General features: G+C 39.4%; 1 protein-coding gene and 1 long non-coding RNA gene across 6 annotated transcripts; one reads left to right on the top strand and one right to left on the bottom strand.

Annotated features, from left to right (window-relative positions):
* Nucleotides 1-62705: 62705 nt before the first annotated feature.
* Nucleotides 62706-65661, bottom strand: LOC138407848 (uncharacterized). Its single transcript, XR_011241172.1, has 2 exons — nt 64916-65661; nt 62706-64789 (listed from the first exon to the last, which is right to left on the bottom strand). It is a non-coding gene; the product is annotated as an uncharacterized lncRNA (long non-coding RNA).
* A 148-nt stretch (nt 65662-65809) lies between these two features.
* LOC109625137 (protocadherin-9) lies at nt 65810-256175 on the top strand. Of its 5 annotated transcripts, none has more exons than XM_069525608.1 (5): nt 65810-66591; nt 67067-70214; nt 121416-121517; nt 198412-198487; nt 254105-256175. In XM_069525608.1, the coding sequence occupies exons 2-5, from the start codon at nt 67179-67181 to the stop codon at nt 254470-254472; spliced, it is 3582 nt and encodes a 1193-aa protein (XP_069381709.1). In that variant the 5' UTR covers nt 65810-66591; nt 67067-67178; the 3' UTR covers nt 254473-256175. The 5 variants fall into 5 exon arrangements, with proteins under 5 accessions (XP_069381709.1, XP_069381704.1, XP_069381713.1 ...); XM_069525603.1 differs by having other exon boundaries at nt 198286-198487; XM_069525612.1 differs by lacking the exon at nt 121416-121517.
* Nucleotides 256176-288358: the final 32183 nt, after the last annotated feature.

Below are 288358 nucleotides of genomic sequence, written 5' to 3'. Positions count from 1 at the left end.
CTTTAATGTAATATAAAAGAAGAGGATTTATGTATACGTGTTCTGACAACGGATGGCATACATTTGTGATTTATGGGCCAACATTGCAATAAATATTTCCATGGCCAAACAGTCGATGCTGTGCGAGGGACGAACTTCTTTCTTTGCCTCCATCTTCCCAGCATACATAATAATACATTATGCACAATAGCAACCATGAGTAGAATATTATATATCTTAATTAAATACATCAATATAATTTTACGGATATTCATTTTGCTGGTATTATAATGCAGCCCGAGTTATTTTGCACAGAAAGATGATGATACCAGCTCAGGCAGAGACCTTACAGACTGTATAAAAGGTGTCTTTTTTCGTGATAGAAAACAGATTTTGACTCGATTGGGCTGTGACCTTTCCCAGCACTGTTGAGGGCAAAGATCCGACGCAGACTTTTTTAATATTTATGCGCTTTTTGATGCCACACAAGGTCAAAGCAGATGTTCTTCCACCACTTCCTAGATAGCTCTACCCTTTGAATCCGAGATGTTTTTCTGTTTAGAAATCTCTTTTTTCATGCTCAAAGTCAGCACATCACTGGGAAGGGTACTGAAAGGGATTTTAGGCAGTTCACTTTTAACTTGGGGACAAGAATTTTGGCCCTATGTTTGCGACCGGGCTGCTGCTCTGCTATCACAGCTTAAATCTTACATTACCAATTCTGCAAGGTGAAAAGCTTTTGTGATCTTTAGACCAGGGGCTTGGTGACCGACATGTCAGTTCAACAAAGGTAGAAATCCACAGACTTTTTTTGAATGATGCATTATTCTTCTGAATCATACCGAGAACAAAACAGATACAATTTCTCTCTTTGGTTTTCATGGTATAAAACTTAATATTCGTCAGAATAAAGCTATGTAGGTACACATCACATTGAGATATCACGTTTTCATTAAGGTTAATGCACAGATGTTGAGTTAATCTGGTATTATCATACTAAACCAGCTTTAGACTGCAGCACATTCTCATATACACACAACAGTATTGTCAATCAGCCTAATATTACATATGAGGAACAGATGACAGCACGTGTGAAGTCATTTTCACACTGTCTGCAGAAACAAATGCAGGGATATGGTGTTGCTCACATCCACGTTCAAATGTAAATTCTGCTGTTCCACTGCTTCCCACAGCAGAGGTCTGTGCCAGCGACTATAAAAATGAATTTGCTCCCATCATTTGAAAAGTCACAGCAGCACGGGGACCTCGGGCCTTGATGTGTAGACACAATAATATTACACTTAAATAAACACAATAAACACACACAGTAATGTTGCACATAAGATAAACACTTCCTGGTTGTCAAAAATAGGGCTTACTTATACAGCTACAGTAGCTACTGAGCCAAGAGGATACCGGCAGGAGCACTCAAATGAGCCCCTCAGTAAACATAAAGCAGTAAGTTTCATTTGCTTCATTTCCTTTGCTTTAGTTTTAAATGTATTCAGTGAAATAATGCCACGCATCAAAGAGTGCAGAAGATAACCTGCCTCAACTCAAGAACATCATGGCAACACAAACCAAAGGGAACAGCTTTAAACTGTATTCAGTTGTAATGAATTGAATTAAGATTTTTATCAATTTTCAAAAAAATCTAAAGTGAAATTAGAGGTGGGAAATGTGTGTCACTAATCTCATTTAATTTCATTAACTTTTATCCCTGGATGGAGAATTATATGTTTTATGCCCCAGTTGAATTAAATGTTTAATTGGAGATTTGATTGATTTCGTTTCAGGTATGTTTTGGACTAGAACTAAAAATACTATTCTCATATAAAACTACAACTCATGCTTACTTTTTGTTCATCAAGGTGGGAATGATTTGTTAAAGCTCAACATACACAGACAAAACAACCATTCATACTCTGTGTGTAGAATTCCTAATTCACATATATGTATTTGGACTGTGGGAGGAAACACAAGTATCTATGTCAATATTCGTTTATTTCAGCAATCTTTCATTTCAAACTAAATGTATTTAAATGTTTGGCTGAGCCAAACTTTTCAAAGATGTCACGTTAGGCTCTGCCAAGTTTTTGACATTTCAGACTAAATAAAATAGAGAACCCAATTGATTTAATTTTAGCATGTTGAATAATGAGAAATGGAAAACATGAATTAAAGAACATCTTGATGGAAAACATCATGAGATTTGAAGGGAAGGAGAATCTGACGGCACTTACACTAGGATACGATGTGGATGTAATTGATGTGGCTCAAAAAAAGGTTGCTGGCAAGGCATTGTGGGATGGCATTATCTCTTTTCCTTTCATAAAGGATGATCCAGTGTTGCTACCTTATGCTGAAGGAGATAAAAAAAAAAAGTAAGCATTGAGGCACCTTTCCTCAGCATTTATAGAATTCGACCAGTTCTTATTATAACACTTAGTACTTCTGGGTCACTAAAGTAACAATCTTGGAGCCCATCAGCTATTTTCTGACAAAGAATTAGCCTCTGGAGGTGACAGCCAATATTTTGGGGTTCCCAGTGTAGACAGCATATAGCTGGGTCAATATATACAAAAGTCAAAAACAGTACATACTTTCTGTAGGTGTTCCACGTCCAGATGACATTTTGGCTATAATCTCTATCTGCAAATGAATGCAGACAAATTAAAAAGCTAATAGCTGATGCATTTCGGTCAACGTGTTGCTGTCCACGTGGACTGTTTACCTGCAGGCAACCAAAGCCTGCTCAAACGTGATTAGTCAAACTACAAATGGAAACCGAAAGGCTTCCAGCCTCCAAATCTTGTCCCTCAAAGATTCTGTACTCTGGCCCTTGCATACAGATTCTGCAAATCCATTCCTAAGCAAAATAAACTTACCAGTGGCAGTTGGTAAGACCTGATCATATAAATAAACATAACCCAGCTTTTTGCTCAGCTCTACTTCTGATGTAAGCTGTTTGTAAGTGTCTACTGTCCATTTACTAGAAGTCCAATTACCTAGGTGGCTAAGGCCCACCCATGTAGCTAAAGGCAGTTAGAATCACTTGGGTAAATCTTACCTAAGAAAGCCTTATTTCTCTCTTTTTTGGCCACATACTTGCCTGAGTTGCATGATCTGCAGTGAATGAGTTTCTCTGTGCAAAGCCGCATTGCTGACTTCTACTGTTAACATGCATTTGAGGCGTTCAGGGGACATCAGTAAATTATATCTACAGGAAATAAGCTGGGTTTCACTCTCCCCCTATAAGCTACACAAGGCGGTGCATGCACATCATTCACACGCCACACTACCTACAACCACAAGTAAATTGTCAACCTGTGGGAAACACTGCAACCATAACACAACTATCCATCAACTTTAGTGTGCAGCAAGCAATATCATCCGTCAATCTTCCTCATACTTCATTCTGGTCTCAGACCTGATAACTGTCCATTCCCCATATGGTTGCAATGGTGAACCCAGCAGTGCACACACTATGAGCTTAACTATTTCCTGAATCGAAAAATCGGGAAAAGAGACAAACCACCAGTGGTACAGTTCCTCACTGAAAGATAAAATTGTGTACTGAAATTCTACCTTTTCTTTGCAACTGCTAAGGGGATGTCAAGGTGCCTATCAGATTTTAAAGTTTAGTGTCCACAGGTCACTGTGTAATGACAAGGTGCAATAGCAAGACATTTAAGATAAGATTTCAGACTGGTTCCAGATGTATTTGTTCCATTTTTATAGGACCCCGGGACCCCAATGCCAGTTACTCCATCTTCCACCCTTATTTAGCTTGAGGATATGGCAGTTTACCTTCAGCAAACTCATAACTGTTGGGCACAGTGGATATGGACCTTTCTAATCTCCTGAGACATGAGCGCAAAAAGTCAAGTGAAAGACATTTTTCTAAGGCTTAAATGAGAACATGGATAGAAACATGTAGTCTCACATGGACAGTAATGGGTCCTGGAGGTGCTGCAGAAGGATGTCTGTATTTGCATTGAGCTCTGACAATCTGGTCTTAAAGGAATACTTCATCTGGGACACTGTCATTCTACCATTTATTCAAATGTAGGGGGGAAAATTCAAACTCTAATGATGTGTTTGAATTCATTCCGACACTCAGACAATGTGAAGTAGTTCAAATGGTGGTCCAGCAGAGGGCATTCCCACTGATCTATGTGTGATTAACGATAAGAAATAAAATGAAGGGGGACAAGCAAGACAGCCCATGCTAATTGGAAGCATCTGAGAAACAGTTTGTGGAAGTACTTTTTGTTCTTGCCTACTTGGCAAAACGAAGTAAAGTCTGTTCGCCAACTTATATATATATATATATATATATATATATGTATGTGTATACTGTAACTATACTCTGCCTTATTTTACAGCTATAACAAATCTGTGGTCTCATCTATAGGTTTCTACCAGAGTGATGTAGCAGTAGCACCACCAAAGAGCAACAACAATAGTTTTAACTTGATAAAAAGAAGGCAGATTTCTATTTGCATAAAGATTTGAGATGACCAGCCTTCTTTTTTCATAGGTAACATCTAAAGCCAGCACATCTTAAGTCCCCTCATTAATTTGTTATTTATATTTCATTTGTTTAATCTGTGTAGAAACTAAAGAGCAAAAATGGCTGTTTTAAGGGGGTTTATGTGCTGGACGGTATCTTGGCTGCGAGCAGCTGCCTGGCAACCAACAGACACTCCAGTATGGTCTGCCAAGAAATAGCCCGTCATATAACCCACTATAAAAACAGCAAATTGTCCATTTATGTACAGATTAAACAAACAAGATATATCATGTTCCAGATGTTCCAGATCGTTCTGCTGAGCTAAACTAACTGGTGGCTGGAGGTAGCATTATATTTATTGCACAGACATGATACCGGTGTTGGTCCTCTCATCTAATCTTTGGCAAAACAGCCGGTATGAATATTTTACAACCCATAAAATGTTGAACTAATGCATTAAGTTTACATTATTTACCAAGGACCAAAGCCTTTTCAAACAATTTAACAAAAGAGGTTGTAAAGATAAAGGTATTTTTGTCCAATGATCAACTTTAATAAATTTTAGAAGCAAAAATTTAAATATTGACCTTTCAGGTGATAGACAGGAGAAGACTTTCTGACAATTTCATGTTTTTGTCTGATTATATAACCCAAGGCAAAAAAATGATTCTATAATTATCATCTAGAAAATATGAACCTGTTTTTTTTCACCTGCTTTGTTTTTATTGAACCCTGCAGAGATTACTTTTCATACAAATTTGAGACTGAATAAAATTATTTGGACAATATTTATATTTCTGATTCAGGGTTAGATGCAATTAAGGCAAAACCAAAAAATCATTAGGGAAAAACGTTTTATGAGGAAAGTTTCCTTCGTGAAAATTATAGCAAACTAATGAGAGTCAAGCAGTTTGTATACCTTTATGGTCAAGCCCTGTCTAGAGGGAGAAAGTGTAATTATTTTTGATCAATGCTGCCTCGCTTAGCAGAAAACAAACAAACTGAGTAGCAAAGAAACAATACCCTTATTTAAAAGCCATCATAGGCTGTACACAGGCTGTACAGAACCTACTTCAAATTGATGCCAGGAAATAGTGTTAGACCATTCATGGTTGGATTCTTTCCTTTAAAATATAAATTGGTCCACTATTATTCAGATGACAGTCGAAGTAACACAACTTGAGAGGTATTTGCTTGTGTCTTAGAGAATTTTACACTAAGCACTGCTTGTTTATGAGACATGACAGCCATTTGCAATTCTTGTTTTCTGAATTTATGTGTTATTGAATCAAAACTGGCCTCGTCCGCCTCTCTGTGATATTCATTATTTCGACTTTGCTTGTTTGACCCTTGTGGTTTAAAACAATGGAATACTAAGGAAGTATCACGGCAGATCACAATTTACATCATCAGTTCAGAGGCACTTATCATAAATTCTCTTTCTTCCATCTGTCTCTGTCTTTCCCCTGCCTCTGAAGTTTCTGACAATTTCTACACATCGCTGCTTGTCCCCCTGCCGCAAACCACACCAGAAGGAGACCCGACGTATGCCGTCAACATACATCTGTCTTCATAAAGACAATAACTGGGGGAAAGTAAAATATTTTCACCATTAACAAGGATTACCAGATTGCAGTGCAGATTACACTATTACTTTGCATGTGGAAAAATGCATTAGCCACCAGTGTGTTGTCAAAAGCATTTCATCGAGAAATACCTGGGGATTCCAAATCACTGCCACCTCTTTATTACTGTCTGTTTCAAACTTCCCAGAGAGAATGTTTGAAATGAAAATGAAGTCATCGATCAATGACAAATACAACACAAAAGATAATGGATTATTGATACGGCAGAGTATTTATAGGAAAGTTTGTAATTATCATTTGTAATTTCGTACTTCGTTCATAATCTGGCACTTCGAGTGCTGAAGTGCGCCAAGATGAGCTATGTAAATTCAGCCATAAACCCATTTGTTTACTCTGGAAATCAGATTGCCTAGAGTGATTATTCAATCAAGTCACTGTATAATTAAAAAAAATCAGTCCACTCAAAAAACTTGGCAGCACTACTGAGAATCTGCTTCCTCATTACTGGACGAGTTGAGATGCAGCTGAGTCAAGTTTCTGAGTCAAGTAATGGTGTACATAATGTAGGGAAAAATGATTGATTTTGGATGCCAGCTATCCCAGAAGCAACGCTTATGAGGAGTGGAAGTCCTCTATTCACACATCAGTAGTGGAGGCTGCAGCATGAAGCTTTAAACAGAGAGGACAATTTATGTAAGTTTCAAACAGTGAAGTCCAGGAGCTGGCTGTGTTGTCAACTCCCATGGCTGTGAGATCTATTAACTCTCTTCCGTGCACTGAAAATAAAAAAATTATGAGTCATCCAATGTTGCAAATACCTGCATAGTGTTATGCTTCAAATGCGGCATCGGTACCGGTTTCCAGTACAGTTACGAGTAATACGGTGTGTTTGAGCAGTGACAAACTGAAAGAATCTACTCTGGCACTAAGTGAAACTGTTGATAAGTTCAAGGACATAACTAAATTCCTTTTTATTTATTCACACCATCACCCTGTGAGCGTTTAAAGCACACATGGGAAATTCTGCCAGAGAAAAAGGTGCAACTGAATATCAATGTTTGTAGTGGCAGCGGTGAATGACATCAAGCTGACTGAAATTACCACACATTTGTGCCACTGCAAAATTGCTAAAACAACCTGCTTTAATTTTGGATTCTGCTGGCCTGTACATGTGTGACAGTCAGCTATTGTTAGTCTTCTTCATACCACAGATCTGTCTGATGTAATCACCAGTCAAATCCAAATTCTCTCCTTTAAATACACTGGCCTGTGACATATTTACAAAACTCTACAACCTCGGGTGATTGTTGCTGTATTATTCTCATCCTTTGAAATTAATTTAATACTCTTGTGTATGTCACAGTGCAAAAATAATCTTGTCAAATTCTGAAGCATTATGACAAATAGTTGGTTTGATCTAATGAGGAAGAAAAAATGGAACCAAGGGAAGCAAGTTATATTCATTAGTCCTCGGAGCACACTGTAATTGCTTTAGAGATACATTAGGGGCAGCATTTTAGGCCCTAGTGATGAAGTCTGGAGCTGCATGAGACATAATTGAGGGGCTGAAATAGTGTTATTGTGCCTGTGTCTCTAAAATAACTTTATTTTCAACAATGCATCCATGTCCATGATGTCGGATCACATTAAAATCATTGCAAAAGTAAATGTGACCTAATCAATATTTCTTTGGAGGCCACTGATAATTTTGCTACGAAGTGTAGTATGTGCTCATGTTAGAGAGAGGAACATCAGGGATAAGGCAACTTAGAGAATGAATCTGAATGATGTCTGACTTTTGTCACATTTTAAAAACATTCATACTTGTCATACTTGATAAAAATGCCAGTTTCATTGAGCATTCCCTCGAGTGTAAAATGTAACGCAACACCTATAAGAAGCTGAATTGTAATCGTCCTCCCTTGTGTACAGAAAATAATTAATAAAATCTATAAAGCACTGGCAACATCTCAACCAAGCAGACCAGGAGTCTATTAAATAGCATGCTCTATTAAGCAGAGCCATGGACCTTGATATAGACCCACTTGAAGAACTCGCTCTGCAGTCCACAACAATAATGGAAAGTGTGAATTAACCTACATCAATACGGTAAGTAGCTCAAACACCGTAGCTGCAACATTATAGTTTAAATGAAAAGATGCATGCGCTGCACAGCTAAAACCATGCAAGCAAAAGTCAGTTAATTCAAAATCTTAAAAAAGGTGAAAGACATTTTTTATAGCCAACTAGTGAAGCATCATAGGTTTAGACCAATAAGTAAATATCCTAAATCTGAACTGTCTGGATCACAGAAAGGACTATTTTAATTTTTTATGTTTTGTTCTTGTATGAATAACAAATGTGTGCCACTAAGGAGCAAATGTTGAATCATTATTTTCAAAACTATATTCAATTAGTCCTCCACATGTCATGAACCTTCATGTAATTCTTTGAAGTCAGAAGTATCGTGCTGCTTGAAAGCTTATTTCTGCAGCTTCAAGGTACAAATGCATTTGTTCCTCTAATCTAATTGTTGAGTCAATAAACACGTTACGTACAATCAATTGATTTCTTTTAATTTGTACTTCAGGCTCTGTCTTTATTGCATTTCCTATTCTTGAATAATATAATTACTAGATAAACACGGTAAGGACTGTGTGTGTAACAAGTGTATGAGGATTGTGTACTTACTATCTTGGTGCCCTTAAAATAACAGTGCAATAGTTGAGTTCTGACCTTTTGTTGGTCAAAAGCACAAATGCTTTTCACTGCCTCAAGGTAGCAATGTGCAAACAATGTGTCTGACCACAGCTCATTTTGAGCTCAAAATGCCACCAGCTCTTTGATGGTGCAAGTGCATTTTGTATTTAAACATTTGCACCAGATGGGAAAGTGACAACTGGGTGGTTCTGATACTAGTTATATTTGAACCTGTTGATACAAACCAGTATCACAATATCAACTAGGAGGACAACAGGGGACATTAAGCCTAAAAACATGGTATAAATGTAGCTGTTTCGAGTTGAATTTGAATGTGGGAGCTTACGGACACTTGGATGACACCACACGAGCAGTTTGGAGGCATTTGATGTCTTTTCTGTTGTTTTTTTACAGTTGAGGAAGTTGTTGCCATTTACTTCAATTGTATTGGATTTAGCTGCAACAATGTTTAGCCCTGAAACTCTAAAAGTGTTTTGTGGACTCAAACACTTCCCCCACCCCTCGATCGGCATAGTGATGAGCAGATAATGAGGGAATTGACCTTTTTGGATGAACTATCCCTTTAAGGACAAATTGAAATTGATGTATTTTATTACTCATTGCACTTGAGAGAGTCATGAGTTGCTTCCTCACATCACTCGGTAGCTAACTTGAAAAGTGCTTCCCAGGCTTTGTGTGAGTATTTTAACTAAAGAGTACATTTAGACAATAACATCTAAGCCACATGTAAAGTTAAGCTTGTAGGTGGACATTAGTGCTTGAAGTTAGATCCGTGGGCACCACAGCTAATTTGGGTCATAAAAATTAACACTGATTAATATTGCTGGGTTGTGGGCGGTGAAATGATACATTATTAATGAGGAAATATTAATTACATTGTCTGAGATGTGAACAGAGCAGAGCTGCGGTCTGCTGCTGCTCCACTGATCTAATGTAACAAAAGTAAGAATCTCTACCTGGGTGTGAGTATTTTAGTGGATTTCAGATAAGCTGTTTCTGTTTCTCCTTAAAAGTAGGGTCTTCTTCAACATAACCCACTCTCACTCAGAAAGCGATGAGTGGTACGACTGAACTCTGCTGTACGTTGATCTTAGTGATCCACTTTTACATGTTTCGAAGCTTTTCTTGGTTCTTTTTCCACCATTCAATCTATCTGTCTGTTCAACCGCGGGTCAATTTTCCTCTAGTGGCCACCTCCAGGGAAGTTGGCTACAGTCCCATGATGGAGCTTAAACGTCCTAATATTAGCAACTGTTAACATACACAATCCATCCAACACTACCAGACAATTCAGACAGTACAGTGGATACTTTTCTTTAGTACTGTGTCTGATTGAAATATTACCCCAACCCACTAATTTATCACCATTTTCAGACATCAATAATTTTATCCAGAATACTATAGAAGATATTTGTAGAATAGGAAGCCAAAGAGAGTTCCTGTTTTCAGTTCATTTGTGAGATGAGTTGTGGCTAAGGGGCTAAAATCAGCTGTTTATTGATTACAGTATGTGTCCTGCCACTTCTACATTCTGAACTCCACATAGAGTACAGTGTCAGATGATTACATCGTTGCCATGGAGAGAGCACATGAATTACTGAACATTAACCCATTTCATCTGTGGGAATTAAATGTAGGAGCCTGTATCCCCCTATGCTGGTAATGGACATGCATTCTGCACATGTACATTATAGGTGATTCTCTCAGGTGATGACTACAGGGTTGCAGATTAATACAGAAAGAGAGGAAAGAGGTGAAGTGAAGGAAAGTTGTAACATACTGTGCTATTGTGCTTTGCACAATAGGACAGCTTAAATAGGTCCCTAATTTCTCTTTCTTTCAGCGTGGGTGGGCACTAAACTGCATTTTCCAAGTAAGCCATATGTGGTTGTTCGTCTTCAGGGAAGTGGAGGCATTAATAGAACCCCTGACCTGCATGGATTTCTATCTCTTAATGAAATATATTGTGCTCACAGTAGGGGATGCACTCAGAGTAAAGTGCCCCCTTCAGAATAAAGTGCACCCTTTGGCTAGAGCTAAACTTTTTTCCATTTAGAAAACAGTCATTCACTAGTGGCAATTCTGCAACAATAAAAATATCTATATTTATTTTAATTAAATGTTCTAGAAGATTTGGAATAGTATTTTTCTGCCTCTGAATAATAGCAGGATTAAAAACATGCTGTTAGCAACTCACCGATACTTTGACAGGCAGACTTTATCGGACGATTTAAGCTAATTGCATAAAAACCCTTATCCACACAAAGGATTAAACTGATGGAAAGTAATAGACAGGTGATAGATTTATTTTGTTTCTATGCAACTCACGGTTGTTTGTCCACTAGAGAGCACAGTGACACCACTGAAACCGTCAGCAGAGTCGATATATGTGTTTTCATCGCAAGGTGCTACTTTTCACCCCTTTGCAATACAAAGGGGTGCAAAACTGCAATGAAACACGTGATTGTATTTTTGTTGTTTCATCATTCATAGTTAGCCAAGAAGGTAGCTAAAGCCACAGATTGTCAGTGAAAGACAGGTAAGCCATTAACCTCTTGTGTTGTCTTCATTCTGCCTAAATGACGAGACAGTGACTTATATAAATGTAGTGACAAATGGTGCATTGCAAACAAATGTCGGATTTTCACATACAACATTATACCAGTATTTGTGTCTAAAAGTTTGAAAGTTCAGACAGCTCTAATTAACAACTAACCCGTTCAGTTAATGTCCAACCACTACTTTTCAAAAACAGCAGTCTAGAACCAGAGATTTAAGACGGGATGTTTAACCAGTGGAAAAACACAGGAAATAAACGTCTGTCTTTGAAGCATCACATCTCCACAGCAAATCCAACGTCCCCTGTAAGAGTTGAAGAAACTCTAGAGTCTGCAAGCAATCCGTTTTCATAACTCGTTACCAGCTGTAACTGTTTCCTGAGTCCAATGAAAATAAGGCTCAGTAGGTATCACACAGAGATAGAAAAACCCAAAGTCAACATAATAGCACTTTCCCAGAAAATTAAAATCATTTTTTTAAATTAAAAATTCTTCATGCATGTAATTATTTTTTATTACTGTAAAACATTCAGCAACAACCAAACAAGGTATCCTGAGGGTTTCATGCATGTTGAGTACAGAGTTCAAACCCAGTCCAGTAAAAAATATACAAGTCAGGCTTATGCTTTGAATCTAGCTCAGAGGGACAAACTTAAAAAATGTATAACTAAACTAGAATGGCCCTCAGTGCAGAGCATACCTCAGACAATAGTCCCCTTAAAGTCAATAAAGCTGCACCAAATAGCAAACACTTCAAATGAGTTCTCTAAATAAAAATCTTCTTTCCTAAGCCACACCGCATCCTTTACCACGGTTTGTGAAAATTCATCCCGCAGTTTGTGTGTAATTTTGTTAACACACAAACAAACAAATGGAGAGGCATGGAAATATGAATTAATAGAAGTTGTTGTGTAACTTTTCAGTAAGGTCCATGACATGAACTTGGAAGTGCGAGATGGTTCGTTACCAAAATAAAAAAATATACAGATTTTCCTCAATGCACAATAATATTCCTCAATTTGTGTATATCCTGCAGAATCTGGAGGATGGATGTAAATCAGTGATTTAAAAGATTAAGGCAAAAATATTCCTGGTTGTAAAGCTCTGTCCTCCGATTGGTCAAAATGTGCGTGTGGGCACAATAAAACCTGTGTCCACCACTGTCACGCTGACAGTGAGCTGTCCCACACCCCCCATCGACTGTGTTTCACACTACATGAGATAAAACACCCGTTTATTATTCACAATACTCATTTTTGTTCCTGACACCCCACATCCATTAGATTACTGCACTGATTTAATGTAGGCTGGAGGCCCCACCGTCGAAATGGGAAGGTCACCTTGACTGGTGTTTGAACAAAAATATAAATAAAATGCATGCTCCATGCTGTGTAAGATAATGGACTGCTACTGGGCTAATTTCATCCTCAAAAAATACAGTGTTATGGAACAGCGTGCTACTCTATTCACTCATTTAGTTTGAAAACATTGTACATGAATATTACATTTTGCTTTTTACTTTACATAGTCAATTTCTCAATGACACTCTCGATGCCTTTAGGTGTTAACTACACAGCAAAGAGTGCACTGGATGTCATATCCAATATTTATTTCCTATCAATAGATGAAAAGGTCAATAGATTTATTAACTTTCTTCTGTCCTTGAGTGGTTTGAACGGATCAAATGTTCACAGAGAAGAAAGTATTGGTTGCACTTCTTGCCAGTAAGAAATAACCAGTGTCCCAGAAATGTGGCACTTTGAAACTTGCAAGAATAAAATGCATATCTCTCACAAAGCAAAGCAGAACCAGAACCACTGAAATGATATGGCTTGGCAGTTGGAATAGGTATGCCCCTGTGAAATGGTGCTTGAAGGTGATGCAATAAATGTCTTTTATTTCTTACACATGCCTACAGCCCCCAAGGTAGCTGCAGAAACACAAAAGGACAGCTGCTCTCTCTATAAGCTGATCAATCATAATGAAGTATTGCAACAGTCCCTCTTACCATGCAAAACACCAGCCAAAGCAAACAGCGCCCGGGCAGAGTGTGGAAACTCTTCCAGCATTCGGAAAAGAAATATTAGACAGCTGGACCTCAGACCAAACACTGAGGCAGAATCCTACCTGCTCTCATTACAGCAGGTTTGGTGGTTTGTGTTTTGAATGGAGGGCTCTTCGCTCCAGGCATGAAAGTCACAAAAATTGACAATAATTAACTTCTTCCATTTTGTTTGCAAATGTAAAATCCAGACACTTCAAAGCATTCAAACTGCTTGAATATATAAATGAATTTGCTAATGGACCTTAGGAAAGTGGCTATACAATATATATTTTTTGACCTCCTGTAAAAGATTGTATTTTATGTTGTTAGCATTATTATTTTGTAGTCTACGTGTTGTTGTGTAAAACTTTTGTGATCTTTTGATTTGATCCTAAACTTTTTCAAGTCATCTTTTGACGTCTAATAAGTGTTATGGAGATGTTATTTCAGTGATGGTTCACAGGGACATGTAATGAATCAATGGTACAGAATACACTGCACTAGAAATACACACAGCTGTGTGTAATGGCCACATGTCAGAGTGCTTCTACATCAATGTATGGATAATTGTGGGTGAAAACAATGCTTTTGCAGATGTGCTGGTTTCCTCTGAGCTCTAGAAATTAGATGAATTCAATGTGTATACATAATTTTCTCTTTGTAGGTTTATTTTATTTCTTATTGTATTGCTGTATCGTTGTGTTTTATTCAATTGTATTTTAACTGTATCGTTAAAAGACTCTGTGCATGTGATACACAACCACAGAGACATAACATGTGGTACATCTAGAATTGGGACATTCATTCATTCGTGCTTTAGGTCCTCACAAAAACAAACCGAAGTCCTGACTGCAACGTTGGCAACCTGTTTCTGTCGTGGGAAGCACACACGTGTCTTTACAGACAGTCCGTCAGGAAAAAGCCACAGACCAACAGACCGACCTGTGTTTGAGGACTTCATGGTTCTTCTCCATTTCTCCATTAATCCTGAACTCTTCCTGTCCACGTCGTTAATTCCTCCCCTGTCCCTGCGGCTCTCCAGTCTCAGGTGGCGGCCTCTCATCGCTTCAGGTCCGCGTCCAGCAGCCTGACAACCGCGGGGAAATAGTTCGCATCAGAGGAGTAGCTGCTAGCATCAGGTCGCTCACTTATCTCTGGAGCTCTAACGAGACTTTTCTTTAAGGCGACGACCTGAAGTTTGAGAACGCGACATGTAAACAATCTTCTGATACATACTCCACCCCTGTAGGTGGCGGTAGTGCACCTGTAAGCTGGTTTGCTGAATTTACTTGAAGAAGAAGAAGAAGAAACGGTGTAAACAAGATTCCATTCATTAGAAACTACCTGAAAACTACACACTAGCGTGGCCACTTGATTAAGATTTTAGAAAATGATCGTGTCTGTTTGCTTTGAATACATTATCACAATTCAGTTCAATTTTAAGTGCCAAATCATAACATAATAAGGTCAAGACCTTACAATTTATAGAGAAAAGTAAATAGCATGAGAAAGTAAACATAAGCAAGAACAACAGTAAGTCATAATAATCGCAATGAAGAAGTAATAAAGTATGGAATATTGCTCATTATATTAAGCATATGATGATAAAATTTTTTAATTTTATACATATTGCACATGAAAACAGAATAATGCCTCACTTCTATTGTACATTTTTTGGGGTTTAATATACTTTACATTTAAGTATTCACATGTATCATTGGAGATACTAAAAGCTTAAGAATTAGTTACTGTGATACTGAAAAAACAAATGTGGACATTTTCAAACAACAGGTATACAGAGTGTTTTGTTTGCTGCAATTTCTAGGCAAGTTTATTTATGTTCAAAAAAAATGATCTAGGTGTCTAAGTGCCACTGAACTAAAATTATGAAATTATTTTTAACACACAACGCTGTAATCAAGCTTTTAGAGTAAACTACCATCATTACCTCCATAAGCTGTGACTCTGCAGCTGCTCACCAATCCTGTAAACGTACTTCCTGTTTTCTGTAACAGCTGCATGCACCTCTCCCTTTCACCACCTTTTCCTCTGATGCCTGTGCTATATAGCCCAGATTTTACTGATATTGTTCACAACATATAGGTTGAACTGCATCTTTCACAAATTACAATCCTGAGGGCCTTTGACTCATCAACTTGAAGGAAGTCAGCATTGTCATGATGCAAATGTAGTTAATGGTATTTACTAAAATGACAGAAGAAGCCTGAGGAATAGGCAAAGAGTTGATTTTTCTTGGTTTCTCAAAGGAATTTCTGCTGCTTTCAGAAATGGAAATTTTCCTGAAAATGTACCCAGGGGCTGTATGTAAGAGCACAAATGTCGGAGTCGTTTGCTCTGGACCATTATCCTGAATTTACTAGGCCAAGGTAAAATGCCTGGTAAATTCTCTGCTAGCAAGTGGTGTGACAATTCTAATGTGAAGGATGCAAAAATCTAAATATTTCAGGATAAAAAATAGCTACCATGAAGATAGGAAATAGCAACAAAGATGTAAACTTGGAAAGACAGCAAGATTTAAGAGCTTTTGGTGATAAGGGTCCACGTCTATGTTGTGGTTTGCTATAAATAAAAACACATGGTTTTTGCAGCGGGATACACACTTTATCTCCTGTGTGCTCTACACAGGCACCAGCCCTCATCTGAATTCTCTGGAAATTTTTTGGGAACACGTCGGACCCAGACAATCTCCTGCCGCATTCTTCAAATGTAAAAATGTCCAGTTTTGTTTGATTGGTCATTCAGAACAATTGGGAAGTTCACTAACTACTGTTTGATATATCTGTGTTACTAGCTTTTTGAAAATATGCCCATTTTTCTTGGTTTTGTTCAATCCATTGATCAATGTCCTCAAGTTTCAAATACAATAATATAACTAAAAACAAAACCAGACAAAAAACAATCACCACTACTTGTGGTAGTTTTTACACATATTTCATTGTTATTAGACCCTTGGTGTGATGGTTGTTTACAACCAAATACATTTATCAGCCTTCTCACTAATCTCACGGTGGCACCTCAAAGGGGCAGTCGTAAATCTGGAGTTGCAAAGAAAAACTTGAGCTCATAAAACATTGCAAATACTGCACAATGCCACTAAAATACTTCTGGGCAATTCTCTCCTCGCAAATGTCAAGACCTAATCCTGAAATTAATGTAAACACCTCCAGCTCAAATAACTCAACACCCCTGGCACACTACAGCATAACACAGGTGTGAATTAATGTAATAAAACTGCATCATAAAGTTGAATGTAGGAATGAAATGAAGCTGTATTTATCTTGTGCACTTGAGCTACAACTTCATGACTCTGCAACACAAAATCCACTACAGGTTTACAGTCACTCAGACTGTATATTTTATTTAAAAAGTGTTAAACACTGAAAATAGGTGCCTGTGTATTTCTTTTTACACTGAAGAGCAGGTAGGATACTAGCTATTCATTTTCCCAGAAGGCCTCATTTGACACAGTGCAGACATGTTAGATTAATGCTACAGTATGTCACAAATGCAAATTTAATGCATTGTCCTTTTCTTTCTGGACAAAATGATGAGAAATTCAGGATAACCGTCATGACACCTGTCTCATTCAGTCCTTTATCACTTGACAAATATTGACTTCAGGTTCTTTCCATCATTCCCAGTGAAACAGGTTTTGCAGAATTGCATCAAAAGTGTTTAATTCAGTCTGAACTAAATGTTATTCAGATCTAAAAGAAGTATCTACTAAACTTACATTTACTTTAAATTCAGCAATTACATCAATTATGGGTCTGGATTAAATTGCTAATTAAAATCCACCACTGCATAATATTTTGACATTCACCTTTTATATGACTTATTCTCAATTTTGCATATATAATGTGTCATACATTGTGTTGGTGTGGGAAATTAGCTTTGTTGCCACCAATGAAAAATAGGCATTAAAATTTAAAATGGTTCGCTCTCCTTTTTGTCCACATGTGACAAAGCCCTGTGTTTCCACTTTAAATTAAATTCCCCTTTCTTTCCGCAGGGTTGTGGCCAAGAGAGTGTCCAGAGAAATGTCAGAATGCCGACAGGTTGTTATCATCAGTGCCCTTATCTTCCCCTTGCAGGAGCACCAGCACAACGAAAACAGTCTGCACATCCCACCAGCCGAGGCTTTACGGCCTGCTGCAGCAGCCATGTCACTCTATCAGGTGATCAACCTAAAACATACAAAATGGCAACATTTAGCATATTTAAAGGTACAATAAGAATAATAAAACCATTGGTTTGTTAACAACAGAAAGAAAACACTAGTGGCATTGAGTGGCACAGTACCTGTTTTTTAAGCTATTTTTGAATGACAATCTAGCAGTGGCTCATCCCAGAGCCTATATCCCAGCCGACATCAAGAGACTGGGTATAGTTCTACTGTGGACATTTAGCAGGGTGTGTAGATGGACTGACATACAAACAATCATATATAGGCAAAAAAAGAATTCACGGTAAGAACCAATTTAGAATCTATAATCAACCAAAGCTGCCATTGTCGTTGGACTGTGGGAGTAAGATGAAGTAAGCCCAGAGCATACCATCAAAGGGAACCAGGAACAGGCAACTCCAAACGGAACGGATCTCGGAAACGTATCCTGAAAACGTATTTCGGCATAAGGCCTGTCAGCAGGTTCTTCCTTATATTGCTGTAAAGTCCCTGTTTTATATGGTCTAGAGCAGGAGTGCAGCCTGTGCATTACTGACAGACTGGTCAGGAAAGGCTCTGACTAATGAATTACTGTACTCAACTTTGCTTGGAAGATTCCTAAAGAAGCTGGTATTGGCCAAATGACAAAAAACTTCCCAAAATGTTGAAATCAAAGTTGTGGTTATCGTTACCAAAACAGAATAGGATGGAGAACAAACTTCTCAGGCAACTGTTCTGGTTTTCGAAAAAAAGTAAAAGATCTCAAAGGCACGTGGTGAAAGAAAAGATCCAAGGACACAAAAGCAAAACTACAAAAAAGAGGCAGAAAAGAGAAATGAGTGCAAACGCAGCTGCATAAGACTAAAATGTCAAAAGCAATGAGCCCAATGGGTCTGTCTGTCTTATTCCCAGCAGGCTGGACACTTTACATCTGAGCGACTGGTTTTCTTTCTTTGCTTCAAACAAGTGATTTCTGTATGGAACTTTTTAAGTGCTTAATCTGTAATTTACATGCAACTATCACACACTCTTTGGATTATGACCATTTTAAAAAACTGATTTTGACTTTGTATACCTCATTAAAAATTACCAATGTTTGATATATTTTTTTTGTCAGCACAACGTTAAGATATATATGACCAGACAATTACGTTAGCACATCGACTTATCAGACCCAAAATCACACAAGACAGACTCCAGAGGATTAGACAAACTATTAATGACAGAAAATTGTTGATTTTGATTTGATTGATTTTTTATGTTGGCAGAGTCACTAAATTGCATTATAGTTATATATAGATATAAGCTCAGACCATAGGCTCAGACCCATAGTCATAGTGTATATAAAGATCGACGGCAAATCTAAGTCTTCTATCCTATGAATCCAAGATATCCTGGATACAAACACACACTGAAATATTTGGAGCATTTAGTGATTGGGGGATGGAGCCACAATTGCAGTCCCACGATACACATGCTCGTCTAATTGTGAGTCAGTCACAGCTGTCAATCATGACATTTCTATCTAAATCATGAACTAACACTTGGACATACATAAAACTTCCACAAGGCCTAAAACTTCATGATAATAATTTTCCTCCAGATTCTTTAGATATCAGATATTCTTTAGAGATGACTCTTTGCTCTTTGACTGTTTTCATTCTTTGGAGATTTTGCTGTTTTTTTCCCATTTGCCTTGTGTCCAGTTGTTTTAACTCACCAGGCTTCTTCTCTCCACATGCTAAAAGCTGGTCTTTTCTCTAAGTAGGTTGGTTAATCTTCTGTTCCATGTTCATTGTGATGATTAATTGTAGGAGAATCCCTGGGTCAATAAACCAGCTTTATGTCCTCCCTTGTGGCCAAGGGGGAGAGCGGTTGTCCTTTAACCAGAAGGTCGGTAGCTTGATTCCAATCTTGCCCATCTGCATGCCGAAGTGTCCTTGGGCAAGATACTGAACCCCAAATTACTCATAGAAAAAGTGCTGCCCATAGATGCTGTGCACAAATGTGTGTGTAAATGGCAATAACTTGTACTGTAAAGTGCTTTGATGCTCTATATAGATACAGAACATTTACCACTATGAACTCTTCAGTTGCTCTGAGGCCAGACATGTCCGCTACAACTAGATCCCACTGGAGGTATGTTCAGCTGAGGCTTTATTTTCACATTTTATTACTTGTAATCTTTCCAGATATCAGTCTAATTAAAAAGCACAAAAAGAACTGGCAAGTTTTTAGATGTGAGTAAAAAGGAGATATCAAGAACCTCTAGCCAGTCAGTGCTGGGCTAAGGGACTCCACTTACATTTTAAGCATCCAAATCAAAGCATCATCATTTGTAAAAAAAGATCAAGCAGCGTTTCTGCATTAAAATTTAATTCAAACTTAATACAGGAAATGATGGGACCCTTTTTTCTTCCAAAGGTTTGTTTAATCTTCACACACATGCCAAATAAAATCTCTTTGATCCTTTTCTCCCCTTTAATCAGGGTACATGCTCTCGTGGCCCCCTCCCTTTTTTTCTGTCTCTCATTCAGACTTGTTCCTGCTCTACGCGTCTGTCTCCTTGTACTGGTTTCATTTCTGTTGACAAAGCATTACAGAGCCCCCATGTCTTGTCTTGCCTAATTGGCCCACGTGGACTAATTTAGTATCTAATTACCAAGCTAGTTTTCATGCTTCTGAATTTTCAGGGTCGTGTTTTGCCTTTAGATAACTTTCCTCCCTCTCAAGGCTACGTAGTTGCTCACATTTCACTGAACCGTATGAATAATTGTCTATTGTAATAGGTATAAATAGAAGTGAAAACAGAATAATGGCCATGACTTGGAAACAAGACCCCAAAACACCTGCAAGCCGCAGCACAGGGGTTATAGGACAACTGCGGCATTAAAAAGGAAGAATCTATAAATGTGTGCGAGGATATCAGAAGTGATAGATGGTCACTTGTGGCCTCAAATGCTCAGAGCTTATGGTTTTGTAGCTGAGTAGATGATAGACTAAAGCAATGTTATAGTAAAGGTCAATGCATATAAAGTAAACCTACCGACTAAAACTGATTGAATTAATAAAAATAAATTATACCAACAATGTGGGATAAAAGACAAATAACAATGGCATTTACTTTTCACATAGAGTGGTTAAAAACAATGGCCTTTCATTAGACTCCAAAAAGTTTTACATAAGAGCAGACTGTTCTGTTTGTTCTTACAGAACACACGTTGCTAATGCATTGAAGTTTATCTTGGCCTAAAGTTACAGACAGATTTTCAGTCTCACTGAATATATTAGAAACATTTCTATTGCCAGGTTGCTGGAAATCGTACAACTTTTCAGTTGAGACGAAGATGATAATTAGGCTTTGGTGGAAGTATGTTTATATTTTCAGACCGCAAACAGACTGCAAAGTACGTTTCAAAATATGGTAACTAGAAGATTCATGGGTTTAAAGAACTCTTTGCCTGTAAACTCAAGAAACTTTAAATAGAAGGTCAAGAGCACAATTCAAATAATAGTTAATTACTGAAATATTGTAATTAATAATAGTAATCATGGTAAAGGTTGGTGTCCTGAGGTTCCGGGGTCAGAGATATCTGAAATGAGAGAGAAAAAGAGAGAGAGAGAGACTATGGGAGTACAAATGTGGGGGGGCAGAGAGACAGAGAGAAGTGGAGAGGTGCTCAGTGCATGATGGAAGTTCCCCCAGCAGTCTAGACCTATAGCAGCATAACTAAGGGATGGTTCAGGACTCACCTGATCCAGAACTAACTATAGGCTTTATCAAAAAGAAAAGTTTTAAGTTTAACTTTAAATGCAGAGATGGCGTCTGCCTCCCGAACACAGAGTGGGAGCTGGTTCCACAGGAGAGGAGCCTGGTAGCTGAAAGCTCCACCTCCTGTTCTACTCTTACTGACTCTTGGAACCACAAGAGAGCCTGTGTTTTGTGAACGAAGTGATCTATATGGATAATACGGTGTTATCAGCTCTTTGATATATGAAGGGGCTTGATTGTTAAGGGCTTTAAATGTGAGGAGCAGGATTTTGAAATGTATTCTGAATTTTACAGGGAGCCAATGTAGAGAAGCTAAGACAAGAGTAATATGATCTCTCGTTCTAGTTCCTGTCAGCACTCGTGCTGCGGCATTTTGGACCAACTGGAGGCTTTTTACAGTCTTCCTGGGGCATCCTGATAGTAAAGAATTACAGTAATCTAATCTAGAGGTAACAAATGCATGGACTTGTTTTTCAGCATCCTTCTGAGACAGGATGTTTCTAATTTTCTTAATATCGCACAGGTGGACGAAAGCTGTCCTGGAGACTTGTTTTATATGTTGGTCTAATGACATGTCCTGGTCGAACTAGTAACATTCCTCAAACTTACAAAATACTTTCACAGAACTGTTTTATATGACTGCTTTAATTGGAGATGAATAATGATTCATATTCATTTTCTAACTTTTGGATTCTTTCTGGAGGAATTATTTTTTTGAAATTATTTGACCTGATTTGTGATGCTTTAACATCTATAGAATTTTACAGCCTTTGATCAGAACAGATCAGCCAATGAAGACACTTGAGATTACACAAGAATTAAAAAAAAACATATTTCTAAAGTACTTCTAAAGTATTTCATATTCATAACATTGGTTTAAGGACACTTCTTTGATTAATTTTGTTGAATAGATGTGGCTGTATGTCTATATCAAAAGCCATTAATGTACAACTTTTAATTACAACACCTATGTATAAAGCCCTACTTTGAACATGTTTTGACGTAGATGAAACCCATCAGACCACACATCTCTTAGTTTTGCCCTAACACTAAATATAGATTCAAATCTGACTGGTTTCATCCTTTATACTCATGTGTTGCTATACTTGCATTTGGCCACTTTGCTCCTCAAGGACAACAAAAGGGTCTGTGTCTTGTAGCAGCACCTGAGAGCAAAGAGTTATGAAGCAAATTCATCACCTTGATGAGGAGGAAAATATTGTGTGCAAGACTGTAAGAATGAGATTTTATTTGTGCCTTAGCGAGCACTTATCTTCTCCACAGGCACACAGCTCAACACAATATTCCATAATTCTGAGGTTATTCATGTTTTTTCTAATCCTCGGGTAAAAAAGATCTAGTATTTTGCACGGTATAAAAATCATTCGATATTAAATTTACTACTGAATATTGAATTTACTTTATACTGTCTGTAATGTTTGTATGGACCAAAGAACTATGCATCAAACTATCTTTCACTTTAATTTCCCACTCTATTTTGCTACAGACCATTATGCTGATCACATTATTGTATTATCTTAGAATTAAAATTTACAACAGTGTGCACTTTTACTTTTGGCCTTTTATAGCCATATCATTTTACCGTCTAAGCTGAACAGGCTTATGTTTTATGTGCATTTTAAGGTTTTCAGCACGATAGTTACTTCCCAATTATCTTAATTACGCCCATAGATGACTTGGTGTGAAAGCATAAAGAGATTATGTGAGTGTGGGTGGCCAGGATTTCATGGATATTTCAAGAAATGGGGGCATCTAATACCAGGAAGACCAACATTTTCAGATTGATCCACTCTGGGCAGCATTTTCTTAAGAGCAACAGCTATGTGCGTCAAACAAACTGGCCCAGGGTGGACACAACCCGAGGCTACAGCGTTCAGAAAATTGTTAACTACTGCAACATCAAGAGCAGCAGTATCTGCTTGTGATGTTGGCTATCGTCCTATTACTGCTGGTCATGATTTCCTGCTGAACAAAAGACAAAATGATGCAACACTTGACTGGCTGCTTTTGGCCACTAAACAAAACACAGATTGTATCTTTGAAATGTATTTTTTAACTTTAAAAATTTGACTTTTTCCTGTATTAAAAAGAAAAGAATTGTAAACTGAAGTAAAAAATACTTTAAGAAATAATTGTTTTTCCACTTTATGATAATTTCTGTCTTGGGCCGATGGATTTTGTGCGGCTCATTGTTTGATATGAGGCCCCATGAGAGGAGACATTTGAAGAGATGCATAAATTAGTAAGCTGGCAGTGAACGTAAGGAGCAAAGGCGTGTGGGGACTTTGAACTGTGGGCTATATATTAACAATCTAAGTGCACGGTCTAAAGTACAGACTTTATACAAAGATGGAAGACATGACTGCTCTCTAAAAGTGAAGCCATAGCCCTCTATCGCCTCCTGGTAGCAGGCTTCAGTCAAAAAGATTTTTCTCAAAAAGAGTTTCTGTCATTTAAGGTAATTCTTATTGCAGAGTATGTTTGGAAGGTCTTTTTTACAGTAAGTTTGGTTTTAACTAGATATTTGATGCCATATAAATGTCATGATTGACAGCTGAGACTGACTCATGATTGGTCCAGTTTGTTTACTGGCAGGACCTTGTTACTGCTGCTCCATCTCCTTATCCCAACTGTGCAAAACCTCCAACTGACATCTTCGGGACAAGATGGTAGCATTTTGGGGTGTGTCTGAATCCACTTCATCTAAATTCTTTACCTGAGAATGGACCCTTTATATTCAAATACTTTATATTGACACCGGTAGCGGGTCCTCTCTACGGGGGCCGCCATGTTTTTTTAAAAGTCGTCCAAACTGGAAAACTTAACACCTTTTGAGTTTTTATGACAACTGAAGGCTACCACAGGTTCTCCTTCATGTTTGGAAGAGGAGGGTGAGGTGAGGGGTGTTCAGCTGCAACATGAAACTTCGCCACTAGATGTCACTAAAGTCTACACACAGAACCTTTAAAATAACATTAAAATGTTAAAGCAACTTAAGACCAGGTTTTCTTGGTCAATAGTGCAATGTGCCCGCCCACACCTTGTTTATAAGACCAAGGCTCCCATGGGTGCTCAAGTGTTTTTAAGTTAAACAGCGTTGGCGATAAAAGAGAAAATGAGTACTGCATTGATCTGACAAAAGCAAAGATACTTGCATCATTGCAATATTTAGTTTTCTAGTCACGGTGGCTGAGAGTTTAAAGCATTGGATTCAAAATCTAATGCAGTTTCCTCACACAGATTGAAATCCTGTGTATGACAATGATTCCTACTCAATTTCTTATCCTAAAATATTTCTGATTCTGGTTCTGCCATGCATAGTTTTCTGCTTTCCACCCTGTATATGATAGGCCCCTGAGTTATATGACAGGTCAGCTTTGAGTTAGAGGTTCTTGAGCATTTTTTATAGATAGCTGTGTAGACCTATCTGCAGTGGCTTCAAGTATTAAGTAGAATGTCTTTAATTTTTCAGGATATTTGGGCACTATTTCCCATATTTCAAATCCTCAGAAGCTCCACAGGATTGGACAGTGAGTGATGTACTTATGAGAGTTGTGCTGAAGCTGTACAATGTTTTCTTGTCCGTGTTCTTGAGGTTGTGATACAGGAAGTTGTATTGTATTGGGTATTATGTCCTCAAAAGGTCTTTCTTCAACTTCCACTCTTAATCTAACTTTGTTCTTTGTTCCCTCCAAGCTGCACTCTTTCCTATAGGACCACATCAGACTGGTGAGGAACAGATTTCACTTGAGGAACTCAGGTTGGCCTCTCTGATGGAGTTGTTCGTCAAATCGATGTATTTTCTATGGTATTTTCTGAGGACAATCATACATTTAATCCTGATTATACCACTGCTATCAAACTTAGATGAGTTGTGTGTTGCCTGCTTGCCTGACTGATGGTCTGCTAATTTCATGGCAGCCCTGCCATTGCCTGTCTGTACAAACCTGACTTTGATTATGGCCAAAGGGAAAGTCACATTAAGGACTGTGTCCTGATAAATGGCATGGAATAGTACATTTGTACATGTATCGCCATGGTAACTGGGTACCTACTGTAGCTACTATGGAGCACCAAGGTGTTTATCTTTATTTTTTAGCAAATCATGAATTCACAGTTATAGCATTAAAACATCAGCCACATATGGAAACTGAAAAATATGCAAATGCAATGGACCATATAACGTCTACATGTTGTCTCTTCGATTACAATTCAGAAGCATAATAGTAAAAAGAACATGCACTTAAAGAGCCTCTTCAACCATGTTCCAATATGGAAACAACAACAACATTTCCAAAACAGGGTGTTCTGTGAAATACAGTGTTGTATTTTCAAAAATATTGTGTTCTATGAAATGTTTTGTGAAATGTTGTATGTTCCTGAATGTTGTCTTTTACGAAATGTTGTTCTCAGAGTCGGTAACGTGCATTGGAGGCTTCAAGCTGATTTGTAGCTAACCTGAGACTTCTGCAGTCTGCATCAATCCATCAATCATATCCAGTCTTACTTGCCTCAGATAAATACTTTTACTCAGGATGAGGATTGAGTGCTGTCCCCCATGTCCCACACTAAACGACAGTATAAAAAACATGTGAACCTTTCCTTTCAGTGAGCCGCTTTAAGGCCGCTTTAAGCCCCCCCTCCAGCAGATAAATGTGAAAGCAGCCCTTTAGTATCAAACCCTGCATGCTGAAGGTCAAACCTCTATGTTAAGTAACAATAAACATAAAAATCAACTTTAAAGTAAGAAATCCTGTTGTAATCTAATGGAAGTGGTCCTGTTTCTACAGAGGAACAGAAGTTACAGTCTCAGCCTCAGCATATGCACCAGTGACACTTTGAAAAGGAAACTTCTGTGCTGCTCTCGAAATGTATGCTGCTGATTAACAACTAATTACCATTACCAAAACCACATGAAAATGAAAGAAATGTGCACAAAAGAATATGAAAATTATAGAAATGGTGAGAGGACTCGCTCTCTCTGCATCCTCCTGTCTGACACAGAGTTAATGGCTCCACTGAAGGTCGTGGTGTTCTATCGCCAGCAGGACTCTCACATCAGGAAATACCATGTGCCATTTATTACCATTTCAGACAGAGCTATTGTGTTCTTTTATTTATGTGAGCGTTGTTGTGTGAGCAATGCATATTTTTGCAAAAGCACTCAGTCTAGCTTTTCTTTTTTCTGCCCAAGTAGATTCATTCCCCTGTTTCAGCTTGACTTGACAAACTTTCACAACTAATTTTATCAAATTTTTGCTGTAACAAAAGCAAAAAAGAAGCAGAATTCAAATTTATGCTAAGACTGCAATGAATCTCTCAGTCAGACCATTTTGAATAAGCACATTTGTTTTTGCAGCAAAAGGTGTTTCGACTTGTCTCGATGGTGAAGAATCTGAAGTGAAGTATTAATGACTATGTTGTGATCCCATACTTACCAGCGTGGATTAGAGTGGCGTTCAGTTTCAGCCCTCTGGAAAACAGAATATGGAAACTCAGTCCACACTAAAATGTTAATTCACTCTGCAGGTTAACAGGTCCCAATTATGTTTTCGAACATAATGACACTGTCCACTCTCACCCTGTGTGAATGTAGGAACAAGTGGTCGGTAAATGTGGAAGCAGGAGGTTTTCTACAGCCACTGTGTGTCTGGCATTCCTTTAGCTAGTGTCTGGTTTAGCTGCTTCAATATACCATTAATTAATTATAGTATTAAATGCCATCCCACGGGTGTGCTCAGCCAATATGGGATCAACTTGCTTATATTCTGCAGATTTAGGATAAGAGGAGAAATGAGGTTGGTTCATTTCTAGCATATCGAAAAATGCACCCCCCTGTTGAATTTAATTCTGTTATTTCTATATGGGTATAAGTGTGGTGCAATGCATTTGCAGCGAATGAAGCTGTGTTGTGACAAACACACACACACATACTATTTCAGTAAATTATATAAAAAAAATTATATTATATACAAATGTCAAGGAATTGCCAAGGGACATTTTAATAATGCATGCAATGTAAAAAGTGTTTATCTATCCACTACTGTTTTTTTTTTACCAAATGTAAAACCAGGTGTCAAGGTTTGTGGGTTTAGCATGAGGTCTGGGACAGCAATTAGGGTTTTACACACAAGTACAATATTTGCCCGACAACAGGATAGCAGCAAAATAACATGTGGAGAGTATGACTTAAAATAAACAAACATCCATTGTTGCATAGTCAAACAGCGAGGGCAGGATGGGAAGGCACAGGAAGTAAAAGGTTTTTCTCGTCCTGATGACCCTTCAAAGCACTTTACTGTACAGGTTTCTGCCATCCACCCATTCACACACACATTCATAGATTGCATAGTACATTTCATACAGTGAAGCACTTTTTCTATGAAAGGGGCTTTTTGGGGTTCAGTATCTTGCCCAAGGACACTTCTGCATGCAGACGGAGAAGGGATTGAATCGCCGACCATCTGGTTATAGGACAACCGCTTTACCCTCAAGGCCACAGTATTAACTCCAGTGATGACGATTCACATTCAAATCATGCAAAGAAGCTTTATGTCTTTAAGAGACCACTATAGCACTAACAAATATTATCTTCCCGTCACTGCCCGTTAGTTTGTTTGTCAGCAGGATGACGCATAAAATATATAGAGGATTTCCACAAAACTTGGCAGACCAAGAAAGAACAGACCTCGATGATGGAGGGGATTGCTTTTGTTCATTTTCACCAATTCCCAAATGAATATTGCATGGATACTGTTAAAAGAAATCTGGCATATTTAGAGGACTGATATCTACGAGTCTGCACAGGCTTGATTGAATTAAAGGGGATTGTTAAGCCTTGGTGGAAGTATTGGCTCAATTAGTGCCATTCTACAAAAATTACAACCCAACAGAGCATTTATTACTTAATCCAAAATATATAGCAACACAATTTTCACATTATTTGGGCCCTATCAAAGCAGTGCAAAGGGTGATGCAAGTGTTAAAAGCTAAATTCAGACCAACAGTGTTTGACCTTTTCACATCCAGTGCAACTTTTATGATGGCAAATCATAGAATAGAAACCAGTATCCGAGCGACCAACTAGTGGCTGGGTATGTCAGTGATATTTTATGGGCACCTTATCAAGATAGTAACTTACACCTACACACACAAATGGTCTGCTCATGAGCAAAGTGAAACTTTCCTCTGCAGAGAAGCGTTACCTGACACATCTGACTACAACCGTCTCAAACCTGTTTTCCTGCTGTTTGACTAGCAAGAGTGGCTTTCGACATTACCTATAGACCATGCCAGTGGATTATTAAATTACACCCTTTCACATCAAAGGTGTTCTCATGGTATACATTCTCATGGCATGTCATACAGACAATGCAATAAAGTATATAAGACTATTGCTGGAAACCAATGTATTTAATTAAAGTTATTTTACAAGAGAAAGTCGAGAACATCTGTACATGGTCCCAGTCAAGAAACTGATCGTATCTACACAATATAAATCTGCAAACAACTTGAAGATACTTCAAACAATTTGGCAAATTATGTTTTGTGTGAGAACATGAATATTGCTTGATCCATTGTTTGGTTTTCCTCCCCTGTGTACCCACACATCATCTCCTAAATTGAAAACTCTAAAACGTAATACTTTTGTGGGTTTGTTTGTTAATATAACTTCTTTTAATGAAAAGACAGCCTTAGTCCAGTACTACATTTTTATTTTTTCTTCCATTTTCTCTTCTCCTCTCAATGTCTTGTTGTGGATGCATATTCCCTGTTGTTGCCTAGCACTCTTAAATCCACTTGCACACATCTATGTTTACAGCTGCAGAAAAACACAGATTGAGAGACGCATGCACAGGCAAACCTTTTTAAATTAGTGACATGTTCATAGGATATCTTGTTTTTTTCTTTTTCTGAGTAGTTGTCCATGAAAACATCGTTGAGCCTGTTTGTTCAAAACCCTCTAAAAATAAAATTTGACTTGATGACGATGAATGATGTGATCAATGTAGAAAATTACAGGTACTTGAAGGCTCAATAGAAAAGTATGAATATTTTCCGAGCTGCTTGAATAGACTCTCAAAGCTCAACTTCATAACATCTGCTTGTTTGCTTCCACAGCATTAGACGTTATGATCACAGGGAAAATATAAAGATTAGTAGCAAAGCTTTAAATGACCTGATTAACTTTTGAATGCACAGAGACTCACTGAGACGACTTCTCGGTTCAGTTTCTCTAAAGGCTTTGTTCCAAGTTCACTGTAATATTTTGCACAAGCGGAGTCAGAGTCATGAGTGTATGTCAGCGACTGAAATTTCTTTAAAAGTTATTCTGCTTAAGGGAACGACTCAACTCTAATTTTGCAGAGAGAGGACGCATGAAGTTGCATTCAAAAGCAAAATAAATCACTGTCACAACAGGACTAATGCAGGTCATTAGAGGGGTTTTTAATTACTGTTGAATTGTTGTTATTGGGTGATGTTTGTTGAGAGAGCAAACACACTAGATAGTGAACACGGACGGACAACCATGACACCTTGTGAAAGGATGTGTTGTGGATCAGGAATGAACCCATTAAATGTTATTGTGTATCCAGATCAGGGCACAGATCCCCGATTTTTTTAACACTTTGAATTTCTCAGCATTTTTCACTGATATCTCAGAGAATGATTTATGGCTTGTGATTAACAAAAATCAGGCATATTAATGAGTTGTGCAATTTGGTGAAGATCAAAATACAATTTCTGTCTAGTGAATATCAATAGGGTTTGATAAGGCCACTGTTGGGCCCCACTTCAAAACACGAAACCAAACTAACAAGATCTAACACAGACAGCACGTTTGAATAAGTTGTAGGATTTAGTTTACAACTACATGCACCTGTCTCATTAAATAGAGCAAAATATAACAAAATGTGAGCAGAACAAAATTTTATACAAAAAGATTTTCAAGAAGACAGTGTTGCAGGCTGCCATAACACAGATGGTGCAGTAACACAAGAAGCTGTCATCTCATTTCTAACTAAACCAATAAACACATGTGCTACTAATTTACATACTGAAAAATTCTATCTTTCAAATATTTAATACTTAGAAAGAAAAGAAAGATGAGACGTTGAGACCCTTAGTCCACATTCAAATTCTAGTTGATATTAAAGAGAAAGCTAAACACACAACACAGCAGCAAAAATGATGGTGCCTGAATCAATATACTGCACCGCTATATACTGCATAATACAAAACGGCGCATTTGATTAAGATCTAATTACATTTCTATAAGATAAAATACCCCTCTGCATAATAGTGTAAGATTAGATCAAGCACTAAACAAATATATTCACAGTTTCCCAAGGGCACCACCCGATCTGTTCCAGAGCTGTAATGATGAGGTGGAGGAAGATACATAGCAACACAAGGCGGCTGTTTACAATTTAAAATACTGATGAATTACAGGTCGACAACCTCTCTGTGCTTCTATGGGTGCACACACGGAGGCTGGGACAGGAGAATGGGCAGGGGCAGTTGTGCTGTAGACCGTAATCAGTGCTTACCAGTGCAGCTCTCTGTGGCGGGGAGCAAATAAATCTGCCAAGCAGCAGCAGATTCATAAAATCCCTCAGGTGGTTCTGTTCATTTATCTACATTTGCCAGGGCTTCCAGCTGCCAAAAGCAGGTGGCACACTTTGGCTTGGAAATTGACTGTTTTCAAGATGTAGAGCTCTTTAAAGGGCGGGGAAGCAGACGGGGTAGATGCTGGTACAAGAGTTTAAAGGGCGGCAGTGGGTTATGTGTTACAAGGTCGTCGGGTGAAGGGTATCAAATGTGTGGGACTTCCATATTGTAGCATTGTACGACCTCACATCCAAATTGTCTCATTGGCAGGATAAATTTAAATGAAAATGCCCTCATTTCTAATTTCCTCCCCTCGAATTCAATTTCTAGATTGGTTGCACACCCAGGGAGTAAAAGGCTTTGCCTGCGGGGGGGAGCGGCAGAAGGAACGAACACTACCAGATAAGAAATTATAGATGGAAATAATCTGGGGATCTATTTCCTCCCCTTCCTGGCCTGCTGAAAATATGGTGTGACTCAGAGGGAAATTAAAAGTCACTATGATGCATCTCATTGCAGGTTGCACTTGTTAGGGACCAAGGTGCTTCTTGGGAGTGCACTCAGGGCCCCAAACAGCTGCTGGCCAACACAAACTGACTGCTTGATTCATATTAATGCACTGCAAACTTGAAATGGGATCCAGACATTACACTGCTCCTCCCTGCAGCCAAGCAAATACTGAGATTAATTTTGTATATCGTTTGTAGACATAGTGAATTAACAAAGGCATTCAGGACTCTCAATTAAATTATAACCCTTGGCATTTTTATGTATCGTGCTTTCACCAGTGTAATAGTGAACTTGTGAGTTGAAGCTTTTCTTTTGCTGTTAACAACAGTAGCACGGTGTCTACTGGAGTTGCAGTGTGAGCAGCAGGTTAGCAGAGCAGCTGTCTGCACAGGATGCAACCAGGCGCAGTATCGAGTGTAGGTCACAGCCAAACACACATGCATAGAAATAGCAGCACTAGTGTAAAAATGTGCTGTGTGAAAGTTTCCGCACATCCAGTGCAAGTTAAATCAGGATTGTTTAAATAGAGTTAAATCAGATGTACTTGAGATGGGCGACTGAGATTCCTCCTGTGTGGACATACTTTAAGATATCTATAGCTGCTGTATGAGGCTGTTTTTTTCAACTTTTACAACGTTCCTGATCACATTTGAAGTAAAAGTCACTTCTATAGTGCAGTCAAAAGTCTTTGCATTGACATAGTAAAGTCAGTAGTGCATAAACATTCCAATTCCACATTCTCTCTTAGTCTCTTTGCGTTTAATTGCACCTCAGTTTAAATTCGATTGTGGGTTTGGAGAGAATGGGGTAAACGGCTGAATGAAATGAGCAAACATGGATATGAGTTTTCAAACAGCCTCGCTCAACATTTCTTTCCAAAGAGCTGAAAGATTGACATAAATGGCTTTGATGTTTTCTCCCCCTGCTCTCGGGAAAATGATGGTATACATATAGCACAGACAAATATCTATCAAAGCCATTCACAATCTCCAATATACAGCACGGCATAAAATCATCAAGAAATTAGGCAAATTCATGACCTTCTATTTCAAATATGAACACATTCAATGGTCTGTTTTTTGAAGAGTGAAAAATGTGCCTTCTCCTGCTTTCACTGCTAAGTGAAGTAGAATATCACCATCTGCCTAAAATGTCCCTGGATATCAGTGGTGCTTGATGGTCTCTCCCAACACTGAAGGCATTATGCAGAAAAGCACTGTGATTTCACATCATTAGAGGTGGTGCAATGCTGCTGACTGTATTTTTTTTAAGAGCAGGTCAGGGGTAAGTAACAAGGAGAAAAATGAAAGTTTGGCAGATTTCTTCCGATGCATGTGGTCAAGTCCTGCAGCATCACATCATGCCCACTTTGACGCTGCTGCACTTTTTTTTCCTTCTTCAGAAAAATACCTTCAAAGCAGTTTTATCACTTCAGAAGAAAGAAGATTTAGAAGATTCCAAAAACACCACTGCAACTGCTGCAGAAGGGCAGATCTGAGTACTTTAAGAAGAGGTTATACTCTATCCGTCTGTCTCTTGGTCAGATTGAGTCACTATGATATGACATAATATATGTAGCTTCCCATCCGTGCAGTCACAAATCCTTGGAGGTGTCTGTTTGAGATTAGAAAGAAGAACAAGTTTGAAAATGGGTTTAATCCAACATGTACGTACTGCATAGTCATGCAATACTGTAGTAATGACTACTTAATACTCATGGGTCAGGTCTTCACTTGTTTATGGGCGTCACGGTTGGTGTGATCCCGGTTGAAGATGGTCTCTGGTGTGATATGTTTTTGTTTTCACATAATTTTAGGTACTTAGTTTTAATTTGGTAATTTGTTATCACCCAGCTCATTAGGGGAAAAGGAAGCAATTAAAAAACAGATGTTTTTGGCAAAAAAAATACAATTATTTGATAATTTAATAAAGAGGAAAAACTAAAAGAACTAAAAATAAGAGCTATAAAGGAAATTAAAAGAAAAATATAAAACAAAAGTTGTAGTTAGGTTGAGCTGCCAGAAGAAGATTTGGGAGACCAAGATGTGTTGAAGAAGTTTGATGATGCTTGATGTATCGAGGTTAGCAATGTGTAACGCCACCCACTCAAATGACATTTGTGTGTGACCTGTGTACAGGGGCTAGGTCGAACCCGACAGAGACCTTTAGACCTGTAATATTGTAGAAATACTTAAGAAGGAAAACTTCTCTGACAACAATGTTCAGAGTTAATTCAACAATTTACATCTGTCAAACAAACAAGAGGCCTACTGGTGAACTGAGGATACTAGCAGTATAAATAGACATGCTGGCCAAGCTTTTTAAAATCTCAGCCCCAAGCTAGCATCTGCTAGTTTGGAGAGCTGGACCGGGTGCTGTTCCACTCAGGATCCATGGCTCAGACAGGCGGTGGGAACAAGGGTGGGCAATGCCTACAGCAGCTGGAGCCAATCCTACATATGGGACCGCATCCTGCTTAGCATGTACAAAAAAACCCAAAACACTCGAAGAAGACACAAGAAAGGTTAGGCACACAGGGGGTCAGTGGGTGGGGGGTTCGCCTTCAGCTATAACACATTGGGTTCCCTGGAGAAATTCAGTGTGTTTTTGTAAAACATATTAGAAAAGCAGCATGAGCCACAGCCGTGACTGGCTGGACGTGGAAGTTACTCGCCCTCTTACCCACCGTTAGGTCATTTCAATATTGCCACTGCTAATGACACGAAAAAGACAATCTGACAGTTCTATTTTTAGTTCTGAGTTCTAGGGGCCCACAGAAGGACGACACCCATATGAAGCTGTGATGTAGTTTCTCCGTAATGCTATAGGTAATGGATGGGTGGCTGGCTGCATGGATGAATGGATGAATGTAGAGATCAGCCTTTTTGTCCTCTTTTCAGTATTTAACAGATATCCAATGGTTTGGCTGCAACACTTAACCATAATATTTTCTGAACACTGACCAAGTATTCTGTGTTGCTTAAGGCTAAATCATGCTTCAGTTGTCAGGTGGAAGACTTTTGTATGAAGTACACTCATCCTGTCGTCATCACCTACATGATTGCATCTGCCTACACTTCACGTTGATTGGTTTGTGAATGGGTGTGCGTCTAACATCGACCTGTTATCAGTTTGACGGGTAATAGGTTTTCTGTTTAAGATAGGTAGCAGACAAGTCAGAATGAGGTAGACAAGAGAATATACATTTTCAAGAAGTCACTGCAGAAAAATAATGTTTGTACAGAAAAAAGTATTTCAGTAAAGTGCAGTGGTACAGGATAATTTCACAAGAAAATCCTGGGATAGGCAAAAAAACCTGAATGATATATGCTACACAGGTAATGTGCCGTGGATACTGATGTGCAAAATAGTGTAAAAATTGAAAGTTATTAGTATTACATCTTCCTCTCACCCACTTCTTCAGTGAAATCCAGAGGGCAGAAAATGAATGCAGTGAATGAAAACACCAGCATCACCAACTTCAGGTGCAATTCTCAACACTCATTCACATGAACCAAATGAACGTCCTCGTTCAAACATACTTTTAGGAGAAACCAGACGGCTTCTGTTTCTTTTTTTTCTTGTATTGTGTAATTTAATTAAAAACATCAACTTCCTACCATCCAAAAAGTGTTTTCCCACTGCATACAATTAGTCTGATCCTGACTGAGACCACCTCTTTTGGTTGGACTATATTTTGGTCCATCGGTACAGAACATGGTCCCAGGCACCTTTCATACCTGTAATTTTGGTTGAAGGTGTAAAAAAAACGTCCCAGGAATAGCATTTTGCTGATATTTTAAACATGAATGTTTAGATGTAATTTTAATAAAAAAACATAATCCTGTTTTCCTCCAGATTATCCACAGTAAAATTGTTAATTGGGTGTGTGTGTGTGTGTGTGTGTGTGTGCTTGGTGCGTTTATTTCAAACTGTTTGGAGAGTCAGTTGGGATAAGGTTGATTAATGTTGCAGTAAATTCCATTAAATTCCAGCTAATGCTCCAGTTGCTTAATCTGACCACTCATGAGGAGAGAGGTGCTGCTGATTTGGCCTCTGCAGACATTCAGAGGGGTTTTTCCAGACAAGAAAATCAACTCTCCTGTTTTTTTATGGAGCAGATAGTTGGTACTACATTAAAAAATGTTTAATACAATCTGCTCCTACTTGGGTCATATATTACTTATATTATTATATTATTATCATCACTTTCCTTCTATCATTTTGGAGGCTGTTAGTTGGTCAGGTTTAGAGTAAATTAAGGATCGCAGCTCGGCGAGATAACATTTGTTCAGCTGCTGTTAGAGCGAGAGAGATAGATAGAGAGAGAGAGAGAGAGCCTGCACCTTTCGTCTTCTTCTTTGTTGCTGTGAAGTGCTGAGCTGATATCCTCCAGATTGTTTTTCAATCCCAAACACACCAACAAAACACAAACACGAGCGTCTTTGATGTATGTCCGTTGGGGTGGCCGCTCAACAGGCCTCTTCTTCAGCGAGCTGCTGATGCCGACTCCAGGTTGGCCCCAACAAGCCGTTCTATTTCTTTCTCTATTTCATCCTGTCAAGCACACGCAGACACACAAGAGCACACACACACACACACACACTTCACGTTTGAGTGATCATAGCCTCGACTCTAATAAAGATCCAACTGCCCGGTGATTCTCGTAACACTCCTCCTGTAGAGTGTTGAAGTCACGGATTTAAACTGACAAACAACCTCAGTAGCCAATGAAAGCTTAAACTCTAAACAATATCATGTGTGTTCATTCAATTTACTTATAGATTTATTATAATAAACGTTGCCTCCATTCCACATAATATGTTCCCAGTTTATTTTTTCATAATTACACAACCTCTCTGGCTTGTAAAGTGCATGTTGCTTCTACATGTTCTGCAAAATGTACAAACCTCATTCAGACAGCCAACACTGTGCACACACTGAGTATCCTACAGGGTAATTCAAAGTTCTCAGGATGTGCTCATACTCTCATCACAGTGTAGAGTTTTATGCCACTCAGAAAAAACGTAGTATAGACTAATTTCCCATAAAGGCAAATTGGAAAATCTTCTATGAGGGGTTTCTGACTTTAAACTGATATAATTTAATCTCAAGCTTTTGAGCACTTGTGTATGCAGCCGTATGTTTTGCCGTGTTCTTACTCGTCATGGACATGAGGAGTGGCTGATGTGTTAGCTCATTTATGGATGGTCTGTTCTCTTCAGGGGATTACAAGCCCTTTTGAATTCATATTTGCATACTGCTGTCTATGGCTCTGATCATGACATTCTGCCAGACATGGCGAGGACATGCTCGGGGCATCCAAGTCCCACCAAGACACTTAACCATGTGTTGCAGTTTGGGAATTACAAATGATCTGGAAATTAAGCCAAGTCTATCTTAATGGCCCCGTGGCTGCGCGGCTGCATGAGAGAAATGATTTAATTCAAGTCTATTTTTACATTCATGTCTCCAGGTCCTTTGGTCATTTCAAATGTGTGATCCCTAATTTTGAGAAATGTTCTTCTCATTAGATTGATCGAAAGTCATTTTTTTAACCATATTCAGTTTTTTCTATAAATCTATAATCTTATGTTTTTTTGTTTTTCATCTACAAAAGGATTTTTACAAATGTACAGAACATATTATTAATAAAATACTTATTATTATTGCAACAAATCTAAGAGTTTTATAAAAAACGTTCATCTGTTCCCAGTAGCTCCAGCAGTGTAGAGACACAGCTACATGCGGCGTGTTGGAATTTCCGCAAGAAACCGATTAAGCTAAATGACTTGCCTGAGTGTCCAATTATTTTTTGAACTTTACAATCCTAGGGAGGAATTTTCAATATCATGCCTTGCTGTTTGAATATCTTGAACTGAGTTATATATGAAAATGTGCTCTGACCTGCAGATTATTGCACAGCATTCAGGAAGAAAATAAAATCGACAGCCGTGGAAGTCGTCTGTTGAACACTCAATCTACATCTTAAAACATACCTCCCAGGATATGAGTGGGTGTAATTACTGATTGTACAGTGCACACTTTCCAGTTTGACTAGACTGCTTTCCCATCTATATGTAATACTGTTATTATTTTTACAGAAAAGTGTGGGGAGATACCACAATAATTCAATATCTAAAGAAAATATCAAAGCTCTCATAAAATAGATGTACGCATATTGTTTGTTGGCTACAAATGATTTAACCATGGTGACTAATTTTCCAATTAGGTCTCCCCTGCCTGCACAAATGTTCCGATCTGTCATCATCAATCATAATCAGTTTTATAGTGTCTCCCATTGACCCCGTCATCTGGTCTACCTGCTGCTGCCCTTTCATATTCTTTTCATCTCATTAATTTAACAAATTTCGATTGTGTACGTTTTTGACAGGTTTCATTTTCTGTGTGTGAAGTTTTAAATGTTTTTTATCAGTGTGGAATTAAAGACTGCCAGCCCGTGTATATATTTAAAGCTGAGTAAACAATGCAAGGACAGACGTCCCCCCCCACAGCCTCGCTCACAGAGGTGTGTGTGCACATTCATAAAAATTAACAAAGACAAGGGTATTTAAAGAGGAATTAAGACAAGAATAATGGAATCGGAGGGAAAGTGACATACAATTGCGTCGCTGCCATTGCAAACAAGTCGGACCCAGAGAGGTTTTGAACTACACACAGATAGATTAATCACCTCAGTGTGAGCAATACAATATGCCAGCAATCAATCAAGCCGTGAAATTACCGACTGTGACAGCAATCTTTTCTCCTGTTTAGTCTCCTTTGTATATATTAACTCTTGCAGGCGAACCACCTCCACTTTAATCTGCTCCACGCAGGAATCCATTTGAGCATTAGCAGATATCCTTTAACAGAAATGCCTTTTGAATGCCCTCTGTCTATATCTTATCTTTACATGGAGGAGACAGTCAAGTCCTCATCGCTGCATGCATTGCAGAATCAATAATCTAAATACATTGTCTAACAAATCCTCCAACTCCTTGTTTGTCATTACCTTTCCTAAACAGTGCTTTTGTGACACAGCTCATTTTCAAAATTTGGTTCGATTCAGGCTCAAAAACTGCTTGGTTAAGTTGAGTGAGACTGTGGTCATTGTAAAAGACAACAACATAGGTGATAGGAAAACAGAAGCTAACTTGAAGATGCTTTCTTAACCAACCCATCCATCAAATTGTCACCGACACAAAACTAATTTTAGCGTCAAATTAGCATCAGGTAATAGGTATTGAAAGTAAGTTAATTGCAATTTTATTATACTTTCAAATGATGTAATGAGGATATGGTGTTGATTGACATATTTGGCAACTTACAATTACATTCATTGTGAATAGTTTAATAAAGCTTTCCTGGACAATGTTTTTTTTTTTACTCTAACAGGTGGAGTATTAATAAGCACTGTCAGGGATGTAGTAATAATAATATATCCAACTGTTTTCTATACCACACCATCTACAGATGTGAACCCCAGTGTTTGGTGTGAGAGGCGTGTTCTTGGTTTTCCTGCCTCAAACATAATCATGTCCTCCTCCTTTAACAAATATAGCCTTCACCCATTAAAAAATAAACGTTGCCTCAGTAAATAATTCAGCCAGTGACCTCAATGAGCACATGCAGCCTGGTCACTTGTCCCTCCCCTCGGATACTACGCATGGCAACATGACAACCGTCGCCAGTTTGTTGTCTTTACTTGACAATTCCAAAAAACAACTTCAACATGAATTATTTGTGACCTCACTTGAACATAAGTCTTGAACTTGAAGGACAAAGGTCAGAGAAAGGTGAAGAAATGATGCTATAAAACAGCTCATGGCAAATGAACTCTTCACGTTGCTGACTATGATCAGATTATCACCAAAAACAGGAAATAACAAGCCAAACAAATGTCTAGAGATGATTGTCAGTGTGCCAATAACAATCAATGATTAAGTTTAATGTTCTCACTCTAACTTGCACTGCACCATCATGCGCCTGCATATCTAACCTAATCTACTACACCCTCACTCAACAGCACCTACATTTTGGAATGACCCACCTACACCTCTAAGGTTTGCTGATTCTTTAGATTTATTTTAAAACGCTTAGTTATTTTGGTATGAGGCTGTACATCTCTGGTTTTAACTTGTTCTGGCCCTGTAATGCACTTTCTGAACTATATAAATAAACTTAACTTACTCACAAATTTAATTCAAAAACAAGTATTTCAAAATTAATCAAAACATTAATTCATTCTTAAAAGTACCCATGGCAACTCAGCTCAAGTTGTAATAGTATCTACATATGTGTTGTTGTACTTGTTAGAAGGTGCTTGTCAGCTGGGGCCTCAGAGATATTCTCACACTTCCCCACACACAGATCTCTCCAAGAACCCACTCGGATGCGATGGGATCAAAAAGCACCTTGCTCTCACTTATTCGACACAATCATCGGATAATCCAAATGTACAGTACAGCTACATGGTTTAAAGTGATGTAGTTTAAATAATGTATGATTGTTTTCTCTTGTATAACTCAAGATGGAAAATATCAAACTGAGAATTTCTGATAGACGCAAATAGCACATTTCACTTATTCATAAGTAAACAAGTTGAATCCATTGATTTTCAAAGCAAGCTGCTTGATTATGTCTTCATTTTTTAAGCATGGTTGATTTTTAAATGAGGTGAGGGATTTTGAAATACAACAGGGAGTCTTAGGCTTGTCAAGGTTGCTTGCATGTACACATATATTCGCAGGCTGTGCTTAATGTGGCAAATGGCTTTTGATGCACATTTTGATTTACATAACTTCGGAGGAGGGATGCGGTAAAGGATTCCCTCAGCACCAAAGGACATGGAAGATATTGCGGTGTATTAATGACTGCTTCTTCTCCCCAGTGCAGAATCAAACAGAAATTTCAAGCAGGACACACAGAGAGTGAGGCCGGGCAGGGAGATCTGACAGATTCCAGCATCACACACAGTCTGCTCTATTCTGTTACTGAATGTGGATATGTAATGCCGTGACCTTCTTTTCCCCAGCTCTCCTCTCCTTTTCGCCTCACCCACATTCCGTGATGTCCCACATACATGCTCAAACAAACCCAAATAACTTGTTTTTTTATCAATAAAACATTTTTTCTGTAGTATTTGAGAATCAGCTCCTGCGAAGAGGCTGAACATGCGTCAGTTCTTTTAGGGCCGGACCGGGGTGGTTTCTGTCATCGCTCAGTCATGTATACAGATGCTCGGCTTGGAGCCACTCGGAGGATCAATAAGGAATGTTTACATATTCACTCTCCCGGGCTCCACCAGCACAAAGCCCCATCATTTACCCAGACTGCATTAGCACTGAGATAAGAGGCGATGTATTTTCTTGCTTAGCCATTTGAAGCACAGGGGGAATTTATTTATATTGCTCCCATTAATATAAAACATAACTAATGAGGTGTGATTATCCTGTGTGCTTATTGTAATAATGATGTGTATCGCATGATAATAAAGAGCCAGCTCTCTGTCTGGCTTACTTTCCTGCAATTTGTGGCATTCTTACCTCAAATCTATTTTAATACCTGTGAGCATCCGTTATTCTACGCAGCACTAAATCAACTGTCGCACAGAGGAATATCCAACGATAAAACAGCTCCCAATGGAGGAAGTCCAATGAAGATTTCACGATGCTTTATGATAATGACGGGATTTACCTATGCGCCTCACATACACATGACAGAATCCTCCATTATCAGCCACGAGGATCATGCAGTAAAATGCATGTGTAATGTATAATTAATGCCTGATCACTTAGACAGCGCCTCCTCATGTGCCGGGACTTAATACACACACCATTTTCTTATTCTATCTCTGACTGTGTCACTATATATTTGCAAATAGATTATTTCTCCTTCACCAAAGCCGACATTAAGTGTGAATGGGTCATCATGAGTTATTTGACTCAGCAGTGCTCTGGTTTTAATGTGGGTATGATTGTACAAGGATTCATTCTTTGGACTTTATCTTTCTCTTTGGGAAATATTTGATTTCCTTTTACTTTGATGCCTCACTTAATCCAATGAAACGATCTGAGAGGTTTTAGAGAAACAATCTTTGGTCATAGCTCGTTCATAGACATCTGAAATATGACAAAGGGCTCAAAATAGACCAAGGAAAATATTTCCTTCTGAAAATTCAGGTACAATGTAGTTCTTGTACCTCAAAACTGTAGTGGAGTGAAGTGAATCTACCTGTTAGTTTGCACCACTGATCACCAGTTACAGATATTATTGCAGATGACATTTCACTCACTTCTACATTAATTGGGATTCACAGAGACGGAAACACTAGCTGTTGCATTAAAATGTGTACTTCAGCTCCCTGAAAAGCATGTGTGTGTTGTTGCGCACAATGGTGGAGGTATTTTTTTTTGCAGTGTTTGAACCCTGACTATCATCTCGCCCTAACCTCACACAGCCGAGGGAACACTTGCCCACCCATAATGAAGCAGTTTTAGTTTCCTAAACATGAACTGTTCTCCTGCATAATACATAGAGAGTGTGTGTGTGAAAGTGATATTAAAAACTACTGCACGATAGTGATATACGAACAAAAACAATGACTGGGGGAGTATTATGGCCTAAAAATAAATCACAAATATATTTCTTTTATTAAAAGTGCCTGTGGTTCTCTTTTTGGTCTTTATGTTATTTCTTCAGAATTTGCCAACGTTTCCCTGGTGGTGAGGCAGGTTTTGTGAAACTGCTTTGTGTCGCTGCACTCAGGCCGACTCGCTCTTTCTCTGCAGCCGTGGCCATTTTCTCTCCTGTCTGCCACAGTCAAAGGGTTTGATGCTTTATTCAGCGTTTCCCTGCCATTCCTTCACGACTGATGAGGCCTTGACACTGGTCACAGTTCCGTACCCAGCCTGCACTCCTCTGTCAATTTCAAGCGTTTCAACCTTTTTATTCTTATAATTTTTCCTTTCCTTCTCCCAGCGTCTGTGACAGGACTAATTTATTGTTACTTCTTATATTTCTGTGTAATTTTTTTTTTACTAATAATGAGAGGTCTTCAAGAACACTTTCAAAAAGATGAACCATTAATGTTTTTCATTGTTTTTCGGTGATTGTGTGAGACAGACTAAGTGCTATGCAGTCACACCGGGTTGCCTCACATGTATCATCATTGTCGCAGTGACCTTAATAATATCTCTTTGGCGGCGTGGTGCGTAATGTGTTCAATGTTTAAGAGTATGTGGTTATCTGTTCGGCCATTTTCATCATGTGGTGTATGGAATGCCATGTGTTCTTTCTTGAAGGAAGTAGATTGATGGGTTTGAGGTCCTGAGGATCCGAAGCTCCACATGCTTAGGTTTTCTGAGAAAAGCTAAGTGTGGGCATCAGGTCAATAGGTCAAGGCTCAAACCAGCAAGACGGTGTCAGCGGATATTCCTTCATCATCTTCCCATCATCGCTAACCAAATATACAACAATCACCAGGCAGTTTTCTCGATACAGCGGCTGAGATGTGACTCATGTTTAATTTTTCTAGATTCACAGAGAATCTGCTGAAGTTTTTCTTGAAATAAAAAAAAGAATTTGAATGAAAACATGTTTTGAAACATCTCTGCAAAGTGGATTTTTACAGATGTCCCAACTCTCCACTTCCAACGCAGCTACTCACCGTACTGAAGAGCCAGCAGTGGCCATGAATAGACACTGTAGATGCACACAGCTGTAATAGGGCTCCAGTTCAGATGAAAAGCGAGGCTGAACACTTTGTGAATCTTATGAGAATTAGAAATCAGTTATTTCCTGGGCATGCCCTGGTAAAGAGTATGAAAGATCGCTGTAGTATAGTGGCCCTTGATTTTCTCCTTCACCTACAACCTTTTATTGCCCTTTGACCTGTTGCTCACGCCTCCATTATTGGCTCCACATTCTTAAGTTATATCTTTTTTATAGCTTCTCTGTCATGTTGTTCATCCTGCTCGGGCCATCTCTTCTCTTTCAGAAACACTTTATCCTCCAGATTTGTTTGACATCCACTGTGAATGTCAGATAAACAACGTGGGATTTTTGAAAGGATGTGAATTACCTCAGCTGATGATGTTTCCAACGGGATCAACCACTTTCTCTCCTTATCTTGTCAATCAATAGAAACGCTGTGGTGCTTTTAAGGGCCTGCCTTCCTCAGGATGCCATTTCATTGACTTGTTTTTTCTCTGTATACTTCTGTTAGCTAAATGGTATTGTGGCATGAGCAATCGCTCACAGGGAAGCTTAACGAACATCAGGCACAGAGCGCATGCTGGAAAAATCGTTCTATTAATTAATGGTGTAATTAAGGTTTTGTCATTGACGTGCCACTAGCTGACAGGGATGGATGGGGTACTTGGTCCTGCACCAGGCAGTCGCACATTCGATAATGAATGGCAGCTATTACCAGCACGTTTGGGTGGTGATGGGGCCACCTGCGAAGGCTTGGCTTCCCCACCTCTCCGTGCACTCTTTTACTCCCCAAGCCCTTTATTTGCTTCCAACACTTTGGTTTCCATTCCTGACCTTATCCTTCATTTAGCATCCTCCTAATTTAACACAGTCTCTCCTCCCATCGTCCTCGTGCAGATTTACGAGACCCTGTGGCTCTAAGTGCCTAAAATTAATGTCAGGTAATTTAACCAGAGAAACCCCCCTTTCCCTCTAATATTTTGTCAGAGTGAGTGTCGTCTTTCTACATTCTCTGAATGCAGGGAACCACAGACAAATACATTATCATAGATGCTCATTCCATCCACTAACATTTATATAAAAAATAATATATAATAGGGTAGCTGAATAGCAGGGGATTGTCTGATTGGACAAAAGCCACATGCTTTACAGAGTTATCACTGCTGCCCGTTTTTGCGAGGCACGGGGCTCTGAGCCGTCACTCTGCAGCCTTAAGACCAAGACAAGTTATTTTCGCCCCCTTTGATGGTGAACATGAATAGCTTGCTTCAGTTCGCTGCAGCAATTCAAAACGATGCCCAGTGCTGAGGTAGCCTGAGAAAATATCTTCAGGTGAAAATCACATATAAAGTGCTGAATGAATGATGCTTTTTACATGCAACTGTTTTTCCTCATAAGCCAACTGCAGGCTTCTAATCAACATCACTGGTTCACTCTTAAATTATTAAAACCAAAAGGATGGCATGTAATATTAAAACATCTTCAGGCACTGCACAGTTCTAGGTTAGGAGGATGATGGTGCTTGTGATGGGGGAGTGGATCTAATTCTGAGAATAGGTGATATTTTCATTTCCTATCACAGGTGAGATTGGATGTGTTTGGAGTCGTACATTTGAGGTCAGTGTCACAAAATGGCATTTTTCCTGATTTATGAGAGAGTTATTTTTATTCCCTCACAACGAGTCACAGAAAGTCAGAAAGCTTTTCACCGCAAAACATATTTAGTCAAAACAGTTACACACTCACATTCACACCTCCAAGTTACGCCTGTGAGACTTCTTTTTTCTCACTCACCTGGAGCTGCATGTTTGTTCAGCGTGAAAAACCAGAGCACTCGCAGGAGCCCTGCACGAACCAGGGGGGAGAAGATGCAAATGTTGCACAGGAAGAACAAGGGCTGAAATTTAAACCTGTGCTGTAAGGCGACCACGAGCTGGAGGTGGAGAATACCGAGCCGCCGCGCTGCCAAAAATGGCATCAAGTGCAAAAAATAAAAAGGTTAAAAATAATATAAATGAATGCAGATTTGTGTTAAAAAATGTAAAAGTATGTGGTGCAGCATATCCTGTTGGAGGCTGCTATGCTTCAATACTCTGCTGCAATAACCTTGTAAGAATTAATGGCCAATTCAATGATGGCGTTAAAGGTTTGTCTGAAGTCGTCATGTTTGTCACAAGGAATCTGATCTGTAGAAGCAGTGGGAGTTTCATTAGAGAGCCAATCACAGTTTTAATAGAGAAAAAGTTTGAAATGTCATTAAATGAACATCAACAAATAGAAACTATTTTGACAGGACAGTTTGGCATTTGGGAAATATGTTTGTTTACTTTCTTTCTGAGAATTAAAAAGATGGATACGGCTTTTTCATCTGTATGATAAATATGAAGCTACAGCCACGGGCCCGTTAGCTTAGCTCAACATAACAAACTGGAAACGAGGAACAACAAATGAGGTTCTGTCCGAAAGTAACAAATCAGTCAAGCGGCACCTCAGAAGCTCACTAATTAACACATTCATACACTGCTTGTTTAATCCGTAGAAGCCTTAAAATGACAGCATTGATCTTCTCTGTCTTTCAAAAATATCTCATACGACTTCCTCTGCCTTCCTTTGGTCTGTGTGTCTATCACGCTACCTTCAGTTGTCTTCATTATGGTGTTATTGTGGCTACATTATTCTGAAATTACCAGAAAACCTATTACGCTCCTTTGCCATGAGATGCAGGAGCAATTTGCACTGATGCAAATATCGTGCACAGACATTACAGAGAGAGTGAGAGAGAGACGTCCTGTAGTAATTTAAGCTCTTATTGCCATGGTGAGGCTTTATCAGTCATAGAAATTAGTCATTCCATCTCGGTGCGATCAGCGATATAATGGTTATTCTGCTATCGTATCAGTCACATGCACTGTGAGGTACTTTCCCCCCTGCGTTAGTCGGGCATTCTTTTGCATGAGATACTGTCTGTTTGTTGACATGCATCCCTATTTGTTATCATCAGTCAGTCAAGGTCAAACCCCCCCCCTTTGGATAACCTGACATGTGACCTTTCCCTGCATCTTATTCTCCTCGAGTACTCAATCCTCCCCCGATGTAATATCAACTCACTGATACCAGCTGCACGATGGAAATTCCTCATTTCAGGAAATCAATCATCCTCATATAAATTCCTTTATCATGTTGACTTGTTTCCAGATGAAATATTACAGGGAAGTGATGGAACTTTTGATTCCCAGTCAAGGGCTTAGCTATTTCCCCCCCTTTTGAAGGTTGAACAAATTTGCTTATTTGGTTGGTTAGATTGCTCGGCATTCACACGATGAGCTGAATCTAATTTCACTGGAGATGTCGGATCTTCGGAAAACAGCTTAAACACGTGTTAAAATGGGGCGGATGTAAACCCCAGAAACGCAGTGGCACAACTTTATAAAATAGATTTCAAATAATTCACAGCGAGTAGCTTTACAACGCAAAGTAGAAATATATTTAAAAAAAAAAGACAAATATAGTTGTGTCAAAAATGAGTCAAATATGGGGCCAAAGCTGTTCAAATTTCAATCACCCCGTAAGAGGTGAGGGAAGGAGAGGAAAGAGGGATGTAAGTAGAATGAGAAGAGAGAAGAAGGGTGGGGGTTGTCACTGAAATGCGAGAGAAGCAATATCAGTCTGATCAGTCATCCGTCCTCCTCCAATCTCCTGATAAAGCAGGTACTGCAGGAGGTGAAACGATGTGTATCAAAACCTCATGAAGATCGATGGCATCCTTCTGCCAGCTTTGAGAGAGACAAAAGAGAATGACTGCAGGAAATAAAATAAAAAAAGAAAGGGAGAAGAAGGCTATCTAAATTGGTCAACACAAAAAGTGACGACAGCAGGGGGACAGAGGACGTCGTGGGCTATTACAAAGTACGAGCAGGAAAGCGGTTTTATTCCTCCGCAGCCTGTTAACACAATGTCAGGGGGAAACGGTAAATAAGTCCCATGGAAATGATAGAGGGCTATAATCAGAATTCAACGGATCTTGAGCCAGGTGTGTTTATGTACACAGCACTTAGGCAAACAGCAGAGCGACAGGTGATATCAGCTTTAAGAGCTTAACACGCCCACAGATGTAGAGGTCATGTCTTGGTTTCACAAACAAACTTGGGCTGAAAGAGGACAGAGAACCACCATTTCCATCTTCAACCTCACCTCTAGCTGGCATCGTTGAATTGATCCTTCTGTTCCTCATAATAACATTAACATTAAGGGAGGTCATGGCGGGCTGCGGTTTAAACTGAGAACACAAGCTGACCACAGTCTTTATTCTCTCTAATAAAAAATATAATGCAGCTCTTTTAAAGCCAGCAGTGGATTAATTAAATTACAAAATGCTATTATAAAAACAAGACGGAAACAGATGCAAATGATGTCCCAGGAAATCTTTTTAAACAAATGCAAATGAATTTATTTTTAGTGAACAGCCGCACTTATCCAGCAAGACTGAAATCATAAGTAAGAACAAAGAAAACATGTTTATTCCAACATGCTCGAACATCATGTCGCTCATGTGTGCGTTCTCGCTATTAATAGATCTCAGCTGACTTTAATCATATAGCCATCATCGTGATTTTAAATATGTATATGAAGACATTATAATTTCTTTGCTCTTGAAAGCTAGGTAACAATTTAATATTCCACAGGGGGAAAAAAAACAGGAACGTATCACTTGCTTTGTCATAACAAATGCTGTTTTATCTGCGTAGATCCAAAGTGTATTGTTCAACAAACTGAGTAAACATGAGCGAAAGTGAGAAACCAAACAAACAAAATACCAGAAACAGTAAATATTTGAGGACTGATCTTTAAAGAAAGATGCAAAAATAGTTCGAAATGTCATTCTGGTCTTTTAGTCGCAGATTAACATAAATGACTTAATTACTGACCCTGTGGCGCTGTTGCCCTTTATCAAATTAAGAAATCTCGACATGACAGAAAAAAAGCAGCGACGTAAATGATGATATTAATGACGTCCGAATTCTATTTAGCTGCCTTAATTCCACAGTGGTGACTTACTGGGACATTTGAGCCACCATCAATGTTAACAACACTTTTTCCCACTGTGACAAGTCCAAATGTCTGATGTGGAACAAACAAGGGCCTGTGGTTGTTTAGTGTGGTTCTGCTTCTCGTTTGCACAGTTAAACTGTCCACAGCAGTAAGTGGACCATCATGTTTACATAAAATGTGTCTGCACACTTTGCAAAATGTCTGACATACAGTGCTGCATTCTAAACACCGGGGCACACTTAAAATGAAAAATCCTTCTCACTTCATTTGCATCAAGAGGCAGTTTTCGCTATGAGCTTTATGCTCAGCCGAAGATTTTGTAACTGATCACGCCTGAGAAATATGTGTTGCTCTGCAAGTCTGTTCAGTAAAACCTTGCAAGGGTAAGCATAAGGAAATGGTTATAAAAATCCTAACTGCAGTAAACAAGGCTTCATTTTCACTTTATCTCAAACATTTGAAAATTACTAAAGCGAGTTGTCACCGTTCACATTTCCTAATGATTCTGAATCAACACAATCTTTATTGGATTTAAACACAACTATGACTGATATTAGATTTTTGTATGCATGGTTGGAGTTACACACATCTTAAAGAGGCGTTTATGTATTTACAGGATGTCCCAGATAAGCTACGTGCAGCGAACACATAACCAAGTTTTGTGATTACCAACCACCTCCTCTCCCCCATGGAGGGAACCAGCATCTAATGACAATAGTCAAATACAGATTATTTCGTTTTTCTCGGCTGTTTTGCAGAAAATGTCATGCACCTGCTCCCTTGTGGGCGGGGCAGCAGATGGAGGGGAGGGGCTTGTTAACAGCCCATGAATCATCCACACAGAGCTGGATGCAAACCAAAGGCAGAATAAAGAGGCTGCACAGCTGTAACAGCAACGCTCACATTTCATGCAGTGAATGTCTCCATCAAGGTCTCACACAAGCTCTGCAAACTTTTACTTGTATTCTGCTGCCGAGAACAAGAATTTTGCAAATGTGTGAAAAACCGTTTTTCAAACTTGTGAAAATATTTGTGCACCACATGGATTTAACGAACGGACAAACAGTTGTTAATTCTTCTGGTAAATTACTTAAAAAACGCGTCCTGTTATTTTGGCAGCATCCTCCCACAGAATAAGGTTGGGAAATTCGAATGTGTGTGTTTTAAGTACAAGGGACTTTTGTTGTCTGAGCGATGACTGGAGGGGCGCCAGAATTGGGTCGGCCCACTCTTCACATAGCCAGCCACCAGAGATGTGAACACTGTTCTTTTGCTCATTTCCCTCTGCCAATAAATGAGCTGCAATATACAATAACTACCTTTATAGTTGCTGACTTTTTTTTCACAGCGAATCCTGTGATCCAACAAACAGTGTTAATTGTCTTTGCTCTAACTCTGCAGGCATGGCTGACTGCAGACGATAAAAGTGGACAGAGAAATGCTGCACATTAGAGGTTTATAGGGTTGAATTTTCAGTGGCTCTCACCCATAACCATTATGTGTTGGAAAACAACTCCTTCCCCCGAGGATTGGCCGTGGGCACGTTTATGACTGAGAGAACAAAAATCCGCAGAAACAATCACACATGGTTTTATGGCTCAACATCATCAAATAAAACACAAAATCTAAAATACAACAGCAAACTAGTATTGACACAATATATTGTAATACAGATTTCTTGATAGGATCGTGATCTAATGTCAGTTCTTTTTATGGGTAATGAAACATTTTTCAGAACAATTACCTTTAGAAACATATACTAGAATGTAATGACAGTAGTCAATGTGCCGTGAAGGATTAAATAATGACAATTATTGGAGTAACAATCAATCAATCAGTCACATTTTATTTGTATAGCCCACATTCACAAATCACAATTTGTCTCATAGAGCTTAATAAGGTATGAAATCCTCTGTCCTTAACCCTCAACAACAGAGATTTTATTTTGTTTCCCCTGTAAAAAGGGTTTTTGTTTTTCTCAGAGAGAGACACGTGTGAGGGATCCCTCTCCAGGACGGACAGAAATTCAACAGATACCTCAACATTGATTAGAATAAACACTTTTTAACATATAATGGAGAAGTGCGTCAATGTTTATAGTATTTATACAAGAAAATAGCTGATAGAGATGAAGGGAGCGGCAATAAGAAGTGAAATGGAGGAGTTGTTGCCAGTAATGATAGAATATGTGAGTATATTGTATATCAAGCAGCTGCCACGATGATCACGATCCACCATCCAACAAAAATAATCAACTTTATATCCATAAATATATAAATATTTCTCACACTATCATCCATAAAGTAATCACTGTCCACAGAGACAGTCAGACCTATAGTTCCAGCTGACAGTTGTGTCAGTCAAAGCATTACTCTCTCTCATGCCAGAACTTGTCTTTCACTCTAGTCTGTGTACCTGTCACTCAGAATCTGTCGTGCCTACATGTACACCCCTGCGACAGCTATAAATTACATGAATACAGTGGGAAATGCTGCAGATAAAGTGAAACTAAATTCTCGGATCTTCACATCTATTTGGATCCACACCAAAATTGTTTGGGTTCCCATAATGCATTCTTCCACCAAATGTCATGGTAACCCATCTGGTTGTTTTTTGATAAATCCTGCTAACAGCCAGACAGAAAGACAAAATGAAAACATAACCTCCTTGGTAGAGGTAACTAAGATATCAAAATATTCCTCGTGATAATTAATTTTTACATTCACAGTGACTGCTGTCTGCACAACAAAAGGTTTGTGGTTTCTCACAGTAATTATAATATTAAGGGAATGATGCCATGTTTCCCCTTTAAGACATGAAAATACAGGAGTACATACATACAGGAGGGTAACGATGCTAAATTCAAGACTGAAGACACAACGCAAACTTCCACAAACTCTTTACATTACATTACAATAGAACCATGACAACCTCACCCACTGCCACGCCTTCAGGTGCCTGTTATCTGATCATTACTTTACTAAATGAATCAACCCATTAGAAGCTCAACTTGGATAATAACCATGATATTGCTACCCACAAGGCATATTTGAATCAGCAGCATGGGGACATTTTGGTTAAAATAGAGGTATGAACTGAACTGTGGCTCAGAAATCATTGTCTGAACCAAACTGTTATTAGAGAATCTTTACATCCTGAGAAGAGATAGTCTCTAAATGTGTAGTAATGATCTAATAGATGAGACTTGAATATCTCATGGGCTCTCTTGAATTATGAAGTAATTACTCGCCCTTGGCTAAGTGAGTTCAGTGGTGAACTGGGACAATACGCACTCTCTGCATTATTATCATGTTGCACAGGAAGTTTGTCATCACTGCACAGCCAGGTTGGTATTATGTGATGTAAATTTGAATTTGAATGAAAAAGAATGCTCCTGGGGAGGGAGTAAGTTTGCCTGGGCAGGTTGCCCAGGTAAGGCCTATGTATTGGAAACACTGATCTGGCATCCACAAGCTGTTTGGGCAGTTTCCAAGGCACCTCACAAACTTGCTTTTCACGCCTTCCCTCAGCTGCTGCGAGGGTTCCATCCAAGTCCTTTACAAACACAACTAGAGAGAGAGAGTTATGGTGTAAGATGACCCATCCATGGTCCCTTTATTGGTCGTCCCACAAAATCTGTCTTAACCTAAAGAGAATGTAAGTAAACACACCTCTGCATTAGTTCTTATAAAAGGTGCACTCTGGAACATTTAATAAATTACTTTTCATCACATTTGCTTCAACTGTCACTATGCTCTGAATGTTATACATGTGGCAGAATGAAATGCAACTTGGAGGAATCAAACGCTCCCATCTCCAAACCACCAATCAGAGCCAAGAGATGTGTCAATAACTGCTAGTTTCCATTATTACTTCAATTATTTACTAGATTTAATCAACAACATTTCCTTAGAATGTGTCTATATACTAGGAGCCTACTTGTAACGGCAAACATAGAGTTTCTATTGAATTAAAAAAGGATGATATAGTTGTATATACTTATCTATAATATCACTTGACGGGTCAGTACTGTACAAAAACTTTAGGTGTCATTTTTGTGACATCATTTCTGCAAAATATTCATTTGTTTTGCATAAGATTCGCTCTTAGCAAGTAAAGCATTATAAATAGGCTATTTTCATGGTTACAGTCAGACGACTCAAACCACACTGTAAAAGGTAATACCCATTATTACTCATTTTACATTAGTGTTCTTTGTGTATTTCTGACCATCCAGTGGATGTAATGTGGGGTTGAGAGCATCCTCAGAGATGTGGAGACATTGGTTTAGTTGTGGTAGTAGTATTACAGTTCTATTCATTATGGTAGGCTACAGTTGCTGCTGTAGAGATTTGATACCATGTGCATGATTATTAACACCCATAATAGGTGTGTGGAAAATATGATTTCTACTAATAAAACTGAGCAATTAAAAAATATTTGGTAGATAGTTTGTTATCCAAGTCTTTCACCTCAACCACCTCCATGCAAGTATTTTATGGACTGTAATATTACCAATGAGCATCATCCATGCGGCAATTATTTTTCCTCCAACAGACTTTAGACTTAGCTATTGTTTTCTTCTGGGAGAGAAATCTGACTTTCTGTGAAATGTATTTATGGTTTAATATAAAAGTAAAATCATGGTTATTTGTATGATTTTGATGATTATTTAATGCAACACATTTTTAAAAAACAGTAAATTGAAAGAATCCTCTTTTACATCCCGTCAGCACAAATACATCCACCTCTGCTCGTGTACAGCTGGATATCTCTGCAGTCTTAAACCTGTTGTGTACCAGGGAGATGAGGAGAGGGGATGTTTGTCTGCTCAATATTGCAGAAGACCAGTCAGCCACAACCCAGATCAGTGTGCAAACACGTCTGTAATAAGAAATTTGTATCTAAGTATACCTCTCCCTCCTCCAACTACAGTGTAATTTCATGGTGTGTCGTGTTTATTCTCTCAAGATGTTTGACCCTCATGGAACAATTCAAATTTAATTTTCGGGAGAAAGATCCAAAACACAACAGATGTCGAGTCGCAGAGTTAAGCCTTCCATACATGGAAAATCACTGTGGGGGCACAGGGTGTGATTTGTTGGAAAAGCAGTTTATTTATAAGAGGATTTGTGCTGAAGCCCACATAAACACAAACAATAGAAAGGCTATTATCCTATCACAAACCTTAGTACAATAATACGTTTTTAATTACAGTATTTTGTCCTCTGGGTTCATACACCATTTAATAGAAATTCATATGAACAACATGGCTTTACAATAGGAGAACATGTGTTGTACTGTCATTGTACCAGAATGAGACATGAACTCCAGCTTAAAGTAACAAAACGAATAGTTCAGAAACAGTGGTGGGCGGCAGTGGCAGTTGCTTTCTCTAAAGTTTTATAATGAGTGATGTGTGAGATATAAAACTCCACATGAAGCACAGATCAACAAACAATGCACTGACCCTTGGGCTTCTTACTCACAATAATACCAGGACCCATTGTGCTGGGTTACTCTGCTTTATATTTCGTTAAAATCCACACAGTGTACAATAAAATCAAATCAACCTACAGTCTACAAAAAAGGATGGGACCACTGCAAATGAACCTAAATCTAACAGTGTTGATGCAGCATCTGTGACGTCTTAAACCTTTTGTTCATGGAGATGAGAGGGGCCCTGGGGGGGATGTTTAGCTGCTCAATATTCCTGGCAATCAGGGTTATCTGACCTCTTCATGCTGTATAGCAGCTGTTATTAACATATACTAGGTGATTACACTGTGATTGGACAGTGCAAAAACACATAAAATCCAGATTGAAATACTTCCTGGGGACATTAAAAACCTGATTACCATGGCAACTTTTGGAATTCCATTATTATACCATCTAATACAGGAAACAGCCTTAAAAATGACCATCGGTCTAAATCAACACTTGACCCAGGCACAAACAAAGCAACACGATCAGAGGCTTTATTTATAACTTAGTGATGGGTTGTGTTAAGGAGGACACTCCGGCATATGCCAAGTAATGATTGTTATCAGATTCTCTTGCAAGATTTGTGCTTTACTTAATACTTAATTAATTAATTAACATCATCATGAAATTAATCTGAAGCTATTTCAATATTTGATTAATTGAGAAGAAAAAGAAAATCTGATCTCAGCTGTAGAGATTTGTTGCTTTTCTTTCCTCTGTAGGCGACATACTAGTAAAGTGCCTGTTCTTGTCTGTTTGGAATGGGCTGTTGATGCTGGTTGCTTTCTTTCTGAAACTGTAAAAGTGACATGCAGTAATTGTTGTCAATGGCCTGTTGCCGTGATCGACAGTGTCACTTGCGTTGATGAGCGCTGGTGGCCTGTTCATTCAAAGTTTATTTAAATATATATATTAATGTCCAAATCGTACCAAATTTGACACTGCACTTCCATCGGCCCTTACCAAAACACTCGCCAAGTGTGAAGCCAAAAAGATGAACAGTCCTTGAGATAATTTTAAAATGCAACAAAACAAGGGATTGGACTCCATTACAGAAGGATTTCCTTTTCCAGTTTCCTGACATTTTACAGAAAAAAACAGTGAAGCGAGAAAATAACCAGATTAAATGATAGAGAATTATTTTCAGTTGCAGCCTGACCGAGCTGGCATTTTCCAGCCACTGTTCTGTGACTCCTTCCTTCTGTCTCATGAGTGTGGTAACAAATGGGATGAACTCTCTGGAAACTGCGAGGAGAAAACAGGCTGAGAACAGTGTCACTTGTCACGTTTACACCATCCTGTACTTCCCACCTCTGGCAGAGTCCCCACATTTCAGCACAATTAAAGGCTTCTACTGAACTCTCATTCTGCTTTATCCAGAAGAAGATGGCCTATATTCTCGTTACACTGTCACACTAATATGAGTTTCACAAAAATATAAAGCTCTGGAACAACATATTTCATGAGCCGCTCCTTGAGAAAATCTTCAGCTGTCATATCTGCCTTCTGATCTCGAGTAGGAAATTGCTGAATAGACTTGGGGTAAATGGGACTGGGCAAAAAAATGTAAATTTTATCCACCAATTATCCAATGTTTTTTTTTTTGGGACCAAGTTCATTATCACATTAAAACCCCACATGAACTGCAGCTCGAGATGTGCTATGTAGCGCACAGGGCTTACGATGCATTTTCACTATGTCAGAGACCTGCAGTATAATCAGGAACTTTTTCAAGAGAAACATCAGCTACCTATACAGAGGTCCTGAGAATCAAGGAAGCAAGCATTATTTACAATAATTGACTATCTGACAGGTCAGAGTGCAGGACGGCTGAACAGAGCACAGTAATCAGTTCCCTATCAAGGTGAGTGAATAGTGTTAACAGTTCTGTCAGGAATGCTTGTGTCACTTATTGTGGATCATTTAGCTGTGAGAGACAAAGTTGGCAGCAGAGACACAAACAGGAAGTGAACCGCATCAATGCTGCAATGTTCCAATCACGATCAGAATTGCTCAGTAGACAGGTCTTCATTGTACCTGTTTGCACTCAGCTTGATGGGCTTCTCACCTGGCCCCTGCAGTTGCGGCTTGCATCAATATTTCCTGCTCAGTGTGTCTAACAGATTTGGGATAAACAGTTAAAGGAGACTTTAAATTCCTGAAGCTGGCAGCAGCCTTGATGTTTGGCTGAGGTGTCTGCAGAAAAAACAAAGGTTGTGTCACAAGTAATAATGTCAAGTACTCAGTTTGAACTTCCCTTGTCCAGTGAGAACGCATTTTTTGAGGTCCCCCAACAATTTTTGTGCATTTTGCCAAATTTGAGACTATTGCACTTTTAGTGCTGTACAAGGTGAAATGAACAAAGCCAAGTGGTCAAAGGATATTCTGCTGGGAGACATGTTCAATACCAGCTTCTTTTTTCACCACACACCGCGAGTAATTCAATTAAATTCAAAACAACTTTATTCGTCCCCAGTTCTGTCTGTCAGCTGGTTGGTTGATCCTCATGTCAAAGACTGTTGGATGGATTCCTGGTTCCAAGAGGATGAATCCTCATGATACATCCTGTCCCTTAGTTTTTATGCAGCACCACCAATTTCACATTTCAAGCGGCCTAAACATGTTTGACACATCTGACACTTTTGTTTGGCGCAGTTTTGACATTCACTGATCCCACATGATATTTTATGTTGATATCCTGCTTTGCTGCGCCCAAAGGTTTACCGTTTGCTTCTCACACTGTGCTGAGGAAACACATTGATGGCAGATACACAACTCAATCACTAAAACTAGAGGAAAAGGAAACCATTACCCAGTGGGTTTAGGGGGATGATTGTGGGTAATGGGTCAGAGCTCTGCGGCTGTGGATGGTTGCAGGTTTGCAAAAGTTGACCTGGGCAGGATGCTTATTCGCGAATAGTATCATGCTAACACTCTGAGACGGTAAATGAGCTTAACAGCACACCTGGTGAGCAGCAACATGTTATTGTTGTCACTTGGACCATCTTAGCTCATGACTATACCTCACTTCAGCTCAACAGAGTTTCTTGCATGGCTGTGCCCTAAGTCTTATTCATCAGTGCACAGAATTAGTCACACTCCCTAACTTTGTGTGGTTAAGTCCCACACACTGTAGAAACTGGAGCAAACGGGGGCTCCTACCAATTAAACCTACAGTGCACAGTCATTACCAATACAATTATGTAGAGCATGTTTAAAGGAGTGGGATGGAAACTATTCTTTCACTCTGAGTGCGACTCGCTACAACAGGGAAGAGAAAAAGTGCACAACCACCAACTCTTTGCTGAAAACTCTGCTCTGCTTCTCCACTTTTAATTGACAGTGTACATTTATTCTGCTGCAAAACTTCATTACAGAGTCACTGTCATGGTATTATTACATCACATGCACCATCCATTTGTACCAAGCGAGAAATGCTCCTGTTTAACTCTTCGGGCCAACTGAAATATGAACATATTGATTCCCCCTGCCGCAAACCAGCAGAAGTCTTTACACGGGGAATACCGTACATCTTTACCTTGAAGATTGTTAAGCTGCGCTTCTCAATTATGATACAAGGTACAGCTTTCTAAAGGGAGCTGACAGGCTTATGACACACACTTCTTCAAACTTAGTGCATGAAAAGTGGTCCTGTGTACAGTGGTTGGAGGACTTGGCTGAACCATGCAATGGAGGTGTCATTACGCCATATATTAAATGGTAGCTGTCAAATTGAGCTAAATCATTGCTCCATATATTTTAATTTCTACTATGATGTGAGGTCCATATTTTCAAATGGAACATTTTGCGGTTAGTAGTTCACAAGTTATTCCTTCACTTTACAAATTGAAACAAATGAAAGGAGATAAGGAAGTGGTTCATATAACAATAACTACTACATATGAATTACGTTGGGGTCAGAGGGACATGTGACATAGTGATCGTTACACATTACACGTGCTCATCCTATTTCAAAGTCATAAAACAATAATATCACTGGAGTTTTTCATACAGCTGCTCCACCATAAATCAGACTTTTATGATGCCACGCCTCAGTTGTTGATACTTTCATAGGTTCTTTTTTACAAGTTGGTGTTCTAGCATTGAGGTCATAGTTAGTGATGGTGTTGTATCATTGCTTCCGTCCAGGAGCTTATGTTTTCATTTGCATTTGTTTGTTTGTTTGTCTGTTAGTTAGCAGCAAAGACACAAAACACAAAAACTGCTGGACGGATTACTGCGAAACCTGGTGGAAGGAGTCAGGGAAGAATCCTATACATTTTAGAGCAGGAGGTGAATTTTCACTTTCTTTATCAATGCAAGAGAGGGTGTTTTTCTTACCATATTTAGAGTACTGATATCTTTGAGAAGGTACAATTTGCATTTGCAGGGCTATGTGCTCTCCTGAGTGCTATTCTAGTATTCAGAACAGTTTCTGATATTTTGCCTCCCTCATGTATGTAAATGAGACAAAAAACACTCAGTATAATGTAGTCCAGTTTCATTGAATTAAAACCAAAAGCTGAACACTCTGATTTTTGTATGTTATGAGTTAATACATAAATATGTTAAAAGTTGGGAGGTTGCAAAGCAGATAAACATGGGGTCATTGTTAAGAAAAGGGAACATAGTGTTTTAAAGGGAGAACACACATTAGTCAATGGTTGTGGTTGCATTTCCACGGCGTTGGCGTGAGCAAAGCATAGATCGCAACAGACAATGTGATCCTCGGTTAGTGGGGGGGGAACTCATTAGTAAACGATTACAGTCACATATTCCTCTTAATCCCCACAGAGCCGTCTCACTGGTTGTCCCAGGTTGCAGAATCAAAACCTGGTAAGGCAGAAAGTGAAATACATCGCTCTGCACCTGTGATTCCTCCTCCAGACGTCTCCTCCAGCTGCAGCCCCATAAAAGGCTGCAGGTAACAGTTAAGTATTTATAATGGATAAATCAGCAAATGGTTTTCAGGGAGAGATACCTTGTTTAGCCCGTTGCCACCACTACCCAGACATGGATGAGAGGAGGAGGATGGACGGGTGGATGGTTGGCGAGGCCATTTCATTTATAGAGAAATATTCACATGTTCAAACCTGATGTGGTAACTGAAAATAGTTTTCATGTTTCCTCTTACCTGCAAACATGTGATGTTCCATCTAAGCTGCTTGAGATGTTTATACACAACAGACGTTAAGTGCGTAAAGTTCACGGTATGTGAGAGAAGTAAATTACTAGATAAAGCAGACATCAGGATGAACCGAGACAACAGGATGTTCTATGTTTTGTTGAAAAATCATACAAACGTAATTTCAGGGTTGCCCATAAGAACACACCTGTCTCTTGTGAGATTTGCGATGTATGACAACCAAAGTGTAAATGTTTACGGTTGACTATACTCTTTCTTTGGCTGAAGACACTGAAGAAACACTTTGCAATACACTGAAGAAATGTTTTTTTCCTGCAAATCAAAACCAAATTATGCAGCAAGGTGAATCAATCTTGTGTTGTTTAAGATTTCCGTTGATTCATTTTGTCATTCGTAACATTGTAATTAATTTACCACAATATCAAATGTCTCATTCAACTCAAGGCTAAATAATGTTGCCACTACTATTCAAGGAATAGAATCGATTAGAATAGCACCTTTTGCCTTGCTTGAATAATGAGCTGTGAGTTGCTCGACCTTTTCTGTTTCCATTTTCAGACATGTTAAAAACAGGAGGCAGGACGTGTATAAATTGCACCACAGAGAGCAAAGTGTTTTTGTTTGCGGCACAAGCTCACGGATCTCATTGCAAAAGAACATCTTCGTCTGCACCTTCTAAGTGTTTGGCGCTACTTTTCTAACCTGAGGTATTTCTATTCTTCCGGTTTTGTGTCAGTTGCGTGTTAGAAACATGCCCGTTTGCTCGTTGTGGATTTACTGGAAATGTTCCTGGTCTTGGACATGTTACCTTGGGGGTGGGGGTGACAGAGCAACTGACTCAGACATTTGTGTTCTCACTTTCAGCCTCTCTGGAAGATTTTCAGGAAAACATCTACACTTGTCTGAAAGCAGCCTTGGTATTTTCTGCCAACCTGGATGTTTCAGGTCTTTCAGATGAATATTAAAATACCCAGTTATAATTACAACTTGAGGGGTGTTTACAAGGTAGAAATTGGTAAATATGATGTAGTGCAGTGTTATGAACACGGAGAGACTCAGAGTCAGGGTCATTGTTGAAGAGCCGCATTCAATTAGCCTACGTTGAAGAGACACTATCTCGTTTTCATTGTTTTTTCTTTCTCTGCTTCTTTCCACCAGTCTCCATAAGCAGCATCATCAACATCAATTACAGGACAAATCTATGACACCTAATTGTGAGGTAATGAGTCCCTCTCTGTTGTGTGCTGATGATTAAAACTGATAAGGGGGTGTATTGTACATAAAAGTGTAGCTGCAGCAGTGACTGCACACCTACAGGATGACTTTAGCATTTGATTGTGTAATTTATTGTATTCTAGCCGAGCTCTGTCCTTTGTTTATTTGAATTCTATTTCTCTTTGTATCTTTGTTGAATGCGACTAATACAATTTGGTGGACGACTTAGTTCGTCACGCCATTTTGCACCCAGTCAAAGCAAAAGCTCTTTGTGGTTGCACTTCTTCCCCTCGTACAAGTTTTTCCCTCTTTAAAAAAATATGATTTGATATATACAATAGACAAATACACTGTGTTACTTACACTTTGTAAAAAACACATTATTATGTATATACAATAGACAAATACACTGTGTTACTTACACTTTGTAAAAAACACACTATTATGTATATACAGTATCTTACATCTCAATTATGGCTTTATAAAGTATAAGATGTTTTAATACCTCAAGCTTAATCAAATTCTATATCTGGTGATTACTGAATGTCAGTAAAGCACATCATTTGTAAGAAAGTAAGCCACTTTCTAAAATATAGTAATTAATGGAATAAAGGATAACCTCTCATATTCTCATTGTAAAGCACAAAACCTTGAAAAATACTTCACAGACTCCGATGCCTCGTATCTGAATCTATGTTACGTTTCTGTGCAGAACAGAGCCGGGAAAGAAGCTCAGCAACTGTGCAAGTGACTAATTAGCCACATCATCTTAGTAAATGCGAAGCTGCTTGGCTAATGCATGACAGAAATTGCCATGTAGAAGTTTGACCTTTAGAATGACACATTAGACTCTCAGTATATATATAGGCATTTTCTTGCCATCTTCCCTCTTGTCACAAGCTCACTTCACTGGCAGAGTCATAATTACTGCTAGAAATAAACAAGTTCAGTGTGCATGGACTTCACAGGTTTGTCCAAGCTTTTTAAAAATATGTGAACATACACTGTAGGTGTGTGTGAGCAAATGCAGAGCTGTAGAATTGAGAGAAGGATTTGGCTCAACCTTCCCTCCCCGACTTGCAGTGTTTTGACCAGGATCCATTTCAGCCACTACACAGCCTGTCAGTTCTTCCTCTGTTCTTTCACACCAGTAAGAAAAGTGAATGGGAGAGAATGTTTGACCTTTTTCGGAGCACTGTCTGGAAAGTGATATGTGATTCAAATGTGTCAGGGAGAAGAAAAAGTGAGGAGAGACGGGAGGCGAAGGCAGAGAGCAAATTACAGTCAGATGGAAAATGTGACGACAGAAGACTTGTGTCTTATGAGGGATATATCTTGCACTTAAAATCATGAAACCCAGAATATCTTCTTTGATCAAACATGTCAATCAGTGTACAGAAGATTAATAATAAATGCCATTATACTTCTCAACTGTCAGGCAGTAAAGGAACGTGCTGGGTGCATTTAACAGGGTTTACGATCATTTGAAAAGCACAGCACCAAAACACCAGTTATCTTTGTGGTTTCCATATGGAGAATCCAAAAATTACCTTGAGCAAGCATTTACATTTTATTTTATCAACTCACAGCTGTAACTTTTCTGTCCCCAAACAAATCAAAGTACCTTGTTACTCCCTCAGTGAAAGATGTGACATCAGTTCCTTGAGGGAATTCAAAGTCAGATTCCACTGAAATCCCTTTCAAACAAACTGGGAGGAAAAAGAAAACAATTTCTGATCCAAATTTTCACTCTTATGTATCTAAACTTTTGAGTTGGAGATGCCTGATTAGATGCTGTGATTAGTATTCAGGGTCCGCAGCATGTGTGATGCCAATTACCCACTGGGTCATTACCACTCTCCAGAGAAGTCACACAGTTTTAAGGGAAAAGGCCAAATTTTCATCAGCGGTTGCAGCGGCTCATTGTTGTTATTGACAGGAATCTAATGAAACCAGTGCACTTGCAGGTGGATGATGAAGGAAAATGGTGGACATAACAGGAAACTTTTGGACATGAGTGAAGCTGTTCAAAAGATTTTGTTGTTGCCATATATTATGAGTGCTTACCCTCACTCAGCTGGCAGGAGGGAAGTTAAAGATTTTCATTCAGTTTAATCTATTAAGAGCAAGTACAGCCAATTTACTTAATCACAATTACATTTAAGTACAGGCAAGTTACGATCTTGTCTATGTCTGTTTGTCTGTTAGTTAGTAGTTTGTGCAATAATTAACACGGAAGGATGGAAGGATGCATTGTGGGTCAGAAGAGAACCCATTCAATTTGGGTGCTGATCCAGGATTTTTTTTTCCCACTTTAACGATGCAAAATTGAGCATTTTGCAATATTTTCGTTGATTTCTGAGAGAATAATTCATGGATCTTGATGAAAAAAATCAGGGATGATCAGGCGCCTGATATTTATGAGTGTGTGGTGCAGATCCTGATAAAAATCCAGATCTATAGTGAATTTAAATGTGGTTGCAGCTCTGGCTTTAACATCTTTCTCCCAGTAAAGAGTTTCTTTCACCTGTACCACTGATGGCTCTCACAGAGAATAACCCCTATTATGTCGAAGCGTAACTTGTGCATCCACTTTATTATTTATTGAATTTCGGTAATTCGTTTTCTACTAAACAAAAATGTGGTGTTTTCAAAGAACTCCATCACAGCTGTAAACAATATCTTTGGTGACAATATCGTCAAGAGTGAGGAGAACAATTTTCTCACCGGGAATTCTGCTATTAAAACATCGTGATCCAGCAACAACAGTGTTCTCTCTGTGATGCTTTTGAGAGGTGACAGCGTTTCCACAAATCCAAGTGACAACACAGCAAATCATTTCTTTATACAGACGTAAAAACTTGCAAAATAAAAAATGTGTTGATAACTATAACAAGAAATAATGACCAACTCCTCCTTAACACTCTGCCACACTGGCTCCAGCCTTCAGCCATGTTAGCTGCTCCCCGGCTGAGTAACTGCACTAAAAGTTGTGACACAGACTGTTTAAATTTTCCGGCACCGACTCCTTGGACCTTGCTTAAGTTAGAAAATACATAAATTACCCGTTTGACCTTGTACTTTAATGGACATGAAAGATAAATATATTTGTTCCTTGTATTATTCATGAAGCCAATTCAACAGCACGAACAAGTCAATAAGTCAGCGTGAGAATCAAACCAAGGTGAGTAGTGTGATTGACTGCGGCTGGTATATGGGGAATCATAAAGCCTTAGGTTTGGACACTTCCCTGAGGCTCTCTCTTCGACACGAGATAGTCGGAAGTACACCAGGAGACGTAGAGCATATATTAGCATACTACATTATTCATCACTTGTCAGTAATTTGACTGGCAGAAACATTAGCTGCATCCAGGTCAAAACAGACTAAATAAGGAGCTAACAAACCTAAGAGACGGTGTAAATTTGGAATTAGGAGGAGAGCGGTTGCTGCATTTGTGAATTTCAGCCAATTGTGGCATTTGAGCCAAGGTCACATGAAACATAATCACAGCAGAAACCAATAATAACAACAATAATGATGATTACAGTTACAGAGTTATTAATTGACACGCAGCAACACAATGAGAAAAAGATATGCATTTGTTTTTACATTTCGTGTATGAATTAATTTCAATTCTATATATTTGGTTGTATGTGTCTCCTTTCCAATTTATAGTTATTTAAGGTTTATGGATAAACTGTAAAGCAAGCAATAATTTTTGCTGTGAGGGTTTGAAGACAACATGTTAGAAATAATTGCCAATTAAAAAAAATATATGATATTTCAGTATCAGCCTCCAAAAATGCTAAATTTTTTAAGTGAAACTTATCTTTAAGGTGCAGTAAATGAGATTTTACAACATACATTACACTAAATGACCATTTCCATCTTTAGAGGTTTGAGAGATTTGGTGATACATTTATTTAAAGTGCACTTTCTGCCCAGCACTTCCAATCACAGCACAATTGTCCCTGTACCGACCACCACGAAGGCCTCAGAGACCTGGCTACGACCAAATCAAACCATAAGTCTTGCTTTGCAGAAAACCCCCTGACACACACTAACACTCGTGTCCTCGCAGTGAGTGAGTAAAAGCAAGTGATGAGCTCCTAATAACTGCAGCCGACCAGCAGAGCAGGAAAATGTTTCACCACTGCCACTGTTCAGAGTTATGTTGTCACTTTATCCTCCACATCGACGTGTCAGACTTTAACCTGAAGTGACAGGTCGCTGCACTCTCTCTCAGCAGAGGACACCAACGGCTGGGGCCAAGGGGCACAGGGGTCGGGCCACCAGGTTGGCCTGTGCTAATGGACTGCTGACCAGACAAAACGTCCAGCCACTCAGGAGACGTCTGCCGCCTCCTTCTCACCACAACAGTGTCGCTCCCCATGTCCTCTGCATCGCCATCATCACCATCAGCCTCGTTCTCGCCACTTTGTCACTTTGCCTTTCACTGATTCAACCATTGTGCCGTTTTTTCCGCTTCTCACGAGTCATCTTCTGACTGAGAAATGTGGAGCTGTAGGTGAAGATTTGGAAGAAGAGGGCCACACCAAAAGATCCAGGCATTTGTGAAGGTCCACCTCAAGATGGCAGTGTTCACCATGAGCTGCCTGTGAGCTCAGCAGCTCCTCTCCCTCCCTCAGCAGCTGCAGCACAGACAGAGCTGTGGATGAAATTGAGGGTTATCTACAGCATTGAAATTAAGTAATGATTGGATGGCACAGTAAATGACGGCTGGATCTGTTGCTCTGATTCCCCATTTTATTAAACCTGCTGTTTTTCTCGTTACCTCTTGTCACTCCTGACGCGCCATTTTTTTGGTGGGGGGTCTAAGTCGTGTTGCGGGGATCAGCCTCCTCTTGTTGCGCTGAAACTTGTCAAGTAAAGCTCGTGTGCAGGTTATTTCCATGGTCACATCACAGCCTCTACAGATCACCACAGCTCTGGTGCGAGGCAGAAAACTTTAACAAAGAAAGAGACGCAGTTTTGACCCATTACGCACCAAATGCTGCTGCTGCACGGCTCTCAAGGCTGGGAACTGTCAAGGTTATATCTTTGAGGGACAAATACAGGTTTCCACGTGTGGCGGACAGAGCGGTACTGTGCCCCCCCCCCCGGTGCCAACAACGGCTCCTCTGTGTGGTGCGCAATTATTACGCACTCTCAAACACGGCTAGTGTGTGAGCGTGTTTAATATTGGCCAAAGTCAGTTGCTGTGCGTCTTTTTCATCAAATGCGGCTCAGGTCTTTTTTTGTGCCCACCCCAATTAGCGCAGCCTACCTGACGACAGCCTAACAGGTTGGCTTTCTGCTTTCTGACGCGTCCCTGCAGAGCCGGAGCTTTCTCACTGTAAAAGCTAGAGGACAGCGACTCCTGTTTTTTTTGTTTTTTTTCATTATCATCATCAGCACTCGCAGCTTCATCACCATCATCACCACCATCATCATCATCATCATCATCGCCCCCCCCCCTCCATCCAGCCTCGGGGTTTTTTGGTTAAAGCGTCTCCGCAGCCTGCAGCATCTTCGCAGAGCATCTCTCCGCGGACTGCCCCCCCCCCCCACCCATCCTGTGCGCATTAAGTGACGTGACTGCGGCCCAATCGCGGCCCGTCGACGCCACTGAGAGAGAGGGGCGGCGTCCAATGAGGAGGGTCGGTCGGGCAGCAGAGAGGAGAGGTGGGGAGGACGTCTGCGTGGTGTACTTCACCACCCCTCCTATGGGTTTACAGAGAGTTAGTGCAAGATATTCTGCTCTGGGAGTGAGAGCGCAAGGATAAACGGCGCACAGACGCTGCGCATCGGTGCCACACTGAGCCACCTTTTTTTTTCATCCAAAGCTCCAAACGGGATCCACTCTGAGATTTCACACGTCTTTTTCCTGTTCTTTAAAAAAAAAATTGCGTAAATGCCTTCATGATCTTTTTTTAACCTTGTGTCTGCGTCGGCCAATGGAGCTGTGTGAACTTGAGACATGACGGGACGCGAGTGTCTCCTCTTGCCTTCACCTCGTCGGCGCCTTCACCTTAACAGGTAGCCCGTGAGGGAGAGGACGGGACAGAAGAAGAATAAAACAAACCGGGACGTGTAACGGGAGATGTGCATTGATTTTCGGGACTCGTTACTAATGGAAGACACCGCAAACCACTGACCACCTGGCTGTCTGCTGGAGAGCTGATCACCGCAATCACCGCAGGTCGCACAGTTAGATCCTGTTTATTCCTGAAGTTCAATGGGGGGAAAGGAACTGCGACATATGCAGCCTCTGATTTACCCCAGTTTGTGCGACCAGCCGGTTTTCACCTGAAACCTGCTCCTGAGTCTGATTACTCTGCTCGTCTCTTCCCTGGACCCAGATCTGACTGAGAAGGATATCTTTACCAGATTAAGCTCGCAGGCGCACAGGATGAGAAGACTATGAGCTGACTCACTCCAGTTTTTTCTCCTGAGCTGGAACGGATTTTGGTATGTAAAATGAGAATCGGTCTCAAATCACACAAAACATTCACAAATCTGACAGAGCTCCTTTTGTAGGCTTCATTCATTCACTCATTCATGTATTCATCCGTTTAGGACCCCACACGCACAGCCCATCATCTTTAAATTTGGCAATTTAAGTGTAAAATGAATAGGACTGTGCAATGTGCTGTGAAGTTTTGTGGCCACGGGCTTTCGAAGTGCTGGATATTCTTAGTGACTATAAAATGTGGAGGATTTAGATATGGGGCAAACAGACATGAAAGGCTGCTGCAATGTTTTTTAGTTGAATTTTTCTTTGATGGATTGTTGATTAAGGCCTATGTCCAGATTTAATAGTACATTATTCAAAAAAAAAAAATATCAGGGTTTACCCCAACAGCTAATTATTATTTGTCAAATTGAATTTCTGTGCATGTTGTAGTTATTTCACTGAAGAGAAACTCCTGTTGTGTGTTTGTAGGTTAATCTGTGGAGGATTCCTGTCGTCACATTCAAGGAGTCACTGCCTGTAACATCAGTAGCATAGAAAGAAACTCCCGAGCTGTGCAGCCTGGAAGCACATTTACACTATCATGGATCTAAAAGACTATTACCTGTTGGGCACCCTACTCGCCTGCATATGGCTCGATCCTTCGATAGCCCAAGAGCTAATCTACCCTATCAGAGAGGAGTTGCAAGAAAATGTCCTCATTGGAAACATACCAAAGGACCTAAACATATCCCATACAAATGCTGCCACTGGAACAAGTGCTAATCTGGTCTACCGGCTCGTCTCCAAAGCGGGAGATAACCCACTGGTCCGTGTTCTGAGCAGCACTGGGGAGATTTTCACAACATCAAACCGAATCGACAGGGAGAAGTTGTGCCCCGGTCCCTCATTTGAGGACAGCGAGTGCTCTTTTGAAATTGAAGTGGTCATTCTACCTAATGATTATTTCAGGCTGATTAAGATCAAAATAATCGTCAAAGACACAAATGATAATGCCCCCATGTTCCCGTCCCCTGTGATCAACATCTCTATCCCCGAGAACACGCTCATTAACAACCGCTTTGCTATTCCCTCAGCCACTGACCCAGACACTGGCCCCAACAGTGTCCACAAATATGAGCTGATCAACGGGCAAAGTGCCTTCGGCTTAGACATAGTAGAAACGCCTGAGGGGGAGAAGTGGCCCCAGCTCATTGTGCAGCAGAATCTGGACAGAGAGCAGAAGGATACATATGTAATGAAGATCAAGGTGGAGGATGGTGGCAGTCCGCAGAAATCCAGCACTGCCATTCTACAAGTAACAGTAACAGATGTCAATGATAACAGACCGGTGTTTAAAGAGAATCAGATAGAGGTGCACATACCGGAGAACTCCGCCATTGGCACGTCTGTTGTGCAGCTTCTGGCCACAGATGCAGACGTAGGGGCAAATGCAGAGATACGTTATGTATTTGGGACTCAGGTGTCTCCTGCTACAAAAAGACTCTTTGCATTGAATACAACATCTGGCCTAATTACAGTGCAGAGACCCCTGGACAGAGAAGAGACAGCTATACATAAGCTCTCTGTTTTAGCCAGTGATGGCAGCTCCAGTCCTGCCAGAGCTACTGTCACCATAAATGTGACTGATGTTAATGACAATCCACCTAATATAGACCTGAGGTACATAATCAGTCCCATTAATGGCACTGTTTTCCTGTCGGAGAAGGATCCCATCAATACTAAGATAGCACTCATCACAGTGTCAGACAAAGACACCGACATTAACGGCAAGGTCATTTGTTTCATCGAGAAGGATGTGCCCTTCCATCTCAAAGCTGTGTACGACAACCAGTATCTGTTGGAGACATCCGCGCTGCTCGACTATGAAGGGACCAAGGAATACAACTTTAAAATTGTAGCGTCAGACTCCGGGAAACCGAGTTTGAATCAGACTGCCTTGGTCAGAGTGAGGCTGGAGGATGAGAATGACAACCCACCTATTTTTACTCAGCCAGTCATTGAGCTGGCTGTTATGGAGAACAACAAACGTGACCTGTTCCTCACTACGCTCAGCGCCACAGATGAGGACAGCGGGAAAAACGCAGAGATTGTTTATCAGCTAGGACCGAACGCGTCGTTCTTCGATCTCGACCGCAAAACAGGGGTGCTGACTGCGTCAAGGGTTTTTGATCGGGAGGATCAGGACAGGTTTCTCTTTACTGTAACGGCAAGAGATAACGGGACCCCCCCTCTGCAAACGCAGGCAGCTGTAATTGTAACTGTGCTGGATGAAAATGATAACAACCCCAAGTTCACACATAACCACTTTCAGTTTTTTGTGTCTGAGAATCTACCTAAATACAGCACTGTGGGTGTGATAACTGTGACAGATTCAGACGCTGGAGAAAACGCTGCTGTTTCTCTCTCCATCCTGAATGACAATGAGAACTTTATATTGGATCCTTACTCCGGGGTGATAAAATCCAATGTGTCATTTGATAGGGAGCAACAGAGCTCCTACACTTTTGATGTCAGGGCTGTGGACAGTGGCAGGCCCCCTTGCTCCTCAGCTGCCAAGGTGACCATCAATGTCATTGACGTGAACGACAACACCCCCATCGTCATCTACCCCCCCTCCAACACATCTTTCAAGCTTGTTCCGCTCTCCTCGATCCCTGGATCTGTGGTAGCAGAAGTGTTCGCTGTAGACGGGGATACTGGAATGAACGCAGAACTCAAATACACAATTGTGAGTGGAAACAACAAAGGTCTGTTCAGAATTGACCCCGTCACAGGGAATATTACTCTGGAGGAGAAGCCAGCGGTGACTGACATAGGCTTACACAGATTAGTGGTCAATATCAGTGATCTGGGATATCCTAAATCGCTCCATACTCTGGTGCTGGTGTTTCTGTACGTCAATGACACTGTGGGGAACTCAACTCTCATATATGATCTCATCCGACGCACGATGGAAACCCCAATAGACCGAAACATAGGGGAAAGCAGCGAAACTTATCAAAGTGGTGACTATTTAACCATCATGATAGCCTTTGTCACTGGCGCCTTTGTGGTGATCATTGTCATCTTTGTCACTGTGCTGCTGCGCTGTCGCCATGCATCGAGGTTTAAAGCTGCACAGAGGAAAAAACAGGGAGCTGAGTGGATGTCGCCCAACACGGAGAACAAGCAGAACAAGAAGAAAAAGCGCAAAAAAAGGAAATCCCCTAAAAGTTCCCTGCTCAACTTCGTCACCATTGAGGGGAACAAACCCGACGATCCTGCCCACGAGCCAATCAACGGAACCATCAGCTTGCCAACCGAGCTGGAGGAGCAAGGGATTGGACGCTTTGATTGGAATGCCACACCTACCACCACCTTCAAACCCAGCAGTCCCGACCTGGCCCGGCACTACAAGTCTGCCTCGCCACAATCGGCCTTCCACCTCAAGGCTGACACGCCGGTGTCGGTGAAGAAGCATCACGTGATTCAGGAGCTCCCATTGGATAACACATTTGTCGGGGGTTGTGACACCCTTTCCAAGAGGTCCTCCACGAGCTCCGACCACTTCAGTGCCTCAGAGTGCAGCTCCCAAGGAGGGTTCAAGACGAAGGGCCCCATGCACACCAGACAGCAGGTAAAAGAGCACTTTTACTGGTCTATAAGTACTGCCTATAACTGCCCTGTTCCACAGTGCTAAAGTGCCAGTCTAGATTAGAGACTCGCTCTAAGTTACTGTGAAGCATCTGAAAAAAATACAGGAGACATACTGCTTCAGCAAGTTCCACTGTTTCTAAAATTAAAAAAAAGAAAAAGAGGAAGAGTTACTTGAACAACTGCTAAGTAATGGAGTTGATTATGGACTCAACAATCACAAGCATAATTTGGGGGGAATAATTATAGACTGATGTTTTGTCATTCATATATATTTATTAATTCATATTTAACAAAATGCAAGTTGGTGAGTGATTGCCTTGCCTTACTTTGTCTATTCAGCAACCAGGTTAGATCACTGGTTAAATGTACCACCATAACATTAATTGTGACTCAATGTTCTCTGTGAAAGAAACATTTTTTTCTTGCCTATCTACTCAGATCACTGTTTTCATCATGGTTAACGCTGCACACATCCTCCCAGAAAAAACAAAAGAAATCCAAAAATGAACAAAATAGCTGACTTTTCACCTCTCCTCATAAATCAGGTGTATTCATGTTTTTTTTTTTTATTTGTTTGTTTCTTCGCTCTTGGTGACTTGTACCACAAAAAAACAACCTTGTAATCTTTTCAACACCTGCAGCAATAATAACAGTCAACAATTAGTCTGCCGTGGTGGTGCTGTGAATGTCACAGTAGGCTTTGCTACATCATCTGAGCTTGAATTAAATGCCTCCTCTCAAAGCGCACGAGCGAACTGAGTGAAGCTTGTCTGCAACTTGATACACATCCAATTCAAAAAGGATTAGCCAATAATGAGCCTCAAATTTCAACATAATCCATGCTGATTTTTTTTTTTTTTATCAGAGCCTTATTAATTTTTCTGCTAATAAAGCACCAACACACAGCTAGTTCCGATCTAATGGGACACACGTGGACAAATTCAGGGAGCAGCAGAGAAGATGGGGGAGCGAGAGAGCAGAGGGAGAAAAGGGGGCAGAGTTGGAGCGTCGTCAGTGGGTCAGGCTTGATGGGAGGTGGTACTGAACCTTTAGGTGGCAGTGTTGCGCTGCATGGCACAGCCTGGCACGACGCCAACCTGCAGTGGACTTAGAAATGCAAGGGACGAGAAGAAAGGAGTGAAACCTTTTGTCGGTCTTCTTAGTGAAATACTCTCGCCTAACGATGCGGAGGCTGCACAGGGAAGATTGATAATGGCGGTTAGAGATTTGAGTGATAAGATCTATCCGGAAGGGAGAGTGGAATTACAGGGGGGACACCGTGCGACTCCTATCGATGCATACCTCCGGGTCACTGCATCTGGGGTTGGATTTAATGTGTTTCTGTGTGAGAGGTAGCAGTCAAAAGAGGCATTCACTCTGCCGCTATTTGTGTGTGCGTGTGTGTGAGAGCGAGAGAGAGAGAGAGAGAGGGAATAGACCAGGAGTTGAAATGGGTGATGGTGGTGACCGAGGGGATTCAACCCCAGAGGAGGACACATGAGATATGACACCGTACTGTAAGCACAACTTCATTGATTTGCTCAGTCATCCCACAGTTCCACACAGGATTTATTGTAATCAATAATTCTGACGAATGATTCAAAGAAGCACACAAACAGAGGCGGCTTGTTCCATATAGTGCCATCGATGACATAAATGATGCACTGCTGCAGATACTCTCACTCAACACGTGGTCGTCAAAAATGTTTTTCGATGTACTTGTATCTATAGCATTAATGTAAATCTTACTGTAGAAGAGCTCAAGTTGTGCCTCAGTCTAACTCTACCACACAAAGCACTTCAGTCACGCCAGTCTTCATTCAATATTGTCATCGCGACGTGAAAATCATATCTTACAATCGTGCCATGAAATTCAAGTCATTATCAAATTGTATGATATTTGTATATTAATGAAAGCATATCCTTCACAGTAGCAATACCTTTGAACTACTCAAATAAATATGCACTAATATATCTCGACTGCACACAAGGGTACACTTCCTTATCTCGGTTTCCATACTTGGAGGAGAAAAAAAAGTAATTTATCTTACCACTCTTAGCTAATTGTCTTTGGATATTTTTAATGAAGACTCTTCAGGCATATTTGGTTTTGGTTATTAGTAATAACTAATTCCAAATACAACTTACATAGAATATGAGCCCATGTTTGAGGCTAAGTGGCAGTTATAGACAGTGAGGAAATCAATATCTCCATGGGCATGATTTACTGGATAGGCAGGGTATGTTATCAATGTCATTGTTACTTCCATATTTTGATTTTTCTTGTACAGTGCGACTGTTTGTATTGACATGTGCATACTGTTTGTATTGACATGTGCATGTCATCTCCATTTCATGACCATTGATAGGTAGATGCCCATCCAGTGTATCCAGTTTCTTTTTTTTAAATCTCCTGGCATATTGAGTAAAAAACAAAAAACAGAGAGGATAATAATAAAAAAAAAGGAAAAGCCAAAAATACCAATTACCTTTGAGTGAATCTTTATACAGACAGTATATCCAAAAGGTAATATCGTTGGATTATCATATCATATTCCCTGCAGAGAAGAAGCGCTTCGGAAAAAAAGATAAGAACTGCAATATTAACAGGCTCCTTATATACACATAGATCAAAAAGTCAATATCGTTTAGTTTATTCTTCATTTCTAAAATGTGCTTTTATGGACTGTATCGAAATTGCAGCCAGTGATGCTGAATTGTTGCACTTTTTAAAGTATCAACAAAAGACTGGCAGTTATAGACAGTGTGGAAATTTGCCACTTGCATTGTTGCCTCATGAGCAACAAACCAATATCAATCACACATTATTGCCCAGAAGTTGACATGAAATAAGCAATTAATTGACAGAGGACATTAAAAAAAAACAATGGTGTGCAAAGCTCAGTCAAAACCTTTCGAAATTGACCCACTCTGTAGAAATCGAAAAGCCATTCTCTTCCAGCTCTCGAGAGTCTATGCAACATCAGCAGCGATCAATGAATAAGAAAACTGAAAGGAAATTGATAAACAAGGGAGCAGAACGGAAGGAGGTGAAGAACAACAGCAAAGGATGAAGATTGTCAGTGTTGTCTTCTTCTCAGAGGACACAGAGAAATAGAAATGCAGCAGTAGACATAACGGTGTCATCACAGACAAACAGACTGGAATCATGACAGCTTTTATAGAGACCCCAAACTTTGCTGATAGCACTAGGAGCAATCCTTCCCTTTGCTTTCTTTTTTCCCTCCACTTATTATTTACCCTCCAGGGACCTACATTAGTGTAAACAACACTGAGGGAAAAAAAAAAGGATGAAAACACTGTCCTAGTTTCACAATGCAACACAAGCATCTAAGAAACCGAGTATAATCCTCGCCGTTTCACCATCACTCTGACTTCTTCCTTTCGGTCGTCTTTCACATAGATGTTGTTGATTCACATAACATGAGCCCCTGAGTGGCTGTGCATCAACCGTATCCTGTGCACTGCATTCCAGAGCTCATGTTATGGACACGTTAACATTCTTTTACTGAGGGCAGTCACAAAAACATCATGCAATTACTGTCCGCATTTTAGTTTCTCATTCTTTTCTGAATGTGAAAACGAGGCTGTATATTTTCTGTTGCGCTCACTGTGTATAGATTAATATGTATATTCTTGCAGATACACGAGATGCAACTTCTTTCCTCTCGCTTTGTAATGGTAATCGACATTATATGTCATTGAGCACAATCCTGGTTCTTCTGTGGAGCTTTCAGTTGTGTAACTATGTGGCCTGAGCATCTCATGTGAAAAAAAGGCGTAATTGCTTTGGGTTATTAGTTATTTTCTCGCCTGGCAGAAAAGATGCGAGCACTGAAAGGAGCCGTGTACGTGCAGTTCATTTATCCCACACTGCTCTGATGTGCTCCTCCACAGCCCAAATCATGCATTAGCTCCAGGGACAGAGTATAACAGCTCCCTTTTGTGCAGCTTCACTATAGATGCTGCACATATAGAACAACTGACTGCAGGTTGACTTAATCAAAATAATTCTGGAGATGTTTTGCTTTGAATTACGTCCAGTCTCACTGCATCAGACTCGCATATTATCCCCCCTCTTGTTGTGACCATTGCAGTACAGTTGCTTTAAAAAAATGCAGTAGATGTATTTCAGTTTAAAGTAAACGATATGAGAAAGACCTTTGAGGAGGAACGTGCTCCTGGAGTTGTATTGTCAGTACATTTAATGAATGGACATTCTATGCAAACAGGAGTTTGTAAAGACCATTGTAATTATGGAGCCTTGGGGGAGTCGTCCTTCTTGTGCAGGTTCATTTGCCACATTAATAAGGGGATTAGTAGTACGTACGGGGGCTGATGGCAGCAGGAGAAGTTTGAGAAGATTAATGAACTATGACAATGTTGCACCTGAGGGGAAAAGTCTGTTGCAATATCTTCTGGGTTGTGCTGACACAGAGTTTGGCGCTATGAAAGAGGAAGATGGAGAGAGACCAGTGATTGTTGCCGACTGTGATCATACATCCTTTTCCTCAGCTGTCCTGTCACTTCTTAGCGAGACGGCGCTTGTGATCTCTTACACTGTACACGTCAATGATGCTCTCCTCTGAAGATGTTCCAGTGGATTTAAATCTTTCTCAAAAATACGGACACCACGGTGTAAAATCTTATGCACGGTTAAGGAAAACATTTTTCAAACTGGATAAATAACCATAAAAACACTTATTGACCAAGTCTTTGAGCAAATTCTGTCTTGTCTACAATTGGGTCTGTTGCCAACATCAGTTTAATAATGAAGCAAACTGCGGGTAGATGCAAGAAGAATAACCTGACTACTGTATGCTCTGAGTGAGTAAAATGTAACAGATCCTCAACACAAACGCAGCCATGGGGAGATAGTAAGCCAATAAGTCTGTGAGTGAAGTTTCTATCAAAGCTTTAAATCATCAGTGGAAGATTTGCTGGGCTCTTTACTGCAGAGAACATTGTATTTCTTTAAAAAACTTGTCATGTCCTCTATGTCTAGGCGGGTAAAAGGAAATGAAATGGATTGCGGGCTATACTAAGGTAGTGGTTGTGAGTACTACCAGAGTAGATTATTGCCCCAAGGGGGATCCAGTTTTGTCTGCACAAAACAACAAAATAAATCAAAGCCCTGTGGTGGTACACTGGCTGAACTGTGGAGTTCATTTATATGTTTTCCTCTGTTGAGAAAAGTGCTACTGATTTTTAATATCTATATATTTATTTATTTATCTATAGCCTTTTCTTTTCTCCCGCAAAAACACAGACAAAGGCAAATTACCAGGAATTACATTTGATTTTTTGATCATTTTAAAATCATTTTCATTTCCGTCTTAACCATTTTTTTAAAAATGTGTTGAGATTCCTCATCATTGTTTTCACATGTACAACTTTTGATAATGACAGATGTCATTTATCAAAAGGCCTTGTGTGTGTGTGTGTGTTGGTAAGTTCTTCTTTTTGCTTCCTTGGTTTGTTGTTTGTCCATCACTTTTGGCTGGCAACCAATTCATTTCAAATTTATCATCCATTTCTGCAATTTCTCAAAGCAAATTGATTGATGACCAATCTTCAGGGGGTTTGCTTTGTGAAATTAATGTTTTGCATGCACAAAAAACCCACCAAAGTCATTGTGGCTTTTGTGGAACTGTCACTACTTAATTCATCTCAATGTTTTCACTAATCCACAAAACACATTTCCCATTTTTCGAAGGCAATCAATCAAGTTGACATACTGGCTCCATATTTATTCGAACACGGCACGACGATGGAAAAAAAGAACTAACGACAAAATGCAGCTTAAAAACACTCGAGGACAACATCGCTTCTGGATTCCCTCAGATTTACCTCAAATATAAAGAGTAGAGGGTGGAAGAAAATGTTTCTTGACTGCTTGCTTGTCTACAAAAAAACAAATATGATATTAAAAAAAAGATGAAGTTATGATGCTACTTCATTGTTTGAATGCCCCCTCCTCACCCCCACTCCCAACAACCCATCTCCCCTCTCCGCTCCTCACTCGGCCCCTCCACCCTCTCCCCTTGTCCCCCTCCTGCCCCGGTCCCGTCTCCGGCCCACACCTCTCACCCATGTTTTATCGGGGTCAGTGCCGCTACATGCAATGTTAAATCACAGAGGGTGTGATCTGCTTTGTGTTCTGATCATTTGTGACAGATGAGGGTGCTTTGTGTTCAGCACGTAGTCACACTTTCTTTCCTGCTAACCGTCCACTCCCCCCTTTATCATTAGCGAGAAATGTGTGTGTGTGTGAAAGACAGGCAAAGTGGTGCTGTATGTCCTGACATGACAACCCCAGAGGGAGACGTGTCCTTGTCATTGGGTTGTTGTGTCAAGTGACACACAGGCTGCTGCTCTGTCACTAGCGTGTGCCAGTGTCTAAACTAATAGTTGTGATAATGGCATTGCCAGCCAAAGTCGCCCTCCAGCAAAGAGCCGCACTTGACTTGAAATGTGACTGCCATTGACTGCTCTGCCACTGGGCCCCATAGCTCACAAAGACTCTGTAACCCTCATCGATGTAAATCTTTCCTGTATATATGCGATGTTTCATGTAAATTGAACTCCTGGTAATCTTGCCTAATGTGCTGTGTTAAACAATAATGAACTTGTTTTCATTCTTTTTATTTATTTGCCCCCTGCTTTCTCCTTCTCTTTTTTTTCATTGCTGGGTATACATAAATTACATCTGAAATAAACTCTGCCAATTATTCCGTACAATGCAACTCCTATTCTGTCTTTAAAAGCTTTATTTGAACAGTGCTATTCTACCTTTATAATTTCATAATAAATGTTTCAAAGAGACAGTTTCTTTCCTGTTTTTAATTTGTCTGTTTGTTCTCCTGTTGTGATGTTGTGATAAGACTTAATGTATGAACTGGAATATGCCGCTATGTGTGAAACCAGCTCTAATCAGCATTTGTCCATGAACAAGTGCTTCGGCATATAATATTGCCAGGTTGTGTCTTTTTAAGAATCTTAAATAATTTCTGGTTTGACTAAATCCATTTTTTGAAATGAGGCACTCAAAGTCACTGAGGAACAGCCGGTGTAATAATGCGCTCACAGAGACAGTGACATTTCATTTTTAAAGTTAATTTAAAGAGGTACATTGTTCGGTATGGGGAGAATTTTTTTTACTTTCCCTGTTGAAAGATTCACACATGTCGTCCTCGTGTCTGCATGTGCAGTTTGGAGGCAGAATGACGAGTTTATAACCCAACCGGCCTCAACACATGAAAGTCAATGGGATCAAGTTAGCAGCTGCTCGCAGACATCTGTTGTGGACGTTGACTCTTTTAAAAACACAACTCACATCCACGTTTTCATTGACAGATTTACTGTCTGTGATGTTTATTTTCTCCGTACTGGTGATTCAGAGATATCAGCCCTCCAAATACGCCTCCATCAAGATCTATGAATTTTTTTGTATTATTATTATTATTCCCTCGGAAAACTGAAGATATCGAAAAGTGCAACGTTAAGGAAAGTAAAACAAAAATCCTGGATCCACACCAGAATTTAATGGGTTCTTCCCTGATGCATACCGCATCACTCGAGGAAATCCGTCCAGTTCTTTTTCTGTGATCTTGCTCAAACAGACAACCACCCAACAAACAAACAGACAGAGGTGAAAACATAACCTCCTCAGCGGAGATAATAACTTTTTAGACACAAATATCAGCACAAAGTTTGAAGATTAGTTTTCATAACTCACCGAATCCTTCACCTGCATTAGTTTAGAGACACTTCCACCATTAAGTGTTTATACTCAACCAACATGAGCTACATGTGGTTAATAGTCAGACATAACATCAAGTCTCACTGCCTCGGAGTAAGAAGGATTCTGAGCCTGAAAAACCACTACACCCCTGAATGCACCCCCAAATCTTAAAACTTTGTTCTTAACTGCACATTTTCTCGTGTATGTTAAATTTTGCACGATTAAGATTTAATTCTGATTGAAGCTTGCGTTCCTGAACAACTCTTAATATACACGTCTGCAAGAATTAATTCCGAGCCGAACAGCAAAAACCTGTTTCTTAAAATCCTAGTGTTGCTGCACAGAAATATCATCACCTTCTTTATCATCATCATCATCATCATCATCATCATCATCTTCATCATCTTCACCATCATAACAAACAATAACACTCTCAACATGTACTGTACATCGTGGGCATGTGTGAAGATACTGAGAGGAAGAAACACCGTTGTTAACAATGTTTCTTGTCCCCTTTTGTAAGAGCTGACTTTTTTGTGGTGGCACTCTCAGTTTGTTAATCTCCAGCCACCTTCCATTTTTTAAGAAGCATAGATGTGTCACCTCTTAACTGGTTTTTTGCAGAAAGAGCGGAGGGAAGAGTGTGGATTTCAAAGTGCCACGCCAACACATCTATGGAAAGTAGACCTAACTCAGCTTAATCTGTCCACTCCGTTTGAAAGCCAGAAGCGGAGCTTAGTCTGCATTTGAGTGAGGACGAGGAGGGGTGAAAAAAAAAGAGGATAAATAAATAAATAAATAAGGCTTTAAAGTTTGACCTCATCTATACGGTCACTTTCAAAAAGCTGTGTGCACTTACTGACTGGAATTTGAAACCTGACTTCTGACCTAAAGTATAATCATATTTCCTCTTTTCCAAAAAAACGGGGGAAAAGCCATTGCTAGTATTGCATCTGTGAATATTTTATCAGGTTGTGCCGTCAGCGTCTCCCAACCTCATGAGGCCAGTTTTACAAATTTAGTGTTGGGACGGTAAGACTGTAAGAGACCATGGATCTGTGGAAATGCTGTGCTATCACTGAGTTTGGTGCATTAACTGTGGCAGCTTTACTTTCCCGCTGCTCTTGAGTATATTTACAGACAATGTTAGAAATGGTCTCAGACGTGACCTCCACATGCGCAGTGTGGTTAGTGAATATGAATATCGGTCCCTTTTTCTTTTTGCGAAGCATTTCTTCAATTAACACGCTGTTGGTAAAAATGGAACTCACACGTTTTGCCAATGAGAGAGCAATTAGTAGATAGCAGACTAGACAAAAGTCTTTTCCCACAAAGAGATTGAAACTGAGACCCCACAAGCGACCAGATGAATTGAATTCCGTGTAGTAGTTTCACAGAGAGCCTGTGTAGGCACAGCAATGGGCATGCACTGTCTTTGTGGCACATTGATAACCCCTGTGTTCACATTGTTCTGTTTTACAACTGTGTCATCGGGAAATTGAGAGCACATGACAGAACATGACATCCACTCCCATGATTATCCACACAGGGGATGATGTCATGTCACATGCCCTTTTACCTTGTTTGGAGAGAAACCAGACCGATCCTGTCCCTTGGTCTCTCACTGACTCAAAGCAGCCCTTGTTTCATTATGCATGACCATTACCCACTGGTCTGTATAATAAGCCAATAAACGTGATTGATTGATGACTCATAGGTGGTCAAACACATGACTCACCTTTAAGTATTCAGATCTTTAACTTAAGTAAAAGTAGCAATGCAACAAGGTAAAAATACTCCTCGGTAAATGAAGTCCATCAATCAAAATGTTACTTAAGTAAAGCACATTATTAAAAACAGCATTAGTATGCAGGAAGGGCTGTTATATGAATATGATTTATATTTGATCATCATTATGGATGCACTGATGTGGATCTTTTTACTGTTGTACCTGGTTGAGCTGAAGCTGAATTTAACTACATAATGTAGTGTTGGCCCGTTTAATCTTCAGCAATGCATCCTCAATCTAATAATTCCAGAAATCTCATATACCTTGAGAACCGTTCATCTTATCGGCTTCACACTTAGCGTGTGTATTGTTAGATGTCTAACGAAGTGCAGCGTTCAATATTAATAAACAGGCGAACAGCAGCGGTTGTAGCAGCGGTGGCTTGGACACATCAACGTGAGCGTTCACGACGGCAGCTCCGGTTTGGGGTTCTGCGTACCGAGCCGAGATTCATCCAACTTTGAATAAACAGGTGAACAACTCTTTGTGCAGCAGCAGTGACCCAGCTTCAGGAGTTTGTGGACCGCGTCTTGCAGCTGGTCTTTACTCACTGCAGCTCATTTATTGCAGGTCACTCTTACAGTACCAGGAGGAGAGCTGCAACCAGAACAGGCATTATTAAATCAGTCGTTTTCACCAACATTTGAGAAATATAGAGACAAAAAAAACTTTAAAAAAAAGCCTTTTAATTGCAGTTAAGTTTAAGAATAAAGTAGAATAAACAGTAGTCGAGTGAAGATACTTGGTTACATTTCCCACTACTGCACAGTTCTGGAGACAGTATGAAGGATGCAGCTATATTTATATGTACTGGAAATACAAATCTGTAGCTGCATATTTTTACAAATGATATTGAATTGTTGCGGACACACTGCAGAGACCTTTAATGTGGTGGAATAATTAAGGCCCCAAAAAGTCCTGTTGATTGGTCACACTGACTGGTCCCTGCATAGTGCACAGTACGAATAGCATTTCTATAAATATGAGTGTGTGTTTGCGAAGTGGCGTGTGCAGCTCTTCGGATGATGTGCACACTGAGTACTGGAGTTAAGAGGTTAAAGCTGAGATTGGTGTTAGCATTATAATCATCTGTAATGGTTTTAAGACACTGCTATTAAAATGATAATGTTTTTACATTGTGTTTAAAGCAGTACTACCATTATAGAATAGAGGCAATGTACTGTATGAGAATTTCTTTAAACACCATGTACTGTGCCGTTTGACAGATGTGTAATATACAGGAAAAAATAGAGACAGATCACTGTTAGAAAACCCACAAAGGATGAGAACAACAAGAAAAGATAGGATAAAACACATTTAATTCCTCTTTGTGATTTGATATCTTTGATTCCAGGTGAGTTATGATGAAACTTTTAGAGATGAATCCAGGAAACAACAGGAGATACTGACTCTCTAATGTGATTTTTCTGTTACACCAAATAATTGACTCAATTTAGTTTTTTACCGAACATGTTTACATATGCGTTTATTCTCACATCTTTCCACAAACCGACATACGCTTTTTGAACGCTTCCTGGGAGCTTCACTAAATTACTCATCTTCCTGCACTTAATTAAAAGCAGCATCAGCCACACACTTGAAAAGGAGCCCAGGAGTTTTAGTTTTGGTTTTATTTATATATTTCTTCATTTCTGCTGCTGATGCACATGCTGTCACATTTCCCTCTAATGACAGCGTGGTCTAGTTCCACTGACATTTTCCTCTAGTGTAATCTCTCCCCAACCATTATCTAGTCACTCATATATTTCCCTTTCTGGGAGGGGGAAATAAAGAAAGGTGAGTGCATTTCTCAGATTTAATCCCCAAATGGGTTTGAGTCAAGTCAAAGAGAAGACACTATTTTCATTTCCACCCGTAACAGCCCAGAATTCTCCGGGACGGCAGTGAAATACGCAGCACTGTTGCAGGGAGGGGGGGGGAGGGGCCCATCCACTTTAATGTATGGATAAGATTCCTTTATAGAAAGAAGGTGCAGTGGTCACACCACAGGGAGCCTGAGGCAAATGTTACTTTTCTTTTTACCTTCCGCTTCCAAAGACAGACTGACATATGCATACAACCGTACCCTAAAAGAGAGAAAAGACCCATAGGTTACTCATGTGAACTTTTGACCAAAAGGTTCCCGGGTCCATCCGTGGACAGGCAAGATAAATTAGACTGGGGGAAGACAAACCACCACTGAGGTGCCCTTAAGCAAGGCACTTAACCCCTTCCTGCTCCAGAGGGGTTGTTCCGTGGATAAGGCTGTTGTTGAACTGGGCAGCTTGTGTGAACCCGTGTGAGTGTGGAGCAGGATATTCCTGGAAGAAAGCATTTTTACTCAGTAAATCTACCGTAGATAAATAACAAAAAACACTCATAGCAAGAGGACGAGACAGACACTGAGCTGTATTCTCCTCCGATATATGATATTTCTACAGGATTTAAACTAAACCGCTACTTCTGAGCTGTTTGTGCTGTTAAATATGATATTTACATACAATTCTCTCAGGACTCCAGATGGGTCCACGTGGATTCTCACAGGGAAAAAACACATGACTCAGATTTAAAGCGAGATTCGTGATGGTATGGGGATTTTCCATGGTTCTTAAGAAATACTAGAGACATTTCATACTCATTATTAATGTTGACGTTATGGATACCTTTATGACCGTGAACAGCTTGTTTCCAAAAATATAATCTGCATAAACCTCAGGTCCGTGACCCCGTTTTATATCACATGGTGGCACACATAGGATTTGCTCTGTTGGCAGTTAATTAGTGTCTTAATGTGTGCACTGAAAAAAGCAAAACAATTGTGAACAAAGTAACTATCGTGTGCATCTCTTGCTCCCGATGAGAGCTGCAGCTGACTTGGTATTAGCACTGGGAGGCTTGATCCCTCCAATTGAACTGCAAGAGATCATAGAATCAAGTATAAATTATTCCCCGTGGTAGATTGAAGGAGACACATTGATTAATTGGTGTGAGGACTGATTATATATTTCCTTAAATCTGTACTACATCATTAATAGATTCCCTTCATCACAACAACAAAGAGCAACAACTCTGGATAGGGTGCGTTTCCCTCTATCTACAATGAGAGATATGAGTGAATTAGCCAACATATAACACTCTTCAGGGAACTAATTAGATTTGAGGTTGTGATGTATGGCTGCTGGAAGGATGTGTGTCAACCCACTCCTGCTCAATGTATAGACTGCAGATTTGTATTGATTGTGTGCTTTGTCTTGTGCCTCAGGCATCAGCATGCTACAGTGTAGGCTGCGTGCCTCGCCTTTGTCTAGTGAGTTGAGTAGATAAGGGCTGTGATAAATCTGCCCGAGAATAAGCTGTCATAGAGGTGCCTCACATGGGAATATTTAACGCAAACATAAAATATGGCTTGTATGTTGTTTTATCGTCGAGGGTGTAAGAAATGGCAGGGTTTTATAAATACTCTCCTCTCCTTATTTTTTGCACTTTCCATCTCTGCAACCCTCACATGCTCAGAAGCTGCACAGTCCTGCTGTTCTTTATTACAGAAAAAAAAAAAGAAGGGACAAGAAGAGATGCTCTGCACAGAATGGTGAACCAGCACCTTAGGAGCACTCTGTAATACGCAGAGGCGTAAAACATTTGGCTAGCTTATTTCGATGAAATGATTTAGTCCTGGTTGTGCAGAGTTAGCGAGAACTGAATCAAGTCGTGTGATGGGGACGAGGAGGGAGGAGGTGAAAATTGGTTTCCCCTATCTCGCAGCGCACATAGAGACCCAGCATGGTTTCCTCTCTCTCCACAGACTCCCCTCTGACGATAACGGGCCTGATAATGGATATATGCACCCAGATTTATTTTCTATTTCCTGCCACAACTGCTTTTCCAGGACAACTCTTTTTTTTAAATGTGTGAGTTAGTTATGGCGACTTTCAGTTGTGATATTCAGAAGGCAGAGCTCCAGTAGCAAAGCATGTAGGAGAACATTTGCCATGCAAGAAATAAAACCCAGGAGGATGCTCTTTAAAATGTCTGCAGAGAGGCTTTAGATGTGAAGGAAGGGGAACTTGATCCATCCTGTTGATTTGTTTGCCTGGCTGTCTGTCCACAGAGCTTTAATCACACTTATCAACAAGATCACGCATGATTCTAATAATAGTCAGCAGTGGATCTTGTCATAAGATTTATTGAGGTTGTAGCTGAATCAAAACGAGTAATTTTACATCACATCACAAGTTGAAATTAAAGTTCAAGTTTGCCAAAGCGTATCAGACAGTACAATGATTGACTTTGATGAGACTGGATGTAACACCGCCGCCCCTCGTTTGCCCCTTTTTACCCTCGTCCCTCGAAGTCTGTAAAAAGCTGTGGCTCTGTCCCATCGTGTGACATGTGACCTGCTACAGGCCTGGTCGGGTGTTTCAGTGTCCCAGAAAGCGGCTCCGCCTCTGTCCCGGGAACAATAAGGTTCCTTCACCACCACAGACTCTGGACTGTGGTTGCCCCAGGCCATACATCACATGAAATCCCCCATGAATGGCGCATGTGTGTGTGTTGGTGTGTGTTTGTGTGTTTGTGTGTGTGTGTGTGTGTCTGTGTGTATTGCTTCAACACATACAGTGTTCCACAATGCTCTAAGAAGTTCACCCATAGAGATCAGTGGCCGCTTTGCTCTGGTCCATAACTTCACAGCAGGAAGCGTGTGTGTGTGTGTGTGTGTGTGTGTGTGTGTGTGTGTGTCCACTTATTAATAGTCCAGCCTCTGGCATGGTATTCATAACCGGAGCAGGACAGAGGGAGTTTAATGTAACACGCTGCACAGATTAAACTGATTAATATCTGGGAATTTTTGATCTTTCATTATGTCCTTGTTATGATAAAAAAATGGTTTAATTGATCAGTAATGGGCGTGTGGTTTGTAGAGCATCTGTTTTTATGTCATGATGCAAGTTAAGGATGACACACTAAAAAATGAGAACATTCCAGAAGTTACTTTCTGTAGAATCAAGAACGATTCTCATGCTGTTGCACTGATCTTCCTTGTATCATCTTGTTCCAGCACACAGATAAAAACATCAAATATCAAACAAAAGGGATCTGTACCAGATATGAACTCACCATATTGGCAAAACAGTTTTTCTTGTGAAGGCCTGTAGAAGTGTTGACGGCTCAGCGTGAAACCAAATGAGTTCTTAGTTCCCGACTACAGATGGGCTGTGAAGTTGATGCTAACCCACACAGGGAATATCTATACTCTATAGGCTGCCATCCATATTACTGTGCCTAAAATTCAGTAGGACCTCATACAGGCATATTATAATCACATCTCTGCAAACTGATGTTTAACTGTCTTAGTAATATATAACACGTGTTTCTGTGCCATATGTGAAGAAGCACATCACATGGATTAAATCACACTACACAGGAACATTGATATGCTACCTGTAAAACGTCTGTATTCATATTTTGGCGATATAAGAAATTGGGACTATACAGATAGCAGGGCGGTCACTTCTACCCCAAATCAACTTTGAACTAATTTGGTAACTTTTCATTCCCCCATGTCACATAAAGAATAACACGTTAGTTTGCTGTTCAGGGTGTGTAATTCAAATTCACGCATATGGCAAAAACACACAAGGCAAATGAGCGGCAGGCTAAGAACACAATCAAAAAGTCCAAAGGTGGAAACAAAGCTCCTAAAGAGTCCAAACTCAGCAGATAAGACAATAATCAATGTCAATAAACAATCAGAGGTCAAAAGGAACTTTGAATGTCTGGACAGCCAGTCTGCCAGGACACCAAGGACAATCTGGCAAACAGGAAGTGAACCACAGGTGGTATAAATACAAGGACATCAGATTACATCATTGAAAACAGGTGAACAGAAAAAAAATGGCGGGAAAATGAATTGCTGGAAGTAGAAATACCTGAAATGCATGAGGAGACTCAACAAAGACTCGACAAAGACTCGACAAAATAAAACAGGAAATGAAGTTATGTACAGTCCGTAGTGTCATCATGCTGGAGAATGGTCTGGCTGCACCCGGATACAACTCTATAGCTTGTTTGTATTTCTTTAACCAATCAAAATCCTCTTTGGTAGCACTGAGCCTGGGAGGTCCTCAACATGGCCACCGCCCTACAAAGACAATGTGACAAAAATACAACAAACATTTGACTGTGTGATTGCATGATCAGAATCTCTCAGTGTGGAGGTTACTGGCTTAGAGGTTGTTGTTGTTTCCTGGAGCAAAGGGGATTTTTGAAATGGTAACAGGCCCGGAGAGAGGAAGGAGGGAGGTGGGGAGGAGGGAGGAGAAACTGACGCCCAATGGCAGCCTTACATAGCCTACATCCGGAGAGCCAGAGAGTGGGCGAGCATTAATCCCGTCATTAATCCTGGACTTCAATTTTACCAGGTTGCATTCAGTGTTGAAATAAAATGATCAAAACGAAATATATTTCTAAAACTGCCACATAGTGATGGAATATTGGTTTGTTTTTCCTAATATATGACAAATGCATACTTTTGAAAGGAAAAAGATGAAGCATTATGAGATGCTGTTCAGCACCTGGCTGCCTGCATTAGGGCTTCACAAGAATGAATCCTTTCTTCTCCTTGTGTGTGTGTATGTGTGTGTGTGTGTGGGTGTGTGGGTGTGTGGGGAGGTCACTGCCTTAATTGAATAATTGACTGGAAAAACTCGATCTTTCCAGAAAACACAGTGACATATAAAAATAAATGTAAATCACTGATTTGGAAAACCAGCCAAATTGTCAATGAGCCCTGAAGCTCAAAAGAAATGGCAACAAGTATTTACTAATTAGATGAAGGCTTCCTCCATCACTCCTCATTGCAGGGATAATAACAACGCACAGGTTTGTATTTAGTTTTTCAATTCCTTGGGCTTTACCAAATGCCATCTCTAATTTTCGATGAGGATCTGGCCTTGAAGGCCACGGTAATATCAAGCACAAACAATCAATCCCGGCCAATCTCTTGAGGCCTTAATGGACTTGGAAAGAATATTAAGAGGTTTTGTCTGCAGTGAAGCTTTCTGCCACAGCAGTCGTCCCTCAGCTAATTTGTGTTTGTGTGCCAAGGGAGGCCACACACTGGGACTGCTGTAACAGGCTCTCAGTCCTACTTTCTGAGTAGCTGCTGCCAGGCCAACGAGCTCGCACGTACACACACACACACACACACACATGCAAATATGTGCTCCTACATTTACAGAGACAACACAGGCTCCTTTCTGCGTTAGATCAAGCTGTTTTTTTTTCAGTCAATGGCATACATTTCACATTGACACCAATTATTTAATGCTTTTGTGATAATGTCAATCGTACAATTGTCCATATTCCTAATTTATTTTATGTGCGTGGTTCTAGTCCTTTTGTGTTTTTGCAAGCGAGAAAAAGAGAGGGTGGTGTTTTGGGATGCCAGGCTGAATGTGGGGTAACCATGAAAATGTGGGAGCGGTGCCCGAACCATGGGTGGTGTTCCAGTTGTAAATCTGCCTTTTGTTGCCACACATTACTAATAAAAGTAAAACCCAGCCTAGAAGTGTCACCACGTCTTAGCTTTATCTCGCTGTTTTGCATAAGAAAAATCAGCGCTGGGAAATCTAATTAAAATGGGCTTTTGTGGACCTCCGATCCTAGTTATTAGGTTTTCTGGAGAGCGCCTGTCTGTGTGGTTTGAGATGAGAGGGTTGGCTTAAGATTCTGAGTTAATACTAACCTGACATTTGTTTTTTTTTCTTCTTCCTTTTACCCCTGTTCTTCTCTCTCTGTCAGTATTCATTTTCTGTCTCAGCTTGAGTGCATGGACGAAATCACAGGCTAAGTCAGGGACAAGCTCTTCTTTACATATTGTATATGTATTTTTTTTGCCACCCACTGATAAGAAATAAGCCATTCTGCAATTATTTCACTTTTGATTTTTTACCCTTCTATCCTCTCTCTCTCAATCTTCCTCTTTCTTAATTTGTACTTTTCATCCCTGTATTTTATTTTTTCCCTGTTCTCCTTCTCCTGTCTTCTTTTCATTCCTATGTATTTGTTCCCTCATTTATTTCTCAATTTTCATCATTCTCCATCTGCCTGTCAATTTCCCTTCACCTCACCGTTCTCTCCATCCCTTGTTTGTTGGAGGGCAGTGTTTCAGCAGCCCAATTTAGCAGCAGTCCCCATTTTTCTTCTCTTTTTGTTTTCAATATGCACTTACCCAAAGTGTATAACACAGTATATAACTATTTGATTTCACCCACCTGAACCCTCCTCTCTTAAGTGGCTGCTTAGCTGGCTGCCAATTTGGAGTTTAACCTCAGGAGAGGAAGACTATTGCCAAAGAGCCAGATGGTCATAGGCGAAGGCAAAAGATGCTGTTAAATTCATCCCTTAACCTCCAATGCCTTTGCCATTCTGACCGTCCTCTCTCTTTACTTCTGTGGTTTTATGCGTGAATGAGATGGAGAGGACTGGAGAAAGACATAGAGAGAGAGAGGGAGTAGAATGGAGGGTATGTGGGTGTGTTTGCAGGGTGGCAGTGGCAGCATGTGCACTCAGAGCCCTACTTCACAGCCTACCTGCATATTTTAAAACCCCTCATGCAATATTGCTTCTCAGTCTTCCGCTGTTTTCTACTGCCGCTCTCACCAATTTTCTGCCTCATTGTCATTCATGTGCAATCTGTTTGTTTGCCTAACCTGCTTGTATTCAGACCGTCTCAGCTGAGCTTCTTCGTTTCCACTTGCAGCCGAGTGTGTTCCCGTGCTATCTTTTGTATTATGCGCATCGCCTTGGTGATCTGAAATGCCGCATGACTTCTTTACATGCTCAATGCTCTCTTGCCTCCTGGAGGTGTGTGTGGCAGCACAAGCGATTAGCAGCCACGACAATAAAGACTTCCATGGGGTTTTACAATTGCAAAATTGCTTTCTTTGCTTTGCCTCAGTGTGTCTTTTTTAAAAGTATTCAATTCGGCACAGATAACCTGTACTCTGGTCTCATGGAGAGATTTAGCGGCAGCACCGTTACCTTTGCACTGATTAAAGAAATGATTTATATCGGCTATTTTTATTGCTTGTGACCCAGCAGTAAACCTCTTAATTGTGCACCAAGCACACTTAGCCATACTCCAGAATCTAGTCCCTCTTAGCCATATCTTACTGTTTCTAATTAGCATCAGCAAAGTGATCATATCTCTCTCTGACATGAACAGGCATTTTAAACTAATATATTTAAACCTTTAAAAGTCCAGTGCAATAAAGAAGAAGTGAAAATGGCACTGAACAAATATGCTTATACAAATAATCTTAATGTAGCATCATGACAGTCTTTTGAAAAGCTGCATCATTCAGGGAAAACATTATTCCCTTGTCTCTAGTACAAGATCCTAATTCAAATTCATAAATATTGTGTTTTTTCTTTTTTATCAAATGAGAAATAGATGCTATATTTAAAGGTCCAGGAGCGATTTGTCATACTGATCCTCACATAAGGATGGGATGTGTTATCACCCTCCTGGTAATTACACAGTAAAATATCTGGGCCTGTACTTATTTACTCTGCCTTATTATATATTATAAATGCCGCCGTAGTTGCTGATCTGCTTTGCTGCTCGTGTCAGAGCTTGTACGGTTCCAGTGGTAACTAGGCAGAAAAGCCTCATTATAACCCCACTGAGTGAAAATTAGCCCCTCTCTCTCTCGATAGTGCACTAGGCTCCTCTTCTCTGGACAGCCCTACATATCTGTTGTCATGATAATGGACCTCTTCTCTGTGAGAGGGTGGGGTGGGGGGGTATTGTCAGTTCTGTATAGGTCCTTTTCTGGCTGAGAATGGTCAATGTGCAAAAATTTTTATGCGTAGAGTGTTTGTCTATTCATTCCTTTGCATGTGTACGTGTCCGGCTGACTATCCGCTCCCCTAATGATAAAGTATGAATCACTTTGCGACGTGGACGTGCACATAATTAAGATGCTAAGCATGATGGGGAATCGCACGGTGATTCCTCATCCCTGCTGTTGGTATATTTTAAAAATCAGCTGGGCGCTGGTTGTACCTTCACCTTGGCCTTTTTCCTAAAACGCAGGATCTTTTACCATCGTCGGATTTTGTAAGTTTATGCTGCAGCAGGGGCGGATCCTGGGGGGTGGAGCCAGATGGGCACTGATCCCAGCTAAAATCTGGGAAATCCCAAAGTGTCCCTGTCCTGTCAGAAGTCTTTTTCTTTAAATTAAAAAGCCACTTTCTTTATGCTGAACAATTTTCAAAATATAGTCTATGATGTGTAGCTTTGCTATATATAGCCCAGAACCCTGACTCATCTTTATATCAAACTTGTTGGTCCAAATCCATCCAATTATGTTAATAATGTCATAACACTTTGGGCAGGAGTTAGAATCATGATGTTCAATATTCACCCAGTCACACTTATACTGTAAATTATGCTCATTACTGTGCAAACAGTAAATAATTTTCTGGCCAAAAATCCCACTTAAGAGCAGACTACTGCTCATTACTGCGTGTTTAATTATTTTCATCATTAGAATGCTACAATCCTGTAAAATAATGCAATGCAAATCCCAAACAAATAAGCCCCTGCACAATAATACCTCAAACTAATATTTTTTTTTCTTAAATATAAATGTTTTGCCAAGAATTCAGGCCCATCGCTACTCAGTGTCATTCATTGGTTATGGCCTGGAGTGGAAGAAAACATTTACTTCCAGATGTATTTCTTTATAATACAGAAGAACAGTTACAAAACTCCTGTTAAAGTCCTTTCAGTTTAGTGTCGCTCTGCCATGGGCAAATTTAATATTTTAAAATCTGTTAAATTTGGCATAAAAAAATGCTCCATATTTCACCAAACAACTGTGAATTGTCCACTTATATGATGCATGACTTGTGAGGTTGATTTGCTACTGGTTACTCACCGTTGACCCTTTTGAAATAGCACCTCACTTGTCAAGGTAGTTTAACTCTGCAGAAATTAGTATGTGTAAGTAGTATGTGGTAAAATGTCTCAAAATTACAGGAATGATCTTTAAACACTGAGTCTGGGGAATTCACATTTGAATGAGTAACAATGTTTTTAGGAACACTGTTACAAAACTCTGCACACAGGCTCCACAGAAAAATGTCAAACCCATTTCAAAAAGCATCAGTTGGGTAAAAAATTTGTATCAGACATTAAATAAACAATTGTGCTCGGGTTTTCCGGGGTAACTTCACTGTATATGCCCGTTTGCACATGCAATCTTAACACCATCTCATTGGGTCCAATACTATTAGCACGACTGTTTAAATGGAGCAGTCTCTAAGATCAGTGCAAAGTGTTGTGGGCACAAGGTCAGTGAGGATTACTATTTTCCATCAAACGGGCACAGCTCGCAGCACTGTGGGGCTGTGGAGCGTAAATTGAAGGGGTGTGGTGATTAATCATTGTGTCCTCACCCATTCTGCATAAGTGGCTGTGCTGGTGTTTTGTTTGTCGAGATGCGTGACAGCACCACTTTTAGTCAAAGAGCAGCTTTTCACCAAAGCACCAACATCTTCACTGGGTTGCCAAAAAAACCAAATAGTCAGACAATGCGTGAAAGGTCAGGGAGACCAACCTGTATCAACCTGATGCAGCTTTCATTTGTCTCTGTGCTGCCACAAAAATAGAAAGTATAGCCTCCACCAGCGCTGCCAACGACACAGAGCCTTTCACTTTGGTTGACTTTGCCTATGTTGGTGTTGCAGTTTCTGTGCCTGGGCTTTTGTGTGTGTCAGTGCAGCAGTGTAGTCTATGTGACACACAGGTATGAACGCTGTCTACCCACTTAGAAAACTCCAAGATTTTATATACCCACTTAAAAATGTGCAAGGATATGTAACAATATAATTTTGTGGTAGAAGTTTTGCTGCAGTGATTCTTCATAAAACTGTCGTAAAATATAATTTACAGGGGAAATGCATCACCTCCGTTCACCTGAATTCGTAAAATTCACCCTCCACCCTCTTTGTGCTACATAGGGCAGCTGGGTGGTTTCTCGTGGGAAGCGCGTGTACAGTCTGTATATGTTTGACTGAGTGTTACACATGGCGTGTAACTCCCAGATGAATCCTCGAGGAAATAATCACATGATACCCAGTGCTGTTGTGTGATCTGTCTTTTGACGTTCCGGCGTCCCACAGATGCAGCAGCCCACCGGGATTTGTCCTGGTATTCCTGATGACCTCTATAAGACTGAATCCTGTGACGATTTCCTCCCATGTCTCATAGTGGCCTTCAGGAATACCAGGACAGATCCCAGTGGGCTTCTGCATAAAGGTTTTACTGGTCCTCTCTGCGTCTTTACCAGCTCCTCTCTGTGGGCCTGTCGTTTGGGATGCTCTTGTCTTTCGGGACCATGTAGTGTACATGTAAGACCAACGAGTGACCAGAGCAAACTAATGGTTTGATGAGAGAAATAGTCAAAACACCAGCTGAGACAGAGGACGTCTGTTCGAACTGCTCTTCAGCGGATAATCAATAGAGGTTTTGTTATTTTATAAACACACGGACAAGTAAATAGATTGACCTTCAAATAGAAGTCCAACAATTCAGAAACGTCTAAAAAACATGTTATTTCCATCAATCACCATTCTTTTCTCAACTGTCAGTAAATAACTTAACACATTCAGCACCTTGAAGGATTGTGTTGTACCTTCGTTTCAGTGTTTTTGACCAACTGTAACAGAAACACTTTTCTGCCTGAGCTCCTCTTTCTAAGCCCTTTTAAAACTTACAGCTTGTTTTCTAGGAATATATTCTCATATTACTGTCTGTCCAAATGAATAGACTTCAGAAAATCCCATCGCAATTATACTTAATTCATAATTAATGCAGAGCAGACTGGGGACCTAATTTACACTTGCACATTGTCAGTTTCCCTGCATGTGCTTGTCATTCTGCATAAGAGTAAACATGGCTTGCTTTGGAGAGAAGGTGGCATCCCTCCACCATTACCTTGGCTCTGGGGAGCTGTGTACCGTGGCACGCGATTGTGCCATTAGCTGATAAAAACAAAAGGAAATGATCTGACTACCCAGCTACTGCAAACAAAAGGCAGGTGTGTGCAGCTGTGTTAACGATAGGGAGCACGTTATTATTGCGTCGTAGGCAACACCCTCAGAAATATGACTGACACCTTAACTTGGAGCTGATGGAAGAGAAAACAAAGACTTAGCTCATCTGTGAGGTGATTCCTTAGAGCTTGTGATTATAACAAGACCTGAATACATCCATACACGTGTATGTGAGTGGGTGTTTATGAGTGTTCATCTTCCCATGCCTGAGTTGGATGTGACTGTGTGTGTTCGAATGTGTTCGAGTCTTCAGGAGTGTCACGGAGAGATAGCGTGGCTCTTGATCGCGGTTGTTTGTGCCGTGATGCTGTATTGTGCTGAGCTGTGCTTTATGTGCCGCGTGGAGTGATAGGGTTTGACGTGCCGCAGCCGACGTGCACAGACAGACGCTGCTTTGGAAAACCACACAGTATTAGTCCAATCACAGAGCTGGCAGTCAGGCTGACACTCTGAATTTGTTATTCTCCTTTATTCAAGCCCCAACACTCACTCATATCCTGTCCACGAGCCACTTCTGTTGGATCAGACTGATCAGCTTGCACCCTGTCACCGGCTCGTGTGCAGCGCGTTCGCTCCAAAAGCTGTCGGAGCAGCCGCAGCAGGCATGGACCAGTTTTGAATTGGAACCAGTTCTGACCTTTACTCTGCCTCTATCTGCACCGCCAGTTATGCATAGGTCAATACATGTGTGCAATGTTTACAGTGCGACAAACTGGAACAAGCACTTACAAGAGTGACTTAGCTTCACAAACATAATGATGTAGTCACTGTGTGAAAATAATTTCATGGCAGGAAATCTAACGTCTATTAGGACTATTTGAACTAAAGCTATTCACAGTAGCTCAATATATAAGAGGGAGGTTTATTTGTATGTGTATTTGTAATCGTAACACAAGCCCTAGTGGAGGAATATTTACAAAAAAACATTAAACATGTACATTACAAGATCATTTCATGTAGTTTTAATAAATGTGTCAGCAAAGTTGCACAGTGAAAACTTTCCTGATATTAAATTTGTTTTGACGGAATATCTGCATGAACCATGATGAAACATTTTAATGATTATATTTAGGCACTCACAGAACTTTGCTAATGGTTTGGAGAGTGCAGGTCTTTGCAAAATATTGGAAGAGTCAACACTAACTTGAATCATGAAACAATTTGAGTGAACTTTTTAAAAACAACAAAAATAAGAAACCTTTACAAAGGTGCTTTTGAGATAAACCTCATGCATGACTCAGGATGTGAACTCAAGTTTTCTGCTCCTTGAAAAAAAAAGAATAATAAGAGTTTTTCTTTTGTTATGCATATAACAAAACAAATAAGCGTTTGCATGCGACACCACCGCCCCAGTCGCTACTTGAACTGAAATGGTTTCTCACGTGGGAAGTTTTAAATTTCTATTTGTAACAGTCTGTTTGGTTCTAATCAGAGGGTAGAGGCAGTGTCGTTTTAATTTCATTACCACTGCTGCGGTTATTTTTAGCTCACAGTGCTTGTGATCCGTCTGGTGCATTGTAAGAGTTTGACAAGTCCTATTATTCACGCAGCCGCTCATCCTCTGGGCTTGTACTTTATAAAACCTTTCCCGTTACTCATGACACATATTTTACTAGCTGCATATAAAAGGTATAGTAGTTAAAAAGCCCTTCTTCCGTAATCTTATGGAGGTTGAACTTACCCTGAAGAAAACTCAAGAAAAGCATAACTGAATACAAAACAGCAAATTTGGATTTTGAGTTTGCGTCGAATGGCAACTTAAAAAACTGAAACAGACAGTTTTCTTCAATCTCACTCTTTCCCTTATTTTAAGATTAGTTTTATCTATTTATGTACAATGTAAAAGCTTGTGCAGGAGCGATAGGAGAATAAAACCAAACACTTCTCCGAACACTTTTCTGTTCGGGAGTTTCATTTCCTTTTACTTTTTCATCACAACTCTAAGATAAGAACAATTCAACATTCTGGAAATGCACTTATTTTCTGAACTTTAAATATAAAACCACTGCTGACACAGTGACTTTCTAGCCCAGAAATAGTCCTGCACACAAGCCCCATAAAACCACAACTTGGCATTTTTAAACTTCAGTTTTTCTTCAGAGTAAACAAATGAGACAAAGCATGTTAATTAGTGAGCTTTAGAGTTGCTGGCGGGTGGGTTTTAGTTTTATCTTTGAACAGACTCAGGCTAGCTTTTTTCCTTTGTTTGAAGTGTTTGTGCTAAGCTAAGCTAAACGTCTGCAGGTGTCGGTTGGGGGGGAGGGGATCTCAGTGTCTTTGTACAATACAATGCTGCTTGAGTGCTGCATCAATGCTTCTATCAATATCTATAGAAATATTATGACCACCATTTACTTTACTGTAAGAATATTGAGGTGAGACACCACAGGTTACCAATTATGGTATTTTCATCTTTTTTGCTCCGGTAACGTGTTTCCTCTCGGAACAGGGTACAGAAAATGTCCAAAATACACATTTAGATGTGAGATTTCAAAGACTACACTTATCTTCAAAGGCAGAGATATATGGACTGGGGTTTTTTATACACTGAGCCAAAAGTCTCCTCATCAGAAGCTGTTACAAGCTACAAACTTCCCGGCTTTACTCTTATATCTCTGTACTTTTGCAGAGGGGCTGGTCCATATATCAGCCACATCCTGATTTATGTGACAGTTTATTCCTAAAAACATAGAGCAAATTGATTTTCTTAAGACTGTTGACAGCATTTTCTGATTCATGGAGAGAGAAACAGAGATATCGAAACTCCTCTCTGTAAAAACCTTCAGCTCTAATATGTCAACAAAAAAAGACTTTTCGAAACCTGACTCCTCCAGTGTTCCGATTCCTGTTGTGGAAATGTATGTAAATAAGCACAAAAAACTAACATCTCAATGTAAGTAAACAGTGAGGGAAGTTTCATCATGATATCTTTTTTTAACCTTTGCCTGTAGAGTCTTGACTTGAGTCTCAATAAGATTCCCCACTATTGAATAACCAAAGGTGAATAGATAACGCACTCACAGATGCAGGTCAAAGTTGACTCTATTTCACCACTTAGTTCCGCTCATGTCATGGACAGGTCATGTGATTTAGCCCCTCAAACAACAGATATACTGAGAAGTCACATCACTTCACACATCTATATCGCTCAACAAGATAAAGTCTTCCCAAGCCCCTCTGTGGAAATGTTTGCCTGTGAGAATAAGAGTGAACATACACACTAATGCTTGAATGCTGCAGGTACATGTGTGATTTCAGTTTACATACAACATACAGCACACATGTTAACATGGAAACTTTGGAGGCTATGGTATGTGTCTCTGAGTGTCTTGTTTGTGTGACTCCATGTTTGCACTTTTGTTGATTCATTTTGTCGCCTCACATGCATGGCCGCACACACACACGCAGGAGTGAGTCATGAGATGGAACACTCATGCAAAGGGAATACGTTAGTGGGAGAGATCAGTGAGAAGGAGAGGGAGCCGGGACAAGAGGTGACCAGGGTGTCATCGATTGCTACAGGGATGGAAGGATGTGTCCCTCGCTGTGAGGCGAGTCAAGACGAGGCAGAGCAGCGTGCCGCGGGCCCCTTTTGTGCCTGATGACTCGCAGCTGATGTCTTATCTTGGCCAGTCAACACAGAGGATTGAGTGTGCTCACAGGGAAAAAAGAGAGGTGGGGAAAAAAAGGGAAAAACACAAAAATCAGTTATCTGGTCTGTGGTACAACAGATGCTACAGATTTGTTGCAGAGCTTCGAGATTTCTCCTTGGTATCTCCACAAAACGTTGATGTTGAGTAAGAGAAAAGAGAGAGTGGCATGAAATGTGCTAGAGCTCTTAAGTGCTTTTGATTTGTCAGCGTCTGTGTTTGGATAAAGTTTGAGATGCTAACACATGTTCGTCACTCCAGCTCAGTCACAACTTGTTATTATTATATATGAAAATAGATCTTAGTCACTACGATGTGTCGCAGCTTTATCTGCTGATTCTTCACCCTTCAAACATTCATGTTCAAAAGAGTCCTGAAGGAGCGTTTTTGTAAAGAAATTCAAAATATGACTTAGTCAGAGAACTGTAACTATATTACAAATTAAATGTAAATCACAATGTTAACTGCAGAACCGGATCAATTTATCGGTTGACCAGTAGAAATTGGGCAATATGAGCATGTCTGTTTATTCATAGTTATTTATATAAAGTTTAAGTTTATGGTTAAACTGTAACATATCAAGTTGTAATTACATTTGATGAAGACATCTTACGACTCATTGCCAAATTTATAGTTATAATATAATATAAATTATCAGCTGATATATTGGTATCAGATATTTCTTACTCCCTAATGTCAGTATTGTCATTGCCCCCCCCAACAGATCCATATTGGCTATGCTCTAGTTGATGGCACTGAAGTGTAGTTTCACTCAGACTCCTTATATAAAGTCTACAATATATTGCTTTAAGGGTTTAGTCAACTTTACTGACTTTAATCAGTCCTGTCTGATAAAGGTCTCCACTGCCATGTTTCCAGAAGTTTGTTCATAGTTTGAAAGTCAGTCGATGGAAGGTTGACACTGCTGCGCACCTGTGATATTTAAACTCTATCATTAATACAAGAATAGTTCACATTTATCTACACATTTTAACTCCTTCAACGCTTAACATGTGAGAATAAAAAGCCTCAGGAGCCTCCACCTTTTCTGCTAAACTCATGTTTTCTTCCACATTGTCAGAGGAACCTTCTTCCTTTAGCTTAAATGCCACTGGTTTTAATCCTCACTTTTCTAAGTGATTTATTGATAACTTCTTAATGCTACTACAATATACGTGCTTTATTTTATAACATTTCTGAAGCAATCTCTCTTGTTCAACACCAAATTTACTTTACATTCATTTATATGTATTTATATATAAAGTGACAGGGTTCCTGCTGAGACAATTGAAGACTCTTATAAATGTTGAATACCAGGAAACTGTCAACTTTTAATCTTCTTGAAATAAGAGCTGCTTCGTGGATGATGGATGACGACCAGCAGATCTTAACAATTTAGAAATAGTCATAATTCCAGTGCATTAATACATTTAAAATTTCAACGCAAGTCTTGTTTAAACAAAAGCAGACACCTCAACTTTTCAGACTCATATTATTTGATTTGATGTATGATTTAAATAGTCAGTGATGAGCAAACTATAAAACAGTTTTGTTACCAAACAGTGTGACATAGTGCCCCTTCCACTATGAGAGACAGAATGACCCACATGAGGGCTGGGGACCTCCGGGGGTGGTTTGGCTCACATTATCATTGGATTGTCGCCAGGGAGTCATTCAGGTGGAAACACAATCTGCATCACATGTTTGCATTAGTGAGAAAGTATCCACTGACAGGACAGAAGCATTATGACCACGTCTTAAACTGAAGTGTCTCAAAGGGGAAGAAAAACAAAAGTCTTGGCTCTGGAGCAGTAGCAGCCTTTGTGAGTCTGCATCTGCCCATTTATGTGACAATACACAGACTTGGCACCACTTCACCTCCCCAGCACTGTCCTTATTTTGCAAAGCACTCGTAAAAACAAGATCCAATTATGAAGCCAACAGATGCAGACATCAAATACTATGTGTAAATGCAAGGGCATGATCAGATTGTTCATTATCCATATAGCATATCCAGATGCACATTACACTTTTATAGAAGGTGTAAATAAAGTCATAGTCCATTCAGCCCCTCAGTCAGCTTTACGGTCAGTCAGTGTTAAAGCTTGCTGTGTGCAACCATGAGCACCGGAGCATACAAGCTGCCAGGGACACATGGATAATTTTTGTTTTGTCATCATGTAACGGTCGATTGGCCAACAAGCTAACCTCCTAAAAACTCAGAGTCGTCCATCAGGCAAAGCCTTTTATCCACGACTTGCACAGACTGAGACGGCTTAGTTTTATTCAGCTGGTTTTGTTCGAGATGTGTACATTTGTTGAATAACGTAAAAGAAACAGGAGGATAAAGAATTATATCACAAATATTACAATAACTGAATTATTTTTCATGCCATTCACGATATTCTTATAACTGTCCACTCACATCCCTTTTTCCGACCGTCAACCTCACATCCCGTCCCTATTGAATATGTTGGTGGTGATGCATGTACAATACGCAGCAAATATAAAGTTAGAACACACTTAAAATAGAACAAATATAGATAGAAATAGCCTTCAACAGATATTGGTCAAATTACTGTATTGATGTAGCACTTATCTAGTCTCACCACCAAGTCACAATCACCAACATGTATGGTTCAGGATCAGTGTCTTTCCTTAGGACACATGGGCATGTGGACTGGAGGAGCTGAGGATCAAACCGCCGACCTTCTTGTTAGTGTACCACCCACTCCATCTCCTGTGCCACAGCCACCCATTTTGTATTTAATGGATTTGCGTCCAATATATCCTTAATGTTAAATTCAAAATGTTCGACAGGACAGGAAATCAATATAATACAGCAAACCCAGCTTGCATCACTGAGATTAACAGGTAGTTACCTCATTACCTCATTTTTGTATTGGCTTTGATCAAGACTCATTCAGTAATATTACTACGGGGTGGTGATCACAAACAGTAGCATTGTCTGCAACTACATGTATCATCCTTCTGGACCTCGTCAAACCAGATGAATGTTATATTAGTGAACACAAAAATAACAGAAGTATCGAATGTAGTTCAAGATAAAAGACAACCAGCAGAAAAAGACTGGACTAAATCAGCTGATTTTTCAATATTGCACTCTCACTCTATTTCCATGTGACAGTGAGTAGTTTTACACACACGACTCTAAACCCACCTCTGGATAAGTACTTGGCATAGTTTCTGCCATCAATTGCCTCAGAGCGAGCTGACTCTGCTGCACTGTTTCTGTGCAGAGCTGCATGTGACGAGAGGATAACCCAAGCAAATTAAAATAATCTCTAACATCTCAATGAGACTCATCATTTATCATTTATATCCAACTCGCTGTGTATCATTTAATTTTCCTCCCAAAGGAGAAAAATCAATTTTCCCCAATATTGTGATTTTGTTTTTCTGTATATGTTTATGGTGAGAGAGCAGTGATTAGACTAAAGTGGTCAAAACAGTAATGCACTGAGGAACCAGACAATAGTGTGGAAAAAAGTGAAGCTGTTTGCTTTTCAACCCCCACTCGTGGCACATTTGGGCCTCCACTGAAGCAATTTCTTCGAGGGTGGAGCATAAAGGCATTATAATAGTGGCCGAAACAAATAAAGTTGGAAAAAACCCAAAAGAGATTAAGCAACTGGAAACAATATTGTGCATGAGTGGGTATGTAAGGGGGCCGACTTTTCACAGGCACAAAGACACTGTATTTTACTGCAGTGTGACACAAAACAACCACACACACTAAACTTTCCACAGAAATGCTTTTAATGTCCTCATCTCTTTCTCAAACGATGAATCATTAATGGATTAGTTTGTATTTCCCTACCATGACTGTCACACATCTTTGGTCCATGTGCATGACAGTGACTTTGACACGGATCAGACCAGATTCAAAACATGACACATTGGTGTGTATTATTTTTCAAATAGTAAAAATTATTCCTGTGAATCTACGGTGTGAGGAAATATTAAAATCCATTAAAATTCCAGGGTTCGCCCGTTTGAAAAGAGACATTCCAATATACGACAGTAGTAGAAACTGGTAGTATCCATAATTTGGGATGTATGTAGCAGTGCTGACAAAGAAATTACATCTGTGGCTCCTTTTGGCAGGAGCAGCAGCACAACAGCTCTCTGGCTTGCATACCGTGGCATTTCCATCTGATTGACAGGTGTGTCATAGCCAGAGACGCATTGGGCAGACCCCCAACTGCCATTGCCATTCCTGTCAGTGTGGCTGGTTTGAAGCTGTCTACACAGATTGTCTGGCCAACATGGAGAACATGGTGAATTAGAGAAGTTGACATGGTAAATCAGTGGAGTTGGCTGTGCGGTGCGCTGCTGTGAGCCATGCTTTGTATCAACACTGAGGCTGGGTTTCAGGCTATGAGTCATGCTTAACAACCAGCAGATGCCAGTGGAGGTATTTCCATGTGAGCACATTTGTGTTTTTAGCATTTTGTAGAACTGGTTAATGTCTCAAAGATGAAAAGCAAGTACTGGGCTGGAGATCATGAACCAAAGGCCGAAACAAATCAATGTTCTATTGCCTTCATTCAGAAAATGATATTGAAAGGTATTTGATTTATTTAAGGTATAATATAAATTAAGCTGTTTAATCTCTTACTGATTTGTAATTATATATTTAGTAAATTTTCGTATCCTGACACAGATTAATGACATAAATCAAACAAAATCTTTGCTCCAGTTCGAATTGTTTCAAAGCAAAACTACAGGTCAAGTCCCTCATTCAAAATCTCATTAAATCATATTTATATTATGATGATTAGTATGAGCATCAAAGTGTAAAGCAAAATGAAATGTCTCATTATAGGTAATAGTATATCAGTGTGATATTATAATACTGGATTATTACCATTACAGACTTAATGTTACTTACTCTGTAACACAGAGTCTCATTTATGTGTTGGAGGCTTCAACTGAAACACTGCTGTCTACACAGCAGTATTGCCGAAAAACATAATGGTTCCGTCGCATCATGAATCTTCTTGAAGTTAAGCAGAGCTGGCTAACTTGCTGTGTGTTCATCCGGTTGTGGATTTTATTTCCGTGTATTTCTCTTAAGCACTGAATTGATAGCACTAGCATCAAAGCAGGCTATATCGTGTGTCCCAAGCATCAAACGGTGATTGTTGTCATCGCACTGGCACCAAGCGCCGGGTACTCCCACTGTCGGGGGTTGACGCTTGGCATACATGTGAGTCCAGCATGAGCAAAAATGTTTAGTGTAGCTGGTTGACTCAAAGGGGGGGTTTTAACAATTAATATGCAGCTAGATAGTTCTATAAATCATAATCCAGTTGATTAAATAAGGTTGCGTAAAACAGCAAAAAAACATTATATTAGAAATAGAAATGTGTATATAGAAATATATATACACAGTTTGGACACTTTGTGGCTGAAAGATGTTCAGAAACTGTTCTGGCAACAATTACAGTTAAAATTGAGGATTGATTTAGCTGTTGTACTGATGTGATGGCTGTAATAGACCACGTTATATAACGCACACCATGAAAAAGAAAATTGGACAACATTCCACCTCAGTCAAATTTGCCAAGGTTATTGAATTTGAAATATATTGTTACCACAAAAGAACAAATTTCTAAAATAACACAATGGGTTTTCTTTCTTTTTCTTTTTTGTTAACTTTCCGTCAGCTGTTGCCTAAGATAAGTTATCACAGAAGGCAGACCTGAGTGAGCCCAATGTTAAATTGCTTCAGTCACCTGTAGCTCCCCTCGAGGTACTTTTTGGGTACCATGGATACCATGGGTAGAGACAAATAGCGTTGTGGCTAGCTCGAGGAAATAGAGATATAACACCGTTTGTGTGTGTATGTGTGCATGAGCAGACAGGGAGAAAGATAGGGACGGACATTCTTGGAAAGAGATAGCGAGGTGCAGTGATGGAGCAGACAAAGAGTTATCAAGAGAGAGAGAAAACTGCAGCGTTTTGATGGAGCCCATCGCACCGTGCTACACGCCAAGCAGACTGCAGACACTGATGCTCGGCTGGCTCTCAGTGGTCAGAGTCTCCCACTCCCTCCCTGACCTCCGTACAGCCAGGAGCTCTAATCACTGTAAAACCGATTCATTAAAATCTGCTGTTAGTGAGAGGACACACACGCGGGCGAGCAAATGGACCACAGCCAATTATGTGATTGCCAGTTAGAAAGAGATTTAGGCATTAAGTATCTCTGAGGAGGGAGACAGTGATCACTGCAGATAGATCTGCACATTATTGTAGGGTATGGGAGTATGTGTGTGTGTGTGTGTGTGTGTGTGTGTGAGTGTGTGTGTGTGTGTGTGTGTGTCCTCTGCATGTTAGTGTGGGTAATGTGTAGGCTATGATGAAGGTCGGCTGTCTATTGCTCGCACACACTCAAGAGGAGTGATGAAACCTGTCAACGAAAACGGTCTGAGAAATCACTGTAACCCTAATCCAAAAGACTCCATGCTTCAAGCAAACGTGAACACAAAGTTAACGGAAAGCTAATACAGCGTTTTTACAGGGTAATACGACAGATTTGTACAAATACAAACAATACAATACAAAGTGATCTAAACTCAAAACTGAAGGTGATGAAATGAAAATAACATGAAGTCTCAGAAGCCATTTTCAGAGATGAAAATTGGGTCCAGACACAGCAGGAGATTTTCCGGGTCAGACGCATTCACAACAACAGGAAAATGTCCAGAGGGCGAGGAGTGGTCTGGGCAGAGCAAGCAGGAGGCAAGACATAATGTATTGATTCCCCCGTGGGGGGGGGGTGATTTTGTTGACAGCATTCTATCTTTCTATGTTTGTGTCTCTTACATGTATGAAACCATGTTTTTCAGGATTTGTATTTTCACAACACGCCCACTCGCTCCCTGTGAATCTTTTACAGACTCTTTCCAGTCCTTTTCACACTGGCTCACATTGTATTGGGTGACTGGCAGGACAAGTTCCGGGGAATACGAGAGCAACTGACTCAGACATTTGCGTTCTCTGGAGATTTTTCCAGAATTCAGTGCATATCTGAAAGCAGCAGTAGGTTGAGGAGAACATCTTCAATGCACCTTGACACTGATTCTACCAAACTGACCTCTGTGGAGGGATTGAACAACATCATGATGATACTGACGAGTGCCGACCCAAATTCTCCCGTATGTGTTCATATGGGTTGATATGTGGTGACTGTGAAGGCTATGGCATATGATTCACATCGTTTTCATACTCATCAAAACACCCAGCTACCCCTCGTGCCCTCTGGATGGAGGCCGTTGTCATGCCGCCTTTCCCCTTCGTGTTTCAGGTTTTTTCCCTTAATATGTGGCTTGTAGTTTGAGCCTGCAAGTGGTTTCTGTTTGTGTTGCTGCTAAAAGTAATATCCCGGTGGAAAATATTTCCTGTCGGCTGTGTTGTGCTGTTTGATTCTTCCAAATGATAAGATGAGCTGAATTAGAGGCCTGTGGGCAGATCAAACCCCTCCAACAAAACAAGGAACCAATACAAGCAGAAATTGTGTGGGTTCCTGAGTTCCAGTCTGAAATTGTTGGAGGTTTCAGGTCATATGTGAGATCTAAGAACAGAATATAACACGAGAGACACATGTTATATCTGTCGAATGGGACCAAAGTGAATTTACACATTAAGATCAGAGAACACGTGTTGAATGTCTTTGGAGGAAACTGTAAAGTCAAATAAAATAAATGTGATGATGTCGTGTTAATCAGGAATACTGTCAGGAGAAATCTTAAGAGTACCTGTGTTACAAATTAAGGATGTTGAGTTTGGAGGAATGAGTCTAATTACTTTAGGAGAACTGTAGCATGTTTTTGAGGTTTTACCCTTTTGAGCGCTTAAAAGTCTCGTAAAATCTGTTATGTGTGTTCTCTAACCTAATCTAGGTGCAACGCTCCATTTTGAATTATCATCCCTCTAAATGCCCATAGTGAATTTCACTTTAGGCTCTTTTATGAAACTCCGGACTCTCTTTGTGCACTGCTTCAATGCACAATAACAAACTGATACACAGGACAAACTTTATTTTCTTCTGAAGCGAAGGTCACTGGATGACTTCAATGGATATTTTAAATGTATTTATTTATTCCTTGGAAGGATGCGTACATGTCAGGTTGGGCAATAAAATCATTTTGAGGGTTGGTTACACTTTTTAAGACCTTGTGCATCTCAGGAGAATATTTTCCCTCTGCAAGATTCTGGAAAACAATTTGAAAATATAACTTGTGATTGCTTGAAGGTGCTACACGCAACACAAAACTCTAGTGATAGAACAATTAGCTGCTCTCTCTACAATGCTTTTTACCTCAGTGCACTCCAGGGTTGGCTTTCGTGGATAATATGGCGAATCGCATAGAGAAAACGTCTTTATGGCTCCGAACAGAGGTAGAGCCAGAGACCTACAGCTCCCAGAATTTATTGTAAAAGCAGATTGCGAAACAAGTAAAAGGTTGACGTCAAAATTAAATCCAATATTCCACCTAACAGCGCCTTTAAAGTCCAGCTGAACTTAATTTCTTCCCAAAGGCCTTGAAAACTTGGATCTGAGATTTCTTTCCCTTTTATATTCTGCTGTTACCTTAAGGGCATAAGAAATTTGTCTAAAGCGTGAAGCAGAATCAATACTGCAATATCAAGAGAATCTCTGTTAAGCATCCAACTGTATTTTCCCCGACCAGCAATCTTGGCTGTTCAATGTGTTCTGGTGAAAAGAGCTTTTGAACGAGCTCGTTGTAGCTTTATGCAGCCATGGCTCAAGTAGAATGAGTTGTCTGTGAACCAGAAGGTCGGTGGTTCAATCCTCTGCTCCTCTAGTCTGCATTCCAAAGTGTTCTTGAACTCAACCCTGAATTACACCTGCTGAATCGTGGGTGATAGAAGAAGAGCTCTATATGGAAGGGCTGTACCAATGTGTATGTGAACAGCTGAATGCAAGTGTTTAGACCATATGACCATTTATAATATTTATTTTATAGACCCATGATTTTACCACTGACCCCACCTCCCACAGCTTGCTTTAGAATCAAACCTGTTTCAGGAACAGTATCGACACTGAGCTCTGTCCTCTGCCCTTCTGAATGTTTTCTCCCACTTCCACCTGTGCCTGTGTAACCTCACATCCTCAAAACCCTGCAGGTTTACACTCCCTGTCAACCTTAGCGACGCTGACAGGAAACCATTGAGTTAGACGATGTCGGCTTGTCTCGAGCTGCATCAGCCTGGAAATGATCTTTCTGCACCATTAGCTCTGCTGACACACTTGACTTCATCTAATTCCCTGACATTAGAGATTGACCAGAACAGATAACATCTGATGTCTTTGTGTTATTAATTGCGGATTACCTTACGCGGCCCTACTGTTGACTCATTTGAATCCACTCTAATATTATTTCTTATCGCTTTGTGATTTATTACTGGCTGGTTCTGGCCGTCGGCATTAGGTTGATTCTTTCAGGTTCACTATCGATTTACATATTCATGAGAAGAGGGTTCACTGCAACCCCCAGATGAAGCTGGCAGATGCTCCTTTGATACAAGAAAGTGTTTTAATTAGAGTAAATTAGCTATTTTTGACATTTAAACCTCGGAGGATGGTTAACAAGATACTTATCTGTGATATATTAAGTAACACACAGTTAATTTAAACCCTCAATATCTTAAACTAGTGTCAAAGGTTAAAAAATGACTTTGCAACTTGTTAGTTAATGATGACAGAATTAAGTACAGCTACACAGGGCTGTTGTGTGATAGGGTCGAACACCTGTGTGATTCAAATATACGCCACTTATTCTGAAGGGCCACGAGCGAGCTGAGGCTGATCCCAGATGACATTGGTCAATTTAAAGTTGCCCTTTATCCGAACCTCATTGTCTCTGGATTGACAGATTAAAGTGGAGGAACCAGAGAAAAAAACAAAGACATAAGGTGAACATGCAAACTCCTCACAAAAAGGCCATGGCTGCCTGACAAGTTCGATCCATAGACTGAATGTAAAGATAAAAGCCCAAACATCCAGATCACTCATGAACCCAGCCTCCTCCATGTTGGTGCATAGGACATGGGCCAAACTAAAATGTCAAAGCAACCAGACTAATTTTTCTCGAAGATGGTTTGTGTTATTTCATGGAGTGAAACGTTATGATTGATAACTGAGACTGACTTGCAATTGGTCAAAATTGTATATTGACGGGACCTCAATTACATGGCTCCACACCTCGATCACCAGTCCACAGACTCTGGCTGTAAAATGACAGAACCCGTAACTTGGATATTTCACCTTCATGTTTGTACAAGTAAGTTGTACAAGGAAGTTGAGATTCATTATCCATCTTAATATACAGTAAATAGTTTAAACTCAAAAATGACTTGTGAGGTGTAACATCCTGTCACCCATGAAATGATTTAAATTTATCAAGAATTAAGAATTAAGAAGAATTAAGAATTAAGATGATTATACATTTATTTTAAGTTTACATCAACAAACACTGTGTTGCACAAGGTTTTCTGTGCAACTGTGCATCTCCAGTTCATATTTAATACATTTTCAAGCAGAAAATAATCTGACTGAACCCCATCACACAGAACACAGAGACAGTCATTATTATGCATCATCTTGCTCTGATTTTCCTAATTAGATAAACATTGTTTGGTGCAGCAATGTAATTAACAAGTCATAATTTCTGCTATTTCAGTTTACACCAAAGTCTGATTTTACTATTTTCCACCACAGTCTCCTGCAAACACATCAAGGTTTTATGACAGAATGGTCCCAACATTTCTCCAAACTGATATTAAACCAATGCAGGTTGGATGTAATTGAATCACAGCCCACTAAACAAAGTAATTCGACAATCAAATAATGCATGCAAACTGGGTTACTGGGTGAAATCACATCACTTCAGTGTGACTAATAAGTATTGTTTGTATGCAAATGTGTCCACTGCCAAGCTGGCTTTTACCTGTTTCCTGTGCAAGTTCTTTCTCGTTCGTTTGACCAGGATCATATTCAGAGACAGAAACACTGAGGGATTTGATCTGAAGTAAATATGTATTGTGCAGGGATGAATAGCTTTGAACAAGAAGTAATTTAAAATATTCTACAACACAAATCAAAAGTGAGGACTAATTTAGCCACAGAGATGGAGAAGAATGTGTTTTGCAAAAAAATCTACCTGTAACCTTAAGATACAGTTTGCATTCAGAGACTGTGCCACTGTGTATCTGCAGAAACAACTTTAAAGCTAAAGTGTTGCATTGTCGGAGCTGCACCAAAGATTAAGGACATAAAATTCATAGATATTTACCCACCAACTTAAGATGTAGTGGATGCTGACACAGCCAAAGGAATGAAAAAGAGATGCTTTTCTTTTTTCACTGTAACTGTAAAAACTTATGTTCAGATACAGGTGGAGTCTTCAGAGAGACAGTTACATCAGCTCAGATAATAAACCCCTGGGTCTCATTTGAATGCACAGTGAGCAAACAGTCCACCTCAAATTATAACAACGGTTTGTTGTTGTTGTGTGTGTGTGTGTGTTTTCTTTTTTAAATCCTCTTCATCCAAAACAGAATAGAAGCACTATTTAGAGCAATGTAAATCAGATCAGCCTGCAATCCCAAATTGCAAGTTGGAGGAGTTATACACCTCATCGCCTCCATCCTCCTTTAAATTTACCTTGACGCTGAACAACACAGAAAATGTATTTCATATATCAACACAAAATGTTTTCAGGCAGGGATGCTTTGCTATCGCTGAACTTTCTCGAGGCATTCAATCTCGCTTCTCAACTCATGGAAAATAATCAGAACTTTGCTTTACTGGTAGATTATGAAGAAAATATAGACCAACATTTTTACAAATGCAACTGTAAACTGCCCATTGATTTTACCAAAGCGGTGCAGAGCAGAGTGAGAACATTAACCCATCGGAATGGGGAGCAGGGTGAGGAAACCTCTATTTCATTTCAATTTGATATTAAGAGAGAATAAATTCAACAAAATAAAATGGGATTCTTTCTACAGACGAACATGTTTTTATCTGACCACAGACAAGAAAAGAAATTGAAATTGAAAATGGGTGTACTGACTGAAAGTGGGTTTGAGAGCTTACTGGCATAAAATGTGTCCGACTGATATTGAGAAAAACATTTCTCAACAAACATTTCCCCGGACATCTAATGTTCATTTAATATTCTTAATTTATTAATTGAAGCTCATTTACTTTAGCACAAATGAAGAATACAGTTATTCATTTATCTAGCATTACAGTTTCAGAAAGAAAGCTGCAACCAGCATCACCACAGGCCAAACAAACAGTCCCATTCCAAACAGGGAGGTCACTGCAGTGGTGTAATAATGAGTATGAACTGAAACTTCACTCAATTACCATTTAAACGAACTCAAACTCACATCTACAAGTAGAAATATGTATATTCAGAACCATGTAAGGTAAAATATTCCAAGTATCTTTATATATATATATATATATATATATACATATATACTATTAACACATAGATGGATCCGGAAACTCATTTTGAGGACACAACAGGGAACATCTTTGTGACCATCAAAACTTTCGAGGTTGTGAAAAATGAGCTGCACCAGTAAAAAAAACAAGGCGTATGTCCCACAGTTCAAAAAGTGCTGACAAATATCCATATTCTCTCACACTCAGTTGTTAAGCTCTCAAACATTTAAAGACTCTCAAACAGAATCCAACATGCTGACAGACTCACATCCACCCACAAATCTTTTCAACCAATTGATGAAATATTTATTCAGATGACTGATAGCTGGGCTCTTGTCTGAGTCATGTGGTCACCCGCCTTACATTTGGCACCCGACTGCGACTACTTGTGTCTGATAGGAAAAACCGCAGAGCAAAACAACTGCTTTCAGTAGCAAATTTCACAGTGGTGTTATAACCATAGCATGATCAGACACACTTTTCTTTTGAGACAGAAACAGAGACAAACGTTAACAGGGGTTACAACTTTATTTATAGTTAGTCAGCAGTCTGGATTTACCTTTTTTCTATTTGAAATGAAGTAAAAAATTACATTCACCAGATATTTTCACTTCAAGCTGTTTCAAATGCCCACACATCCACCTTTTCCACAGAATGCAATACAGAAAAGAGGCTACAGCAATGCTGTTAAAGCAATAACTGATATTTCCTGTTTATTAAAGCTGGAGTCCTCACTTTTAAAGGACAAGTGAGGACTTTCATACAGCCAGTACTGAACTCATTTCAGTGTTTCACAAGGACAATCCCAGACACAGCTGGTCAGTGATAGATTCACAGACTGTTTCAGACTTCAGTTGTTAACTGGACAGAACAACCTGCAGAACATTGTGGAACATTTTGGCTTCATGGCAGACTGTATCTCAGTTGGGTCCATAGTTACACTTATGTTCTCTTTTACGTTACAAACCGGCTAAGGGGTACTGGACATTTTTGAGAGGGGTCCTGCAGTTAATAATGTAGCTGCCCTATGTACAGTATTTAGAAGAAGAAGAAGAAGTAGATTTACTTTTATTGTCATGTTTTACACTTTTTACATGCATACACGAAATTATTCTCTGCATTTAACCCATCCAGTTGGCACCCGTCGAAACACGCACATGCATAGAAACACACATAGACAGATGCCATGTACACACATATACTGGAGCGGGGGGCTGCCGCTGTCCGTGCCCGGGGAGCAGATGTTGGGGGAGGGGGGCGGTGCCTTGCTCAAGGGCACCTCGGTCGTGGCGAGGAGATGAGCTGCCACCCCACCGGCTGTCAGTTCATCAATTTTTCTTGAACAGCGGGAGCGGGGATCGAACCGCCAACCTTCCGGTTATTGGACGACCTGCTCTGCCGCTGAGCGGTTTAAAAGCCAGTTGGCTATTAAAGAAGTTTAAACTGGCATTGTCGTCCTTGGAGCCCTGCACTCTTTGTAGTTTTATTATAATGTCCAAAGGTTAGCGCAGGAAAATAGAAATTCCATCAGTTTACATCTATCTCGTACAGGGTTCAATCTTGAGTCAGTATTTTTCCAGGATGAAAGAATCCCCATCAGGAAGGATGTTAGGGGCTCGTACTGCATGGCAGACGATTTTTTTTTTCTTTTGTAATGCACACAAATTAAACGCCATGGCTTCTTTTAATTTTTACAACCATTGAGGGTGATAGTTTGGAGTAGCTTGTTTCTGAGGTTGGGCGTACGCCTTGTAATATGGACTCAAGGGGAAATGCTCAGATGACTTAAACAAAGCACTTTTTCTCTGCTTCACCCCTCTTCAATTCTCTGAGTTCCTTTGAAACCGAGCAGTGGTACCTAGATGTAGAGACACAGGCAGAGGCAGATACATAGAGACGTGCATGAGAGAGACAGAAAACGTCTGAGATTTGTGAGTATGGTCTTGGAGCTGTATGAAACATCGTGAAGCAGAAGGTTATGTGTCTATCATTTTTTCACTCAGGGGATTTCGTCTTCCCTTGTTGCTTCTGTTGAGTTATAACAGTTTTATACTGTTCACTTTGAAGGAAATGTAAGGTTTAGTTTTAAAGAAATTAACATATACACACAGCTTTTTTAATACTCAGCTTAAAAAGATTAGATACTATTTAAATATTTTATTTGGTTCACAATAATATACACATCAACCCTTTATGATAAATTTTAGCCCAGTACTCCGACAAATAATATTTAAGATACCAAAATACACAGTTGTCTGTATTCAGTTTTGTTTGTCAGTCATCACAGGTCTGAATATTTTACAAATATTGAGGAGTTTAATTTTTGCACACACACAAAATATAAAGTAAAGTAATAAAATGGTTGGACTTTTATTAAGTTTTACAGACACATAGAAGTTTATCCCTCTGAACAAGTATTGTTCCCTAAAGAGCAGTGAGCAAAAACATCTGTAAAGAAAATGGAGGTCAGAAAAGTACACAACAGTGACCACTGGAAACCCATCTGGTCTCTGAAGAGAGCTGCAGCAGCCTTCTCCTTTTGTTCATGGCTGCTTCCAGTGAACTCCCAGGGTAACACTATGTCGAGGTCAGGAGACCGACACGGCAACACCCCAGTGAGATGAAGTGCAACACTTGAGGGATGAAAGTTTTCATCTCGTCGTCTTGTCTTGAGTTTCATTCTGCTCATTCATAGTTTTCAATCATTCGGTGCAGTTTTATTTTAGTTTTGCATACATGGTAATTCTGCTGCTGACTCATCCACGTTGTATAAGGAGCTCTTGGCTCAGGCGGACGCTCTTCATCGCCATAAGCAGCAACTCATCTTGGTGATGGGAAAGTTAACCCCGACCCATCCCATCGTTGGTAACGAGTCAGCTCGACAGCTGTTCGGTCCACCTCCACCTCCTCCAGCTGCTCTGGCGCCTCCTTCTTCACAGCTTTTTGCTTCTTTAGAGCATTTTTCTCCTCAAGAACAAAGCTCTGATGAGACTGGTGTCTTCAAACTCCAACTTGCCCTCAGTGTCCCTGCTCCATGGTTGAGCCAAACGATGGGGAACTGCTGAGTGGGAGAGGCAGTCACAAGGATTCTCCACCTCAGTAAGGCGGAGGCTTACTACTTTATTGAACTCCTGATGGCCGCAAAGACACACAAACACACACACTAGAGCTAGATTAGCTCCTGACTGAGGAGTGTCTGATCCAAGCCCTACAGGTATTACATATTAGTCTGTCTCACCCAAACCTGAATGAGTAGTGACTCAGCCCGACCTGAACCTTTAGCTTTTTCTGTCCGAACCCGACCTGAGCCAGACGCGCTGAGTTTCTTTTCCCTCTGTCCCTGAGTGCCATGCAATTCCTGTTACCATAGTGACAGCTTGTCTGCTTACCCTGGTAACACATGCGTGAGCAGACTGAGCATCGTAGCTGACCATCAAAAGACATCGTTCTGGGTCGATTGTTCTAACAAACACAACATTTCCCCCCATACAGAAAGCTACAGTTGCACAATGCTGAACACTAACAGTATGGATGGCTATTGTTCACCTAAATAACCCTAAATCACAAGCAGGGAATAGAAAAGCTGTTAACTTGACATCCACTGCAAAAGGAGTTGAAGCACGTTAAGTCGGCGAGCCAATTAGTATTTCAAACCTTAGATGTTTGCTGCTGAGTGATTGATCAGCAGACTTGACCAAACCAAACATCATATATATAGTTTGTTCTGTTTGAACACACACATCTGTCATCCCGAACCAGCTCTTAAAGAAAACAGAAACTTTACATTTCTTTTTTCTCAAAAGGTAACATCCAATTAGATTAGCCCCAGGAGGCTATGTGCCTCTGCAACTGCCCTGGATCAATTCCAACTCGCAGCCTTTTGCTGCATGTCGTCCCCCATTCTCTCTGCCCCCCCTTCACCACTAAACTCTCTCTGTCCTGACCAATAAAAGCCTAACATTTTTGTGCATGAATGTTTTAATTCAGCTGTGATGTCAGACCCTGCCACTCCACTTTCTCTCTGCCAGATTGTCGTTGTGCCATGTGCCTTTAACTTCCCACTGCTCTGTTCTTTAATCCTGATTGTGTTTTGACCTTGCCCATTTTCTATATTTTGCCTCAGCCCAACCCTTTGTACTTTGTTTGCCTGCTTAGCTTTTTGCATTCTTGTGTTTTTTTAAGTATAAAGACTATTTACAACTGCCTCCTGAATCATGCTCTCGGGTCCCTTTTCAGAGAACTGTGACAAAAAGAGGCTCTTACAGAATTGATGAAAGTCAGAGTAGAAAAACAAGAAAAAAAACTTTTCTTCAGTCAACACAAATGTCAAATTAGTTTACTTAGAAAACTGGCGTTTTTAAACCAACGAAATGTTCAGTCAGGTTTCAATTATCACAATTGCAGCTGGTTTCATCAGAAAAACTGACCCTTCCAGCACCTCCATCTAATTCCTGCATCTTAGAACACAAGTAATTCTAACTGTGCAGTGATGGCGGTGAATTGTTTTAATAATGCATTCATTGTGTTCTCTGGGCAGCCTGCAGCATTCTGCCTTCTTGTACCCACACTGCAAATTCATAAAATCTGCTCATTATGATTCTGCCACAAGTCCGACCGGATTCCTTGAAGCCATTAGAGGTTGTTGGAAATGGTTTGGGCCGGCCTCAACATCGACTGTAATGACAAGGACAGGGTGCTGGGGAGAATCAATGCTTCTCTGTGGCTCAAGAGTGAAACTGTAGCAGCGAGACTGCCCCCATTGAGTGTTGGACCGCTGTCTCTTTCAACCACTTAATTGATCAAGGTTTTATTTATCCTGTCACAAGACTTTAACCTAATTTGTTTTCAATTCACTCACAAAACACCTTCATTGAATAACCAGTCCACAGTATTACATTTAGTTTTTCCCCCTCTGCAGACACACTTGAGACACTGTGTCTGTGTTCATTTACATGTAGCAGGGGCACTTTTAATATTGTGTAATGAATTACCATATCAAACATAATCAGTATAATAATTATTGTTAGAACAAACAAACAAACAGACACACGTACACACTGGGGTGTTTTTCATTAGGAAAAAAAAAATCTCTTTTTGTATGTGTTTTAATACAGCAGTGGTGGCTGAGATGAATCCCTCTCCCTCTCTTCTCTCCGAACAAAGCAGAGGTTCATCCTGCATATCCTCTTTACCCTGCAACTATGTAAAAGATGTCCTTGTAATTGTGTGATGTTTTTTACTGCAATACCCACTGCATGCACTTCCATTACATTTCTGTCATAAAAAACCCTCCCCACTGTCGTCAACTTAAATGGAATGTCAATACTTAGTGTGCAGAATGGGGAGCGTGGAAATGGGCTTAACACTGGGACCTATAAACATAAAGTTTAACGCCGCCACCAAAGGAACGGCCAATCACAGCACAGCTTTGCAAATCAAAGAATGATAATCACAGATTTTCTCATCCAGCCATCTCAACAGCTTAGTATAAATAAGTTAGTAGCACACTCTTGTGTGCTCTCGTTTTCTAATCATAACCAATTTCCTTCCCTTCATTCCATTTTTCTTTGCATTGCACACTTTGCCCTTCTTTGCATCCAAACAAAATCACCCCACCACTGCTGTGCATTCATTTTATTGTTCAGTGATGGAGTCCAGGCAAATCAAAGTAGCCTAAAAAATAAAACTAGACTAGAAAGCAGTGATGCTTGTCAACATGGTGACAGGCACAGCGTTCTGGCCCATGAGGAGGACAACAACCATCTTCGAACTTGGCATTCATTTTGATCTCTGCTTTACACCTGTCAGGTTTGGTGACTGTATATCTGTCAAAGTTGTGATGCTATCTCAGTGACAATATCCGTCTGCAGACAGACAAACATCTGCCAAAGTACAAGCATCTCTGTACTAGTTTCTGCTACAGTAGGTATCTGTAAGACACACACTATTTTTACTTTCCCCACTTAGTGAGGACATAATATCATAATAACATAATTGATATAACACATTCCCTTGCCCCTTACCCTAAGCTAAACCTAATTCTAACCCTAAAACTAAGTCTAAACCCTCACTTAGTTTTCAAACCCATTAAAAAAGTGAGGACCAGTCCAAAAGTCCTCACTCTGTAGGGTCTATGCTTAAAATGGTCCTCACAAAGATATAAGTACAGGAGCACACACACACATACACACACTCACTCACAAGGTGACCAGACAACTGGCAGTGCTGTCGCGGATGCTAATCACATTATTGCCTATAACGTAGGGATTGGATTGGGGAATAAGAGACAATACGGTTCAGCTGATCTCCATCTGATGTCCAGAGGGAGATTCCCCACACAGGGGCCGTTTTATGGGCTCATTTGCATTAACACAGCTCCGACTGTAAGTCAGCGGGCTGCTAAGGCAGAGACAGCCGTGCCAGCACAGGGCGATTATTGCCATAATATATCAGCCCATACTGGGCAATTTCCAGAGGCAAGTCAGATGATGCTGTGATTGATTTTACTGTGCTGTAAGTGTTAACTATTAACACTACTATAAGTGAAATATGCTCATTGTTGTAGATCATCTGTTCACATGACTCCAGCTTCAACTTGTGAGAGTGATCTTTCAATCAATCTCCGAAAAAGTTTTTTTAATGTTAAAATGATCAAATTAAAATACTAATGGTGCTGATACATTGATGTAATTAGTCAGTAAATAAATACATATGCCCAAAGAGCTGCTAAATTAGTCACACTTTTTGTGCAAGTATTGTTTTTTTCCCTTGTTAGTCTTAGCACCATAGTCACAAGGTAAACATAATGTTTTTTACTCACACACACACACACACACACACACACACACATACACTTGTTGAAAAGGGAATGCTGTCTTGTGATGTCAGGGAAGAGTGCACACAGTGGTATCTCAGAGGTAATTAAACAGAACTAAAGGTCTGCTGTGACTGGGAAGGCTTGGCAGGGCTAGACCAATGGTAAAGCTAATTAAAGTGTGTTTTATCCCCCTAATGAAGCTCATTGTCTCAGCCCACGGTCTACAGACGAGTTCAGCGTGGCAACTTCACAAGTCTGCTGAGACTTTCATCAGACGGTTGTTGTTCTTACCTTCACATGTTGGTCATAAAGGTCATTTTACCCAGCCTACAGTTCAGCATGGGGTAACTTTAGAAAACTCATCCAATTAGGCAATAAGAAACATCAACAATTAGAAAATTACATCGACATCCACATGATAATACAGAGATGTGTTGTGAGTAGCACATACAAAAAGGTTTGTTTACTTGTGTTTCTTGGAGGAATTTGTCCTGGAGGTGCACATGACAATGATGAACCCAGCTGGGACTTGTTGACTTCAAAACTTTTATTGAAGTTTGCTTCTGGTCAGCAGTGCTGGAAAATGAGCGGAGAAGCAAGGACATGTTTTTCGGTTTATTTTAAGATCATGCGCGTCAGATATTATTACTGATATCGTCCGTTAACCTAGTTTTATTCTTACTGCGTCTTTTGTGCGATAGAAACACGCAGTGCATTTATCTGTGTTGTATTCGGGACACATTTATCCATTTGGTTGTGTTATTTTTGCACAACATATGTTTTGTTTTGTTTTTGTTCTTACATTTCTTTTATATTGTCAGTTTGCATGTGTTGAGGTTGAAGTGCATTGACCTCTTTGCACCATATTATTATAATTAAAAACAACACAAGTGGTTCATGATAAAGATAAACTTTAAACATGAACAGCTCCTGAACCATTGTAAGCCATACAACTTCAAATTAAACACTTATATTTGGTGCATATTTAATCCAAAGCAGCTACATTGAGTACAACTTCCTTAGGAGCAGGAGACAGATCAAGTACTTTAGGTTTGAATCTTTTACATTTCATGTGCTCCATCTTCATCCCCCAGAAATTAATCACCTGCAGTTAAAGTAAATTGCAAACTCTTGGCCGTAAACATTGTTGATATGTGCTATCCCTGGGATGGCTGCCTTCCCAGTGTGTGCTGTCTCTTGCCCAGAGAATCCTGGAATTGTTTCCAAACCCTCACTAACCCTGCAAAGATACAGGTATAGACATTGTAGATGTTTACTGATAGATTTGAGCTTGTATTGCTCAGCCAGTCACATAAAACGCATCCTATCTAAAGATGTGGAGTTAATTTGAATTCATTTTTGGGTGTTAGCCAATCTATTGGAGGGGAAAGTAACATATTTAATTTGAATATGTATGTGTTTGTTGTGTGAATGATCGACACCCAGCAAAGGTTGTCCACCGGGACGTGTGAAATGAGAACGCTTGATGTGTCAGCCCCCTCTGAAGATGCCAGGAAATGACTGTTGGATGCCCCTTGCTGCTGTAAAACTATCCCTGCTGTCCACCACCAGTCCAGAGAGGCTCTAATATCATTTAACCTGTTCCTAAATTAAACAACACAGTTAACGAATGTGTTACTCTACCTCTGTACGTCGTCTTGTGCAATTTTAATGCGCCCTACATTTACTTGTCATGATGCTGCATCTTGCACACAAAGAGATCAGTTTCTTCTTGGGAGGTCCAGACAGTTGTGATGTAACTGGAAATGTGGGTCTTCCAGTCCCACCCACATCAAATAAAATGTATCCCTCAACTCTTTTCCACGGCCGAGTGGTTGTGTAACATGCCCCAAGCCACAAAATGACCAAGAGGCAGTGAGCATAGACTCTTTATTATTACGCACTTCTGGTTTAATTTCTGTCTCAGTTTGGCATCCATTTGTAACGCAACCACCCCCACAACACTGCAAATTACTGGAGTTTCAGTGTGAGACTCTCCATTAGTCATGCCACCTTCAGTCTCTTCAGCCTCTCAACTGGTTCAATTACATTGAATACCAAATAAATTTTCTCCAAAACAGACCAAATCAGCTCCTGTAAACACAGTGGACAGAACATTACACTTTATCTGACAGTACAAATTAAGACGCCCAAATATTTAGATTTCATTGTTAATCTCAGGTAAATGAAGAAGAAACGTGTGCACCACCAAACTGCACCAAAGAGATAAAATGGCTCCTCGATGCCTCCATAACTCGATCTGTTTATCTGTTGCAGCGACATTTGGATCCAAAATGTTGGACCCTGTATGAAAACCTCATGTCCTCCGCAAGCGCTCGATCAATCTTAATATCTTGTTTCATTCATGCACCTTATTTTTGTTGTCAGTGTTGACAAGTATCACATACTGCAACCAAGGATTTACAACGATGACTCTGACTTTGCAGAGTGAAAAATGATCAATTATAATTTGCCAACTTTCACTTCCCTCTCTCTGTCACTTTTCACACTGGTGATAAATGACTAGATACTAATAAATAATCTCACATTCTGGGCAGTTTATGGAGAAGGACTGCTATTAATTAGACTGACAGACAAGTGGAATATATTATGCATAATGCAATATTTTTCTCGTCTTTCTTCAGTTTGTGTGGGAAACTTGGTCTTCACACATTTTAGGAATACAATGTTGATTTAAACACATTCATTCACATGTATAAAACACACTTTAATAGCTACATTTTCAATACAACTATTGTTATACATAACCATAATAATAATACATAATCAGAAATTGTGCTGTATTGAAAACGATTTTAAACTTTTGAAAGAGACCTGAAACTCTTCATTTAAAGAGAGGGGATTTATTTCACCAAAAATGTCAAAATATAAGGGAATGAACAATTAAGTAGTTGTTAACATATAAGCTGGCTGATCTGAACACTTGTAAACGATGGGGGGGAGGAACAAAATAGATAACAAGTATAACTTATACAAAGAAACTTTTCAAAGACTCATGTTAACTCATCTAAAGTTTAGTATTGCCCTTAAAGTCGCAGAGACTGATTTTGACTATCACTCAGTTATATGATTGTTGAAGGAGTTCATACATTCTCACCCAGAGTTTTATATATATATATATATATATATTTAGAGAGAGAGAGTTATATGTGATAGTTTAACGTCAACTATAAGTCCTTAGAGCTAAAAGAAAGTTTGACATTGGCTTTTACAGTGTTGCCAAAAGACAGTACTGCTGTAGGGACAGGTCAATTTGTTGTGTAAAATCAATGTTACAAAGTGCAACTTGATTTAATCTATCAAGGTATGTCTGGGTTTGGGTCCAAACCATTTGCAAATAAATGGATAGGTAAATGTAAAAGCTTCATTGCATTATACAGATGAAGCAAGAAAATATGCCCGTCAAATACTTTCTTTTTATTTTTGAAAATTTCTGGTATTTCATAAAATAACATACTCCACATTTGTCTGTACTATATTGAGGTGTTTATCCACCTTCATTACAAATATTTAGGCGTTATACTCATTTGTAAACAACTCAAAGTATACGACTTCAAGGTACAACTTCACAACAGCCACACTATGATGCCTATATGCTGTAGGTTTATAGTAAAGTACTGAAGGTTTGAGGCATATCTGTGTACAGGTTAGTCACTACATTGTAGTTGTGTTTGTTTGCTAACCAGTTCGTCACATTCATATTTGAGAACAACATTGCAAATTAAAATGCATCTTTCATTTGCACTTTTTACGAGAAACCTGACTTATAAAAGGCTCAACTCAGAAAGGGGGGGTAATTCTTAATGAGGAAAATATCTGTTGCTGGCAAAGACGCACTTTAGTCAATAAATGAGCTTCTGTTTGTTTGTGTTTGACACTTTATACTTTGCACTCACAAAATGTTGTATTGATTCTCTGGTTAATCTTCAAGCGGCTTCGATCATTTTGAACATGCTGTGATTATGTCTGTCGTGCCCTTTCATCAACAAAAGTAACTGTAGCTTGTGGTGTGATGTGTCCCATTAGAACTGTACACTTAAATTCTTCTCACATATGTTTTACCTTGGGTAACCAGAAGTAATTTTGGCTGTAACTGCACGCTGAAATATATTTGTGACTTTTTGATAAGTCGTAAAAATTGACTGATGACATTATTAATTATATTAATATTCTGTGGAGTTAATTGTTAAGAGGTGATCCTGTCCTTTCTGCCTCCATTGTACAGTATATTGCTTTCCATACAAATCTATGCATAGGCCACTCATATATATATAAATATATATACATATATAATTGTTGAATGAAAATGTATGTAAATTGAAAACTTCTCTGACTTTATATTCAAAGTGTGTGTGTGTCTATGTGTGTGTGTGTGGTGGTGAGGTTGGTTTGCTGTTTATTTGTTTATCTGCCTGTGTGTGAGTCAGGTGACAGAAACTGTTTCGTGCCAATGACAGCAGACAATCTTCAAATCCCTTGGTATTGCTAAATAAAGCTGCATGAAGTTAATACATTGGTTGCCAAATCGTAAACAGACGGGAAAAAAAAGAATAAATGCACGTGAGTCGACTATTTTTTGGGAGACAGAGAAATGTCTTAAGTAAGCAGGTCTGGCCATCAATATGGCCTTTGCTGATAACAAACACATTCTATAGCGCTGCAGCCCAGATAACCCATTCCCTCCTTCCCCCTGTTTCTGCTTCTTGCTGTTGTTGGTCATCTGGAAGTCAGTTAAAGACAGTGATTTATGCCTGGGGCTTCATGCAGCATAGCCTCATTACACACAGCCATTTTGAGAATCAGCAGATAATTACAGTATACATCATAGACCTCATGGGGCACAGCACATTCAGCCCATTCCACTGGCCTGTCATTTAGGCCATAAGGCCTCAGGAATGGAAAACAGGATCCCAACGTCATTTTGAATATAATTTGCTCTTAAATGTAAATGAATTCTTGTTGAAAATTCATTGTAGGATGTTTAATTGACATTTTTAATTGCCCTACAGTGAATAGTCTTAGGTAATGATTTCTTGCTAATGTTATATCTTTATTACTGATCGAGGCAGATGGACGCCCACTTCTGTACAGCTCGAGGTTTCTACCTGTGAGAAAGAGGTTTTCCTCTCTACTGCTCAAACTGAATGTTGGGTCTAATAATACTGCAAAGACTATGGTCTAGATCTGCCCTACATGACAAATGCTGTGAGATAACTGTAATGATCTGGTGCTATATAAATAAAATGGATTGCAGTTGTCTTATCTTGACATCGTTAAAGAAAAACACACTAGAATCATGCTATATCAAAAATAATTCTGCCACAAATAATAAATTGGATTTCACATTGTGTTTAATTTTATTTGCACTGGTGTGAACCATTTTGGGTTTGTGGGCTCTGTGAACTAATACGTTTCCGTCCATAACTATTTGTATAAATGGCAATCCAACCGAAGCTAAGCAGGCGATTCTAACTGAATTTTTTTCCCCAACTTCTCCATGAAGGGAACATTAACTCGTGCCCGAACTGAACTGAACCCTGAATATCTGGACCTTCGTCCACGAGCTGAGCTGAACCCTGAATACTGGACCCCTTGCACCCCTTTAGTGAGTACTACTGGTTTCTCACTAAATAATCACCATAGATTCACTTATCACAAGTCATTATTTTTAATAACCTCAAATTATTTTGTACTTCAGCATTCCCCGCAATGGCATGTTAAGCTCAATTATGAATTATTAGATTCAGTATCATTTTCTCATTTATGATTTATCCATGCTCATGCATGCTCCCGTGTGAGACTGCACCCAAACAGACTCTGCTTTTTTCACATTTTCTCCCTCTCCGTACAATGTTTAAGTATTTTTGCCTCTTAGTTACTGTGACATATTGTACTTACAACATCATTAAATTCACGGCCTAATGCGATGCTAATATTCATGCCATTTTTACTTGAGTAATACGTATTTGTCTCATTACCTCCATGCTTAGGAAACAGCGTTTGATAGTCATCTGGGGGTTGGAGGAGGTTTGCTTGTGTTGTTGTGCTTGCATACTGGCGAATGTTAATGATGTCAGTTTTTCTTACTCTCTGTTATAAACTGCACTATATCAACATGGGGAGGCTTTCTTGTAAACTGGGAGTCTCAATATATTCTGCCTCCATTGTAAACCACAATTTGTTTTCTGCCATCTCCTTACTCAACATGTGTATTAGGCAGTGGTGATAGGAGAGTATTATCTATCTATCTATCTATCTATCTATCTATCTATCTATCTATCTATCTATCTATCTATCTATCTATCTATCTGTCTGTCTGTCTGTCTGTCTGTCTGTCTATCTATCTAAGTATCTATCTATCTAGATCAGCTCTAATAATAAAACAGGCGACTATAGTTTTAATGTTATGGCTGATCAAAATAAAAATTTTATTGGTGTTTGCTTGAAGTTACTTTTCACATCTGCTCATGTCGTCCAGCGTCTCACTTTGGTGGTTTCTTATATTGTTTATATTTGTGCTGAATGTCTTTTCAACAGTTATAGTGATCACTGAGTACAGAGCTGAGAAATATTGAACCAGCTATAAAGACTAAACTTGGGTCATAGTGGCTGATCTGTGCAGTGTTTACACACAGTGGTTCTGCATTTAGAAACCAACTAGGATTTGTCCTGGCGGGCCAGAGGACCGTCCTGCATCAGAGTGCGCTGCATGCATGTTCTGGGACTCAGCTCAGTGGCCTCTGACAACCACCTTGATTAACGCACATTAACTAGAGTAATGCTAACATAGTGTGCAAACTAACACCATCTCCTAACACTATCTTTCTGTCAGAAGGTTTCACATTTTGAATCTGTGTATCCATTCTTCATTATTCCATTATGTGCATGGTGTGTTTTTCAAGCAAATTTGATATTGCACATATTTTGTAATTGTATGAACTACAGCTGAATAATTGTGGCAGAACTGATAAAACCAAATACACTGAACAACACTTTGTGGCTTAGAAATGTAAATATACTGTAGAATAGCTCAGTGTTTACGTTAAAGGAGAGACAACTATTTGTTTTATAAATCATCATCTATCATATCTGTGCCTAATAGCTGTCTCAGTTTTCATTGCATTAAAAATTTAACACCTGTTGTGCTCCCTTGGGTTCACGATCAGCAAATGGGGAAAGCAAACAAGACAGGGATATAGACACGGTGTAAACACAGGGAAGCCAAGTCCCCCTTACCCAAACTCCCTTGGGCTGGGATCGGATTCCCTGCACAGTGTTATGCACTAAATTAAAGTGGCTACAGTCATCACAACAGGTAAACTATTAAATAAATCCCTGAACATGACACTATATCGTTGTAAAACTCACTGATAGCTGTACAAAGCTGTTATTTCTATGTCATTCATGTGTGAGCTCAATGCAGCTTGAGAAAAGTGTACATGCATTACTGGAGCAGAAAGACAGAAACGTATTTCTGATAATGTGCCATGCAAGCAGCTTTCCTTGAATTGGCCCGCCATGCTTGATTACATCACCCCCTCTTTAATACATTCGCAAGCACAAGATGCTTTTTGACTTCTGCTTGTCCCTCCACACCATACACAGCAATAAATGCAACTTCCAACCATAGACTATAGATGGAAGACTTACTTCACTTCCTCCTGCTAACCAGAAATGGAACCAAAATACAGTATCCTGGACACAAATGCTGCCATCTTGTGCAGATGACCAGAGCATTTGGAGCCATAGTCTGCACATTTGTGATGTAGGATGCAGCAGTGGTATCAAACTCCTATCGTTATGTGTGCTTGACTCATTTACGAGCCAGCTGTTCAAAGCCTCAAATAACTAATTCAAAACTTACCAAAAACACATAAACACTTGAACATACTTCAGTGTGATGAGCTGCCTAAAATGAACAAACCATCCTTGCGAATAAAAAAATGATTTGACATGTATTTTCAGTTTGGTCCTATGTCCCAATTGCTAACATGGAGATGCCGCAGTTTACGATTTATACTGCTGCCAGCCACCAGAGGGCAATCAAGCTGCTTTGGCTTCACTTTTGAGGAGCCGTCCTTTCGTCCATTTTTAAAAACTATGCTCCCCACATACTTCTATGTTAGAATTTAGTGACACAGGGCACAGAGTGGAAGCAGGCCCTGCTCGATCACACCACAGTGTGCCAGCCTGATCTATACTGGAGAAAAACGGATGTTCCAAGACTCCTTTTTTCTTACTCTTTTTTTCCTTCTGTTTCCAGTCCTACACAATACATCATAATGCTTATTAAAGAACTAAAGATACAGAAACCCAGCATGTAAATACCTCTGATAGTTTCCCCCAGGATTTCTTTCTCTGCTCCTGAATTTGTATGATTTCATCAAATGGAAATCACACAACTGATCCTAAACAGGAAAATAGCCCATTGTTTGAAGATTGATGAATGATTCTCGCGAGTACCAGTCCACCGGTAACGCGGCACCTTGTCACTTGTACAAATACATCATTACAGCTTCTGTTATTGGATCTGAATTCATTTTAAGTTCCAGATGTTGTTTGCAGAGAGACCGCTTTCTTTTTATCAACCTCAGACTTATTCCTCAAACATACAAATGGCAGAGGGAGCTGTGATATGATATATGGAGCAGTCTGTGTTTTGTGTCTCCCTAAAGCTTCCAATGTCAATATTTTGGCGTTAGTCTGATTTAATGAACGGAATGTCTCAGAGATCTCTCCCAAGCTGAAGTCAATGGGAGATCTCACTGGCTTTGTTAAAGCACTGCGTTGTTTGCTTATTGGGCCTCACTGGACTAAAGAAGCTCAGCGATAAACACACACACATGCACACACACACACACACACACACTCTCTCTCTCTCTCTCTCTCTCTCTCTCACTCACACACACGTATTAACACTCACACACCATCACCACAAAGGAGGCCCCTTTCTTCCAGCCCAGGAGGGAATGATGACTCTCATTATCGCCTCAAAGCAAGACGGCCACGGTGCCCCTACTCAGCAGCCCTATTAAGTTACCAGACAGCTTTATTGTATTGGTGTTCGATAATTTCCTTTCCTCTGTCATTCGGAGTGCATCAGGGAGTTGTTGCTCTGTGAGGGCGGGGCTGGGAGAATGGCAAGAGCTAACCTGAAACGGCACAGCTGTCTGAAATGATTCCATCCAGTGGTTTGTAAATCTGTGTGTGAGGTCGTCCTTGGTCACACAGACAAACACTCCCCACAATTAATAGCTTATTTATTGTAAAAATAGGAGTGGAGGGAGGGAAGCTTAAGTATCTTAAGTCTATAAACAGGTCACACATGTTTTATAAACTGTGTCTTAGTGGTTTTTTGTTTTTCTAGTAGCAGGATAAATGCTTTGTCCAGAATAGATAACGTGTTGACTTCAGATGTCCTATTGATTTATTGGTAGTTTTTCATTCTGTGGTCCCGAAACTCACAATGATCAATATATTCATGGTCACATGTATCTATTACCAGTATCTGCAGCACTGGAGCTTCCAAATGTATTAAAATATCAATGCTGTATGCTCAGAAGAATTTTCTGTAAGCCACTAAAATAAACCGTGATACAGCACTAACCTTTTTTTATTCACAATACCCAATAAAATGTATACAACCTGGGAGGGTTGTGACCTTTAAAAGTGACACATCACCCTGCACGCCTGTAACGCAGCAGTTTTGTGAGCCTTCACTGCATCAAGGTGACATTAGTCGTGTTGTCAAAAACAATCCCTGAAGGTGTCACCGTGGAGGCTGAAAATGAGCCAATGACAAATACGGTTACAAGGTTTACACGCAGGATAAACGTATTACTCTCTGAAATGTACTTATTGACCAAGCCTGAAAATCACATTAGCAAAATGGTACAGACACTTGGAGCTATTAATGTTGACAGTATTTGGACTTTTGAGAGAGACTGTGATGGAGTGCTAAATCATATTTGGGCGCAGGCTGAGATGAGAGAGGAGCCATTACAGGGTTTGGAAATACAATAGCCAGTAATACTACAATAATAACTGCAATGGGCTTCCTGGGATACAATGTGTTAGCTTCCACTCCTTGTATTCTTCTTCTACTGTCAATTTCCAGGAAATGAGAGATCATCAAGTTTTCTCCTTCTATTCCACTCACAAAAAATTGACCATTTTGGTCTGACCAAGTCAGACACTAATATCCTGATGTTCGTTAGAAACTGCTGCAATGCTTATACATTACAACTGTTTATTTCATTAAAAGTCAAACTCCTAAACACAGAATTTGGGTTGTCTTCCTACTGGTAGTTTTTGATATTCTTCAAATCTGTTTGGCTTTTAATATGTTGTGACCAGAGTTTACAGCAGTTTGGTTTTGCCATCAGTTTTTCCAGTGGTCATACTTTGTCTGTTGTAATTCAGTTTGGTTCAATTTATTTGTACAGTGCTAAATTACAGCACACATTGTCCCACGGCACTTGAGGTCGAGACCTGACAATATTGCAGAGAACCCCGACAGTTCCTGCAATGAGCAAGTTAGAAAAAAACGAATCAATATCATTTTGAAACGCTACAATAAAATGACTGAATCTAGGGAAACAGATTATCACCTGCCTCTCATGTATTTACTGCTGTGGCTCTGTCACAAAATATTTTCCTTTGAATTTATTTACTAATCCTAAGAACTCTCGCTGAGCCATAACTCTGAATAATGCCTTGCAGCAACAAACGTCTGTTAAACAGCGTGAACACCCTTCTGTGAATCCAGAAGAAAAAAACCATTCTAGACCATGGTAGCCTTTGAACAGAACTGTTATTTTCCACTACAAGTCTGTTTGGTTCAGGTTTGGAAAGTGCTGCTTGTTTTACAGGCTCTTTTGACAGGGAAACTTTAGGTGATATTCAGCAGCGATCCTGAGAGAGGTGCAGTTGTCATTGTGAGTGTTTGCCTGAGACTATGTCTCAATCAGGTCGAGCAGAGAAATGCTCCATGGACTATTGAGTGGTAAATGTGATAAAACTAGAGAGACGTGGAAAGACCTCAGGCAATATTACTTTATATGAAACCTGTTCTGCTCTTTTCTTAAATTCCAAATGATATTGCCTCCATACATTTCTATGCTTTAGTCAGCTTTTCTAGTACTCAATGCACTATTCATGATGAAAAACACCACAGCAATGTTAATGTGAGGTGCAAGCTGGGTAAAAGAATTGAAATTATGCTAAATGAAATACCATGAGAAAGCTAAACCTGTTTATATTCAGCAATAATACACACAGGCTCAAAAGTAGATGGCATTTGTGGTTTCTCCAGCAATGCAAATCACACATAAGACAACACTTCCATTTTTATTGATTAATTCTCATCTTTTCCTCTATCGTCTGTGATGCTTCTAATATTACATGGATGATTCTTTGTGTTCAAAACATACAGAGCAATCAATGAAACCCATGAGGGAATATTCATACACACTCTGTCACTGGCTTGTGACAGATTTATGCTGTGTGGCTGTTACTTGAGACAGATACCTGGTGTTGAATTCACAGATGTTTACACTGTGCTTGTGCCAATCTTGGTTCGATGGTTGTGTTCGGACCTTTTAAGGATTTTTTCATTTTTGGGCTATTAGACAGCAAAGTATGTCGTGAGTAAAATAAAAGCTTACAAACATTTCCAAACTAAATAGTGTAACCATTACTTTAAGATTCAAATGGTATAGTTTAAATAGAAGGCACAATTCTACCATATATACTTCAGTGTACCCTATCTTTTCTACCTGAAGTGGAACCCTTGTTACCTCCGTTAAATCATAAGGCAGTTGTAGAGTCAGGAGTAAATGCAGCCACCTGAATTAAGCTGCAGTGACTTTGTATGACACACTACTTACTCTTCTTACTGTTCGACTTTCTCTGAAGGTCAGTTTGGCCATTAGCTAGATCAGCCTAACACTGCATGCCCCACCTCTCCACTCCAATTCTTCTCATCTCCCCTCTCGCCGTTCTCCTCCCCTCCCCGCGGTCTGACGAGAGATCTGATGGGGCTAAATTTATCTTCATAGAAACCAAGCTAAGTTGTCAAAAGGGAGCTCCTGCCAGCTCTGTAACTGCCCGCTGATCGTGATCAACCTCACCTTAGCGAGGCGTCTGTCAAAATAACATGCAGCCGCTCCTCCTCCACCCTTCTCTCCATCCTTCTTTCTTTTTATTCCCCTCCCCAACACGATCCTCCTATCCCCTGTTTTATTAACATTGGAGCTGGTGGCTTGTGATAACTGGTCACTCCTCCAGGCGTTGAAAGGCAAGGACACTCTATTATCCTAGCTAGATGGATGGGTTGAAATATTGCCTGAAAGTGGTAGAGCCTGCCAAATCCTCCAGTCTTAAAACTCCTTTGTCTCTGACAAGGAGGTACATTAGTGAGAGGGCCAGGTTCTTGGACAGGGATACGCTTCTCTGAATACAACAGGGTAAGAGATCAGCGGACACAGACGTGCAAATGTGTGGAAAGAAACCCAGAAATTGCGTAATGTCTTTGTTTGCACTGTATTGCATCGAAGAAAAATGTGTCCCTCTGCCCTTTCTACTACTCTCCATATGTGTATGTGTGTGTGTGTGTGTGAGACAAAGAGATAATACTAAGAGTGATTAAAATGTTGCAGGTAGACAGTGGGTCACCCAGACAGCTGGGTCACATATTAATTAGTGTCCTAATTATCAGTGACCTTTACCTCACAACAGCTCCAGACTTGTTTTACCCTCTGTGGCTCAGCCAATTCATTTGGGAATATGAAGCCTGTTTGCAACTGGCAAGCGTTAGTGGTTCATGCATCTTGAAGTAAGCTGAGAAGCAGCTGTTTTGTTTTAGTACATTGCTGCTTCTCTACATCTTAATGCTTTGGCAGCATTAAGGGCATGGTGAATTTCTACACCTATCAGCCCAAACATTAAAACAACTGACAGGTCAAGTGGATAACGTTGATTATTTGGTTTAAGTGCTAGGCAGCGAGTGAAAGCACCCGAGGAACTTTGACAAGAGCCAGATTGTGGTGGCTTGATGCCTGGATCAGAGCATCTCCAAAATGGCAGGTCTTCCATGGTGTTCCCAGTATGTGGTGGTTAGTACCTATCAAAAGTGGTCCAACGAAAGGCAAGTGGAGGCGCCAGAGAATCAATGATGCACGTGGGGAGTGAAGACCATATGGTTCAATCCTATAAAGCTCAAACCCTTTTTGTTGGTGATGATAAAAAGCTGTCGAAACGTAGAAGCTTGCTGACCAGTCAGAGTATGTGCTCCCCCCCGCCCACCACTAAAAAGTGCCTGGACAATGGAGCAATGTCAGGAGGTGATCTGTTCTTATGAATCACGTAGGCGTCATTTACCCTGGGAAGAGATGCACTGTGGGAAGGAGACAGGCAGTTTGATGCTTTGGGCAACATCTTGCTGGGACAACCTTGTAGTCTAGCATTCATGTGGATGTTACTTTTTTTTTTTGTACCACCTAACTAAACATTGTTTCAGACCAAGTACATCCCTTCATGGCACAGATATTCCCTGATGACAGTGGCGTCTTGCTGCAGGATATAGTATCCTGACACACGGCAGAAATTGTGAGCGTTCCTGGTGTGGCATTTTAAATTTTCCATATGTGAATCCAATGAAACATCTAAGGGATAAATTGGAAATATATGTTAAATCAAGTGAGACCCCACCTCACAACATACAGGACCTAACATGTCTGATGCAGATTTCTTGGTGCGTTTACCTCAGGACACTTTCTGTCCTACCGAGTCCATGCCTTCATGGATTAGAGCTGTTTTGGCAGCAAAAGTGGGACATACACAATATTATGCAGGTGGTTTTAATGCTGTGGCTGATTGTTGTTGTTTGTTTAATCTATAATTTCCTGTATTGACATCACCAATGTGTTTTTATTGAAAATGGGAAGTCATGCTTCTTCTCACATCACATCCTGCACTCTGCTCTTCGCCTGAAGACTCCCCTCATTTTCTTTTCACTGTGAGTTCTTTGCTTCAGAGCAGATAATAACACAGAGGGATTTTGTTTATGAAACAACTTATGTCTACAGGGGAAAAGGTTTTTCAGTTATTTCATGTTAGAGGTCAGTGTCTCAGAATCCGTCTTGGTGGGCAGTTACTTAAAGAACAGACTTTCTTTACATGGAAAGCATAAGTGTTCAATTGTTCAAACAACTTGAAACACTGAGTAGCAATGTAGTGTGATCGCAGCCTGTGGGCAGGGAGAAGATGAAGGTGGATGAATGGTCACAACAAGCAGCAGCTGACATGGGTCAAATTCTGTTTCCTAACCGCAGCCATTATTTTTATTTTAAATGATATAATCAAGCCTTTCCAAACAGGCAGGCAAATGGGAAAATGCTTCCTTACTCCTTTTTTAATTATTATTGTCGGTCCAAGTAAAAACATGCACCTTTTCACATATGTTTCTAAAAGTCTCCTACATAACATCAAGGAAATACAGTATCATGATTTGTTCCCAACTGAGGGTATGTGTAAAATTAAAGGCCGGAAGAAAAAACCATTGTCATCAATTATTCAGAAATATAATATGACTTTTGAATCAAGCCAGGTACATAATCCATTTACAGCAAAGATACGTGTTAAACTAAACTCTATTAATGATTATCCCTCCCTTGTTAGGAAAGTGGGCATTGAACTATTTACCAATAGGGAATCTGCCTCCCCTTTAAGCCAGAGATACACATAAAATGTCCATCTGGCTGCTCTCATGGAGACGCTCAGCTGTGAAGTTTATCGCTGCCTCAAGGACTTCTTTATACACAGCACGCTTATTGTGCATGCTTTTTTAATTGAATTAAGGAGCACTCAGTGTGGCATCTCTGTTATTGTTATCTTGTAGGTGTACAGGGTTATTAAAGAGGGAAGCATGTTCAGTCATTTGTTATCCCTGGCATTCTAATAAACATGTTGGCTTTGGGCGAGGCCTGCAGGTTGTCTGTGTGGTTCAGATTGATACTCCTGCCATATCTGGAGCTACACACCTCATTATCCTAAGAGGAGGCTAAAGAGGAGATGAATCTGGGGGAGAGTGTGGAAGATGTAGTGTGAGAGAGGAAAAAACGCTGCTCACATCAGTGTTTCTCTTATAAGTAAGTGTCAGAAAAGCATTTAAAAGCATCAATAAGTGCAGGAGAGCAGGGTGTCAAAAATATTTGAGAAAACATTGACTCAACTGTATCTTGAACTTATTCAGTTTTGCCAGTTTTGGCACATAGATCTGGATAAGGGGAAACATGGAACTGGATATGGAAAAACCACGGACAAAGGAGAATTAAAAGCACAGGGACATTTAACCTCATTGCCCCAGTTATTCCCTACTGAGATCCAGATTTATTTTGCTAACTTTTTTTAGCCCAAGTTCTGGTTCTTGACACACATAACCCCATGGGTTTTCTGTCAGGGAAGGTTTGATTTTACTAATTGGTACCAGAGCTGTTAATTGGAGCTGTGGAAACAAGAAACAGGAAATCGTAGGGTTCTCTCTTGGGAAATATGTGTTAAACCAAATTTTCCACCTTTGTTTTTTTTAACCATCTAAATGCAAGGGCGGGGGGGTATGACAAGCAAAACACTACATATAGGAAGATATGCAGGACTTGGTATGTTAGGGTCAGGGTTAAGGTTTGGGCATTAGCACATACATATCAATAAATATTTAAAAATATAAAATCTGTGGAACTGATTGAGATAAGTATAACTTATTTATCTTTTGGATAGATAGATAGATAGATAGATAGATAGATAGATAGAGACACACACAAGCACTATGATTTAATGTGTGTGGAAAACACAAGCACAATCTCTAGTGAATCTTTTTCTCCAACTGTGATCAGTTAACCTCTTTTTAGGGGCCAAACAGTCACCCCCTCAACTGCTCAAATGATTTTCCATTGTCAGTGACATTAGCAGCTTTAAACTGTCTGTCAGTCAGCAGCAGCCACATGCTGTGCACCTTGGGAAATACAGTACTGGAAAATGTATCACGGGAAATCATCATCAGAAATGGAGTAAGCATAAAAAAACAAACATCAACCGTGAATAAAGAACATCCCTCTCTCGCTGTTGCAGCAGCTCTTGTTGTTCATTGGTGTTCGAGTTACTTGCTCTAACCAAATAAGTTGTGACACTGACAACATTTTTTATTTATTTATTTATTTATTTATTACGTGACGTAAATTGGTTCAGAGAGTCGCCCTGTCAACTCAAACTGCTCAGTGAAAAACATGCAACTCGAACATTTCAACTTTTTAGGAACTACGACGAAAAACAACTTAGCTATTTTTATTTTGATCACGTCATTTCTGAGATGTTCATCTTGATTTTGAAAGGTCTTTGTGCACCTGAGCGCTTAAAGATTTTTAAAATCCTTTAAATACGAATGTAAATGCCTAACTTTTTTGAAAGAGGTCTAGTTTCTTGGCCATAGACATGTAGTCATTCTATAAAACATTTTACAAAGTTAAAATGTAAAAACAGAAATATTAGTTATAGCAATGATAATAATAATAATGATAATAATAATAATGATAATAATAATAATGTCTTGCAGAGATAATCATATTTACAAAAAACAGATCACAAACATGAATTGAGGTTCAGCTTTTCCTCGAAACATGTTTGTGAACTCGTCATCATGGGATATTTTCTTTTGTCAGTGACAAGTCATCTAATCCTAATTAATGTTTCCCAAGTGTCATCATCATCAAAGACTTTCCACTGACAAAATTCCGCCTCGTGCTCAACACATACTGCAGCAGCTTTTGATGCGTTGGCCAGTCCTGAGAACTGGTGCAGTGTGGATACTAACAACATGTCGTGATATGTTCAACATATCTGCATGAAGCCGGCAGAGCTGTCGACATGTTGGAATGTGTCCATAGAGCGTTGGAGGATTATCTGATGTGTGACCTATCACAGTGGGCCAGGACCATTTGTTGGTTATGTAAACTCAACTCTGTAGAGCAACAATGGTTGTACTTTTTCTAGTTCTCATGTTTATATATACTTGTGCTTATATAGAATAAATTATATATGTATGTATATATACTAGTGCAGATTGCCTGTTCATAAAGAAAAAAATAATTTAGAGAAAAAAAAGCAAAAGTAGAGTTGACTGTCAAGTAGGCAAACTGAATCGTTGTGACTAAAGCCCTGAATGTCACATATCTGTATTATATCTCATAATTATAAGTGTTGCATGTATAAGTTAACTATTAATATAGTCATGCTATAGTTTGACAGCGTCAACCCATTAGCTTCGTCCAGCACTTAACAATAAACTTTATTATCTGTGAAACTGTGAGTTATAAATCTTTAACTGTAAGAGATGTGAAGCACTGTTATTCCTGTGCATTCCACAGCTTGAGATAAAATAACCTCAAGCAGGGAAATGAGTCTTATAAATAAAATAAAGGATTATAAAATGAATCCTTGTATTGAAGCTATCAGTTGTTTAGCAGCACAATCAAGCTGAAATATGAAACTTGACCACGTATATTTTATTCATTTTAATACTGGACCACAGAAATGATGGCTGATTATTAGTTGACCACAGAATGGTTGACTTCTCCTGTTGCCTTTATGATAGAGGAGGAACTTGTGGTTATTATGAGCTAATAGATGGAACAATAAGTCACCATTTCCCATCGGGCCCTGGTGCAGTTGCATGAACTCTTTACTAAATGCATCTCTGAGCTTATATCACCTGTTTAATATGCTTCTAAAAAAATGTTTCAATTGGCTGTGGAAAGATTTCACACCTTTACCAATTATACCGTCTTAAAGTTCAACTTATCTCATCTAAGTTCTGCACACTGCAGTGTGTGCACTGGAAAACAAGATGTGCGTTGGACAAACTTATAAGAGTCATAAGGTAACACACAAGTAATTTAGGTTTATTCAAGGTTTAAGTCAGCAAGTTACAGTAACATAAGTGTTAACTTTATTAAAAAACATAATTAATTTGTGTATTGCCAATTTCATAGTTTTGTTTAAAAGTTGGCCCAACAATTTTCTGTTCTCGGTGTGGACTTGAAAGAATTGTTTTAATTATTTTTTATTTTATTTCTGCAGAATTGTCTAATGACATTTCATCACACATCCCATTATGACAGTGACACAAAACAATTATTTAACTGCAGAACTAAAGACAATGACTTATCAGGTTTTCCATCTTAACATATCAACTTTATTTCCAACTGTCAGTGCATTTCGTTCTTCGTCTTTTTCTCTAGTGAGCAGTGTTTGTTGAAAGTCATTGTACTTTTCCCCAGTCGTCTCCGGAAAGTAAAAGCAGTTAATTTAACTTACAAAAATATGCCCCTGAACAACATCCAAGGAAGTATTGGGTTATTTCCCCTTACAGCACATTGGCTATCGTAGGCATTAATAGAAACTGTCAGGAATTCCCTGGACTTGTTTATGTTATTGTTATTCTCGTAGCCCTGGAATTATAGAGCAGACAGCATGTTTAACACAGGCAGCTCTTAACAAATGGATTTACAAAGCAGTGGTGATTTTGATCAGTGTTTCACCTGTGGGGCAGGAATATATTGAGGATATAAAAAGGAATTAGATTTAATCATGTGTTTTATGTGTTTTGTGTAGAATGCCAATGCAGCACCTCATCACATCTATTTATTCACAGAGTTCTTTCCCATTTACAAATTCACATTAATACATGCATCCACATACGCAAACAAGCTCACAACTGTGATGATTCTTGACTGATCAGAGGCTCCCGAGACCTGCCAAACAAAACAACTCACCATCCGAACAGGGTTCAGTGATGAATACTAAATGAAAATGGTGAAGTATTAAGCTAAGGTGTGGGAGGTTAAATTAATAAATAAATGGGTTCATATATATTTATAAATATAGAAATAAAAAGTTGAATCTCCTGTGGTCAGCCTCCATAGACCTAGTGGTCTTTGAAGGCATCATTAGCTGGTTTTATCAGCACATTGACCCTAAAACTAGTACCTGAGGGGCCTGGCTGTAGTGGTGCAGACATGAGCATGTGAGTCTTGGATGGATGAAATAAGACTTTGAAGTGGAATTTCTATTTGAAGGATTATACATCAGGGATTTTGATTCATGCCCATTTTTTGTCCTTCAGGCTATATGCTTGTGTGGGTGGAAAGAGTTATCGTTCACAAAATTATTGATGTATTTATTTCTTCAAGTAAAACAATACTTAGTTAATGGATAAAAAACGTGCCTGTTGGTGAGTTTGAATTGGTTCCTTGCTTAAATAACAGCTGTTTCTGAGAGCGCAATACAAAATACAATCCAGCGAGGGAATATCTGAGGTTGAGTTCTCACAATTCCGACAATGAATTACATAAAAAAAAACAAAGATTTCAGGTAACAAGATAACGCGGATGCCTAAAGCGCTGGGAAATATAGATTGTTTGATTATGGTCTCCAAAGCCTGGAAACCAAACCAATTGTCTTGGACTTCTGATTGTGCAGTAAATTGGAAGTATAAAAGCCTCAGAATGAAGATGATCATTTCAATACAGATGAAAATGTCATAAGATAATCATGTGTATTTCATATGGATTTCCCTAATCCTAGTGTATGTTGTCATGACCTAGTTTAGCATTGAAATTTAGTGAATCCCCCACTTGGTAATCCTTGAATATAATAAAGAAGCCCTTTCAGTTTGAATGACCTATTTCAAGAACAATGTTTTGTTTTGATACGGTCCTTAAGGCCATACCACAAGAAATATGAAGACTGATGAGAGAATCCACTGCAATTTTAAAGTTTCTGAAGATAGCCTCCCTAAAAGGAGGATGCTATCATCTCAACACCTTTAATTTCTACGACAATAGGGTCTTTGTATGGTTGCACATTGTTTTGGCTGGCTCATATAGTTGAAGGGTTATTGTTTCCAATATGTAAATGCTGTTTTTCCTGCAGGAATACCGTCTTTGAAGTAATCTCTTTGAGTGTGTTTGGTTCAAGTACCGTTCTCAGGGGAGGCGGGTTGAACTTTTAAAATGAAATTTTTCTCTTACCTCCATTGAATAGTCTCACGATAGCTGTTCTAACCTTGAGCTGTCAAAATGGATAAATCCCCTCAGATTGTATTCTGATTAGATTATCCGCTTAATCTGCAACACATGCTTGGAACTGCAAGCAGTGGGAAAGCCACTTGCAAGGCGAAGTAAATGCAATAATAGCTGGATGCCGAAACTCTCTGGCAGATTGTGATGATACCAGGGGCAAACAATTTTAATGAAGCACTCATCCAACAGCTAAAATAAATTTGTAACAGAAAATAGTTCTCTAATGACCCTTAACACCAAAGAAAACTTTCTTGTAATTTAGGATCTTTTATTTTCTCAATTTTGGTGGAATCAATCTGGGTAAAATTGACTTAGACAGCGTTTAATCGATGAAAGGCAGCACCGTTAATCGCTAATATCACCATTAGGAAAAAGGATAGGAAGAATATTCGATGCTGATAGTGTTTAAATGGCACATATAAATCCAACAAAATTAAAACATGGTACTGATTGAACTTTCCTGAACTTTTTTCATTGTGTTGATGTGTTAGGAGAAAAATAACAATCCATATTTTATTGCTATGATTATCTTTCTCTTGCAGTCATTTATTTACGAAGAGCAACATGATTTCTCTGTGCTGTCGTGTCTTTGTTTGCAAAATTCACTCCTCAGGTCAAACGGCGGATTTCAAAATCACAATCAAATAAAACTTCTCCTTAAGTTCCTGAGGTTCTTTGGTTTCTGTTTTCTTGAAAAGTCAGATAAAAATACTTGATATCAAAAAGACCCTGGAGAAATCTTTGGTTGAACGTTGGACAGCATCAGCGATTGCTGCCTTGGGCTAGTGCGAGCGTTTATTAGGCACATTTATATTTTACTGACACAAACATATTTCCCAAAAAAATCACACAGACTTCATGACATGACGGTTCACAGGACCAATCCCTGTTGTAAAACTGATGCATGGGTGAGTTTGAATATCAGAAGAGAGAGAGAGAGAGTGTGTTAAGTTTGTGCGTGTTGTCAGTGACTGATGGATGTGATTCTGTTAGCGTTCTGCGGGCTTCAGCAGACACACTCTGTGTTTTACCTTTGATTAAGGTTCTCTGCAGTGTAATTTTGACACCTGCCTCTGTTATGCACCACTCATCTCTGAAAAGTTCACTTAAAAAAGGTGTTTTGATCGTAGCAGTGGCAGGTATTTGAGCTTGAAATCCTCATCTCATAGCTTTACTTTTGATAGATTTGAAAAGAAGTATAATAAAAAATAGTTTTATTTGTTATATTAGATATTTCTGCATTGTCTTTTTGAATGCAGTGGAGTATATCCTATGGCTCCTTCTAATTATTTTCGTAATAAAACAACAGCAACATATTTTGGGAGTAGAATGAATGCACTACGGCCAGAAAATTGGATCGGTCTGATACATATGCTTGATGAAATGATGGGTAGATTTTAAAGATAGCAGTCTAACTATAATCCGGTTTGAGTGGATTTGGGAACAACCAATTCTTCGACCAACATAACTTGTAATCCTGTAGCAATTGTCAGGTCAATCTTATTCAAAAAACTAAAATGCAATTACAATGCCATTTCATTTTGTCATCTTGTCTCTCGGCAGCCAGAAGGAAAAGAACATAACACTGCATACTCATTGCGGTGTTGGAATCGCTGTTAGAGGAGCACTGGGTGCAATTACTTTCTTTTTTCTGGCTTTATTACAACCTTCAACGGCAGAAACTGGAGCATCTATGTCCACTCAAAGTTTATGAGTTCCAGTTTCCGCTGTTGGAGCAAAGTCCTCGTACTCACATTTGAAAGGTACAAATATTGGGATGATACAGTTTTCCCAGGGGCTGCTACTTTCTGTCATGACATGTCCAACTCTAGCTCTTTCAGTCTTTCATTCAAGTCAAGGTTGAGAAGAACAACTTCAGCTGTATTTTCCTCTCCTGATTCCATGAGAGCTTTTGTGTCCACTGCAGTTTGCGGTCTGCAGAAGCCAATTCTAATGAAAGCTGTTCCCCCAACTGAGGTCAGTCCAGCTTCAAAGAGACGAACCATCCATCAAAACACGATGAAGTGAAATGAAAAGCTCCTCTTCTGCTCAGAATGCGTCCCGCTAAAGTTGAAGTAGACAAGCTGTCAATATCGCAGGTAGGATCTCTTAACCTGTGATGAATGACTGTGACCATATGAAATAAAATAATAATGAACTCTTATACAATCCGTTAGTTTGGGCTTACATATGTCCTTATGTATATTATCCTTATATATATTATATTAATATTATGAAGTCTCCCTTTATATTTAGACTTTACTCTGCTACTACATTAAAAAGGGATCTATGTGCAAAAAGTGAATATACAATAATAGTAGTGATGTTTTCAATAGTGTTTCATCTAAATTGTATGAACTGTTGTTTTCTTTACCCTAGAATGGGCCCTTTATATTCAAATACATTATATTTACATATGGAGTGGGTCTTCTCTAAGAGGAAGGTGAGATGATGGGTGTTCAGCTGCAACATAAAACTTCACCAATAGCTAAAATTCTACACACTGAACCTTTAAAGAACATCATTGTTCCAACACAAAACCCATCATATATACTGTTCGAATCATTAAAGCTGTAGATATGTACATCAAGCTTATCCTGCATGCACATGGTGTGACAGGCCCCAGTCGTTCGTCCTCCCTTGTTTTTTCCCCGACCTGTTTTATGGCCCGTGTTTGTTTGTCTGGACCACACCCCCAGTCATTATCTCGGAGACATGGCTTTTAATTAACTACCAGGTTTACTTTGAGGAAATAAGGCATACAAATACATCTGTTTAAACATGTTAACGTGTTTACTGTTTATTATTACAGGACGCTCAGACAGACTGAACAGACAGTTTCAAACATTTGGCTTGTATCTATTTGTTGCAGCAAAGTTGTAAGTAGAACAATCCATCTATCATTCTTTGAGTCGGAGTAAGAGCAACGCATGAGCTTCTCAATATCAAATAATTCCCCAGTCTATATACTCTTATTTTTTTTGTCCATCTCTGTATGTTACAAGATTAATCAATAACACATCCATAAATTATCCAAGTTGCTAACATTGCATTAATTCAGTTTCATAAACAGAATGACGCAAACCTTGCAGTGTTTAAATATTTTTTAAAGAAATATTTTTCTGCTGTGTTTTTAAATTATAATGTGATAGAAAATATCCTTGACATAAGAAAAGCACAATCGCTTCATGTTGATGGGTTCAAATGAAAAAGTCACATTTGCAATGGAATGCTGTTGTGTCATAATATTTTCAGTATATAGAGTCTTTCTACTGAATATCTTGTACAGTTGAGGGGATTTACACGAACATGGCTGTTGTGTCAAGACCAGTTTCTTATTTGATTCACATTATTCAATCAACTCTGGGGCCTGCAAGCTGCGAGAATGATAAATACAGTGACAATAATTAACTAGAGTGAACCCAGTTTGGAATTCATCTGGCGCAACGTTGTGTAACGCTTTAACCTCTTCTGACGCGCTGACAACGCGCTGTCAGATTCTTCTGAGCAACACGGTTTGACCTGTGTTTGAAATGTAAAGTAAGGCAGGACTGAATATAAATAGAAATATTATCAATACATATTCGACTTGTTGCATGAAGAGATGAATGTTCTTTATTGCCCATGCAGACGGGTGCAAAGGGGCCGCTGAATGAAAATGCTCATCTCTGTTTGGCAGCTTCCTTTACATACCACAGTGATGTGACATTTTGTGGCAGGAGGGAGGTAACCTTGTTATTGACGGAACACAATGACACTGATGTTAATCAACTTGAGCCATCCTGCACTTTGTTTGGTTTAAGCAGATGAATTGCCCTATCCTGACAAATGCACTGTGGACGCTCTCTCTCTCTCTCTCAAAAAAACCCCATGAATTTATTCCTTTGTGCAAACTGTAAACACTCTGCAAACTCATGACATGTTCAATATGTAGAGCTTATGAACTGTTGCAATTTTTGTGTGTCTCCTCACCAGTCAGTGAACTCACGATGTAGTGTTTCTATTCCTCCTTTATTTCCAATCTTTTGAAAGCCAAGTCCAGAGTAGAGTCTAGAGTTATTTAATCTGACAGAAACGGAGCTTTCAACAATGAGCTGGGGAGCAGTACTCTGTTTCTCCTCGTCCAATCATGCACACAATTTTGCAACACAGTCAATAATTGCATCTGTCTATGTGACAGTCATGCTGCGGGAGTAAAAAAAAAAAAAAAGAATAATCTGCTGAAAGTGTATTGAAATGTTTTTTCTTGCAGTAATCAATACTGTTATTGGCATATTAGGTCACAATGAAGGTTATTTAAAAGTTTCAAAAGCTCTATATTCAACATTTAATCACTGACCCAACAGCATCAGATGTTTAACTATCAACTTCATCTCCTGGATTAATATGATTTATACTTCAGACTGTTTTCTGTGAGGAATAACTAATGTTAGCACAATGAATCATCAGCATCAGACCAGCATCTGTCAACACTCCAGCTTGTTAGCATATAATGCTGACATAATGCACCCAATAGTCTTTGAATCAGTGATATTCTGCTTCACACAGGGAGAACGTCTTTCCATAATCTGTGCGGCCCCCAAACTGTAGTACATAAAACTAACTGAGTATCTATCCAGTAGTGAGGGACTGTTTCCAGTCTTGGATGCTCTCTCCACAATCCCACTGATCTACACAAGTCAAGTCATTCTATTTTTCTGCTTACAACATTACATTTGGTTCTTTGACTGAGGGAACTCTGCAGGTAAAATGATCTGTGTCAAACACTGGGGCTTTAACACACATACTAATTCATCTTTCCCTGACATTACTCATTTGGTTTTGAAGGGATGCAGTTGTAAAATGATTTGAAAAATAATAGCTTACATTCACAGTTTACAGACCTAACAGTTTTTAATTGACAGAAAAGTGAAGGAGAATCATTTTTTTCTCGAGCAATCAATTAAAGCAAGATGTCATTTTGTTGAAAAAAAAAAGAAAACTAATTTGATTCTTGCCCCTGACTAACATCATTTCTCACCAAAGTGGTCCTCGGTTTTTCTCTGCCATATTTCTTTCATTCATAAAAAAATCTTTAGCGATGTGTGATGCTTAATGAAGTGTAAAACTGAACTATAAAAGACTATTACAGAGCATCTAAAAAATGAAATGAATAATGTCAGATGCCAGTTAAGCACCATCAAATTAAAAAGTAAAAAGGTCACTCTAAACTCAGTCGTCTGTTTTATCATTTTGAGAGCAGAAGTGGAGGAAGTCCCAGCACATGCTTGTAGTTAACCAAAGTTGGTGATCGACACTGATGGCAATAGTCCATAGCTTTACCTTAATGAGTTGTCTAACCAATCATTTAAGATTGCTGACATCACTGTCAGTATTTCTCCTCTACATATGTCCCATTTTACATATTTGATTGTTGTGGGATTGTACACACAGGCTGTACACAACAAACTCTCTGCAAATGTATTTTTTGATTCACTAATTGATCCGTTGGTCTGACATTTCAAACAAGCCCTTTCACATTACACATTAGATATTTGCACTTGTGTACATGCTGCTACCTCATAATTTCGGCATGAGCAAGTGTCCTGGACATTGACATATATTTGAAAGGTCTACTTATGTTAATCAATGATTCATTATGATTCATTATGTTAATGATTTTGAATGTTTTGATTTGACACAGGATTTAAGTGTAACACAGTTATCAGCATGGTAGCTAGCGTAATATAGGCTGGTAATGCTGAACTAATCCATTGTCATTGCATGATATATTAACTTATATCAACTACATTACACATCAGAATTAGGTAGCTCTCCAGCTTTATCTGTCATTGGACAAGTGGTTGGCCTTTAATTAGTTTTACGCCTGTTTACTTTTAAAATACCTACAGCCTGTCTAAGGTTTCTGGTATAACTACTGTATCACCTTGTTTAAAGTAGTCCTATGTACTCAAATAAATACCAGTGCTATACAGTATAAAGCCATTCATCTTCTGTTCCTGCCAATATTTCACAATAAAAAACCTTTTAAAAACCAATTCAGTCAACATAAATGCTGGAGTGCTTTTATTTTGAATCAGTAGGCTACAGGAAGTGCTGCAAATAGTCATGTGCGTGACATAATCATTGAAATTGTGGTGGAAGATTATTTACTCTGTCTTTTCTGCTGTGGACAATGTGCACAACGCGGAAATAATCGGCGAGCCCTCGAAACTCTAGAAGAGCAGAGCCACTTCTACAGCCGAACTGCAGTCGGTGCGCCAGCTCTCATCTGTTAACGTAGGTGCGGAAATGAAAATCAAGAAGTTCTGCAGCCAGTGTGGCACGGCCATTACAGACTTTCAGTGCCCAGTAACTTGACACCACCGTTGATAGCAGCAGCATTTAATTTCCCTCTATGGTTGAAAGTTTCAACCATGTTTCACTTCTAGCCACGGGCTGCTGATGGGTGTGACGTAGTTGGATTTTGCTCAGTTGAATCTGTACCAACACTCTTCAGTGATGTCACACTGCGCTGACACACTTCTACAACAGAGTCCTGCAACAGCAGAGGTGATTCGGGTGTTAGGTTAAACAGCTGCTAGCATAACACATTGATGAGACTAATTATCAGCTCAGGCATCTCATGATTGCATGGATTTATGATGGCAAGTCTGTTATGATATTCCATTAGAGCAGACTGATGATAGCCTTTTTATTGACTCTTCTACACGTTGCGCTTCAACTCATTAAAATAACTTAATGAGTACATTGAATATGTTTTTGTTAGTGTTCATGGGTTTTCCTATTCTGTCAACAAGGCCTTCAGTTTAAAGCTGAAATCGAAACCGTCCCAATTCGTATTGACTCAGTCATCTTTTAAACTTAGGAAAAAAATGAAGAAGAAAAACAAATTAGAGTACTTACCTGTACGTAACTTTTTTAAGTGCTGAAAGATTGCTTTTCTTCTGTGCCTGGTAGCTCTCATTACAGACAGCCCAGGGGGTGAGAAATCAATTTGAGAAGCATAAAAACAAATGCTTTTTTCTTTTGCGATCACTATTAAATAAGTAAATAAAAGAAATGAAAATAATCTAAATCACTGCTCGATGTCATATGGACAGTAAATTAATCTATTATTCTTTGTTTTCATTTCATCTCTAAGTAATACCTTTAATCTCCTTAAGGTATTCCTCTCTCTCAGTCTTTCAATATTCCTTCACTCATCCTACATTGCAGGATAAAAGGGACCATCAGAAATAGCAACATGGCCGACTATAAAACATATGCTTATGCTTATTTATGTTTGAGTCGCCCTCATCAACCAACTTTTCAGTGGAGATTGGATCACGTGCATTAAAAATAATCAAACTTGTCAACTAAAGCTTAGAGAACTTCCTTGCAAGACACAACCTATAAATGTAAGAAGCATCAAGCACATGAGGACATTTGGAATACACTCACAAATGGCATCTAGATTTTTTTGTTTTTGTTTTAATCCCTCAAGGTGCATTCACACCACACATGATGCAAATGTTTGATGAAGTTAGATTACACACAAAGTCAATGGAAAGACACGAATAGACGCAGACGTGATAGACTCTGGACTCGCTCCTGCTGAAATATATGAACTTGAGTGAAAAAGTTTGCATGTGGCGATGTTACTTCGGCCAATCAGCACTGAGAATGAAGCCGAGATGCATCCTGGGACTGTTCCAAGCTCGCAGGCCTTCAACCTGGGCACTCGTCAGGCTCGGGTAGGGCTGGAAACAGCTGCTATCCAGACGCAGCTCTTCAAGTAGACAAGTCAAATTCATTGCTTTACACACATTCACTTCTGCCGGTTAAAACCTCCTCTCTTTCCAAAAGTTGGTGGGTTGTGTTTACTTTGCGCTGTTTGCACAAGTACCAAGAGTAAACACAATGTTTTGGCTGCAGGGTCATTTCCTGAATCTTTAAAACCCAGTGTGTAGCCATGTTCTAGATCTTACTGAAGACAGTAATTGACAGATTTCATGTCAATGGATTCTCTTCATACTGATTATATTATATTGTTCTACCTGTCCCCATCTTTTCACATAAATTAGCTGAATACATATAAAGCTTACTGACAGGCAATTTAGATTTTTGATGCAATCAAGTCAATTAATTTGGTTTAACTGTCACTGTACATCAGTGTGTCATGATAATGTAGTTCCATGGTGACGAACATGGAGGAGTCTGGACAACTCTTGTTTACCATGTTATCCTGATCATTATGAATTGTTTCTTATAAGATATTGTTACTGTTGATTTCATCAGAAAAATATTAATTAAGAGAGAAATACCATGATCAGAGTAGTGCTGTTGTAATATTGTATCCAAGCAACAGTGCACAATGTTAAATGTATTCATGTGGAAGGTAGCTGTGACAAATATCCCATATCAAGCCTACACACTGTGGATCTATGTTTTTTATTATCTTAAAGGATGAAATCATTCAATCAAAATTATGCAAAATATAGCAACATCAATTTCATCTACTGTAATGATTCCCATAATTCATTAATTTCCGCAGACCAACCTGAAAATCAAACGCAAAAGTCCAGACCTCACTTTGCCTTCAAAAAGATCTCTCCTTCTTCCTCCTCCTTTCCCTTCATATCTCATTCACATCCCATCCGTCTTTTAGTCTCTGCTCATTGTCTTTATCACTCTTATGTTCCCTCTCTACCGCCAACCTCCACTCCGTTCTGTCTCTTTGCTTTGTTCCTCTCTCTTCCATTCCATCAGCCTTGTGTTGTCTACTTCCCTCGTTCACACTGACGGCTGCATCTCTAATAAATATAGATGGATGGTCGCAGTTTTTTTTTTTCTCTCACATTTACCTGTGGGAGCTGCTTAGGCCTACAATGTGCGAGATGAATGGAAGATCAAATGCAATAAGGTATCCTCAGATTTTGTATTTCCCAACATTCTCAGAGGAGAGGAGCAGGTACGCAGGGAAGAAAAAAGTCACTTAGAAGTGCCCTTTAATGCTTGAGGATGTCAGGAGAGACTTTATAGGTTTCTTAGTTTGTATTTCTGTATTTTGCCATCAAACAGTGCATGAATTTATTGGAAGCGTTTAAATTAAAGCGAGAAATCAGTTAGTTGAAAGGCAGTGATATACAGCGTGTTGCTGTTTGAAAACCGGCCATCGGAGAATACAGCCTGCTGATTCTACCCTCTTCTGACGTGTGGTTTCATGTGATCACTTTCAAGTTTAAGACCCTTTCCCATGACTGAATATCACAGAAAGTCTTTTATTTTTTTCAACAGTATCAACAAGGGCCACACTGCTTGTGGCAATACAAGCTTAACACGGGTGGGCTTGTGTATTTTCTTTCTGTAACATTTGTAGAAAATCTGTGTCTTACAGTTTGTGCTCATCTGTAGGTCAACCGTCAGAATAGCAGTGAGTGGGAGACTCATGGGATAAAGCACTCTGAAAGTTTCAGTTGTATCACCGTGAGCTGTTAACATGTAGTCACTCGTTCACTAAATGTCACTCATGTATATGCATGACACCATGTGCATGATTTAAGTGTTTCTGAGTGTGCGACAAAATGCTTGTTATGTACAGATTAGAAAACATTGCCCTGCTCTTTAAATGGAAAAAAAACTTTCCAAAATGGGGACTTCTGTCCATTTTTCTCCGCTCACCCAGACTGGTCGAGGCCGATGGCCGCCCACACTGAGTCTGGCTCTGGAGGTTTCTTCCAGTTAATGAGGGAGTTTTTTCTCTCCGCATTTGCCAAAGTGCTGCTCATTGTGGTATCTTAAGGTTCTCAATAATAAGGTCTAGTCCTTAATATATTATGATTTGCTGTTAAAAATGAAATTGAATATGTCCCTAACATCTACTTACCTTTCATTTTTTATTCATCTGTTTCTATTGCCATGTATTTTGTCCAGCTCTTTTTGACCTTGTTCAGATAAGGGCCATTCAAATAATGTTATTATTATTATTATTATTATTATTATTATTATTATTATTATTATTATGTCAAATAAAAAAATCTGCCATAATGAGCAGGGTTTATGGGGGTCTTAAAAAATTCTAAAATCAAATCATCTGAATTCTAGACCTTAAAAAGTAATATGTGACATTAACACCATGTTCAAATATTACATTCTAGGGGAAAAATACTTTAAGGTAGGTCTTAATTACACAGTTTGTATTGTCTCTATGTGTTGTAGTTCTCTGTCGGCCTCACGCTGTAATAAAAGACCAAATGTGAAACTGATGACTGTTAGTCTAAAAACACTCTGATCAGAATTGATTGCATAACACTGTAGATACTGTCTCTGTTTGTAGTTTGTGAGATGTGTCCAGGGTTATTCTTCACACTTAATCTCATCACTCTATCTTGGAAGTGTAAATAATTCTGGGACCTTGATATTCCTTCATATCTGTCGTACTTATATTTCTTTAATGATGGTGTTAAAGTCCTTTTCCCTTTGTCTCCTTGGCTCACTCTTATTGATGGATACATATTCTGATTAATACAGACAACGTGCTATAACTTATATATCTCCTGCCTTTGCGACTAGAGATTTAGAGGAAACTCTGAGTGAATCCAGTTTTGGCCTTAGTCGCTGGATCTCCACCGTATATGTTTCTTTTCCATCCCACAGCTTTTGAATTTGTTTCACAGTGTTGTTTCTAAAGTATGCTGATTGTTTAAGAATAGCAATGCAGGTGGGGTTATTAAAAATGTATCTTCATGCTATTGAAGCAAAATAGATTATTAAGCATTTTATCTGTGTGCAGCCCTCATCCTTTTCTACCAGCTTAGTCAGAAGGACTGCTTGGTCTTGTTCTATAATTCTTACATTTCTATGAATAATGGAGGAGACTTTCAGAGTGAAGGTGCATCCTGAAGCCCAAGGTTCCCAATTAGACGCATGGATTGGTGCCAGAGCACATGTTTCTCCACTGTATTTGTTGGCACTTTTGAGATATACCCCTCCTGAAGAATTAATGAAACCAGCAAACAAAGCAGCGCTTGCCACAGATATTTCATGCTGCCTTCACAAATTTGCCACTGTGCAGCAAGAGATTGTCACATAGTGGGCCCGTGTGCTGCTGTTTCTCTAAATGGCTGAAGGAGCACAAACATGTTGTCTTTGTATTTGTTTTGCTGCGTAATAGCGCTAAGTAGATTACTCCAAACTGTCTGTCATCAACAAACACCATCACTGTCCCAGGGCAAAGGTCGCGGTGTGTGTCACCCCACTGGAGTTTTATAGAAGCAAAAGTCAACAAATCACACTAAAGAAGCTATTATCCCTTTTTATCCAAGTCGAGCAATAGGTCTGCACACAATTCAAGTGTCGGATGTTTTTTCTATATCTTGTCAGAGTTCTGAGCTTCACATTGTGAACAACTGTGGCTCTGGCAAAATGTAGCCGGTGCCCCTTACAAATGGACAATAGACTTAAACTGCGTGAGAGTTCAGTCAGGTCGTGTTCATTTTATATTTATAAAGAAGTCTTGGCTTGTACCTTATAGAAATAAAGCTCTGCTTTGGATTGCTAGTGCGTCTGCACAAGTCAGAGAATGCAAACTCCCATGGAGCACAGCAGCTACCTCCAGGACACATCAGGACAAAACTTTGGAGAGGAAATTAGTTTTTGGTCAAGTGCTGCCAGAAAGTATCTTCTGTTGACATCCTCGTGGCATTATTTGAGGATTTATTGTGCGTTGTTTTCCCTTTGTATTGTTTTTGCATATTACATGATGTCTCCTGTTGTTCGGTTCAGTGAAACTACATCGCCATTAAAAGCATTTGTGTGTTTATGTGCCTGTAGGAGATTAATTATTAAAATACTTGCATCATTCATTAAGAATTAAATAAGAAAGACTTACAAAACAACTGAGTTGCTGGAAATAGGTAAGCAATTAATACGTTTTAATGGTTTTTAATTTGAAGTGTGTGGGGTAATGCAGAGTATATCCAGCACAGTACCTTAGTGTCTTCTGGTTGGAAAGTTATCTCCAGTGAATTAGGTTTAAATCAGGCGACAATTGCACATTAGTGTCTATGTTTTGGAAAAAACAGAGACGGGGGAATGTGGATATCCCACTAAAACATTGCATTGCGGCTGAAGTGTGGCTACAATTAGGCTGCAGAAACCATTTGTTTGAATTTGGGGAAGGCTGTGGCCGTGGTTAAAGCCTGAATGTCTCAGTGCCCACTGCTGCTAATGAGACGGGTCAGGATAACAGTGCACCAGTGTTGCAGGTAAACACATGCCATTCACCACCATTACCTGCACATTTTCAGCAGAATTAAATGAACATTACGCTGGCACCTAAGGCTGCCAGGTAAAGTTGTGACTGTAAATGTGATGTATATACACATTTCTGAGCTGCTTTACATTTCTCCCAATGGTGATTTCTCATCCTGAAACTGTTGCTGGAATCTAATTGGTGAGAGGCTGGATTCTAAAGTCAAGTGGACACACGCACACACACACATACACACACACACACACACACACACACACAGATTGTTAATGCATGCACTGAAAGCACATGTACACGCATAGTATCCACAAAGTCAATAAGACAATTAATATGCCTTCAGAGACACACAAATGGGCAGAGCGAGAAAATGCTGACAATCTCTGTCCTATACAATTATCTTGCAATCTAATTATAATGTAAGAAGACGTCGGACATGTCGTAAAATTTCTGTCTGTTGTTTACTCTATTAAAGCTGTCTCCAAATGGCCATCTTGATAATCACATGCTGGACAATTTTAAATTCTGTCTGACCACAACCGTTTTTGGTTTTCCTTAGAATTTGAGAACAATGAAGACATTGTGGTTTTGGCCGAGAAAAATAATATTCAATGTGTCTATTCTTCTGAAGGCTGTTAACTGTCTTTAGACCTACAGCAGGGGTCAGTTATCACAGGTCTCGCTCTTCAATTCAATTCAGTTTTATTTGTACAATCCAATCATAACATGCATTATCTCCAGGGTCGAGACCTCAGAGAATTACAGAGACAAACCTTTGCACTTGGCGACAGTAGTGACGAAGAACTCCCTTTCAGCCACACAACACATCTGAGCCAGACTCAGCTGGGTGTCCGTCTGGTTGAGAGGAGAGAAATGATGGAGAAAAAAGGGGGAATGAAGGAGGAGAGAGGAAGAGAAAAGGGTGCGACAGCTACACTCTCTCTCTCTTTCTCTCTCTCTCTTTGGCTGCCTCACTCAAGGGCCTGGGCTCGCCCTGCAACCATGGCAAATAGCGGCCGCGTCGCCTTTGTAGGTTAGGCGAATTACACAACGTGTCATGTTGGCCGTGTAGCAGGTAGCAGGGCCCGTGGGAGATTGAGTGGCTTTAATTACATTTCTCTTGCTGGCCGTTGAGGAGAAAGGAATTAAATGGGACTGTTTTCTTAATCAGCTCTCGCTCTGTGGGTAACCACCCTAGCTTTCCAAATGAAAAAGTGCATCGAAGCGTAAACTCTATGCTGCATCCAGTCATGCTCATGCGGTAAACAATGGCGTGTGTGTGTCTGTGTGTGTACTTGCATGCAGTGTATTTTGAGTTTTGAAGATGGACATTTATTGCCATTTCCGTTCCCCTGTTCAGAGCTGACTTTATTTTATCCTTAGAGTTGGATTGAAATGTGTTTTTATTGATTGCCGTCCATGGAAAGTGAACAGATGTTGGCAGTGGTGCTGAAATAGTCTCAACATGAGGAACATGAAGCTTTTGTGTGAGAGCAGATAGATTTGAGGGCTCGGGCAGGACGAAGAATGGCTTTGGAAATGGAACGCATGATTCACCGGACGTACAAAGCGTATTACAGAAATATAATAAACAACTGCAACAGTGAGAGAGCCAAGCCAATAAACACTTTTCGTTCTTGCTACTTCACCCCATTTCAACCCCAGCTCTGTTTACAGCATTTGCTGTTATGCAACTGCCACTCATCTTCACCATCTAATGCTTTCTTCTGTAATTCTTTACTCTTTTTTTTATTTTTCACTTTCATATAATCATTTCTTTCTCACTCTTTCCATGGTTTCAGCATCCATTTTTCCTGTGGATGCACTCTCAGATGGTCGAGCTGCAGCTGTGAATTTACTGCCCCATCAGGTGCTTCTAATGTATAAAGTAGAGCATATAATGGTTATTGAACAGGAGAGAGTTATGGTGTGTGGTATTTATATCCTTGGCCCCTGAGTCCGATAACATGATATTGAGATTGAGCTGCCCGCCAAGCGCAGGGTGATTCGAGGAATACAGGACACTCCAAGCTCACGTAGTAAAAATCGGATCCTATAAATGAAAGAGGGCTGGTGTGGTATGAGATAAGAAGGTCCAGAGGTAAGGTATTAATTCTGATGTATTATGCCATGGTATCACAGGTCAAGAAAGATGTGAAGGATGAAGTCGTGACCTTTAATCTGCAGCTGGTGTTGAGGTTAAATTTGATGAGGCTTGACCTTGTTCCCGAGAGTAGAGAAGGCAGAGAAGCCAATAAAACTTAAATCTCTTGGGGGTGAGGGGCAGGGGCCGGAGGCGAAGTAAGAAATGGACGTTTGTGTGTGTTTGAGTGAACACATGTATACATTGTGAATGTGTGTGTGTGTGTGTGTGTGTGCAATAGCAGCAGAGGTGTGTTTGTAAACACTAGACAGAAACCAAAGAGGCTGCTGATCCTGTGTTCAGTGCTGACACTAAGAGAGAGGTGCCACAGTCTGGATCAATAGCACAAGTGTTGAGTAAGAGACACAAACAGAAGGCAGTATATGAAGAGCAACAGAGTGAAGGAAGTTAAAAACAAAATAAAGCTGTGTGATATTAATGATTTCAGAAGGTGATTGTGGCAGAAAAGAGAACAGAAACCACTGTGGAGCAGGTTTTTAGACAGAAAAAGCAGCTGCTGTTGCACAGCTGGCCTATAAAGTGGTGCAATTGGTATGAAAACTGCTGCTGATGAAGGACGTGCAAACAACAGACACAGTTTGACCTTGCGTGAAAAATTAATGGCACGTCTCACTGGACACGTCGCACAATATCAATCTCAGACTATGACAAAGGGCCCGACTGTGACACCTTGAGGGTTATGAAGATTATTTTTTTTGCAACCTGCCGTAAATTACTCTCCAAATAAAACAAAATATGAGACAGAAAGTGAATAATGAAAAGGGCACTCTGTTGGTTGAGGGAGAAACCTCAGATAAAGGATGTCAACACAATGAAATACTGGGACAAAAGGTGCCTCGCTGACACTCAGTGCCTTTTCTTTTGGCAAAGTTTGAGTGGGTTGGCTTGATTCTGGGCCGTAATTCTTGGGATGCTCACAAACAAATAATTTTCGTCTGCCAAGCTCACAGAGTGATGTGTCAGTGGTGTTTATCACTGGACAGAGGGATATTTGCTTCACAATATCTTCAGAAAAATAAATCCTGGCAGTCGCTCCTCCAGAAGAAAAATATGTCCACAGAGGACGCCATGGTTTATTGATTATGCTGAAATAAATAATATAGATATTATGTTAGCTTGTAGCCAAACAATGATGTATAGGGACGGTGTATACGAGTCAGAAGTGGTAAAATAGAGACCCTGTAGGCAGAGACTGTGCTTTTCTATTATCCTAGTGCATCTTTTTTTGTATGCATGCAATGTGTTTGGATGGCAGTGGTTTCATCAGTGGGAATGGATTCAGAATCGCCCAGACAGCGCCCAATTTCAATTATCCCTTGGTCAGTTATAGCATCTAAAAGATGAAAACGCCTCCATTCTCAAAGCCATTTTCCCAGTATTTGCTGTTGTTTTTGCGCAGCCTCAGGATTAGGTGACGTGTTCTCCATGTGCTGGCTCCTCTCACGAGGAAATGCTTTCATTTCATCCTCCCTTCAACCATCCAAATGACCTGCCGCCCCCCCCAGTGCCTTTCTTTCATAAACTCCTGCCCTCTTAAATCCTTGTTCATGCAGGGTTAGTTGACCCAATCAGCCGAGCAAGCATATTATCCAACAAGCCTCTGTTTTTTCCTACATATGCTAATACATTTATCTACCATTTCCCATGTGATATTTCTGTTTGCCTCGTGCACATTTATTCTTTCAGTACAAATACTGACACTCTCTCCATATCCGTGTGCATTTAGAATCACTGCACAAGATGGAATTCACAATTTGCTTTTGCTCTTTAATCAAAAACACACAAAACAGCCACTTTAAGTCATTTTGAGTCCATTTTAATTAGAAATACTGTCTGCGTCCCTGTAGCACATATACATTTAAAAAAAAGATCAGCAACTAATAATGTCATTGATGTTAGAATACAGTTTGCCAATGGCCAAAATGCTTTGCTGTCATCCTGCCAGTGTCATTTAAATCTCATGAATTTGTATGACACTCAAATTACCATTATTTTGTATCATCTGTGCCCACGTCATCACAGAATGGACAAATATATTTTGCTTTCAATCTGGATAACAAGTTGTACCATCTAAATTTAGGTCAGGTCAAATAACGCTGTCAGTCATCACAATATTTATATCAAATCAAAGTTAATATTTCAATATGAATGGTTGGGGTTGCATTATGTATTTTTATAATTGGGTTGATTGCAGTTTTCAAACAAAGCAGCGGTTCACCTGCCCCGGATCCCCAACTACTACAACACTTTTTTGGCGTCTCCACTTGAAACCCTTGTTAAAAGTTTAGCTGCTTTGCATAATATGTTCAAGTTCTCTGTTTCTCATACATCTGCTTCCACTCGTGCTCTGTCCCACTTGTTCCTCTCTTGTCTAAGTGAATATGCATTCCCGAGTTAGGGACTGAAGAGCGAGTTTGACCCCAGAGGCCGTTGTCGAGATGTGCAGCAGCGGACAATTATCACCACTTTTGAAACAACAAACAACTTCAGCTTGTCAGCATCCTGACCTGTGTGTGTCTGGGATGCTACAGCCCTGCGTTACTAGACGAGATCCTCCTACGGCTGCCACGATCAGTCAGACCTAGATATCATACTTTAGCTTAACAATGAGATATTTTTAATTGTCGTCCTTTCTCTTGAGAGAAGTGCGTACGTGACTGCCCACCGGAGCTCAGGTGGGAGGCGTCGGGTGATTTTTGAGGTTAGCCTGCTCTGGCAGCAGATTTGCAATGAGATTCAAGGGTATACTCTGTGTTTTGTCACAACCCGCTGTGAAGCCTTAAGAAGACAAGCTTATCCTGGTTCCCATAAGCCCCCTTAGACCGAAATCAATACCCTGTCTTCCTTCACAATACTGACCCAAATTAAATAGAAAATCCATAGAGATGTAAAACAGACGAAAACAAAAACAACGGAATGAGGAAATTGATTTGGGAAAATATATGCGGCTGGACATATGATGGCACAAACATCATTATGGCCGTCGATATATAAACAAGTTCAATCACTCTGAGGTCAGCTCAATGATTATAGACAGAAATAATTAAGATTTGTGAGCAAATTGTTGAGTAGTGAGAGCATTAAATACACGGAGAAGCAAAGCAGCTGCAGGTTATGGAGAAAATGTGGGAAACAAATGTGGAATTCATGGGTTTTCTTGATATCAAGCTACCGTTTTGTTGTCTTTTTGTCATGTTTTTTTATTTGACTTTCCAGACAGAGAGCAAAACACACTTGATTCTGTCTTCGTCCAGTCTCAGTTCCTGACCAAAGTCCAGTGTGTGTACAATCAGAGTCTGCTCTCTGTCCACTAGCATGTTTGTTATTTCTCAAAGGTGTTTGTAGGCCAGAGTAAGAATGTGACAAAGACCAACAGCAGCAATAATTACTTACTCACAGAATGTCACTCTCGGAGCAGAATAGGTTCTCTAACACGTTTCATAGTGGCCAATCTTGCTCAGCTCTGTGTCAGTTTCATTTCCTTTTTTCCCCCAGAGCTTCAGATGAGGGCTTTGAACAAAGACTGGAGGTTCCTTAATGAGGACGGCCAATCTGTGGCTGTTTTTCTGTTTATCCTAAATGAGGGTTTATTGTTCTATTGTTAATTGTTACCTGTCATATATCTGACATACTTCAGTTGGCTGGTTCTAAGGAGAAATATTATACTCATATTCAGGTTCATATAATCTCAATTTAGGATAATACTTGAAACGGTTGCTCTCTGTCAGAAAACACATCACTTTTCTCACACTGTCTATTGCTGCTTTTCTTTTCAGCCTCTTTTCTGAAACACGTTTTTAAGGCACCGCTCACGTTTAAAGCCCAGTCTGCTCTGATTGGCCGGCAGGCCCACTCTTGTAAACGGTCAACGGATCAGTGTAATATTCACAGAGAGTATGTGGGGAAGTCTGTTTATGACAATTCTATATATCTGAGATGGTACTGAATATTCCTACTGGAACCTGAACTATACTTGATTGTTATTGGGCCAGACAACCTGCAGTGTGTAGCTAGCATATATCTAAATGTGTGTGTGTGTGTGTGTGTGTGTGTGTGTGTGTGTGTGTGTGTGTTTGCTGTCTGATTGAAACATAGAATAAAGGTTATAAGTTGCAGCACTTCATTGTGCTGGTTTAACTTTTATACAAACAAAACATTCTGCTCTCTCTGCACAAAAACCTATATAACACAGTGAAGAATCTGAAAAGCGTCATATATCTCCTTTAAGGTTTAAGGTTAGGGAAGCAACTTTTAGTTTACACAGGCTACTAAATTATAACCATCTTAAGGGGGAAAGTGCCCTGAACCCATTTTTTATCCTACCATCTCTGATCCTTTATTAATAGCTGTAGCCACCATAAATAATGATTTTGCCTCGAGGTCCAGTTTATCCAGCAGGTCCTCACACCTCAGCAGCAAAATAGGTCATTTGTTACTGCATTCTTTAAAAGTGCCCATGTGAGTATTTCCGAACGGCTCATATTAGTGTTTTCTGATGATCAGTTAAACGAGTAAAAGCAAGCATGTGGAGTAAAATCAATAATTATTGAAAGAGCAATTTATATCTTTACTCAAATATACATGTGGAACGTACTCATTGAAACAATGGGCAGTTACAACATTATGACATCATGTAATAGGTTGTTTGTTAGACGCACAGCTCAAAGATTGAGATGTAATTATTTTAATCATCAACTTAAAAAAAGATAAACAAAGTTAGAAAAATAACAATAGCTGGGGCTGCGTCCTTCGTCGGCTGCATTCGTAGACCAACCAACTAGACTGTCCCAACTCAAAGACCCTTCGATAAATGTCTCCATCCCCCCCAGAGCAAAGGAGGCTCCACCGGGTGGATCCTTCCCGGCCCGACCTATCCCAGGATTCATTGCGCTTCAATGACAATCTGTTTTTTAAAAAAGGAAATGGCGGCAGCTCAAGACTAAAAAATGTCAGGAGAACTTTTCAACATTTTTAATCAACCGAAGAAAGTAAGATCAGAGCGTCTCATTTTGGTTTGGCTGACACGGTGTACGCAGCCATTGGAGGATGCAGTCAACATCTGCCTCGTAGAACAGGTCCTCTGCTGAGTTGCTTATATGTTCAAATGTGTTATTTCCAGTTTAGGGAATTAGATTAAAGAAGCCACACTTTGAACTCTGTCTCGCTTTCCTTCCTCAGAAATTTGCAAATTAAAACTAGTGTGTCCAGGTTTTCTGCTGAAACTCCATGAATAACCATGAGATCAGACTGTTAATTAATATTCTGATGCAGATAAGATTTACATCTGCTCCATCTTAAGGGAACTACAAATACAAACTGCTCCTGTGCAACGCGCTTCAGAAGCCGAGTGTCCTTTTCCTCTGGCTATCTCGATAAAAAAGATAATCAGAGGGGATTTTCTGAGTCTTAGAACACAAGTCTTTCTCAGAGGTTTACTCCTGCCAAACCTTTTCGTGAAGAAGATACACTGCACTTCCAGGATAATTTAAGTTTTCAGACTGGAGTCCAGGCTGCATTTCTCTGAAAATGAAGCACGCATCTGAATTGTGGCATCTAGAATAAGTGAAACGTCACAAATGGTACAGGCGGCTTTTGAAGTCAGAAAGGATCTATTAAGTCACTAACAAACTAGACAAGAGGCTATTCAGGGAAATAAATTGGTGATTTAGGCAGGCATGGCTCAACCCATTCCTGGCACGTCATAAAAATCAGACATCTTCACGAGACACTTGAAACTCTCCTTGAATCGCTGACAGAATGAGGACCGGGTATAAATAATTAGATGAGTTTTCAACATGTTTGTCATTAGGAGTGGAGGAAGCGTGGCGCACAAGGCTACAGATTTGGAGACATAAAGATGATTCCACTTGAAATAATGGACTGAACTGGAGCAGACATGACAGTGCTTCAGAGAGAAAATTATAGAATAGAGAAGAAATTCAGTCTTCCCGCAGCTGTGTGTCACTCTGGATCTTTGAGTGGCACTGGCACATTATTGTGGTCTCAGAACAGAAATCCTCCCCCCCCCTCTTTTGTCTCCCTCCAAAACTAGCACAGGTCCCTCGGGGCCATAAGGGAGATGGCTTCAAATTGATAATCACCAGTATTCATTATCGTGGTTCCTGGATTTACTCTTGAGTTCATTTCCTAATTACTTGATTATGTATCGAAAATTATTCATTAATGTTTTCCACTTGCAACAGTTTGTACAAGTCATTAATTACTTTGAGTGTCTCTCGATAAGTAATGATTGGTTCCCTCTCTGATAGGCTTCACCCCCCTCACACACACACAGGCACATTGTCTTACATCAAACATTTTCCATTATATTGATGCACTGGAATCATTTGATTTAAACTCACAATATAGAAATCACTTGCATAGTTTTACATGCGATCAAATTCACCATGAGGTTTTTTTCTTTCTTTCAAGTCAGATTTCACTTTTATCACAGAACTTCCTTTTGATTATTTCATGTCATATAATAAAAAAGCCAAAATTACACATCTCTCTGTTAACACGCTGTTCATAAAAAAAAAAAAAAAACATTAAATAATATAATGCAGATGTGTTCTTACTGGAGTCGTTTCAAAACTATTTATTAGAACAAATTAATGAAATATTTGCAAAATAACCTGCTTTGAAGGCATCACATGTTTAACTAATGACAAAAGTGACATCCAGTGATTCGTTTATCAACAGAAAATCATCATGAGGAAATATATATAATCTGTAAAATTTAAATATTGAGGAAAAGTTTAGAGCTAAAAATATTTTATTAGTCTGTTCAAACCCTCAAAGTATTTGTTCAAGCTTAGATAGAATACACAGTATTGAGGTCCTGGTGGTACACCCCCTCCAAGAAGTCAATCATGAAGTCTTGTTTTTATAGGCTCAATTAAATAATTAAAAACAAAGTTATCATCAGTTTGATGGAAATAAAATCACAGAAACCACCTTTGGGAAAGTATTTACTTATGCAATTACTTTTTTTATTGTTTGGTTAATTTGCTAACATGAGGGGGCGGGGTTTATCACCTACACTGCATGCAGCCACCAGGGGGAGAACAAACAGTTTCGGCTTCGCTTTTAGGAGCTGTCATGTCATCCGTCATCATTTAGTCATTGGCAGTATGAGCTGAGTGTGACACATTTACTCAGATGAAAATATTTTCTAAAATGTCCAACAGTGTTGGAAACAGAACTAAAGACGGAGACGCCGAGAGAATTAGCTTGTCTACTCACTAATGTCACCTCAAGTGTGACGATTCCAACCAGGTATTTCTCTACAATAAGTATGAAGCATCACAGAAGCATCCATATTGAAATGTCAAATTACAAATGGATATGGATTATGGCATACAATTTGAGATGTCTTAAATTAACATCAGTATTCTTTAGATAATCTCTCGTTATGTAAAACCTGCACAATGTGCCTTCAGGACATCAAGGTTCCATCGGGTTTGAGTAACTGCTTAATTACTGGTCTATTTTGACAGTGTTAAAATGCCTGTGATTTAAGCTGAATGGAAGCCAGAATCCCATAACTGTAAAAATTATACAGTACTTTAATAAAAGAAATTCTTAAACCTCGAAGGCAACTACAGCTTAGAACGTCTGTCAATTTTGTGCTTTCTATGAAAAAATTAACATCACAGAAACAATTTATTAATGTTTTTGTTATTTTCATTAAATGTCTTATCTTGTTTCCAGTAAAAAAACAAAACAAGACAGAGCCACAATGCCATGTGAATGCTCTTAGATTGATACTGAATTACTGTACTTTCTTTTTAAGTGCATTTCAAAGTATGGCAGGCCTCCTCTGGGAAACACAGATGGACTGTTTACCATCCCTGTGTCATCTCATATTTCCCTCATTTCACATGTTTAGTTTTGAATCCTCTCAGTTGGACATCTCTTCCCCCTTATCCTGTTTTCATTATTTAAAAATGATTCACCTCAGACATACGGCATGTGACATTTTAGGGCAGTGACTAAGAGACATATCCTCGCATCGCATGAAATGTTGACAGTTCTTAAGAGCTTTTATTCAGCTGAAAAACTTGACATTGCGTGTGGGCAGCTTGTAGTATTTATAGTTCTGATGATCAAAAGACATCCTCGAAACTGTTTAAGGTGCTGATAACATAAAACAGAATCTTTTTTTATCTCATATTTATCTTTATATCCTATACTTTTTTTTAATATGTCATGTTTATTTGATATTAGTTTGAAATGCAAACAAATACTAATGTTGTAGCAACTCTACTAAATGGCTACTGTACATACAAAATTGCAGATATACAGTATTGCATCAAAGTGTATTAGAAAAGGTTGCAGTGTTTACAGGTTAGGAGAAGTGGTGTGAGGGATAGAATAGTGTAGAATAGAATAGAACTCCTGTCCTTGCCATTGCAAAGATTAAAACACAATTAAGTAGAAAAACAATACAGCTAATACAAGTATTGTGCCAGATGATGCTGGAGAAGATATTACCCATAACCATAGGTATTCATTTGGGTAAGTTAATACAATTTCTTCACAAGAATGAAAATACCAATGCCTGTTTGTAAGTGTTTGTATACATGTGAGTGTGTGTGTGTGTGTGTCTGTGTGGGGTGGGGTTGGGGGGCTTGTACTAAAATATTTATATTTCAGCTATATGCATCTGTGCCTATGGTTGCACTGGTCCAATCTGGCTCTATGTCTCTCATGGCAAGGAAAGGCTTTTGTGTACTATAGTATCGTATGTGGATGCATTTTTGCATTGCTACCACTTTTTCAGAGTTAAGCATTTTGAGAGAAACAGAGAGAGACAGAGAGAGAGAGAGAGGAAGAGAGAGGGAGAGAGAGAGAGGGGAGGATGGGGTAGGGGGTAGTCCTTAGTGCATCTTGAGCAGATTTAAACAGGCACATAACAAAAGGCCTGTGGACGACAAAGTACGAGGAAGGCAATGTGTGTATAATCTTGCATAGCGTGACTCATCTTCCACCACTTTCCTGTCGAAGATGCATGCATCAGGTTCTTTTCTGCTGCTCTTGTAAGTTGGTGCTGCTGCCACCCGTCCCCGTGTCAGCAGAGATCACTATTAAAGTCATCTCGATTCCATTTTTTTTTCTTCAGAGCACTTTATCGGCCCAGTACTGTGTAGCCAGTATCTGAGCTCATCAGAACCTGGACTCAGTAAAAGAGTTAGGGGGCAACTCTGCCTGCATTAAAGTAAGAGTACTTTACACATATTATTTCTGCACCATTTGGTCAAAGCTTCTCAGCATGTGCATGTATAGATATGCTGAGTAAACTTGTCTGTCTGATGGTAGACTAGTTCCAGGTTTAGACAGCTCTGTGCCTTAGATGACATCAAATCAAATAATAATTTATCTTGCATATATCAGGTTATTCTGTCGTGCTTTTTTTTGTGCTTATCTCACCCGTAAATTTGAAAACTTCAGTGGAGCACGGGTTAACAATGCTTTAACTTGAGTTGGATGTCATGAACATATTATTCATCCAAGTGTTGTTGTAGCTTGTTACTACAGTAAGATTATAAAATGTAAAGATGATTTTCGATTCCAAGAACTGCTTTATTCTTTTACATATCACTTGTTGTGTTTACATCAGGAGGAACATTCAGGTCAGCAGTTTGCTCTGTCACCATGTAGTCAGTCAGTTGAAACGCTGGTGTAACAGCGATAATGCAAAGCTCCACATCAGCCTCTGCATAACCACAGTGAAGGGACACTGTTTTTAGAAGTAAAAAAGGAGCACAAATAAAGACAGAATCATTTCAAATGTGCTTCACAGTACAATAATACGGATAAATGAAATGTTCTTCTGCCTAAATCCAGGTTTAAATAATTTGCACATCTTCAGCCATGTGATATGTTCTCTTCACGAACATGATTTCCATTCAAGCGCAGTTAACTGTGGGATTTCTGTATACAGCTATTTCTGAACTTGTGTCTATTCTAATGCAAGGAATTGACAACGGCAGAATTTTCAGTTAGTGGAAAGCACATCTTGTATTTTGCTGCCAGGGCAAAGTTTATGCAGGCTCGCACAAAAGGCTTTTTTTCTATCTTCATGTATGCCAGGTAGAACGTTGCATATATCATGAGCCTCTCCCGTTGGCCATTGGCAGTCATTGACATGCAGGACTGTGCTTCAGTGAGAGAAATGTTGTTTTTCTACAAGGCTCTCTGTGCACCTGAGTCACTCGTTGAGCAGTTCCTTTATCAGCGCAGAGCAGCAGGATGGAAGAGCACATCTTGGGCTGATAGTGGGGCTGCTGCTCCTGACTAATCCTGCTCACTGCCGGAGAAATAAAGAAATAAATAAGCAGAGAGTTGAAAAAGAAGGGAGGGAAAAATTCAGTTGTATGGAAAGCTCGAAGGTTCTCAGTCATACAGAGGATCACTGCTTCTGATCCATAGATAAAGATGAGACTGTAGACACAGCATATTGGCTCAGGCAGACAGACAGACAGAGAGAATGAGAGATGGTGGAAGTCTGTGTGTGTGTGTGTGTGTGTGATCAAGTAGTACATTTAAAAACATCCTATTGATTTTCGCAAATCAAGCTTTCAGGTGAGCACTGCAAGTGTATCAAATATGAGAAGGCGTATTAAAAGAAGTACATTCAATTGTAATGGCTTCTACATAACCCTCTTTTTACCTTTTATGGTGTCTTGAGTTCTTGCATTTCACACTCCAGAAACATTAGTGCGGGAGAAAAAGGGGCAGAAGAAGAAAGAAAGAACGCAGCGAGTTCAAACTCTTTTTTCTTTTCATTTTGTTTGTGTATGTCACATGGTAATAAGCCTTTTAAAAAGCAGACAGTATTCGAGGTGGCGTCATGTGTCCAATATTATATTCAGCTTTTACGATATGCAAATGATAAAATCAGTAGAGTTATAATTGAATTAGTTTATTTCTGTGCACATAAAGCGTTGAAGTGTTAAATGGGGCGAGACAACAAAGAGAAAAAAAATCTTGATTTGGTGGAATAAAATTAAAAAAAACTGTGTATAATAATAAAAGCAAACTCTTAATGTGACATTACAGTAAACACCAGCTACAGACATAATATAAAAATGAAATACACTGTTGGTGTTTAACGGTGGATAACAGTGCGTCTTAATGAGCGTTAAACCCTCTGAGTCCCTGTAAATGATGGGAAGTGGGCTGTGGCTCCAATCATCTCAGACACAAAGAAAACCTGGATTCAAAGTCATTAAAATGGTTAATCGCTCTATTTTTTTTTAATTTACTGAGATTAATAATAGGCCGTGAAAAACATATACTCCAAGGAATTCTTCAATTTGCAGGAGTTTACAACAATACATTCCACAAGGAGACGTCCCGGGTTAGTGATTATAGCCAAGAAGAAAAATGAACAGAAATTAAAACTGACATTAAAAAAAGAAAAAAAAAGACTATAAAAGCACGTCACAGCCGAGCACTGTGATTTTTCCTGCCAAAGGCACACAGATGTGCAACATAGACCGTCAAAGTGGAGTGACTGGCGCTTTGGGAAGTATCCTTTTTTTTTTATGTGTGTTTTCAATACTAAATAGATAATGTGGCAGTCTAGAGGCCCGGAAGTACACCCTTCCCTCAGCCTGTTGTGTGCTGGATATGGGTGATGTTCTGCCCGGAGGCAAAACTGTGGCAATAAAAAGCTTTTCAGGCGGACAGGTTGTCAGCACACGCTCGGTTACTGATGGTGCAATTGCTGTTCGTTCTGGATTCTGAAGATTCTTCAACAATGATGGGTGCAGCTGAAAACACACGGCCAGGGATGACCTGACTCCAAAGGTTCGATTAACACTGCAAGGAACCAGGTTTCTTACATATACTGTTCTGTTTCAAACCTTAAAGCATTTAAAAAGGAGGTTTGTTCAGGGTTGATCAAAGATCAACTCTTTTTTTTGTTAAACAACACATTCCCCTTAGTTGCTCTCACTCTATAGATGTATTCAGAAAATTGTGGTGCTGTCCTCAGCCGAATCAACAATTTGAGTTGGTGACTTCCATTGGCATAAGGAAGCATGAACGGACTGGCAATTGAAAATGTCAAACACCCCAGATACCGACTGAGTATTAGTATATATTGTCATTTAATAAGATGGCAGATTTCTATCAAAACTGCGGCCCAGTGTCAAGGCTTTGTTTTGGTTTGTGTGACTGCAATGACACCAACTGCTAAATCGGTGTTTTGAACTCAAGATGCACGATGGTATTTATTTTTTGTTATTATATGAGATTTTTTGTCTCCTTCCTTCTATCTGCGAGTGACTATCTACCGTCAGCGGTCAAACTATTCAAAAGAAAAGCCTCAGGAGTGACATGTTGAATTAACACCCAGCTCAGCATTCTTTCCATGCAGATTGAAATAGAAGTCCTGCATCTTTCTGTGGACTTCAGAAAAAGCTCAGTGAAAGACATGGTACATGCACCCATTCCCCTTGCTATCCACATCCTTTGAAAGGATGACAGCTACATCACAGTGAGTCAAAATTTGAAGCCAATACTTGGCAGCCGAGCAGTATTTTTTTTTTTTCACTGAGCAGCGGAAATCAGGGATCCTACAGACATCACAGAATTCACTTTATTTCCCTTGCTGCCTGTGCTCCCTCTGTTGTTATCCTCTAAAGGCTCAGTATGACCCCCAAACACACCAGACACACTTTGTTGTTATTTTCAATATGAAATATCCATTCAAGGATTACTTGATGCTTCTCAGTGTTTATTCTCTACTCCGCCTACATGGTTCTCACTAAATGCAAGACAAATTGAGCATTTTCATGAAACTGGCACTTCAGTGGAAGCATTTGTCAGAATCATGCCCATGTTATAGCATTTGAAAGTTAATACAGCATGTGTGCGTGGTCATTGTGATTAGTTTGGAGCATATTTTGAGGGAAGAGAGGTGACACTTTCGGTCATTCTGGCTGTTAACCACTCAACCAAGAATCAATATCCAGTCTTCGGAGAGGAAGACGAAATGTGTCAAAGGAAGACGGGAAGGAGAGACTTGAAATGGATGAGGTGTAAGAGTGATGGTCTTCTGCCCAGATAGTCCATGAGATGCAGCTACATGCTTCTATGTTGTGTTATGCATCTCTGATCTCCTTCTGCAGACTCACCCGCTAAGCTGCGGTCATGCCCACCACCTTCCCACATTTCTCACCAGCTCTCCCGAAGGCTTTAGTCTCGTGTGCTTTCTGGGAGCCCGTCCAGTAAAACCCCACCCGCATCTATCCACAATTAATTTAAGCGACTGGTTCTGATTTTTGTTTTTGTCTCGACCAAAATATGTTTCCGATGTTGCCAGTATGTAGTCATTGATTTTCTTAGTTAATATAAAACCGAAGACATTTTGTCCAGTTGTCTTCACTGCACTTTATGTACGGTCACCATGGTTACTGGTGTCTCTCGCAAGGTGTCCACGTCCATAAGTGGTCACACAGACTTTCACCTCACTAAATGCAGTTAGCAGTCTGAACGCTCTCTCGGTAGTTGCTGTTAACCTAGCATCGATGTAGCTACCCTCGCTGTTCACTGCGGAGCACTGAGTCATTTAGAGGAGTGCATCTCATTTTTAGGATTTAGTTTCATAGGAGATGTCGTCTTTGCCTAGCATAAATACAATCATCTTCGTTTAGTGATCACCAAGAGGAATTGACGACATTAATCCTTGATCTTACTCACTCCTGAAACCAACACTAAAGAATAGCAACTGAAACGAATGTTACTGTAACATCTACATCCACATCATTTGACTGTGTCTTTGCAGATTGTCTCAGCTGTTGGGTTTTGGATGATTTTAGTCCATTTTGGCCTAAACCCGTTTTCGCCAAGAACAGGAAATGTGAAAGGATATTACTGACAGACACATGACATGGCAAGATGTTTGTTATAAATATTTTTGGAAATCACCTTCAACGTAACCCAAACCTTTGTTTAATCACCACATAAAAAAAAACTTTTTCCGCTGTCTAATCACATGCGTCTATAGCAACAGATGGGTAAAATCCTATGATTGCTGGGTAGAAATACATTGTCAGCCCCATTTGCTGTGTGTTTCATGGAACCAATGTGAACCAGCACCGCTATGTATAATCAGACAGAAAGCTTTGCAGGACACTCACAAGGGTAAGGCCAGGGTTCTCGGAGGTGAGCACTGCTCCAGTGTTAGCCATTTATCACCACTGCAGTGCTGATGGAGGATACATGCTGTGAATGCAGAGTGGTATTATGGGATGCTGGTCTCTTGATGTTGCCAGTGATAAACATTATGCTTGAGGCCAAGTGTGTCTTCCGCCATTATTTAGAGGACTTGGAATTGGAATTCCTTCCCTGTAGGCTGACCGGGATTACATAGCAAATGGGATGTTTACAAATAGGCATTAAGGTTTTTATGGAGCAGATAAAGGATAGTATGAATATTGTTTCCTTTCCCCTTGCTTTTGCTGAGCTGAACAACTGAACACTTTGTCTTTTCCTCTCTCGTACCTACATTCCTAAAACACAACTCTCAGTTACAGAAATGAAGATAAATACCGTGCCAACCACTGGATTCTAGCTTTAAAGAACTAGCCCTTTATTGCAAATCCACTGAAAAATATATAGTTTTGTGATAAAAAACGTTTTTTCCACTGTTCCCGCTGCTGTTTGCGGAAACAAAAATAAATGCATTAGAAGATGGAAATATGACAAAAGAACTAGGCCCAAACAAAAAGGGACAAACTGTTCGCATGTGCATTACTGCAGTGACGAGTGTAAAAGAGCATCTGTTGCCGCACTTTGAAGATGAAGGGGCTGCGGCGATGGATGAGAGCTGTTATGGCAAATGTGATCTCTTCAGAGAATAGAGTCCCCACTCTGTTATCTGTTAGTCTTCTACCAATCTCCAAACATGGCATAACAAGAACTCTGATGAAAACCATTTTAAAGCCTCAGATGTACAAGAATTGGGCCCAGAGCAGATCTGGTATGTATAAATAGAAGTATTAATATATCAATATATGGCTACTGGCTGTTGGAGCAGGTGTGAACTTCTGAAAGTTAATCAGTGATTACTTTTTTGGATCTAAAACAACTATAAACTCTTCATTGGATCTGACTTGCAGACCTTTCAGTATTGTTCCTCAGCTCCTCGTCACTTGTATCAAAAGGACCATTTGACTGGCTTGTAAATACCCTGTTTTCAAAGTCCCCTTCCTGTTTGAGTGATCGGGTAAAGCAGAAACAATATATCCATCAATTTCTGACAAAGTCTGCTCCAAAGAAAAAAGAACGAGGGGAAAAGGTGGGGCAGTTTCATGATCATCCCCTACAAAATGACATGCTTTTATCGTTGCCACATCCTCCCTTGGTATGTCACTGTTTCTATCCGAGCTTTCTTTTGCCCTCCTTTTTTTGCTTTTGGCAGGAAAAGACAGGAGACATGAAACATTTCCCCCATTTTTTTTATTTCAACTTTCTTTTTTTAAAATCTTTGACAAGACTTGTGAAGACAAGTCAGAGAGAGGAGGTGTGCCATTTTTTTTTCTCCAACCACCAACCAACAAAATTTAACAGCCTCTCTGCACTGGAGAGATCACCTTTCCCTCAAAAGCCCAAACAGCATCAGCACCTTTCTGAGGCTCTGGAAATGAAGGTTGTGAAGAGGCATTTAAGAGTATATTTACTGTGCTGCACACTCGAGCTGCATCTTGCATTCAGCATCTTATTTTCCTCGTCTAATCTTCAAATTTCCCCCATTTTCCTCTTCTTTTTTTTCCAGTTTTTATATAATAAGCTATTATGGGAGTTTGAGTGAAATTCTTTTGCAATTTAGCTTATTTCCACAAAGAGATTTTGATAAGATCAAGCTGCTGCCTTCTACCCACTTAAAACCTCCCGCTCACACTTCCTGGTAATAGGCTTGTCTCAGACACAAAAGGCTGAACTTGACATCTACCTTGTGATGTCAATGGTTGTTGGCAGGTTGATGGACAGCCAAGAATGGCAAAGTTGCCCCCTCTCTGGCTAATTAGCTCATAGAGGGAAATGAAAGCAATTTCAGCAAGGCTGGCGCTTATCAAAAAATTCCAATCCCCCTGCAGACATGATGATAGACAGGGCTTTTTACACCAGGCTGGCCTTCTAGGCAGGACTGTTATCAGGAATTGGAGCCGTTTGAATGGGCACAATAAACACAGATGGTATCAAGAGGTCAGGTTAAAAGATATCTGACATCGTAATGGAAAGCTGGATATTCAAAGGAAAGCTAATATAACAATAATAATAATAATATTACAAATACTTGAACTTGGAAAAGCCAGATATAAGTGTGCAATACGTCCGGTGAAAAGATTAAAGGGCAAATAAAAATAAGGGTTTCATGGGACCAAATATTCATAAGCTGAGCTTCCCACAGAAGTGAAAGCCAGGCGACCCTGAAAAAGCTGCCAGCGTTGCACAGGGCAGAGCAGAGAGTCTGTTTTGTAATGGCTGGAGGATTTTTTCTTTATATATTCTGTACACATAAACACATCAGAGCACACCTCGCTTGGGGGAGGCGACAGGGGCTGCACAGAGAATGTGTAGTGGCATAGAATTACCATGAATAATTAAAAGACTGGTGTGAGCATTCTGGTAGCTCTTTGATTGACTCTGAAAGCCCCAGGAAGAAATTGGCAGATGAGAGCAAACTGCGAAATGGCCAGCTCTCTGCTCTCAGCTCCCTGCCTAAGATTCCCTCAGCTAAAACCTTGAATCAGCAGTGTGCTACCAGGACCTTTTTGTGTCTACAAGCTCCCTAAGATCCAAATTCGGGTCATGAGATAGGAGAGGCACTTATATTGTAGCACTTTGTAGTTTGGCTTTTTTTTAAGCGAATTGTACTTACTTGATTCTTGCATCGATGTTGATAATCATATAGTGGACAGTCACGTACCAGAATTACAGGAGAACAAAAATGGCCGACATATGTCACTGCCAGTGAGAGTGGCTTGGAGGGTGTCATTGGCAAATTTGCTGAGTGCACATGAAGGAGAGGTCAACAGGGACTGGAGCTTTGGCAGCAGCCCCTCACCTTCCCAGAGTGTCCGGATGTGAACGGCATCCCATTACTCATACATATCATTTTGCCAAGCCAGCACCAATGTCCTTAGATATGTGACATGAAGGCCATTCAGCTAAATGGAACCTGCAGGTGACGCGTGCTGTTCTGTTGCAAGTGTGAACTGTGGTGAGACGTCATCTTCAGTTTTCAGTGGATGTTGTCGTTTTGGACGTTGATGCTAAAATGCAACAGGTTTAATTGGCTTAGGAAGACAATTGCGTCATTTCACTATAAATTCATAGGAATTCAGATTTTTTTGGTGGGGGGTTAATTAAATCTGCTCATGGCCGTGTTGTCTTTCAGGTCTAATCAGTGTCTTTATTTTGTTGTTGTTTTGCCTCCAGCATTAGAAAATGGCTGAACATTTCACTTGCTGAAGAATCACCATCAGCATGTTGCCATGGTTAGTGCTCAGGACAAAAGTCTGGAGTATCGACAAAAAGGACACGTTAATATGAATCCACTTAATGACGCCGATAACTGAAAATAATTCACTGTAGAGGCCCCCTGCTGAATAATACGATAAACACATGTTTATTTCCAAATAATTGGGACTTGGTCTTTGGCTTTGCTTAATTCATTTAACATTTAACAAATAACAAAATATATCAATAATGTGTGTTTGCACCACAAAACATTACCACATCATCTCATGTCTCCATGAGCTCAGTGCACATTTCTATAAATGTCATACTGCTGAGAGAGCCAACACTGAAATATGTGCATATCAGCAGTGACACACAGGAAAGCTTAAGCAACAATTGTGACCAAATATAACACAGATCTCACCAAACAATCCGCTCAATACAAAAGCTCTATTCATTGACAGTCACCACTGATGAAATGTCAGATGGCTTCCTACTTACCTGACTGTCTGACCTGAATTTGCAGTTTGATGCCCCTGCGGTAAGGAAAATAGCTGGTTGCTAGGGAAGGTTCTTACTAGAAAGCAGTACAAAGAGACACATTTTTAGACTTTTCATTCCTGTATCCTGAAATCGAGAGTATAACTCTGCTCCTGTCTTTTAAATCTTGTGGAATTTATTTTATATTTGATGTTGCTATTTTGGAGTATCATGCAATAATTTTAGCTCTTTGAGCAATATAAAGATTTTTTAATTCTGCAAAATGATGCGAAAGATTTATGTTTCTTTTGTGGTGTTTTTGAGTTTTCGTTTGCCCGTTCAGCCTTTATTCAAATATAAGCTTTTAAAATAGCAAAGCAATACAAGTTGCACTTAACTAGGAAGCCACAATCTTTTTAGTCTCCTCCCAAAAACACTACAAACACAAAATAGATTAGAATATTTACATTAAAGCTAAAAGAAAGAATTATTGCGGAGCACATGAACTGTAAATACACAACCCTTCCAGATTCTTCTCAATGAAGAGACTTAAACTATTAATTGTTAATTATCAAAGCATCAAATGAACTGCATTTAGGATCCTGCAGTCTGCATGTATATGTTGCCTACTCATCCTCTTGTAGCATCTCATGATCTGCTCACCTGTTTTTCCATCCCCTCCTTCGCTCCCTCGCTGACAATCTGCCACAGCATTAAAAACAGCTACAGGTTTCAAAGTTATGGCTGATTGGTGTATAAACACTGGTCCGTCACCACTTGCTCTCTGCCAGAGTGTTTCTGTGCCATGTGCTCTCTCCCTGTCTGTTTTGTTCCTGAACATGTTTTTGACCTTGCCAGTTTGTTTTATGGAATTTTTTGTTTTGTCATCTTACCTCAGCCTGACCTTTTGTATTTTGTTTGTCTTCTTGGATTTTTGCATCACTGCTTTTTTCCCCATAAGTAAAGACTCTTTTACATCTGCCTGCTGAGTCAAGAAGAAAGGACACACACCATATTACAGATTTATATAAATACGAGGCACTGTCCCCATCTGTAAGAGAATGTATGGTTTTGTTTTGTATGTATCATGTTGGTGTGGCCAGAAATTCATATCTCCACTGCTCTTTACTGAGGCATGAAAGGTTTGACAGCGCTGCGGAACAATAAAGAGAGGAAGGCAGTTACGATGGACGAAGTGTGAAAAATTGCTCTATGTCACTGTCAGTCGTACGTAATTTCTCAACCTGTGGTATGTGATTGCGAGCATCGATGCTATGGACGACCCACAATTTTGTACTCCCTTCGATATTACCTGTGACCACGAAAAAAATCCCCCCGGCAAAAAAGAATACCTCAAAGCAGCTTTGCAGAGAATGGGAAGTGTGTGTCTCTGAGTGTTTGTGTGTGAGAGAGTGCATCTGTCTGTGTGTGTATTTGTGTGAGAGAGGAAGGGATGATGGGAGAAGAAAGAGAAGAAAGAGAGGGAGCTCTGTAGGTAGGCAGTGAAAGTAATGGTGCTGTTTATGGATTGGGGCTATTTTGCACATCAAAGTACACAGAAACGGAGAGAGAGCGAGCGAGAGACACAGGGAGACAGTGAGGGAGCGGGAGGGAGGGGAGAGGCTGCTGCAGGCCATTTGATTGTCATTGTTTCTCCTAGGTCATGTGGGAGTGTATACGCCTTGTTTTTATTCTTTTTGTTTTCCCTCCTCTGTTCCTTCTTTCTTCGCAGTAATATCAAGCAACACTGTTGAAAATGCTATTGACACAAGACTGTAACAAGCACAGCCAGCTCTTCTTTGTTGTTTCCATGGATCAAAAACTCCAGATTGCTCTGTGTCCTGCCTCTCTCTGTGTCTCTCTAATATGCCGTATGCGACCTACCCTTCTAAGCCTTTCATAATCATTTTAAAGTAGTCAGTCTTAATCGCTTCATCCCTCTCCTTAATCTCATCATACCTATTCTTTAATCTCCTCAGAGAAATACTCTGTCTGCATACACAGTTATTCCCGGCATAATCATTATGGATATATGGTCTAAATGTGCATGTTTCATTTTCCTTTCGAGCCCCGAGATTTCATTTCATTATTCCTCGCTAATCTGGCTAACCACCAAACATCTGTGCAGGTACCCGTAGACACACACACTAAAAACACACAATTATCCAACTCAAAATGCATGGGATATGCAACTGACTGTCCATTTCCCATTACAACAGTTAAAAATGTGGAAAAGTTAATGGAAGGCGACTGGAAGAGGTTCAGTCATGCTGAGACGTACATTTACACCCATGTTAATCACAAAGTCACAAAATGGAGCCTCTTCCTCTTTCTTGACACTGCGGCGTGTCCTTCAGGTCTCCTTCCAGCATCATGTGTGAGAGCCTGTCCAAAGAGATTTGACAAGGGCCCTGCAAGGAGAAGGAAATAAAACCCAGAGAGATGAGGCAAACATATTAATCTTGTTAAGTTAAACGACGACCCCCACCTCCCCCGCTCCGTGCTCCTCCGCTCCTCTCCCCCGTTCCCCCACCCAGATAATGTGCAGTGCTCACAGTGAAAAATCAGCTAATTTCAGACCACGACTCAGTCTGGCTTACAGAGGCTCTTAGGGTGGTGCTGAGCTATGTGCTACTCCTCCATTAGTCGCCCCCCCCACCACTGTCTCTGCCTTCATCTCTGTCGCTGTTTCTGTGCCTCTCTCTCTCCCTAACACACACACATACACGCAGTCCATCCTCAGTCCCCCTCTGCACACGCACACACTTACAGGAAAACACTCACACACATTTATCTGGGCCCCTCATCCCTGGGTCCGTCCGTGACCTTGAGATGTATGATGGATGTGGGTCTCTGATGCAATTGAGTTTTAAGTTTTGGATTGACAGGGATGGAACATATTGATTATGTTACTGAGAGAGAGAGAAAGGGAGTGGGGTGGGGGTTGAAAGACAAACACACAATCACACAAATTACAGGAGGGGGAAAAAAAGGAAGGAAAGAAGAAATGGTTCCGTTAAGAGGGTTGATGGACAATGTTTCCCCCTTGTGGTGCAGGAAAGCAGGTAGGATGCTTTTGCTGTGTTTTTTTTAAAACCCAAGCGGAGCATCTGAGAAAATGAGGGGTAGGAGTTTGTTGAGTGCAGCGACTGTGTTCCCTTTGAGGAATAAAAAGGCCATGGAAATTAAGCCCCTGTGTTAAATCTCTTTCTCTGCGTCTGTCTCGCCAACTAACCCACTCTCTCAGCATCTCATAATTGCTCCTTCTACAAAAAGCCATCTTTAATTGGTATGAAGGGAAACAGCGGTGTTACAGGTGGGAATGTGATGGTGAATGCTGCTGTGAGAGTGAGCGTCATCTCAGAGCTTTCTGTTTCACAGCTGCGTCCCTAATTGAACCATATGTATAAGCCTAGTGAGCACATTAGGTTTAAAATAAATTGTATCCAATTTGGTGCTTAAAATGTTTTTTAGGTTTATTAAATGAAATTTAAGTTTAGTTTAAACTTAAAAGTACATGACATTTTTATCTCGTGTCACAAACAAGAAAGAAAAGAACTGAATGTGCCTGATATTTAATTTTTCCTTCTCTGCCTGCAGAGCAAATTGAGAAATCTTATCAGTCATCTCTGGAAGATGTTGTACAGCAAAAGAGAAAATGGCTTTTTGATTTTCACTTGAGTGACTATCTCTGCTATTCCATGCTTTCTAGTGGTACAGTATGATGTCTCCGCTGGGTAACATGATTATTCTTTAGCTTAAGTGACCAGTGAAAAGCCCACATCTCTGTCATATCCTGACAGATTTCCCTTTTACATCCTCTGGATCGTCTTTTTGCTTTTGCAGAACAATGGAGGTCAGCCCACTAATGGTGACCACTGCATTTCAGAGGGCACAAGAGAAAGGGGGGGAGGCAGACAGACAGAGAGATGAAAAGAGACACAGAGAATCTAACTGATGAGGATGGTAGAGCTCTCACTATTGAACCATTGCATCTCTGCAGTTGTTGCAGGGCCATGCCTGTAAAGGTTGAGCAGGTAGATGATTGAAAGAAATGAAAAAAATCATAAAAGTATAATGATGAGTTGCATCTATAATATTATATCATTTGCAGCCTGTCCAGTTGGGAGCGTATCCAAACTGACCAACAGGCAGACGGGTGACACATTGGAGCTGAACCATGTGTCACTTGGCATTTAACAGTTGCTGGTATGCATGTGCATGGATGTATTTCACCAAATGTCTGAGCATATGGTCACCCTGTGACTGTATAGATGCCATTAATGCTGCACAGCCCTGAGAGCTTTACTGTCATCCTGCAAGGCCCTGATGCCACTGCCGGTCTCCACCATTATGCTATCGGTTTTAAGCCCTTGATGACTGTGTACCATGAAAGATGAAGATTATTCCTCAAATGTGCAAGAGAGATGGAGCAGATTATCTATGTGCAGATATCTCTACACCGCTGTAACTTAGCACTGATGCTCTCAGTTTCTCTGACAGCCTAATGTTCGGCTGCATGTGGCTGGAAGCTTTAGTTTATTCATGATATCAGAACGTGGCACTTTTCTGCAAGCTTTCTAAAAGGAGTTACATAACAAAACAACTGCAGTGCTAATGCAACATCAACACAAGCCATATTCAGTCTGACATCAAAGATACAGAGGGACTCGTCTGTTGAATATTTGCTCCTCTGTGACCTCACATGAGGATTAACTCTATTTTAGGTCAGAGAAAATCTGCTTATTATAGATGGCATGAAAGTGTCATTCCTCCTGGGGAAACTGCAGTAAGATCATCCAGAGGCTGACCACTGACAGAGGGGTGGGGTTGTAAAACAGGCCTGTGTTTGTTTGTGTATGGGTGAGTGTGTGTCTTTGTTTCCTAGTATAGGTAGTGAGTCGGGTTTGCCTGAGCAGCACAGATGATAAACATTAAAGGGATTGTTCACCCAAAACTGAAGATTTACTCATTATCTACTAACCACTGTGTCAATGGAGGGGTGGGTGAAGTGTTTGAGTCCACAAAACACGTTTGGAGTTTCAGGTGTAAACCGTGTTGCAGGCAAATCTAATACAATTTATGTAAATGGCGACCACATCAGAAAAAAAACATGTTTTTAGCCTAAATGTCCGCTGCACTAACTAACTAGCTTACGGACGCTTGGATGACACCACAAAAGCAGTATTCATATTTATTAAACTGAACACTGACGTAGGATTATGAGTTTCTAGACCTCAAAGAGAGACAAGACACTGAAATACATGGTGCTCGTTGGCTGTTCAATAGAGTCTCCATAACTGGTTAGGACTCGCATATTCACACTCTATGCTGAACTATTTGTGTTGATTCAATTTCAGGTCAAATAGTGTTGAAATGCACATTAGAAGATGGATGAGTTTGAAGAGATGAACAGGGGAAGGCCTCTGAGAGTCCTGCAGAAATCACAAGGGGCATGACATTCTTTAGCTAAGAGAGACGCAAGAACACTTTCAAGAACAAGTACAGGAGAATAATTGGAGTACAAGTGCTAGACTCGCATTACCGGATCATGAGGGTAAGTGCTCGGGAGTTGGTGTGTGGTTGTGTGTGGACAGAGAGAGCGAGAGTAGAGACAGATAGAGAGACAGACAGAGCAAGATGGAGACAGAAACAAGGGGGTTAGACCTAAAGGTTGCTGGAGGTCAGAGCAAAGGCAGTAACATGACCTGAAACCAATGTTTCACAGCTGCAGGGATGAAGGGGGGGGGGGGGCACAGATCTCTCGAGATGCGTCTGAGGTTAACAGCCTGCCAAATGCCCATCATGTGGGTTACCCCTTCATATCTCCCACAGATGGATGAAAATCTCTCCATGGTGCCACTCATTGCAGTTGCAGTCTGTATCCAATGCTTTTCTCTCACAAACAGATGGATGTCTCTCTGTGAGGTGACAAGCATGTTGAGGAGGTACAGGTTCTGTGCTCCTGCACTAAAGAGCACTGGGAATTTATATATGTTTAACTTAAGAAGCCGATATAAGTCAACACAGTGCAAATTCATTTCATTTTTTCCTTTCCATTCTCATCCAGCTCTGATGAAGTAAAAAGGAGTGTGTGGAGTTTCCTGGTGACATTTATTCTCTGCTGAGATTGAGGTTTCGCTTGTTGATCAAAGAGCGAAAGGAAACATGAGAGCGAGGAGCGAAGCAGCTATAAAAAGAAGGCAAACTGTCTATTCGCAGGTATATTTTCCCAAAAAATATAACTTCTGAAAAAAAAGTGAAAACGGAATTAACAATGGAATTACGAGACATGAGAGGAACCCGCTATAGATACACATCAAAGCCGATGTGATTCCTCAGTTTGTGGAGAATACTGAGAAAAGACTGGAGCTTCTATTACAGCAACTTTACTTGTGGAATTAAAATTACTCCCTTTTTTATTTATTTTACCTGCTTTGACCAAGGACAGCAGGATGGATAACAGCAAGAGTCCATCAGGCAATGAGATCACACCAGACACGATGCCCATCACCATGTTGTTGTTCTGACTCATGAATACTCAGTAGTTTCAATATTCATATATTCACTCCCTTTCTGGACTCTGCCTGCTCCTGGGGGAAATATCCGCTTCTCCGACAGATAAATGCTCCACTATGCTCACCAGCTTTTTACTAACTGTGTCCGTCCGTTGTTTGATCCTGAGCAGATTGTGTACAGTGGGCTTTAAGAGTTAAGCCTTTTTGCTTAAAACATGATGGGAGTAGTGAGGTTGACCCAAAAACAGGGGGAGGAGTTGTGGGTCAGGCAGCTTCTCTGAAGGTCACTACGAATGACCCCGGTTATATTGTCCCCTTATAATCACAGAGCCACATCCACTGTAACTGCTCTATAACCAGAAACAACATGTGGGGAACACTATGAGAACCATGGCCTCCGACGGGAAAGTCCTGAGCTTTGGATGTCTGCAAGATTCTACACCCAAAGGTGTCAGCACTTTGCCTTGTTTGGTACATAAATGTTGCCAGTGAATATTGCATTGCATGTCCCTCGCCCCCGACCCGTCACCTGTGATTAAACCTCTTTCTTCTCCGGCAATACCTGTGCTCTCGCAACTGATGATGTGTTTCCTCAGCCACAATATGCTGAGCTAACTTGCTGCTATCAGAAGGTAAAGCCACACAGAATGGCTATTTTGATCTTTCATTTTGAACAAATCCTTGCAGCTGACTGGGCTTCGTTTTGATATCTGATTTCTCGAAATCTTTTCTTTTTACTCGCTGAAGAAACACAGTTACGTCTAGTAATTTTGACAGTGAGTCTGAGGTGTGTGACTATGTGCCATTACAACAAGCTTCTAGTCAGCAGGTGAAATGTTGAGTTGCTAGTCACAAAAACTCAAGGCACTACCGAGTCAAAGAAGAGAACAAAGTCATTACTTCTGTAAAGTTTGTTTCAGAATGGCACCATATACAAACAATTTTAAAAAAACCTGCCCACTCTTGAATTAAGTTATGTTGAATGCATTTAACTAATTTATCTACTGTGATTAATTAATAATTTAGTATTCATCATTTATGAATGTCTTGTTCCATCATTGCTCTGGATCTTTTGTATGTTTCTTGGCAGTGCACAGTGGATCTTCTCCCTGTCGTGCCATGTGAAGCAGATCCGCACTGAACGGAATTGAAACAGACAGAGATGGACAGAGACAGAAAGCGAGAGATATTGTTAGAGTGATAGAGCGAGTGTGTTGCGTCTCTCTCTCGCTCTGCATGCTGAACTTCATCGGCTGACAGTATAGCTGCAGTAAAGGGTCATCATGGTATCCAGCCACTCAGCAGGATTGTACTCATCCTGTCCTCCTCTTCTCTCTCTCTCTATCTCTCTCTACCCCCTCCACCTCTTCTTTATTTCTTCATTGAAAAAATCATATTGTTTTGCTTCATTCTCTAAGTGTGTATTCTATTGGATGAGTCTGGAAACAACCCATCAAACTAATGTTTGAGAGATCATTGTTCACAGGTGTACTGTTTGAATTAAAGTACAGTGTTATTTCCCAAGATAAATGATTAAAATGTTCATATTTTTAAAATGTACTTGAGACAAATGGCATTTTAACAGCCTCGCTATTTTAATCGCTCTGTGGTTTGATAAAAGAGAGTGTACTTGACATTATTAAAGACAGAGACCTCTGTGGTTGTGCATTAATTATCTGTATCAATTTTGCCATGAATTGTGATCACCCTGGGTGAGTGTTCATTCTGCTCCTGCCATGTTAAGGGGCACTGCAGATCCATTCACATCTTTAGTGCTAATACAATTTGAAACAACCAGGCCTTGAAGTTTAGACGTCTCTCTGATGTTTTTGCACTATAGGATTAATGATTAGCAAGACTTTTTATTGGATGCTGGAGCTCGGATACTTAGAAAGCGACCCTTAAGATGAAAGTCACTGATGAGTCAGGGATGGAAATCCTCAGAGCTGAATGTCCTCTACACTGCAAAGGATCGACTTTGTCCTCAGCTCCAAAAAAGATTTGCATGGAGGTCAATCCTGAATCTTTTATTGTTGGTTTTAATATCCGAATTGCCTTGTGACACTGGGCCTCTGCAAAAGGCCAAGTGGAGTTTTTAAAAAACTTCTGGAAGTGTGGACTCGACTCATTTCATTTTGGTACTATCATACATTCTTTCATATTACACAGTACATGCAATGTTAGTCCCTGGGTCTGTACACATTGTGTAGAAATAATCAGTGACAAAGACAATGAGGCCCATATGTAACAATTCTAGAGGTGCAACACTATATAAAACGACCGAATTGCATAAGCAAATGCATTGATTTTAGAAATGTCATATAAGCGTACAAGAAAACAACTTGTTTGTTTTTCTTGAAAACGTTTCATCTCTCATCCAAAGGGCGTCTTCAGTTATTCAGAACAAAGGTTCCATGACCTGGATGACAGATATTTTGGAAATGTCATTGTGTCCAAATTCCATTTTCTGTGAAGACCAGGGTATGTTTTTTATTAGCGTTTTCATTACATATTGATAACTAAATATTGGTAACACAGACAATGTGTTTGTTTTCCACCACAACGTCCAACTAACTATATTTTACAATATTCACTGACTACAGAATTACTTTTCCATGGTTATCTTTAGGCACTCAGTGTACTTTGCTTAAGATCAGGATCTTTTCAAATGCAGGAAAAGTGAACTTCATACACAACATGTTTATTCATACTTAACAAAAGCTGCAATCATTTCCTCAACTAAACAAACACTATGTTTCTACATGTTCACTGATTTTTTCCATTTGTAGTACTAGTAATTACTGATCATACCTAAATATTCCTCTGTATGGCTTTAATATGAAGTTACATTGTAACAACCTACAAATATGAGAACCTGATCCTGATATACTGGTCACCGTGTGTGAGAACAGAGCATATTGTCTGTTATTAACAATCTACAGAGTCTTCTAGTAAAACAACCTTGGAGGTGGGATGTTAATCCTACCAGGGTCAGCAATGACACTGATAATATTCTGTCAATTGAAGAATGAATTGGTATGACAAGGATTTACCTTTCAGATACAAGGCTGTTGCATATGAGGATGGATGGATAGATGCAGTTATGTGATACTGACAAGATGTAACTGAAACATTTGATTTGAGACAATGATTGGTAAAAAGCTCTCAATAGGATAATTTCTCTTTATTCGGTTATTAAACCTTATTAAAAATGACTTGCAGGTCATGAATGCAACTGCCTTTTGATTAAAATCATAATTAATTAAAATCCTCATCTGCTTAAGACTAAGAAGATATTATCTTTTTGCCCAAGCGAAATGAAAAGTAAGCTTGTCCTCTTGAACCAGTGTCAACCGGTCTTTTAATCAGTTTGAGGAGAGAAGGGCCCCGTGGTGAGATGGAGCGAGATAGACACGGGTCTCATGGTTGTGTGTTCCCATATTAAGCCTGTCTGAGGACGTGGCTACTTGTCAGAACAGGTCACTTTAATTGATTTATCTGCTTGGCACAGCTGTGTGCACACTACAATCTATCTTGTTTTAGAATGCAATTTTACCGGCTGCATCACAACAGCTCCTCGACAGAAAATCAATACACGGCATATATATATATATATATATACCGTCCAAAAGTCTGAGACCACTTTCCCATTCACCTAAATATATATATATGAAAAGTCTTTACCTTGGCTCATTGGAAGGACGTAATGGTGTAGCAGGTTCGGTTCTTTCCTTCCACTTTCTGACTTACTCACAGATTACTGAATATTTTGCCCATTGCTTCTCGAGGTCACTGCCAACTAGTCACCACCTGCTATCAGGCAGTTTTACTCTGTATTTTCCTTTACCTCTGTCATTACCATCTAGCACTGAACCTGCCAGGGTGAGAAGTATTATACACATCACTACCTTTCAAATAGAGACAGGAGCAGGAAACTGGCTTGGTGCTGGTGAGAGGAGATAGAGCTTCACACTATCCTATTCTGTCTCAGGAGAAAGTGATCTGAACAAGGATTCTTGTCCTTTTTTTGTGATTCTGCTCATACAGGAACTTGTACCAAAGTACCTGGTTTCCAAGGTGCCTGCTGAAACACCGACTGTGCTTAAAAGATCTGCCAGTCATTGTTGACTTTGTGCTGGCTAGGACCAAGCTATCTGTGATAAATGATTAATCCCTGCAAATTTTGAAAAAAAACTAAGGTTAGTTGGCTGGAATGCATGTTGGCTGTTTTTGAGACCCTTTTACTGCCTCCTCATCGATGTAGCCCAGTAGTAATGAAATTCTTAAAATGGTTACAATATGGTTACAATATTCAATTCAATTCAATTTTATTTATATAGCGCCAATTCATAATTTACATTATCTCAAGGCACTTTACATTTAAAGGTCAAGACCTTAAAACAATATTAACATAGAGAAACCCAACAGTTCCCACAATGAGCAAGCACAGGCGACTGTGGAGAGGAAAAACTCCCTCATTAACAGGGAGAAACCTCTGGCAGAACCAGGCTCAATGTGGGCGGTCATCTGCCTCGACCGGTTGGGGTGAGGAAAGAAAAGTAAGGGGGGAGAAAGGAGAGATGGGTGGAAAGCGGGGGAGAGAAGAGAGAGATGAGGTGGAGAGAGAGAGACCAGTAACAATTTGGCACCATCAAAATCAACGCTAACCATAATTATAACAATGTATAGCTCTACAACATGACTAGATATATTAATGAATTGCTGAGCCAAAAGGATTTATAAAACATACATACCTAACTTAAAACATCTGAAATTGATGCCTTAGAAATTCAGGAGACAAAAAAAAGACTCTCTGCAATGAATTAGTACGACCTGTTTTATTCTCAGGAATTTCCCTTCCATAACATATTTCCTTTCCATTTTCATTTGAATGCTTATTTAAAAGACAATGGCACATACAGCTATACATTGAGGTGTTATTACAGGATGTGATTAGCTATCTTTAGGAACTCACTTTTTCTTGCCAGGCCTTAATCTCCTGCCTGTCATCCAGATCATCTAAAAGTGCTGAGAGGCTGACCCCCCCACCCACAGTGTCTGAAATCAGAGCAAGATCTTTGCAGTTGTAGCAAATCTCCGAGGCTAGCTAATACCCTCAGTACAAACTGCGGGTTTCTGATAATGCCTTGTAAAATCTTTCATCTTGACATAAACTGGCATATGCATAATTTAAAAAGGTGCTAGTTTGTAATTTTAACATATTACCAGTCCCACCTGAAGTAAGTAATTATCGCATGATTCAAATTTGTGAATATTTACACCTTCCATTCAAATGTGTTATACGTGATCAGATTGAAGACAAGTGATTCTAAACCGTATACAGCTGTTAAAAACATGCGAGGTAGGATATTAGCCTTTAGCTTTCAAACACACCATGTAGTCCAATCTTGGCCACACATCCTGATAGCAGGTTTAAATGTTTGACCGTTAAGATCATATTTGTGCACATTTTCAATTCAGGAATTGAGTCTCTCGATAGAATCAGTTGCCATGCTATTGTGAGTACATTTCTCTACAGTCTGCTTTGCCTACTCAGGTACTGTGTGTCTATTTTAATCTTCTTTAACCGCAGCACAATTGGAGGCTTGGATTTACTAATTGTTTCATAAAATGGTAATAATGAGCCATTATTAATGAAGAGGAAAATCAACCTTATCCCCTGCATAATCTCTGATTTGCAGGGAAGAAAATCCTGCTGCATCTTTCTCTTTGGCTGATGATTGGATCGATAAGATAATGGAAATGATAATTTCACCATGTGGAACAGATGGATATGGAGAAGTGAAGAGCTGAAGAATCTAAAAGTGTTTCACTGCAATTTCTTAGCCTGTATCTGTGTAATTTCCCTGGAGCTAAGTAGACCCGTCAGTGTCCAGCTTGCTCTCTCCCTTCATTGCACTCACACGGTGCCTTCTCCCTTCTCCCCCATACACAATGGATACGTTTCTGGCTTCGTCCCTCTGGGTTTTTTTTGATTCACTTGAAGAGAGCTGGAACGGACACCTCCAGCTATGGCAGGGCATAACGTGTCTGTGCAGACCAAACAGTCTCTGCAGAAAGTCATCTTTGTTTTAACTGATCAAGCAGCTCAAAGGATGTAAGGCTTATGAAGAGAACACAAGTTCAATATAGATCAGTCATCGTATTCAGATGATAAATGTGGATGTTTTAGAGAGAGGCCCTTAACTGATGTAACTTTTGTACTTTCTGTACATTATCAGTTATCATTACATAGAATTTAGTTTTAAAAAACACTCTGTACTTTACAAGAACTACAGCATTGTACTAGGCAATAATGTCAACTCATTGTAGTGTGTACTCAATGTAGTTATTTGCACTGAAACCCGACTTTTTTTACTTTGCTGCCTTTGAAATGATAATAAAAAAATAAAAAAGGGGGGAAGGGAACAGCTACAACATAAAAAACAGCTCGAAGAAATCAGTCTTAATATAGCGATAAATTGCAGTGGCTCGCAAAGCTAAATGAAAGAAATAAGGCATAGGTTTGAAATTCCCCAGCTTGTTTGTCTGGCTGAGCGGTCTTAATTTGGTTGTATTGCATTTATGCCTCGTGGTTGATACTGAGCAAGATGAATCATTGTAAAATATGAGCCAAATCAGCTGCTTGTTTCCTGGAGGTAAAAGCTTGTAAGACCTTCTGGTAAATACACCCAGAAGAGAGCATATCCTTGGAGACAAAGAGGAGTAAAAGCAGCAGAGAATGATAGAGGGGTCATGGTAAGAGGATGTTGCCTGTTCACTTCTGTTTTTGGATTTCTTAAAGAATATCCTGTTGTGTTTGTGTGCAACTTTATGATGATACGAATTTTCATTTGACCACAGGGTGAAAGGAAGGGGAGATAAGTGAAGCTTAATAAAGTGAGGTAACGGGGATGGTCTTGCTATACAGTACAGGATGTGATTAGCTATCTTTAGGAACTCACTTTTTCTTGCCAGGCCTTAATCTCCTACCTGTCATCCAGATCATCTAAAAGTGCTGAGAGGCTGACCCCCCCCCCCCCCCACCCACAGTGTCTGAAATCAGAGCAAGATCTTTGCAGTTGTAGCAAATCTCTGAGGCTAGCTAATACCCTCAGTACAAACTGCGGGTTTCTGATAATGCCTTGTAAAATCTTTCATCTTGACATAAGCTGGCATATGCTGAGTGGCTCCACGTGTTTATCTTAAAGCAACAAAAGCTGGGGCCGAAACATGTAAGGTAATCACTTCAAAGACCTCTGTGCTTGACTCCACCGTTAGATCCTGTTTTCTTTCTAATCAGCCGCTGACCGTGCAGGCATTGTGTGCATCTGAAATTAGTTTACAAGACGTTGCTACAGTATGGTGGGAAAAGCAAATTGGGTCTTTGCTCCAGAGAAATGTCGTGCAAGGAAACAAGCTTTGTAAAGCAAGCCCCAAATTAGCCTGAGCTTTGATGACCTTCTTTTGAGCAACCAGCCGAATATTGGCTTGAATAATGGCACAGAAATGACAAAACCTGATAAAATCTGTAACATATCAGTCCAACATATCTGTCTCACATATGCAAATATAACCAGCAGCAGTCGCAGCATGTGTGTCTGTGTATGTGTGTGTTCAGTGTAGTTTGTCTTTGCTTTCATCTTTTGGCACCCTAAAAATACGTCGCTTATCTTCAAAATGTGTTCACTAGCATTTCTCTAATCTAGAGGGCAAATAAAGATCAAGCTCCCAACCCCTGTAAAATAAAACATATTGTTGCCAGGCAAAAAAAAACTGCAAATTTCAGGAAACGTTGAAAGTGTCTTAAGACAAGATTTTTTTTTTTTTTGCTCTTGGGTTCACATGATCAGAGTGTGAGGTGAAAGACAGACAAATGTGACAGGGCTTGAACCTCCCCTATTGAGTAATGGAATTAAATGACAGCTCTTGAGCGAGGAGGGGATGCAGAAAGGGAGCGAGAGCAAGGGAGAGAGGAGTGGGGGGATTTTGTCCAGCCAGGAAATTGAAGCCATCACAAACAAATTGAGTTCAGGTCCTTTTGGTGGGCAAGAGCAGACCAATCAATTTGGACTACTACTCAGTGCCTGTCAGCCTCACAGAAGGACACCTTGGCATCCAATAATAGAAGCACAGTAAACAACTGAAGTCCTGGCTCAGTTAGTCTCAGCTAACAGCTAGCTATCCATGGTAATTTCTCCTCAGGGGGAACAAATATATGGCAGTGGTGTGCGTTGTCCTTATATGTGCTAAAGAAATTGTTGCACTGCAGTGCGGTTGTGGGGACACCGAGTAATGGCTGCCAAGATGAAGGTTGGACCAATTCCTCTAACTGCTGCCCCTTTTGTCGTATGATTGAAGAAACGTATGCTCGTTATGAGATGAAACAATAAAATCTTTCACCTTCACTGCTCAAAGGACTCAAATAAGGTAAAATTACTTACTGGCCGTCTTTGCTAGTGAATCAAGGCCTCTCTATGCTGGAACCACATCTAGGTTGTTTGGACTTTCCCTTTTGCTAATCTTTGGACAGTGACACAACAATCTTGCTAATTATCTCGATTACACAGCAGGAACGCACTACATCTCAGTTCTGAGGCAACAGTCGACAAGGGGTGGAATCATACAACCCCAAAGGCCTAATTATCTCTGTTGGTTCCCAATTAATCCATTAAGTTGTTTTGGCTAGGCTGCGAGACCTGAGGCACCAGTTTATATTCCAATATGTTGCACCGTCACACAGCTAGGTTACGTGAGCTTTTTGTTTTGTGGTAATTCACTGTTAAAACTAGGACACCGTGCCCTTTCTCTTACCTTAAATTACATTCACAGACATATCCTTGGATCTTTGATGAGTTGAATCTGCAACCTTTCCCCAGAATACTCTCCATCAAATGATTAACATTTACAGTAATCCAGAGCAACCCTTAAATTTAAGGACCCCAGTTGTGCTGAAAATACCGCTCCAGACCTTTTTATTCTCCTAGTGGAACTCATCTGTGAAGCCTCCCAGCCTCCTGCCTCTGCTGGCTTACTTTGATGAGGTTCTCTTGGCTTACCATATGTAAAACTGCACTGATGGTATTGATGACTGGCAATGCAGTCAATAATCATTTATGTGATAAGCCACTGAACTTGTGAGGAATGCTGAGAAAAAAGCTCCAGGGCCAAGTCGGGTTATGAGATTCATGGTGATACATTAAGTTTGTTTACACATTGTCAATGAGCCCCTGGAATGACTGTGAATGACTGTTTGAATATTGCAGTCTCTTTAAACTAATCTTCTGACTTTCAGCCCTGGTTGTTTTTTTTTTTCTTTGTCCGCTATGTCATCCCCATTTTTTCTCACACCAATATTGTCTCTCTCCCCTTGCTGTTCTGTCATAAATTGGTAACAAGGGATAGTAAGAGGAAAAACCAATAAACATAGCTTTTTTTTAATATGACAGTGGCAGTGCTGTGTCCCAGTTGAAATATTATTTGGCAGGTTGTAAGAGAGTCCCAAGTGAGCACATGCAAATGTACAAACACTTATATACCAGTAGTGCGAAGCCTGTGCCATTTAGTTTTCTTTTATATGGCTGGGGAATGGAGGTACCCATCTTTACAAAAACAGCTGAGCTTGTGTTACAGTTTATGTAACCCGCAGACGTCCTTGTTTGGTCTCTCTAGGGATTTTATTGCTAGATGTGTAATAAGTTATTGCTCCAGGAAATTCGTCAAAAGCAAACATTATTTTGAGTGTATATCCGCGGCTTGTAAGGCATATCTTTGTGCCAAACTCAAAATATTACTGAGTAATATATGGGTTTGTGTGACAAGCCTGCAGCCTAAACCAGGAATGGTTCATCTGACTTACTGTGGAATTTCTTAGCATTGCAGTGATTTGAATGGGTCCCTTAACGTTGTGATACGGTAAATGTATGACTATTGACATCTGTTGAAAGTGTCACACAGAAAAATAATATTTTCTGCCATGCTAGCATTTCCATTTGTGATTTTAACTGAGGGATAAGTGCTGGGAGCTGCCTTTCCCTAGGTATGCTATTATTCCTGTACTGAGTTCCATTATACCTTCCAAAATCTTGGTGCATAAATTGACTCAGTCAGCTTTTTTCACTTGTATTGGGAAAAACTATTTTAAGATTTTGGTTCTGGGAAAGTCCACAGTTTAGATGTAGTACCAGTTTCTAGATTTCTCAGAAAATTGAATTTTGAATTCCACAATTAGCAGTACACTTGCACATGTTTTTTTACATTTTACATTTGGAGAGAAGCCTTTGAATAAACCAGAAGTGAGGAAGCCTCTTGTGTCTGCCTGTGTCGAGGGAATTTTGCCCTGCTTCACGCTCTGTTGCACATTTACACCTGTCTTCAGAGACTACGCCTGGTCTGTTCCATGGGTCGCTGTGTTTGATGTGATGGTGTAATGTTTTAATTAAAATGTGAAAGACTTGATTGACATGGCTTTGGTGCTAATAACTTAATGATACAATAATAATAATACAGTACTGTCAGTGTAGTGCTATAGTGTAGTATTGATGATATGATACGTCAAAGAAGACATTTATTGTAGTTGTGCAGTCCTTTCAACACTGTTGTCACTTTTGCATGGCGATACAATGCAGCGGGAATGCTGACCATATAATACTGTATAAACCTTGTCATCATAATATGAGCAGAGGTTAAAGTACATCCCTTGTAGGTGTTCAGTTATAAATAGAAAGCTGTTTAGTGCATGCATTGTATTATTCATATAGTATTTTTATTTCATAATCTTCCACGGAGACACACGAGTAATCTTTTGCCTGTTCAGCTGACATGATGACCACTGGGCAAAATGCCTTGTAGGCTGTTAAGTTGATGGCAACAGAAATTAAGCAACGCTGCACACAGATGATCCGTCATCCTCATTTACAAAGCTCCACTGACACTGAGTATTACTGTAATTCCTCATTTGTCCCTGCTGGCTCGCCTCAACATTACCGTGCTATGTACCTATCAGATCTACTTCACCCATCAAAGACATTATCGAGCAAGCGCCCCTCCTTAAACTCCAAAAGATGTAAATGGAAACACGCCTCTGTGTGACATGTGACATGAATTGCTGAGTGGAATTACAGTCGAGTACATGAATCTACCTGCTCAACCTGACCACCAGTATAAAAGACATGGCCGTCACACACACAGGCCTCTCTCCCGCTGTGGGAAATCAGAGCATCTTGCCCCGGGCTATTGGTGTAAATATTGAGAATCAGAAGCTGTGGCTGAGTGGGTCACAAAAAAGGCGAGAGAGCCAGAAAAACGACCAAATAAGAGAACAAAAGCAAAAGATGAAACGTGAACAGGAAGAACAAAGTCAGTGTGTGGTGTCAGGGAATAGGTGGGTGGGCTGAGCCTCCCAGCATCCTCTGAGGCAATGCATTTATGGACACGAGTGAAGTTAAGTCGCTTGATACGTGTCATTAGTTTTACTGTTTCGATAATTTGCAGCGTATTTTACAACATGACAATAGAGCTTATCCTCCAGTTTAGGTAGAGAATAGCATTGGATTTGTCCTGAAACCAACCTGGAGCCACGTGAGGACCCCGGTTGGTTTGAGACCAGGCAAGCCTGTACAGGAAGGCGCCAGCGGTACTGGATAACACCAATAATCAGGGAAGTTGTTGAGGGCAAGGAAGGTGACACTAGTGATGTCACTGAGACACTCCAGTTATAGACCTGTTTTAGTGAAGCTTCTTTTTAGTGTTAGAGGTAGTCGATATTTTATTGGGATATAACGTTGCTCTCGCTCTACATTATTGAAGGGGACCCTCCTGTGCAACTAGGCCAGGAATGGTGGGGAGGCTTCAGCTGAACTGACAATAGAGACAGTGGTTCTCTACAGGGGATCTACAGCAAAACATTACAGTTGTTCAGCGGAGAACTTAGCAGCATGGAAAGTGCTTGTAAAGTTAAAGCCCACTGTCATACCAGGAAGCATCCACACAGTTAAGTGATCGACCCAGTGATTTCAAACAAGGAAGCCTCACCAGCTGCAGAGATGGAGGGAACAGGATGTGAATGTTTAAGAATAGCACTGGCGTTGTTTTTGCTGTTTTCAGTCATCTAAGTGGAACGTGTAATGGAGTTGCTGCTTAGCGATGGCAGTCAATTGAAGTGACACAGGTGCATTCAGGTAGCAGTGGGTTCCTTCAGCAACAAGACGGAGGAACCTGTGGCCTCATCTCACCTTGCATTACACTGAAATCAACCAGTGTCATGGAGGGAACTGATGATCTATAGTTTTATACTTTGTTTAAACCTTTCGGTTGTTTTCTCCATTTACTCATTTGTCAGATGCTTTTAGCCGAAGGCGACAACACAAAAGCTTCAGGACAGAAGAAGACCTTTAAGCAAGTACTAAATCTAAATCTGATCAATACGACAAAGTGTAGGAGATCAGGAAAGAAGTGCACTATTTGTAAAGTGCACAGAAAGAGCTAGTTAGGCATGTTAGGGAGTTAGAGGCGTTAAGAGATCAGGTGTTCTCAGCGGAGATGAGTCTTCAAGAGGCGGCAGTGGCACCATGGAGCTCTGAAAGTTAGAGACGCGGGTCAGTGCCCACTGGAATCAACTGGGAATTTTAGTTATATATATTTCCTTACTTAAGATTGTGTTGAAAAATGGACTGCTGGAAAATACTTGAATGCATTAAAGCACATGCATTAGAGGAGATAATGCACAAGCTTTGAGTCTTTGTGCTAGTAATGCTTTCAGTGACGTGAATAAACCACAGACAGTCATAGTGTTGTACAGATAAGAGAAACATACTGCACTGTCAGTGCTGCCTATGCTACTACTCCTTTATCCAGGCCCGTTTGGACATTCATCACACTTTTTTTCTTTTTCAAACACATTGTAAAAAGGTAAAAAATAGGATCTTCACACCAACATGTCAATGTCTCTGTCACAATGTTTTCAAAAACAGTTTATATTTAAATCAGGTCACATACTTGCTGCTGCATTGCCGTTAATATTTCATTTGAGTTCTTGTTTTTGTTCATGTTTCTGTCGTCTGTCTTCTTTGTTTGTTTGCTGTGCCAACAGGTGAGGACAGATCTGAGAAAAATTTATAAAAAACAAAAGAGCTTATAGCATTTTTACGAGGAACAAGTCAAAGGTGAATCCAGGTTAATGGAAGACAAATTTATCTGCTCTGAAATGCACTGCGTCCAATAATAAACCAAAGTGACAGTGAAAACATACAAAGAAATAAAAACAAAAATAAATAAATCCTTTTCTAAGATGAGTTTCTGTTTGTATTTCATATGTTTTGTTGCCATGATATCGACATATCAACTTTTAAGTACATTATAAGATACTGATGCTTTATTATTACCTTCTTATGATGCAACCTCAGACATACTGAATGAAATGCAGCCTCACCCTTCCACATATCAAGGCTCAGTTATTTCAGCATTATTTGAAAACCTATTACACAGAAAACCATTACAATTATTTTCATACGCGCTTTGGTCTACGCTGGTTTGATTTGCATTTAGTGTTTTAAACCTAAAGAAAGGATAACATCTTGATGGGAGCCATCATCTTCTTTATGTATCTGACAAAAACAGATAATGTATGGACCCCTGCAAAGCGGAAAACGTCCGGTTTCATTAATATTCATTCCTTTTTAATCTCTGTCTCTCATGTTCTCTTGTTTCTTTTCCTCCCTCTGTTGATCATGTGCAAATCTACTCTTCATCTTGCAGCATGTTCATAATAACTATAAAAAATAAGAGCTATTGTTTCTATTTTTCAACAATGCTGCTGTACATGCACATTTAATGCTGCTTTGGTCTACATCTTGGCTGAATGGTTTTCCATCGGTGAAAGACACAAAAACACACATGTAGAGAGAAGTGTTCCCTTTTCTCTCACATTCTCCCAAAATGCAAACCAGCAGGTGATCACAAACAAACAAAAACAAATTATGCAGTGCAACACACCATCCACCAGTATGCATCATGCTGCCGCTGCCTTGCTTTCACTAGAAACTGTTGGAGGGAAATTGCTGGCTGCTTGGCAACAAAACAAATGGAAAAAGGGTCTGGGAGTTTCTTATTTTCCAGATGATTTGTTTGCATCAGAAATAATTGTTGGTGAGATCATTGACCATAAAATTAATTATTAAGGCTTGAGCTTAATTGTATTTCCCTCACTGTGACTGTCCTCTCAGACAAAGTCAGTTTCTAATTTCCTGATGGGTGAAATGGCAAAAACAGCATGTGTGTACACCTGACGTATTACAAATCCAAGGTTGTGTGCCACAATGAGGATTAGACAGAACCATTTTTGAATATTCACACTCATTTATGCATTGGTGGGAAAGAGTTTGGTTCCATGTAAGTATGCTTCTAGGACATATTTTATATGCACATTGAGCACTGGAAAAAATACTTATGCATGCAGTGATGTTCACATTCATTTCAGTCTATGGTAATACATGCATGTTTTGTAGAGGACATCAAGTAGAAAATGTATGGAAGCCACTTGTTGTACGTTTCCATTATCCATCAACATTTATGGTTGAACTTTGCTTGTGTATCCGAGCATGAACTCTTTTAGTGGACATTCTTGACATATGTGAACGATGCTGCGTCATACTGTTTAAAATAGTCCGACAACCATTTTATAAACCTGATGCCTACATATGATTCATTAAACCTATAAACACTGCAACATAAACACTGTTATTTACAATTAATTAAAGGGTTTAAAAGTTTACTTTAAACTCTACCCTTATATTAAATACAATCATGTATTACGTACCCTGCACAGTATGGACCTATACAACACATGAAAATATCCAAAACAAATGATTTTCTGGGATTTTGTTGCGTTTCTGCTGTAGACAGTTTGCATTTTAGTGTGCATAGACAATATGTCTAGTGTAAATGCCCACTGCTAAAAACACAGCTGTCAGTGAGCCGCCTCCTGCTAAAAATGAGGCTGACACACACATGCATGTGTCGCGTTCAACTGGCTTGACATTTTCACATTAAAGCATATTTTATGTTTGGCATCAGAGCTGTCAGTGGTCTCATCAAACCAATAATGCCCACACTGGTGATTCTGACAACGATGCCACAGGCTGGTCCTCCAAAATCTGGCCAATCATCTCCAACATTGCAGCCATCATCAATGATAGCTGCTTGTATATTTGGTGTTGGCGCCTAGTGAGGGGCAGAAAAGTAATTATGTTAGCCTACTTTACAGTCATTACGTGGAGATGTTCAATTTACAACAATGTAATTCAATGGCAGCAGAATTTACATTTAAACCATTAAGTACAGCACAATCACTTGCACAAGCAAACAATGGGCTCACAGCTGGTCCGGTTTGGCCACTTTAGTTTGAAGCAAATCATATATGATTTTGAAGCAGCCATCAAGAGCACTGTGGTCCTTGTCCACATGTGCAGCCATGGCACCGGCTTATTGTTTTTTCAAGAAGCAATTTTTTATTTATTTGTATTTAACCACAAGGTACCTTCGAGTTTTGGCCTGTAGTTTCAAAGTGAGCGGCAGCGGGGAACAATTCTTACGGCATTGATAACATGTCCTACCATCTCACTAGGCCTGAGCCAGGTACATTTCTTCAAGCATTGCTGGTTAAAGCCACTGACACGCTCGGGTCGGATCGGTGAGAATGATCAGATATGTAGAGTTAATAAGAGAGACTGTTATTGGTGGGACCAGCAACCCAGTCCTGGAACACAAATGTAGCATACGCTCATGGACACCCCCAGCGACAGGCACACAGAGAGGACCTGTAAAAAGACTGGCTTGCAGGGTAACAATTGATTTTCTAAAAATCCAGCAGCCTAATGATGCATCAGAATTGGCCAGTGGCCATATGCTCTTTGGTAGAAATTCCTTTTACTCTTTTCTTCCTCTTTGGTGGTTTATGCAGTATCTTTCCCGTTGCAGTGTGCTGACTATGATACAGTTCCACCACGTCAGTTGGCAATGAATGGGGGAAAATGTGTTTTCTTTGTGTTGTTTCATCATTTTTAAACAGCAGCTACTATGTGTACAAATTCTCTTTGAGTGGAGGTATTAGACCAATCAGTTGTTTTTAATATTATTAGGTTTTAACCATATACAGTCTATGGTTTTAACGCTTCACTTATTTTCCACTAAGTTGGATTTAGCTTTTTCATGAGAGATTGTGACAATGCAGGTGTGGATTAGTTGCACATTTTCCAAACTAAATTAATTAGAATAACACTCATGATACCCTATTTCTATTAACAGAAGAATAAATAGAATCCAATTTGTAACCTGGGAGAAGTGTAGAGATAAAGTGCAACGAGATAAAAAATAAGAAGACTTTTTTTAGGTCTGCAGCTAATAAATCAGCTTTTGGCATATCATTTACAACTCGTGTTGCCTTGTGTGAATATATTTATTATAGTTAAAATAATTTTCTTTATAGGGCACAAAATTTAATTAGCTGTTTAGATCATCGTTCTTCAAGGCCCCAAATTTTACCTGAAAGTTGGTAGTGAGATCCCCTGCAGCGGTTGACTATATAAAGAAAAGTGAAATTATCCAGATATCTGGGTCTGCTGGCTGTTCTGGAAACAAACAAAAACATCTTAGAAATCATCTTATTATCCTCACGTTTTTGTGTAAATGCCAAAATAAACGATTTTAGAAATCCAGATCGCCAGTTGCCAAAGTCAACCAGACCTCCCTGCTGCATCGATTTACATTTGATCTCTCAAAGCTGGATAATCATGGCTGTGTAAATAGCCATTATTTCCACGGGGATAAACAGAGATTCAGCTAAACAAATGTGTGCCTCTGTACCTATTTGGTGTAATGGAATCACAAATAGGATTTCATGACAGCTAATAGGGTTGTCGGGTTGTTATGAATCACCCCGCTCTATGATTATACTTTTGTTTTTGAATGAGGACAAATATGCGTGAAGCTTTTAATGTAACTTCAATGCATTTTATTTATCTGTGAATACATTTCAATATCTCAAATTTAGATTTAAGCGCAGTTGCACAAAAAGGTGTGAGAAGGAAAAACAAAAAGGCGAACACCCTCAATAGTGCGACAGAACAGTGACTCCAGTGTGCAGCATTGAGATCATATGGACTGTAACTCATAAACACATCAAGCTCCCCCATTCAGTGCTCAGGGCCTAGCCTGCACTGCTCTGTAGTTAACTGTCTCTGAGTGTCAAATCCTTCATCCTGATGCAGGAGACACACATAGAGAAGAATTGCTGTGTCTCTCATTTTATGGCTGTGGATGTCGGCAGAGGGTAGAAGCGATGAGTGAGTCAGTAGTGTTAACTCTGTAGCTAATGCCGTGTGGCAGTTGCACAGGTTTCTTTGGCTCTGCTTAAGACGCAGAGGGAAGCTGGCTGAACCGCTCCCGTCCCACAGATCTCACTCAGCCGAGTTGGGTTATTTAACAGCATACTAAAGTTAGGGTAAAGAGGTAGGGGGGGATGTAGAGGGAAACCGCCATCGGAAGAGGTAAGAGGTCACTGCAAGGTGGAGGAGGGGAAGAAGAGTAGATGAGCCTAAGATGTCCGGATCTAGCCCCAGGTGGTGTTACATGACATTAATAATAAATGAAATTTCATCCTCTGAAGAGGTCTGTTCAGGTAAATTCTGTTTAATTTAGTGATTTTTTTTTAATAGACTGAAATGTAAAATGTGAATGTCAAAGTATATGTCCGCCACTGATGTAGAAAGTATAGACCTGCTTCTGATGCATCATAGTGAGCTGAGAAGGTTTACTCATCTGTAGACGAGCAAGATGTAACTAGTGTATATAGAAGTTAGACATGCATGCTCAGCCGATGCAGTCATTTCATGTTTTCAGCTGTAGGCAGCCTGCAGTGTCAGACTAGGTTAGCTCAACCACCGCCGCACCCGTTAGCTGCAGTTTAAGCTTTAACTTCAGAAACTCAGAGAGCCGTTCTGGAGTTGACAGAGATAATCCTTTAAGGTTTGTTCCATAAGCTTTTTGGCCTTTAAAAGTAGTGAATGTATTATTTTGCACTAAAGGAGCTTATGCTATAACAGTGCAAGGTGTACAGTCTTTGATTATAGCATCTTACCTTTTTCTGTTTTTAGTTGTAAAGAAATACAATAAACCTGGTTAGAAATCGGTGCAGTGATGTTGCCTCCAGCCCATTTCATCCCATGTTCCAGAGTCAAATCTGACATATGGTGGATCTTCACTTGTGTTTTTCAGCAATAGCCATAAATGAAACAATCAGTGCAACATTAAATTAAAAACTCAGCATGTTGGATGATGTTTAAAAGATTCAAAAATAATAAAAATGCTTTTTATTATTATTCCTCCTTGTTAGAATAACATGACCAATGATTCAGAGCAGTAGTTTGAAGCATCTTGCTGCCCCCTAATGGTCAGAGATAGTTGGCAACTAGTTGGTTAATAGGCTATTTTTCTACACAAGAGGTTGAGACTGAACCAAGCTAAAGTGAGTGTGAAGTTTGGACTTATTCATATTACGTCTGCTATAAAATCTGGAAGAATTTTCTATATTTGTTCATATTCTTCAAGATTACCATGTGATATTTCTAGTATCTCTCAGGCTCCTGCTAATGTACGAAGGTTTGCTAAGAGTTAATTGAAGATGTTTGGATGCATGAAAACAAAACAAATTAGACTTTGGTATCAGCAAGAGGAAACATGTCACATTAGCTGTCTTCTGTGAGAGATGTGTCTGGTGAAGAGCACAGTGTACGACAATAGACATGGATTTGTGATATTTCATGACAAAGAGAAATGTCCATATGGTTGAGAGATAAATAAATAAATAAACAAGGGTGCGGTATGTATATTGCATCCATAAATCTGGGTGAGATCATTTAGCCCAGAAAGAGTCAAAATGATGGACTGTGCTGATAATCACATGCTAAGCAAATGTTCGACTAATGACTAACACAAAGAACAGTAGTGTTCGACATAGCACATGCACACACGCACACACATGCACACACATGCACCCGTACACTATGTCCACTCCTCCAAGCTTGCAATTTGGGAAATGGGTCAGATGTGACTTAGATTTATGCATCTTTCTGTTGTCTTTTTGTGTGTGTGTCTGTGTGTCTGTGTGTGTGTGTGTGTATGTCTGTGTGTGTATATTTGTAGTGAACCAAACAGCGAGGGAGTGACTGATCGAGCTTCATTGTGGATGTGGCAGAATGCAGATGTCTCTCAGAACTGCCTGGCTATGATTTAATGATGAAAAGCAGAAGGCAGCAGACTTAGACTCTGGAGAGGCAGCAGGAGCAGACTACGTCAATATTAGAGTCAGAATCAAAGACGGGGGGAGATTGTGATTTATTTGTCACTTTTTATTTGAGTGTTTCTTACAGAAACAACTTTGGGAACTGTTTTTATCTCAACATCTTTCATCTTTTTTAAGCAGTTTGGAAAAAAAGCGTGTTTTTTTTTTTTTACTGTTTATGTCATCAAAATAGAGCCCCGGCTGACTGATATTGTGATGAATTTTATGGATGAGCCCAAAGGAAATCCGAATGTTGCGTTGACAGGAGGCAGTGTCTATCAGCCGCTAATGTTTCACTTGATTTGATGTTTTATGGGATGTTACAGCGTGTCGGGGGCTGTGGATGAAAACTGTGGGGAATAGTGTATGACACTCAAATACACCGTCTCCAAAACAAACATTTGTTGTTTCAGCAAGTGTTGCAATACAGCAACTGCACTGCAAGAAGGTGTGAGACAGAGAGGTGACGGCAAATACGGAAAAATAAAAAATGATCGGCACGACCATTGCAACAAAGATGACAATCACATTTCTGGCCTTTTTTTTATTGATGTATTTTACCAAGGTGGCCAGCAGATGGCACAGCACCTTTGGTCTCCATGGGAAGGAGACAGAGCGAGAGAGCAGGGCAGAGAGAGAGAAAGATATTTTTGTGAGTTTTGTTTTCCTGGTTGACTGATCTCCCTCAGTGGTCTGATTGTGAGAAAGGACTCGTGGGAAGTGTTCTCTCACCGCAGGTGTCAGACTGCTGATAGATAAGATTATTTGCGGGGGTGAGAAGGTTGCATTATTTTGTGTGTGTGTGTGTGTGCGCATGAGTCTGTTCAGTGTGTGCTTCCTCTCATTAAACGTTTGCCTGATAGGAATGCACTGTTGTATTGTGTTCATTTGGAACACAATGCAACACAGAAGTTGTTTTTGACTTGCACACTGTGCTCCATATGGTCACAGGAGGAGAAAGACGGGGAAGGGGAGAGGAAGCCTGTGCTCCGACACCTATTTGCTTTCCGTCGCATAAAATCAGACTTGTATCAGTTTCATGTTCTGTTGGTCTGAGTCTTTACTGAGCAGTGATTGTGCTGATTGTGATTAGGTGAGTTGTTGCAGTACAGCACTGACAAATGTGAAAATACGCAGTGATTGCATGGTCAACAGTCAACACATACCCACACCATATATAGTTGACTAACTGATTAAAATATCGTTGTCTGCAGATTTAAGCTTGTTTTAAATTGTTTATTTCTTGGTCAAAAATAAAAATCCACACTTTAGATAAACATCTGATGAAAGCAATAGATGTCTAATAGCTCCAACTAATGGTGCATCAACATTTTCTAGTGCCAATGGTTGCTTTAATGAGTATTTATACATGTTCACCCCCCCATCCCTTAAGAACACATTGAACGCAGCTAAAGGTTTTATCTGTCGTAGGCCAACAACTGTTCACTTCCCTACCTTCTAATGAAACACAATTCTCATATAGTTGTGCATGAGGCTTCAGTAGTTGGCATTCTCACTCCCCTCCAGATGATGTGCAGGCTTTCTGGGGTTTAAACCCTGAAGTACTGCTATTTGCTTTGTGTTTGTTAAAGTGAGTGTGTTTGGTCAGGCAAATTATAAAAACAAGCGGATAATAAGGGTTAGCAGGCGCGATAAGCCGTAATATCTTGTAAACTGGCAGCAGGGATAGTTTAAGCCGGTCTTATGCTAATATTACTACGAGTGACTGTCAGCAACGGAGAAACACAAATATCTCCCAAACACCCTTAAACCCACAAATAAACACATGTGCAAATGACAGCACCCGCAGACATGCACAGTGCATCTAATATAAAACCGGATGTGTTCATTTGATTGTAAATGAATATCATTGCAGAATATTTAGTTTGGAACATCTAAAGAGCAGTAAATCATTACCTCATGTTGGCCAATTCTTACCTTCAGTATCTTCTGCTATTTCCAAATATAACACAGAATAAAACCTCTTCAAGGAAAAAGAGTACTAATTCAATTCTTGGTCTGAGAACACACACAAATCATTATCATCAATAATCATCATTATTTTAATTACTGCTCACTCGCAATATCACATCTTTTTATTTCAGTGTATTGTGAATCATGGAAAAATACATTTACTGTTTCAATCTGGGATTCATGAAGCAGCAGTCATTTATTCCACCTGCACCACAGTGAACACTACATTTCCCTTTATATTTAATCAACATTGATCACATGAATGTATTAAAATAGTGACATCAAATCTTATATCGAAGAAGTTGTTTAAAAGCTCCACCAATCCCAAGACTTTATTTTTATTCAGTTTTAGGGGTTAAAACCATTTTTTTAAAACTCATATACGTTATTGCATTTTCTTAATACATTGCATTCTTTGGCTCTTCTAATTATTCCAAAATAGACACTTTGAATGCATTTTACCAAACAAATAGATGGCTGCCTTGCCTTAGGCCTCTTTTTGGCATCAGCAAGAAAGAAAACACGTGAAGCCATAGATAATTAAGTGCAGACACAACAAACATGTAAAAGCTTTATGGCTCGTGTCAATTCTTTAAGGTTCCTAACAGCCTCATTGAGTTCATTTTCTTGACAAAGGGTTTTTAAACCACATGCACTCAGTACGCCTCACCTTGTGTGACAGTGATAGTGCTGCGATGCCTAATAAGCAAAGCCGTCGCATAAAAACAAACAAAGCAGTGGATGCCTTTTTGTCCCTATCTTCAGTTGAAAAGCCATATCTTATTATCCGCTGTTTATAATTAATAATGGTGACATTTATACAAAATCCCACTGTTGGACAAGACCTTTATATTCAGGGGATTCTGCTCCATCCATCCACCCATCTCTCTCTCTTAAGGAGATAAACACTATATTTTTAAATCCGAAACTCTTTCTCTGTTTGCACCTCAGCTCCCAAATCAGCCGTTGTCCTCCCATTTATTATTCGCCCTTTTTGTTTAATTGAATGTTGCATGAGCTGTTCTAAAATATATAATGAGGTCATTTGCATTAGACTGCAGATTGGGTGACCTTTGCTTTTGCCAATAATTACTGTAAAACCCGTCTCTGTCTGTCATCACCAAGGATGTGGCAGGGACCTCTCTGTGCTCACGAAAGGTTAGCTGCAGGCTCGTTTCTAGACTTATGAAAAAGCCTGAGGAAAATGTCATTAGAGCAAGGGGAAAAGACACTCAGAATTAACAATTGGAAATTCAATCAGGAAGGCTTTAAGAATGGCGTGCGTGAGTGTGTGAGTGTGTGTGTGTGTGTGTGTGTTCACATGCATAGCTCCCAACAGACGGGCTATAAGACATGTCCAGGGATCACTGGCGGGTTTAGAAATTCCACCCCTAAGTGAGAGTGCAGGATGTTGGTAGAAGGACACCCCAGGGGTGACTTCTGTTAACTCTGCAGGCCACTTTGACTTTGCCAACACCCCAAACAATTTGACAACACAAACTAAACAATCGGGCAACAAATGTCTCTGCAGCAGTTCTAACAAAAATCATAATATGATGTTGGAGATATCAAGAAATTTCCTGGTTGACATTAATTATGTTTGACATTAATTACACTGTGTTTATGAGAGGCTCACAAATTGTGCACCTTTCACCTTGCTGGATTTTTGCAACAGTGCATGGTGTTTTAATTTGCATGCTGTTGTTGGTTGTCATTGTGCAGTGAAACGTGACTGTATTTACCATGTGTTAACTCCCTTTCCCTATAACTATAATGCGGCCCACGTCAAAATATACCCCAACAATCATTTCCCGTCTTGTGAAACTGAAAATTAACCCCTCTAATCATCAATACCCTCCTTACTTTGTAATTTGATGTCTAATACATTTCAGACAAACTCTTAAGTCTGCCTATTTCACACTGCAGTGCTGATCTGTTCTCGGTAGCGTGCATGAGCTCGGTGTGAAATAGGAAAACGGTTTGAGGGGCAGAGCAGAGCACTAACATCAGAGGCTCTGTTTTGTGCTCTTGGTTCTAGTCGCAGAGGCGCGTCACGTTTCACCTGCCGGACGGCTCTCAGGAGAGCTGCAGTGACAGCGGTCTGGGGGACCACGAGCCTGTAGGCAGTGGCTCCCTCCTCACACAACCTCTCCCTCTGGTGCAGGCGCAGGACGACTTCTACGAGCAGGCCTCCCCCGATAAGAGGACTGAAGCTGACGGCAACTCCGATCCCAACTCTGGTGAGTCGTAATACGTCTCATGGTTATTTCCTCTCCATCTACTCTCTTTTGGAAACCGTATGGGTTTCAAGTGCCATTGTTGACATTTTTAAACAGCTGCAAAATGTTCATTTAGATCCAATTTAATGGATATTGTGAGTGTCGTATTGGTGCATTCTCTATCAAACAAGATGTGACTTCAGTTTTCTAATGATCGTATGCGAGACAGCGAAATCAGAACATGCTTTTTCTTGAAGCGCAGGTTCAAGGAAAAGACAATGGTTCACATATTGCTTGAGGGAACGACTAAAACTCCTTGAAAAGAGATAATAAACAGTCATGAAAAACAACATCAGTCTCTATAAAGAACTCAACATACCAAATACCATTTAATTTAGACTCATTTGATTGCTCAAGTAGGTTTCTAGTGGATACACGAGCGGGTCATTCATTTCTCAGTTAATCATCCAGACTTGTTCATTCCTCCCAGGAGCAAACCTGGGCCTCCCATAGGCTCCTCACCTATTTGTGAAACTCATTTGATTTATTTAGAGATGATTTCCCAGTTGGAAGTCTTGGTGCTCAGCTGAAGATGTTAACTTCCCACTATTTCTGGTGGGAACGTACATCTCCGACCCAGTTTTCTCATTTTATCATTAAGAGGTGAGGCGTGCGATAAGATCAAGCGCATCGCCCCAAGGTCAATGCCAGCTTGCCTACTGACGGTGGAACAGCCAGCATCATATAAATACAAGTGCTGTGAGTAAACGGTGCGTGCGTATGGTTTCATACAGACTCTAACCATCTCGCAGATGGCAGATGCAGAGATGGGCACTGTGTAGGCCTGCTGAAAAAAGCAAAGGCAGTGGTTTATTGCAGAAAATAGAACTTGTAATTGATGCATTTGAGATTTTTCCCGCTCCTCAAGTCAACAGCAACATTTTAAATAAATAGATTTAATCAGATCGTGATCCTTCTACAATCAAGCTTTGGTGGCTGAAACTTAAATAAACTCAAATGCAAATATTCCTAAGGAACATTTTTCAAATACCCATGAGATCAGTCAGTATACAAATGTTATGTCATTAAGTTGATAAACAACAACAAGTTTATCAACCAATGGAAATCAATTATACATGATTAAATACATATAATCTTGAGTCTTGTCCCTGTAAACAGATTCAAGCTACTTTCTATTTAACTGAAATATTACATAGACATATCGCTCACACTGCTCCAATTAAAACAAACACATGAATATATGAACTTGTGTTTTATAAAGAGAGAATGAAGGCTTGTTTTATGGTCTGAAGCTGCACCAAGTCAAGAACAATCTAATCTGGACAATTTAAACTGCATAAAAGTAAAAAAACTAAACAAACCTTGAATTAAATCCAAGAAACAACACAATCCCTCATGTGGTTTTCTAAACCGTCCACCACACAGCATCATTTGGCTCCTTCAGCAGCGTCATTCTGCTTTGTTGTCTGCGGTGCCGTTTCTGTACACAGACGATTAACAGTGACAGCAGTGGTCTTTGATCATTGACCTGCTGCTTGGCAGGATAATGATTTTATGTCCCGTCTATGAGGGATGTGTTACCTGCTGGTGTTACTCTCAAATATGTGAACTCTGTGGTTCCAGGTTAACTAGTTTCCTGTAAGTCTCCGTCAGACTTAAAAAGCCTCTTTTCTGAGGAACTGGTCTCTGGTGACATGACGTCATCCAACACTGTGGTGCTGTGAATTAAGTTGTTAAGTTTCATTTAACACTTTTATTCAGTGCAACATTCATCATGAGGGCTTACTATTTTAAGACAGACTGTTCGAAAGGATTTCAACAATCTAAGCTGAGGTAATAATTGTGGCTTGTTTGTGAGCAGCATTGTGATGTGATAGATTAAAGTTGACTTTAAATGGGACATCAGCATGTAGTCATCCTGATGACAGAGCAACTGATGTCAATTGTATTTAGAGACCACAAAAAATAAGCTTTAGATTTTTTTTCACGCCAACCTTTTTTGAAAATACAATAAAGTACTATATTAACATGAAAATGAGGACAACGTTAACAGGGGCCCTTCTGTTGGTTGTGTGGTTACATTTGACATGAGACAGACAGTTGCATTAAAGCACTGTTTGTTTTTCCATTTGATCCAGCAATATGTTGTTTCCTCAACCTTTCCACAATCTTCACCCCTCATGTTTTCTTGAAATCCTAATGAGAAAGTGTTAGAAAACACAAAACAGGACTCAACAGCACGACTCAAGACAAGTTCAAACACAAGGTCGGTTCTCAAGGAGCAGTACAAATACAGGCAACAGTGTTCAACGGGTAGACAGGTATCAGAAACTGGCAAAGACAAGGAAAGACAAGCTGGAAGTAGACACAGGCTAAAACTACGTTCTGGCAAAGACTGAGGGAAACACAGGCTAAATACCCAGGAGGGCAGGTGAGACAATTACACTCAGGTGAAGCACATCAGGGGCAAGTAATCACACAGGAGGGAAACTTGACAGGATGTGGGATCTGAAATGAGAAGAGACACAGGTTACCAAAATAAAACAGGAAACACGGAGTGAATGATAATACATAACATAAACATAACTTAAGGAGCCAGGCCAGATGTGACAGAAAGGTTAACTAACTGAGGGTGTGTTCAAGTAGTGCATTTCACTCTGGAACCTTCTAACTGAGTCAAGTAATTCCAGCGGCCGCCATAATAAGAGCTGTTAGAATTCTCTTAAGGATAAGAAAAGGATATTCAATGCTTACTAACTTACCTCCTTTAGTGTAGGAGACATCGGACCATCCTTTATTAAAGGAAAGGAGAAAATCACACAATTCATTGCGGCCGCAACATCTAAAGCAACACAACCCTGTATTTGCTCCTGGACACACCCAAATACGTTTAAAAAAAGAACAGCTATTTTATTCTCATGACACAATCCAGAACTGATTTATCTGAGAAAGAATTGAATCATCATCAGAACTAAATAAATATATAAAAGTTATATCAACCCCCTGACTGTAGTATGACGCAATCATTTTATCCACTCTACTTGTATAAGGTTTTCTCATCTTGTATTCCTCACATTATTCTATTATTTCAACATTTGAGTCCTGTTTGTTTTCTTTTCCTTTTCAATTAAATCTGATGGTGTGGAGTCTGATTTTCTCCACATCGTGGTTCTCCTTTCCTAACTCCTTAAGGCTCCTACTTCACATCTTTCCTCGACCCTGTGACATATTCTATTGGGGTCAAGGAGCAGTGGTTAGGAAAGGAGATTATTTGTATTTTCCGAACGCACCCTGAATCTTTTAAAACCCAGTTGATGCTCTATGTTGAAATGTTTTCATTTGTCTTAATATTTACTTGCTGCACACTGTTAGATCAGTTAGATTCTTCACAGTTCCAACCATTTAAATAATTTACAGAAATCATGAGCACGAAGGAATAATTACTTCAGATAAGCAGCATGGCAGAGAAAAGGTGGTGTCTGTGTAAGCTGTCATTAGGTCGAGTTGTCTGGCCTGACCTTTGGATTTCATTCTCCTTTTCTTTGGTCTATAAAACGTGAACTTACTAATTATCCTTGATGTCTCACAAAAGTGGTTAGACTAATGTGTGGGTTGTGGCTTTCAACAGAACGAGGGAGACGCACACAGTGTGGGAGTTGTGAAAGTGTGTCTTACAGTCTTTTCTTTAAAAGAGCATGGGATAGAGCATTCAGAGGTGTTTCATATTTCTTTGTGACTTGAATATCTGCCTAAAGCTTCAGTAAAACAAATAAAATAATTTTGCAAACAAGAAATAAAGTCAGCGAAGCAAAGCGAAGAAGCCAGTGGATGGATGGTAATCAGAGCCCCTGCAAATTCGGTTGACCTTACAGGACCCTTCCCTGGCAATGATTGATTTTGAAGGTTAAGAGTGTTTTCTAAGTGCATTTTTACAAAAGCTCTTACATTTTTACACAAAATTCCCAACACAGCACTTACAAGCAAGTGCAGGTGCAAGGTCATTAAGAGCTTCTCGATGTTTAATGTCTGTGGTGCTGAAGATAAGAATGAATTGATTTAAAGTAATTTGCAGTATGAAGCTCTCCATGAAGCAACCACCATAAAGCAGGGATGAAACAAATGACACAGTAGATACAATTAGTGCTCTTGAAATCATCAGCATGAGCACATCATGGGGGGAAAAGAAGCAGCCTAATTTACAGTCAGCAGTGACAGCCTCCAGCCTTTGGCATTTCACACGTTAGTGGGTGGAAGTTACACAGAGTTAACTTGGTGAAGTCTACTTTGATGAATTTAGCTGGTGCTCAAAGTCGCCCCTTAAGCACAAATTAAGCCATTCTGTCATCAAATCACCGTTAGGCTTCAATTGGCTGCAAAAATGATTCTCCATCGATGACAAAAATAATAAGAGGATGAGATAAACAAAAACAGGAGCAAATAAAAAAACTGATCATTATGAAAAGTGGCATCAAAGCCAAATGGAAATAATATTTCTTTTTGCCGAAGCCCAAACATTTACACTTCTCTCCATAATAGTTCTGTCATTATAAATGATGGATATAATTATTGTATCAGTGATGAATGATGGATGATGCTGCCCCTACTGTATGTGATTAAACAGAAAACAAGAACAATTGTTAAAAAACCTTTGTAGTAATTCACCACACATTGCCAGTTTGGAAAAACTCATTTAAATATGTTTTATGTTATAGTATAAAAAAATAGAGCAACTTCGGTGCATGGAGCAGATTTTGTTGAGTTGTCCTCTGCCCAGTGCATCATGGGAATTTCAAAAGCACTGAAAGACACTTCTTTATAGTCACACTTATACTTTACAGGTGTCCACAGCCAACCACATTCACAACTTTCATGTCGTGTACTATAAACTTTGTGCCAAACAATATACTGTATATTAAAACCTCCTCCACATGTTTACCGCAGTTGCAATTAAAAATGCTGAGCTCCAGGCCTCACCCTTTTAAAAATGATGAAGAAGAATGCAGCCATCGCCCAGGTTACAGTATTTTGGATTTGGACTGGGACAGTCCTGAGGGAGTTATTAGAAGACAACAAAGATTTGACTGATCTATGTTTTTAAAATGCAAACTCTTTTCAATGCATCCATTTCGAAAAAGGCTTTTCATTTTCGCTGCAGGAGAAAATGTAGAATGGTTAATTAGAATGACATATTTGAAGTGCACATACACTGGGCGCTTTGCAGGGTCTGGTTATTGAATTAAACCAGTGGATGTGTTGTGTGAGTGTGGTTTGACTGTGTATATCATCTCCAATTACTTTAACAGACTTAAATAAGAAGAAAAAATATGCTCTGATGAAGTGACCACAATAATACTGAAGGGATTCAAACTGCAATTTTCAAACCAACTCTCTGTTTAGGAGGACGTCTGCAGACCTGGTCAGCAGGCTTAGTTCCTGTAGTGACTCAATTCTTGTCGTACTCTTATTATCACATAATTACTTTTTCTGACAGTGAACAAGGTTCAAACTTGAGTCTTTTTGAGCTCATCATCTGTGACAGATGTAATTCTCGGCCGTTTGACAGATTTTCTCTGTTTCAATTCTGCACCAAAGAGCTCTCTTCACTCATCTTTACTCGTCTTCACTCGTCTTTTGAATTTATTTCTTCTGAGGCAGCAGGAATGTTGCAGCAGCCGTCAGAAACCCCTGCAGGTTAAAATGTAGTAAAAAAAACAAAACGCTTGTATAACACACTCACAATAGACAGACTTGAAAAGACTCATTAACCTAATAGTACTGTGGCATAACACAACCCATAATGCGACACTTAACATAGGGTAGTTACACTGGTGCTCACCTCATTCAAAAACATTATCTGTTGCAATGAATGGACCTGATTTTTCTAAACCTGTTACAGAAATAAAACATATGTTTAATACAATATCCTTTCTCTCCAGAGCGGTAGACAACTCAGTTTCATTTTTGCCTGTTCATTCTGCAAAATATATTTATGGGCACAAGCAGCATTGAAATGAATAAAGTTTATATAAAGGTGCATGTGTGTATGTGCCTTCACACAATAGAATGACCAGACACTATGGAAGGGGTGCACAGAACTATCATGTTCTAGGCAGAAAGAAGATTCTAATTCATCACTAGTTTTGAATCACCACGTCCTCTGCTGTGCCTCTAACCATCTGCCATCAGGGCAGATAGACAAGATAAGAAACCGGCTCAGTAAAGAAAGGAAGGAATATAAAGACTTCAAAACGAGATTTGTTGGTCTCTTACAATGTGTCTTAACTAAAGTGCTTTTTGAAACACATATAATAATCAATTTAGCCACGAGGTGCTTTTATGTAACAAAGCTCACAAGTGTCTCTAATGTTCATCCTTCATCATACTTTACTCTTACTCTACCTGCTATCTTTAGGTCACTCTATTGAAGGATATTAGTCAGAATATCTTCTAGGACTGATGCATGTCCTGCTGCAATTTTACTGAAGTCATTTCCAACAGTTTCTAAAAAAAAAAGGAACTCACTAAAACACATGAACAACAAGTCACTAAATCACTAACGAAATGTGAACTTGGGATGAAACATAATTCTGTCAATCCAATTACATTTCTGAAGAACAACCAATGTTTTTGGTTTGGTTGTACTTCAATGAGAGTCCCTAAACTACTGAGAAGCAGAAATAATACATGACGGGAGGGTGCCCGGAATAAACAGAGAAGAGAGTGCAGCGAGATAGGGATATTTATAAAAGATTTAAAACAACCATTATTGACTAAAGTGCTATATAAATGATTTAAAAACATTGCAGACAAGCAACTCGGAGCAGTACGACAAAAGGATCACTTGCACAATCACACATATTCAAATACATACGTGCACATGCATACGTAGACAAAGACAAAGGCTGATAGAGATGGAGTGTGAGATGAAATTTAAATGAAGTGTTTGGAACTGATATAATGAGAAAAGTTGTTTGTCTTGTCTTTGAAAACCCTTAAACTTCAAATCTAAACTTTGAAACAACCAAGAGCCCAGTTTCTAATGACTCAGTTCTAAGGGTCAAATCGAATCAGAGCAAACAGAAATTAAATGAATCAGCCTCCAAAACAACAGAATCTTAAATTCAGTCTGAATGGAGACGGGAGGATGGCCACTGAAACAAGTGCAGCGGTTACTTTGTGTTGCTTACGGGGCTAAATTTACATTGTGGTGGCAATTTCTGTCAAACGAGCACAAAGTCAAACACTTCTTTGTGCAAGTTTAATTCAGCATCTGCAGATGGACTCATCAGTACACATCACCTGAATGACATGCACAAATGAGCAAAGAGCATAGGAGAATCTGTGTTCTTATAACTCGCAGCCCCCTCCCACTAAGCATGCAAATGTTTTTATTACCCTCCTATAGTTTCACTCAGCGGAGGAAACATCCTGTCCTTTTGTTTACATGTTCTGTGGATGACCCCCCTGTGAGACCCCTGGTGTGAGATCCCAACCACAGACACCAAGAGATACCATAAAGTTGTGGTTTCTGGAGGCCATAAAACTCAAGTCTCATAAACCACCATCGTAAACCTTAAAGTTGTCCTTTTAGATTAACAGTTTGGTCAACCATTTGGTCAGTCCTCCACATACATGTCTGCTCATGCAATTATACAAATGTAGAATTTCCATTACAACATGTAACTCAGTTCTGAGTGTTTTCACAATACAATGTTTTTGGAAGGATTTTGAACTCTAGATTAATCTCTCTGTGAACCACATGTGACTCCTGAGTTGCCATTCGAAAAAAATTGCATAAATTAGTTTTCCACATAAGCCGACATCAGAGAAAATTCACACCTAAAATTATTAGAAAATAATGTCAAGAAATTGCCTTAAAATTTCCAGTCACTCCATTTAAAAGACACATTGGCAAATGTGTAATCATATGATGTAGAATGTACCATTTCTTTGTCTGCTTTATACATTTTAAACAATATAGATTTTAAAACTGGGTCACTTTGACCTGAAGTAGCAGAAAATGAATGATGACGTTCACTACCTACTGTCAAACAATGTAATAAATCCTGTGCTGCTGGCAGCGTGGATTCTAAAGCATGAAAACGATGTTTTCAACTTGCTCTTTTAACTTTAGAGTGTCGTGTGCTCTGTGAGCTGTTCTTAAAAGTTCCCTCAGTTCTTTGATAGAAAGTAGAAACACTTTTCGATCATATGGCTGTCTGTTTTTTTTCTATTGCCCAGACTGAACATCAGTGTCCTATAATTAAATTGGCTTTTGAGCAAAGCGGTGGCAGCACCATGAGAACAACATTAAAAATGCATATACTTCAAACATAACCCATGCTCATCATCTAAACAACAAATTAATGCATGTCATGAGCTGTGATAGGACAATTATCACCATCCCTGATGATATAAATGAAGAGGAGAAGGGCTGTCTTTTTTAACAATGAAATATATCCGGGGACGATAGTTATTCTTGACACTGATATGAACTGGCAAAGTGATATCGAACCAATTAAGCTATATTTGAAACTGAACATGAAATTACAGAAATGTTGATTTATGGCTGAGGGTTGGTGGCTGTAATCCCACAAATGGTCTCAAGTAGGAAATGAGGACGGAGCTGGGAGGAATACGTTGTGATTGAAGTGGCTGATGGTATCTTGACGGACATAGTTTTTTCTTCCTAAAGGAAGCTTGAGGTATTGTAAAAATGAATAACTGTCTAAATCCAATAACGTCAGATTGAAAACAGACTTATCTGAAATGTAAAAGAAGAGACAAATGTCATAAAAGGCCTATTTTGAAATAAACCCTGGGGGTGCAACATGTCACTCAATGCAACTCTGCATGTGGCAGACAAGAGTCACTTTAATATAAAATGACACTGAGAGCAGAACTGAAGTATTGATACAAACACGACAATGACTCCATCAATCATTGCAAATATTCTAGATGGTTTTAAAAAACATATTTCAAAATGTATTCCTTTCAGAGCATAGGGGAACAACTATATAACCAACTATAGTCGTACCCTGCTTATTCATTTACGTAAATTTCACCTCCAATTTTCCTTTTATCTACATTTTATGCTAGATTTGCCTTGTTAACCACTTTTTGTTTTTTAATTATTATTATTGTGGGCATATATATGTTGTCAAATTGCTTGTGTCATACAAGGGACATTCATGGGTTTAATGTCTTGTCAATTGGAAAGCTTGAAAGGTGCTTATAGTATGTATGTATGATTGTATTATTATTATGGTTGGTGAGTTGTTGGAAAAGCTACTATAGCTTGGTAATGTGGCTGTTGTACTCCATGTGTTAACTGAATCTAGTAATGTGATGTGGTTAAACACCATATTTAGAGTGCATTAAAAATTAATAGTGTACAACATTTAAGATCTACTATAATGAGTCCGAGGAAGCTGAGAAACCAACGTCAGCAACTGTTGCACAGACTAGTTGTTTTACCTTCTGGGGCAAATAATCCTCCTACTCCTTCATTATTAAATCACGTTAGAGGTGAGTCAGCACACTGCACCTCTACACTTCATCCTGTTGATGTTCCTAACGAACATGGTTTATTTGTCTTTTTTTCCAGTGTTTGGGAATATAGACACAATGCATATGTTGTTAAAAAGTTCAAGTTGTGCAGTTGTAAAAATGTCTTGTTTTCTGTTGTCTGCTTGTGTCCCTGATTTTCTTGGTACATTGTGCATCATCTTGTCATGTCAGCGTGCCCTTCCTCTCCCAAACAACCTCATCCAGTCGCCTGTATAATGATCGTCCTCTCCAGTCATCGGTCACATGCTGAAATAACATACAGCTCGTTCACTTTAGCTAATAGGAATTGTGGGAAGCTGCCACTGAGAAGACTTTTAGGGCAGAGGGACTGACGCTGACTCCAGTTTGTGTTCATGGTCCTGAGCAATAAGCAACATATTTTACTGTGGACAGTCTATGTGAATACTTTAACACTTGGCTCACCACTTACTAAACTAAAATGTAGAGGCTTTCACATTTATTAATAATCTTCCAGCGATTTCAAGGTTGTTTCTTTGTTTCAGAGGTGTGGGCAGGTATTCAAGTGCTGGTTGAAATGTATCTGTAGAGAACTATTTAAAGATGAGTGATGTTAACAGGAGCACAGTTCACCAAAACGGTTGGTTGCACTATGCATGCACAGGAACACAACCAAGTGACAGGAACAGAGGAGGAGGCAGAGGGGAGAAGGGGTGAGTGGATGAGGTGCTCGTTGAAATAGCACAGTGTGACTGGGAGAGAGGCGGATGTTAAGGGCCTTGGTGGAGAGGGAAAAAAATGCTTGAATGCAAGATTGTTATGTTCTCTACCATGAAAATGGAACCACTTTAGCCATTAATCATTGATGGACAGGAGAAGATGGATAACTCCCCCGTTGAGGTGCATGTGCTCTGCAAAGCTTTGTCAGACACAAAACATCTTTTCGAGTCTCCAACTCTGCCAAATATTCACACACAAAAAAATTCTCTCAAATTAGAAAATAACAATGAACCGATACTGTGAAATATCACCATTGCATTGGTGTTAATTGCCACCACATGTCTGGCTATGTGTACTGTTTTAAAATATTAGTTCATATTTTATCAGCTTGTTAGCTTGGCAGTTTTTCATCACAATATTGTGAAAATATGCTGCAGGCATGGTTGATTGTGTTTTTTTAATTGTTAAAGCCAAATTTCTGGTTATTTATTTCCCACTTGTCCCAATTGTCTCTCCATGGCAGAACAGATTGGCAGCTTCTTCACTGCATTTTTACCTTTGTGCCACCAGGCTTGCTGTCATGGGAAATATTGGATTACCGTGCTGCACAAAACACGAGTTGTTTTGTTTTGCATCAGTATACTATGCAACTTTACTTTGCCATTCTACTACTTAATGAAAAGGAAAATGTTCAGAACAGTTTTCAGCAGATTTGTGGTTTCACAAGCTGAAAACGAAGGACACCCCACAGTTTGAGTGGTACTTTTATTCTTAATTAGCACTGAGTCAAGTTGACGGGGAACAAGTTGTGGCAGATGTTCACGACTTGTTTCCAGGGAAGTATGTGTTTTTTTTTTTTAACTACACAGATATAAAATATACAGTAAGCCTCAAACCTTCAGTTGCATCTGTGGCAGTGGGAAAATAGCTTGTTAATCCACAGAAACTGTGAATGGGCAATGAAAGGCAAATAGCTCAAAAGGGCAGTTGTAACCCTCACAGTGGGAGGATTGATTCACTGGAGTTAAAACAAACAACTGCAGACTCAGTATGTATCAAACTGAAGAATGAATTGTCTAAAAATATTTGGCTGCATGTCTCTGCCCCAACATTGTGCTGTATATTGTATGTTGTTTTCAATTCATTCACTGAGAGCTCTCCAACGAGCGGCGGGAGAGCAGCCGAGCTGTGTGTGTTTCTGTTGTCTGAGCAGGTCTGACAAATCTGACTCTGATTACATTACTTTCTGGAAAAAAGCCCTGGACAGGGTTGGAGAGATGGCAGATTCTAAGTTGTAATGAAGGTTATCGTTTAATTACCTCCACCCTTCTGCCCCCATCCGTTGGTCAGTTGGTCAGCAGGGGTATGCAAAAAAAACTACAGACTACAGATTTATATAAACTTGATGGAAGGATGACTCATAGACCAAGAAAGAACCAATTCAATTTTGAGGCAGGATCCAATATTTTTCATTTTTTTTACCAATGTCCCTGGTAATAATTCATGGATCTTTATTTGAAAAATCTGACATATTAGGGAGACTGATATCTATGATTAGGTTCAATTTGGTGCGGCTTGATTGAATTTAAGGGGACTGTTGGGCCTTGAGCCTGAGGTATGCACTTGACTGAATACCATCCTTGTTATCTTTGTTTTTTTATTGTGTTCTGGTTTAAGTCTTGTGATTTACATCCTCTGTTCTCCAGAGTCAGATCCTCTATCGTAACCTTGATGCCATTATCAGTGGTTGATGCTCTATGGAGTAGTTTTTCTGTAAGTGGGTCCTGTTTTGTTTATCTCATACATGTGCACGCTGTCACATGTGCACACCTGCATGCGAGTGACATGATAAAATGTTCCACTCTGTTCCACTGACCAAAGTAAACATGGATGTAAACAGTGCTGAGCCTTAAACCTGGCTTTTCAAATGTTTTAAAAAGGAAGGCAGGAATTCAATTGCTGTTAGACCTCTATGGAAAACACACAGTGTTTTGCAGGTGAGTAACACTTGTAAACATAATTTTATTATGTTTAAAAAAAAACTCCATAGGCACTTTCAAATCAATACTGCACCCCAAACCCCAAAAGCTTTTTTCCATCATCAAATACTTTTTTTCTGCTGGTCTAATATGTGCATGTCTGTTGGTACTGAGATGGCCAGGTTGAATTCATGTAAGTTCCAATGAACTGAATAAAAGGTATTCAACAGCCCATTGAAACCTTTCACCCCACTTGTCTGCTGTCTGCACAGTATGTTCAAATCACACCACTTCACTTCTGTAAAGTGAATAGCTGCAGTGAATTCCGCCGTGTACTGGTAAACTATTGATGTAAACTTTATTTAACCTAAAAGTAGTAGAGTAGAATAGGCAGTAAATTCTGTTTTTACTGCCGGTGGACAAATCAACAGGGTGAAAGAACAGAACATAGTTGGAGTTTTGGCTACTTTGCCTCGATAGAGGACGGAATAAAGAGCACACAACACAGGTCAGTGAGTGGGCTGGGATTATTCTCAGGAGATACATACATTCACTCGTGGATACAATCACTTGAATTTTGAATTCAGCCCAAACTTCACATATTAGGTGACTTAGGACACTTTAGTCTTTGGTTGGACAAGAAGCACAACTCAGCACTTTGCATGAGCTGCAGAGCTGGAGAAGAGCTGCTGAGTGTCACAGCCAAGAGCATGTACCAGTAAACCACACATGAGGTTGTGGCCGTGAGCTGATCCCAGTGCAAGAAAGTTGTGAAGGGTAGTCTTGATGCCTGTAGCAAACTTTATAATGGGATGTAATGAGAAGAGAATAGGAGAGAGGACTATATAAACATCAGCATATACTGATATCTGTACCTCTATATGTTAAATTTGTATTTACTGTAGTAAACGTTTTAACAGACATAGAGGAAAATAAGAAGAGGATTTAAATCTACTCTATGACCTTATAACATGATTATACAACTGTCTGACATTTAAACAATATGCGTGGCAGTGAAAACCCTTTGCAAACATTAATATCTAAAAACCAACATGCAAAGAAATGTGTTTGGCAAAATGAGAAGAAAAGATGTCTTGCTTGAGTTGCGCTAATTACACACGATGAGAGAGAAAATGTGGAAGAATACCCCGGCAACAATAACAACCAGTGAAACCTGCCATTGTTAAGCAGCTAATTAGGGGGTGGATAGTCAATTAAGCATCTACATTGTACATGTACTTCTACTTGTGTATAACTGTTGAGGGAATATAATGGGACAAATAAAAACAAGACAATATCATTCTTATTAACAGAAGACGTTTAATCTACTGTCATAAAAACAGGAAATGGTAATTAAATGGAAGAATAAAAATAAAGAGGCATGGAACTATTTTTGCCATTTATTCTGTATTGTAGGTTGTCGCTGCTGAGACACACACATTGAAATACCCATAGGCTCCCATGCATGTGTTCTGAACACAACTGTTAAACATATGTTCCAAAAACATTTCCAACTCTATAACTGCTGTTGCATATTTATCCACAAGAAATAAATGAAATGATACCGCTAATGAATCATGTATCGCAAAAATTAGGACAATTTCCGTCATCTCAACTTGAGTAACAGACATGTCCAGTGAAACTCGGTGCCGGCAGCTTTGTTGCTCCTGTAGTACAGATGCCCAGCAATTGACTATTGAGGATAAACAAATACCAGGCTGTCATTCAGCCTGGCAGTCGTCCGACCACCTCAGACACGGGCAACCAATGACGCTGGTGAGATGGTTGGATGCCAAAACAGTAGATTGGATGTCACAGATCCTTTGACTAGAGCCCCATCGTGCAGTGAAAGACCTACACTAGTCTACCTGCGTGAATTATACTTTAACTCTATATCAAAGATGAGAAACGCGGTTCTCAAACCCTCAAATCCGATTTCATCCAGGACATAGCAGTACCTTTGATCACAGAGTTTTGTTGTAGGAGACAGTCAGCATCATCCCTGCCACTTCTGTGTTCTCTTTTCATAAAGGGATGATTTATGCATAGTTGCAGTTTGCACTCCCCTTAAACGCGGGTCTGCTGTATACAAGGAAGTATACGTCTGTGTTTGTGTGTGCCGCCTGATACCTAAATCCCATTGTGTGAAGAGGAAGTAGCAGGGTAGAGTGGCTAGGGCCCCTGACCAAGCCTGTGGGTGGGTGGCATGGATTCATAAATCAGGGGGAAGTGTTAATCTCTCTCAGGTACTGGAAAGCCAGCCCTCAGTAAATATGTTGCCCCAGGATACAATGGGGTTTAGAGGATTTCTGTCTCCAAAGAGAAATTAGGCAGGAGCTTCAGAAGTGAGCTAAATGGAAACGCTTGCTGGAGCATACAGAGAGAGCAGGGTGCTGCTGTCAGCTAGTAAACATCGCCTCGGAGTAGCCTTAGTCATTATCGTGGCAGTCGCTGCCAACAGCTAGGGTGAACAGACGGGTGGGCTGATGAAGAGCATCTTCTTTGCTGATGATTAGTCACAATAGGGAGGAATCTGAGGACTGCTGGATTATATGGGAATGTGAACTCTTTGTGCTATAAGTAAAGTGGGTAATTACAGACCTACAGCTATAACCCACCCACTTTGTGTTCAACATTAACTCACTCTTATTCAGACTTTTTTTTATTTGTAGGCTCAGGTTTTCAACTTACAGAACTGAGAGAAGTTCTTTATTATTTTTAATGACAGCATGTGAGGAGTGGAGCAACAAGAAAGGAACTAATTATTTCCAATCCAATGCAAAGGGCATGAGAGAGTTTCTCTTCCATTTTTAACCACAATCAACGACTGCACTACAGTGTTCACACAGTGTACAGTGAATTGGGAAAAAGGTAAATGAGAATTTTTTGTTCATTTTCTATACCTGCTGATCTCTATTAAGGATCACAGGAGCCTGGATCTTATTATCACAGCATGCGTTGGCTGAGAGGCAGGATACCCTGGTGGCATTTAAAAAAAGAATATGCGATAACGACATTGGACTATGGCAGAAAACGTGAAATCATACATAGTAAATACATGTTTTTATAATTAATCGTGAACTTGATAATGACAAATTAATTGCAGAAACAGAAAGATTGAAGAATATTAATGTGGAATCCCCCCCCCAAAACTACTTTCCCAATAAGATCCTTTTTAAGGTTCAGTGTGTAGAATTTATTGACATCTACTGGTGAAGTTGCAAGTTGCAGGTGAATCCCCTCTGATACCGCCTCAGCCTCCGCTTCCAAACATGAAAGGGAACCTTTCATAAAAACTCGGCGGCCTCCGTAGAGAAGACCCACCGATGATAATATCAACGTCTCATTCTAGGTTAGTGCATTATATTCAATATCTGCCAATAGTCCCTAAATCTTACACAGAGGACCTTTAAAACAAGGCTATCCAGTGTTTGTAGTGTTTTATACCTGCAGAGCTCTTTCTGGTAAATCTCTAAGTGGAACATGGCTGCAGGTCTGCAAAGGCAATGTCATGATCAATTTGAGAGACTGCAGCTTTTAGATTTCTTTTTTTACCTTTAAACTGTACATTTTACATTCACTATTATCTCTACTACAGGGTCTGAGATCATGTTTCACATACATGTTGTTTACATCTGGTAGTTTGAAATAAAATGTATCAGTTTGAACGATCATTATGACACATTTGAATTATTTTATCACAAAGGTGAATGCAAAATATGTCAATAGTTTAAAAGATTTAAGAATTGAAATTCCAAATTAGGGAACCTGCTTTGATTTCCTGTGATATTGTGAGTAGGTGATAACTGAAATGAATTATGCAAATATGTTCAAGTTAATGTTGTATCTGATTGGTCTCTGTCATTGTGGCCTTTCTTGGAAGTAAATTATAAATACACCGTATTTAGAGATTGCTGTTCCAGTCTTTTCAACCAAAACCATTATCCAGTACAAGTCACACACATTCTTTACCAAGCACTTTTTCTGCAGCCGTCAGGGCAATGTGGGGCCCAGTGTCTTGCCCAAGGAAACTTCGGAATGCTGACCGGTCGGGGAATAAAACCACCTAACAACTGGCTAGTGGAGAGACCCTGAGCCACACAAGCCTGTGTTCCCCCTGAACCATCAGTAATGTGATGGTAGTTTGTAATATTTTTCAGTGGCTTATTGCCTTCAATAATTACAAAAAAACTGATCCACAACTTTAAAACTAGTTCATGTTTCTAATGTTGTGACTCATTGATGGAGAAACGTTCATCACGCTTCATTTATTTATTGTTCCTTCAAACATAAATAAATAAATATATCTGGAACATTTTGTTTGGGGCAACACAACAAAAAGAAAAATCTCCGTAGACAACGTTATGTACATTTTATTTCACTGACTCCCCTTAAAACCTCAACTAATTTTGCAGTTCTGTTTGAGTGCAGATTAAAACCAACAAGATTCAATGTGCTAATTAGAAAAGCTTTAGAGGTGTCAGCAAATGTATTTTAAGAGCCAGACCAGCTGTCTCTCCCTGCCTCCACTTGATGTCAAGCTTGGCTACCCTTGTCTTGACTCCTGCTCTGTATCTAAACATTTTTCATCCCAGTCCCAGCATTAAAAAGAACATATTTTCTAAAATGTTTACTCAAACAGTCTTTATTAAACATGTCAAGACGTTTTTAGCTGTTTAAATGCTGCATCTCAGAGTGTTTTGGTAAAAGGTGAGTACTGTCAATACGTCAAGCATCGATACAAACCTTTAGCTCTCTAACAGACGGATGGAGAAACGGACACGGAGTATGTTAGCGAGGCAGTATTTATACTGAGGCAGCAACCTAAATGGGCAATCATAGTATTTAAGTTCCATTGGGCTCCTCTAACGTGTCACCATGACAGTTCTCTCACAAAGAAAACGGTATCTTCAGAGAACGCTGCACCTTAACCCTGGTGAACTGATCTGGGGTTCGTGAGCGCTGTGATAGGGACTAATCCCCTGCTGTGTGCTTTGAGCAATACACCAGAGGAAACCAAGGAGAAATGAGCACTAAGAAAGAGACTTCTGCCAAACAGAGAAATGTGTTGAAGTGGTGCTGTCACCGTGATGAATCCTCTCAGACCTCGTCTCGAAATGGGATGGAATCTTAACGCGTGTGAGAGTGAGTGTAAGGGGAGATTGTGTGTTTGTGTGTGTGTGTCTGTGTGTGTGTGTGTGTTTACACTGAATTTCTGAGTGAAGCATATGGCGTTTAGCTCATGCAAAAAATCCACCAGGAAACAAGCTGATGCCTTCTGGTTAATTGCAGGAATTTACCAATTTAGAAGTCAGAGTGAGACACTGAGAACTCCAGCAGATGTTTGGAAGGTCTCTGTCAAATCAAAAAAAAATTAGGATTCCTGGTTGCACACGAGACTTAGTGTCGATGTGTGTCTAGAACAGAGAGTTCCTATAAGAAGTAGACAGAAAAATATCTATTCATAGTCTGATTTCATATAGCAAATATATGTTATACTGTATATTTGGAAAATTTTATTTGAAATTCTTAATTAACTCACATTCTCAGACATTTTTTTATGGTTTAAGACAGATATTAACGTGATTTATATTCAGAAAAAATACGGAAACCAATTGTGATCAAATGTGAAGCTCAATCAGGAACTTTATGAGACAATAACATGTTTATAGAATTCCCAACAAGCACTTGATTTTCATTGTATAAACACGTCAGTCGGTTACATACAGGTCCTCGTAAACATGCTCATGACTCAACAAACCATAATCACACTATATATATGAAGACTCAATAAATAGACTGGAGGCTCCCGGCTGATGAGCCGCTCTACACTTGGACTTGCTAACACAAGGAGAGAACACAAGAGGCCCCTTGTTATTTGTTTGCTCATCCATGTGTCATGCACAGTATCCCAGAGACGGATGATCTGATTCTGACACGGCTTGGTGGGATGATGCATCTCACTGCAGCATTCAAGTATTTAAAATGACACTGAATCGCTGAAGGGACATCAACAATTAAGGGTCAACAAAGGTGACATATTTGCTGGTGACAGGCTGACAGGGACTTCACCAGTCAAAGAGGACGACATGTTTTCCGTTCTTGTTCGGTGGATGGTGCTGCCAGGATAGATTTTGTTCATGTTCCGAATACAGAGAATTTAAATGTCTAACTTTCTTACAAAAAACTGATTCAAGAGTTAATATTAAGAGACAAACTGCAACTCTAGGATGTTGCTTTGACGAATTGAAGTTGTAGGAAAATAGGAAGAGAAGATATGATGCCTTTTTACTGTTTCTTTCCCCTAGTGAAGGAATAACAATAATTATATACATGTTATTGTTATCAATATTATTATTATTGTGTGTTTATGTAAAAGGTCTTCAAAATGTAAAAGCCAAAGGTCCAAAAAGGAAGCTCCCCTCCTCCACAGGAAACAATGCTCCTGAAGCACCTGAAACTCTGCATCACTTCCACACCAGTGGAATGTCACAATACCCCATGTTTGCATAATGCGAGTCGAGCGTGCCCCCTACCAAAGCCCCTTAAAGGGAAAGCAGTGGCTGACATTTCCTACATGCACTGGAAGAGGTTGACCAATCATGACACAGAGAGACAGGAGCTAAAACAAAGCGTTTCAGACAGAGGCTGAAGAGAAGAGCCGCAGCAATGGACGGTTAGTGGTAGTGTATCTTTTCAACATTGGAGCATCGACATCTTTTCAAGTGATAACACGAATCAAATGTTTAAACCTGAATATGAGCCAAAAACATTTTTAAAACCGAGACAATCCCCAGCCACTTTTTCTTCACATACACCAGAGGACTAACTGGAAAATCTATTGAGCCAAACACAATTTTTCATGGAGAATATGATGATATTTGTTACAATAACCTGAGTTCAGGTTGTGCGTACAGGTATATAGTATATTTCTGATATAAAAGCATAATAACACCAATTTCCCGAGTGAGTGAATGTGTGTGTGTGTGTGTGTGTGTGTGTGTGGTTTTGTGTGTGTCTGTGAAATAGGAAAACAGAAAGACAGGTTATCAGCAGAGATTTCATATGGGAGCAACTAATAAGAGGGGAGAAAGAAAATATCACATTGAAAATAGATGGACAATGACAGGTGAAGTCAAGGTTAGTTGACAGGGTGAGATGTAATCACTCCGAGAGTTGAATGCATACTGATCCTGCAACTGATAGAAGGGAAAAGGTCATAGAGAAAAAAATAAAGCAAGTTTGAGAGGAGAAAATGTGAAAAACATTCATAGCTTCTCAGCAGAGGACAGAGGTACAGTGTGAATAAGGACACACGTTCCCTCTGGCTGACAGTTTGATGGTGGTTGTTAGTGGCGTGAGAGAAGGTCTGATTTCACTGTATCGTGGCCTGGCGAGGATTAGGGATTAATTATTTGCCTTTACCTGCACAGAAGGCAAATCCAGTGGGGAAGAGACTTCTATGACTTCTTTGCTCTTGACTAGTGAATATGTAAATGTTACATTTTAACAAAACAGAAATCTGTCATATCTTTACAACATGAAAACCAGTCAGGTATAATATTGTGGCTGAATGATTTACACAAGACACAAAACCAGGAAAAATGATCAGCATTACAAAAAATATTTGAAATTACATTTCAAGATACAAGATACACGATAATTCCAGATAATATAAACCAATCTGCTACAATGTTATTATTTTCAATATTGTGATCAGTGTAAGTATATTTACCTTCACTGAGGAGGTTATGTTTTCAACCCTGTGGGTTTGTTGGTTGGTTAATTCGTTGGTATGCAACATCTCACAAATGATTTACATGAAACTTGGTAGAAGGATGTGATATGGGTCAGGAACAACCCATTAAATGTTGGTGCATTGCATAGTGACATTTTCACACAATACTCAGATAATAATTCATGGCTCTTGATACTAAATAATCAAATATGTTTAGGGGACTATTGTTTCTGAGTGTGTGGAATTTGGTGAGGCTCTAATTCATTTAAATGTGGTTTCCTAAGGGAACTGTAGGGCCATTGCAGAGGTATCCATTCTACTGAGAGCTGTTCTCGTTCATCACTTAATTACACTAATATTGTTGCAAATCAAAGCCCATTGCATTATTTGTGAAAACAGAATCAAGAACATACTTTCCTCTGTTTCACAGTTATGATGATACAATAAAATATTTCAAATTAAGAGGTCACACCTTTCACTTTTATGTCAAATGAATAAAATGTCATCAGATTAGAGATAAGGCTATTTCAACATTCAAGCCAGATACTGGTTTTAATGTTGTAGCTGATTAAAAAAGAAATGTCACAGAGACACAGAGTTGATATTCGGAGGAATAATACATTACGTGAATGTAAACAAACTGTAAAAAACCTTGAAAATCAAACTTATCTCCGCTTTATGTAATGTATTATTCTTATTCTTATTCTTATTCTTATTATTATTGCACTATTATACCTTCAGGGTTGGAAAGTGTTGTTTTGTAATTGTATGAAGGCGCCGCACACGTAATGCAGATACTCTCATGGGTTTGATCTTGAGTGAACAGAATAACAGAACTAAGGTCATTAATATCACAGAACAAAAATACCTGACGGGATCAAGGTTTTTTTTTTACTATGGACATTCTCATGACAACTTTTAATTATATAGACAGAGACAGATCCAGTGAACTCTCACACATTAGAGGTGTGGAGGAGAAATCTGTTGTTCACAAGCTGAACATCTATACGTCATGTGTCATTACTCAATTCCCATGGTCGGACAGTTGATTGACAGCATTCTGACATCTGGCATCAGGGCCGTTACGCCAACGCTCCGAGCTGAAGTATTCTGTAGATGAGCCACAGCATCCTTCCTTAGGTCATCTTCTTTGTTCCAGCCACACATTTCTTCTTCCTTTCATTTTCTCCTGTCACCTCTCACCACTCTTTCTCACTTACCTGCCCTCTTCCCTGCTTCATATAACCTCTCACTGCACCCCATGCGTCTTACTATGTCTCCACGAGCAGCAGTTAGATGTTTCCCCCTTGATTTTTTGCTGCATCTGTAACATTTGCTTTTGCAAATCGTTTTTTTTTTCGTTTTTTTTTTCTCCCCTCTCATTTCCCACTGCTGAGTTTAAAAGCAAAATATCAAATCAGAAAACGAGATGAGTTAGATTCCAGTCAAGTCAGATCTTGCCTGAAGGAGCAAGAAATGAAAATAAAAAGCTGTAATAAACAGTTGCAAAGTCACAATTGCAATTTATTTCCTTGAAAAACATGTATACACACATAGGCGATCAATTACTGACTGAAAATTATATCAGGTTGTAGACATATTGAGTTGCAAAGCAACATTTGGACATGCACATCTGTCAATTTTTACATTGGAGGCAAGGGCCGACAGCCTCATTGACTTGTACCAGTTTCTATAATCTATTGTTAAATTAAAGTTTGCTCTCTCCTCTAAAACCTGCTTTTTACAAAAACCTTGAAATCTTCTTTTGCGTCCTTGCAACTCATTGGATTAATTCAATTTCAGTCTTTATAGGTCTGTTTTTATTGTGACCACAGTAGAAGACGTAGCTGCAATTTTAATAAATAACCCATGAGTGTGTGTGTGTGCGAGGTGGAGGGCGTTTTGACACTCAGCCTCCGTCCCTCCTACTGGGTCCTGCCTGAACTCTAACATCATGAGCTAATCCCCAGAAATGTCACCCAGAGCTTGGCAAGCCATTTGTTGCTTACTGGTGTGGAATTTGCCACGAGGTGAGCGTGATTCCATTTAATCTGTCCTCCATTACAAGCTGCCATTTTGCACGGTAGCCAGTATTATCCAGATAGAGAGTTTAATGCAGTTATGCAATGATTTACAGAAAAAATCCTTTTGAATTCCAACTTTTTTCACTTCAAAATACTCAGCATTTCACTCAAAAGAAACAGTGGTGGAAAACATTTTAGATTCCTTTTAAATGTAAAAAATGCTGAACAATTTATACATGTTGAGTTCAATGCATATTTTTTTAATTTTGTTAATATGCTTTACGTGTTAACTATATACACTAAACATAATTTAACACTACATTATAGGTTGTCACTTATTGTGTCCTTTACTGTCAATATCAAGAAGTGTGGCCTTCCCTTCTTAAAGCGTCCTCCTCCAAAATATATCCTTTATATATATCCATCCACTAATTAACTATTAATAATTGTAATTACAGACCCATCGTTAAGTAACGACTTCCTGTGCTGACCACACAATTTACACCTCGAGCACTCTGTGCCAACCACTAACCCTAATCTTGAATTGCTTGCAACGAAACCATCAACCATTTTCTCACCCTGCATCAAACTGTGAAAGTATGGAGAGACGCGCTATAGACAGCTGGCATAAAAATTCAGACCCATCTGCTTTTTCCTCTACCCTTACTGGAGATCAGAGAGCTTCTCGCATGCGTCTGACTTTCTAATTCTCACGTGGAGGAGGTAAGCTGAACATGTACGCCGCTACACCTGTTCCGAGTCGACTCAATCGCCGCAGAAATTGCTGTAATGAGTGTCTTATCCCCTCCACTGACAACAGTACATCACGCTGTAATGTGGGATCGAAACCTGATCCCTCTGAGTAGTTAAGTTGGGGCTTACAGTATGTTGTTGCTGCATATAGTAAATGCGAATTAGTGTGTGTGTGTGTGAGAGTGTGTGTGTGTGTGTGTGTAAGAGTGAGAAGCAGAGAGACAAAAAGGCTTTTCAGGGTCTTTGAAATTAAAAGTTGATAATTACTGTGTCATGTCAACCAGACGGTGTTCTCTTTAATGTGTGAATGTTATGTGCAAAATCACAGTTCGGATTATTTCATCTCCACCTTCACATCACTGGCTGCGGGAAACTTAACTTATAATTTAACATTACCTACCGAGCAACATGCAGTATTACAGCTTTTCTCCGACACCTTTGTGAGCAATAACACTGAGGGAGTGACAGTTGTTCGGTTGGCGAGTGCTGTCAGGGCAGAAGGAAATGGGCAATGTCAAGACTCAGCCCACCTCTTTCACTACTACCTGTCACACACTGCCCACTCTCCTACTTTTTACTCTGAGGGGAGAGTGTGGGAGTGCAGAGCAAACCTGTCACACCAACGCATTATTGATGCTCGCTGTCTCAACCCCGAGAGACTTTACCAAGAGGAACCGTGTACGGTGATTAGTTTACATAATGTCCTGAACATTTCATCTGATGCTCTCTGAACAACCACACGATCCAGTTTGCATCGATCAGAAGCAATTTGAGTCGGACAAGCAGCAGCGTTCGGATAATAAAGTTAAACAGACAAGTTAAGCACTTTTTTATGAAGTTGTCAATAGCTCCAACCATTTGGGCCGAGTCAGAAAACCCACCGCTTTCTCAAAGATGCCTGTCTAATGTTTAGTTTGCTGCACTCGCAGCAAGTTATTTAATTTCAAACTTAAACCCTCAATATCAGTAAGAAGATGTTAACTTAAGAAGTTAATGTTTGAAGTTTCTAATGCATATTCCAAACCACATTAAAAATCTGACCACAGTTCCCTTTAATACGGCAGCAGCCAATAGGCAGAGAGGTTTTTGTGCATTACTTTGGTCCCCAGTGTGTTAATTAATATTTATATTTGTCCACTGCCTCAAACTCTGCCTTCAGGCATTTATAAAATTATCATGAGTTTGGGCAGAGGCATTACTGTGTGTGTTAGTGAGAGCACATCAGTGTGTGTGTGTGTGTGTGTGTGTGTGTCTGTGTGCGTGCGTGCACGATCTGTGACACCACTGTTCCCTGATCTACCAATCAAAAAGATCCACATAAATTACTTAGACGACCATTAATGACAACCCATACAAACAATATCAACAGCCGCTGTGAGCTGGGGGAGGGGCGTTGAACACTTGTTTGTTTACTCATTTATTTAGATTAGTCAGTGAAGCAGAGAGTTGCCTTTGGCAGACTGAACCTAAACACCCATAGCTTTACACTCTCCACAATTAGAGCCGGTCCTGTGAGGTATCTGACAGCGTGACCAGGAGGTGCATGCTACCTAGTGCTGAACACAGTGCTACTAAATGCAAGGCAGTCATGATAATTAGTGTTTTTAGCCAGGAGCTCCTCACTGGCGTCTCACCCCTGTGCTGACCCAGGGAAATTGAAAAGAGGCCCACTGGCTCCCATGAGACCGAGCCTGTCAGGTCCGTCACTTCTCCCACAACATAGGAGTGAGCGGAGGTGTTTTAAATGCCAAACAGGACACACTTGCCAGGCCTATCGGCTCTGCCTGAATACAAGGCCTGTCTGTCTGTCTGCTGTCCCTTCTCTGTAGACCCTGAAGCAGAGCTGAGGCTCATTGTCTGGGGACAGTTAACCTGCTGGGAGGGAGGGAACAAATCCAGAAAAGATGAAGTGACAGTGTTGCTGGTTGGTATGTTGCAGAGTCCTCAAGCGCTCACATATGCACCGCTGAATCACCCAGAAATGTTATTCGTATAGCTACATTTTTAGCTGCGCATGTGTGTTTTGTCTTCTTTTTCCTTGTGTAATGTGAGATCTTTTTTCTTTGTTTGCACTTATTTTTATGGATTTTCAAAACTGAAGTATGTCAGGAAAAGTAACAGTGAGCAGGCGTGGTGCCTGACTTGAGATCACAATGAAGGCAGTGCTGAATGCGAGCTTAGCTGCATAATGATATTTGTTTGCACTGTGTTTGTTCTCACCCTGCTACAAAGCTCAAAGTGACGAGATGCAAATTTCATGCCTTTACGGACAAGGGGGGGTTTTGCGCTTCAGGTTTCTCTCAAGTGAATACCTAGTAAAAGTCCTGCATGCTAAATAAAGAGAATAGAAAAAACACATATAACTAACCTGTTATCTGCACCTTACTGTAATAATTTAATTTCAAAGTACAACTTTGACAGAAAAACAGCTTTATGGTTATGTACACACTGACACTGTGCTAAAATAACACTCATTACTTGCTGTCGTGGGCACCATTCAACTCATACTTCATTCTCTGCCTCTGTTTCAATCTCCAGATGAAATGAATTTCACATTTTGATTAAAAGGTAAAACAAAGATAAATATTGTGCGATAGAAATAGAAACTATTTGACAGATACTTGGTGGTATATAGCTTTTCCTTCAAACCTCCAGTAAATATTCTCATTTCCTGCTTGAAATGTCAGGTTATTATAGACTTATATGTTGTATGTATATATATATATATATATATATATATATATGTTTATTCCCTTGAGTCTAAAAAAGAATTGTACGAGCAAACGTGTAAATTTATGCATTAAACATAAAGACAAACTAGTTTTCACAATATAGTTTATCAGATGTATCTACATTATACAGAAGTCGATATCAGCTACAGGTCAGGCTGTGCTGAAGAGGTCACTCTGTAGATGTAAGTTAGAAATTTGAAAGGAATTTTTCAGGTTCTCAGAGAGCACATGCCTCTGCCAATGCTAATGCCATATCTGACCATGTTAAAGAAAAAGAAAAAAAATCCTAAACCGCCCGTTTATCCGTCTCAGCTCCAAAATGCAATGTCTTCTTCCTCGGGTCATTCTCAACCCCTCCACTGAGTTTAAAGGAAATGGGTTCAATGGTTTTTGCATAATCCTGCAAACTAACAAACAAATGGACAACATGTTTGCTGAGATTATTATATTACAAAAAGCATGTTTGATGAAGAGACCTCTCCACAGTACATTTGAAAGGCCTGGACTCTCATCTGTGCGACAAGAACTTTATTTTCACAACTGCACATTTACACTGTGCCCTAGAAGTTATTTTTCAAAAGAAGTGTTTTATCTGAATCTGACAAAATAACAGTAATCAAATGCAACCAGAATTATTTGTTTATATGAAAACTGAGAGTCAGACTACTGTAGCTATATCTGTGTCCCTCTCCAAAAGATGATTGTATGGTGTAATGATAACTACCATATTGATAATACTATACAGTGCTGTATGTACAACAGCATCATAATGAAATTCCTGCTCATTGCAGTTGATAATTTAATGTTGTAATTAACTAGTTCAATAGTTTTGAGACCAAAACCTGCAAAGAACAACAAAAATGCATTCAAAGAAACACGGACTCAACAACAGGAAAAGACACCTTGTGTAATCAAAGGAAACAAACACTGGAATGCAAAAATGGGAAAGCGGATGAGAGCAACTGAGATGATCAGTTGAGTTTCCTGAAATGATCAGTTCAGCACGATCCAGGTGAGAGTCAACCCTGGACCTCTCTTCAATTAGCTGGACGTTGATGTGCCTCAGGATGTCACAGGTCAAAGTTCAATCAAATTCAATTCAACTCTGATCAATACTAAGTAAATTGAGTATATGTCTCATTGAAATTAATGAGTGAATTTTGGTTTGAGTCCCAAGGAAAACATATTTTTTAACTAAATCCTCCAGGATCGTCACAGTAGATTGTTTATATAAATCATATAGATATTTAATTGGACAGCAGAACACAACATGCAGCTGTGATCATACAGGTTTAAAGATGGTGGAAACACAATAAAGCCTCAGGCTCAGTTCTGGTACAATTTTTACTTTACAACCAAATAGTTCACAAATAAAGAAGATGCAGATTTGGTGTACTGGAGTTAAACCACTGAGCAACAGACAAACACTCACTCGGATTTATTTTGTTCCTAATTACAGCTGAGGGCAACAAGAACATGCAGGGCTCAAACAGCTTCACAGTGACTCCATTACATAAAGAAATGAATGCAACACCACATAAAAAATGAAATATTAATAACAAAATTGAAAATAAACATAATTTGAGTACTTGTGGGGGGGAAACGCTGAGACCAGGAGCAGGGCATCAAGGCCAACCTGGCCATTATCATCATTGTTGCTGTTAAAATTGGAGCGTGGGGGTGTCCGCATCCGCCATATTCAATAGAGGCTGGATTGTAGAGTTACTGTTAATGAGTGGCACAGCAGTCGAAACAGCATGCAGCCTATTGTAAAGATCACGTGATGCAGGACAAAAATGAGACCGTCATCCATCCTCTGGCTTATTTAGCTAAATGTTTGTGAAGAGATGATACAACTGACCAAATGTATTAAGACAAAGAAGGGAGGGAAATCATAAATAAGCATTTCCCACCTATCAGTATTACATTATATTTTTCATGGGTTGTAATGGCTCTATAAACCCTGATCCATTTCCGATCCTTTGTTTGTTTGCTCTGGGGTCCTGCAGCTGTCAGAAACCTTCGATTGAGCTCTGTTAAAACACTGGAGCGTCTCATGACGCACAGCACTGAGAGCGAGTGAACCGAGAGCACACAGCATCCAACAATTTCAGTTAATGATATGTCTGCGAGCGATGCAACAGAAGGGAAAAGAAGAGAAAAAAAACAAGGTTAGTTTGCCTCTGTTTGGTGCCTTTAAAGTGTTGCTGTTGGTTGAATATTGCATTTGAACCTTTGTATTTTATTCATGCTGATGGTGGAGGATGGCTGTCGAAACGTTGCCAGACGGATCCACTTTGACACTCTCTCTCCCTAATATACCTTATATTTACCACATATTGGTATAGAAATTCACCCTTGCTATATAACATCTCATTATCTAGTGGGTTTTATAAATACCATACATACAGTATATATCCACATAGACCACAAAAATGGTATCAAAAATTTGGGGCTACCTTATATTTCCTATCACTATTAATTATTAATCAGATGAAACATTAAATAATTGTGGGGGAGTATTAGCTCATTGATGGAGACAAAAACAAATACAATTAAAATAAATATGAGGTCTGAGTTTTATACATAATCAATGATTGAAAGTCCAATTTGTACTCTGGGTTGATTAAGATCAAGTGCAAGGTTTCACCTTTCAGACGAATATATGCAGCGTTGATTTGAAAACAGTTATTAGCAAATGATCAAATTACAACCTCTTTACATGATGTCTCAAATAGCAGATCTATTTCATGACATTAACCAATTTTAAGAGCAAAATATTCTCAACACTCAAAGTGACACACGCGACAAACCTGAAACAGTCACAACCCCTAATCACCGTAGCTGGTTGTGATGGCGTCAGACATGATGTGGTTACTAATTTGCATATTTTAATTTTGAAACTAATTTGGAAGGAATGTTGTCACAGCATATGCAAATGTCATATAATGAATGGAAGCACATGATCTCTCTCGTTTGTCGCCTGCCATCATTTGCTGCAGTGAATGATGTGTGTTACAGATCCGAAATGATAAATGGGTCAAATTTAGAGACTTTTGAAAAAAAAAAAGTTTGGTAATATGGAATAAAAAGTGCTTAAAATATCAAATAAATAAATCCAGACTTGGCATCTGATGTTGATATTTACAGTTTTGGTTTGGTTACACAGGAAATACAAATATTCAGTTACAAATATGCAGAGTTAATTTTTATTCATACATAATCTCTGTGTAAACGTGGAGCTGCATGTGCCTTAAACATCCTTGTTATTATCCAACGTACGGATTCTTTGCTGGAACAAAATGGCTGCTCAGTGGTGAAATGAAGTCTGAGTTGTACTCTGTGCGAAAGACATGATGTAACAACAACAGCAGCAGATGGGTTTACAGAAGAGACAAAGAGTAAACGTACCCTATCAGGGGGGCCATATGTGCCTTGGATAGCATCCCGACTCTTGGTGCATAAATGTGGCAGATGTTTGCTTTAAGATTGCTACACTTTAAAAAACAACGGAAACTATACAATGGAAGAAGTAGTACGGTATGGTGCAGAGCAGACGACACATTGTACCATAAATCCACAACAAATCTTGCTCTATGAAACAAAGGTTGCATATTGAATTCATCACGTGTGTCTGTTGTGAAATAATAGCAACAGAAGAGGAAGTCTTCCTCACATTTTATCCACAAATCAGTTTGGGGGTGAGGGTATTTATTGTGAGTAGGCACCAGCACCTCACATGAATTCTTTATCACCTTTAATTTGTTAATGCGACTGCGCTTTTAAGATGCTACTGAGATCACAGTGTTCTAATTGAAGCCGCCCCAGACGTCACATGGGGACGTTTTGTTGATCCAGGCTAAGGGGACAGACATGGGACAGGCTGGAGATTGATGACAGGCATTCACTAATGTTGACAACTGCCAGTTACTGCCGGGGGTGTCACATGATCAGTGATGATGGGCACTGATATGACTCACTCGGAGCGGAGGCCCTTAAAAATGGGCCGCTGTGACCTTTCCCTTGGGTACGAGTGCTGTCTGGGCGAGAACAGCTGATGCAGCTGTTTGCACTGTAGCACTTTTGCCATTTGCACAACGTCTTCAACTTTCATAACCTTTTCTGCCAGAAGCTCTGTTATTCAGTCTTCATGATAAGGGCTGATGGGATAAACACGGCAGACGTTTAGGTCCAAATAACCTCTAGTGTCGACGTCTCCGCTCGGCCCCAATCAAATTGTGCGCATGACGAATTTGTGCTTTTTGTCTTGACTATGGTTCACAAATCAGTTTATTAGTTTACACAAACTGGGTCTGGATGGTGTTAAATTGATGCAGCTTCTTACTGTGGCTTGTAAATTATTCACTCTCTTCAAACCCCCTCCTATACCCTATGAGTGTGTGTGTGTGTACGTGCAGCGAATTCTTTCCACACTGCTCTGTGTGCTCTGTTACTTAATGCATCCAATTGGTTCTCTGCATCATGACTGGTATTATATTAGTATGTGTGTGTGTCCATGTGCACGTGTGAGAGAAAGCTATTTTAAATCTGATACCTGTGTCACGTCCACTTGCCGTAGAATGGAAATTATATTGATATTTCATAGAGTGAATGTTGATATATGTAAGATTACCCTTTGGGGACTTCTGCTCTCCTTTAAATTAGGACTCTGAATAATCAAATACTATGATTTTTTATTCTCCTTCTTAATCATGAAACGGCGATGTGGAAACACCAGAGCCAGAGTTGATTAAAGTGCAGCTGAGATTCATTGAATCTGGCTCAGAGCTCGAAGGAGTGTTTTAAATAGGAGTCCATTTTATAAAATGTTATGTTCTTAATGGGAAGGTAATAAGATGGTCTTTATCTTTTCTTCAAAAAAAAAGAGAAAGAGGAGTCGTTTCCCAGCATGATTTATGCCTTTAAAGAGAAGTGCACTGAGCAAAGGAAGTGGAGAGGAGGGCTAGAAATATCATGAAAGGAAGTGACTTTTGATCATGCGTTTAGTGTAAGATGTATGACAAATTCCAAGCCGTGGTTACCTCCAGGGTTGGAGCATTAGAGGCAATAAGAAGAACCATATTACATTATCTGAGAAGTCTTCTTTCATGCAGGTTCAGGCCAAAAGATGAAGAAAGAGGTAGATATGACAAGAGAGTTCTAAGCTCACAAATGTTCCTGCCAAAGACGTGAAGTCACATAAACTACTTTGTGTTAGTGCCGCCAGAGGAAGAAAAGAAAGCAGTGAAGATACAATTCCTCCTCTGCAGCTAATATGGCAAACAGCCTGTTTTAATTGGAGGGTTTTCATGGTAATTATCACATTAGGATGATCTGTCATGTTGCCAAAACGACAAGGAAGTTAATTAAATGTACAGATTTGACATGTCCTGGGATCCAATGAACTTTTTTCTTGCGTGTCATGGAAAGTTAAACATCATCAATGATGAGATGTATTTAGAATGTATTTTAGATAATAGGATTTATTTAAAAATCAGTTACATTACATTGGGTTGAGCAATAATCACTTTTGGTAACTGGTTCAACAGGAAATTCAACCCAACCCATTATTTTCATCAACTTTTTTTAATGAGAGAAAGTTTTAAATCAAACTTTAGTAACTTTACCTGAGAAATAGAAAATGGTTCAAGCTCATGCAGTCTGGAGGAAACGTGTAGGATGAAACTACAGATTATTATGTATGTAATAATACACTATGTCAAACCATTAAAGGTACATACTCCTACACATTAAATAAAACTTAACCTCAAAAGCTTAATTTAAAAAAGAAATGGTTTAGGTTTAGATTTAAAAAAATATATTTTGGATCATATGTGCAGCAGCTTATAGTTACTTTTAATTGTTAAGGGCTTAAAAGACAGAAGAACAATGTTCCAAAAGAATATGTTCCACAACCCAAACCAAATTATGGATTAAATTATTTCAACCCAAATCAAAATCTTTACTAAACCAGTGGAATTTGTGGCCAACTCAAACAAAACTGTGAATGTTCCATCAGCTTATCTTTGTTTATTTCACCAGGCACACAATTTCAGGAGGCAAATCAAATTTGATGAACAATTAACTATGTTTGTCATTTAATGTTTCCAGAGGCAGATCATTAAGTCGAAGTTTATCACAGTTTGATTTCACAAAAAACTCTCTCGAAATACAATATTTGCAGCACATGCAACTGGAATAAAAGCTGTCCTTTTGCCATTCTTAAGGAGTAAAATGAATGTGGTTCATCATGAGAATAAACTATATAATGTTTGTTTTTTTCCGTTTGTTTTCGTTGCCGTATCATGCCTTCGGGCTTATCCCAAAAAATAGTTAAGTGTCCCCATTCAGAGAGGAAATATATTCAAGGCGCTTTTTCACTACAGTGGTACGACTTTGAAATTGAAAAAGCAGTATGAAAGCAGGTTATTGCATGGTGGAAACAAACCATGTCCAATGTCTTGGAGCTGAGTTAAAGGGCTGAAATGGCAGCAGGGTTTGGATGCATTGCCACTTATACAGAGACCGGTAGAAAGAGCCTTAGGTCAAATAGAATGAAAGCAAAAGATGAAGACGAAAAGAAAAAGCAGTGACTTCAGTTCATACATTTATCTTAGAAGTTGTGACATCTTTACATCCCCAGAAATGTTTGAACAATGCCAGACAAAGGAAGCTTTAATGATTAAAAGGCCAGTAAAATAACTGCTGTGCGTGATACAGTAATTAGTCAAATCATTTGTGTGAAAATGTACATTTCAAAAAAGTCAGCCATGCAGGTTCATAACAGCCAACTACAAGGTTTCTGCTGTGCGAGTATGAGTCATGTGGCTTGGGAGTGGACCCACTAAGCTTTAAAGGTCATCAGACTCAAGTTGAAACAGAAAAAAATAATTGGTGAAATGACTTTATTTAGCTGTGCACTAACTCAAAATGATGCTGTGCTGGCTTCTTTAAAACCCTCCTCACGTGATCCACGCCGACACAAGAAGGGCTTGATCTGATGTCACTTCTTAATCCTGCTTAACATTTCCGTCACTGAATTTAAGAGTTGGAGATAGTTTTGAATCTTCTTCAGTTGACTGTGCTGCACTCGGTGGAGCACATATACCTTCGAAATCTGTCCCCTAAACATGCCTGGTTTGTTTCAGCCAGATCCCTGAATGATTCTCTGGGAAAAAGAAAATAACCCGGACCTGCACACAAATTCAATCGTTGCTTCTCTGACCCCTCACCACATTCCAACTTCCACCAATGGCAATTCCTCCTGTAGTTCTATATCAAGCTTCCCTGCTGTTGTAAAAGACTAATATTCCTGCTTCAAATGTGTGTCCCTCTGCTGCACTGTTGTGTATCGACGGCCCCGTTGGCTGAGGTGATGATACGCTCAGGTTAATCTAGCTGGGCCTTGTTGTGGTGGCACAAGATGAAGGGGGAGGATTTAGACGGGACTCTAGTGATGCCCTTGTGCGTGTGCTAATTAACCGGTACAGATTGTACCCCCTCACACACAACCACACCGAGCCAGCCCCCTCTGGCCCTTCTGCCCCCTCACCAACACACAAAACCTCCTGTTCTTTACAAACTCTCTGACACTCATTGTGGGATATTCAGGCCGTTTCACCTTCTAATGAATTTTCCTGGGACCGAGAGGTCAAGTCTTTAAATAAGCACAATTAGAACTGTGAGAGGCCTTGACACAACCTCATGTTATAGTATTTACTCTTAATTACTCCTGCTCTCAGCCGGTCAGGACATTCTGCCCATGACACTTTTTATCCCGACTCGTATTGTTCTACCTTTGACCCGTCGTGTATACGATTAAAAAAAAGCTTTTAAGACTGAGATTATTCCTTCCCTGCTGAGAAAGAACCAGCTGAAGTCAAAGAAACACATTAAATTACATTTTAAATGAATTGCAGCCAGAGTTTCGGAACAAGTTTTTATTCCTGGATCACAAACTTTTCAAGCACCATCACGCAAAGCAAAGGTCACAGCTATAATGCCCTGGAAATACTTGGCATTGAAATATTCACGTGTCACTGCGATACTGCGTACAGTACTGTGTTAAGAGAAGAGGAGTTATTTTTTCTGCTTTTTTGCTTTCAGGTTTTGAGAGCACCTGTAGGCAGGTTGAGGAGGAGGATATCACGCAGTCATGTGTCATTCACGGGGGGGGGGGGGGGGGTCTTTTGAACTGACAAGTTTTTACTCTTGATGAGTAACTCTGTCTGAGTGGGAAGTTCACTCCACTTAAGAGGCAGGAGAGAAGAAGAATCAAGGCTGGGTGATGAAGTAATGACAAGGTTACCGCCGAGAACGGAGAGTGGTTGGTGGAGGCAGAGCGCAGGGCTTAAGGGTTTGTGTGTGTGTGTGTGTGTGTTCTCACTGATTGTTGTATTAATGTGCAGAAATCAGAACCACTGACATATTTTGTGAGGCATGCATGCGAGACAAGTCCCCCTGCGCCGCCAAGTGCACTGCTGTTAAAGACGAGCATCTTCTCGCTCTCTCTCACATTTCCCTGTCGTTCACTGTCTCTCTCTCTTCCCCCCCCCTTCATTTTCATGTGTATCCGTGAAAGATGAAGTCTTTAAGACCCTGCGCTAATCCTGTCATTATGCCGTCTCCTTCACTGACATATGTTATCTTCTCACTTTCTTGGTTATCCTGTGGACTAAAGCAATTATTTCGCTGCAATTGAAACATCAAGTAATTAATTCATTTTCCGCGTGGAGCGTTCTTGGTTTGATGCCACGCTCCGAGTGCAAGCTGAGAGTGTTTATGGGTCAGCTGTAGTGAAGGGTAAGAATAGCAGTCAGGATTTTATGCATCTCTTGGCACATGGGACACCCACCCAAGGCCATGAAGTAGGTATATAACATGCAGAGTAATGTCATTTAGACCTTGGCGAGCTCCTTGTGGCCCACTCAGGGGACTATCTCGCCTCCATGGTGCCATCGCTCTCATCCTCTCTCCTCCCTCCGACTCCGCTGCCTCTCCTTCATTTAATCTGCTTCATTGCCGTATGGCACACGGTTGTATTCTCTTTCTTTCCTTTCCTCCCATTCTCCATTTCCACCCCTCGTCTCCCATCCCATTCCTCTTCCTCCTCTCCTTGCTTTCATCCTAATCTCCTACCCCTCTCTATCTGCACATCCTCTGCCTCCTGGTGCCTGCCCGTCATCTGCGACCAGCATGCCACAGAGCACTGCGACACACTGCAGTGCCATGATCCAGAAACCCCACATTAACACTGGGATTTCACCCAGAGATTATTTAAGTGTGGCATGCCTGCCAGGCAGGGTTCTTCGCTGTAATCTCTGTAGCCCCATGAATAGAGTAGAACTGGGAAAGAGGGGATTTGGAGGAGTTTGAAGGCTGATTGGGTTGTAGAATGGTACAGTATGGGCTTTTAGGCATTCTCAATATTTCAGTTCCATATGGAGTTGGATTCAGGAGGTGGGGGTGATAGCTCAATGTGTCACAGAGAAACCGAGGTTAAATCCCTGGCAGAATGATCCTCTTCTTCTCAGTTAGCTATGTATCCTTCTGAGGTTTGCAAAGTAATTTAATTTGAGGTAATTGTAGTGAGGATCCATAATTAAAAGGATTAAAATGCATGCCATTTATAGATGTGCTAAAGGAAATGAAATGATGAGGCCGCTGGCACCGTTTCTGCTCATGCCCCATACATGTCTTTTGCTTTCATATCCACTCCTTTGTCAGTGAATTCAGATTTGCATTATTTAATGTGTCACAGGATTCAAATGTAGGATAAAAATAACAACTGCAGACATTCACAGCAATGACACCACACGTCTGGCTGCTAGCTTAATATTACTTTCTTGTCTACATTTCATTTATAATGTTTTTTAATGCGCTTGTCGTCGGCTCATACTGTTTCTGCTGGGTCTCAGGAATCGCGTGTGTCGGCGTGCACGCATGATGACAGAGCGTGTCCTCCACTCAACATGGTCACCCTCTCTCAGCGGCAGAGGTCTTTGACCCCATCAGAGAGTCAGAGTGCCTGCTGATTTTTTGACATTGAGGGGGGACAGACAAAGCTACTCATCAAATGTCCGAGGACTGAGAGGGCTGAAGGAGGCCTGGGTTTCGAGAGTGCCATTCCAATTTACTATCTATCCCTCACTACCGCAACTGTCATTAATTTTACCAAAATAACAAGATGACCCAAAATTCTTTTCACAGTTTGAAGATATGTTTTTGTCCTTTTAATAATTTTTTTTTTACTATGACAACATGGATGCTGGATGTAAAAATTAGTACAGAATAAAATGTAGGAAAAATATGTCAATGTAAAATGTCATACTTTAAATTATCTATAGAATAAAATACTTAATACTTGATAATATTGGATTTTGTTTTTAAAGTTTGTTCTTTAATGAAAAAGGTCTAAAAGGTGATTTAATCTTAAGGATACAATAAAAAAAACACCTGTTTTTGAATCCGTAAGAAATACAACCAAGATCAATGATTAAATGAATTTAGTTTGTTAGAGGAAAAGCAAAGTCAACATCAAGACAGAAACAAACATCAGTGCAAACACAGTTTCTCAACCTTATCTCTTACCTCATAGCTGAAGTCATTTCAAGCAATCATTAAAAGTTAGAGAAGTTGGCCTAAAGTATGATGTGGGGTATTTACACAATATACAGCACATTCGTTATAATTACCCACCTGATGGTAAAAACATCTGCCTCCGTATTGTGTTCAGTTTGTGTTAGGTACAAAACCAAGTAAGCTGAAACTAAATGCATTTCTGAGCTAAAATGCAATTTTATCGCTCTACACTTCCTGCCGCCAGCTGTCTTGGATTCTAGCAGGCAAAGGACCAGCTTTGTAAACACACTGCACCGGTTTGGTAAAACAAAGATGAATCTAAAGCTCTGAGTTCCTGTCTTTACCAGATCACTTTAACCCCTCTCAGCTCAACATTGAGGTCTTAATTAGTGATCAAAGCTCATTATAATCTGCCTTGTAATTTCATGTTCCAGTGACATATGGTGGGGATGTGACATGTGCTCCAAAAGCACCTGAGCGGTGTACAAGTCTGCTTTCATCCTCGTGCTCCATGTTCTGCAGTTGTATGCTGCCATTAAAACGGCAGTGACGAGGGACAGTCATGATGCTACGCACAGAGCACCTCGAAGCTTAGCATTTACACAGGGACGCATAATAAAGAATATTGTCTTATCATCACGCCCCTCGGAGAGCCAACGAGGGAACATAATCCCTGAGATTAGCTTGATTGATTTGTTTCCTCCGAACAGGGATTCAAAACAGCAAGGTTGTTACGATCCGTCTTCTTTTATCGAAACCAGTGAAATGGACTAGGAAGGAAATACAAAGCACAATGAATTCAACTGTTATTGTACAAGTGTTGCAAGAGTCCAAACTTTTCCCATTTACATAAAATATAGTGAAGTTGAATTAAGTCAACTAAATAAGACGTTAATGAAGCATCTGTCTGGACTGTGTAGAGACGATGAGTGAAATAGAACCACAATAAGCTATTTAACATATTCAATGCCTTATATTTGCTTTCTGTCTCATGTCAGCCGCCTTCAGCCCTTTATCTGTTTGCACATCGGCTCAATCGAACATTACACAGACTTTGTGCGAGGGAGGTAGCAGGGTGAGATGTGTTTAATGTCCGTTTGCATTCACACACACAGGTAATGTCTACCAAAGTTCAGGGCTGCAGTGCATGTCTGGAGGCCGCCTCTGTCGATCACGGCCTCCAACTGGAAAACAAACCACTGCTTCATCTTTTTGTCCGATGAAGAGAAGTGTATGGCTCTCGAATGCAGCACTGATGACTCCTCTGCAGAAAAGTAATTAGGTTTAGTCCAAAAGGTCTGTACGCGTTTCTAGGTGCTGTCTTGCAAAACAAAAAAAGTAGAAAAGACCAACGAAGAAACTCACTCACTTACTACGTCACTGACATTTGGGTCTGTCAACCAAGTCAAGTGTCTGTTACCAGAAAAAATCATTAAAATAGCAAAACATCTCCTGTAGTCACGTGTGGCAGGCTTCACATCGGCTGATAGAGACAAATAATGTGGAAGAAGATGCATGAAACAAAATCTACTATTACATGAAAAACTTTTTTTTCTTATTTTATTTATCCAGATGGTGACACCTCCCACCTCCCATCAACTGATTGTTGATTTTTTTCAATCAACAATCAGTTATTTTGGGCTCGTTTTGGTTGCGGAAGTAAGTCGTTTTCATTTGATCAAATAATGAATTAATAAATTGGCGTAGTTAACATTTGCAAACATTTAAGAGATTCCTCAAATTTTATTTCAACATTTCAGAATGAGGCATCCCTTAAACGGATACTTGATTTTGTCCATGGCTGCTCGCTGTATGCTCTATCACCCTGAAAGCTGAGTGATTTGCCAAGGGAAGAGGGATGATTGCACAGGAGCCTCCCAATGTACACTGTAGGTAACAGTTTAAATGCCCTTGACAAGTGCACAGTTTGCAAAGGAGCAAATTTAATATCCATGGTTTGAAATTTCAAAGGTATCACCTGCTGTAATTGCTTGACGAGGGAATCCATAAATCATTGTTCGCTAAGGTCATCTTGTAATTTCTTCCCTAATGCTGGCATTTATTTTCCTAGCATCCTCTCTTTCTTCTCATTTAATCTAGCCAGGTCATTTGAGAGATTAATTGCTGCCATCTTCAAAAACAACAAATTAGTTTCACACATGTTCCGACATTAAGAATGAGGAAGCACACATATCAGCACCGATCCAGTCAGGAAACTGTTGTACAACATTGCAGCTTGATGTCATTCGACTTCATCACTTTTTCACCCCTGTTGAAGGATAAGTGTGATAAAAGTGGTTGAATGAGAAATACTTTTTATGCAAGATGCCAGCAGTACAACATTTTACTGTCTTTAACCATCTGTAGTTACAGTTAAACTTTCAGCTATACTGTTTGTTCTCACCTACAATGTACAAAGAGTCACATTTTGACATTGAACCCTCAGTTAAACTTCAGTTGTATTTCAAATTTCAGTTGCAATGAAATAAGTCGTTGTATCATCACCAAGTCACAGTTTCACCTTGGTAGCCTGAAGTTTCTGACTCAAGGCTAAAATCTAATCAGATTCCAATAGTCCTCTTTGAAAAGAGTTTGTCAGAACTTTGTAGATTTTTCAAAGTAAAAAATATAGAGACATATAAGTGACTTTTATCCTACAGAATCACCAAGAAAAAAAAACAATTGAATAATGTCCCTCACTACTGTGTAATAAGAAATATGTTGTTTTTGCCTGTTTGTGTGTGTATGTACAAAATAACTCAACAAAGCATGAATTGATTTTAACCAAACTTGTCAGGATTATTACTCGCCAGGGGATCTTCTGATGTTTTACTTTTTGAGCTGATTCATTATAATTTCAAGGTTAAATTCAACAATGTTATGGTGAAAGAAAAGTCCTTCAGAGACATCTCCACATATAAGAGAGACAAAATCTGAAGCTTATATTGATCCAAAAATTACCAATTAGTTACCAATCATACAATGTCATCTCAAAAAAATGATCAGAAAATTATAATGATTCATCATCATGGAGTGTAAATGACTTTATGATGAGGTCAATTTGATAATTAGCATTGCCTGATTGTGTTATACAGTGTACACACGGGCACACGGGGGGTGTATTACCCCATCACTTTTTATTACAAAATATTACACATGAAAACCTGTTGACAATTGTGCTGCTTTTTAAGCTCCTGCTACAGGCTAATCAGCATGCTTATTTTAGTTTGCAAACTGATTTTATTATATTTTACCGACACAGTTTTAGAGCGAGCTCACTGATCATATGTGGGACCATATTGTAGCTCCAGTCCTGCACACAGATGGAGATTGGAACAGGCTTCTGGGTTGCACAGCCCTCCTGCTAGGATGTGATGGACACTTAATTACTTGGCTGACAGAGGATATTCGCCACCTGCACCCGACAGGGGTATCTGCCAGGCCCTGACCTCCACTTCCTCCCTGTGCACTCACCAGCTCACAAAGCAGATTTATGCATATGGCTATCACTCATGTATCATGTTATCGGTATCAGGTTTTTATTTCCTTTGTGTTATTGCTTTGCTGTTTTTTTAAAAGCCAAAAGATGCACATAAGGTTGATTATGTTCCTGACACATTTTTGTCAGTGATGTGATGAAGACATTATCTCTCTCGGATGCCCCTCATTAAATCTATATTAGTCAAGTGGATGTTTAGTGTTTCCCCCACTTGGTGCTGCGTCTGTGAACAATGCATTAGAGGGGGATTTTTCAAAACTTTGAGACAAAGGGTTTTAAATTGAACTGGCATTCATTTTACAGGGATTTAACCATTAAATCTCTCTCATTCATTACATTTCTGATATGTACATATGCTGTAAGAAATTACACTGTCACTGTCTAATACATAGTTTTTTTCCGATAATTTAATTAGGATTAACAAGATAACACCATTGCAGCTAAGGCGGATGGATATCAGTTTTAGCGAAGGTGCTAACTTCTTCCATCACTGTTAATTTATTGCCCGAAAAACACTTTGACAAAGTTGCAGCAAACTACATGTTAAGCCGCAAGAATCGATAAACTGTTGATGACACGCTTCCAAATAGCCTGCAGACCGTTTGAATCAGAGACGACTTATACTGACTGAACATGTAAATGTATGTACTATGAACTGTCCATGAATTATATTGATGACCTTGAAACACGGAGAGAGAAAAAAAGGAAAAATTCATATTCCCTGCTCTGTTACTTTTGTGTATTTTTATATCAAATCAATACATTACTGACCTTAATTCTTCAAGCATACCTTATATCCATTTAATTCAGTGCACTTTTAATAGAAAGTACAGCACTGTCCTTTCCCTCAGGTAATTATGAATAAATGTATATGTAGGCAGAGCGTGCTCTAGAATTACAGTTATTAACAGAGAGGAGATGTACCTCAACATTGCAATTACAGAGCTCCTGGGGGATTAAAAAGATTCTGTTTTATTATCAAACACCTTCAGGCTCAAGGTAATGATCAACAGAGAAAACTCCCCGACTCTGCGTCACCACTTCGCTGTAGGAACTATCAGTCTGTTTTCCACTGTCTCACCTCTCGCACTTTCATTTTTGTGCCCATTACCCTTTTGCTGTACCTCTGCGAGTTAGCAGTTACTGTACCTGCTGTGTCCCCTCCCTCAATATGCTAATGTGTTTCACTTATGACTACGTGTGTGGGCTTTACTGGAGGAGCGCATGCCTGCAAAGTGCTGCGAAAATAATTTCATGAAAACCTGGCGCACCGTATCTCTGACACTGTTGTAGCTTTTGGCTGCAGGCTATTTACTCCTTCTAGGTGCTCATTGTGACTCTAGTTCTTTGTCGAGATGTGTTGAGTGACTCCAGGAGAAGAGTGTGATGTCAACATGGCACATCACTTAAAACTTACCAGAAACCATGCATATTGATGAGCCAAACGTAATAAATCTTTGTAGGGAAAAAGGGAGTATAGTGATATTGATACTATTACTACATCAGCAGCAACAAAACATGATAATAAACTTGTTACAAATAAGGAACTGAAGGCAAAAAGACCACGACATTAGACAACGTTGGGGCTGGAATATAGGAATAAAATGTTACAGACAAGGAAAGAATAAAAACAAAGAAAAATAGTTCCCAAGTCCTGAGAAAGCACAGTAATAAAATGTGTCTTTAAGAGAGATTTATAAGAAGATAAAGAGCTCAGCAGCCAGATCTCCTGTGGGAAATCCATCCAAAGAGTGAACACCCTAATAGAAAAAGGTCTGGTCACCCAGTCCTCACTATTATCATCCTCAGCGATAATAATACTGGTCAATTGCTTAAAAAGAAGTATGCAAAATAAAGTATTTGTCTATTGGTTAAGGTAGAAGTTAATATTTGAATTATGCTTAAACAGCAAAATATACAACGCATCCTTTAATATTATGACAGAAGTTATGTTTTAATGCAATCTCTGTATGGATCCATGAAAAAGGAAACAGAATCTATAATAAAGCCCCACTGCATTCACTTTGGTAAACCACAAGGGTTGACCCTGTCTCCAACAAATCATGATTGTATGCAGCTCACTCGCACAGGCAATTTATTGTTTTCTTTTTTCTTTCTTCACGGGCATTTTTACTGGCAACATTCCGCGCCATTGCAGAACGCAGTGCGATCGTATACCACAGGGCAAGGTAAAGCTGTGAAGGTTGCAGAGGTCGGTGGGCGTACAAAGTGTTTTACAGTGACATCAGGGACTTGTAATTATATCACATCGCACTGGACGCCAGTGTTGATATTTGTAATATTTACTTTTATCACAGTGACCTTCGGTTTTGTGGTTTCAGATTTCTTTTCTGAACCATGCTGCAAGTTGTGACCCAAACTCTAAATTAATGTTTCAGTTTCCAATACCTTCACATTTAGAATTATAGTCTGTGTTTGATGACTGTGTTAATACATTCAACCTGATATTTACTTTCACACAGTATTCTCCTCCCTTTCTTTTTCGCCCTGTTTATCCTTTCACACGGGACACAACTACCTCCGAGCAAATGACCTCCATGCTGAAAATGAAAAGTTTTGATGAGGAGTTGGATAAATTCAATTAAAACTTTATCAATTATTGTGTTAGCCCAAGTCTCCCAGCTGCTGGGTAATAGAATCCCTACAAATGTTTCAGTAAACACACTAACCGCATCATACATTTTAGATTATTCTTTTTCTTACAGTAATGAAATGTAGTAAATGCTCATCTTGACACGTTGATAACAAAGCACCACTGGCAATTTCTTATCTTCTCATTCCTTCCAGATTAAAATCAATACTCGGTGTACACCACAAAGAGCCCCATCGCAAATGAAAACATGAAGACGCAGTATAATGCTGCACACCGTGAAACAATTGGACCAAACCAGTGAGCAGCACTGTCATTATTTTCTCCCGTTTAGATACTTGGCATCCTGGTGTCACAGTGAACTGTTAAGGACTCATGAGACCGATGTGATCATTATCTGTACCTGTTAAATTACTTACACACCATCACATCCACAGCAAGCTCACAATGATTAAAAGATTATGCTCTCGTACTGAATTTGAATTCTGCTCCTCATATCTCTAAAGTCAATATGGAGACTGTATCTAGGTGTTGTTGAACACCGTGGGTGATCTAAGGAAGGGTTTGTGGATAATTCATTTATTTGATGCTGTTGTTTTTCAACCACAAAATGGGCATGTCCTGTTTGCAGCACTTTGGCCAAGCCTTGAAATTTGGCATGAATATGTATTCATCGTCCCAAGAGGATGAATTAGACCCAATTAACATTTGCTCTTGTCCAAATCTTCACTCATCCAAACGCATTGTGAGGGAAAAAACAATAATCTACCATATCAAAATACCATTATTATTACAAACAGGAAAATGGGGGCTAGTGTGAGACGTGAATCAGTTATCACACATCTGTCTCATTATTATTTTTTAGTTACACCAAGGATCTTTGACCAGAAATGTATTCGATCCAGTGTTGAGATGAGCAGGCATACTCACTGAGTAAGAACAGAAATTAGATTACAAGGTCAGTGGCTAAGTCTAATGCAGTGGAAGATTAGAGAGGCAGAAGAAATCATTTTACATGGCTATTGTTGTCATGGGGACCGAGCACTTGCACTGAGCTGTGTAAAACAGCAATTTAAAATGTGTTGTGAAAATCTGGGTGGGCATTTTCTCTACTTTGCCGTGCGGAAAAGACACATTTTTTTCTACCCATTTAATTGATTTAATGATTATATATTTGGTATTTTGTTAAAGTGTGCCACTGATCTAACTCCAGGCATCAGGTTCAATTAGTTTTAGTGTAAGAATTATGCATGTCTCAATTCTAAACACAGGAATGAGTCAGAGTCCATTTCAGACATGGTATCAGGATTCAGACTTTCACACATATCCAAATATTCCACTATCATGGAAATGGTCAGTCACTGAAATGTTCCCAGTATTTGGTATCTGCTTCCAGTAGCAATGCTGTGAACATATAGCCTACATGATTTTCTGGTATGAGTTAAAGTCATAGTCACGGAATGCTTAATTTGTGTAGGGTTAGGGCTACGTACGGACCGCTTATTGGATGGATGGATCAGCATTGAAAGAGCTGTCAAAACAACCTTAACCCTAACCCTCTTTTATATTTAAAACTGAAATGCCTTTACATGTTCTAACATAAAATAACACACTGACATATCAGTCTGTAGAAGACCATAAACAGTTTGATGCAGTGTTAGCACAGACCTCTTCAGGGCATACATGCATATTCCTAGCAGTCCTTTTTGCTTCAGCACAATGCTATCAGAAGAACAGCAGTATGCAAAAATGCATTGCACATTATTTTCTGTTCACAGCACCACTGTATTATCCAAATGTGAACCAAGCAACATAGCTACTGTGAAATTGGAACACAGTATGTGCGGGCACTTTCAGAGAAGCTGCAGGAATGTGCAGAATCACGTCTGGAAGGAAACATTACAGCAAAAGGCCCAAAACGCTTTTGGACTGTGGTGCATGCAAATGTAGCGAGTGGTCCATGGCGGCTTGTTTAGTCTCTGCAGTGCAGTACAGCAGGTTGCTTGGTTGCTTGGTCACAAAGCATTGCACTGCCTAATGGCTATAAACACAAGTTTGGATGCTGAGGCAAAGAGGGAAGATTCATCTTTCCATAGAGGGGATGGAAGGTGTTTTTTAAAATTGAGTTTCGTGTCAGCCTTATCATCCCCTTGTACTAGTCAAACTTTCTATCTGCATCTTTTCTTCCTACTACACTTTCTCAAAGCACAAATGTTGTGGACTCCACTAATTGATAGAATATGTTGCCTGCACTAAAAGACCAGAGCCCCATGAGAAAAAGTCAAATCTGCTTTTCTTTGCCCTAGTCCCTCCTGTGATCAGCGTATGTGAACATCCAAGCCCACAAACAACTGCAGCCTCACTACATTTTCATTGTATTTACTGACACTGTGAGATGCTCGTTCCTCTGTAAAAAGTAGGCATGTCAGTCGATGATACCCTTAATTGGGATTGGAGCTGAACCAAGCATTTCTCGTGGATTGGTTTGGGCAAAGTAAAGCAGATCCATTTTGGATCCATTTCTTTGCAGTAGATGGTCCAGGTGTCAAAATCTCTTGGTAAAGCAACATTTCCCAATCTCTTAATGCACAGCAGCCTTTGTTAGGTGCAGCACTCTTCTGAAATGCAGTTGTTGATTAAACTAAATTTTAACTTTAGTATTTAGTCTGTCCAAAATCTCTCCAACCTTTCTTTCCAAAGAAAGACAGTTTTGAGACCGTCACAGTAAAGCTATGAGTGGGGATATATAATCAAATCCTTTTGGGAATGAAAAAAATAGAAAATAAACATTGCACATTGAAACAATTTATATTCATGCATGCATTTATTTGCACATTTCTCCCACCACCGCTGGTGCTCAATTTATACAATTCAGCTGTGCTGTGTTAGAGACATCGTCTACTATCACAGCACAAGACGTGTTCACACATTCAAGATTCCCTCCAGTTTCCAGTGTTCGGTGAGCTTCAGAAAAGCTTGCTAGTTGTAACAGTAATGAATCCCGATGCCATGTTGTGTCTTAAATTTGAGGGAATTAGGACTGAAAACTCTTTGTAGAAAAATAAATAAATTAAACTATAATGAAAGTAATTTTTAGATCCATTTATGAAATATACAATGTTCAATTTAATGACTCAGACCTGGATTAATGCTGAAAAACCTTCCTGGTGCTTGTATTAAAAGCTCTTTGTCCTCTAGCTGTTGAGCTGATTGTTCTCCATCAGTCTCCTCCACTCCTCACTGCTGGAGTGTAGGAGCAGACATCATTATCACTAGAGGTGCACACTGGAGGTGGAGGTATAGTGAAGTACAGTAGGTGATGAGTGGGAAAGGTCGGACTATTTGAAGGCACCTTTGTGCTGTTACTCTGACACTGATGCTGTGCTCTGCAGATTCTGTTGTCAGTCCACAACATCTGATTTAGGACATTCATCAAGAGTCCAGATGGATTGAAGGCAATGGAGAAATCAAAGAATATGATTCATACCACATTTTCATGTGTTATTAAAAGTTGGCATGCGAAGAGTTTCAATTGTGCCCATTTGACCTTGTTGTCATTGACCGGTACAACATAACAACAACAGTATAAATGACTAGTCATGATAAGTCCAGATAGGATGTGTTGGATTTTAAATAAGCTTAGAAAGATGTATATTGACTTCTGCAACTATTTAATTTTTTATGGTTCTTTACCAAAATTCAACAACTTTGATAAAATATTCCTCTTAAAGTAGATGAATTTAACCTCTAGAGTGGAGCAGTGGAGTTTAGAGAGAAACACTGAGTGAAGAGAGCATCAGGGGTGAAAGGAAAGAAGGCAGAGGAAATATGTCTATGTTGGGTTTGGCAAAGTTAATAAATAAAACATATTGATTAGAAAAAAAATCTCTAAATTAGACCCAAGACTGTAGTTGAAGTGAATTAAAGTAATGAAATTAACACAATTACCATACATGGCACTTGCTTCTACTAAGTACCGAGACAGGAATGGTGTGAATATGCATAATTGTCTATAGAAGATGTGCGTTAAAGGAATATATGCAAATGAAAAGAGGTGAAAATGTCAATCACAGTTCCACCAGTTCTATCATGAACATCAATAGCACAGTTATTTCCTCACATAACAGGCTGTGAACAGAAGAAAAACACTAGGAACCGACAAAAAAGTACCTTTGGTCGAATATTTGAATTTCAAATTGATCTGAGAGTTCAAAGTTAGATTTAAAGCAGTAATATTTATTAGAAATCATGAAATTATGTAAATGTCGGCCAGTTTTTGGAAGGGATTTTGCCTTTGTTTATCCTCCTCTTCCTCATGTTGACTTAGCTTTTCTACTCTTCAATCTTGCTTGCTCCTTTTTTATCTATCCCTCTGACCACCCTTCACTTCCATTTTGGAGCTTTGTCTTCCTTTTCTATTTCGTCTTCCTCCTCCCCTTCATCTCCCTCATCTCCTTCTCATGAGAAGCTGCTGCCTGGCCTCAAAGGGAGCACTAGCAAGGATCCATCAGCTAGACTAGTATTCTCTGGAGGATGCATCCAGCGTGTTGCTCTGTTCTGCTCCTCTCACTATCATATCTATCCAACCCCAGATAGCCTTTAGTGTAGATCACAGGACCTGTTTTCAAATGTTCTGCAGAGCTGCATGGAGCTGTAATTCTGTGCCTTGTTGGACACCAACCATCGTACAACTCGCACATTTCCCAGAGCTGCATGTGTACAATATATTTTCTCTTGGTGTGAGGCAGATCCTTAAAAACACAGGCTGTGTTTATAATACTGAATAACATTACATTAGTGATGATGGATTGGTCATGTGTCTGTTTTGTAGTGGAGGATGAAAGGGTCACACAGAAAACCTACAGCATAGAGAATTAAACTGCCAGATGTATCTTGTGGGTTTTTGTGCAGCAGCTGGAGACAGCAGCACAGTACTTTGAGCCTCCATGTCCGACCAAAACAAAGGCTAATTCATCCCCACATAACATCTGGGCATGCTTAACAGCATGGATAAATAAACAAGCCCCATGGACACTAAAGCCCCCGCACTCAATCACTCTCACTCCCTCTCCACCCGTTCCCCCTTGCCATTCTGAGGGCTGCAGGTTGTTGGTGAGGGGCTGGCACGTCAGCACTGATAGTGTGCATCCAATTAATTAGCCAATCGTTATCTAATTTGTAATAGCCCGACAACTAGAACAAGAATACTCCCTCATAGTTGCAAACAACCTCTGGCCAAAAAAAGAGGATGATTCTCTCCTCCTTTGTGACCTCTGTGATCTGTCCACGCTGAGTAGGAGGATTTAAAGAGAGGAATGTGAACAGAGTTTGGTCAAAGTGTCCATCGATAAACAGCAATTGTTGCTCATGGCTTATATTTACTCAACAGCTTCTGCAGAATTAAACAGACTGGCTCCCAGCTCATCCAAATGACTCCGTATCAGGAGGCAATCTAATGGTTTCCTTGTCTTTAAGTTATCCGTCTTTTTGGACATCTGCAACATTTGCACAGTGCTGTAAGCAAAAGTCAGCACCATCTGACACAGTTCTGAATCCCTTGCATTCCTCAACACCTGTGCCTCAATGTTATTTAAAGCACTCAGGGGCGCTGCACCAAACATCAGCCACCGGCTATTTGCTTGTGTGTGGTGTGTCGGAGTGTGTGCGTGCGTGCATGCTTGTGGACTTCTTGAGCATAGTAACCATGGGCAACGGGCTATGCTCAGACAAAGCACCACTTAACAATGAGGAAGCCATTTTGTGTGAAGAAAGGGAACATGGTGTTTCATGTTACATGACCTGCAGGTTCTGACGAATAAAGTATTTGATGGTGGACAGAAATACAAAGAGTCAGAGCCTCAACTTAGCTGCAACAGAATTTAAATTAAACAGGAACAATGTTCTTTTGTGTCAGTACTGAAATTATCCACATTACATTTGAAACAAATGACTGACACAATGATGTAATAATAATAATAATAATAACAGTGCATAAATATATATATTTATAAATATATGCTAGAGCTACCTACTGGGCTCATATTCAGGAAGTCTAAATTTACCTAGTTCCTTAAAATTATATTTAATTACCTAATGAACATAATAAAATGTACAGATGTCATATAAGAGTTACAATTCTATATTTCACTGGACGGAACAGGATCTACTTCATATTCCTAACTTTGTTTTTTGAGCACAATGCAGCACAATGGAGCACATGCCCGGTGGCCTCTTACCTACACGTGTAGCCTCATGGTGTGCTGGTGCTTATCAACTGTCCAAGGCTCTTCAAGGTGTCAGCGGGAGCAACAGTATGTCAGCTGACAGCTCCTGGGGTTTTCAAAGTCACATGGATTTCAGCAGTGACAGATATATTATTATTATAATATTATATTAGACCATCTACAGTTGTTTATTGTAACCCTTTACAATGTATGAGTGGTTTCTTAACTTTTTAATTCTACTTTAATATTTTGTCCATTGCTTATAAAGCACTTTGAACTGCAATTGATTTGTTTGAAAGGTGCTATATAAAGTTGGCTTGATTGATTTTATTGTAAGCAGGAGGAACAGACCAGGCAAGAAGGTGCTTTCAATTTCTAGGAAACTTCCCCTGGGTCCCAGACACTGGTGGTGACAATCTAGACGAGGGAGGAAGCCTCTGTTGAGAGAGTTTGATTGGACAGCCAGGCGTCCACAGCTGAGGAGGTTTAGGAGTTGGAGTTGGAACAGTAATGACAGCTGAATGCGAGTCATTGGCTAAAGGTGAGCGTGTCAGGTTGTGATTGGACGAGACAAGAAGGAGCAGCTTAGAGATAGCAGGAAACTGTGAGGAGGCAAACAAGGTGATAATTTCCTGACTGAAGCTTTGCTAAGCTTCATTGGGGTTAGAGTTTAAGTTGGTTCCAGACTGTGCTTCATAAGCAGGTACCGACTCTGGACTCTTTCTTCTACAATGTCAGAAAGGAGTGCTGACAGAAAAAAGTTCTACCTCTTACAGTCTCCTTCCAATTAAACCTGCACTCTTTTAATGGTAGGACTTCATCTATATGGGGAGCCAGGAAAGAGACACAGAGAGACGGCACAATTATTATGTTGTGTTTACTTTATGTTTGGTCTGCCGAGCTTTACTTTCAAAGCAGCATATATTTTTTTTGTTGGACTCCTGCAGGGTGATATACATTATTATAAAGACATTTCCTTTTTTTCTTGGTTGGCAAAAGAGAGGAGATATGCAAATGATTTGGTCAAGTTTGTATTTGTACTGTTCTCACTTGAGGTGGCAGAAAGTGGACCTTCCAATTATTCATTTATTTTCACTGCTCAACTTCATTCCCACATTTGCCCTGTGTTGTCAGTTTGAGGCAACCAAAGTGCACAACTGTCACTCCAGAGAGCAGCCTTCACACCCTCGGTTCTGACCTTGGTTGGGTCTAGGTAACAAAGAGCTGTGGTTAAGATCAGGGATAGATTTTTTTAAACACATATTTTATACGTCACAATCTTTTCCCTATCAAGGGTTTAAACAGATATATCGATATCTGAAAATATTTGTAACATATAAGATTATACGAACTAGTATAAAACAAACTCAGTCACACATATATATGAACAAATACAGTGGCCACCCATACAGTTACAGCAGAATATATGAAATACTGGCCAGTATTTCATATATACTCCTTTAAAGCTCAGCTCTGTACCTCAAGAAGTGTTCGAATCAGTCTGTGTCTCTTCATTGCTTCTAACAGCAGGTATATGCAGGGATTAGCAGGGAAAATGGCTGATTCAAATTATCCACTGCTGCCCACTGGGGCCACTGATTGGACCAATCTACATGCAAATGGTCATATTTATTTCACCGGGGGAAAAGCAAAGTACAAGGTGTCCTTGATTAATGGCTCTGCTTTTGTTAAAAACTTAAATACAGACATCACAGTCTTATAATTATGCTATAATCAATACACAAACTGTTAATATCCTTACAGAGACACCGGTGGTGTGCTGACAGGATGAATGAGGCGAGCAGTCCTTAACCATTAAAAGATAAAAATAGAGATCAATTGGAAAGATACTGAAGTGGAAGCGATATCTCACAACATTCAGATTTCTGTCGCATTAAGGATCTGGTTTTGGCTGTTAGCATACATTACCCTGCTAAAGAGGCTATGTTTCTATTGTACCTTTGACTGCTTGTTGGTTTATTTCTTAGCAGGATTGAACAGAAACTGCACAACATATTTTTATCAAACTTGGCAGAAGGATGGAGCCTGGGTATGGGAAGGGCCCCAAAAATTGTGGGGGCAGGTCCATACCCCTTGACATGGCAACATAGCTTTTTTAGCATGATCATTCATGTTTTAGGGAATAATGGACATGTTTGGAGTTTGAAAATATTCTCAGATTTCTTAAAATGTTTGTATTGTTTTTGAGCTGTAGCCTCTCTAGTTGACTCCCACCAAGCCAGGTATTGTTGGTGATTCTGGTCAGCCAAACAACAGGATGATAGGTTTTTGCATGATGCACTCATTTGGTCTGCCCCTACCTGTTACCCATATAAAAAGACTGGTTTACCTCAATTCTTCGAAATATCCCTGTTAGCAAAATCACTTTGGTTTCTACTGCCCTGGTCCATCTCACAATAATACGATAACCTGATAGGTCTATACAAGTACAATCTATTCAATTTACATAGTTAATGATATAACATTATATTATGTTTCATTCTGCTTTGCAGTTTTCATATCAACATGCTTTTACTCTCTGTTAATCAAGGTGAAGTCTGTGCAAGATCTGCAGCAAGTTTGAAAGTTTGAGACATCAGTATTCTGCATCGTCCCTGGAGTATGTCATTGAAAGTTGATGGTAAAACATTGTGAAGAATAGAGAAGAAGAGAACATATTTATCCTCTTTACTGCACAATTGGAAGGTTTGATGTCACTTCAAAGGAATATTCCTAATACTTTTATAGCCATGATGAAGTGTAGAAAAGGTGAACATCATGAGGTGGGAAACCCTGAATTTAAGAGATTTAATTTGCTCCTACTACTGTTACGAAGTTTTATTGAGGTTCATACTTTTGTCTCTTGTCTCTGTAAAATTCAGCCTTTATTTATGTTATTTTTCAACCTCCCCAAAATTAGCAATAGTATCATCACCATTATCACAGCTTTCCAATCATCATCTACAACACAGAAAAGTAAGTCACATGTAGGCAGCAGATGTGTAAATAGTTAATCTACTCTGCTCTGCACATCATGCACATGTATGCAGTTCTTTCCATTTTCTTCCATCTCGCTTCCCTAACTGCTCCCCAGATGTCTCCTCACTCGTCTACAATCTCATTTGAGGAATTCATCTTGCCTGTCTCCGGGGTACCATCTCTGTTATTCTTCATGCAACTATGATAATGTGCGTCTTGGTTAGACTCCTCATATGCCAATTATGGATGCCTGTTGTTGTGATGGACTCCACATTGGCGCAGCAGAGTGACTGACTCTCTTTTCAGGCCCTAATTTTCTCTGCGTCTTACATCAGAATGTGTTTTCAAAGGCGCGGGCAGCAGGGCTGCATGTGAGGACATTGTCATAAACTTGAATTTAATCAGTTCATATTCTCTTACATATAAATTAAACACAGAATACCTGTCATTAAAAAAACACAGAAAATGAGCAAGGACAGTTTCCTTGGCATCTTTATTTTCTCCAATACTCTCCATGTGAAAAAACTTTTTTTCAAGTTCAATTTTGTACAGTGTCAAATCATAATATACATTGTTGGATAAGCCATTAATATTGGAGTTGACTGAAGTTACCGAAAGACTGAATTTCATACATGTTGAGTTGTATGAACATTGTGGCCTAAAGATTTTATATGGAAATAAAATGAAGAATTGTACAAAACATTTCAATCCAATACAGAAGCCCTGCAGTTTGTTTCAGTGTTGTTATATAGTTTTAAATTTGTTAAAACTGCATTTGAGGAGACTGTTTAATAATTGATCAGAGGAAAAGTGGTTAACGATTGACATACATTTATAATCTTGCGATTGTGCCACTGCATATAGATGAATAGTGGATTTGTATTCACATGAATCCCAACAAAGAAGTACAATCTTTTTCAATTGAGCTTCAAATTTCTATTATTCTTACTTTGACATGAGGGAGCAGGTTGAACCTTTGGGAGTCAACCATAACGTCTGGCAAACACGTTGTTGTTCTCAATGTTGGCACTGATCAGTCTTTCACAATGCAGGAAGTATTTATCCAGTGTCAGAACAATTTAAGTGGAGGTTAAGTAGCCATTTATGAGACATTTTCTAAATAATATCATGATAAAATAAAATACATATAAATATAGTTTAATCTTTAACCACTCAACTGTATTAACACAATGACTCAATATAAGCATGCTTTCTCCCACCTGTTTGTCTCCAGCTAAGTATGTAAAATATATACTCTGGAATTGTAAGTTCAAATTAACAAGGAGAAAAACTTATTTATGTGAAATATTGTAAAACCTACCTACAAGCCAATTAGTTGTTTGTGAAGCAAAGGGACAAATTAGGATTAATTATAATTAATAGTTAACATTTCCTCTTTTAGGACAAAACCAGATGAAGTCATTACCTTTTGAAGTTTGATATACAAACAGACAGAAGTGCTTGCTCCTTTGAAAAAGGAAAGTGAAAGTGACTCAAAGGACTAGACATCTTCAAATGGAGCAACGGTGTTACATTTCATGCATTATTCAGGTTTTCTATCAAATGAGATTTAAACAAATGCTGACTGCAACACTGACTAGTGTGATTTTTTTGGGGGGCTGAATAGTGATACACAGTCATCATAGCAATGAGCTAGAGAAGAAAGTCCTGCAGATGATTTGTTGTAGCGCAAATTGACCCTTAACATGTTGGAAAGAGGGGTTAGAATAATTTGTACTGTGAAATCAAAAGTAGTACATCAATCATCCAGACTCAAGGAAGAGGGAGTTTGTGTTGTTGGTTCCAAGACTCTAGAAGGTCTTTGTATTATGTTATTATAATAATATCATATACTGATATATAACCTAATTACTGGGCCAATACTATCAAGTGTCAATGTAGATTTTGTCTTATTAGAGATGGCTCTATTTAAACTATGTTAGCTTAAAGCACAAGGTGTGTATTATTCAGAACCTGAGGAAGTGAAATGTTGTCTTACATTTTTCAAAAGAGTGTTTTTTGACTTTTCTACTTGTTGTTATTTGGACGGCATACAATTGTAAAACTGTTGAGCAACTAGCTTATAGGGAAGAATCACCAGAATCACTTCGTGTTGAGTTAAAGTCAAAATGAAAGCTTATGGGATGGGTGGGTTGGAGGAGTGGAGAGTGAGGTGAGGAGATTGGGGGTTGGGATGGAGGGCATTAAGGTAAGCAGAGAGAGAAAAGAGATGAAGGAAAGAGAACACAGGATTTGGTGCGGTTAGGGTTGATATCACTTTCAGGGGTCAGAGCTGAGTCACTCTGGTTCTTGGTCAGAGCTGAGGAATTGTCTCCATTTAGATTCTGTCTTTGGTTTTCTCTGAACCTCGAGAGTCGTTAGTCTCACGTTGTTCATTCCTACATTTTTCTCTTTCCTCTTCCTCATCATCCTGAGTCTGGCAATCCTGAGAGACTCAAAGTCAGGACGTCTCCTTTTTCCACTGGAGCCTTTCCTTGTCCAGGTCTTACTGCACCTGAATCAGAGCTGGAGGTTGACGGAATTTGTTCACCCAAGAGACGGGACCTGTCCCCCCCTAAGTTGGGACTTTTCCAGGTTGTTTTCATCCTGGGTCAGTGCAGTTTTGACTTTGGAGGTTTCTTCATCCTCTCTGGCCAGACACGTCTCTGCCTCCTTAATCCTTACTCTCTTTTCTTGGGCATTGGGCATCAGCCTTTATCATCCCTATCAAATTGGACAGCAGATCAACAACATAATTCTTATTCTCCCTTTATTTATTCTCCCAGTATTTTTGATGGATTGTTCTCATTGATCAAGGCTCACTAGTCTTTTTTTTAGCATTGATATCTTCTTCTAGAGCCTATATAGCTCTTTCTCAGATATTTGAAGGAGGACCTCTACCAGTATCGGACTGACTGTGGAGTGGATTTTGTTTGTCTCTGCAGACTGTTTCAGCTGACACAGCAAATTACACAGTTGAATTGATAAAAAAAAAAGGGATTTATATATTTTGTTGCACTTACATGGCACTTATATTGTAGCACTTTGTAGTTTGGCTTTTTGAAGCAAAATGTACTTACTTGATTATTGTTGTTCTGGGTTTTTTCCCTCATGGTTGATGCACTTACTGTAAGTCACTTTGGATAAAAGCATCAGCTAAATGAAATGTAATGTAAAAAAATATTCAGAAATCACAGATATTTTTTGTCACATCTAAGAGCTAATGTGACATGTGGGATAGTATGGCCAAATCTATATTCTTCTACATTGCAAAACAAAACTGGATAAAGCCTATTCCAGTTTAATTCCTGGCCTTTATCTGGAATCATTGAATTAGGCTTCAACATCACGTCCACATTAATTCCACTGGCTACACTAAAACGTCAGGCAGCATATTTTGCAGTGAGAGATGAGGGTTTACAATTCGGTCAGATGTTCAGAATTGAAATGATTAGAGTTGTTGAACCAGTTAAGTATGTGTAAGGTACTTGCAAATTGAAATAGTGGTTCCGACCATGCCTAAGCAATTTTAAATAGAAAATGCTGTGGACAATGGTATTCAATATAAGATGTGGTGCGAACTCAAAGCTCCAGACCAGAGAGTGAGGGAGAACATGCTGATCAGGACAAACTACAGTCACATCTGAGCTTAGGGATGGTTGAATGTGCCATAACATTGGAGAACAGAGAGACATATATGCTGTGGACAATGGTGTTGATAAAGGTACTCTATGACATAATTGTACAAAATACTTATATTAAACAATGTGGTAACTAAAATAATATATATTATTTACTACTAGAAAAGTACTCAGTAAAGAAAGTACCTCCACCAAGGCCCAACAGGCAGAAGACGAAACCACATTCAAAGCAATTAGATCCACATTTTTACTTGGAACACCTTATAGAACACTTATAGATCTCGAAATGCTAACAAAAGCAACTTAAAATAAATTCTGTATCCTCTCCTTTATTGCGTAATCCTGCTGATTAACAAACCAACAAGCAAACCAATGGTCAGGGATGAAAAATACAATATATCTCACATCTTTCTGGTATATGTGGGAGTTAGGAAGTAGGGGATTGGGTAGGGGTAGGGAGAAGTAGGGATTCTTCTTTTTTAAGGGTTTGTGCAACAGCCCCTCAAAATCTCTGTGCATGTTTCTGGTTCAGATGGACAACTCTTTCATCCTTCTCAAGATCTGTGACTTACATTGACCTGTTTTTCTTTCTCTCTCTTCTTTTTTAGATGGCCCCCTGGGACCTCGTGGCCTCGTAGAGGCTACTGAGATGTGCACGCAGGAGTGCCTAGTCCTGGGACATTCAGATAACTGCTGGATGCCCCCAACGTTGGGAACATACCAGCAGCCTAAATCGCCCGTGTCCAGCTTTGGGTCTCAGAGGGAGTGGGGTCCCAAGGACAAACTTCTCAATGGACATACTCTGACCAGAGCCTGGAAAAATGAGAGCGGGCGGTCAGAGCATTTTGGTGACAGGAAGCAGTTTGGGAGTGGAGAGGGACACTTTACCAGTGGTATGGCTGATATTCCATTGGTGAGTCTGAAGTCCTGCCAGCCAGCCTCCTGCCCAGACAGCCCCAAGGACCAGCAGCTATAAGACGGACTTTGCTTCTTTGCTGTGAGACGTCTCTACATCTGGACACAGATGAAGCGACTCACCTGAGCACCTCTCCTGTTTTATTCTTTCATTTCTTTGCTTCATCTCTTACCACTTAAGTTGATGCTTCTGCAGTGTGATAGCCACATGTACTATGTAGCCCACAAAACTATAGCGCTTTTGCTGTGTACTCAACCATTCAACTTTACTATGGCTCTCGAGGAAACCTTTTTTTGTTTTTTTATGAACTTCCATGGATTTCTTCAACGACGTGCAGTACCATTTTCCGTCCACTTCACATGTGATGTGGACAAGCGGAGGGAGGACACATGAAAAATGGAGAATAAGAAAACAAATCACAAGAAAAAAAACCTACCATGGCTGACCAATATATACAAATATTTGTGGTGTGGTTGTTATTGAGTTGTTCAGGACTATATTAATCGACACAATCAAAGAAAATGGAATTACATTTCAGAAAGTATCGTTCTAATGACACTGTTAGTGAACACTTGTTTATTCTGTCATTGTCTGTGTGTTTGTAAATAAGACTTATTAACCACTATCACGTATCTGTAGTAACCACAGTGAGTAGGACAGTACTTGGCTGTTGTCGCCATTATGGCTTGTCATCAGGATTTGAGTCTTCAACTGGACAAAGATTTATAATGTGGCATTATGTACAACGAGAAAACATTTACATGATTTTTTAAAAACCTTATGGTTGATTTTAAAACAGATTTCCATCCCGTATAATACTAAGTGTTGCCCATATTTCATAATTCTTTTCTTTAAGTACTGCAAAACCACAGGCAAACCTTTTTTTAAAAATACGATTTTGTAAGAAGGATGTCAGTGCTCAATATGTGCATTATAAAAATGAAAAACTCTGAAAGCTCTCCTCTATAAACTGATTTTGAAAGTGTTCAGTACAATTAAATAGCAATATATTTGTAAATGGCTAAATGTTTTATCTAATGTTGATCTTATTAATGTATAGATTTTATTCAAATTGTGATTTAACTGAGTGCAATCCCTCAATTATTGACATATGTATATATTATTTCCACACAGACTCTTATTTTCCATACGTTAAAAAAACATTGGATAAGATAACACTTTAATCAACGTGCCTTCATGAGGTTCCTTCAAACACTGAATTGCTCATATTTAAATGACGAGGACATGTTGGCTTCAGAGAATTTCCAGTCTGATAATGAAATGCCTTATGCATAGAATGTTTGCCAAATTTAAAAGAAATGATCACACAGATTATAAAAGTACAAAACCAAGTAGGTGGCACTGAGGTAAAGCAGAGAGGCATGTGCAGAAAATGGATCAACCATGAAAAATCATCAGTCATTCCACTGTCTGAAAAGGTTTGTTTTTATTCCACAGCATGGAAGGCAAATTACACAATGGAAAAGCATGCTAAATGATATAGCTTCTAAAACTAACTTGATCATTTTTGTGTCATTTGATTTTTGTTGGAATAGAGTTGATTTGTGCATTAAGGAGACATTCAGTTTGTGGGGCACTATTCATATTTATGTCACAATATAAAGAAGTTTAGTGGGATGGAGTGATTTGCTTATCGCAGTATGTTTGTCAGTTGTGAGGGTGTTTGACATCACAAATACTGAAACAGTTAATCCTTGTTACTCTACAGGTATACAGCTACTGCAATAAATGTTTTAATTATGTGTATGCTTAATTTGTGTACAAGATGGTCGCCTCAGATGTTTTTATCTGTGTTTGTCCACATGAAATAATCTTCCTAAAATGTCATCATTTGAAACAGCACTAATTTATTTATAGTGTAAGGTGCATTGAAAGGGTACAGTTAATTTTCACTTAATTCTTGGAGGTATTAGATATTCTTTACAATCACAAAACAATACTACAGTTCATAATACATTTTGTCTTGAAAATTAGGACTTACAGGGTATTATATGCACACAAAAGAATTGCACAAACACCCATGAGCTTGTGTCTTCCTGAATAATTTATTCTGCCCATTACTTCTAAAAGAGATAAAAAAAAGTTATATTAAAAGGAGATATATAAAATAAATATTCTGAGTGTCACAAACAGGGCACTATAATAAAAGTACAAATCTAATGGATGCAGTTCTGATGGTGAAATCTTCTTTGGAAAAGTGGAGAGTAGAGCCATTCAAAAGAAATGTCTCAATTTACTCTTTCAGAATGCATTTTATGGTCTCGATCTTTGGTTAAATGCTGAAATAAGATTTCAAATGGAAGGTGAAGAGCTCAGGGATCAGGAGCTTGAAGGTGAACTGCTGCTGCTGCTGCTGCTGCTGCTGCTCGTCTGAACTAGTTGAGAAGACAGCAGAGGTAAAGATATCTGCTGTAGCCACAGCAGGTGAACTGACTGAGGGGAGGCTGTGAGACTCAAGTTATCCTTGAGGGATGTTTCAATATAAATCTAAAATTGTAGGTAACAGAAGAAAGTTACTTACTTGAAAAGGTAGTTAGACCAACATCCTCCACATTACATCGAGCTGTAAATTTAGATTTCAAACGCAGCATAAGCAATCATCCATTTGTGTTAGACACAGCTGAATGACCTAACCTTAAAAATGTGTTTCCTTTCCTTGTGAGAATCTTAGCTGAACACATTAAATATAATGGCAGACCATAAATAAACTGTAGCACATAGTAAACAGAGCCTGATTTCAGACACATGACCTGAATCTCTGGCTTCACCGATGAAATATTTTCTCGTATTATTCAGAAAGAGTTTCTAAATGTATTATTCTACTTTATCAGGTCTGTGGTGCGGCGAGATTCGATTGGCATGTGCCCCCCTCCACCGTCAACTCGTGATTGATGTGTTAATATGAGATCCCATGGCTCATAATAATAAGCTAATTGGAAAAAAAAGGTTTGAATGACCTTTAAATGTATGCATTTTATTATTTACTCTGGTAAACAAATATTTGCTAAGGTCATTCCCATATGCAGTAAAATGTCAATCATAACATGGTTTTATCTGCAAAGAACTTGTCTGTATGGTTCTCCACAGATGTTTGGATATCCTTGCAGCGTTGCGCTGGCAATCAGAAATACATTTGCATGCTGCCACTGGCCACTAATGAAGGACCAGGCACCCAGCATAACTGGTGAAGTAATTATATTTTCTTTATTCTTTTAGGTTCCTCTTTCTCACTGTAACCTCATTTGATATATTTATCAGCCGTCGCCCAATAGACCTGCTTAAATTTTTATTTGCCATGCTAGCTATCGACTTGGGCTAAAATAGTTCTAAGAAGCTTCAAAGCTAATTGCCTTGGAAGTGTTGGGGGGGGGGGAGTAAATTAGTGTCACGCCACAACCAAGAAAAAAGGTTCTCAATCACATTTCCTTTTTCTATGGCTTTGAGAATATTTTTCAGACAGGGAAGCCTCTGTGCACAAAGTGGGACAGAGCGAATGTTCAGCAGGGAAACAGTCAGAGACGGCAAGCACTTCAGACAGAAGAAGAGACGAGACTCCACAAAGATACAGTCGGCAGAAACAGCATCATCGGCATATTTTGAAGGCAACATTTGAAGATAATAAGAGCACAAATTAATGTTAGTCTGCTCCACCAGTTCGCTTAGTTTCATTTAATCTAGTGAAAGTGAGAGGATTCAGTCTGGATCCCGACCAACCAAAAGGACCCTGTGGCCTTGTGAGCGCTAAATATCTTCAGACAGGAGGGATTCCAGTTTGGCTCACTGGAAGAGGAGCTCTGTGGGAAGCCAAGATCTAACGCTGGTTATACTGGAGCTTTAAAAGGATGAAGTTTCTCTGTAGATCGCAGTCAAAAGAAGGTAAGAGCGTTTCAGCCTGAAACTATGCAACCCAAGCCATCTCCCTTGACCGGATAGTTCCAGCTTTCAGTCATACAGTAGGTATCTGTACAGTACTGTTCCAAAGAGATTTGAAGGGGAGTGCAGTGATGCAAGGCAACTTAAAAATATTTGAAAACTAAATCAAGCAAACAATAAAAAGCCAACTAGCTAGATTATTTACCTGAGTTAAGTTTTTAGCCGAAGCTGTGGATTATCTAGCTTCATAATGCTTTATTTTAAAATGCATTACTTTGGAAAGCAATCACACAATGCACTCTCTCAGAATAAATTTTACCATTAGTTCTACATCAAAACTATTGGGCGATATGGTCAAAAAACATATCAAGATAAAATTAGTAGACATTGATAATTATTATTTATTTCATGTAACTTGATAAACACCAAAACCTTTTACAAATATAAGTTAGATCAGTTATGTGTTATAACAATAATTAACTTTTAATGCAAATTATAAAGTGACAATTATGGCTATTGGTATATTGCACAGTCCTAATTGACATCCACATAGATAAAAAACTAGCTTGAAAAAAGATCAAGGACTTCAAGATTTTCAGATGTATTCATCTACAAGTTTGATTGGTATTTACACATTTTGACCAGATAAAACAAATGTTAATAGTATTTTGGTAAAACTCGCACATGTATGATAGCTCCTTCTATATTACATGCCCACTCTGGATGAACCAAACGAGTATATTCAAAAGTCTCATGAAGTCATAAAAACTGGAATGGGTAGATTTGGCCTTCATCACCAGATGAATGTGCAATAACGTGGAAATCAGTTTCAAATGGAAAATGAGAGTTGCAATAACGTTCTTTAGAAACAGGCACATTTTGTTCTTCTCTACAGAGCCGAGAGCAAAACCTTTACAAATGTCTGAGTACATACAAAGAAAGCCTCCAAGTCACAGTCAGAGATAAAGCTGAGGCCTAGGCAATGCATCTTGTCCTAAACTCTCAACCTAATGGTCTTCATTTAAATAAACAGAAGAACAATATATTATTCTACACCCTGAGCAAGAACTTGCTGACCAAATGAAACATTACGACCAGATGAGAAAATAAGAACTGTCATAATACCCACAGCAATAATTCGGAGTCTGTCAAGAGACATTGTACGTTTGCCAGCTCACCTGTATTTAAACCACAAATCTGAATCATTTGAGTTATTACATTCCTAGAGGTCACAGGGAAATACTGTAGGTTAAAAAAGCCGAGTGAATGCCGATGGCCTGCTGAGGAAAGCTTGCATCTGTTGGTATCAGAAAATAATGTGAACAAGATTAAGCATCTAAAGCCATGCCAGCAGCTCTGTGAGGCTGCACTGAGGCAGCGCTGCTCTGAGCTGAATGCTAATGTCATTATGTGAACATGTCATGCTCCCAACAAAGCTGACATACAGACTTAAAGCAGGTGTAGTGTTCACTCATACCCCCAAAAAGGCCCAACAATCATGTTAATATTCAATCAAGCTGTGCCAAAATTGTAAATGTTCTTGCTTGGCAGTCCATGTCCCATCCTCGCACCAAGTTTCGTGGAAATGTGTTGTGTGTGCTAGTTTTTGCACAATCCAAACCAATCAATCGACAGACAGGGGCAAAAACATAATGTCCTAGAGGTTTGGAGGCCTTTAGGTCATTATGTCTTGGACATTCACACTCATTCTCTGTTACTCCTGATGTACAACTGACTTTACTCCTCAGGCCTGTAGACTTTGTACTGATTAGCAGTAATGTAGTGCTGTGCTTCTTGCTGCCACATTTTGATAAATTTAAAGCTGGCAGGTAAAACGTATTCATGACAAATACAAAAACAAAACAATTGATCAATCTGTGGTTTTACTTTACTAAGATGGTTACATTTATAGATGGATTTTTGTTTTCCAGTTAAAAATCAAATAAAGCTGGAGTCCACCTACCAGAAAGAGTCACTTTGAAAACATGCCGCTGAATGCTGGATCAGTCATATTTTTTTTTCAATAGAAAAACATTGTCAGAATGAAACCTGCCTTGTCATCTCAAGACCCAGAGAAAACTATTAGACTGGTTGTATCGTCACGCCTGGACTACTGCAATGCTTTGTTACTCCCCTCAGCCAAGGTTTTTATGAGACATTCCCAGTTCATCTTTTAACACCAAGTACAGTATATGTATCCCACTGTGACACTGGCCTCTTTAAGAAGATTACCAGTGAAGTCATCAATCAGTTCTTTAAAATATTTATTAATTGCACTGGTCACGATCCCAATTATACTGCATCCCTGAATGATTGTGCTCATTAAACACTGTCAGTTAGGTTAGGTCATAAACACCAAAAGCCCGGTCATTACACAGACCAGACTTGGGGCTAAAGGGTAACTTTGCTTTTGGTTCATTAATACTGTCTGTGAATTTCAAAAGAAACCACTTGATGTCGTCTTAGCATAGCATTACAGCCTCTGATTGTGTCAGATATTCCATTTTCTGATGACTTTATTGTTTTACTGCTCTAATTAGCATGATAATGTTTTAGTGGTGCGACAGTAAAATGGAATCAGGAAGATATTTTTGCTGCTACACACAGTTCTGAAATGCTAAAGGTTAATCAGCAGTTAGAGCCTTTAAAGTAAAATATCATATTTTATTCAAGATTTTTTTATTCAGACAAAGTCAAATATTGAAACTTCATGAAGAGTTCATGAAAGTGTTGATAAAAAACTCTGACTTTTTCCATCAAGAGTCAATATCCCGGTGAGGATCAATGAACACTCTACTACCACGAAGCCATTCCGTGGACCCAAAGGCCATAAAAAGAGATCTGATGGCTTCAGACTGTCTTGGCCCTTCTAGAGATCTGATCCACATGGGCACAACAGACACATCTGTATGGATCGCTCCCCCACAGCCAATCAAGGAACAAACACTGCCAATATTCCCTCCAGATGAGGCCTGAGCTGTGAACAGAGGGCTGAGATGAAAGAGAGAGAGCAGAGAGGGATTGTTGATTAACCTCTGTACTCGGTAGTAAATCTGTACACAAGATAGGAGAAACCCAGGAGCCCGCACTAGACTCATACCTGTCCACCAAGGCAATCTCAAAAGGATTCTTGTCAACACCAGCTGTCTTTAAACACAGTGTGTTGGAGCAGGTTGTCGACCAGTTTGTTTCTCACCTGTTACTGCCTTCTCTGTGGTACCTTGTATTGATCCAGAACCAAGTGGTTCCAGACCAATGTGCTTCTGTTGTATGTTATTGTGACTAGTGTTTTTATGTTGAGAGAAAAAAAAAGATTTCATCCATGTTTTTTGCGATGGTTAAAAGCCACAGCCATATTCAATCAATCAATCAGACTTTATTTGTTTGGCATCCTTCATACAAATAATAGCACAAACAGCATCAAATCAAATAAAGGCAATAACAGATGACCAATACAACTGGTATATTACTATATAATATCATTGAAATGATTTATTTTACTGGCCTCTAACTACAAAGTCTAGTAAAGTGCTTGATATTGCAGTTTTCTTTTAGACCGTCATCCCTTCTCTTAACACCAAAATCTACTGAAAAGAGAACAACCTCCTGATGAAACTGAACATTGCTGATCTTTAAAAGAAGTATTTTAAATGGTTTATTGAAATATTTCTTGTTAAAGGCTATCAGTCAACTGTATTTTCCCTCCAATCTTAAACAAGCCACCTTTTACCCCTTTGAAAAAACACCCTCAGGATGACTCCATGTTGAGTCATTTTAGATGCATTTCTAAGCTGCCAAAAAACAGACTGTTTATGTTTCTGCTTACTGCACAGCACTGGGACTGCTCTGGTCAAGGTCACCAGTGACTTATTGCTTGCCACTGATGCAGGCCTGCACTCCCTTTTAGTTCTCCTTGACCTCAGCTCAGCCTTTGACACAGAACTACAGTGTCTAAATCAGCCATCTGAAAGATTATGTTGGCTTCATTGATGTGGCTCTGAATCGGTTCATTTCATATCCATCTGATAAGTCTGTTGGAGTGGCCTCCCTGACTTTGCGGGGTCCCACAAGGGTCTATTTTAGGCCCATTGTTATTTACTATTAAACATGGTGACCCTGGGGCTAGTCACATTATTGATTTCTGTTGCTATGCAGATGATATGCACTGAATGTTTCGATGAAGCCTGCACCTACTGATGTGTCATCCATTATGTCCTGCATTGATGAAATGAAGTAGCAGATGTCCAATAATTTTCTGCAGTTGAATGACTCCAAATCAGGAATAATTATAATTACACCACCTGGCCTCAGCACGAGCAGCATTTGCGATCTCTCTCCTAGTCTGGGCGTCTAATAATGTTTTGGTTTTTTTTGACTCTGCGTTGTCCTTTCACTGTCAGGTATATAAAGTTTTGCAATCCTGCTTTGTATAAGTTAAATATTTAGGCAAGATCAGGTCCTGCTTTTTATCTGAAGATCGAGAATAAGTCATCCTTGCATTTTATCTCCTCTAGACCGAACTACTACTTGACAAATAAAGTATCAGTATGCACGCTGAAAAAACTTGTCTTGTAAAAACCTTAATCTTATGCCTCTCATTTGTCTGATGATATTTTAGATTTGTTTCCACTATAAAATACTTAGTGACTGTATTTTGAAAGTTGCTCCATAAACTTGTCATTTGATTGTATTTACTATTACTATTGTTATTGTTAAGCTCAAACCAAATATAAAAAGCATGTTAAGGATTTTTTTTCTAATTTTGCATTATTAACTCCTTTTATCCACAAATTCACTATTAGTTTGCAAATAATTAATTCTCCCCATGTGGATGCATAGTAAAATTGAGTAGAAATAAAGTGTCAGAGTCCTAAATTCATATTATATTTATAATATATAATAATGTCATCAGAAACTATGAATAACTGTCTATACATTACTGTTTCTCCTGGTGTTATCTAAATGGGGTATGGAAGTAAAATGGTGATTTTTGCATTGAAATTGAACTAACAAGCATCATGTGCATGATATTGAATTATAGTCTCACCTCCTCACCTTGGTTGTCACCCCAATTTTTCTTCTTTATATTTATTGCTGAAATAGCACTACTTAGGAAGTAATTGAGATTTCATATATATACTCTGATTTTACACAGATAGCCCTTTATAAGCTATTGCGCTCAGACTCACTCCCCATAATTGAAACTAAAATTTCATTTTTACCTCCTGCCGACATTTGGAATGTTCCCTGTCACGTCACCTTTTGACGGAATTAAAATGGAATTAGCTGTAATTGTGCTGGCTTTCGGGATTATTTTACTTAACGCAGGGTCTTTTGAACACCTGAAAGACAGGACGGAGATAAGCCGTTCCCATTAAAATTCTAATGAAAAGACTGTGGTTGAGCATTACCAGAAATAAGAGCTTTTAGCCATTCACATGCTAATAATTGGACAAGGAATTTTCAGTGACTTCCTCTGTGACATTAGATTTGTAGAAGATTGATAAATTAAGATGCAGCACATGTGGAAGCCTGATCTGAAGCCTGATTACTGTAAAATGTTCATTTATTACCACGCTCAGTCTGTATGTGCATGTGTCATTGCACTGATGTGTGTACTGAGTCAGTGTGTCTGTTCATTACAAATCTAATCTTGTATTTTATGTGCTACCTAGGGTTCAACTATAATGAAATATAACTCAAGAGAAAGGTGAAGAAAACATCCATTAATGTCTCTAGAAGCTAAATGAATGAGCGAATGTGTCTCCCTTTTTTAGATGTGATGGCAGTTCTCTGACACATTGATTCACAGCTCATTAAAATTGCTTGTGAAACAGAACCACAGATAAAAGAGAGAAATTAACTGAATTTCTTCATTTGGCACATTTATTCCAGATTCTAGACTTCACAGTTGTTTTCCTCGTTAAGATATTTTCGCAGACATTTACCCCGAAACTTTACACTTCACACTGTGTTTATGTTTCTTTATGATGATTTTGAATTTATCTTACAACATAAAGTCTCTCATAAGATCAGCTTTTGTTGAATACAGAGGCATGAAAAACTGGTTTGAATGTTAATCATGTTCCGAACATGCAATTACAACCTAAAAAGATAAGAACGATTCAAGTCAATAAGATTAGTCAAATATTATCAGGGTGTGTAATTATAGCACACATTTCCTTCCATCACACACCTTCTCTCTCACACATGGATGCAACCACCTACTTATGTGTGGATGTATGGATAGAAACCTGTGAGGGAAGATATTAATTCCAAGTTCATGGTTAAATACATGAATTATCAGCAAACTGAATTAAAAACATATAACAAGATCTAATTCATTCTTTACATCTCATTTACCCCTGCGCATCAAGGTATTGGTTTTTATGCAGAATTTCCTCATTAATGCTTTGCTCTTACGCTAAGGTTAAAATAATGATTGATTTAATTTTACCACCATTGCATGTAGTATCCGTCCAAGGCTTCCCACACTTTTTTATACATTTTACACTTATAAATTGTATTTGTGGTGCAGCCGGGACACTTTATTCACAGATGCTTTAGAAGTGCAAATGCATTTTTAGAGAAGATTACTCGAGCTCGAGGTATTAAGAGGAATCTACTTCTAACAAACAACCTTCAAATTTAAGGGCGACAGGTGGGAATTGCAAGGAAGCTATTTTATTGACGGATGGTCTATAGGTGACAGTGTTTTTATTGGTGGCCGTTAAGTGACCCGTTCAAAGTCTCCCAAAACTCAAAGGTGGATGACAACCCACATTTTCAAGCAAGTGCTTTAGCCTGTAAATCTCCTGGTTTCATAAACCACACACACACACACACACACACACACACACACACACACACAGCACAAGGTGGAACTTTCTCGCACTTGATCAGGAATACGAACATCCAATGTATATAATTTTGGATTTTAACATTTTATGTAGAAATGACATCTTACATGATTGGGAGAATAAAAAATTAGACCATCATGACTGTTTTCCAAAGCTGTGATGTCATTATTAATCAGATGAGTCAAGGTTGCTCATCAGTTGCTGCCCAAACAGGAACAGGCTCACAAAGTGAAAAAAAAATCCCTTCTTTTCATTAACGTTATTAAGGTATAACTCATTAGTACGTACTCCTCTTACTCCTCTCCCTTTTATCTAATCATTATACTTAGTCTCAAAAAAACATAATCTCTGAGGAGAACCAATGAGCATGAGTCATTTTCTGTGCAGCATCAGCATCATCATCCTAATGTTATGCAGAGAACAGAAAGGGCTTTTCCTGACCTTGTGCTTCGTTGTAATCTCCTTTGTGGAAATTACACTCTCACTTTATGAATATATTATAATTAGGCATATGTATTCTAACGGGCAGTAAGATATAGTTTCTGCCTAATCTCTCATTTATATGCAAAGAAGTACAAGTTAAAGAGCTTAGACTTCCTCCCGTCTTACTGATTCCTTTCCCCCCTAATCAAGTTACTTTTTTATTTCTCTTTTCTCAGCTTGCTGTTTCATTTGCCTTTTTGGTCAAATAACAGTAGTCCATTATCAATTCTTTTGAGGTTGTGTAAGAAGAGTGTCGACGGTCTAATGTCACAGAAGCAGGTCTGGAGGCATGGAAGTAATTATGGCCTAATAAAGTTTTTTCTTGACATGTTAAATAAACCTGAGAGTGCAATAATAAGTGCTGAGGTAAATTAAATGAGGTGATACACCTTTAGTAATTTAAAATGTCTGTAGTGTAAATATTCAAAGTGAGGTGAAATTGTATTTTCATTTTGAATAATTGTCATCTCTTTTTAATGGATACCATATTGGATGTATGAATGTAATATTACGCTCATTCAACATTTCTACAATGTGTCCTTTGACTGAAAAAGAGCTTAAATCAATCACAAGTGCTGCCTGTCACTGTAGTTTTTTACATTTCCAGATTTATCAAGTCACATAAATAGATACATATGCATGTATGCAGCAGATGCATTTATTTTAAAGCAAAATTAAGACATTTTCAGAAAACTAGGCTCAAAGTAATGTAGAAAGTTAGAGCTGTTTCATATTTTAATACTAAAGTTTAAAATCAGAATTCAGTGAGTGCCTCGAGGACGGCAGACCAGTAGACGTCTTGCTTTGATCACAAACCGTATCAAGGCTAAAACAAGCATTCACAAAGGCCAGATGAGTTAGGGTGTTGAAAACTAAGACAATCAGAAGCAATTTTAAAATAGCTTGGAGAGAAAAGTATATACGTGAGTTTCGTTCGCAGCACAGAGGAGCAGCAAATCTGTCCTGAAGAAAAGACAAACAGACACAGATTTGATTATTTGTTTAAAGATTCGGAAGAAGCCGGGGGATTCATACAATGACCAGCCATGAAATACATATCTTTAAATGAGGAAAGAGAAGAGGGCCACCTGTTTTCATAAAAAACTTGGTTGAAAGCGTCAGCCCTTGGAAATTAAGCTCCAAACAAGTGCATTTACTCCCAGATGTGCTGAATTGATTTTCCCCTTTAAACTTCAAAGAGGAAGCAGTCAGCTTCTTTGGGCCACGGCAGCAGAGGCAGACGCCTCGGCTGACTGGTTATGCAGACATGATCAAATTCCCACCTACTGGCCATAACAACTATCCGTCCAACCACAATTAGTATTCATGGAAATGCTATTGATTTTTTATACTACCGTGTGGCTACTAGAGGCATTGACAATAAAATAATTAATTTCAGCCTTTTATATCCTTCCACTACAAGTACTGATGAAAAATGTGCAAACTGTCTCGCCTTAGGTGCTATTTACACTGGTAAAACATCAAGCAACTTATCAGCTCATTGCTGGAGAGATCCTCGCAATTAGCATTTTAAAATCCCATTTAAGTTGCTGTTTACACTACCCCTCAGAATGTTAACAAGTTGTGGGTTCAGACACTTCTATTAGCCTCACTACCCGAGGGTAAACCCCTGTCAGAACACAGTATCTGCATGCATTACTTTGACAATGTTAATTTTGCGATATATCAGTGATTGGCTGACTTACAGTGAGTCGGCTCTGCAAGAAACCGATGACTATGGAGAAGTTTGTGATGTCGTAAAGGCAACATATTAATAATTCAAACGTGTGAAAAACAGAGAAATTCAAGCGCTCATGCATAGACTTTTGATTAAAATGGCTTGTGATTAGTTTGATCACTTGTTGATGACAGCTGAAAAATAGCTGGTTTCAACCTTGGCAGTTTTTCTTCAGGGTTTTAAATGTGGAAATAATACCCAGCCAAACCTTTTGATACATTCATTCAACAGAGTCTCCTAAATGGGTTATTATGCTAAAATAAAGAGGGAGATAATGTGTGTCACTGAGAGATTGTATCCCCAAGACATCCAAAAGTTGTCTATGTACAGTCTCCACTGATACAGTAATAGATGGTTTGACCAATTCCAAACCATCAGCTCTTAATAGACCCTAATTACCAGCTTGTGCCTTTTGAAGATGCTTTGCCATCAGACTACATTTCATTTTCTTTAAGGCATATTTGTGTTCAGCAAACCGTGTAACATGAAAAGGCTTTTTTTTCATAAGACAAAACCTCCTGGTACTTTCTGCTTGATTAACTGACCTTTGCTCTGTGGGATGTTTGAAGATTACAACCTTTTTCAGCAGAAGGTTCAGGATGTGTTTACTGAGTCCATCTCCATATTTAACCATTATCTTTTTGGACAAATGTATTCATTCTTAAGTGCAACTCGAATTTTTGGAAACGTGAAGTGATTGTGATTGGTAATCAGCAGTGTTCCTCGATGTGAGCTAAATAAATTCTGCTTTCAAGGGGCTCTGTACTGTCTAGTATACAAACCATATACATCTAAGTTATATTGTAAAATTGCAGAGGCTGAAGTTTATCTTGGGTAGATGGATATTCTGAAAGCTACATGCAACTCAAAATCATGAGAACAAGGATAATCAATAACAGAAAAGAGAAAAGCAAACATGCCAATGAACATTATATAAAGCAGTTTAAAATTGAGTTAAGAAAATCAAGAAGCCACAAATAAATACAAGAACATGAATGAGGCTAAATGAACCTGAGATAGAGAGAGGAGGGAATTTAAGGGCATGAGAAAGTTTTACTATAAATCTTTTAACGATTGTAGACAAGATGCCATCAGACGTGAGGGACGGGACCCTTTAGTACGAGATGATCAAACCATGGTTCAGTCTGACAACACTGAAACAGGTACAACTAGGCACTCAGCAGTGTTGCTGTGAAAACACAGGAAGTGCACTCTATCTCACCATGTTAAAGAGGTGAGAAAAACAAATCCTGGATCTGCAATAAAATTGAATGGGCTCCTCCTCGGGTCATGTCCCATTGCTTTCATGGAAATCAGTTTCTCTACTTTTTCCGTAATCCGGCTAACTAACAAACAAATGTGCAGTAATAACTAAAATGTTTACCTCAGTCAGGCAGTTGATCAAGTGAAAAGCGTGGTAACATTAGAGACTGGAGTCAAGTGATGACATGAAGCAGAGAAGCAGCTTCTGGTGTCACCGCTACAAATCCGAGATGTGAAATCTGCATGTGGTGCTAGAGGTTTTCTTATAATGAGAGAATAATCTACAGCAGGAGAACATATTTGTCAAGCTTATCTCTATTTGTGGATGTTTGCTTTTGTTTGATCTTATAACAGTTTTACGTCTAAATAAAACTATAAATGGTTTATAATGATTAAATAAATGTTCCAAATACATGCCACGCACTGACAGTTTAAAAGGATTTCAACATACGAGCCAGTGCACCTTTTTCTGTGTCATGGGGAAGAAATGTGCACTTCTAGGTGCAGCTACATGACAGATGATGACATTTCAGAGTAGCCTGGCTTGTCCTTACAAGATTAAAGACAAAAAAAAGAAAAATATATGAAGACAGTGTAAATGAAACTCTTTATGAACTCATTTGCTCAACAAAAGTGCCATTTGTAATTAAAAACATTTAACAAAGGAGAACACCCATGATAGATTTATGGCTCAAGGTGATTCAGAAAGGCTTTAGCAAAACTAGATAATTAGGTAAAGAGGTTAGAAGTATATATATATATATTGATTTGAACTTGTATTTCTGGGGAAGTTTCCGTTCTAGGCTGTTTTTTAGTTCAAGGTCAGAACTGGAGCACAGTGGAGGTGAGATGCATGGGTGGTGAGAGAGCCTCCAAATGATAAAACATGTCCTAATTATTGTAGTCTATAATTTTCTCAAGTTTTTTTTTTTGCGTGCCCCACTCGTTTGACATAGATTCGGAAAATTAAGTACGAAACTCGTGTGTAAGGTGATGAAGCTCTGAACTGTGGGATTCTACCCGACGGCAAAACGACGCACGGCGTCAGTGGATTTTTTTATTTTATTTTATGTTTGTTTCTTCACGTTATTTTCTTCAGCTGGGTCCTTGTGAAAGACAGAAAGCCAATTAAATACATGATATATTCAGAGATTTATTTTAATTGCGGTTGCAATTGCTGTGAGGAATCCATGGTCTCTAACTAGTTTATACTTGTTTGCTCTTTTTTAAATTAAATACACTTTGGATAACCATTTTTTTTAAAAACACTTAATATCTGGGGACGGCTCTCTAAATGAATCCTGAATTTGTCCTCACCTATAACTTGCTGCCGGCTCATCTTGCTGTTGGGTAAACCATATGGGAAGCAGAACCAAATTTTCACCCCGAGTCTTTTGAAAGGCTACAGATATAATGAAATTAGTGAGTTAGTAATAATATGAATTATTCATACACTTAAGCTCTGGCTCTCCTGCCACTCTGGATTCAAAGAATCAGCTCTCAGAAATATACAAAGGAAAACAAACAAACAAATTGCTCTGGGAGAAGAGGACTGGGACGAGGGAGCATCGAGAGCTGGTCTCAGGAACATTCTCTTTGATCAGAAATAGTCGCTTCCCCAACATTGAGCCACTTCAAACACCACGAGGAGGTTGTGGTCTAATAATTTGCTATAGTGGGGAGAGCATCCCCTCCCCTGTGGTGGAGACTGAAATTTCTGGGCACTGAGGGTAGCGTCTCTGGAAGGCATCGGAAAAGGGTTGCGTGGAATATGGTGAAATTACTAGTGGCCCATTTCATGCAGGTCTTATGTCGGTATGAATGTTTGAGGTGTTCCACATGGACACTCAGTGAGTGTGTTAGATTGCTGGTTTGTCTTTATCTGAGAACACGCTGATCTGAATCTGAAAGTCTTTGTGCTTTGTTTCTTCTGCAAATTTAACGCTTGGATGTTTGATCCCTTATGAGATTTTTTGAGTTGTTTCGAGTCAAATTTGAATGTCGGGGCTTGCAGACACTTGGATGACACCAGAGAAGGAGTATGCAGATATTTTATCTTTTTGTATTGTTTTTTTAACGTTTCAAGAAGTGGTCGCCATTTACTTTAATTGTATTGGATTTGGCTACAAAAAGCCCTGAAACTCCAAAAGTGTTTTGTGGACCCAAACACTTCCATCGGCATAGTGGTGATAATGAGGGAAGTTTCATTTTTGGGTGAACTATCCCTTTAAGGTAGCATAGTTTGTTTTTTTTTATCAAAGATTGCTGTGACTGTATTCTTCTGTCTGTATGACTTTCATTTTGTTGAAGCAACTTAAATTCATCGTCTAAGGTTTGGTAAGTATGTGATTGTGCATTAACACTCACCCTGGTGTAGAAGTCAAACACATTATGAATGCACAGAGGTGCGGAGGTGGCTCAGGAGACTGGCGCCCGCTGAGTTGATCGCACAGCTGTCACCAGTTAACTAATCACTCCCTCTCACTTTACCGCAGTGGCGTGCCGGACCAGAGGGAGCCGCCACCAACAGACGGACACACCACGACGCCTCCCCCGTGTTCTGTGCCATTGAGAGTAACTGAACCTGTGTGCCAGAGAAGCCGAGCTGAGACAGCAGTGGGACAAGTTGTTTCCTTTTATTATTAAGTGTTTAATAAAAGAGCCTTGCCGGTGAGCGGCTGTCTGCTGGTTTTGTCTTGAGTAACCTACAGTGGCAGCAGAACAGCTCCACAATATTCATGACACACCGCGGTAGCCAAACCCTTTTCCCTTCCAGCTCTTTTGATGTTTGGGAACATTTTGAGCAATTCAAGTATATTTACATCGTGTAGGGAGCATTTCCTAGCTGACATGACAGTTTGTAATGGGGTTCCTATAGCTTTTATGAATAATTAATAATGTTCTAAAGGTTAAAATGCACTCTTACACTGACAGTAAATTCCCTCCAATGTGGACATGATGTGTTTTGGCTTTAATTGCACCCACCATTAATTTTTAACCTGCAATGCCACCTTGTTTTTATTTCTATTTTTCATGTATGCACAAATATGCAGTAGGTTTTTCTCCAACTGAATTTAGAAAACACTTATTATTCCTTCTTTTTTTTTTCATCATAAAGACTAACTAATAAAACTCTGAGGTCACCTGGAGAAAAAGCTGTATTTGTGCACAAATATAAAAAAAAAATCCATCTGGGAGTGTCTATGATTGTGTCCTGAATTTTGATTAGTCGAAGTGTGGTTTCATTTTACTTTGACCTTTAACAGACTCTCTCGGCTTGAGCACTTTCACTGAGCTGCTGCCCAAAGTCTGCAGTCATGTGCACAGCCAACCAAGTGTCCTGATCAGTTTGTGGAAGAGGGAGAAGGAAAAAGTTGAGGTCAGCAGTTTGCTTGACCACAAGTTACTGCAGCGCCAAGAGAAATCAAAATCCTGTTTAGAGTTGACTTTAACTTTTAAATGTCGAAGTAAGAGGAGAAAAACCAACCCCATAGATTGTCTGTGCAGCAGATTGTTATGACCTATAGTTACAATTCACTGCCAGGGGACGTTTAGTGGCCGTAGTTCTTCTCAGAGTTGCAAAGGAGGAAGTTGGGGACAAATCAACATTAGAAAGAGATTCATCAAAGGTTCAGCTTTTAGGAAACAAGCTGCGATCTCCTGTGTCTATGTTGTTTCTTTAGTCTATTACCTCAAACTTTACATCATTATTTTAATCTAAACTACAATTGTTACTCAAAGCAAACCAAATATTTTTTTCTCCTGAACATAACCAAACCATGACCTTTCCAAATGCGTGCAACGATGGCACGATGGTTTGGTTAGAGAGTCGGAACAAACATGCTTTTACAGTCGTTTAGTTGTGAGGACTTGTTTATCTTTTGTGAGAAGTAGAAATACCTGGAAATGCATTGTAGCAAAATTTGTATGGATCAAAAATACTCTTGTTTGAGAATTTGAGCTGGATTCAGTAAAGCCGGCTCAATCACATACCACTCACTGGAATTTGCCATGGTGCACAGGAACCTGTGTCTGCTGGAAGATTGACTCGTTTTGCAGACGACAGTGAGAAAAGAGCAGCATTTCAGTGTTCATACATGCCTGTAAGTCAATTTTTATATTCTTTATATTCTTCTTATGTGATTCATTCCTACATGATAATCTGCATCTTGGCGGCTGAGGTGGCTGCTGGGAACAATTCCCTGCGAAACAGTCAGTAGAGATGATTTGACTGGAACTGGTCCTTTTGCTGTGGTGTTTGGCACAATTTCCCTCAACTTTCATGAAAATAACAGTGCAGAAATTCAAATGGAGGCAAAGTTCTCTGAGTTGTTGAGCCCACGATTACAGCGATAGAAGTAACATAATCAGTTTTTTAATTAAATTTCATATCAGACAATATATTGCACATTATTAAATTGATCAAGAATAAAATGACATTAGAAGGGGAATCAGAGAGTGTATACTTTCATCACAGCCAAACACTCCCCTCATTAAACCACATTTAAATTCACAAATATCCGTCACATAAACAAATATTTAAATTCTCATAGATTATTCTCTGAGAAATCAACGAACACATTGAAAAACAAAAGAATCCTGGTTCTTCCCCGATCCGGATTTGCACCATATTATATAGGCTTCTTCCTTGACCCATACCACATCCTTCCACTGAGTTTTGCGATGATCTGTAGAGTAACTCTTGCGAAATCCTGCCAACTAATAGACAAAAACAACCCCTCCTTGTCTGAATTAGAAGATAAACTGTGCGTCTGCTCTACTTCAACACTTAAAGGGCAGAGGTGAGCAACTAACATACAAGGATTTTTATGTTGTGGTGACAAGTAGATGTTGCATTCACTATTTAATCTAAGAGTTATTTTTTCATTTCAAAACCTAAATATAATCAAAGTAAAAGTTTGAATAGCACTGCACCACACAGATATGCACACACATTCTGTCTCAAAGCAGATTTGATCGTCAGCCTTGGAAGAACTGAAACGAATGGTATGAGGAGGTGAAGTGTCTGAGGAGTTCCAACAGACAACAGCGTTTTATGAAATGTTCAGAAAACTTCTGACACTTCTCTTTACAGCGCTGGCATCAAATCAAATCCTCTGAGTGGATACAAATATTCAAAAGCAGATGGTCTGACGCTAATCTGGATTTCGTTTTAATGCCTCGAGTCTCTAAAGTAAACGTATACAACTGAGAGTTCTCATGACAACTTAAAGAAAATCTGTGGGCATCAGTTACGATGCTCTCGCTTATTTTCTGCACTCTCCCTCTGTCTCTCCAGCTCCATCATTCTCTTCTTTCTTTTTTTCTCCTCTGTAAATCAACTTCCACTCTGCTGAAATATGAGTTACCCTGAGGAGAAGGATAATTATTAACAATTAATATTCATAATGATGTCTCCGTCCCTGGACAGCCTTCACGGAGTCTCAGTCAAATGGATTTAGAATTCAATTTTTATTTTACATAATCCAATCAAAAAACGCGGATGCATCCTCAAACACATCGGTCCCCCTGGTGCTTCAGAGCCGGATCTGGTATTCTTACTTCCTGACATCTACGAGTTGCATTGTGTCACATCTTGCACTACACTATATGTTGTAAAAAGGCAAGTAAAGAGGAACGCAATCAATCTGTAGGTGATAAAATTGGTGATTAAATAAATGATCAGGATTTTCATTTAACTTTTAGTAAGGGTGCTCACCTTCACAAGATTTATTGTTAGTAGTTTGGTTAAAGAGGTGAAAGGTCAAGGTCCAGGGAGCTTAAGCAATGCCGTCACAGGCTTCGCTCTCAGAAACTTGCAGCGATATTTACATTACGTGACATGAAAGGTACGATGCAGCTCCATGCTCCATGCAATTTGCATCAGAATCTGCATAACATTAACATATACCCTAATGCTATAGGCTAATTTAACTGTCAGCTTACCAATCACTATGTAAAGGAGCCTTCATAAATGCAGATCAGCTCCAGAATCTGTGCGACGTGGAGCCACAGACGAGCTCGGGAATTAAAGTGGGGGCTAAATGTTGTGATTCTGAAATGGAGTTTGGATTAATGAGGCACCAGAACACATGGACAGAGATCCAATGCAATTCCAACTATTGTTACAAGTTGTAAATGGTCAGGTATTTTCCTTTTTCTGCTACTTTTGGCTTCATCCCCCTTTTTCCTTTATTAAAAGCTGAATTTATTTTAATGGGTAATTAAGTGTCGCTTCCCAGTGCACTTTTAGCGCCATGCACGCCCTTCCCCCACTATCACAGAGACATGTCTGGAATAAATAAATGTTCTCTCTAGACCTTTTCAACCTACTTTTAATACATCATATTTTATTTGTGCCTTAACAACAATTAGTACTTTCTAGTAAAATCTGAAGAGCGAGTTACTAATTATTAGCGTGATGCAATGCTCAAAGTGATAACATGCATATCTCTCCTTGAAATCAGGCACCAACGGCTTTGCAAACCTGACCCTGAGTGTCAAGCTTTTTTGTGGTACCCCTCCTAAGTTGTCACTTTTATGTCAACATCTGTGATTCACTGTCAGTCTGAAACCTTCTCCTGTGGTTCCTGGTGAACTAGCGGCGTCAGATACATACCATTAGAATAGCTATGTTTCCTATTTCGGTGTAAGCGGAGACCTTTGTCACACGTCATCTTCTCTCAGTCCTCGTGTTTACTGTCACTCTGTCAGAACTATCCACTAAAGGCAGGAGGGCACGGAAATGATAAAACACATCTCTAACAACATTTTCTGTGTAAATTCAAGCCTGACGTTTGGAGAGAGTTTCTATTTTTCGCTCATTTGAAAGCATTTTTCTCACGGTTTGGACTTCACCCATGAACAACATTGCAATGTTGCAATATCATTTGTTGTAGTTTCTTTCTGATGCAGAACCAACCTGTGCTATTTCAGCGAGAGCAAAATAAACAATAACAGTGTATTTGAAGTAGATGCCTCATCTCCCAGGTTCATTGAGATTTTCGTCTTCTTTAAATCTTTGTTCTCTTAACCTAACGACGTGTTTCATTTTCAGTGTATGCTTAAATGTGCTGTACTTTTGAAATAGAGAATGTTATCATTTCATCAAAGTGTTATTTATTCCTCCTCTCTGTCTTTTACTTTCCTCTCTCTCGCTCCCCTCTTCTGGGTTGATTAGACAGGAGAGGGCAAAGTGTGAATATTCAGCATGCCTCTGCTGTGTTTTTGCATCAAACTTTTATCAAGACATAATTGTGATAAATGATGCATGTAATCAAGCATTAAATAATGCTAGAATATGCAACCTCCAAAGTTAAACTCTGACCGGCATGTCTGTGTCCTTCGTCCCCAGCGGATAGGTACCATCTGGCTGCAGCCATTACAACTAACCTGAGTGCCAGACTCCTTAGTGTGCAAGGAAGCTCAACATCGACCGGTCAAGCCCCGGCACACCTGACCACATGGATGCAACCTTGCCAGAAGTGTTGGGGGACAAATTACAGATTCAGGATGGCCACATCCTAAAGGTTACACTCAAGTATATGTAAGGCCTCGTCCATATTGTGCCCTGTGTCGTAACACTATCACTCTGGGTTGGGTTTTTTTAACACGGTGACCTATTGGATTGAAAGCTTTGCCTTGAGAGTCATTTGCTTTTGATCCAGTCACTAACAGTGCAGGAGAGCCGATGTTTTAAAAAGACTAATGCAGTGCCTGTTCTGAACCTTGCCTGTATGGAATGGGTTGATTGTCATGTGGTGATGCAGAGTTTTCTTTCTGAAGCTGTAAAAGTGACCTGCAGAGACGGAAAGTAGGACTCAGTCCACACAACCCTGACAATGCACAACCACTGCTGCTCAAAGGGCTGTTCACCTGTTTATTCAAAGTTGGAAGAAGCTTGTGCAGTATGCAGAATTATTATCTTTTCCAAAATGCAAGAAGCCTCACTGGCCTCAGAGCTTAAGGTCTTACTCGCATTGTTATTGAATCCTCCTGAAAGATGATTTCCTTATTTCTTAGTGGATAAAGGGTTTTTATGACAACCTGCAATTTGGCTAAACAACTGAAACAAGTCATTCCAGTTTGACTTTGCCGATGTATCAGTAGCTACACTTTCTTAAAGAGAAAATCCACACAACGTAGCTGCAGAATATATTTTTGAACATGGACTTTCAAGGCAAGATACTATTAAATATTAGTGTTATGTGTAGATGCATACCCTCTGTTTTATACAAGACTGTTATGAATGATTCAGAGTAAAAAGATGATGCAAGATGGATGAGCATTCACGAACATGATTTCTCAAAATGTAATTTATTTAATCACATATTTTCGTTTCTATTTGATGGTCAATAAAAAAATATTCTGCTCAGGCTCTCAGGCTCTTTTTGGTTATGACAGTCATGTCTCCCTCTCTTTCTAACCCCTCCACCTGCTCCTCTTCAAAGTGAGATTTTGATTACTGCACTGTACCACGAGTGTTGTTACACATAGAGCAGTGTAAAGCCGAACTGATGGAAGAAGGAGATGTGTTTCTGCTGTGAATTTTCTTTGCCTTTTTTCTTCAGACCGTTCTCTCTTCTTTAAGCCTGTAGGAACCTTCCAGGCATCACTGCCTGAGTGTGTTATGGTCAAAGACTTTTATTTTTTTAACTTGGTGGTCCATTGGTTGAATTGTGCTCTTTCTTACCTCCTCTTCTGCCCGAGGTAATAATGTGCTTGATCAAATACACTTTGGCCAGTATAGGCCTTGAGTATATTTTATACCATCAGCATTGATTAATGTTAAGGTTACGTCATTCCTTTGTTAACTGTGCTGTCGTAAAAACCCCAAACTAATCTTTGGAAGTCACCATGTACAAATCCATTGCTCCCCAGTGACATTGCATGTTTTCTGCACAGTGGCCGGCAATAATGAAGCTTTATAGTGGTCCATGTGTAGATAGAAGGGCCACACCACCGTCACTCTTCACACACGCCTGTTATTATAAATCTCTTTTGTTTAAATTATTCTCCCAAATAAATCATAACCTCTCTTTGGAATATACACAATAAATGGTCCTTATAGTATCTACTATGTTCAGCGAGCCACAACGCTTCTCTATCAAACCCATTATCACAAAGCAGTCAGTAGTTCAACTGTTTATTCAAGATAGATTTAATACATTATTCAAAACTAAAATACAGAAATAATTGTTATGACACATTTTAAATTCAGGTGAGTTTCAGGTGAAGATGAGCTCATGCCCGTAAAGAAATTGACTTAATGTCAGACTGTGACTTCTTGTTCACACTGTGAACTATGTGTTGTGCTATGAGCTACTGGCTCTCTGCAGCTAAACCAAAGAAAACAGACACATACTCTGAAGTGAGTTGGTCAAAAGTCAAATAATAAATTAAAAAAACAACAAGAGTCATTGACAGGTTAAAAATATCCCAGGGCTCAGATCATTACCAGCCTTTAATACTGATTCATTAGAAATATTGTGTTAACTGCAGTGACAGCATCTAATTAATCCACTGTGCATTACATTTACTTCTAAATGGGTTTTAATGTATATCTTGATAACATCACTTCACAAGGTCTTTATGAATGGATTGCAATTTTAATGGAGCATTAAAGAAATAAAGAATGATGAAGGCAAATGAAATAGAATTGAGGCTGTCAAATAAACTCACATGAACCATCACACATATTTAAAATACTTATCATATTTCTCTATAATATTTCTACTCATAGACTTTTTATTTATTTATTTACTATGAGTTTATTGATTATTGATTGGTGTTAGTAAGGCCATAGCTAAATTTATCTTCAAGTGTGGGTTAAATATCCAACCAAACGCCACAAGGCTTATTAATATATACATTTTAAACGCCTCGTGGTTTTGATCTGCATCAACACTGCACAGCAAACATTTTTAAAACTTCATATCCATTAATTCGTCTATTTTCTGATGAAAAAAATAAAATAAATAAAAACTGGCTCAGATCAAAACAAATATATCGTTTGTTCTGTGTAAAAATAATATTTCAAATTAATTTGTGCGGCCAAATTCAGCATTAAAGTGGCATGAAGATTTACTTTAATTATTTTATTCGATGTCTTTTTTCATTAATTAATCTAATTTAATTTGGACAAATCACCTGGGTATATCCGACAAAGATAGCAATATCCCAAATTGTTCCTAATTCTTCAGCAATGCATCATATAAAACCGATGTGTGATATTTTCCAGTGTCAACAGTGAGATATCTCTGTTGAAAGCTGCTGTTTCTAGGTCAGTCAGCATGCAGCATCTTTCCACTTATCGCAGGGTGAGAAAACCACACCATGACACCCTTGACAACCAATCAGTTACCACATGATATGTCTTGAGTATGGAAAGCCCATGGTTTTCCCTCACATGACCATTATGTTCATTTTACTCTAAAGGCTGTAGTGTAAATGACTGCTTTCGACAGGAAGGAGATCTCCATTTCGGCAATTTGATGCAGAGCATGTGAGTGCTCAGACAATTTTCTACACAACACAGAGAACAACAAGACATGGGCTAATCTTAGAACTGTTTTGAGAAAATTTTATTTTTTATTTTTATGCACGTTTAACTCACATTAGCAACATGAAGACACAAACCTTTTTCAAAGTCCTTTAAAGTGTCAGCCTCTGTATATTATAGCTCTTCTGCTCCCAGAATCTGAAATGATTTGTACAGACATCAGGTAAAATCCAAGAGAACATACATGGTTTAGATTTTGCTTGATAACAAAACTAATGTTGTATCGTTCTTATGTCTTGAGTCATTTGAAATCCAAATGTTGAAAGAAATTCACAGTCTACATCCTCTAGTGCTGATCACTACACTCCTACTAGTGCCAAAGCGTAACCTTCTTTTCTGGTCGTGCTCATTTACATGTGTTGGTGCTTATTGGCTGAATAACATCAGTGAGCAAGTAATTTCCTCCAGGGTTCCAGGCTACTTATGATCCCTGTAAGACGGAAGTAAGGGAACAAAAGTCTTCTGTTCCCAGTTAATGCTTTGGATTACTGCACACAAAAGACTGTATGTGTGCTAATACATGTGGCTATTTTTAGGGATGTATTCAATAAACCCCGCTACCCATGTAGGTGAGTAAATGACTGACCCTCAATCCCCCATCATGCATTCTGCAGAGCAAGAACTCCTGTTCAGGGAGAACTGTTTGAGGTCTAATGTCTTACTTCAGGACATCTCAATATGCAGTGTTTTTCTGCTGAAACTCTGGAGTTGTTTGCCAAGGAGAGACCATTTTCCTTAAAGGATCTTTGGCACTGGCAGCAGATATCTTTGAAGATGCTGGCTTATGTCCACAAACAGTCTTCACTGGTTCCAGGGATTCAGAGTTATTACTCATACAATGTGGATTTTCAATGCAAACTAAAAAAACATCTTAAAGGAAAATCTATATTTGCGTAGTGCCTGCAACTAAAGTCATAAAAAAAAAGAAATGTCTTAATATATGGCAACTTATTTCTGTTGCAACAATGATCCTCAGTACAGCTCTGACTTTACAGTCATTTGGACTTGGCATATGTGTTAAAGACTAATTAATGAGGAAAACACTGTCAAGATGCCATATGGTGGGAAAGACAAAACAGCTTGCAGAGGTCTGGTGCCACCCAGTACACTTAAGAAATTTAAATGTTTGGAAGACAGTGTGTGTCTAGTATCAAGGTACACCATATGTAGATGAGGTCAAATAATATCAACATTCGGACATTTTTGTTTCAGAATCACAGGGAGGGAGGGGCTGCGATAGATTATTGGGCTCACTGTGAATCTCTCCATTATGGTCAGGTTTAAAACCAAATTTATTTTCAGCACCATCTACCATACGTCAGAGCGAGAAAAATACCAATTGACATGCTCAATAATCAGAAGCATCAAAGCACACAGTCATTTCTCTGAACTGTTCTATAGACGAGAGGGCGCTGCACAGGGTCAGATGGATCCCGAGAGATTATGCTAATGCTGAGAGAAGGAACATGGAGTCTTCACTCAGCTGAGACAAATCCATGTGCGATGCCACATTATATAACTATTCTTACCTTTGACACTTTCTCCATGGTTGTCTTGTAAAAGCATTGACTAGAGAGAGACACCAGTATCTGATTAACTGAGAAAAATATTAAATAAAAAAAACTTTATTAATTTGCCTAAAATTTATTTTTCAAAATCAGTGATACACTAAATAATGTCAATGGTTAAAAAAACATCAAAATACAACCACAGTGAGCATGGATGTTGACACCCGTGAAGATCTGTTGCCTGATTTGTGACATTCGTGTGGACATGCAGCTTAACCAAAGCTTCCTTTAAATGATCCCCCAACATGTTCTGCAATAATTCCAAAGTAGTCATACTTGGTTAAATATTTAAGTCATTACACTTAATGTTGAATCTAGACTGCACTCTATTTTGAGTGCAGGTTTAATTAAAAATGTAATTTTAGTGTAGGTCATTAGCGTTCGGAAATCAAATTTATCAATTATAATTCTTTTCTTTTAATAAATTAAGGACCAAGTCATTAGTGGTAAAGTTGAAAGCATGAGCTTCATTTCCTGCAAATTCTGGCTGCTGGAGCAGTCTCTAATCTGTGAGTTAAAATGAACATTAAACATTTTTTTTGATTCATAAATGTATTCCATTCATCAACCAAACAAAACAATTTAAATGCAAACACAAAATCTCAAACCTTAAATGAAAAGGAGCAGAAAAAAGAATAATCCTCTATAATCTGCCCCTGTTTCACAAGTCATTAATTAACAAAGCTAATAATTCAATAAATAAAATACAGTAGAGTAGGGCAATTAGTCCAGTCTTACAAACCTAGAAAATCCAAATGTTAATTTATTCCATACGATTGAGAATATGGTTGAAAGTGAGCAGTTTCAATTATGGGTTTAACGATTGTGCAATAAAAGTTATTATTTCCCTCATTGTGACTCAACTAAGCTTTGACATAATTTATGGCCTTTCAAAGTTGAATAAAAAAATAATAAAGATATAGGAGTACCACTATCTTTCAACTCCCCTCCCTGTCTCTCTATGTACTGCTGGTTAGAGAAAAAGGAAAGACGAGAGTTGAGAGTAGAAAAGCGTCGTGCTGAGGGCTGAGCTAATGACATGGACATAGAGGAGACCCCCTGCCACTGTGGTCTACTGTTAAGACAGGAGACATGAGAGAGGACCAGCAGGCCTTTCAAGTTCTGAAGGGAGAGTTGATGCAGCTACTTGCTTTGGGCAGTTGTTCCGTCTTCGAATCTCAGCTGCAGCGCTCCCTCTTTCTCATGCGGCTGAGGGAGGGTGCGCTCACGTCCACGAGAACTGCTTAGTTTGCCTTTGGAAATCTACTGTACTATTCTATTTGTCCTCATAACCTCTTACTCAAGCTTTCCTAACAGTGGGGTCAATATCTCACATGGCGAACTTTTGATACGAGAGAGCTTCGTAAACAGCTACTGACATGTTTGAACAACGCGATAAATGTACTTTCCAATTCACGGTGGCTTTTTCAAAAGCAACATGATATTGATAGGCCATGCATGGGCTACAAAATGTATTTCATTATGGTGATGGTTTAATGCGTATTATGTATTTTGATGCTTTTAAGATAAAACATGTTTCACCAGCCAGAGGGACGAGGAACTTTCTCACCACCCGGACGATTCTTCAGTTGAAGTTTTAACCCCTAAAGAAATGCTGATGTTTTCTTTTGACTGAAATATTACATCGTAACAAGAATGTTTCGAACTCTGAACAGAAGTTTCTGTCTTCGATGGCTACAGGTTTTCTGTTGCAGTCCACAGGCTACTTCAGCCTCATGATAACACTGGTAGCAGCCAGTTTGTTTCCAAATTTATATCAATGGGAATTGCATCTCACATAAAACTTCAAATACACCCCCACCCAGGCCTTGGCCCTGTGAATTACTAGATTCCTATGCGTGACTTGGGACAGCTCTACAGATGACCCTTTCTTTCAAATACAATATACAGTATCAGTAATTCAAACCATGCAGGGCCCTGCTCCCCTGCTGGAGCCGATGCGCTAGGGTTTTGTGAATAGTGCGCTGTAGAAATTTCTGGTAAACAGGTGTCTGGCTTCAGTCTTGATGATTCTATTAACTCTGAAAAGAAAACACGGTGCATCCCACACTCCAGCACAGACACAATTCCTGAACTTTCACATCTTAATTGTGCATTGTGTTTAACAATTATATAATCAAAATGTTCTCAGCACTTTATTTATTTGAGAAATGTGCATATTTCTACAGCTGCCTGCTAAAACAAATGTAAGAATATCTATTTAAAGGTTAATTGAAGCTCATTTTCATATGCAGTAACAACAATAGCTTGTCAAATGAATAAAGAGGCATTGTACAAATGAGCGTTGAGATTTTATGGGTTGATGTGTGTGTTATTTTCAAACAAATACCAAAAATGAGATGAAAAGTGCCATTATAAACTTTATTTAAACATCTCTATTGTGACCAATGAAGAAGTCTTTGGCATTGACTGTTTACATTAGCGCTGAATGGGGACCTGGTAACGGCTAATTTGCTGCGATATAATTGCATTTTAATTTTCAAACGAATCATCTCAATTTTCATTGTGCATGTGTATGAATGCTGAATAGGAGCCATGTTCTGTCATTGCTGAGTCTTTGATACATTCATTTTAAATTCATGATCTTTAACACCTTATAGCCAAATACTTTATCTCCCCAAATACTTTTTAGTTCATCTGGAGGCTGCATTAATGTGAGAGATGGGAAACAGTGATGCTGGCAGTGTTCACCACACGGAAAGAGAACATTCTCCACTAAACACATGGTATTCATCAGAGCAGAGCAACACTGCAACTTTAACTTGAACTCACTTGAATAACCGCAAACCTAAGTGGAAGAATATTGGTATTTGTGTATTCAAAGGCAAATAAAGTACATTCTGGATTTTCTTTTTATGCTAAGGTTAGGACATGCAAATGTTTTGATATTTCAAATATCTCATAAGCACAAAGCTTTACTCAAAGAGGAAACATGTTTTATGTATATATATTTTTCAATTATTTGCGATGAGAGGGTAAAAACACTGTAATGTCTGTATGTTATATAAGCTGCCTAGATCAATAAGTATTTTTTACATTAAACAGTGTTTGTAATACCATGTTCATTACTAAGCAGTAGAAATATACGTAGTCAGAATTTTGAACTTTGTCAAAATGATAGCCCGGCTAGCTGTTGCCCCCCTGTGTTCTGCTATTCTAAGCTAATCTTTAGTTGGCTCTAACTCTAAATTTAGAATCCAGACATGAGTTTGTTGAATCATCTCATCAGTTGTACTTCCCAATCACACAGGAACCATAATTCAAATGTCATCAGTTGATAATAATAATAATAATAATGAGAAGTTAAAGTAACTGAGCCACATCAGTGTTAACATGAGGGTCTGTAAACACTTTCCATTTTCTTTTCATTCTCCCCAACCTATCGTCAGTGAGAGCTACCATTAACATGGTAACATAGTTAAAATAGTACTATAGCATTTTATTATATTGTTATTATTTATTTATTCTGACCTAAGCCTTGAAAATGTTGTTTAATTCATGACGTGAACTCAATTTGCATGACTCTTATGTTGTGGATATTGTTATGGCTGTGGTTGTTATCTTACTCTCTTTTTCCTGATCATTACCCCTGACCTATATGCAGTATAATGGCCACGCTTGTATAGTGATATTGGAATTACAAGGATCTCATCTATTAGTGCTTTACAGTATGCCTTTAGTTTCTGCAGGTGATAACCTTGAATCATAGAGTCCTGTACTGTCCACAAGAGATCAAATCAAAGCATGGACAGTTAGAATTTATCATCAGATGAAAAAAACAAAACATACACAAAATTGCCATATATAAATTCATGTAGATATCACTTGGGTTGGGGATTGAGATGTACTGTAGCTATGCATCACTCAAATTCACTGTTCCCACTCAAAAAGCTGCTAAATTGAATATTCATTTGTATATTGAGCACTGTGTCTCATTACAATCATGTGCATCTGTAAATATATTGCATGAAGCAGGGACCAGTAATAACAGAAATGTTTACATGGATTTCTTACTTGCGTAATGAGCAGCTGTTCTATGAGCTTGAATGCTCCTGCGAGATCAGGGAAATTGCTGTTACCTGCTGAAACTTGCAGGATGTGTCAGTTTTCTCAAGTTAAATTGTAAAAGTAAACAGAAATGCAAAACCGACAGATAACTAAACAGCATTTATTTGTAAGGGTCTGATCAAGAGAATAACCGACTTAAACTAGAATGGCAATCGGTAGAGCACGTTTCTATCAGTTACACACACTCGTAGTTTTCACTTCCTCAAATATAATTATTTTCAGGATGATCCATGCAGAAATGTTAAACACAGCCAAATGTTAAAGAAACATTCCTGGATCTGGTGCTCTGTCCATGTCCATGCCGAAATTAATGTGCTTGTTCTTTTTTGGTCCATGTCCCATCCAACCTCCAGGTTTTGGGGAAATCCATTCGGTAGTTTTTGTGTAATTGAACAAACAAATCAACTAACACACAAACCGACTGGGTGAAAACATAACAGGTAAAAAGCTTTTAAATGTTCAGATGGGGCCACATGTTGACTGAGGCAAACATGTGTGTTTTCTCCGTGGACCCACGGTTCAAAGACTGTAACTTGTCTGAATGTGAGTGTGAATGGTTTGTCTCTACATGTTGGGCCAGCTTCACTCATACAAGCCGTGTACGTGATGGATGGATGTTTTTTTATGGCTAGGATTGGACATGACAGCAGAGACATGTGTTCAGACACTGCATATTTAATGACCGACAGTTACAAGAATGAACTGAGAAGTCAGTCAGTCTCAGTCAGTTTGAAAATATATATTTTTAATAATGATTTTAACACTATCTTAAAAAAAAAAAACTGTTTAAATTGACAGGAACTTTGCTCTTGAAGCTGCAGAGTCAATACATCATTTTTAGTTAAAGTCTCAAAAGCCAATTTTATTTGAGCTAATGTATGCCAGGGTGGCAGTTCTGAATAGTACCAGTCCATTAAGAGAATATTAAGGGTTAGAGCAGGGTAGGTGTGGGGGAGGTTTTCCAAGACTGGCAGCACAGTGGTGTTGGTCATCACTTGATCACCTCTCCTCAGAACTACACAGGCTCCATAATCTAACGATGAATTGAGGAATATCTGTCTGTCTTTCTTTCTGGCCTTTGATTTTCTTGACACCGCTCATCAAATAAACTTCACAGTCGACACTGCACTTCCTTGGGTCCTTTAGAAATCACCCACTAAGTTTGAAGTCTGTGCAGAGACCCTGCGCAGACCTTACAGTCCTTGTTATACACCTGAACTCAGAGTTATCACTGATGTGGAGGGATCAGATGTTTTCTGTTTAATCTATTAATTAGGACTCAGCTTTATCTCCAGATAAAAGACGTGAAAGACCAGAGAAATAATGAAGACAGGACTCAGACAGAGGTATGTTTCAGCGTCGTGTTGCCAAAGAAACAGTTGCTTAACATAGTCTAATCATCGTAAAGTTAAACACAAATCTCTGACTGATCATTTGTGTCTGAATTAAAGAGCTGTGATACTGTTTGATTAAAATGAAGTGGTTTTATTTTTGCAGTTGCTATTAATCTGGTAGGTTTATGAGACAGAGTGGGAGTAGTTATGAACAAGCAACATTATCAGTTTTCTTCTCAACACAAAGGTTCTGACTTTTGTATAATTAGGTAATGCTGTTGCTACAGCAAGTTCAGACTGGGGTCAGAGCAGGGCTGCAATTTTATGTCTATTGGCGTCTAAACCAGAGAGAAAAATACGATAGTACGACACAAACTTAGATTTTTGTGTCCAAATCCGACCCAAGTCCATTGTTATCCCTTATTACAGACACACGCAGTGCAAGAACACAAATACATGGCCTAGCAAACATGATTAAACCCAACCCAAACCCAAACACCACTTCAAATGTCATTTGTTTGAACCCAGCCCAGTCCTGACCTTAAAGCTCAGTTCATAGAAGATAAATTAAGCCACGAGCAGAAAACATCCAATAATATACATTTTTTTAGCATTTTTATGGCAATGAAACATCGGATACTGACAATAGGAATAACCTAAATAAATGGATCTGAAAACTACACAGCACTTTTTGGCAGCGGAGTCTAATCCTTTTTGATCTGAATGAGTTTGACCTGTTCTGATTCATTCGAGTTGTAATGCTTCCTATTAACACATGAATATTAAAATATTCATACCCGAAGACAGAGCTGAACTAGTGCTGGAAATAGCAGAGGAGAGAACATTTATATGTAGAAAGCAACACATTATAAAGACAAATTCCACAGCAGACTAATTGAGGCAATGTAATTCGTCAATTAAGGATAATTTATTTTCCAAGGCAGGGCTGTCTTCCTCTGATTCAAATATAGTTCTTTATGATAAATTCAATCAAATGGTACTTTGCTGTTAAACACTAGATATAATGCGCTCATAAAAAATTTAAAAGACAAAAAAATTGTCATTTAAACATTCATCTCAGTGACCAAATATGGTTACACAATTAAGTTAAGCTGTAAGTGATTAAAGAGACTCAGCAGAGCAGCCGTTTCTTTATGCAGGAGATACTGTAGGTTTTACAGTGGTGCTTTAACACAACCAGCCAACAGCACACAATCTTAAATACATCATTTTCTGGCCCAAATAACTGTTTGAGCGAACATCTACTACTTTCTTTTGGTCTGTCACTAATGTGCCATGTATTTATGAAGCAGGCCTGTCAGTGTGCGTGGAAAAACACCAGTGCTTAACTTAAAAATTGGCAATCGAACAAAGGATCTCACGTTTGGCAACGCAGAGCTTTCATATCAGAGATAAACACCAATGAGGCTTATGATATTTTTAAAGCTGTGTCTCGCAGTGACATGTGCAGAGTGAAATCTTAGTTGCTGCGACCGACTGTCTGAGGCAGATATCAGATGTCAGAGGCAGATGGAGCCCCAACCGTGATTTATATTAGCTGTTTGTCTTAGCTTAAATAATATTTACCCCAGCAAATAAATAAACAGGAAGCTGCCATCATAAAGCTGTGGCACAACTTTAGTAAAAAAAAAAATAAAAAAAGATCAAGATAGACACATCTGAATGGAAAAAAGAACAACAGGGACGTAATTAATGTATTGAATAAAGTTTTCCGACCCTCACAAAATAAGCCTCTTATGAACTTATGTAAATGAACATGTCTATCCTGCAGAGGATAAAGACTGACATTCTTCATTTGTGCTCTGCGTTTTTTGGTTTATGGACGTATTAAATTCTAAGGGATTTTGCCTTTATAACTAATATTAGGAGAATTCAAATATTCTCTAAAGTTGTACAGCTTATCTGAAATGTTGAATAGCAGCTGCAAAAAAAGTGATTTTTTTTTTACCTTCTAAATTATGAGTTTCCATTACGACAAAATTGAGCTTTCCGTTGATTTTTTTATTCACTTTATATTTACTTTGTATATTTCTTATAGTAAGGCCTAAAAAAATGTTGGTGAAGCAATAAAGTAAGGAACTCAAAGGTCTGATATGTGAAGGGGAGACTTGGGGACATGGCATCAGCCCAGAGAT

The sequence above is a fragment of the Paralichthys olivaceus genome, chromosome 1 (genome assembly GCF_024713975.1).
Source record: "Paralichthys olivaceus isolate ysfri-2021 chromosome 1, ASM2471397v2, whole genome shotgun sequence".
NCBI lineage: Eukaryota > Metazoa > Chordata > Actinopteri > Pleuronectiformes > Paralichthyidae > Paralichthys > Paralichthys olivaceus.
This window is presented reverse-complemented; position numbering and strand designations above follow the sequence as displayed.

Excerpts from the sequence above, each read along its gene's own strand:
- LOC109625137 (XM_069525603.1), top strand. The coding sequence starts at position 67,179 with ATGGATCTAAAAGACTATTACCTGTTGGGCACCCTACTCGCCTGCATA. Across the intron at positions 121,518-198,285 it reads GGACCCCTTGCACCCCTTTA|TCGCAGAGGCGCGTCACGTT; the intron begins GTGAGTACTACT and ends TCTTGGTTCTAG. Across the intron at positions 198,488-254,104 it reads CAACTCCGATCCCAACTCTG|ATGGCCCCCTGGGACCTCGT; the intron begins GTGAGTCGTAAT and ends CTTCTTTTTTAG.